The 271,579-nt window shown below is 32.6% G+C and overlaps 8 protein-coding genes, 1 long non-coding RNA gene and 1 pseudogene across 56 annotated transcripts; 4 read left to right on the plus strand and 6 right to left on the minus strand.

Annotated features, from left to right (window-relative positions):
• Nucleotides 1-8,375: 8,375 nt before the first annotated feature.
• On the plus strand, nt 8,376-26,122 carry LOC143247076 (N-fatty-acyl-amino acid synthase/hydrolase PM20D1-like). 2 transcript variants are annotated; one of them, XM_076494474.1, is made up of 11 exons: nt 8,376-8,798; nt 10,476-10,711; nt 14,776-14,862; nt 16,113-16,246; nt 17,081-17,200; nt 19,824-19,899; nt 21,193-21,254; nt 23,586-23,664; nt 24,221-24,292; nt 25,032-25,197; nt 25,485-26,122. In XM_076494474.1, the coding sequence occupies exons 1-11, from the start codon at nt 8,537-8,539 to the stop codon at nt 25,712-25,714; spliced, it is 1,524 nt and encodes a 507-aa protein (XP_076350589.1). In that variant the 5' UTR covers nt 8,376-8,536; the 3' UTR covers nt 25,715-26,122. The 2 variants fall into 2 exon arrangements, with proteins under 2 accessions (XP_076350589.1, XP_076350590.1); XM_076494475.1 differs by lacking the exon at nt 17,081-17,200.
• Nucleotides 26,123-36,940: 10,818 nt separating this feature from the next.
• On the plus strand, nt 36,941-64,035 carry LOC143247079 (uncharacterized). Of its 7 annotated transcripts, none has more exons than XR_013026361.1 (11): nt 36,954-37,318; nt 38,562-38,727; nt 43,701-43,846; nt 45,735-45,852; nt 48,181-48,239; nt 49,271-49,387; nt 50,833-50,910; nt 60,185-60,263; nt 61,151-61,237; nt 61,680-61,799; nt 63,159-64,035. XR_013026361.1 is itself a non-coding variant. In XM_076494495.1 (10 exons), the coding sequence occupies exons 1-10, from the start codon at nt 36,978-36,980 to the stop codon at nt 61,745-61,747; spliced, it is 927 nt and encodes a 308-aa protein (XP_076350610.1). In that variant the 5' UTR covers nt 36,941-36,977; the 3' UTR covers nt 61,748-63,138. The 7 variants fall into 7 exon arrangements, 3 of the variants coding, with proteins under 3 accessions (XP_076350610.1, XP_076350609.1, XP_076350611.1); XR_013026360.1 differs by lacking the exon at nt 63,159-64,035 and adding an exon at nt 62,829-63,138; XM_076494495.1 differs by lacking the exon at nt 63,159-64,035 and having other exon boundaries at nt 36,941-36,986; nt 61,680-63,138.
• Nucleotides 51,966-56,364, plus strand: LOC143247081 (uncharacterized). Its single transcript, XR_013026364.1, has 2 exons — nt 51,966-54,829; nt 54,907-56,364. It is a non-coding gene; the product is annotated as an uncharacterized LOC143247081 (long non-coding RNA).
• A 357-nt stretch (nt 64,036-64,392) lies between the features above and the next one.
• Nucleotides 64,393-109,602, minus strand: LOC143247077 (serine/threonine-protein kinase TBK1-like). Of its 16 annotated transcripts, XR_013026358.1 has the most exons (22): nt 109,342-109,372; nt 107,330-107,429; nt 106,457-106,573; nt 105,023-105,163; nt 99,859-99,988; nt 92,704-92,794; nt 92,463-92,553; nt 88,616-88,773; nt 87,137-87,247; nt 86,518-86,697; nt 85,008-85,373; nt 82,026-82,127; nt 80,501-80,612; nt 79,429-79,553; nt 78,685-78,761; nt 74,223-74,262; nt 71,982-72,083; nt 67,220-67,390; nt 66,878-66,974; nt 66,118-66,296; nt 65,379-65,450; nt 64,393-64,657 (listed from the first exon to the last, which is right to left on the minus strand). XR_013026358.1 is itself a non-coding variant. In XM_076494488.1 (21 exons), exons 3-21 carry the CDS (start codon nt 106,550-106,552, stop codon nt 64,570-64,572), a joined length of 2,280 nt encoding a protein of 759 aa, XP_076350603.1. In that variant the 5' UTR covers nt 106,553-106,573; nt 107,330-107,429; nt 108,812-109,390; the 3' UTR covers nt 64,393-64,569. The 16 variants fall into 16 exon arrangements, 14 of the variants coding, with proteins under 14 accessions (XP_076350603.1, XP_076350598.1, XP_076350592.1 ...); XR_013026359.1 differs by lacking the exons at nt 107,330-107,429; nt 109,342-109,372 and adding an exon at nt 109,380-109,602 and having other exon boundaries at nt 86,518-86,619; XM_076494488.1 differs by lacking the exon at nt 67,220-67,390 and having other exon boundaries at nt 86,518-86,619; nt 108,812-109,390.
• A 4,532-nt stretch (nt 109,603-114,134) lies between these two features.
• LOC143247080 (uncharacterized) lies at nt 114,135-115,196 on the minus strand. Its single transcript, XM_076494497.1, has one exon. It carries the CDS (start codon nt 115,194-115,196, stop codon nt 114,378-114,380), a length of 819 nt encoding a protein of 272 aa, XP_076350612.1. The 3' UTR covers nt 114,135-114,377.
• Nucleotides 114,135-144,514, minus strand: LOC143247078 (transcription factor Sp2-like). 2 transcript variants are annotated; one of them, XM_076494493.1, is made up of 8 exons: nt 144,205-144,514; nt 143,163-144,095; nt 140,360-140,734; nt 138,730-138,913; nt 134,762-134,981; nt 133,858-134,051; nt 133,021-133,247; nt 114,135-115,618 (listed from the first exon to the last, which is right to left on the minus strand). In XM_076494493.1, the coding sequence occupies exons 1-7, from the start codon at nt 144,361-144,363 to the stop codon at nt 133,021-133,023; spliced, it is 2,292 nt and encodes a 763-aa protein (XP_076350608.1). In that variant the 5' UTR covers nt 144,364-144,514; the 3' UTR covers nt 114,135-115,618. The 2 variants fall into 2 exon arrangements, with proteins under 2 accessions (XP_076350608.1, XP_076350607.1); XM_076494492.1 differs by lacking the exon at nt 114,135-115,618 and adding an exon at nt 121,848-123,495 and having other exon boundaries at nt 144,205-144,513.
• Nucleotides 144,515-163,901: 19,387 nt separating this feature from the next.
• LOC143247082 (dnaJ homolog subfamily C member 7-like) lies at nt 163,902-199,656 on the minus strand. Of its 12 annotated transcripts, none has more exons than XM_076494502.1 (16): nt 199,500-199,649; nt 194,119-194,195; nt 190,444-190,532; nt 189,715-189,850; nt 188,223-188,279; nt 186,044-186,168; nt 185,631-185,744; nt 179,629-179,703; nt 178,848-178,966; nt 178,131-178,284; nt 171,835-171,999; nt 170,834-170,925; nt 170,054-170,127; nt 168,950-169,096; nt 168,602-168,754; nt 163,902-166,030 (listed from the first exon to the last, which is right to left on the minus strand). In XM_076494502.1, exons 4-16 carry the CDS (start codon nt 189,794-189,796, stop codon nt 165,933-165,935), a joined length of 1,455 nt encoding a protein of 484 aa, XP_076350617.1. In that variant the 5' UTR covers nt 189,797-189,850; nt 190,444-190,532; nt 194,119-194,195; nt 199,500-199,649; the 3' UTR covers nt 163,902-165,932. The 12 variants fall into 12 exon arrangements, with proteins under 12 accessions (XP_076350617.1, XP_076350620.1, XP_076350618.1 ...); XM_076494505.1 differs by having other exon boundaries at nt 163,902-167,770; XM_076494503.1 differs by lacking the exon at nt 199,500-199,649 and adding an exon at nt 196,022-196,223.
• Nucleotides 199,657-208,373: 8,717 nt separating this feature from the next.
• LOC143247084 (ubiquitin-conjugating enzyme E2-24 kDa-like) lies at nt 208,374-234,630 on the minus strand. Of its 4 annotated transcripts, none has more exons than XM_076494512.1 (6): nt 234,485-234,629; nt 233,954-234,117; nt 232,249-232,299; nt 223,726-223,858; nt 215,306-215,453; nt 208,374-212,209 (listed from the first exon to the last, which is right to left on the minus strand). In XM_076494512.1, exons 2-6 carry the CDS (start codon nt 234,100-234,102, stop codon nt 212,112-212,114), a joined length of 579 nt encoding a protein of 192 aa, XP_076350627.1. In that variant the 5' UTR covers nt 234,103-234,117; nt 234,485-234,629; the 3' UTR covers nt 208,374-212,111. The 4 variants fall into 4 exon arrangements, with proteins under 4 accessions (XP_076350627.1, XP_076350629.1, XP_076350628.1 ...); XM_076494514.1 differs by lacking the exon at nt 234,485-234,629 and adding an exon at nt 234,212-234,452; XM_076494513.1 differs by lacking the exon at nt 234,485-234,629 and adding an exon at nt 234,249-234,451.
• A 5,080-nt stretch (nt 234,631-239,710) lies between these two features.
• LOC143247086 (NEDD8 ultimate buster 1-like) lies at nt 239,711-260,034 on the minus strand. 10 transcript variants are annotated; one of them, XM_076494521.1, is made up of 17 exons: nt 259,891-260,034; nt 257,369-257,582; nt 256,700-256,870; nt 256,187-256,366; nt 253,201-253,327; nt 251,485-251,564; nt 251,006-251,112; nt 249,615-249,724; nt 248,139-248,215; nt 247,438-247,545; nt 247,131-247,182; nt 246,097-246,197; nt 244,680-244,768; nt 243,748-243,853; nt 241,568-241,624; nt 240,808-240,979; nt 239,711-240,381 (listed from the first exon to the last, which is right to left on the minus strand). In XM_076494521.1, the coding sequence occupies exons 2-17, from the start codon at nt 257,486-257,488 to the stop codon at nt 240,242-240,244; spliced, it is 1,797 nt and encodes a 598-aa protein (XP_076350636.1). In that variant the 5' UTR covers nt 257,489-257,582; nt 259,891-260,034; the 3' UTR covers nt 239,711-240,241. The 10 variants fall into 10 exon arrangements, with proteins under 10 accessions (XP_076350636.1, XP_076350638.1, XP_076350640.1 ...); XM_076494523.1 differs by having other exon boundaries at nt 257,369-257,577; nt 259,891-260,023; XM_076494525.1 differs by having other exon boundaries at nt 243,748-243,847; nt 259,811-260,012.
• A 7,579-nt stretch (nt 260,035-267,613) lies between these two features.
• LOC143247089 (retinol dehydrogenase 14 pseudogene) lies at nt 267,614-269,123 on the plus strand (annotated as a pseudogene). The gene has a single exon (XR_013026365.1). The product of XR_013026365.1 is annotated as a retinol dehydrogenase 14 pseudogene (transcript).
• Nucleotides 269,124-271,579: the final 2,456 nt, after the last annotated feature.

Consider the following 271,579-nt stretch of genomic DNA (forward strand, 5'->3'; position numbering starts at 1 on the left):
TTAGATGGATATACAAATTCACATTTATTATTGGTGAACTATGAATTTCTAGAACTATAATTTTCACTATATTTTAGAAAAGGAACCTTTACTATTTCTATGGCCCCCTGGGAGGTCAGGGCATACTTCTCATTAAAATCTTTATAATAATTGTGAGTTTTTTTGTTGTTATTGTTCATAGTATTTGATATATTTAAATTATTATTTTTGACACTGATTTAAATTTAATGTAGGTAATAAACCAGGAAACATTTTTACTTATTAGACTGCTGTATCTTTTCAACTTGGATGTAGGTTGTGATTATAGTTGGTGAAAGATAAGCAACTCATTAGTTAATAGTGAATACTCTAGTTTTCCTGTAGACATCTGAACCATGTTACATGCATAGAAACTTGAACATTTAAAATTACTGCAGCCTATACAGAAAATGCAAGGCTATATGAACATACATATCCTGAATATCCTGCAATTCTTTTCAAAGACATGCCTTTGTATGCATCTTTATCAGATTGTAAAATGATTATTAATGTAATACCTAGGATTAGTCTTTCCTTTATTTCATTAAATATTGTAACTTTAATGAGGTTTAATAAACTTGTTCTGTGTGTTAGTTATAAGTTGTTGAAGAGTTTCAAAGAAGGTTTTTTACAACGATGCATCTTACTTCAGTAAGTAATGGGTCACATCAGAAGAAAGCTTGTTTAGCAAATATTTTTTTGTAAATTTAATCAAATTCAATTATATTATGAGCAGGTTTTCTCTTGCTGTAAGGGTATTTTAAGCAGTGTAGACATAGTACAGGTTTTGGCTTTTATGGACTGCTCCTGCCAGTTTCTAGAGTGGGGTAATGTTTGGGTTTCTATAGCAAGGCCTTCTTGGGATCAGAATAGACTGAAACACTGTCCTACTCTGCAAACAAGCAGTAGCAATCCTTCAAAGTTAAAACTCTACCAACTTTTCTGTGAAATTGTTGTACGCGCATGAAAAACCGGAATTTCAAAACAAAAGGAACCATTTACACACAGGCTGATATAATTAAATAAGTTGCAGTTTAATTTTAATTTCTGTAAAAAACCTGGATGAATTTCATCATCTAGGTAAATTTTGTAGACATTTTTATTAAGACAAATATACTGAAACTCTTGGTTTTGATTATGAAAGATTTATTACAGTTTTATTGTTGTAATATTCATTTGTGTATTGTATATTGTTGAATTTGCAATAAACACCAGAATCCCCACTACGGATTATTTTTTTAGTTTGTAACCTAAGTAAAAAATTCTGAATGAACAATATTTATATTCAGGTATTACCTCCGAATTTGTTTAATAATAAAAAAAGGTACCTTGCAAAAATTTGAAACATTTATAATATTGGACCAAATATATAATCGTTTACGTACCTGATAATTTTTATAAAGTTTATGAGCATTTTGTGTTTCATAATTCAAGTGTTACGAGTATAGGTATTTATTACTAGAATGTTAAATAAAGAAAACTGATATCTCCCTGTAAATAACAGGTGCACGTGGATTTTGTAGAAGAGATTGTTTAAAATATTGTTAAATTATTATTATTGCTCTTAGATAAGTGTTTTTCAAACGGTGGGTTGTGAGCAGATTTCCAGGAGGTGTTCCTGGAACAGATTCAACTCTGTTTTGAGTCTTCCAGATGTCTGAGAGGTACACATATCACCTTTTTCATGGATTATGACGAATTGCGCCAAGATACATCAAGTCTTACCCTTGTAGAGGTAATGAGGTCGTGACGACCAAAGTCCAGACACCTGGGTCATCTGACAAATCCGGCTGAGATACGCTACTTTAGTCTGCCACTGCTAAAATAGTGACAGCTAGCTCAGAATAGCCATTAGGTAACTTTGCACAAAGTTCAAACCAATTTCAATTAATAATATTATGCTTTTAATATATAGCTTAAAAATCTGATTTGTCAGTCAATTAAATAAAATTGATAATCATATCAATTCAATTAACTAATGTGAGTTACACCATAACTGAAAATATGAACAATACCGAAACCACTAGTACATCTATTGTATCCCAGCCGGCCTGATAAGCTTTGGTACTGAGCGAAAGCTTTGTTGGCACTGGATTTAATAATTATGGATATCTTTCTTTGATTTCACCCATAAGTTGTTAGACATTATTTCTATTCTTAATAACTCTCAATTTTATTAGCTTCTCAAAAAAAGTGTTCAACCTTACCAAATGAGAATAGCGTACGTTATAACATAACAACTAGGTAGCAAATAAATTCTCATTTATATGCAAAAACGGCTCGTTTGGGCTGAGAAAACACTTTACATAGAAGGTCGAAACGTTGTTCGCTCTTCTATGTAAAGTGTTTTCTCAACCCAAACGAGCCGTTTTTGCATATAAATTTCTCAAGAAGTGGGTTTCTCGTCATCACTGAAATAAATTCTCAGCTATTACTCGTGTTAATAAAAAGCTCGCTACTTGCCAGCTCATCAGAACTCCACTTCTTACCAGTTTATAAGAAGGTGGATTTATTACCTTATCCATAACATACGAGTAGAAAAACTACAATATTCTATTTTGTATGAATAGAAATCCCTACCGTGTAGGGATACATTCATACCCCAATGTTACGATATTTATTTTCTAAAAAAGACGTGTGTATGTTTTATCCTCATATGTCAAAGCATGCATACCCTAGTTGTCAAACCCAGTGCCGTATTTAGGCAGGGGGCTCAGTCCCAGGGCCCATTGATAATTTTAGTCTATGTAAAATTGCATGGGATGTATGGCTCACGAAAAAATATTAATCCCTAGCCTTACAGAACTTTAAATCCACCACTGGTTAAACTATCTGTAATCAGTCAAACAAATAGTACAATTTAAAACTGTAGTGGTGTGTACAACGTGTTTTTTGTTGTTGTTTTTTCTTGTATTATACCACATAATCTTTTACTTCTCCTCCATTAAAATTCATCTCCGACACTCGTCAGTTTCTACAATGAAACAATTCGGCCTCCATTCTTTAAACATCAGTGCCTAACAGCCTGTTATAAACGATCTTAGTATTTTTTCTGTTTATTACAGTTGTGAATATTCTTCATGGAGCTGTTTGTTAAAAGTTCAAGCATATTGTGTCTGAGCTCGAGGGTTGCGAGTGATGTAGATTTTATCTTTCACAGGTAATAATAAATAACATCGGGGAAAAGAACTGTTTTGTATCATATTACAAGATACGGCTTGTACAGTGAGTAATATTTTTTAGAATAGGTACGAAGTTTCGATCCACTGGTGCAATCATTCTTTGGCACACAAGTTGCAATATAGTTAATCTGTAAATAAACTAAACGAAAGGATTAAAGAACTGTCTTGCAAGTTTTGAGTAGTCTCTACATAGTTTTCTGAAATCAAAACTTTAATAGTTCATCTCTTTTTAACTGTGCCGTTAATATTCTGTCGCAAGAGAGCCCAGCTCCAACAAGCATTATTTTCCTTTGTAGAAAAGTCAACTTGCAAGTCGTAATTTTACATTCTGTAAATACATTTTCCCACTATTATCATCAGGTACATGACATCAGCTTGTTGAAACGCTGTATATTTATGACAAAGTTTTGTTCCCTACCCACACAAGCTGACTTTAGTGCTTTATTTTCTATTCGTTGGTAAAAGGGCAGCCCAAGAGTTAGTGGTGGGTGGTGATGACTAGCTGCCTTCTCTCTAGTGTTACACTTCTAAATTAAGGACAGCTAGCGCAGACAACCCTTATGTAGCTTTGCGCAAAATTCAAAACAAATCAAAACAAATATTTTCAAGAATTATATCTTTCTACGGTCAATAAGCAGTCTGTTTAAGAATGTTTAATTTAGGTGTTTATGTTAAATATAAAAGACTTGAATATGACAGACACATTAGACGTTGTAGTGAACAGAATTATTATTATTATTGGCGATATATTAAGATATAAATAATAGGAATCTAAATTATGATGTAATAAGTTAATTGATTATGGATAGCTGAATCTTTATAATTTCATTATTTTTTTCACTCTTTTATATTATCTTCAACGAATATGTAGCAGAGTGATCGAGGATTTGGTCATAAATACACTTAAATTAATGCACAAGTGTCTTGTTTTGTATTAGAATTTGAAAGGGGGAAGAGAAGTGTAATGGGGTGGAAAACCTTGTGTATTAATGCGTTTGTACATAATTTTTGCTTCGGAGGAAGGCTGAGAGTTTGAAATTGCTATTGGATCTAATCAATACAGCTGTGTTGCTCTCAGAGACAAGTGTAATGACACGAGAAAAATTGATAATTTCAGTGTATGATATAGATATTTCCACAGGTAAAAACAACAAAGGTTTGACATAATGTACTAAATTGTTTTAGTGTTACTGTATTACTACTAATGTGAACAGTTTTACACTTAGTAAATGTAACCTTAGTATGTATAAATTATATTCACAGTCCAAAATGTTTTAAATTAATATAAATTGTAATATGTCAAAATTTTGACTGTATTTGTAAGCTGTAATGTTTTCCTTTCTTTGGGCTCATTGTTTTAAATTATTTGGTGGAAAGAAGGCCAGTTACATATTTTTTTCATAAGGTTTATTACAGACTAGTTGTACCTATGTACCTACCTAAGTTTATATTGCTTATTACTAGGGCATATGTATGTAATAATTTTAATAACCAGCAAAAAGTAATTATTTTAGTAAAAGGAAAAGTAATAAACTATGGCTTTAAAACAATGTAATTTACTGGAACACATTGAAGTATTTGATATATTTAGGAATAGGAAAAATGAAGACAAAAGTGCAATAACTATGCTCAAGGCTTAATAAATACTTGTACATCATAGTGTTTAGGTTCGAATTTATTGTTAATAAGTACAGTCTATACTGTATAATTAAACAGAAGTTACAAGTCACATAAGGTTGTTGTTGTTGTTTTGGAATTTCGCACAAAGCTACTCGAGGGCTATCTGTGCTAGCCGTCCCTAATTTTGGAGTGTAAGACTAGAGGGAAGGCAGCTAGTCATCACCACCCACTGCCAACTCTTGGGCTACTCTTTTACCAACGAATAGTGGGATTGACCGTCAAATTATACACCCCCACGGCTGGGAGGGCGAGCATGTTTAGCGCGACGCGGGCACGACCCTCGGATTACGAGTCGCACGCCTTACGCGCTCGGCCATGCCAGGCTATGTCACATATTTAATATTTAAATATTTAAATATTTGACTCTTATTGCAGTTGTAATTTGTTATTTTTTGGGAAATTATATTTCCAGACAACCCTAGATTGAGCTGTGTTTGGTAGCACGTAAGCTGCTAAAAGCAGTTTCTTGTACTTACAATCTCTCCTTATAAAATTGGCATGTCTAGCCAAGCACAGCTACTTTGCAACTTCTTCCTACACTACTGTGTAAGGAAAGTATTCAGAATAGGTGTATTCTGGAGATAGAAGGGTTACTTCATACATGTATTTCTTTAAAAACATTTGCTGTTATTAAGAGTGGTCAAAAATGATATTGAAGTTTACAGAATTATCTGAGATATTGATAAAATAATAACCTCTGATTTCTGTGTGTTGGATTTGAATGAAAACAAAATGAAAGTTTGAGATCTTGAAGAAAAAAAAATTGAGTTCCAGTTAATACAGTTTGGGTTTTTCTTAAAGGGTGGTTGGCTTATGGCAAAAGTTGTCATTGGCAGTAGTAGAGACTAGCACTAATAAAAGTTTAAATATTCACTTTTTTTAAGGTTAAGTATACGAGAACAGCCTTGAAGAATCAAATTCTATATTCATACATTTGTATAGCTTTGGTGGTTTTATGTTGTAAAAATAATAATTACTTTAAACAGCATACTTGCACATGTAACAAACCTTGCGTCTCTATGTTAAGCGGTTTTTCAAACGTTTTCCAAAACAGTTGGATACCTTTTGCAGAATATATTTAATAGGGATGAAGTAGGTAGTTTAGTTTTCTAAGAAAAATGACATAACGAATAAAACACCGCTCACTTTTCAGCTCTACTTCTGACGAGGATGTGTGCTGGCACTGATATTATATTTGTATACAAAGTAGTTGATGAAAGGTATATTTGCTGGTGGAGAAAAGATCGAGGATAATGAAAATAGAATCTGAAATACTAGGTATGCTGTCAATACAAGAATTCTGGATAAAACTGAAGAAATTCATTGGCTGCTTGACAGTTTGTGTGTGTGAGTAAACTGAGACTATGGATTGAGAAAAAATTTTAACAAAATTAAAACAGTGGAATTTTACGATCTAAGAAAGTTTCCAGGATATGCATTTAAATAAAGGTAAATAAATGGAACTTGTATAGGAGTTTACGTATTTAGGAAGGAATATCAGTAGTTATGAAATTGTGAGAAAGAGATAAAACAAATTATAGGAGTGACAAAAACAGCATTCTTCGATCTCAAAGAATTTCTCAGAAGAAATGTCAAACAAATATTAAAGAACTAAATGTTGTGTATACTATATCTTATTCTATACAGAGTTTAAACCTAGAATTTGTTGGCTGAAACGAAACTATAATTGGATTCGCTCGTTGTAAACGAATATTGACGACCAGCTACACAGTGAAGACTAGGGAAGATGTATGGATTGGAACATTGAAACAGAAAAAGACAACTGTGGAAATACACAGGTAACAAATGATGAGTACTTTTAAATCTAGGTGAGGATTGACAGAGATTGTAATGGGTAAAATCGAAGGAAGAGCGAAAGATAGGCAAATACTCATTTGGCTCATGAAGTTAAAATACGGAAATGGAGAGTAAAATCTTGAATTAAAATAGTTGGTTCAGATCTGAGAAATAGAGAACAATGGAGAACCATAATTTGGATAAAAATAACAAAGATGAAATTGACATGTCTAAGTAAAAATATCAAATTATTTTTTTATCTTCTATCCAAGTTTTTTTTTTTCCCTTACATCTTGCGGAACAAGGTTCATTCATTTAATGGAGTTTTCATTCTCAGAACAGGGGAGGGGTAGGGAAAATGATGAATGATGGATTAATAATGCGACAACATAACATAAACTACCCCAATATAGTCTTATAAATTATTAGTAAAATTTTAGGGCTGATTTCTTAGTTAATGCATTTTCCATCAATCCCTCAAATAGTAATTATATAATTCGACATTTATAATAGTAAAACATCGTGTCTGTGTGACTGCCATAGCTCCAAGAGGAAAGAACCTAGAAGCCTAAAATTTTACACCCGTACTAAGTGCACTGTGAGGGTATGCATCTGGATATTATTACTTATCCACGTGTGGGTGCGCGTATGTGTAAGCAAGTGAAAAACCAAATAGAAAACAAGTGGTTCCTTGTATAACAACTTGTAATATACAGAAAAGTCAGTGCGATTTTGCATTCTAACAATGACTTTTATGTCATGTCGCTTAGCAATAAGAGTGTGTAAGTTATACACCTGTGTTAAACTTGGTTCAGAACGCACGCACTGACATAGTCAACTAGAATACATCAACGTAATAGTCCGAGCTAAGCCTGGTTCTTTCTCTAGTTTATAATGATATAAAAGTATGTCTATAAGCATGTGACCACCATAGCCTCAAGAAGAAAGAACCTAGAAACCTGAAATTTTGCATCCCTACTAAATGGACCTTGAGAGTGGTGCATCTGGTTATTATTATTTCTCCAAGATAAAAGAGGTTCCTTATATTATGAATATAAATCACAAACAGACACGCACGTGTGTTTGTGTGCTTGCACACATGCGAATAAGTAACAATACACAGTTACATGCTTTTAGGATGCACTTAGTTTGCTTGCAAAATTTCAGGTTTCTAGATCCTTTCTTCTTGGAGTTATAGCGGTCACACAAACACGGCCTTTTATTATTATAGATAAGTATAACAATATTATTGAACTTACTTATCATTGAATGTTACTATCCAGTGGATCAATGGAAAGTTTAGATATTTACGACGCTTAAATCTAGGATTCGATTTCCCGTGACGGATAGAGCGAAGACAGCCCACTGTAAAGCTTTGTGCTAGAAAAAAAAAAAGTAACACCAATGACTTAATAATGGTCTATGCTACAGGAGCTCAAATTTTTCTGTTATTAAAAAACCTGAGGAAACTCAAGAATAAAATAAAAAAGTGGAAAAATAACCGGCACATACATGGTTTTTAAAACTATTGTATCACTTTTTTTTGTACTGAGGAGAAGCTCTTAATACAACAAAAAGTTTCACTTCATATTGATTTATGCGCAATTCACGTGTTATTCCCCTTACCTATTTCTCTGTCTATTCAAAGTTGTTGCTCCAATTAAAAAATATTTTCTTCATTTGATACCAGAGGGGCGCATGTTTTGTCATGTGCGATCGTAGCTGTGAAAGTGTTTTATCTCGCTGTGTAAAAATCTTTTTCAGGAATGGTAATAACTTAGTAGGACGCACCTGCTTATATCGAAAAAAGGATAATTTAGCATAGTTCTGAAAGCAATAGTGTAAGTGCAAATTTTAAAATGCATCTTCGTGCACGACCTGTTGGATTGGCATTAGTGTTAATATTTTTAATAGCACTGGGAACCATTATTTTAAGAGCTGTTTTAATTGAAAAACCGCATACTCCTTCAAAATGTACAAGTATGGATGCTGATTTTATCAGTGAGACAAGAGGACTTTCATTAAAATTAGCAGAAACAATTCGATTTAGAACTATTTCTTGGTCTGCGCGACAGTATGAAAGGGAAGAATTGAAGAAATTTGGAGAATTTATAAGGAAAAGTAAGTCTTCTGAACTCTAGTGCAGCGGTTTCCAAACTATCGCGACACATTAATATGTCACAGCAAATTGCTAGGTATGTTGCTACTGTTTCACCGAATAAAGAATAAGAACATAAAAACTTTTAACAAACAACTAGACCATGTGGGAGCATGGGTGTTATCAGTAAAAAGAATTTGGGAGCTACTAGTACTACTATAGTATATAGTGTATCATATACTGATTGACATTTCTGGATTTAATATTTTTATGAAATGAGTACACTTATTTTATTTTTAAACCAGTTAGTGTTAACTTGCATGAAAATTTATAAACTGTAATATTACACTATTTGATACTGTACACATGTACTATAATTGTTTAGCACTGAAGGCGACATCACATCTAAAACTACACAGTCTTTTAAAGTAATAAAATAATTGTTTGACAAAAGTTTTCAGGATCTAAAAGATTTATAACTCAAGTTTTATAATTTAGCTTTTCAAAGTACATTGAGGAATATTTTAATAACCCACAAATTTATACACATATATTTAAAGAATACTGTTTAGTTTTTGTGCAATGTCATTCACCAAGTACATAAATTCTACATCATACAAATAAAAAAAATATGTAGTTGCGAGGAAAATGAAATGCAGAACTTTATATCTAGAATATGTAAAAGCTTTTGCATCATCTTCATAATATTTTGAAAGCAAGTTACTTAAGTGACTACTCAGAATTTGCAATAAAACAAAATAATATATTATATTTTACAGAAAGAAGTGAAACTTTTCAGGTTCTTTATATTTTGATATTCTTATGATCTAAGAAGAGCTAAGGACTTGTTTGTTTTCCATGCAGTCAAAGTTGGGGGGTTTGAAATGGAGTGATATGGTTGGAAATGGTGAATTAAATATTAAATTAAAAATATAATTATTAGAAGCTCATGTCTGGATTTGCATAAAAGAATCTCTGAGAGGTGCATCCTATGGAATAGTTTATTTAATGAAGTATGTTGAATTTGAAATAGTTAAAATGCCATTTTAACTTAACATACAGATGACAAGAGATCATTTGTTCTTTACACATCTACCAGTTAAATAAATAATAATTTAACCCCCCCTTTATTTTTAAGAAAATGATTAATTACCTTCTTAAACTTCTGAATTACAGCAGCAATAACTTCTGTAAGGGCTTTGTCTCTCTCTGAACTAAATAATTGGTTTAAACTATGCTTACCATGACCTATGACCTTAGACATCTCATTGAGGTTGTCATTCAGTTTGTGTAAATCTCTTGAAATTTGTTTAAAATTTAATAATTTGAGAGCTGTAATACACTTCCATATAGTATGTACTAAATAAATCAAAGTACATAGGACATTGTTTATTGCTATCAAAAAAGTAGAAATTTTTCTAACTTAGAGGTGCTTATATTTATGACTGAGTAACAAATATTTCCTAGTTATGCCAGTGATCACTGTGGTTTCTTTTTGTGTGTGTAGTGATAGCAAGTTTGTCCATTTGAGTTTCTATACATAAAGACACACATACGATCCTTTAAAGTTCATAGTTCACTAGCTGGATTAGCCTTTTTACTCAAGTTTCAAAATGCTAATCTTATGGTTGAATAAATATTAAAACTATTTATATTACCTAAGTTTGAACTGATGGAAGTAAAAAATTATTTTTCTCTAGGTTTTCCTCTGATCCACTCTACTCCTTATATTAACAGAGAAGTTATCAATGAGCTGAGTTTGTTGTACACTGTCAAGGGAACCAATTCTTCACTGAAACCATATTTGCTAGCTGGACATTTGGATGTGGTTCCTGTAGATTCCAGTCTCTGGGAAGTACCTCCGTTTGATGGTAGGGTGGTCAATAAAACCTATGTATATGGCAGAGGGACAACAGATGCTAAACATATTGTAATGGTAAGAATGTCAGATGGTGATGATATTGTTTTTACTTGTATTTTCAGTAGTGTATTTGTTGGGGAAATAACTTCTGAAGAGACTATAAGCTAGCTTGTATTCCAAAGATAAGTCATGTTGTTAATAGCCTTCCTTTTTTTTTTTTTTTAAACTTATGATGATATTTGTTATACAACAGACTAACCACACTTGCCCAATTCACATTTGAAACAAATTGGGAATACTGTTAATATACTTGGTAAGTACTATAGTTTATTTTAATGCTACTGATTTAAATTTTTTCAGGGAGAATCTTGCAGCCATAATGTAAAGTTGAACTACATTCCACCAAGTTACTAATATAACTATAATACTCATTAGGTAGAGCTTTGTCTGCTAGCTTTTATGTATGAAATACTTAGCCTGATTTTCAGGTGAAGTAAATTGCATTAAGCTGTGAAATAGTGAACTTCATTTCAGGTGAAATAAATGTTATAAGGCTGTGAAATAGTTGACTATGTTTTTTGTTTCTTTTTCCAATGGACGTGTCATTGTACCTGTTAAGAAATCAATCTGCATTGTGGATACATTATAAAGTTTTTAATAGTACAGCTCCATATTTAGGTGGGACTTATTGAAACTTTGTTTCCTTGCTGTTTGTTCTAAATACAACTGATTTGCAGGTTTGTTTATGTAAATCTGTATATAATATACACAACTTTAGATAAATATAAATGAATTGCATGTAAGGATTAGCAGGTTAGCTGGTTGGAATTGTGGGATCTTTTCGGTGGGAGGAGGAAACATTTTGGATTAAGTATGAAAGGGTTTGGCATATTTGCAAGGATTATTAACTTGGTTGTAATGGAATGTTTAAACTAGGACTAGATTTTGGTGAGGGGAAAGATAAGCTGAATAAAACATATTGAAATGTTTTAGCATAGGAAATCAGTATAAAAATAGTTATTAGAATAAGCTTAACTGTCACTTATAAGAAATAAAGTAGACGACTTTAGAGAATTAGTAGGAATGAAGAATTTTGATGTAATGGGAATAACTGAAACATGGTTAAATGTAGAAGATTTTGATGATAGAAGTTTCATCAAAATACAAGTTATGTGTTATTTAAGGGAGGTGTAGGAATGGCTTTATATAAAAAGTGAGAGTTACATCTTGTTGAAATTGGAAATGTTAAGGATAATAGCAAGGAGATTGAACCCATTCGGGTTTCTTTTAGTAGATATCAAGGGATAAAGCTTTTGGTATGAATTTGTTAGAGACCTTCAGATGAAACTAATGAAATTAGTGAAAAACTTTATAGTGAGATTAAGATTTTGTTTGTTAATGAAGTCATGATTATGGGTATTTTTTTTTTATTTCAGACATAATGATTTGGAAATGCTAGAGCCAAACCATGAAGGAGAAAGTTTATGGAAACTGTTCAAGATGGATTTCTTCAATCGGTTAATGAACCTATTAGAAATAATGCTGTTTCAGATTTATTAAGTTCTAATAGAGAAACAGTTAAAGATGGAAACTGGGGAACACCTAGGTACAAGTGATCATCACTGTATTAGGTGCAATATTTTTGCTGCATATCAGGAATAATGATATTTTGATTCCAAATTTCAAAAAATCAAATTTTGAAGGGATGCAACAAGAATTATCTGTAGTGAATTGAGCAGTTGCATTATTTGGAAACACTGAGCAAATGTAGAAGATTTTTCTACATTCAAAATAAATATATTCCTTACAGAAAGAAAAGGGTATGTGCAAATAACAAAATCAGGTTGGCATGCAAAGGGTATAAGCAATACAATTAAAGAAAAGCATCAGAAAAATTAAGCAAGTAAACTGACTGGTATTACAGAAGATCAAGAAAGTTAGTAAAACAGAAAATTAGGACATTCAAGAACATGTATTAAAAAATGTTTGACTGAAAAACTTAGAAATTAACAGTAAGGATTTTTAAGTACATTAGGGATAAACAAAATGTTAAGATGTGGATAGGACCATTGAGGGATGGTAAAGGAAGGCTTGTATCTGATGAGTATGAAAAGACTGGGTTATTAAATCCTGCTTTTTCTTCAGTTTTTACTTCTTGAGCAATTGATGGATGGAAACAAAGTTGAATAAGACAATTGCATAAATTCTGAGCATGTTAAAATAAAATTGGAGAGTTTAAAGAATGGTAAGGCTCCAGGGCCAGATAATATTTTTACAAAGGTGGTCAAGGATTGGGTATGTGAGCCACTTGTCACAGTTTTTTTTTGTAAGGTTTTTATAGTGGCTATGTACCAACAGATTGCAAATTAACTGATGTTACTCCTGTCTTCAAAGGACATAACAGAAGCTGTCCCAGTAATTATAGATCTATTAGTCATAGATCAGTTGTGGGAAAAGTTTTAGAAATTCTCATAAAAGATACTTTGCAAAGTCTTTTAACAAAGTTTAGAATTTTATCAGACTGTTAACATGGCTTCATTAAGAGAAAATCTTGCCTTATGAATCTCTTGACATTCTTTGAAAATGTTACAACTTATATAGATGAAGGTAAGGGTGTAGATTTGGTGTATCTGGATTTTCAGAAAGTAATTGACAAAGTGCCAAATAAAAGGCTTTTAAAGAAATTAATCTTTTGGGGATGAGTTAACTAATTGAAGAGCAGAGTGGTTTGGTGGAAGAAAGCAGAGGATTGTTATAAACAGAGTTCATTCAAACTGGATTAATGTTGCATGTTGTGTACCTCCAAGCTCATTCTTAGGGCCATTGCTCTTTTTATTTTAAGTTAATGACATAGGTGAAGAAATGGTTAATAAATTACTTAAATTTGCAGATGATATCAAGGACTTGGGTGTTGGTGACTGTGAAGAGGATACTGCTGCTTTACAAAAGGATTTAGATAATTTAGTGAATTGGGCAAATAAATGTCGAATGGGTTTGAATTATAATTGCAAGATTATGCATGTGGGTTATCATAATTCGAATTATAAGTGTAATCTGGATGGCAATAACTTTAACAGTATTATAATAGAAAAGGATCTTGGTGTAATGGTTGATCAGTGTCTTAAGTCATTCAAGCAGTGTGATGTTGGTAGTGGTAGGGCAACTAGGATTTTAGGTTGTATCTACAGAAATATTGAATACAATTCCAAAGAGGTCATAATTTTATTGAATAAGTCACTGGTTAGGCCACATTTTGAGTATTGTCTTCAGTTTTGTGCTTCTTACTTTAGGAAAGACTGAATTGTTGGAAAGGGCTTAGAGAAGGGTTTCCAGAATGGTACCTGTGATGGAGCGGTTGTCATATGAGGAGATATTAAAATCCTTAAAATTTTTTCTCTTGAAAAAAAAAAGAGTTAGAATTTGATTAAAGTATTTAAGATTGTAAAAGGAATTGATAATTCTGATGCATCAACATTTTTCATACTAATAGTGGTAATTATAGAACTAGTTGACCCAAATACAGATTTAGACAAATTAAAAAGCTACCTTAGACTAAGACAGTTTTATTTTTCAAATAGGGTGCTTAGTCTATGGAATGGGTTGCTTTTAAATGTTGTGAAGGCAGTAAATTTGAGAGAGTTCAAAAGAAAGATTGGTATGTATGAATAATAAGGGCTGACTTTAAATTTTTTATAATTTATGTATTTAATAGTTTATTTGACTTGGAGGATGAGACAGCCAAGAAGGATCAACAGGCACTTTGTTGTCCCTAAACATTACGTTATTGTGTTATTTTACATCTAAACAGTATTACTATTTTCACAGACATTAAAATGAATTATTTGAATATATGTTAAAGAAACTGATGCTAAGAAGTTGCTGCAGTCAGTGCCAAAGCAGTTGTCTTGTTTGATTAAGGACACGTTTTATAAACTAGTTTATCTTCTTGTCCAATAAGGGAGAATTTTCTAAAATAATTATAATCTTTTGCAGTTTTTTTAAGGTGTTATAAAGGAAGATTTTTTTAAAATAAGAATAATTAACTTTTTGTTTTGTCTTTTCAAACTATTCAATTTCATCATTCATGTTTGTTTTAGAACAGTACTTGTATTTATAAAAGTATGAAACTTTTCTTACAGGGAATTTTGGAAGCTTTGGAGTTTCTTCTAGAAAAAGGATATCAACCTAAAAGATCTTTCTATATTGCATTTGGCCATGATGAAGAGGTGTGTCATGTTGTTACTCCTTCAGTGACTTGCAGCTAAGTTTTATGTTTAAAGAGTAATAATTCCAAAGTATACACATCAATGTTGTTATAACCTCTGTACACTGTATATGGAGTGTAGAAGTACATAAAAGTATAAGATTGTATTTATGTATTGTGATGGACTATTTAGGTAACATAATAGTATGCAAAGCAAACAAGTCACCTGTTGGGATTTACAGTGCTAAAATCAGGGATTTGATTCTGCTCTGTGGATGCAGCAGATAGCCTGATATGGCTTTACTATGAGAAAAACACACGTGTGTGCACGCAAAGCAAACAATGTAGGGGTCTTTGTATAGAATACATTGTTATTTAATTTATACCTCTGGTTTTTGAATGCCTCTGCATTACTTTTGTAAAAGGGATGAGCAACCAGCCTTTGCTAATGAAGGTATTTTGCATTTATCTTCTGAGTTAAAGATCTGAGATTACAATTTATTTATTTCTGAGCATGACAAATGGACAGAAAATAGTCTTGTAAGATAAAAGTTACTGAATACAACTCTAAATGTAACTGTGTGCATGTTCATGTATAAGGTTACACAAATCAAACTTTTCTAGCTGCAGCAGTAGGGTAATACTGAACTGAGTAGAAAGATGTATATTAATTATTCAAAATGTTTTACTTAAATTTAAGTTTCATATTTTATGGCATTTGTATTATTAGTGTGTCCACAAAGGTAGAAAATTTGTACACTGAAAGAGTTTAATAAAATTGAAATTTGAATAAAAAACACATGTTGAATGTTAAGTCTAGATGTACAAAGTGTTAATAACTTGGATTCTTCTTGTTTTTAGAAAGCCTATAAATAACATTTCATTGAAAAAAGCAAGGAAAAATGAATATTTTGTTTTCTTGGCCATCTTGTAATTAATTGCAAAAATTTATCATGCATTTTACTGTACTTTATTAAAAATATCATTGAATAAATATAAAGGATATCCATGCAAGCTACATCACTTTTACAGTTTGAAGTCATGGCACCACTACCACATGTTGATTTGTAGTTTGGCAATGTAATCCAGTTACTGACAGGTGTGCAACATGAGCTTTGTTCAGAACGTTACTTATACTAAACCACCATGTTAAGTGATATTTGAAATGGATGAATATTTTTATCTGTATCTATATTTATGTATTGAAAATGATTGGGGCAGAATTACCTGTAACTGTACTTTTCAGTTTCATATATTGTGACTCATCTGTAGGTCACTGGTGTGAATGGAGCAGCACACATTTCAAAAGCCCTGCAAAAATGTGGTGTTCAACTGGAGTATGTTCTTGATGAAGGTATGATGGTAATTAGTGGAGCCATTTTAGGAGTCCATGTGCCAGTTGCAATGTAAATACTTTTTTACTACTGAATCAAATTATAGATTGAATATAAACAGTTTTTAGTGTACTTATGATTGCTAAGTGAAAATGTTGAAGTGTTAGTAATATCTTAATGTTAAATGAGTACTACATAATATTATATACAAGTATAAACTTAGTAATTCCACTGTTAGAGGTGATGGGATAAAGAAAAGCAATATTAGATATTAATCTTCCTCAACAAAGAGAAAGCTAATCACTAAATACAGCCGTGATTCACAAATATTTACTAACTCTTGTTAAACCCCTATAAAGTTAAATTTCAACAAATGTAATTGGCAATTTGATCTAAAATTACTACCTTATTGGAGAAATAAATTGCCTCCAACTTTTGTATATTAAATTTATAATTTTTTATACTGCCATTTGAACTCAACATCAAATATATTTATTATCATTTCCACTAATAATTTTGAAAATTTCCAATGTACCTACAAATTTTTTTTTTTTTTTTGAGATGATGATAAGGTAAGAGATCTCTACTTATCTTCATCTGATAATTCACCCATTCCTGATATTGTCCTAGTCCTCTCTTCTAAACTTTTCAAATGACTCTGTATCCTCTTCCAAAATAGGTACTGTAAATAATTCCCCAAATAGTATAAACTATCCTATTTTAATATCTGCAGCCAAAATATATTACACTAAGTAATTAAGACTAACCTGCTGCTGGAAACATTATTTCAGTGTGTCCTAAATGTTACTGCATTTGTTGTGTTCAGTATTGTACAACTGTACAAAAACAGCTATGCAATAATACATGATGCATGTCAGTTTTGTTTTTAATTATGTGATTATGTAGGGTTGGAATAACAGAAAAGGGATCCTTAAATGTAAAGCTTACAGTTAATGGCACTCCAGGGCATTCTTCTCTTCCACCTCCAGAAACTGCTATCATCATCTTGGCTAAAGCCTTAAGCAAGTATGTTTTTGCAGATAGTTATATTTTCTGTATTCACTTTAGTGCACTGCTTTTCAGATATTCTCATGTTTTGTTGTGCATTATTTAGCTGGCCAGCAATGTAACTGTCAATAACACAGGCGTATGATGGTTTTTATTGTCATGAAATGTTCACATGTTCTATAGTGATTCCTGTACAATGAATCCAAAAGTGATAACTGCTTTTCTTCCTAATGTACAAATTTTTCACAAAACATCACATGAAAGAATCAGGTCACATTTTGTTATGCTTAAAATGTTGATAACCATTTGGCAATGGATTTATTTAGAGGAGTCTCAATAGGAGACTCATATCAATTCTTCTAGAACCAATGAGAAATACACTAGCATATAAATGGGTAACAAGTCACATGATGTGTCATTTCTGAATAATATTTGTTTTTGCATGCACTTTGATATTATTTTTTTTTCTTTTCATTGTAATTTGTCATTATGGCAGTAAGAGGTTGTATAGATGAAGTAAACATACTCTGTTATTTGTGGTAAATTTGTTGTAAAATAACTTAGCCAACACATTACAGAATCTGTCAAAAAAGCATATATAATTAAACTTGGGGACCAAGACAAATCATGGGGTCCAGACAAAGTTTGTACTATTTGTGTTGAAGACAAAAGGTAATAAAAAGTCAACTTTTCAGAGTTCCAACAGTGTTGTGAACCTTGAAACTACAAAGGTGACAGCTATTTCTGCTCATGTAATATGTAATGTTGTAACACTAGAAATGAAAAGGAAATTTCTTATCCAAACCTGCAATCTGCCATAAGATCTGCTGCTCATGAGTCTGATGTTCCTGTACTTATTCCACCAAATATTCTTCATACCATCTGATTCTGACCCTGATGCCAGTAGAAGTGATGGCAACTTGTTTTCAACCTTAAACATATGGAAAGGTTTTATCAACATATCAGGAAAATGGAGAGAGAGAGAAGGTATCAGGGAATATGAAACATCAGCAGGATGATTACTGCTGGTAAATGAAACAAATTGCTCCAGATGCAAGACAAACAACAATCACAACATGAAAAATGTAGATTTAAAGAAAAATCAAGATGAATGAGCATGCATATTCTTTTGACATCAGTGTTCTTCCCTTATCTTCAATTTGTTTGTATTTTTGTTAACAAACATAATAATGAAAAATGTTCATTGTAGTAAATGTTATAATAATGTGATCAAAGTAATTTTTTTTCTTCCCTGATTTGTAAACAAATATCTACATGATAGAGAAAATAACTACTGTTTTTAAGTCTGAATAGCTGAATTGTTAAAACCAAAACAACTTTTATGAAGTTTAAATTTACAGGCCTGTTTATGTTTAGTTAATGAGCAGTATGATTGTTCTTGGTTGGTATGTTCATGTTTGTACTGTATTGTACAATACAGCTATTCAGACTTAAAAACAGTAGATATTTTCTCTATCATGTAGAGATTTGTTTACAAATCAGGGAAGAAAAAAATTACTCTGATCACATTATTATAACATTTACTACAATGTAGCAGTTACAAAATGAAGAAAGGATCCTGAAATTTAAACAATATGGTTTTTTGTTAATATTTTTAGTGCATTTATGTATATATATAATTATATAACAATGGAAATATTTTTCTTAAAGACTACTATATTAATTTATAATGATTTGATTATTTGCTTAATATAAGGCTGGCTAGAATGTAACAAAGAGTCATATTTTCTATTTATTGTGCTATTACAAATTATATTTGTTTTTTACCCTTTGCGTATAAACATCAACATAATAGGATCACAGGATTTTTGTTTGTACTCCACCTTTCTTGACAGCTTTAGACAATATGTCACGTGAACATTGTAATTTCATTCAAATTAGCAATTCAAAGAACTTCAGTATTTTTTTTTGTTAAAATCTCTACGAAATGGCCACAAATTAGATGGAAAATAGCAGAAGTTTCTTACCACCTATGGTTATCTTTCAAACCCCTTTGTGGCCTAAAAGATACTTAACCAATATAACTGCCACTGATTGAGTTGCATCACAGTGTGCTCCTCATTTTACCAATCACATTGCCATTACAAGGATCATGGCAGCCTCCTCATTTTATTAAACAGTTTATTGATTCAGAGCCTTCTCAAAGAAACCAACAAACGTAATTGAGTGATGTAAAGAACCTTCATAAAAATTAAATGAACCTTTTGTGTTTTGTGTGGCAGTTGTTCTGTGGTAAAGGTAATGTAATTGTGTATACCATTGTATTATGATTAAGTGTTTCAGTAAATAGAAGTCAAGGACATGCTGTTTCCTGACTGTTTTTGAAATTAGATTTTCACATATTCTTCAGAAGCTGTAAAATAGTTTTCAAGCCACTAAATTATCACATTTCTGTTGTTTACATCTGAATATATTGTGTACATACAATTCACATAAAAAAATGTTGATAAATCCATCTATCTGTTTTTTTGGGTTTTTTTATTACACACACAAAAAAAACAACAACCAGAAACTGCATTTTATTTGGTTTATTTTTCCTGCATTTATTTCATGAACCTATTGGTTGGCAGTGACATGGAGACCACCAGCCAAATATCATAATGAATATGTTTCCTTTAAGGTTGGAAGGGTCCTGTCACCCCAGCATGTTTGGAAAAGGACCCGAGAGGACTATGTTAGAGGCTGTGGCACCTTATGTAAGTTTAATTCAGGCTTGTCCATGTAGAAATCTATGTAAGCATTTTCCATCATTTCCATCATCTAGTTTATTATACACTAGAATTGTTATTGGAACATTACGTATGCATATTTATGAGCAAGTATGAATTAGAACTTGCTCAAAAACAGAGTGGTAAACACAGTCAACTAATTACATGCACTCTTCAGCAGCTATTCATCCAATTTCCTTATTCTGTTTCCAGGTTGTGCTTCACCATCATGTTATATGTCTGTCACAAGACTGTGTTATTAATCTTAACTGAAATTAGGTGTACAATTTGTAATTGGTAATGTATTTAAAGAAGTTAAGTTAAATTAAATTGTACAGTTTATAATTGATAATTCATTTAATGGTACTTTACACAATACTTGAAATTATGGGAAGGTTAATCTAAACTTTATCCTGCAGGTTTTCAAATTGAAACCCGTTGCTGTTCACCCAGTCCTCGAGTCTGCCTGCCACATTTCTGTACTTTCTGATACCAGTCTGTATGTTTGTAATTGAAGGTTGGACAGGGCCACTCTGAAATATTGCTGCTGATGAATCTCTAGTGTAGCTTTGACTGGCAGAGCAAGTCTGTAATGGATATCCAAGTTGCTCCAATTATTCAGAAGAGATACAAATAGGTGGAACAAAAGGATGAACAGACTGGCAAATTTCAAGGACTGCGAGTAAGAATAATAGATAAAATAGGAGAATGGAATGCACAGCCTCAGAAATAAAAAAGGAAAGATTGAGGAATTCATAAGAAATCAGTTATAGGCACTTTAGACTGCAAAAGAAGATGACACAAAATGAAAGAAATACATCAGAAATATGTTCTAATGTGGGAAAAAATACAGTGAAAAGTATGATGATTGACAGAATAGTGAGCATGCAGATAAACTAACCACAAGGAGGAGGATATGATATGCAAACAAGATTCAAAGTCAAATGGTAACCTAGGAAAAAATCATAAATGGCATGACTGAGACTAAATAAACGTAACCTTACGCTGACCCAGGACTTTCACCTTGCTTTGGAAAGGCAACTATATCTCCTTGGAATACTTAATGGCAGATGTAGAAGGAAATATTTAAGAAGAATTTGTTCCAACTTCAAATATGTTACTGCAGTACATAAAGATAAAGTTTCACAATTACCAACAAAACTTTAAAAGTACCATAGAATTATAGTGTGTTGTATTAAGTTATATTGTTTGACCAGAGATTTCAAGTAATTTGCTGGCATCTTTTACTTTTGTTAACAAACATTTACTTTCTCTTTACAGGCATCATTCCACTTCAAGATGGTGTACTCAAACATCTGGTTTTTTTCACCATTATTGTCTTGGTAACTATTGAAAATCTGTTTCTATTTTATATTAGCATCTCGGTAACTATACAAGGTGTGATTCAAAAGTTCTAAGACTTCACTTTTATCACAAAGAATAATGTTCATACATCAGTATTGTATGCTATCCCATTCAAAGTAATCTCCCCCAGCTGATACACACTTGTTCCAACATTCCTGCCATTTTCAGAAGCAATGCTGGAAGTCTTCAACTGTTATGCAACTACATTCTGCTTTCACGTTATTGTAAATGATTGGAATGTCATCATATCTTTCCTTTCAAGTTAATTTTGATTTTTGGGAACAAAAAAAATCACACAGGACAAGATTGGAAGAATACAGGGGTTGAGGTATCACTAGAATCTTTTTTCTTGCCAAGAATTCTTGAACAGACACAGCAGTGTATGAAAGCACGTTGTCATGATGAAGAAACCAGTGATCATTTTCTCACAGCTCTCAGCAATTTCTTCTTTCTCCTTCAAGCAAATTAAAACATATTTATAAAAGGCTTGGTTAACTGTATTTCACCTTAGTGACTGTTTCATCAGTGGACAGTGTTGACGGTCACCCATACGTGGATCATCTTTGTCCAATTCCCGGCCATATTGGAAGTGTTTCATCCACTGATAAATGACAGTCTTACTTAAGCAGTCATCACCAAAGGCAGTTCTTAACATTTTGAGGATTTCTGTTCCTCCTTTACCATTATTCACACAAAACTTGACACAAACACATTACTCTTTTTTTTTTTTCTATCCGTTTTTATTGCTACAAGGGCAAGAGATACATTTGTCTTTGAACACATTTTTCACAACACAGGTATAAGGTCTGTTTGTACTTTGTATACACCTCAGTGAAGCTCACTGCCTCTGTACTGGCATCTGTAACAGAAGAAGACTTGGAACTTTTTGATCAGACCTCATATAAAATGTGTTTCTATTTGCCATTATTTCTTTGTTACTTTAGAAAAGTTTTTTAATTCAATTATGAGTATCTTTTAACTATATAAAATGTTTCTATTCTTCATTAGTGTCTTGGTTACTTTAGAAAATCTATTTATTCAATCATTATTGTCTTATTAACTGTAGAAAATATTTTTCTATTTCTAATTATTGTCTTAGTAACTATAGAAAATCTACTTCTATTTGCCAGTGGTGTCTCAGTAACTATAGAAAATCTGTTTCTATTCACTATGTCTTGGTAACTATAGGAAACTTGTTTCTGTTCCCCATTAATGTCTTTATAACTAGAGAAAATATTTTTCCATTTGCTACTGGTGTACTAGTAATTATGGAAAATCTGCTTTTAATCACCACTAGTGTTTCTGTAAGTATATAAAATGCATTTTTATTTGCCATTAGTGCCTTAACTTTGAAAAATCTGTTTTAGATTTATTAGTCTAAATATCAATTATTTGCTGTTAGTGTTTTGGAAACAATAGAAAATTATTTCTATTCACTACTAGTATCTTGGTAACTATACAAATTCTATTTTTAATTGCTATTAGTGTCTTCATAACTCTAAAAAATCATCTTTTAGCTATTTCTTGGTTACTTCAGGAAATTCAATCATCAGTGCTTTGTAACTATAGAAACTATGTTTGTATTCACTATGTCTTGGTAACTGTAGGAAACACACGTGTTTAGTATTAATGTCTGGGTATCTAGAGAAAATCTGTTTCTCTTTGTCGTTAGTGTCTTGGTAACTATAGAAAACCTGTTTCTGTTTGCTATCATTGGCTTAATAACTGTAGGAAACATGTTCCTTTTTGCAGCTAATGTCTTGGTAACTAAAAAAAATTCATTTCTTTTCATCATTAGTATCTTCATAACTATAGAAACTTGATTTCTTTTTACTGTTATAACCATGATAAATACACCTATTTCTTTAATGTAGTAAGCCTATCATACATATAACAATATAATTTTTATATAGTTAATTTTAAAATTTAGTATTTGAGTAGTTGCTTTAAGAGTGTGATTTGGGTAATAAAATAATTATGTAAGATAGCATGGTCATGGTCTCAATAATTCAGTAATTTTTAAAATGATATTTATAAATTTAAAAGAAAATGTAGTTTTTAACTGATATGACATAGGTGTTAGTTAGGTGTCAATTTTATTGCTGTAAACTTAAACACAACATTTACTTTGATACATAAAATGTATCAACATTTCAATGCTATGTGTAGGTATTAAATTCAAATGAAAAAAGTTAATGTGAGTGTTAAATCTTCACTGAATCCAACTTTAAGACCTGTGTAATTGTCTAAACATTGTTCACAACCATGGATAATTGTGTTCTTATTTGAGGTTTTTTTAATTACCTCAGGTTTTTCCATTTAAAGCCCCACACTAATGCCTTATCAAGAACGACAACATCAGTTAACATGGTATCTGGAGGCTTAAAGGTAAATAATGTCAAGCTTGGTGTCTTCTCATTAATTATAGTTAAGTAAACATAATTTTTTGTGATACCTGAAGGGGTAAAGTAAATAGTTATGCTTCGTGTATCCTCATTAACTGTGATTAAGTAAGCATTATTTTTAGTGGCACCTGAATGGGGAAAGGAAAGTTAATCTTTATCTCCTCATTAACTGTAGTTCAGTAAACATCATTTTCCATGGCACCTGAAGGAATAAAGGTAAATGAAGTTAAGATTTGTGTATCCTCATTAAACAATTCCCCATGATAAATGATAGGGTAAAGGTTAATGAATTTCTATTTTATGTTTACCCAGTAAGTATGGTGAAATAAAGATCAATATCCATTTACACAGTATGAAGGTTGTGAAAATGAAGTAACTTGAATTTTGTGTGTGCCTACTAACTATGGTTGAGTGATATTTCAATGAAATGGGTAATTCTTGAATTATAAGTATTAACTTTTGAAAAAATAAGATTATTTATTAGTAATTTGTGTATTGAATGTCACCATTAAATTATTTTGACTTTTTTTGCCTTCTAGTTAAATGTTATCCCTCCATCAGCATCAGCTGTTGTGAATCACAGAATTCATCCAGCACAAACTGTATCTGAGGTAAGGAATCTTTCTGATTTAATACAAAATAATTGTTTCTGTCTTTTGTATAGTTTCTATGTTTGTTCAGTGAGTGTTACTAAATATGTTACATTCAGGACTTTGTTTAGTGTTTCTACTTTTATATTTGTGACCCTTCTAACAGTTGAAGCAACTATGTGAATAGAGGTTTAACAAAGTTCCTATGTTTTATGAATTGATGATGAACTTGCTAACAGGAACTCTGTTTTAGAAAAAAACTAACAATTTGTACAGTTTTATTTGTTACCAACTTTCTGTAGATGCTCCAGTGTTGGAAATAATTAGACCTGATGAAAGGTTGACAGAAATTCTAATGGATAATGTTGAAGGAAGAAGAACAAGGTTCAAGCAGATTCACATGGATGGATAACATTAGAAAATGGATTGAAGATGAGAAGCTCGAATTATGAATGTTTATGTAGACAACAAGAAATAAAGAAAGATGGAAAACTATATTCATCAACTAAGAACTGCATGATTTATTGAAACCCTTTATTGCATATTCCATTTGAAGTGTAATCACTCCTTAATAGCTTGACAGTAATTTCAAGCACACTGTGATTAGTAGAAGTTAAACTGTTGACAACAGTTTTATTGCTTCTCATAGAAAAAGGGTTTTTAATTATATTAAATATTCCACCTTAATTCTGAGAATTTGTGTATTTTCTGTATGGAAACAAACTGAAAAATAGCTTATTCTTTTTTTTCTTTAATACAGGTTCTAGAATATGATCAAAATCTTATAAATGATCAACGTGTAGAAATTGAAGTACTGGATTCAATTGAGCCACACCCTATTTCTCCTCATGGGGATGATGTGTTTGGATTTCAAGTATTACGCAAGAGTATTCATCAAGTATTTCCTACCAGTGCTGTAGCTCCAAGTAAGTTATTACTTCTAGTTTTACACTGACGGTGCTGTAGTGCTTAATATTATATTTTTTCTTATCAATTGAATGTTAAATCTCTCGAAGTAATTTGTAATTTTGCACAAACATTATCTTGCATCCCATAAAGCAAAAGTTTTAAACAGAATTAAGAATCCCTTAACAAAAACTGTTAACTCTTCTTTTCTTTTCCTTTTTTTTAAATCAGTGACCCAAAATCCAATAGGTTACAACTTCATTATTAAAAATTTTGAGCTGTAACTTTTGATCTTGTCTTATTTCAGCCATGCTTATAGCAAACACAGATACCAGGTGGTACTTGCCTTTGTCCAAGGTTATCTATCGTTTTAGCCCTCTTGATATCCTTCCTGATGATTTGAGCCGTTTCCATGGAAACAATGAAAGAATAAGTATTAAAAACTATGAGCAGGTAGTTAATTTCTATTATCACATGATGATAAATTCTGATGAAGAGAAGCTTGAAAACAAGCATGGACATAGTGATGAACTGTGAAACAAACTGCAAAACCTTAGGAATTGATGGAAGGAATGTTATCTTGTCTTTGAGAGGACTTGAGAAAATTTTGCAGATAAATATAAGATTATGACATAATCAGGCTGTTTTGTACATGATTGAGCTAGTACTGTACATTAAGTTCTCTACATAACTATTAACTACTTAACTCCATTTGTTGAAACGTTAATTCACTAAATGTTTTCTTAAAATATCTCTTGTTAAATTCATTCTTTTAAAAGTATCATCTATGTGCAATCTTGTTTTCAGAAAATGTTCCTTTAGTTAAAAGTACAATTTTAAAAATTTTCTGTAGCTACAACAATTTATAATTTACATCTTAGGTCATCTACCATGGAAGTCAATTTTGTAAAAGGCACATATAAATTTGCAGGTTTTATAAATGAATTTTTTTCTGTCTTCATTATTTCCTGAAAGTGTTTGAAAATATATATATAGCTTTTAGTTTTTTATTCGTGCTTTTAACTTTATGCAGTAAATAACTGTACATGTTTGAAATATTGCAGTTGTCAATTGACAAGAAGTTTATAACGGTAATTTTAAAACAAAAAAAGTTAAAATTTTGACAATAGTCATAAAAGCCATAATCTGTTTGTTTAAAGTTCCAATGTGTAGTTGGTTGTTGTGGAAACCAGGTTGTGCAACATGAAAAATTACCAAAATACCCTTATCATACCTGATATTAGAAAAACATGCATGTTCAAGTATTCAACTTAACACAAAAATACCATACCCTGTAACCTGAGTACTTCAAAAAAATGGATGGACCTTTCTTGTTTAGGGGCAAACTGAGAATCATAAATATGGACAAAAAAAGAGGTGCAGAAAACATCTTGTTCTGCATGACAGCAAAAGCGGAATGGGGTTCAATATATTTTTATCCCCTACTCCTTTACAACGAAAAAAACTGACTTTTATCATTTGCCCATCTCTTGATATCTGCTTCCTGCACAATAACGAGTTTCAACCAGCAGCTCTCTAATGAAACTTCACCAGTCACTTTTCTTCAGGAGTTAAGAGCTCACCATAAAACAATGATAATTTGTTTTTGTGAAGAAATAATACACACAAACACTTCACGTTTATCAATGCAAAAACAAGAAAAATCAGTGTTTGGGATGGATACGTCATTTTTGTGATTATATGAAATTGTGGTTACAACAAAACATTGAATACTGTATGGTATAATAGAAGAACTACAATTTGAATATCCTTTATCCTTCACTCCTGCATGATGTTATATTTATCAGTTTGAACACTAGGCATGGAATATTCTAAAAAAACCATACAATCTGCTCAGAACACTGATTCTACAATGTATTGACTGGAACATGTGTACTGTAGTGGAGTGGCAGTACAGTAACATAGACCAAAATGTTTCACAATGTTATACAATGTGCAAAATTCAGCCCTTTTATATTTTCACTGGTCAAGGAACTGTTTCATGGGTTAGTCACACTTGTCCTGTTTGACCTTTTTAAAGAAAAGGATACCTTTGGGACTGTCACATTTAATAGATAATTCCTTACTCTGGTGACTGTTGTATGACTGGTCAGGTGCAGAAAGAATGTTTTACAAATGCAAATTTTGGTAGTTCTTGAAAAAAAATCAATAGAATTTTGAGGAGAGCAAGATTATTTTCAAGAGAAGATTTGTTAGTAAAGTTTCTTGCATCTTCATCTTTTGTCTGTCCATTCTGCTGATCATGTGGGTTTAGTTAATCTTTAAATACAATTCATTTCTTTTATTCCAACATAATGATTGGCTAGCCTTTGATTTCCTTGAATATCATGTCTTGTTTCTGTAAGCCTACTCAGAGCATATCTCTACACTTTTCCTTTCCTTCATTAAATCAACGAAACTCACTTTTGCAGATATTGGTTAACTATATGCAAGTATTACCATGAATTAACACAACCAAACAAGACATTTAATATTGGCAACAGATGATAGATTTACAACATATTTTTGTTCTTTCTTTTATTGATAAGAAACATTGAGATTTTCAAAGCAACTTTCAATAAGAATCCAGAATAAATTCGACAGAGAGGAAGAATGTTTGTGTTTACTTTTTAAATCTTTAATATAATTTTTATTTAATATAAAAACTTTTTAAACATACTTTTAATCTGATATAATTAGTTTTTATTGGTTTGTTGTAACTGAACTACTAAAAACTGACACCTCTCTCTAGTCTTCCCAGACCCTCAAATTCAGTGTTATCACCTCTCAAACTCGATGTTAATATGAACACGATTAAAAACATTGCCTTTGTGCGAACCTCGGGAACTAGGCGATTCTTTTGGAACCAGTTAACAGTTTGTGCGACCAGCAGTTTAGGAGTTACGTGACACACACACAGAGTATTACAGATATCAAATTTGCTATAGTAATTACTGAGTTAAATTTTACTTCTACTTTATGTAGGTAAATTACTTTTGAATAGTGTTCCGAGACTGAGCCATAATGCCATTTTTTATTATGGTCTAACATTTTCCAGCTTCTAAAGACTACTGGTATGAGTATTAAAACTTTAATTAAAGTAATGTATATAAAAACGTTTCGCCTTTCTTCGGTTAACAAAGGAGATGACCTAATACCCATATCAGTCGTCTTTAGAATACATTTTTACTTCAAGTGGGATTCTATAGCTTCCATCTTCATGAAAAAAGTAATCTATCAATATTGTTAATGTACGTCATTTGCCGTATGAGCTACATATGGAAATTAATTCTCAGGTCATTACACAACTATGACGATAGTACACTTTAGATGACACTTGCACAAGAACTGCAAGTAAATTAAACTATTTTGGCCCACAAAAGAGCACTTCAAACTTCTGTGGTTTTTCATATTCCCTCTACGGTATCCTTTTTTCTTGTTGATGTTTTATTCAAAAAAGTTTGCAATGCAATTTACTTGGCAATAAATACCATTCAATAGTCCTTTTATTATGCATAAAAAAACCACCGTATGTTTTAAATCTGTGCATTAAATGTCATAACCAGATTCAAAGAAGTGACCCTCGTTTTTTTGGTGAGGAAACACAGGACTAGCCAAGGTAATCCTTGTTGTTTAGTAAAATGACACACAATAGATGATACACTACCGAATAGAGGGAAAGCAGCCATTCGGTAAAACCTTATCACCTGCTCTAACGGATTGGCAATCACTCTTATACTGCACCCTCTGCTTAAAATATGTGGAATATTCTATTGTTTCTCACGGATACGAAACCGGTTTGCCAGATCTGAAGTCCAGAGTTGTATCACAGGAACAACCGTTTGAGTTTGTGCATCTATTTTATTATTTTAGTTATACACTTAATTGGACTTTAAAATATGTTATACAGTACTGTGTAAAAATTTTTGGGACAAAGTAAAAAAAGTAGATTTCAGGCTGCTTTCAAAGAACGGTGGAAGATATATCAGAGGTGAAACATCAAGATTTTATTATTATTCATATTTAATACAACATAAACTCAGTGGAAGTGTTTGAATTCAGCAGAAATTAATATTCTGTGTGCCTCCCCATTTTGCTTTAATAACTGCAGACAGTCTCGCATTGTTGCAACATATTTAATCAAAGTGCCTTTTGGGATTTTACTCAAAATGTCTCTAATAAACTCCCATAAAGTTTCGTTGGATGTAACTTTTGATTTGGCAGCGAAGACCATTGCATTACTTGAATGATTCCAGCAGGTTCTTTCTTAGCTATGTAATTTATGCTTGGGTTAAATAAGTGTTTGAGATCATTATCTTCTTGGTAGTAGAATCCTTTACCTATAATGCGCAAACCACTGAGTATACTATGACGGATCGGTATTTGATTATACTTATAACATGCCTTTGATACAAATATATGGGAAGTTTAGAGAATGATAAGTTTTTTTACCCTTGCTCATTCATTTGTGAACAAGGATCTGTGAAGCATTACCATAGTGTTGAAATGTACATTCTGTAATATAAAAATTAGCTACATGAAATGAAAAGAATAATAAAATATTCTTTCATCCTAAACTTTTGCAAAGCATTGTATTTACTTAAAAAATATTCTGAGGTAACATCAATAATGATGTCTACAGTACCTCATTTGTTCGCGCGTTAGATTGTTCCAAATAGTTTCACGTTAGAACTTGCCGGCTGGATCGAGTCCGCCGCTGTTGGAGGTTCATGTTTCATTACAATTTTTTCTTAATTTCGCGCAAAGCTACAGGAGAGCTATCTGCGCTAGCCGTCCCTAACTTAGCAGTGTAAAACTAGAGGGAAGGCAGCTAGCCATCACCACCCACCGCCAACTCTTGAACTACTCTTTTGTCAACGAATAGTGAGATTGACCGTCACACTATTACGTTCCCACAGCTAAAAGGACAAGCATGTTTGGTGCGACTGGGATGCAAACCCGCAACCTTCAGATTATGAGTCGCACGCCTTAACCCACTTGGCCATGGCCGGGCCCGTCCATCTTAGGGTCATCAACTTGATGTGATTTACTTGTAACTCAAGCAGTGGCGCCACGTCAATGTCAGGAAAAAAACTGTCGAGTCGTAAAGCACCAACATTCGAAGTCCTTTTGAACACCTCGTTAGGTTCACCACTAGGAGTCATAGATTGTAATGGTTTCTCAGCGGGTTCGCATTCAGGGTTGATAGTGTGATGATTCCTTTTACATGATAAAATCGTCCTTTTTTTGGAAAACTGCTGGAGCACCCATTTTTCCGTGACCTGAAATAGTCTAGTCTTAACAATGTTCTTACGTTACAAGATTAATCTAGCTGGTAAAAGCTCGTAAGTAAAGCACTATAAGCAAGCATTTCACCTAGCTCGCGACAATTCATAAATAATCAAACAACACACAAATTCGTTCAAGCCTTAAAAGAATCTTTACGATATTAAGTGTTCAGCATGCTCCTGTTAAAACCACCTTGCATAAAGAAAAGATTTTTGTGGTAATTGAGTCTCAGGTGTAGTTACAGTATTTTAAATGTTGGGTGTGCATGACGAATGCGTCATATCAAGTTAATTGTGAATTGTAACTCGAGTGATGTGTTTATATAAAGTTACTGGTGGTACGTAACATGGCGGTTAGTTATGTAAAGCTGCTATGGGAATCTAACATGACGGATGTATAATGTTACTGGGGAAATGTAACTTGACGGATGTGTTGTATAAAGTCACTGGGGAAATGCATACACATATGTCTTATAAAAAAGTTACTGGGGAATGTAACTGACGGATGCGTTTTATAATAGTTAACGAGAGATGTAGAGCAAATGTATGACAGGTACATTAAAAAATGTAGCAATACGGATGTCTTAGATAAGATGCATACGGGGGGGGGGATGTAGGGTAAATACATGACGGTTGCTTTAGCATTTTGATCATTTAAGTCCAGATGAAAACAACAATCATGGTTTGTAATGAAACAGGCCCTGCATGGCCAGTTGGTTAAGGCACTCGACTCGTAGTTCGAGGGTCGCGGGTTCGAATTCCGTCGTACGAAACATGCTCGCCCTTTTAGCTGTGTTCAAGCCAGATACAACAATTTATTGTTTTACTAATTTGTTTTAATTATTGAAATTAAAAGCAATAAAATTATTAAAATCTTGGTTTACTTCATAAGGATATAATGTTCTGAGTTTCAAAATATAGAAGTTCTCTCGTTGAAGTCTATTGGTGCCTTTAACAATTTCTGATACAGTTATCTTAACAAAGGTAAAAAGAGTTAATTCTAAAATATTTTAATTCTATGGAATTCATTAAATTATTTTAACTGGAGATCTATGTAAATATATATACTTATATATGTAACGGGTTTGAAGTTTGACCCACATATTCCATGTTGCATTTAGTAAAAGTTAATAAATAAATTACATTTTTATTTTACAAAATGAATTTGTGTAAGTAATAAGGTGAAAAGTGCTAAGAACAGTCGCGCTAAACATGCTCGCCCTCCCAGCCGTGGGGTGTATAATGTGACGGTCAATCCCACTATTCGTTGGTAAAAGTAGCCCAAGAGTTGGCGGTGGGTGGTGATGACTAGCTGCCTTCCCTCTAGTCTTACACTGCTAAATTAGGGACGGCTAGCACAGATAGCCCTCGAGTAGCTTTGTGCGAAATTTCCAAACAAACAAAAAGCTAAGAACAGGACATGGGAAATATCTTTGTTGTTACATTTTATAATGTTTGCAGTAATATAATTAATATAATCAGTTCGCTAATTATAGTTTACGCAATTGTATTGCAAATTTTTAATTTTATGAGAACAGGTTTATCGAAAACTACATAAACTCAAATATGTTTGCTTTAACTTGCATTAGTATAAATAATCCTGAAATAAATGTTATTAACACTATTCATCCGGTAGAAATAGAACTTAAAATAATTGATAAGGATATCAATATAACTATTTTTGATAAAAGAAAATATTTTTCTTTTCCGATATATGGTTTACCTTCTTTAATAAGTAACGTATTTGTTTGTTTTGAATTTCGCGCAAAATACACGAGAGTTATCTACTCTAGCCGTTCCTAACTTAGCAGTGTAAGACTAGAGGGAAGGCAGCTAGTCATCACTATCCACCGCTAACTCTTGAGCTGCTCTTTAACCAACGGATAGTGGAATTGATTGTAATATTATAACGCTCCCACGGCTGAAAGGGCGAGCAAGTTTCGTGCGACTGGGATTCGAACCCTAACCACCTAGCCATGCCGGGCCGCTAATAGTAATGTACCATATCCTTCTGTTATAAGTATTGTAACTTCACAGCTATTCAGATTTTGTAAAATTTATAATGAATTACAGTATTTTATTACTAATGTTGAAATATTTATACAAAAATTAATATGTAATGGATTTAATAAAGACATTATAAATAATTTATTTATTTTTCTTCTTATTTACTTTGGAAAGCAGTCATCTTCCCACAACTGTCTGTAGGTGGTGAAGGGTGGTATAGATGTGGAACGTTGTTGACCCCAGCACCCACATCTCGCTCTTTTAATCTCTATTTATGTTATTTTAATTTCTATTTCTATTCCTTTATTGTATTTATGTGAGAAAAGAGAGGTTAAGACTGACAGACCGTATATCCCTACTACAATATGGGTCCTACATTCTCAGTTGCCTCTAAAACCTAGGATACATTTTATATCCCACATTATAGCCTCTACACAAATTCAAACCTTTGACTAATGTTAGTTTGTTTCAGCTAGTTGCTTTTTATTACAAACTAACATTAGTCAGAAGTTTGGATTTGATGTTTTTAACACAGTCCCTTCTTTTGATTTTATTTTATTTTACTTAACTCTTCAGTATTAATATTATTTTATATATATTATCTTTTTATGTTTATCTTATTCTTATTTTAACTTGGGAGAGCAGTCACCTTCTCACAACTATCTGAAGGGTGATAGAGGTGTGGGACATCGTAGGCTTGAGTACCCACATCTCACTATCCTAATTTCTGAATTTTTAATCTTCTTATGTGAGACTAGCGAATTGGTTAATCTAAGATGATTGATAGATGGTGTGTCCCCACCGCAAACTTCCTCGTCCTTTCAGTTGTGGGGGCGTTATAATGTGATGATCAATCCCCCTATTCATTGGTAAAAGAGTAGCCCAATTATTGGTGGTAGGTAGTGGTAACTAGCTGCCTTCTCTCTTGTCTCAATTACGGATGGCTAGTGCAGATAGCCCTCGTGTAGCCTTGCGCGAAATTCAAACACAAACAAACAAGCTAGCAAAAAGTCACATAGAAAAGAAGTGGTTCTTTATGTTACAAATAGAAATAACAGGGATAAAGACAAGCACGTATGTGCGCGCGCGCAGACGCAAGAGTGTGTTTGTATATGTGTGACCATCATATCTTCAAGAAAAAAGAACCTAGAAATCTGAAACGTGGTCTCAGAGGGCGTGCACCTGGATATTATTATTTCCTTTATACACATGCGTGCGCGTACTTTTGTTAGACTATATTGATATGGGTCTGCAACCCGTTATTATCACATATGTTATCCATGTGCATCTTTTTATGAGGCAAACTAACAAATATTACATAGAAAAAGTGGTTCCTTGTATAACAACTTCTAATATATATATAAAAAAGCCAGTGCATTTTAATAATAATGCTTTCAACAACGTTTTTTATGCCATGTTAGGTAACAAAAAATGAAATAGGTTATATTTTTATATTAAAATTGGTTTATAATGCACACCCTGGCATAGTAAACTAGAATATTTCAATTTAATTACCTGAGTGAAGCAGGGCACTTTTGCTAATATACAATATAATGATGAATATGTGCAGGCTCAAGTTAATGGACAAAGAACATTTTATGTTTAACAAATGATGCACTGAATTGTTAATGATATAGATGATCTCACGTTCTAAGCAGAATGATTCATTACGTTTGATTCAATCTAATAGTGCATAATAATGAACATTATTTTTTTTTGGAAATTAAGCACAAAGCTACAAAGCTCGGCAGATCGAAACCACCACGGGTATCGAAACCCGGTTTTTAGCATTGTAAGTCCGAAGACATACCGCTGAGCCACTGTGGGGCAATGAACATTAAGGCACTAGTAAACGTGTATTGTAAAAGTTTGTTTGCCTTTACGCGTGTGTGTATTATTTATTTTTCCCTACATATACAACACTGTTCAGCTGGTAACAATCTTGTTACCTAAATGACTCCTAAATGGTAATCAAGAAAAGTCTTGTGAAATATTAACCCATCTTTATTTTACATATCATGTTGTTTATCCATGTCAGTTAGTTTTTATTTTTGTAGCTTTTGTCGACTAGAAACCTGAAATTTTGCACCTATACTAAGTGATCCTTGAGGGTGTGCACCTGGGTATTATTGCTTCTCTTATTCACGAGCGTGTGCACATATTTTTAATGATGCAAGCTAACGAAAAAAACACATCGAAAAGAAGTGGTTCCTTATATAACAGCTTCTAATACATAGACAAGTTTTTGTCGTATCTTAATTGAAATTGAGGGAACGGATTTCTTTCAGTCAGTATATCAATAAGAAATTATTCCGACCGGACGTGCGCATTTTCTGCTAATCTTTTTTTTGTTTGGTGCTTTTATCCATTCGAGCTTAACTATTTTTTCAAACGACATTACACGAAACCTATGAAGGATTAAATGGGAACATTTGCCATGCACTTGTCAGTGAATATCGCACGTAGATTATTTCCATAAATTTAGTTTTCGGCGTTTATTTTAGCATACACTGACTGCACATGAAATTCTTCCACCATTTTTGTACTTTTTACTATCTATTGTCGATTGTTAAAGTAAGTAGCAATTTGGGAAATGTAAACAAAGGATCGATATTGTTTTTATTAGAGACATGCGTTTTCTTTCACTATTGTAATTGGCGATGGGTGCTAAATTAGTGACGGCTGGCGCAGACAGCCCTTGTGTAGCTATGAGCAAAAATTAAAACCAAACCAAACTACTATCGTAATAGTGAACGCACCATATGATTGAATAATGGCAGCGCACGTGATGTTTAGTTGTAGCTTTCAATAGCTACAACTTATGTATTAAAACTTGCTCCTTTTACTTCAGTACATTACGTTTTGTGTATGTAGTATTTATAGCTAAAATGGCTCAAGATTCAATTTCATAGCATTATATTTTCAAAACTTTTCTGGGAGGCATGCCTTCAGACTCTCAAGAAATAGTATGCTTTTTCATATGGTTAGTGTGCTTTGTGAACATCGGGTATCACATTATTTAGCTGTGGCAATGGTCTAAATACTCCAAAAGTGCTTCCTATGCCAATGCATCCTCATAACTATGATCACTTTGGGAGGGTGAATGTGAAACGCAAACATACTTGCGAATTACAAGGTGGAATTTTCAGATTTTCTTCGTTACAGAAAGCAGAAGTAAATCAAATATTTGAACCAGGTAAACACGAAAGTATTTTACGGTAGATATCGGCGACACCAAGCACCTACTTAGACAAGATGAAGTTTAAGAATTTCTGGTAAAATTTCGAACTCTACAAGAAACACCTTCAAATTTTGGCGGGGAATAACATTGTGATAGAACTCTGGATTTCGAAGCTAGCAAGACGGGTTCAAATCCCTGTGATACTACTCTTTTTAAGCTGTAAGAGCATTATAAAAATTGCAGTCAATCCCTTAGCATTTATTATGACTTGTGCTGACTCGCTACCTTTTCACTGGACGGTATTTTAGGATTAAGGAAGGCAGCATATAGTCTTAGAACTTTTACCATAAATGCAAGTACTTTTCAGTTTAAGGAAGAAGTCGGTGATTAATGATGCCAATCGGCTCTTTTACATGTATATTTAATTGGAACTCGAAAGTTTAGTAAATGCAAACATATTTTATAAAATTACAATACATGTAACAATAACATTGAAAACTGTGCTAAATAATAAAGTTTACAATTTAAAATGTGTGTGTGTGTTTGCTTATAGTAAAAACACATCGGTTTATCTGCTGTATCCATCGAGGGGAATCGAACACTTGATTTTAGCGTTATAAATCCGAAGATTTGCCTCTGTTCCAGCGGAGGACACAATTGAAGACAAAAACCTAGTACTTTCAAAATGCGTAAACCTTACTGATTTTCGATAACAAACATTTTTCATGTACGAAATGCAGAATACGCTATAAGCACTTTCAACAACAGATTAAACAAAAATCTAAAGGATTGTATTCACTCCTTGTTACGGCTCAATGGTATGTTTCTGGGCTTATAACACTAATAATTGGGTTTCGATATCGGCGACTGTCGCACCTCAGATAGCCCTTTTTGTTATTAACAGCAAAACAAATCTTTTTCAATACTGCATGATATTTTATTTACTTCTCGCAAAATTATTTTATTCGTCACTAAGAAAAAAACTTTCTCAATTTTACTTCCAAAGAATTTTATTATTATAAAACTGGACAAATTATCAGAGAAAAAAATTACAAGTTATGATTTACAAGTTGAAAGCTGGTAATGTATTAGAAGGCGATAAATATAAAGTTTGTAATGAAAATTGCGTTAATTGCAAATAGTTTTTTTTTCCCAAACATTCTTCTTAATTTGTCTACTTATGTTTCAAACTTAGTAGCGTGTAAAAATAACAGTTAAAGACCAATAAGATATATTGTTTTTGACAATTAGAGAGCGCTGCTGTTTATCAACCGGCACGTGATATGTAAATTATCAAAACAAGGAAAGAGTGTAATAAAAACATATGTGCTCAGTAAGGAACACATTTTATTTGTAAGAAGCAATGCAATTAAAAATATATAAAATCGAAAAAATGCTAGATTAAGCATTTTTTTTTATTAAGTATAAGCGATTATAACAATCGAATATATTTAATGCTGGCTACTACAGTACAAAATAAACTTTTTAGTAACCGTGCTTTCAATTTATTTTCATTGTGTTGTTAAAACTTTGACGTCGATAACACAACATTTAATTAACGTGTTACTCTTAATCTTATCAATGTCCTCTTCTCAAGATATTTCGGAATCGTCAACAGCCCAGGACGCTTTAAGTTTAAGCTGTTCGGCCAGATTTAGTAAAAGGGTAAACCAAATAAATTTAACTTATTTTTATAGTAAAAACGGCTCGTTTGGGTTAAGAAAATATTTTACATACATATTTCTCTACAAGTGGGTTTTCTCGATATCACTGATTAACTTATTTTTCTTTTTAACTGTATTAAAATTTAGTTATACTGAAATTGAAACAATTTTCATGCACTATAATTAATTGGTATAGATAGTTTTACAAATTACATCTCCACTATTTAATAGTATACGTATAAATATATCTGTATATCCAAATGTCTTCTGTCAGTTGTTGTTTTTTTAATTTTTGTGAGGTGGGTGACGAGAGTTTTTAAGTTTAACCAATTGATCAAAAACATCATATCACCTATGCAAGAAAGCCAGTAATTTCTAGTTAGTTTATTCTTATATATGTATATTTGTATTTCATTCTTAATCCTCATAAATTATAAAAATTCATGTCAAAACATTAACTTGTTTTCTTAATACAAAGGTTATCTCTTTTTTTGTGTGTCATAATTAAACCTAAGTTGATTTATTAGTCTACATGATTAATAATTAGTAAATGCAACTAGAAAATGATGTATTCTAAACTAATTTGTGAAATGGTTGTATGGAAAAGGAAAATATGAGGTAAAAACTTTAGGTCAGATAAAGCTCAATTAAGACCAGTTTTTATTTCTAAGTGTGTATGTATCTTTCTTACATGTAAGTTATGATACTAGGTAATAATAAGCTGAGTCTTGCTTGTTTTTTTATTTTAAGTGACAATTTAAAAGAAATGGTAAAGAAGGTTAGTAGAGTAATTTAAAGAATATCCTCTGATAGATTGTTTAAGCAGAGTATCTGTGAAATGGGGAGCAACTAGCTATTAGAGAAACACTTGAAGAAATGTATTGGAGACTATACAATTTATTTATGCAGCTCAGTTGTAGAGGATGACATTTTGAAGGTCTTTCTTATGAGGCACTTGGCTAACTTTAGTATGAACACACAGATATTCATCAGAATTATGAAGTTTGAAGTATCACAGTCTCTAAAGTGATGGTATTAACTCTTGGAACATATATATGTAGCAATAAGTTTTTGAAATCTTTTAAATGCAGATTTATATTTAAGCAAATTTCAAACAATTCATTCTTCAGTGCTATCTGTTTTTTAAGAAAAATGTCATCACATGAAATATACTGTGGTGTAAAATTAGACTACCATTAAGTTATAAAATGTGTTTAGGTGTTCTAATTACATTTTCCTTTCAGTTTTCCTGTTTTGGAAGGTCATGCTCTGATTGGACCTTACTAGTTGTATCAATGGTGAATGTCTTCATTATAATTGGAATATCTGCTAAAGAGCTCCACTCATCATTACCACAGGGAACTTACGATCCCTGCTTTATCTTCAGTGTTGCAGTTTTGTTTGTAGCAGGTGAGCTACTTTGAAGTGTAATATATAAATATAGTAGTTGCTATATGTGATTGTATATAAACTTGCTATAAAAACATCTTTTACCTGAAATTTGTTTCAGAGATTAATTTTTTTTGCATACTAACATTTATCTCAAATGAGTACTTAAATTTTGTCAGGTTTATGACTCTTTCCTTTTTACATAGGACCATATCACACTTTGCTTTTTACTATCCCTTCTTCTTCTGAATCATCGACAACTTTACCATAGCTATGTACAGAAATACCACTTATTGTGTATTTTTACACTTTATTTCAAATTATATTAGCAATTCCAATAGTTTTAGCCAACATACTCTATAAAGTGCTTTTTCCAAATCTACAAAACATATATATCATGATTGTATTTCAAGTGTATTTCACTAAGTGTTCTCCCAACTTTTTGTGTTACAACAGATGTTTTTGTTTAATAAGTCTTCTTTGTAATTTTACTTTTGATGCATAAAAATTCAAGTTGATGATTCTGTGGTATTTCCATTCTTTGTATTTTATTTCATCTGTAGAGACATTTTGATAGCCTTCATAGATTTTCAGCCAATTTTTCTCTTTTTTTATAGCCCCTTGGCATATGCATTCCTGTACATGGTGAAGGGACCTTCCAGGGAAGGTTTTGTTCTTTCAGTTTACCTCCTTTGGGATCTAAACATCCACCTATTTGTTTGCTATGCATGGTGATCCATGAAGGGGAGGAGAGGATCCTGGTGGTTGAGGGATCCAACCATAACACATCACTTTGGCCTTGAATTCCTGTAGACAGGCAACCCAGGAGTGGCCCCCCTTGGGTCAATTGACTGGTCCACTTGACTTGTATCTAATTCTGGCATTTGGGTATAGTGCTCACAAAACCCTGGCTTTGCTGCAGTGTCCTTGTTTGGAATTTTAGTGCATCCCCTCGTAAGGTTCCATGGTGGGCACTGAAATATTCCCTTTTTTTATGGATCCTCAAAAATAAAAATAAAATAAAATAAAATAGTGAAAAACAGTCCATAGGTAAATGACCACGTATTAAAGATTCTGAGCAGCAATCTTCAACATCTGTAACACCTGTTGTACCACATTTCTTCATACTGCATTCTCTTTCAGACAAACCTTTGAAATTATGATTCAGACCAATGTCTTAATTTCCACATTTACATCACCATGTCCACTTGCCATATCAAGCCAGGTTATCTTAATTGCATGGCACAGCCATACATTCAAAACCCTCTTAGATGTTTCCAATGTCAGTGGTTTGGTCATTTGAAAACGTCATGTCGTGGTTCCTTGATGCATGCTCATTGCTGTGGCTGGGACCACAATTCCTATGAGTGTGAAACAGACCCATATCGCATCATTTGCAATGGCTCTCACCTGTCAAACTTTTGTTCTTGTCCTAAATAGTTGGAAGAAAAAGAGGTGCAGCATTTGAAAACAATTCATAACATTACTTACCCTGAGGCTTGAAAGTTGCTGTCCACCACTTTGTCGCAGATGTATGCACTACTATAGTGGGAGTGCAGACAGATCTCTCTGTGCCTGCAAATGAGTCGTTCTCAACCAAATGAAAAGTCTTTTGACTCCATGGTTAAAAAAGTTGATGAATCAACTTCAACACCCATCTCTGTCCCTAACATACATTTCAGCAAATCCCGAGATCCACTTTCTTTGGTTCCAGGTACAGGCATTTCTTTGGGTACATCTTCTTCTCCCACCCCAAGATGCAAAATGATCATTTGTTCACGTCTTCAGTCACTGGATTCCTATTCCAACAGCATAGATCTGCCCAATCGATCCATGGAACTTGATGGACTTCCCTCGAATAAAGACAGTAAAAAAAAAAGACATGGTTGTAAACAGAAGGGTTTGCCTATACATAAATAAAAATGGCCACCTTGATACAATGGAACTATCGAGGTTTACATTATAACCTGTATGACATCAAAACGCTGATTGTTTCCCACCAATCAATTACAGGAAACACTTCTGAAACCTTCCAATACAGTCACTTCTCAGCAGTTTTCTTTGAACAGAAATGACAGGCTGTGTGATGGATGAATGCATGGAGGAGTGGCACTGTTGGTTGATCAGCAGTGTCCTTGCCACTCAACACACCCTTGGAGGCTGTAGCCATGTGTGTTTCCTTTGGTTGTACCATCACTGTTTGTTCTCTCTACCTGTCACCTGGAGAGACCTATGATCAATCAGACCTTGATGATCTCATTGAACAATTGCTGTCTCCTTTTTTAATCCTGGGGGACTTTAATGGACATCATCCCCTCTGGGGAAGTGCTGATATTGATAAGAGGGGTCACTCTGTAAAGTGTATGCTCTCTGATCACAATCTTTCTCTTTTCAATACTGGTTTTCATACTTATTTTCATGCACCTATTCAGTCCTTTACTGTTATTGATCTCTCAGCTTGCTCCTCTTCACTATTCTCCTATTTTTCATGGAGGGTTGACAATAATCTACGAGGCAGTGATCATTTTCCTATAATTTTTAGAGAGACTGGCCATGGTCGATTCCACCTGACCTGAGTGCCACAATAGAAGCTGGATCAAGCAAACTGACCTTCTTTCACTGCTCTTGCAGAACTTGATCCTGCCATTGTCTGTAAGCCATCAATAGACGATTGTGTGGCAGCAGTAACTGACTGTATTATCCAAGTAGCTGCTCAATGTATTCCTAAAACTTTGACACATTTTCCACTATATTCTCGTTCATGGTGGAATCCTGCCTGGTACATGGCACGGAAGGCTCAAAAATGGGCATAGGATACTTTTTGTAGTATCCCACACTCTCGCACCACATCGCTTTCCAGCAGACCTGTGCATGTGCTCGGTGGGTAAGATATCAAAGCCTAAAGGAATGTTGGATTAAGTTCACAACTAGCATATTTTCTACCACCAGTTCCAAAGTAATATGGGACACGATTTGAAAGGACAGTGAACAATATAATTCTGTTCTCATCTCAATCTTGCTCTCTGATGGCCAGGAAGTAGCTGATATCTGGAGCATCACTGATACTCTAGGTGAAAGCTTTTGCCAAGTATCTAGCACTTCTGCTTCTTCATCCACCTTCTTAGCCATCAAGACTCGGGCAGGATGATCACCTCTCTCCTTTCGAGCTGATTGTCTCTACAACTATAATCGTCCTTTTACACTGTTGGAACTCAGACTGGTCCTTCATTGGTCTGGCAGAAGATCAGTTGGGTCTGATGATGTACACTGTGCCATCTATCTCCTACTTCTCATGCTATTCTTCTGATTGTTTTTAACCGGATCTGGCAGGAGAATGTTTTTCCTGATGCCTTGTCCTCCCTTTCTCTAAGCCTGGAAAGGATCCCAAGATTCCTTCAAACTACTGTCCAGTTGCTTTGATGTGCTGTCTCTGTAAGGTCTTAGAGAGGATGGTCAATGTTCATCTTGTTTAGTTCCTTGAATCAAACATCCAATGTGGGTTCTGATGACAGTGCTCCACCATGCACTCACTATTATCAGGTTCTTAGTCATGTTTCAATGACTTTTTATATCCTTATAAGTTCTTTTCTTGGTTCCCTGTTACACTTTTCTGTACTTCACTCAGTTCTTTTTACATTTCAGAATTTCAAATTTCATGGGTGGCACAGCATAGATAGCTCATTGTGTATTTTGTCCTTAATACAAACAAACATATTTTCTTTTGACTCTCTTCAGTTGCAAGTTGTGTTGTGATATGAATATGCACATCCACAAAAGAAACTTAGCTAACAATGTAAAATAATTTGTTAAAATTATTGTATAGTAGTATTAATTAAGCTAACATTAAAAAGTGAAAACAGATTTCACTCCATAGAATACAGATTCTAGAGACCTGCGTAAGTTATGTTTTTAAATAGAAGAAAACATGATTTGTTTGAAATAATTTAATACTGGCATAAATCTAGGATTGTATTTCTCACCAGTGTAAATTAGTTATATCAAACAAATCCACATTCATGGATTGTTTGCACAATGCACATTGAAGAAAATGTACTGTTTCTAATATTGTATAGTTGGATCAAAACAAGATGAGATGAAGAAATGTGTTGTTTGTTTTGTCCACACAGTGGGTGTAATATTGAGAGGCATAATGATGAGCCAGAAATGAAAAGTGTGTACCTTCAGTTTAAAATCCATATTAAATCATTCTTACAGTACCAGTTTTAGATAAATTATCAGATTAAATGTCCAGTCTTGCTTTTACACATATACACATTGATTAGACAAAGATTTGTATGCAGCTTTGAAAATGACCGACACTAGACATTAGTACCATTATGAAATACGTTACTTTAAAAGGGGAAACGGTTGTGATTTTGAATGGAGTTCTGGTAATTGTGGTCGTAAAACAGTTATATATCCATTATTTGTTAAATACATAACTTTTCTTATGCTTTTAATGCTATTACTTCAACACCCAAGAGCTGAAGAGTATCTGTAGTCCATTCTTGTATTTTTATTCATCTATATGTACACTCTGAATAGAAATCAGTTGAAATATTTTGTATTACACTTGTACTGAAATACAGAATGTCATTTAGTAACTTTCTATGATTTTGTCTTTATCTAAAAAGAAATACAGCAAAATATATATGGAACCACTAATGCACATAGGTAGAAGAGCTTACATTATTTTTAATAGTTATTGCTGTTTTTTTTATAGATCTTACTACCTGTGATTGGTGTTTATAAGAGCATACATATTTTTTTTTCTAACAAATACAAATGGCTGTGTTTATTTTGGTCAACATTTATAAGATATTAAATATTTTTCTTATAGATATCACTTGTCATATGTTTGTTTTGATTGGTTTTTATAAGAGCATACAAGTTTTGTTCTAACAGATACTAGTGATTATGTGTTTATTTTGGTTAGCATTTATAAGATATTAAGTATGTAATCATATCCTAATTTTCATTTCTCAAATTTGAAGGGTTTGGATCTTGCTTCATAATACACGGAGTGTTGTGTCAGCGAGCTCACAGTGTCTACCTACATCTGGCTTCTGTTTTTCTAGCAGTATCTTACAGTATTGTTGATTATTATTTTAACGTAGAACATCGAGATAATTTTAAAATTGTAAGTATGATGTGTACATGTTTAAAACTTTAAAGTAGTAGATAAAGGGAGACAATAAGTATTGGATACATACATCCATTATTACCTGTATAAAAAATTATTTTGTAAATTTATTTCTTTTATATTTTATTTTGTATATTGAGTGAAATTATTCATATAATTAAATATTTAAATAAGGTACCAATTGCTTCTACTTAGTATATAAATGTGTAAAATATTTGCTGTATGATGTTTCAGTGAAGAAAATTAAAATTAATAAAAGTCCATGTGGTAACTGTCCACATTGATTCTTTACTACTAGGGTAATCTTTGGTGAGGTCACACAGAATCTTGTCGGTACTGACCCTTAACTACTAGGGTGGCTGTTAATAGGATCACACAGATGTCAAAGCATTTGTAGAAAAGTATAATTTGCTAAATAACCAGTGTATTATTACTAAAATGATAATGAGTTATGAATAAATAAAAGCACATGGAGCAGATAGACTTGACCATAGTGGTTAACAGGTTAATGACATTTTCCAAATCCAGATGGTCCCATATAACTGTCATCTCTAACTAATGAAACATCTATAAAATTTATGGTAGAATAAATTAAAAGCATTATGTTAACTCATCATTAATATTCTAACTTGTTGCATATCACTTAGTAATCTTACACTTTTCAATTAGCTTGTGAATAGACTGTTCACACATTTTAAAACATATACATGAATTTCTTCCTGATTTTAAGACTCAGGACTGATATCTATATTTTGTATATATAGCAGTAAGTTTTATATTTCTTAATTAGTTTCATTTTATATATTCCTCTTTATATAAAAATAAGAAATGAAATATTTCTATATAAAATAAAAGCTAAAAAGCTAGTTAGAACTACATAGTACATACATAAAAGTACATACTTTTGTGAACCTGACGATGACCGAAGAAGGTCGAAACGTTGTTCGCTCTTCTATGTAAAATATTTTCTCAACCCAAATGAGCCGTTTTTGCATATAAATTTCTCAACAAGTGGGTTTCTTGACATCACTGAAAGTACATACTGTTTATATCAAAGCACTGTTTAAGCTGTTTTCCAGCTTAAACAACATAAAAGTTAATACTGCCATAAAAGAAAGGTAATGTAAATAAAATTGCATACTTAATATAAATGTGGATCCATCTAATAATGTGATTGAAGAATATCTTTGCACATGTGTGGACAAATCAGTCACACCATCAAGTCAGTTCTCAACTGCTAGTATCAAAACTAAGAGGATTTGATGGTAGGAATATTTATAGATATATTGGTTACAAGTCAAAAGATGTAATTATTTTTATACAAATCACTAGTGTGCAATCACCTAAAGAAAGGATATTAAATTACTAGAAAGGACTTTATTTTCAAGCTAGCATAATGAGATGACACAAGCTTAAACATTTGAATTAGGCTCTAGTTGAGACAGTTTTATTTTTCTAACAGAATGATTACTGTATGTAATAAGTTGTTATTAAAAGTAGTTAAGGCTAGCACTGTAAAAACAGTTAAACTAGGAAAGATATGATTACCAAAGGATAAGAAATGGCTTTAAATTATTACATTTTTCTTGGCAATAGGTGTATAGGGATGAACTTGAAGGACAAAATAGTTCCTTGTTCTTCATAGAGCTATAGTATAATGTAATCTGTACTAGCACAGTCATGCTCACGTGAACTCAACAGTGTTGTTAACCCACTAATTTGTGGAGAATCTGGCCATTTGATGTTTTAAGAAATATCGTTATATGACAGATGACTACAGAATCAGAGAATTTTTAGCTGAGATCAAACTACTTGTTTGTTATTGAAAAAAAAGTTTTTGTTTGTCACTTTGCCAGTCAGTTTGTCATTAACTTTTTTATTTCAGGCTAGAATGGTCATTGGTGTGGTTTTAGGAATGGTCAGTCTATATATAGCTATTCTGGTCACCACTAGGAACAGTTGGACAGAATTTGCAATAATTGGAGCTTCAAATGGACTGTTAGGTAAATTTGTTTGTTTTCTGCTTTTTGGATAACTAAGATCTTTAACTTTGTTTTTAACCATCATTAGTGAGTGGTATTTCCAGTATAACTTGTTTACTGTTGTTTGTATTGCTATTCACTCTAGAGTGAGTGATAGTGCTGGGATCAAGTGTCTGTGAGTACACAAAATTCATCTTTCTTATGTTGAAACTAATATATAAATAGAGATGTATTTCATTGTAATAACGTGAAACAATGAGAACACTGTGTGAAACAAAACAAGGTTTTTGCAATGGTAGTTATTTGACTTAAGTAATGTACTTAAGTTTAGGTAGTACCTAAACCTATTTTGGAAACTTTTTAATAGAAATGGGAAAAGTAGTTATTTTACTGTTTTTTTGTTATTTTTTTAACATTTTACAAAAATAAAAATCATAAACTAGCTCTTTGTGTATTATCCTTTGCAACAACTTACAAATTGGAAGACAATAAACATTTCCTTTTGGTGTTTCATGGTCATAAATGGACCTTTCATTACATTTATGAGATACAAAGTAGAGGATGAATTTTTTTTTAAACTCAATTCTGATTGAGAAGAAAAGTTCTAAAACTACACCCCCCCAAAAAAAAGAAGTGGAGATAGGGCCAATTATAGTCAACTGTGTTATTCTGTTAATTTTTGTAATTTAGCAAGAAATTTGTTCATCTTTCTGTAATGGTGGTAGTTTTATTCATCTTCTTTATGACATCTTATAGACTGCTAAATCTCTCTGTAGCTCTTGCATGACATCTTCACTTTGAGTCTTTGCACTCTCTTTTTTTTGTTCTTTGGATGATGGGTTCTTCACACTTCTCTGCTTCTACAAGATACAGCACAGGAGGAATTCCTGGTTACAGTGGGGAAGTTATTCTTGTCCCCTCTCATTTCTCCATTTATTTGCAAGAGCATTCCTTCCAACCTCAGTCAAGTCCAGCCTCCCTCCACTTCATTTTCAGGTTTTTGTTAAGCAGTTCATATGTCCTTCATCTCACTTTTCTTGCAGCACAAGATGTTCTAAGTCTTTAGGAATGTAGGCTTTTCTTTAGAAGCTCTCATTCCCATGATTTGGGCTCATATGTTTTCCCTTTGGTGTACACTTCTAGTTACTTGGAACTTTTTTATTGGATCCCTGGCTTGGTGGTTAGATAGAGACTAGAACACAGCAGGAGTGCTGCTTACTCTATCTCATATGGATTAACCTCTGTTCACAGACTCATCTTTAAAAGGTTGAGGTTTTTACCTCATCTTGTGGGAGATTTAAGTTCTCAGGTTGATTAAGGAGTTTTCTCTCCATATTGTGATTCTCAAGCCTTTGACAGTTCATTGAGCTTTGTTCCACTTCCTTCCTCTCCTACAGGAGGGCGAAGCGAGTGATTATGGTACATTCTGACATCTCCAGACAATATCAATTCCAGGTTTGTGTTCTCAAAGCAAACCCATTCACCAAGCTTTCTGCTTGGTTTCTATGTTGTGTGCCTAAACTGGCCCTTACACCTTTGCAATGTGGAATTCTAACTTAGTGTGAAAAGAGGTAAGACTGTATTGGAAGTTAATATATTTCATACACTGAAAATGTATTTCTGATAGGTACTTGCCTCCTTTCACACACTTCCTCCCCATGGCTGGTGTTCTTCCTTTAGAGCCTGCCAATTATCAAAAGTGAGGATTAACTGGGAATTACTAAGGCTGTGCCAATATATATGACATGATAGTATTGGTAGAGAGTAGTCACATGTTCAGAAACAGTGCAAAATTGATAGGGTTTATAAGCTGGTGTGCTGATCAGGAAAATAGTTTAGTAATGCTTAGAAGGTAGAAGAATAGCTTGGTGTGAGAGAAGATAAGCAACTAACAGAAATACAATTTTGGTGTAGGAAAAATGTTAATACCTAATTTTTTAAAACTTCTTAATAAGACTTTTTGGCAGCCATTTCTTTATGTATCATATTCTTTTCCATTTTTCTTCCTTAATATCTGTGATGCCTTCTTGAGTCATAATTATTGTCATAAAACTTTGTTTTTTATTCTCTGTGCATAGGTTAATTAAATTTTAAACACTATTTTTGTTTTAAATTTCTCTATAAGACCATCTTGTGATTGGTTCTTCTAGCCCTTTATTATAAGACTTTTTATATTGATTCTTCAAACTGTGAAGTCTTCCTTTGTTTAGTTCTTCAACTGCTATGATATCTTGCAATTGGTCCATTTTTACTTCTTTGTTGTTTCAGTATTGTATATTTTCTGGTTCTGTTTTCTTTAATTACTTTTGTTTCATTTGATGCAGAAAAGATGTGCTTTTTTTTTTTCAGAAATGTACAAGAAACTGTGTTATTTTCTGATGCTATTAAAACTGGACCTTGAAGCAGGAGTAAGTTGTTACATGGTTAAAAATGAGCAATTAATAGCATACATGATGTAGAAGTTAAATTTTATAATGAGAACAAAAGTCAGTTTAATGAAATTTAAACAAGACCTGTGCATTCTTTGGGAACCAGTGTAATTTTTATACTTAAATGTACTGAATAAGCATATGTGCAGGGACATATTAACTAACAGGTATTCAAGGATTGAGCCTAGAGAGCAATAAATTGAGGGGTGGATCTTAGGGAAAGAAGTTCTTTTTTAATTTGGGAAGGAAGAGATGGATTTAAAACTGGGCCTAGAGTGCCAATTAACTTTGTCCCAATATATGTGTAGATTTACTTTTATCAAATAAAATATATTTTATCTTTTCTTGAAACTAGCTCTTCAGATTTGACAAAGTTAATATATTCAGGTCAAATTTACCATCTTAGAAAACAGTAAAGATGTAGGTATTCAGAAATTACATATTACATAATAAATATATTTCCAGTTTTGTCAATTTAAATATATATTCTTATATAAATTGTTATGTGAAATCCCATTAACTCATAGCAAATGACACTGGAAATACAATCTTACAATTTACTTCTAGGCTCATGGGACAGTGTAATTTCACGTGTATGGTTGTAGTAGTTAGGCTTAACTTTTTGAACTTTTCAGTAAATATGATATTACATTAAATTGTAAAGGTGTATGAATATCTTAGAAATGTGGTGAAATATTGTGTTTTATTTAATAGAGGCCTGTATTGTGGGAGAAGGTGTTATAAAATACAAAGCTCTGTAGTGTGGCAGTTAGAAGTGAAGTATTTAAATCAGTAATTGGTTATAATATGATTGGAAAACTTTATTTCAGGATCAAGAGAATTGTGTAGGTTTTACAATCATTGAAATAGTTACAATTTCCACACTTTTTGAGGTTCTGTAATGTTTGTATAATTGTTGTACATGCCAAATAAACATTTAAACACATCAGTCATTATAGACCATTTTTGAAAGTGTACGTTTGGTGATGAAGTGATTTTCATTTGTTTAGATTCTCCTTGGAATTCTCAGTTTGACAAAAGACCTCGAAAATAAATTATATAATATTCTTCTTCTCACTGGGATCTTAGTTTATTCACTGGCCATATGTATCATTGGTAGTATTGCTGTAAGTATATAAATTCCTAAAATGGAACATCTTCTATGTAGGGTTGGTTGAGTATATTATATTAAAATGATTTTGAATATTCAAATTTGTAAGTTGTATGATAACCACAGATGATATAAAGTTACAGTGGAACATATTGTATCAGAACTGTTTCAAACATGTTTGGCATTTCATAAGTAGTATGATGCTACCAACTAATAGTTACATTTGGAAATGATATGTAATAGCTCTTTCAATGTAAAATATTCATACACTCAAATCATAAATATGTATTCATGTCATTGATTTAGAACTTCTAAGATGGGATGTCTGTTATACTTAATGCCAGTAGAAAATAATGAAATATGGATCAACTTGGTACACCAAGGTGGTCTCCAAAGAAACATATTGTTCCCAGGTTGCTGTAAGTAAAGTGTAGCATCTTGTAATAGATAAGAATCCCAAAACTAAAGGTCAGTAATAAAAGCTGTCCACATGCCCCAGGCAACAGTGTGCAACATAATAAATAAGGATCTCTGTATGAAAAAATGGCATAAATAACAAAGTACATTCAAGATTTATTGTTCAGTTGTTGCATATTTCAAGTAGTTGAAGATTTAAATGTATATTCATGCTATTCCATATGAATGCAGCTGGATGCAGCATGTATGGGTTATTGTGATTGGACTGTTGAAACAGATACTGGGAAGCTGTCATATTTGTATACTAGGTGTGTCATGGAAACCATGTAGGAAGGATTAGTGTACTTTGAACATGACAACTTTGTCAGAGTTTTTTGCAATGGAATCTATGCTGTAGGGCTGTTGACCAGGTGTTGTAACACAAAGTAAAGGCTTAGTAAAGCTCTAAAATAATTTTAATATAATGCACTCGGCCTTTTCATATATATTATTATGTTACCTCTACATACACACTATTTTATGCTTCTAGGTATTATAGATAATAAAGTGAATAAAATGTATGCTTTAGTAGGTTGATGTTAATCAACAAGCAGGATTCATGGATTCATATATTGGTCTGATTATTGCTTGATAACTCGCAATGTATATCTTTGACAATTCCTGAGGTTATTTCTTACATGTTAAAGTTTCTTTAACATTATACTTTAATCATTATATGATTATCTTAAATAGTGCAACTACATTGGCTTTTTAATCTACAGCGATAGTAAATGCTTAAATATTTTTGTGCTCCTGACTTGTTATTAGGTGCCATATTTTGCTTACCACAGGTCTGATACAATTTGTGGAAATTGTTTTTCTGGGTAGTTATGATGCCCCAAGTTGATCTCATGTAATGGTTTAACTTGAGTATCTTTAATTTATATACTTGAAACCATTTCATAAAAGACCAAATTTTATAAGCTTAAGCTTGTTTAAAAGTAGTAGTTTACTTTTTATAAAGCACATGTTGTCAAAATTATATGAAAGTTTTTGTATTTGAAGGTTAAGAAGGAGTTAAAGGCTCTAGTTTTCCTGTTTATTGTATTGAGTTTTGTTCTTCCTGTCTGGGTTCCTTTTCAGGTAAGTTATTTTGTTTGTCTCAAAGCACTTACTGAAAATTTTAAACAATGGTTCAGTATTGAGCTCTTAGTCACTAGAGCTTATTTTATTCTGAACGACCTTGTAGCAGTGTTGAAGTTGATTAGTTCTATTACTTATCCATTTTGATTTGAAGGCTAAACACACTTAAATTTGTGGATAGTTTGATTTTGAGATATTTTTCATTTTATTTCTCATAACCCATAAATGGAAGACTGCCATAAAATGACAGTTTGGATACATCAAAACCTATCTTTTAATTTTATAAATATTCTAAAATATTGTGAAGTTATGAAAGATAACCACTTTTTAACAAAACACTTTTCATACCTTCTATTTCTTTGAAAATAATGATAGTTAGTGGCAATATGTATTTTATCAAATTCTATATAACAGCTACAAAACTATCAACATGACTTTACAATCCTGTATTCTTTGATTTATGACACATTTCCATTTCAAGGTCTAGAAATTAGAATTTGAATGGATTTTTTCATCAACTGTAAATTTAATATGGAGTTTTTTAGTCATCATCATTGTCAAAATAGTCAATAAAATTATTAAATTGTTATATACACACATATAAATAAAACGTAGCTGGTGTGGAGAATGTCATTTAACAAAATAATGTTATACTGTCTTTCCTTAATTTTCATATTGATTTTTAAAGGATGTAGCATAAATTATTTTTCCATTATGGATTTCCTAAGAAAGAGATATAATAATTATAGTTATAAACACAGAAACTGAGAAAAATTTATCTTAAGATATAAAATAATGTCTTGAGTTTCTAAATAAATATGAAGGATTGAAATCAACACAAAAGTTTCTTCTGTTTAAGACTTGTATCAAAAAAATGAAAGAACACTAAATTATTATTGTAATGTGCTACAGAATCTTCTGCATAATGATGACATATAAAAGTAGACAAATATTTAAAGAGAAGTTTTAGTTTTCTCAGAAGAGAATTGCATAATTTAATATTGTGGTTGGATTTTTGTCACTGTAAATATATAGAAACAATAATTAATAAGGAATGTTAACATTTTCTTATCCTGAAAATTATATTTCCAGTGACTACTTACTTCCTTTCACTCCAAGGATATTTCATTCTTGATTTGTCCTCTAAGCATTGCTAAAACTTTTTTTTGCCCATTATACCCCATTAATTTAACACATGATTACCAGCTACCAATTCTACTGTGACATATACTCTAGCATAATTCTTGCTATTAAATTTAATAGCACTTACTGAAAAGGAACTTTTCACTGGGATAAATGAGGATAATCAGGAATTATCGTGTAAAAACAAAAAACATTGGCAAATCAGTAGGGAGGAAAGATGGGAAGAGGGTGACAAGGAAGTACCTACTGAAAGTAAATTTTGAGTATCAAAAAGTGTTAACTTCTGGAATGGTCTTACCTCCAGATACCTTTTCACACCAAAGCTAGGATCCCTTATTGCAAAGGTGCAGGGGTCCGTGAAAGTGCAACAAAACAAAATCAAGTAGAAAGTGACAGCACTGAAATAACAGTTGTGCAAAAATATGAATTGAATGCACAATTGTATGTTTTTTGCCCTGTAAAAAATATGCACGAGCAGTAACACAAAAAGGGTAGAATGGAATAGACTGGCATCTGTTTGTACTCAGGAAAGAGCCATACAGCTCTGAATCAGTATAGAGGTGCTGGAGAACATGATCTGAAGCATTACAACCTTCACAAACATGAAAAATTTAGTGTGGAAGTAATAGGAACTTGAAGAAGTAAGTGCCAAAGATGTGGGGACATGTTGGATGATGACAGGTGCAGTTCATCCAGTGAAAACACCTTGTAAAAGATATTGTGATCAAAAACTGCAGTCCATCCAGGCGAAACCATACAATGGAAACACCTTGTATAAAATACTTTGATCAATAAGTGCGGTCCAAGTGTCTTGGATGTATATATGATTTGGCCAAGTGCAGACTGTCCAGGCAAAGACAATCTGGGGGTCCAAAGATTATATTATATGTGGTCCATCCAGGCAAAAAACATTCAGTGGAAGTGCCTTGCATAAGAATTTTGTGATCAACAAGTGTGGTCAGCCCAGGCAAAAACAGCTGGGAAAAGTGTCCTGAATGATGACTAGTACGTTATAGTGTCATCACTGTTTGATACCTCAGTGAGTATAAGAGTGGTAGCCTTTTTCTTGCCAAGTGGGTAAATATGATCTATAAATTTTATTTCTGTTTATTGTACAAAACCCACTCAGGAGGGAATATCTGCAGTCCACAACTCCAGCAACGAGATGGGGGGGGGATACATGTTGTGAAGTCCAGAGGAATGACACACCAGAAGACAGTTCAGTGGTTGTCTGTGATTCTCTATTTAAAAACAAAGTCTCGTTTGTAAGAATTTCAGATCAGTAGACATAGGCAAAAATTCCTATCTGCTTCAGTCATGAAATCCACGAGTGATGGTGTGGTATATATAAGACAGTGAAAAAAACCTTTAGAAATATATGCACACACACCACCAGAAAAGTGTCTGAATGGTGAGCATTATATAAAGTTAGTGCAAGCATAATATTAATCATACCTGACCAAGCAACACCTGCCACTAGGTGAGATCATGAAATATGATGTGCATCAACTAAAGAAAATAAGGAATCAAAAATATGTCAACTTGCCAGTCAAAGGTGAACAAATATGTGTAGAATTACCTTACGAGGAGGACAATACCCAACAAAGAAATATGCAGCTAGGCCGTACAAATAATATGCAACAAATACATTGAGAATCATCCACATAATAGCCTGAATGATCTCATCCAAATGTTGGCAGCTTCAAGCAGCAAAAAAATATAGTTAGATGATGAACTTGGTTCGAAGAAACATCATGCAGACAACAACACTCCTTCAACAAGTTGTACGAGTTGATGAACCAGCAGTGAGGATAACAGGCAACAGATCACAGGAAACAGAGGAATTCTAGGGAACAAATAAATGGAAACAAGAACCACGAGCCACCTAGGGAACATACTGGAAAAAGAAACCAATCCAGATCCAAATGGCAGTAAAAGAGGGAATGTGAGGTAAGGAAATAGTAGAAAAGGCTAAAAGAAAACCCAGGGATGCAGAAGTCTTGGGAAGGAAAGCCTCACATAGAGAGAAGATAACATACGAGGAATGGTAAAGGATGTGGAAAACACAAATGGCAGAAGTATTGAAACAATGGTGACCATATGCCAGGAGAAAAAAGAAATAGGTGTAAAGAGAAAGATGATACAAAGAAAAGGTTGTAATGGGTACAAAAGAAGAAAAGAACAGATCTCAATCTGGGAGAAGAAAGGAATGTGGCAGACAGATCAACCAAAAGAAGCAGAAAGAAAGTGGAAAACCAGGGTGAGAAGGCTTACCAGAAATTGAAGAAATGGAAAGTATTTGACAGGAAAGGTCTATAACGATCAACAGTTAGCATGGACAAAAGGACAACAAGGTGGAGAACTGGGATAAATGAGGAACAGAAGGATTTGATGGGTGGAAGCCACAGCAGTTGGACCAAAACCTTTGAAACTGGGACAGTGATGGTCACGTGGTATGAGAAGAGAAAGATACTACATGAGGGATGAACCTCTAAGCTTAGGTTAGGAATTTGACAGGAAATACCATGTGTGAAATTGGACTTAGGTGACATTAGAAGGAACAAGGCCCAATCAAGGTGATTGGAAGAGAGACTCGCTGCAGGAAGAGCTAAAACGGAGGGAACCTTTTCTTAGCTGGTCAAAACAGAGCAACAAGCAAGATACAACAAGGAATAGTCTGAATAAAGGAAAAACTACTGGAGAGTAGTAGAGGGTACATATGTAAGGAAAGACTCTTCCAAGCCAGAATAAATGTACCTACTCTCAGAACAGAAGGGTGTGGAACCAAAGACTTAAAGGAAGGAGTTTTGACATTCCAATGAGCAGCAAACACATGTATATGGGATGTTCCAGTTGAGAACACTCCCACCAAAATATTTGTGGAAGAAGTGGCCTCTTCAGGGGAAGAATCTGGTTGGTTTGAGATTCACAGTCAACCACCAGATACATAACACTGGAAACATGGTGCACCAAGATTGTCATGTATTGTTTGTAGGTCCAATAAAGATAAAAAAGATCCAGAGTCTGAAAACACACAGTTGTTTGGTGATACAACTGACAACAGTGGGATAGACACAAAAATTTATAACTACTCACCCTCTCAAAAGAGGGATGAAATGATAAAGAGCATGACAACTGCCAAAAGTTTCAGGATATCTAAAACAGAGAATAGCCTCTCTGACTGACCATCTATCAGAAATCACTCAGTAATTGAGAAAAACTCCATAACCTAACAAGAAAGTATCAGTAAACAAGTGAGACACCAGAGAAGTTGGAGGAAAGAAAATCCCCAACTATTTTAGAGAAGCATCCATTGAAGGGAACTTGTGAACTCAAATCAAGGGAATGGGAACTTCCAAAGAAAAGAAGGTATGGCTGTTGGAACTACTTGCTCTATATTCCCAAGCCAAAGTGGAGAAATCTGGAACTGACAAAGATGGGGAAGAAAAAATCCCAGTAGAATAAGATATTGAATAGGGTTAAGAATGAACCTCTACAACTAGATCAGAAAACCCCACTTGATAAGCTTCTTGAAGAATTAAGCAGGCATGATTAACTTACTGGACATGAAAAGAGGGCAACAGGAGCCAGTCATTCAAAGAAAGGAAAATCCAAAGATCCAATGAGTGAAAATGACAGACAAAAGAGTATATCACTCAACAAAACACATGGAGCTAGTAAAAGACCAAGCAGGAGCACCCAGAACTGAAAGACTGTGGATGAATCAAAGTAACTGATGTGACTCTCAAGCAGTTGGAATATGAAGATAGCCATCCATCATGAGGATGTAGTTATCCATAGTCCCAATGACAGACTGAAATGAGAGGTAGGACTCTATGGTAAAATGAGGTAGCTCCAGATATGAGTTCAACTGAGAATTTAAGATGGGAGTTGAGTGGAACCACTTGATGAACAACCCCTTTGTGTTATAGGTCTTGAACAGACCAGCAAGATGATTGGAAGAGGTACAATATACCAAGGAAGAGAAAAAGAGATATGGAAAGTGAATGTGAGGGGCAGAACTAAAGGCAAAAAATCCTCAGTTAGAACTCGTAGAACCCCTGAAACTGCCCTGAAGTGTGGCCAAAAAAGAAATCACAAACTAAACATATGTAGAGAAATCAATTATTACAAATGAACAACAAAATTTTGAAATTAGTAGAGTTTAGAAAGAACATAAAAATAATAAACCTGTGAAATTGTGAAACTGAACCTAAAACATAAAACAAGAAACAACACCTAAAGTACAAAACCACTAAAAGAACTTAGAAGATAAAAGACATAAATTTTGAACTTGGAAGTCCACTTGAACTAAGAAGTGGACATGAAAAAGAAAAGACAACCAGTTAACAGTAATGATATTTTTTTATGTTAAATCTAATCATAAATTAGATGGGACTAGCAATAAAAAAAGGAACTTACAAACTTTAAATGTAAATTGAAACTAAGTAACTGAGATGGTAAAAGAAGTATAAAAAAACTAACTTGTCAAATACTGAACAGAGAAGACATGAAAGACTGAAATTATAGCATGAGGAAATTAGGTCAATCCACATATACTAACATAAATTTACTCAACGTGGGTACACTTACTAGGATTGAAGAACAGACATTGAAAAACTTACCATGGATCTCCTAGGAAGAAGAGCAAAACCTAACCCAGATCACATGGAAGCACAAAAACTGGAAGAAGGTACTGTAGATAGAAATTTCCACTCAGTAGTTTTCTAACTTCTTCCTCACAATAAAATTGTAAAGTGTAAGGAAGAAACCATCATTCAAAGATGAAAGGAGGTAAGGCTGTTTTAGAATAAGACAACTTTATGTTAAATCTTTAAAAAATATATTAAATGGGTTGCTTAGAAAGAAGAGAATGTATTATTAGAATATTTATTAATGGCCAAGGAAAAGTTATGCATAACAAAAAGAAAATATTATCTAGAGGATTAATATTTTCAATGTCATCATAATTATTATTGTTTATGTTTGGGAAAACTTATAAGGAAGTGTAAGGATAGTCCTATTTATGGAAGAAAGAGATAAAAATCTTTATACCATTGCAACAGAAGTGCCAGGGTGGTCATAATTTATCTATATTTAAATATAAATAAAGAAATAACCATTTAATTTATAGTTAAACCAGACATAGGAAATATTATAGTTATTTTGATAGTGAACAGTATGTAAGAAAAATATTCATAGTAATATCTGGAAAAACTATTTTGACTGCACAAAATTTATTATGAATTACAAATATACTTGTAATTGCTAAAGTTAGTAAAAGATAATTTCGCTTGTGATAAACATATATAGACAATATAATGGTTGATATTTACTGTAGTATTTTGTATAGTTACATTAAGTCAGTCGTTTCAAATATAGATACAGATAACCAGGAATTGGCAAGTACTTTCATTTTTGTCATAAAACATATGATTAAAATAACAGAAGAAAGTAGCAGATTTAGGATTTGATGAGCAAGTTTGTTGTGTAAGTTTTGACATTGAGCCCTTGTAAAATAACACTTCTTTACAAGAGAAATTTAATTAACAACATATTCTTACAACAAAGTCCAATAAGATTAATTTTTATTGACCTGTTAAATTTTTCCACCAAAAATTTCCATTTATTTGTGATAAAAGAGATGCTGTTATTGTCTCAAAATTAGTACTTAGTCTAGCAAATGTTTCTTGTGTTACCAAAAATAGTGGTTGAGTGATTGCCCAGAGAACTTTAAAACTATTAGATGCCATGTGATACTTTACTTGTTCTTTTCTTTAATATTAGAAATTTTATTTTTAGAGTATCTACATAATCAACATCCTTGTATTGAGTTTACAACTGAAGGAGAAAATGACTCGTATTTGTCTTCTTTTTTTTAAGATACAGCTGTTAACAACTTTGAAAATATTTTAGAAATGGGAAAATGTCATAAATCAACATATACAAGGTTGTAAAGTTAGGTTGACAGTTTTATACCTGTTTAGTATTAATACAATTTGTTAAATATTTTACACAGCTCATCATATTGCTAGTGACTTTCCTTATTTTCATAAAGAAATAGAAAGTGTTAAAATGGTTTTATCTTTCATTACTTGACAAGCCTGGTGGTGCGGGAGCTCAACTCACAATCTGAGGGTGTCACAAGTTTGAATCCACACCACCAAACATGCTTCCTGTTTTAGCTATAGGGATGTTATAAAGTGATGGTCAATCCCACTATACATTGGCACAAGAGTTGATGATACATTGGCACAGATACCTTTTGAGTAGCTTTGTGCAAAACTTACAACAAACAATCATTACTTGACAAGAGTTTAGGATATTTTTTAAAGGGAAGTGCACACCTGTTTTAAAGTGAATTATGAGGTGCTCAAACTGTCATTTTATGTCAGTCTTCCATTATTGGGTAAAATCAGTTATGTACTGAGAGACAATAAATTTGAGTGTTATAGTTTGAAAATCAGAATTGAGGACATAAAATAATTAATGTTTAGTGCTCTTATATTAATACATTTGTTCTTGATGTAACCAAAATTATGTGTGGTCAACCACCCACAGTATTTAACAAGTGTATAAAAGAACACCTGAAGCCTAAGCTGGTAATTATGTAAATAATAATTAATAATGTAAATTCTAACGTCTAAGCCAAGAATGTTATGGAACTGCTGATAAAAGAACTTTGCACTAGTATGTAGTTCTCACAATAAACAGAATCTCAGACTAAAATAATGGTAGTTCAGAAACTTAAACCACTATATATTGTCAGCAGTAGAAATTCTTCTAAGGATGTAATCATATGTATTTTTTGAGAGAGTTTAACATTTACATTTCAAAATACACTTTCACTGAACTGAGTTACCAATTCATTAACAAACAATTGGAACAAAATGTATCTATACATGTAAATGATATTCTAAGAAAAATACCAAAGATTTATAATATTATTCATAAAATTAATTTAAAATCAACTGTAAAAATGAATATTAAAACTGGTAAATACAGATTTTTATTTCATCACTTAGCTATGAATCATATTAGAAACTAATACTTGTGTAACCTTTAAAATATATTTCAAATATCTAGACAACTGTTGTGGAAAGCAAACAACTTCTTGGTTTTAAATTTCATTAAAATTCAAGGTTAAATTCTTATAGAAATTTGGTTTTAATATCTACAGTTGGTACAACAAAGGTAGCCCATTGTAGTTTTGCTTTAAAACTTTTACATGTCGAAATTTGTGTTATAAAATTTTTATAAGGGAATTTTTAGTTTGTAAGCAGACACTTATATATTTTTTTTTAAATTGATTAGGTATTTCTATGTTGTGTATGTGCTTATGTTTAAGATAATGTATCTGTTGTACTTAATTTTCAAACTAGAAGAGAACATAGAGAAATCTAGTGTAAACTTAGAATGTGTGTAATGTGTTTTTAAGTCTTATAAGTTATTAGTTGTAGTATACCATTAAAAATTAAAGTGGGCTCATTAGTATATCTTTAACAAAAGTACAACAAAATGTGTGATGTCTCACTTCTATAAATAACTGTAAAGTACCAAATTTGATTTTTGGGAGATGGGGCTTAACACCTCATAAACAGGTAAATATTAATGAAATGCATGGGGCCTACAACGATCAGCACTGGCTATGGCAAGTATAGCAACTATATATAAAGACAGTAGTTGAGTTGGTCCTTAGGCAGGTACAAGTGGCCAACATGTAGGAAAATTTCATTCTCAGGTGACTAGGCAAAGACAAAGTCTTATCATCTTGTATTTAAAAAATATCAATCTGTAAAAAGTTCCTGTTCAGTAAATAAATGTTTCCTAAAGATAAACTTAAAACAATATTTTATCTTTTTAATATTGAGAAGTGGTTTATGTGCATATGGGCAGTAGTGTTCTACCTCTAATCCTCTTTCCCTGGAAAGTACCCTGAAATACATGTTTGATACTTCATAATCAGTATTTTTACATTTTTCGAGTAAAAGCAAGTATTTCTGTTTTCCTGCATAGTGAAAATATCCTACAGAGTTTATATGCATCTGGCACTTCATTGGTTTTCCAGAGAGAACACTATGTATTCCTCTCCTGTTCTTTTGATAAATATATTTTCTCATTTTTCTTTAAGGTTATGTATTTTGAATGCCCCCTTCAGTACAGTTGCTCTTACGAAGGTAGTGTTTTGGGTTACACGAGACTTGGAGCTGGTGAGTATAAGGAACAAGCTGTAAAGTTGCTTGTTATGTTTTCTGTAATTGTTTTTATTTGTTGTTTTTAGTGGAATTCCCCTAAAGACTGTAAAGTGAAATATTGAATATGCAGCTAAATAAAATTAAGAAAAATTTGGTGTATAATTATTTCTTGAGCCCAATACTTATTATTAAATGTTAGTTCTCCATTTATGACTTACTAATTTGTTATTGTGGCTCTCCTAAATGTATCTTGTTTTTGGAAGCTCTCTTCAACATCTGGATAAAGATGGGTTTAGTCATTATGTAAGAGCTAACCCTTATCACTTACGTATTTATCAAGCCTTCCCTTAAGCTTATTTCAGTTTACTTCATCTGAAGATAACCCATTCCAAAGGCCAGTTACTTTGTTAGAAAAATAAAACTGCCTTAGCTGAGAATGACTCAGTAAAAATTGATATGTTCTTTAGTTTTTAGTATGAAAATCTTTCCATCCTAGTTTATCCTCTGAACCCTAACAACCGAATGCACTTCCTAAGCTAAGGAACCCAAGACTGAATACAGTACTTCAAATGTGGCCTAACCAGTGACCTATATCTAAATATAACCTCTTTAGATTTGTATTCAGTATTTATGTAGATACAATCTAAAATCCTATTTGTCCTACCACTAGCAACAGCACATTGCTTGGATGACTTAAGAGACTGATCAAATACAGTATCAAATCCATTTCTTTTAAGGTTATTCCCATCCAAACTATACTTATTCAAATTCTGATAACCCTCATGGATTCTCCTTCATTTATTGTAATTAAAACTTATCTACCCCACTCACTAAATCATTTAATTGCTTTCCAAAAAAACATTTAAAAAAGTCACAAATAAATTATATTACAATGTTTTTAGGAACTTTTGGCATTGTTCTTCAAATTTACATCTGCATAGAAATTATGAAAGTATACAAAAACTTTGGCTATGGACTTACAGATCATGGTAAGATTGTAATTTGAAATCTTTTTTTCATACAATTATTTTTATTGCTAAATTAAAACATTGAAACTATTTTTATTTCTTTCCAAATAAATTGAAGTTTTGTTAATCCTATTAAACACTTCACTATGTAAAACTTTGTCAGTAACAGCAAATCAACTTACTACTTTTTATCTCAAAATACTAATGCAAACACGAGTTCTCTTGTTCTTTGAAACGTGTTAGATTAACACGATTGTTTCTTGTTCTTTGTAACAAGTATTACATTATCATGAATGTCTCTTGTTCTTTGTAACAAGTGTTACATAAACACGAGTTCTCTTCGTAATGACACTAACCTTGTTTTTTGTTTTAAGAGTATTAAAAGACTTTTTAGTGTGTGTGAATTTTGTAGTTATGTAAAGGTTATCTGCATTCATTTCTCCATTTTGATTGTGATTCACAGCCTTTGCTGGACTTGTGGCTTCAGAGTCAACTAATTTGTTATCTCGACCTAGAGCTTTGGACATCTGACCCACGTTGGTATATCCAGTAAACAGGAAGATATCAGTCTGTGCATTATAAGGTACCTTTCTTCCATGTTTAGTTTGCTTGTTGATGACATTGTATTGTTTCATAACTCAACTGTTCAGTCAGTCTAATACCCAACTAGATGAGAACTTCCATCATACAACATATACGTGTATGTTATAAATCTTGCAAAACCTCTCATCTTGATAGAAACAAATGTTTTTTTAAAGATCGTTGTTAAACTGATGTAAAGAGTTAAGTAGTCATAGTATGTTGCAAAATTTCCATTTTCAAAGAACTGTTATCAGTTTCACAGTTTCATATCTATACACATCTTGTATAGATTGTTGTAGTATCAGTATCGAAAGAAATGGGGATGTTGGATGATACTGTTTCAAAATTGATTTAAGGTTCAATAACAAAAACACAGTTTATTTTTTCTAAGAAAATTATTGTCTTGCAGAGCATCTTTAAACATGTATCGTAATTCACAAAATTTGTTTTATCTATGCTTTTAGAAATAGCTTTCTCAGGTTTACATATGTACAAACCATTTATAATTTCAACAAGAAGTTACAAAGTGTTCAAGAAATTTTAAATTCTTTAGTTTAGGCATATTTGAATACAAAACAAAATGTTTAACTTCACATCTTTCTGTTTTTGGTGTATAGACATGGGTATAATAAAGTGAAACTGAGTCAGAATGTATATTTACCGATTATAACAAAATGTGAGACACATAGTGCTTATTTTTATTTTTTTCCATGCAAGTCACCTTGGTAATCTAACTTGTGTACTGTTGAGTTCAATTAGTCTGTGAAAAAGTGCACAGAACATTATATTTTATATACCAATGCACACACTGTTAATTTTTTCTCTTTCATTCTGCTTTTGAGTTGAGTATTAGATGACAATCCAGAGTATCTCTTCAAGAATAAAGTACCTTTGTATAGTAATCTTAAATGTATATAACAACTGTCTTTCCTCCCCCTGAAAAATTAATTTCTTACAATTTTAGCTTTCTCAAGATACCAACAAATATAATGTAAATAACTAACTATTTTTATCTATTTTGTTTATTCAGTAAACGATTTACAACTGTCACTGGGGCAAAGGTTTTGTATCTTACCAAAATCGAAGGCATTCTACAAAGTTTGTTTAGAAACGAGCATAATTTTTTACCAGTGTAACATCAGTTTCCATTGTTTAATGAGAAAAATGTTTAAGGATGGAGTACACAATTTGTATTGTAAATGGTTTTTTTTTATTAAATGCATCTATACTTTTTAAAGAAGGTGTAATAATGTGTATAGGGTTGTTGAAGCTCTTTTCATCCATCATATTAGTTCTTTAGGTGTGTGAATGATATGTTGTTCTAATAAAGTGTTACTCAATAGTGTGTGTTTTCTTCTAGCAAAGCCACATTGGGCTATCTGCTGAGCCCACCGAGGGGAATCGAACCACTGTACTAGCGGGGTGCACTCAGTATTATTAACTAATTAGCTCTTTAATGATCACATGAAAAGTAAACTTTATACAAGAGATAATATTTTAAACTTTACTTTTGGCCAAAAGAAGAGATTTATATCATATGCAATAATCTGTTTCATAATTTTTCTTTGGATTTAAGCAGAATCATTGAACATGCACAATTTTAAAAGAGAAATAACAGATGGTCAATAGAATACCATGTTTAGTCTTCTTCAGGCATTTTCTGGTGACCCAACATTCCAATTTTGATGAAATACCACCCAATAGTTTTTTTTTTTACTATACCTGTAGTAATGTACACAACTGCTTAGGCCTAGCTTATCTATAATAAATTCATTGCATAATTCTACATTATATTAATTACATTTTAAAATAATTCACGTCCATTGAACTTACTCAACTACACAATGTATACATTTCATTCCTTTTAAAGAGCTTAACTATACAAAATTGTTTCTTTCCTAATCACAAGCTGTATAAAAATATTCTATGTGTTAAATAAAATAAATAAGAAACTATTCTTTTACTTCAGTATTCCATTAGAGATGAGAATATTGAAAACTGTTTGTGTTATCATAAGCAAATGTAGTATATTAACTGAACTATTAGTAACTTCGAAACTCTTGTTTCTGTTATCCAACAGAATTGTTTGTTGTTAAACACAAAGAGACACAATTGGCTATCTGTGCCCACCACAAGTACCAAAACCCAATTTTTTAATAGTGAAAGCCCTCAGAGTTATCACCGAACCAGTAAGAGAAAAACATCATATTCAAAAAACTGTCTTATCGGTAAACTGTAGCTTGGATTACACACTAAATGTTTGATTTTCTCAGAATTAATTTGTAAAGACAAGATTCTGATACAAATAATATAACTAGTGTCAATACACTGACAAAAGTGCACTTTCATGTTCGTAGTATTAATGTACTACTTAATGGTGAGAGACAAAAGTACACTTTCTTTTTGTTGTGATGCACTGACACAAATATACTTCCATGCTGCAACCTTTTAGAGACTTTACAATGTTAAATTATATGTTGACTGATTCTAGCCAAACATACAGCACAGATGTAATATGAACATCTACTTCAGTTTCATGCGTTTTAAAATTGTACTAACTTGAATAAGTTGGAATGAATAACTCAAGGAAGTGATTGACTTGTAACTAAAGAAAGTGGACCCACCATCTGTAAATTTACTTCATGTACATTACTATAACTAATACACCCACTGCAAATAATTTCACATTATGTACATTATGCCTAGTGAAGACAATGAACTTCTACATAAGTAAATGGTTGTAAGGTTCATATTCTTCAACAGTCTGCATCCTATCTTTCATTCAAAACTTCTTTACAACTTGTATGATCTGTGTCATTCTTGTTTTCCTTCAATTGTAAGAACATTACCTGATCCAATCTGAAAAATTAAAAAGGTACGACACATTAACGTTATTTTCTCTGTGAACTCAAAACAGTTTTAGAGAAATTTAGGTTTGTCTCTAGGTAAAAATATATAAAAGCAGTACTATCTGTTGTATGTTCATGTAATTACTTTGCAGGCATGGATGGATCTTCCTCAAAGTTGGTATGGAGGGTCATTGAAGAGACAAATTTTCAGTTTTGCACTTTCCAGGTTCTATGTCATAAGTTAACCTTTCATTAATCATGAACTTACATACCTGCCATCCAGGAGATGGGTACTCCAGCTAGTTATTGAATGTAAAAGTACTTTCTCAGACTAAAATATAAGTTCCAAATCTTGCAAACACAGTTAATTTTTAAGAACGTGACTGTGGTGTGGATAAATTAATATACTAAAGGTATAATTGATGCTTGAAACCATTAGTTCTTTGATAAATCTCCATTTTTACAGAATTGAGGAAAAACAAAGCTCTTGTGTTTCTATGAGTTCTCCAATATATTAACATCATTCATTAAAACAGTAATTACACCAGTTTAAAATCCAGCATATGAAGCTAGCATTAGTTCAAAACCAACAATACTATATAACATATTTATGAGAGATGGATTAAAACCTTTGCCATATTTTTCTTATGATACTATTTAAATAACAGTCCTTGTAAGGATCTTGTAATGCTTACTAATTTGGTTATATAAAAAAACTGAAAGTTTCTTACTGCGCTATCATAGCTTCGTTTTCCTGCAAAATGTTCCACAAGCTAGATTGGCTTTCTTGTAGTTCCATTATACTGAAACAGACAACAGTTAGTGAAATTAAAAGAAGGCAAGCTAATAGTAAAAAATATTAACAAGAAAACACTGAAAGTTTGTGACTACAGATTTCTAACAGGTCTTCTTATTTTGAAACAGCAAAAGGAAAATTAAGAATAGTCAAGAAACTTGAAATATTTAGAAAATAAAAATTTCCAATTCTCTTTAGATAGAATAATTTTAAGTAGTGACTACTCAATGAAAGGAATATTCTAACTTTTTGTTTTTTCCTCTGAATAAATACCAGGAATTAAGAAATTCCTTGTGATAAAGACAAGTATTTTCCTGTAGTATTTTACCAAAACTTAGAAAAAATCATTAGAATATTTATTTTACAGGAAAGCATGGAACAAATGTTTTATCTTAATGTTTTTTATAAAATAAACCTGACAAAATGGGTATCATGTTGGTAATTTGTAAGTTTCCAGATAAATATCAAACTACAACATTATACATGTTTTAACATCCAAACGTTTTTAAAACTACACCTTTTTTCTCGTTTGACAGTCAGTACATGTTACAGTATCTGTCTTAATGATAAAATGGCTACGTTGAGTTTGAAAAAGTCTTAAGAAATATGCAATTAATTCAACTTGAAAGTCAGGTAATAAAAGGACATCAGAACTATTCTTTGCATAAACTTACTCTTTAAGTAGCTTGACTGGGATTCTGTGTTTTATTGATGACTTATTACTCCTGATTCTCTTTTCCTTACACTGCAGCTTCTCTGTCTCAGCTAGACAACCACCTGTATTTTCTTGAGGTAATGTATTCTTCAAGGATGAGATAATTTTCTCTGTGGTTGTTTCAAGCTCTTGCTTTGTCTAAATATTTTTAGTGAGCATATAAGATTAACAATATTAACTATGTACATGTGAACCTAGCAAGCTGTTTCACCTGTAAAATAGAAGTGTCACACATTATCACCTATACTTACCATCTTTAATTACTCTTTTTCCCTCTTGTTAATTTAGTACAACTAGTTGCTGACTTTAATTTATTTGATATTAATTATACATCTGTACATGGTAGTATAAAACATATGGTAGAAAAAAAAACTGGTAAACCAATGTTTTCAACAAGTGAATCTGTTTACAACACTAGAGATTTTTCATGGTTTCAAACATGATTTATCATCCTTGTTCAGTTATAGCATTCATACAATAACAACCAAGATATCTTTATTTAAATTTTAAAAGAAACACTTCTAAATGTTGAATACATAGAAAATGGTTTTTGGTAACATTGAATAATACATAAAACAGAGGTATATGAAGCTTTGAATTAGCTCATACCCTTCTTAAACATTAAGAAAAAAATAATTCAACAACTAAATAATCTCAAGGATTCAGAATCTACTAAACAAAATGGATTTCAATCTTAATTAGATTCATATAATACTCACTTCTTCAAGTGTGATACCATGACTTTTAACCATTTCCACACAGGTGTGGATTTCTTTCTGTAGACATTCACACTGAACCATTGCAACCTGGATAGCACTGAAAACATATACAAAACATATCTAAGCTGAGAATCGTTAATTAATTAATAGTATCTGACATTTCCATAGCTCTTCCACAACCAGATTCAAATGATAAATGACAGATATTTCAACTAGCTCAAATAAATACTCCTATAAATCCAGTTAAAATCATCAAATGAATAAATCATGGTGTTATGCTTGGAAACTATATCATGCTGTCAAAAAGAAGAAAAACGTTAATCAATATAAAAAAAATCTTACAAATGTGTTCACTATTGGAGAAGACTTCTGATATATGGACTGTTAAGCCTTCCTTCACTGTTTAGCCTAGTGTGTGACCCCAAATTGACTTCATAGCTTCGACATTAAAACAGCTACTATGTTTTATGTATCTTCATGAAACTTCACAAGATTTCCATATGTATTAAGGCTCTTTAAGTAAAAAGATCAGAAATTTTAATGAAATATTTTCACTAAAGAATTCTTGAAAATATAGGGAGTCAAAGTGTTAACTGCTCTGATTGTAAAGTTATTTTTATGTTAAGATTAAAAATTTTTTTCTTCATATGAAAATTCTCAAATTTTGTTTGCATAATCTCTAAAAATCTAAATAAACTTCAAACCTTTTACAGTAGACTCTCCCTATCAATAAGACCACTTTTCGCTCTTAACAAATGTCGTCTTACTAGGGATTGACTAGATCATCAGTTAACTATGAAGTATTTGCATATTGAGCTGTAATGTTATATGTGATATTTCTTTGCATATTGTGCATCTAAACTATTAATATTTCTTAAATATTTTCCATTTTATTGTCTTTACTTTCATAATTCAAAGTGGTTTACAAATTTTAGTCACAGACTATGCCTACATATATTTTTTATTATACAAAAAAAAAGATAATTTTGGATAGTTGTATTTTGACAGTGTTAGCAATTTCACTATAAACAGTATCTTCTATATTATTTATTTTCATGAATGCTGAATTTTTAGTGCAAACTTCTTCGTATATGCAATGCACTTCATCATTTGTGGTACTGATTGGATTGTGCGCTGTCTTCAGTGGAATGATCACCATCAGGTTGTTGAGAAGTTCCTGTCCTCAGTTGTCTCTGAGCTCTTTCATAGCAAAAAACTCGTTTTCTTGATCGACGTATTCAGTAGGGTGGTGGACTTTATCAGGCTATAGCAGTTAAGCCAAACACATGTATTCGTTATCTTTACTGTTGTCAATTGAGGGGGAACTGATGAAACACCTCATGAAAAACATTTTGATACTGTGCTGGTCTTGATTTTACACATAATAGAATTGATCCAAGCACAAGCATCTAGCATACATTTTTTACAAAGTTTGTAAGTGACATGCCTTTATCCATGTCTCTTAACATAGATGCTTTTTGTAGTGGGCTTTGAAATGCATGAATGATACCTTGCTCAAAAGGATGTTGCATTGGGATGCAACAACATATTTCTGACATTGTTAATATTCTCTTGACTGTATGATGTAACATTATCTAACAGCAGCATAATGTTGCAACTCTGTGCTTATTAAATTCAGTCTTGTTAGCATACCAAGCCACTGATAAATCACTCTTTATGTTTAAGTTTCAAGCATCTGGATTTTGTGCCCTTACTGAACATAAAAGCATGTTCAACTTTACCAATACTATTGCAATTTAACACAATACTTAGTCTAACATTTGATCACTTCCCCACAGTGCACTGTTCACCTTTTAAACATAATGTTTTGTCTGGTAAACCACCAAAGCTAATCCCAGTTTCATCCATATTGTATGTGTGTATCTAGATCCATATCACTCTTTAACAGCAGGCAAATTGGCATTCCATTCATCAGCTGTCATGGCATCAACTTAACTACATTCACCACTGATTGTGAGCTGGTGAATATTAAGTCTGGTTTTAACTTTAATGAGCCATCCACATGATATTTTGACTTTTCTTCCAATATTGGTCCAGAAACTGAGTTTTGATAGAAGTTTTTTTGATACCATGATGCTTCAAGGTTATCATGCAAAAAGCTAGAACAAATGTGTTTTTGTGAAGATGGCTGATTCTCTTCAAATGTTCTCTTCTACGTTCAGCCTTATGCTTCAAAAATTGCCGAAATAGTGTTTTACCAACATTTACAACTCATCAGCTGATTTGCACTAGCTTTTATTGCTGGCATTATATGCTTCAATAACTATCTACCAATGATAGCTCAACACAGTCAGGTGGCTTTGCCTTTGGCATAAATTTGGAGCAGAATTTCTATGCCACACAGATTTATAAGAGAATTTAACAATAAATTTCACATGCAACCAAAACACAAACTGATGTTTTATTCATTGACTGATGTCATAAAAAAGTATGTGGAAACATTGCCCCTTTCAAGTGGGTCTTTTGTGACTACCTACTATTTAGTTTAATACTAATAGAAAGCCTACATTTCAAATGAGTATTTACAATATGATTCATGCTATGTAATGTTACAGATAACTGACAATTTAGCTGATAAGAAATTTTTTCCCACAAGAAGCTTAGTGGAAACCTAAGATGAATTTCTGACTGCTCAAGTCAGAGAGCCAGAAGAATTCTGACAGATACCCAACTACCTCACCTACTGACATTATTATTCTGTGTTCTTCTGTGCATTACTTACTTAAAAACAAATTACTTTATGGACTAGTTACATTGGTGAAAGTATTAGGGATAACACAAAAGGACAGTTGATGAAAAAATAAAGTTATACAGGTAAGTGCTGCGTTTCTTGTTTTTAATTATTCTTTACTTATTATTATAAATGTAACTAAAAATATAAAAATTAGAAAACTTTAGGCTAGATAAGGTTAAATTAGGTAATAAATAAAAATAATGATAATAATAATAAAATTTTTCTACGAAGTACACTTGCTTAGACTAACATCTCACAAGCGGCATGAGCTTCAAGTAATTTGATTAGTGTAACTTCTGTTTCATGTATTGTGAAAATATTTATGATGGTAATTTTGGTAACATAATTGTCCAAAAGCCAATAACATTTAATTAGAAACACAATCAGTGTAATTTAAAAGTGACATGTACTGAGTGTTGTCAAATATTGAACATGTTTGCAAGCAACACCTGTTAATGCTTATTACCAAAAATAAAAATTGACAGTAACCAGCTGCAATATGGAAAATCAACAATAGCCTTGGGACTGATTTAAGTGGTCAGCCTAGAGAAATATTTTATAATGGTAAAGAAGACAACGAAATTATTAGGACTATAATATTTTGGCTGCAATGTAGGATTTCTTTCCTTGGGGAGATGGTTGGTCTAGGAAAGCCTACTGTAGTTTTTATGTTATCTTTCTATCATAACTCTCTATAAAGTTGTTCAATTCAACCACCATGAAAAAATATAAAATAAATTTTAATTACCTATCAAATTATGTAATCCACAAGTTATTAGCAAGATTCTTGCAAGTGTACATCACAAAAATTTATTTACTTATTTCACCTAATCTAACTTAAAATGTTTATAATTTTTACACTTTAGTTACTTTTATGACAATAAATAAAAAATACACATGAAAAACAAGAAATATAGAACTTACTTTGAGTCTTCTTTTTTTTGCTAAGGACCAAACTTAACCCTACTTTTTTATACTAATGATATTACTGCACTAAATACTTTATTAAAGGACACAAAATTATAACATGAAAAAGCAGATAATGTCCCATAACTAACATAATTTTTCTTACATTCTAATTATGCAACAAGAGCCGTTAAAAATTCATCTAAGATCACTGGTTGGTTTTCTGTGGGAATAAAGTTTGAACTAGAAGTAAAATAGGCAATTCTCTGTATAAAAAACAATGTAATATAATGTTATTGACTACCTTAGAATCTTGGCTTCCTACTGTTTACAGATAACATAGTATTAAGTGTTTAATAGAACTACTAACACTTTATGAAACTCAGGTGGGTGTGGCAAGAGGAGTCTCATTTTCTAGCTTAAGGCTCTGTAACCAAATAAGATTGAAGTCTATAAAAATTACGCTTTATTTAAGCAATGACAATATTAAAATGAGTATTTTATGTCAGATTTCATACTTCTAATAGGAATAGTAATTAAATTACAGAAAAGCTGATACCTATGAGGAAATGTCACAATTCTCATAACAGGGAAAACTGAAGGTTTAATATTCCCTTATAAAATTAAGAATATAAAATTTATATAATATTAAAATTTAGACTATTAGCTATATTTATTTGTATATCATGATATTATGGTATTTTAATCAGTTTTTGAATGTTGCTCAGTAAAACCTGTGCAGAAAAGGATGCTTGTATGAAAATAATTAAGAGTTCAAGATCTAATAAACAGATAACACTTATAGCTTTATGTACTCTTATCACATAATTATTTAAATCTAAAACCTTTTAAGATGGTTTACTAAAATTTCTAAAAAAATTATAACAAATATTTAAGACATCAGATGAAGATGAAGACGAAATCAATTTCACAACACATCACATTTGTGTAATTAATTATTTTGGAAACAATTGAAATGTGATGAAATTCAATTCACAGAATGAAATTAGGATTCAGAGTTAACAACAGTGATGCTATGAAATATAGTTACAGTAAGCGATACATGGTTTTAAAAGTGTTATCGGCAAAAATTGTTTTTAACAGTTATTGCTGTCTAGTATAGATGTTCATTAATATCAACCTAGCCCTATTATCCAATGTAAGCAAACATGTCTCATATCACGATTTATGCATTGGTAACGTTAGATTGTTTCAAGTTCTTCAAGAGATTTCATATCATAGTTTGTACAGAATTACTATTAGATTGTTTCAAGTTGTTAAAATGGCTTCATATCACCATCTATACATTGATAATATTTGTTTTTCAAGTTCTTCAAGCACTTTTAATCAATACATTTTGAGAAATTAATATTTTTCTCAGCCACAACTTAACACATGTAGTACCATCCTATTCAACAAAAAGAAACTGAATAGTCCACTCACTTGTACCAATCATCCAATTTTTGAGACACTTGGTGGCAAGCCTTCAAACATGTATCTTGAAGAAGTGAAAAAAGCTTCTGTCCAGTCTGCTGTATTTTTATTCTTTAGCAAATAGAAAATAAAATTATTATTCCTTCCAGTATAAATTAGGAAAACACAGAAGTTATAAGTTGTGAAATATGCTTTCGGTATATCCTTTTGTTCACGTTTTAAGATGAGCCCCAAATTTCATGCACAAATGTATCATTCATTAACAATGAAACACTGAACAGAGAACACTGAAATATCTTCTATGCAAGCTTATTCTAATACAGTTTAATATTCTGCAGTTGTTAATAAAATTTAACTGATCATAGAAAATCCTGATTTTTTTACATAATTCAATACAAGACAAAATTAATAAAACCATCATTAAAACTTAAGATTTACTTCAAATTTGTTTTATAATACTCTTCATTTAACATTTTAATAAAAAAAACTAATTTTTCACAGTTTTTTGCTGTTTATTTTAATGTTTTACATGATAATTATTACTCTTTATTTCTGGCATGATGCAGAGATGTCAACACAGGCTTGGTCAAACACATTATCTCTCTGTGCTCAATTAAAGTCTTTACAGTTTTCATACTACTATCTTTTAATATATACACCTTCACAGTATTTGGCAGATTTTCAGTAAATATAAGTATTTTACATACAAAAGAATCATGTTTTTTAGTCAAGTATTCTAAATAAACCAAAAAAGATTTGTCCATGAATATATCAAGAATGATTAGGAATAGTTTTCTTCACCTCAACTTTCATTTCCTAAGTCTATAAAACCTCCTAAATACTGTTTGTTTCAGTAAAACTTTATATTCTATCTGTCAGTTTCTCTACCCTAACTCTATACATGGTTGATCATAGTCACCCAAAAAGAATTGAAATAAATCTAGATTACCCTTTTCTTCTTCCTATAATGATTTCAAATTGTAACATGAAACTGCACTTGTTTATTCTAAGTAACTTTACACTCATAACAATATAAATCTATTTATACTTAAATTCTATTGCCCTTTGAACCATGTCTAACTAATACTATACATGCCATTATAATTCTGAAATCGTTTTGGGAATGTGGAGATCAACTTATACCATTGAATTACCTGACCCACAGCTGCTTGCATGCATGCATGCCTCATGAAACATTTTTATTATATTATTTTACCTAATCTAACCTTAACCAATGTAAATGGATCCCTATTTTTACATTTTAGTTACTTTTATAATAATAAATAAAGAGTAAACATGAAAAACAAGAAATAAACAAGTTACCTGGAACTTCTTTTTTTGTCAAGTGTCAATAACACTTAACATTACTGTTCTTATACTAACAGTTACTACTAATTTACTAATCACAAAATAGTTTTTACTTAATTGTATAATGCATCAAAAAAATGTAGAATAATATCATGCAAAAAATAAACAATGTTCCATAACTATCACAGTTTTAATGGCTTTCCATTATGCAACAAGAGCTATTACAAATTCATGAATGCTAGTTGTTATTTGTACTGAAAGAGAAAACAGTTCTCTCTTCAGGAAACAACATAATATAAACCTGATAAGTGGAAATCTTAGCCTTCTATTAGTTAAACAAATTTACATAATAAGAGTAAAAGAAAACTTTTAATAAATTCTGAAAGAGAGAATGTGCATGCAGCAAGAAGGGTCTGATATTCTACTTGATGGCTTTGTAAACAAATAAGATTGAAGGACATAGAAGTCATGGTTTGTTTTTTCAGCAATAGTGAGTAATTTATGCTAAATATCATACTTACTGGACGGGTAGTGAATAAAACATAGAAGCAGGGATACCTAGAGAAAATGTGTCACCTTCCTTATACTAGAGGAAATTCAAGATTTTTTAAAATATTGCCTTATAAATTTAAGAATTTATCTATTATTAAAATATGGATTACTAGCTACAATTTGATGCTATACAAATTAGAAAAAACATAAACAAAAAGTACTTTAATTAAATTTTGAATGTAAGTCACAAAAACCTCATGACGTGCACAATAAATGATGTCCTGACAGAGAAGGTTGAATATTATTCTTCAAACTAAAGACTGAATCGGTTACTGATAAAATAAAAGTATTTATTTTCTTAAGGCTGAAAACTACTACTTACTAAACACTAATATTGACTTCCTCAACTAAAGTCTAATCTGATTATTAAAAAAAGAAAATGATACTTGCTTTTCCAGAATGTGAAACTGTTCATCACTGTAAGAAAGAGCTGGAAAAAAAAAAAGTAACAAAACATCAAGAAACAATGTATCATTCTTTAAACACGTAAAATATAATGATGTAATTTTAATAAAATAACAAGTGTAGGATTATGAAAATATTACAAATGAAGTACTAACACTGGTTTAAAAGAAAATTAACATCAAAAAAGATAAAATATAATATAAAATATAATATTTCTGCAAAATTATCACATATTCCACTACTTTTGTAGAACTGCTAGCACAGAAAATTATCTACAAGTTTATATATCAAATAGATGTAGACAGCACCATACAAGCATAAGGAAAAACATTATTGCTAAATAAAAAAAAACAAACTATATAGGTCTGGCTACTGAACTTGACAAAAATAACCAAACAAACCAGGGATAGAAGCAGACATATCATTTTATCGGCTAATGATTACATACCAGACTAAACTGTCATGACTTTAAGTAAAAAATAAAATCCTTACATTACTAGATTTTCCACTTTGTCAACTGAAAGTTTGGTGTTTGAATATACATTTAACTTAAATCATTATACCTTTCCCTTAGTTAACCTTAGAATACTACTTTTGTGAATATTCTATGACTAAAATTCTAGTTTTTATTTGTTTTGCCAGTTCTCCACATAAAGTTAAGAAACGTTAGAGTGCTATGTGATCATTAGCTAATCAAATAACATGCCCACATCCATTCCTATCTTGTTTGGTTCCTTTCTTCAAGTTCAGTAACCAGCCCTAATAGCTTGTTTACTTTTTATGAGATTGTGTATAGTGGTTATAGAGTATTCTAAAGCTTTATGAATTTTATATAGAATAATAATAAAATAGATAGACAAACATCACAAACACTGGAGAAAAGTTGATACTAGCTAATACTAGAACTAGGTTGGCACTAGGCCTGTTAAAGAAAAATGATAAGGAATGAAAATAAGAAAAAACTCAGTTTTGGCTATTTACTGGTTTTCCACTACTGAAATTCTGGATAGCTGAAAAGCAACACATACACCAACGACAGGGCAACTATACCAGGTAGACTGTATCTAACTTTTCATGATCTGTATGGGAATTGATTTTTTTTTATTTATTTATTCCTTCACCTCATAAACAATATAGTGGTTAGCTCCCTAAAGACACCAACAGTACAGCATACAAAGCACTGAGTATTCAACATGTTACAGTCATCTACAGTTTCAACTAATAGCTGGTAATTCTTGTTTCACCCTGTACTTAACTGTTTTAAAGGAAAACCAGTTTTCTATATGAAAGCTAACTTTAAGGCATAATAGCATCATTTACAGTAGAGTTATTTTTTCTTTTCTTTTTTATTTTGCATAAAATTATAATAATAAAATAGGAGATCATGAAGACTGTTTTGTTCTGTTGAAAGAAGATGAGCTCAGTTTGGGCTATTTAGGGGTTTTCAACTTTTGGATGCTCTATATATTTCAAAAACACCATATAAACTGGAGATAGAATGAGTATTCGAAGTATCTATTCATATCTAGCTTCCGATGACTTGTATAAAAAAAAAAAGTCCAGTGAATTTATTACTCTAAAAAGTCCAACTGCATCATCCATACATAAAGTGTGCACTTCACAACACAACTAGAAAAACAATATGTTACTGATACTGTACCATTTCATCTATATCTTTATCAAGGACACAACAACAGATGTAGAGACCCCACAAACAGAGTCCTTAATACATTCCTACACTACACAGAGCTAGACGGAAATATCAAACAGAGACCTCACCAAAGAGTCCTTAATCCATATGTACACAACATGCAGCTAAAATAATACTTTACTGATACCACATGATTAAATGTAATATTTAAGTAAGGCTTAAATATTAATTTAAATGCAATGAAATCCCTCTCAAACCATTTTGGGAAAGAAAATAAGAAAAACTTACAAAAATATAATTAAGGAAAAAATAACAATGCAAGAAATGCTATGTAAAACTAGTTTAGTGATCACTTGTTTTGACACATTTAGAACTTCGACAAAAGAAATGACATAGATTATTGTATATAGAAGCTGTTAATTAGTTCTTTTCAAGTTTTTCCACAGCAGTACCATAAACAAACTAAACATTGAAATACCTCTAATCATCAAATGGAAAAGAAACTTAAAACTGGGATGAATATAACAAAAGCTCTGACAGAATAAAAGTGCAAATGAGGAAAGTTATAATTTTCTTATGCTAAAAATGTAATTCCTATAGGTACTTACCTCCTAGTACCACATACATAGCTATTTTCATTCAGTGTTTCCCTCTATGTGCCAAAAAATGAGTATGCATGCCTTTCATCTCCCCTCATTTGGGATCGACTGAAAAACATCATGCAACAAACCTCCACCAGTAACAGTGACTGAAGCCCAGGGCCTCACATTAATTAAATTAGGGGGTTTCAAGTTATGACTATAAATATAGTACATGTAGAGATTCTGTCTCAAGAAGGCCTCTATAAGTTGAAAAACCTAGGGCCAATAAAACCTTCAATATGGTCTTAACAACATCTATCTTGGTCATCTATGAACCCAAAGAAAAAAGCCACCTAAGAGTGAGAAATGACTCTGCAGTGAAACAGGGCAGATTTAGAAACTGAATGAGATGGGACAGACCTAGTACAGGCAACAAGTCTCCAATTTTCTTGGGGATAACAAACAACTTGGAGAAAAATAATGAACAGGTTCAATGGAAATGAAATGGGTACCTGAAACAAAGGAAGGGAGAAAAAAATTGTAGGACAAGTCCCTCTGATAAAACCAAAATAACCCACAGATCTGTGGTGAAAGATTGCCAAAAGGGAACACGTTTGTACAACTGGGCTCTCACAGGCCCAGAAACCACTAGGTAATGCTGGCAACATGCTCGTTTACATCAAATAATACGACAAGATGAGATACCCTGAATGGAGAAACAAGTAAAGGCTGAGAAGGTCTAGGAAACAGAAATAGGGGCTTGTCTTGGCTCTGGCTATGACATATATGCTATCAATGAGGAAAGTGTAAAGTGTTTCCAATGTTGCAGGTATATGACCAAAAATGGCAAACAAAAGAGGCAATGCATAAATCTCTAAGATAAGGGTGCAGGAAAAAATCTGGGACAAGGCCATGTCTCGACCCAGAAAATCCCAAAAATTGAGACATGACATGTGTAAACCAAGAGCTGAAGACAACAATCTAGCCAATCAGGGAAAGGTTTCTTTCAAAATACCCTCAGGGTCTTGATGAATTGCCTCAAAAGTAAGGGAAAGATGAAGAAAGGTGTGAAAATTACACATAGTATAAATGCACAGGAAAATTGGGGACTGTCCAAACACAGGTAAAATTGATCCCAATTGTTGAGAGTCAAGAAACAAACAGTCAACTTGATGATAAGCGATTGCAAATTGATCTGTATCCCATGAAAAGTGAGACGTGATGACACCCTCAACTAATTCTGAAGCAAATTACTCAGTGTGAATTATAATATCTGAAGAGGGTGGGAAAAATAAATATCAAGAGGAAGAACTATCATGCAACAAAGAAGAATGGGGATAATAGGGAATCAAGGAAATGAACAAAACATCACATTCCTGAAAAACCATGTCTAAAAATGCCGTATTTGACCTAGCTGATTCTACAGGTGGGGCACAAGAAGACATGGTAAAATCCATTGGTGGAAACAGCTATCAAAATCATTGGTCCAAGCAGATTTGGTTTTGTAATAACAAATAACCCACTTGAAGTAAAAAAATGTATCTCAGAGAATAATGTTTGACCTTCTTAGGTCATATTCAGGTTAACAAAGATTTGGTTTGTTCAGGAGGAAAGAGGACAAGTTCAGGAGGTGGTTAACCCACATAATAATCAATCTCACAGCAGATAAATCCAACAACTGGTCTCTTCCACCTGCAGCCTGTGAAATAGTGCTAATAGGAGGTGTAATGCTCAAATTGGTAACATGAGCCTCAGAATTTATGGTGAAAATACATATCAAACAAAAGTGTTTGATATAAAAATGTGGGTGTAAGAAAAAACAAAGACTTGTAACTGAAGTTAAGGATCTCTTCAATGTAAAGAAAAAAAATTTAATGAAGAAATCCCACTTTAGAAATTAAATTATTAGTCACAAGGGAGCCCACAAAGAGCACAAAAGAAAAAAATCACTGAACACAAGTACTGCCAAAGGAGAAGTGATAATTCAGTAGAATGTAATAGAGGGAGCCACATATGAGAATATGTCACACTCTTATTGGTGGACTCGCTTGATGATTGATATTAGATGCATTTCAATAAGTCAATTCCATTGTTTCCAATGTAGCATGCATATACAATATTTTTGCATAGCAGGGACAGCACTGAACGAGAACAGCTATTTTACATGAGAAGAGGTTTCCTTTCTCTTTCTTTTAAAACTTTTAAAGTTGCTTACTTCGAGCTGCTTTATCTCGGACCAGTGACTGCCAACTTTCTCGTATTTTCTGGACGTAAATAGATGCTGTCTCCACACTGAAAAGGATTTTTAAGTTTTCAAACACTGTAATTAAACATAATCACACACACAAAAAAACCACAAAACTGAGAAAGTAAAATAGATATTAAATCAAAATCTATTTTTGAATATATTTAGTTTAAAGTTGAGTGTAAAAGTGATAGACTGTAAAATATATTTTCATAAATCTTAGCAATATTATGCTTTTTTAATTATAAATAAATCAATTATAACTGATACATAAACATCTTAAATGCGTATTTATCTGTAATAAAAATGGTAACTTTTGTTCAAAAATATTTACAATGTTAAAATGTATACGACTTGTAATTAAATTCTAAGAGAAACTATACAAAAAAAAATGCAACAGAAATGTTCTACTCTAAACTTTGGTGTTTAAAGTGAAAGTTAATGTTTTAACCTTGAAAACTGAAATGTACTCAAAACAACACTGACACACCTTGGTCCCATTATTGACAACAATAACATACCTTGATCCCACTACTGACAACATTGATCCTGCTACTGACACACCTTGATCCCACTACTGACAACATTGATCCTGCTACTGACACACCTTGATCCCACTACTGACAACACTGATCCTGCTAATGACACACCTTGGTCCCCCTACTTTTAAAGATGTTTGAGCTACATGCAAAAATACTAGGAAATGGAGCTTACCATCTAGACACGATAATACACTGGGAGATACTTTGTTCCCACTGCTGTTGAGCATGCTTTCCTTTCAAGAACTTATCTTCAAATGACTTAATCCTAGCTTTAAGAGACTTGACATGATTGTGTACCTGTGATAAGTACAGTACTGAATGTATTGAAAAGCACAAAGTTGAATTCATCCATGACAAAATACTAACCACAAAGTCAAAAGTACATTTTACCATCAAGTGTGCAAGTATAACTCCCAACATAAGAGTAGGAAATAATTGTAAATGGTGAAGTTTATATTCATCCAGGTATTAAGTTTATTTTCATTTAAGTTGAAGACATAAAGAAACATTATTCAGATATATCAAGACAAAAACAAATCAATAAATTTTTAGCTCAATCTTAAACCTGTGAATAATTACAGCATGCATAAAGTTTAGTCAGAGGCCACAGTTTTGAGATTTGTCACTTGTACCACATAGGTATTTACCAATTTATTATTAACTTCTGAGTGAAAATAAAGACAAATATATAATTATATGTCAATTACATTATATCTGTTGTGTTGAGACCCAAAAAAGGCCTCTTTGCTCGATTCCAGGGCTTTTCACATTACTTGAAATACAACAGATCTAACAGTGATTGAGAAGTTATTTACATAATAGCAAACTGCTTGACAACATTTGTTATGATGTGAACTAATTTGAGTTGAGGAAGCATAACTTTTATCAGTTTTACTCATACCAAATCACATGAGTTTTAGGTTCTGGATAATTTATCACAATTGTATCATTTATTTTAATACCATATATTAATAATTATTGCTTTTATTAAAATTAAACTGCTCCTTATTCTGATGAACCAATGAATAAGCATATTAGTTTGTTTGAACTCTGTGAAAGATAAGACTTCATAAGTTAAAACTAAAAGTTTTAAAAAGCAAAGACCCCTAACCTTTCCTAAGAAAATGTGCACAAGCCAAATATTACAAGTCAATAAACACAACTCAATTTAACAATAACTTACACAACAAAACTTTGACATATGGAAATAAGTGAAAATTTTAAGACGTGAAACAAACACCTACAGCTGCTTGACTTTCTTTCTTAGATGTGATCAGCCCAGCCAGCTGGTCCAGGTCACTTTGTGCTGTATGTTTGTATGGCCAAAACTCAAGAATTTTTGCCAGTAAAGCATGTCTGAAATAATAACGATAATTCTGGATACAGGGGAAAGATTTCTACATATTACAAACAAAATACTCTTTACATACTAATTTTGTTACTATATACATGACTAATTATATATGCATCAGTTGAATTCCAAGTTAAAAGTAATTGATGACAACTAACAGAATAATACTGTTTAACAAACATAACACACAATACTTTTGCTTATACAACTATCCTTGATATCCATAAAAATAATGTAATATCACATCAAAAACTTGAAGACTTCAAACTATCTTGAGTCATTAACCCTATATATATAAGATCAAAGTGTGAATGTATTAAACATTTTTGAAAGAGTTGCATTCAAAATTTACCTTAACTTATATTATCAATATATGCCAATAAACGCAGCATCAAAACATAATTTATAAGTCATATTTTACTATAAGTTTCAATTTAGTAATTCCAAAAAGAAGTATTTAAATAAATTCTCAATCTTCACTTCTCTGTATGACATGACACTTCATTATGAATTGTCCATTTTAGATTTTCTTTCTACCCCTGTATGATCTTCCAGGTTCTCACAAATTAACAAATTATACTAAAGACATAAACAAGCTACAAGTCAATCTTCTCCTAAGCTTTTTGCTTTATTGAAATATCCACAATAAAGTGAAACCCACATGCCATGCTCCTCCTACCACATCCTGTCTTTTGAAAAGTCAATACTTTCTCCCTGACATTTGCTATTGGATTGTTTCTAACCAATAGAGACACAAGATTTAACTTTACTTAAAATAATGCATAATAGAGCCCATTGAGACAACTGATTTTGAAAAATTATCTTCAAATTTCTTTCTTTATCAGTATTGAAGCTCCATTTGACCAGCTACTGGCATTATTTAATAAATTTATAGCTTAGTTACAAAGACACTACATTTATAATAGTTTTCTCACATCTGTTTTATGTGCATGGCAATTTTCTGTATTCTACATTGTACATTTGGATTAAAAAATAACAATTTATTAAGTATCAAAAGTCTCACAGAAATTAAGTCTAGTGTTCCTCATTTGAAAAAATCTTGCATATACAAGCACAAGGCTAGTACTAAATTTCTTGTTTTATATGTATATATTTTACTTATTGTTAAAAAGTAAATAAAATGTAAAAATTAAAAACTTGTTAAGTTAGAAAACCTTAAATGAAATGAAATATACAAATCACTAGCAACACTAATAGCTTGTACACATTATAATGCACAAACATGTAACTTAGGTAATAATATATGTAAAGTTAATCAACAAAAATATAATTTTAATTTGTACAAATGAAGGTCACTGTTGACATATATACTTTCTTACATGAATATCTAAAAACATTAATTCTGCATAGTTTTCATAACATTCTACACAACATTAAACTTCTTCCAGTCTACCTACCTGTTAACAAACATCTTTAAACAGTTGTCTAAATTATTAGCAGTTTCTTCTACTTGAGAAAGTGTTGTTGCTAGCAGTTTTGCTTCTTCACTGATTAAAGTTCTAAAATAAGAGAAACATGTTGTTTCATTTTCATTAATAATCCTAGAAACTAAAGTTGTTGACTTCATGTACATCATTTTAACAGCTTTAAGATGTTTAAATTACACTAATTTCACAAATTCACCCCATTGAGTGTAGTTTAATTATTCATTTTAATTACTCTTAAATATCTGATTATTATTCAGAATATTTTAAATGTAAATGAAAATTGTCTAAAAAACAGTGTCACTACTTACAATACTGTGAGCAGTTACACGGGCATGTAAAGAAGTTTCATCAAACTTTTCATCATCACTTGTAATTAATTTAAACTTTTAGGTTTCCTGACAGTATTACCGTATTTTCCGCCTAATAAGCCGAATTTCTGGCCCTAAATTTTCGACCTGATTTTTGGGGGTCGGCTTATTGGCCGATCACTCCTTTCGGAAATTTCTTCTTCTTAGGAAATGTTTTTCTTTTGAAAATTACCATAGGCGGTAATTTTGTCCCATCAGCAAAGCACGTTAAGACTACAGTGAAACGTTGTTTCTGGAATTTCATTGGTTACCTAATTACAGTGAGTGGAGCCAATAACGAATGACATATTGATTCCATTTCTGTCTCAATACGACACGTTCTGCTTTTCTACAGAATGCCAATGATCACACACAACATGCATGCTGACGCTGAAACGAGGCTAAGAAATCATTTTGAAGAAACTTGTCACTTCTTAAAAATGGCTTCGGCTTATTGGGCGGTAATAAGCAAAAACCCTCATTTTCAGAGATGAAAATTGGCCTCGGCTTATTCAGCGATTCGGCTTATTAACCGGAAAATACGGTAATTTGAAGTGTTTGTTGACTTCATATGACTGGTGTGTGTTTATGTAAGTGAAAGTTGTTTAAGTCACTGTGCTAATTATATTGAGTCAGTAATGAAATTCTGCTGTTTTTGAAAACTCTGTACCTGTGACCTAATCAATATGATTGTGTTGTTTGTGAAGAAAGGATGTCCAGCCTGAGAACTCTAGTTTGTGGTGTTTTTTTTATCTATTCAAGATTGTGTGCAACCTCATCAATATTATTGTGTTGATTGTGGAGAAAGGATGCCCAGTCTCACATCTCCAGCTGTCCCTTGCACAATAGCATGTCATAAGAACTTCAAAATCAGAATAATTAACCTCTGTCTAAAACATCTGTGACACACAGAATCACAACAGGAATGAGTACAATATATGCAGACAATACTTTAAAAGATTTAAGTATATTACATCACATAAATCTCTCTTGTACATAAGTTGTACAATCAACACCCAAATCCATTCTACTGCTTTTATACTAGTTTCACCTAGAAAGTGTCAGCATAATTATGAAGAAAATAATTAATTATTTAATCTTTTTTTCAAACGTTGTTCCTTCTGAAAAGACAAAAATACACTGACAAATAAAATATAAAATAGATTTATGTACAAGGTTAGTATTAGATTAGAAAGGCAATATAAATTTAAGATATATGTTCTTAACTTTTAAACTCATAAACTTTGTATAAACATATCCTTTGATGAGTGTGTGTGTGTTTTTTATTATAGCAAAGCCACATCGGCTATCTGCTTAACCCACCGAGGGGAATTGAACCCCTCATTTTAGTATTGTAAATCCGTAGACTTACTGCTACATTAGCAGGGGGCTTTTTGGTGAGATGATAAGATGGGGCTGAAGCCACCCAAAAATGTGCTTCAGCCTCCCTTGTTGCCCCTAAACCCAATGTACAATGCTTACTGGTAAAGTTAGTTCATTTCCTAAGTACAACAGTATGTATGCCCACAAAATAAAGTGTAGCCTCCCTCAATTCTTTGTCTAACTCACCTCATCCCTTTCTCTGAATATATCAAACAAATATCAACAAAACCTTAACATTAAACCAATACACTTTTTAATACAAATTATAGAGTGTAGTCTTAAATCAAACATGTACTCGAGTATGATGATGAAAATTATTGTAGTCAAAAAGTTTGCTTATTCAAGTTCTAAAATCTAGTGATTATTGAACATAAATATTAACATTTACTTATTTAATAAACTGGTATGCCAAGTAAAATGTTGAAACTAATACAGCAAACCTGAATATCTTTCATTCATTTAAAGCTCAGAAACACAAAGGGCAACTGATAATGAGTTCCATACAAAAGAGTAAAAAAGGATTATAACCACATGGAGTAGGTCTGAACAGAGTAACAACTATTTGCTGAAAAACATGCTGGTTCAACCAAATGAACACTAAAATAAAAAAAGATACCCTATAACTTTACTACTTTCAAAAGGTAAACCTTTCTTCTTCAGGGGCAAACATAAAGAATGATCTATCTTTCAAAAGTGCTCAGGTTATAGAATATTGGAACTTTTTGTTACTGTTGTCAAAATTGTTTTGTCACAAAAAGTATATCATATTCAGACTCTTCTTATTCCTCTAAAAAGCATTTAGAAAAGAGGGTCTTTACGACTTTTCTTGATTAAAAACCGTTTTCGTAAAGAGTTTGTTGTAAAAATAAAAGAAAGCTGTAAAACTAAAAAAGACACAAATTCACATGAAAATAAAACAATTTATATATATCAATAACTTCTGTCATAAATATGATAAAAAACAGTACTTGTATTTAAGTTAAATTTACAAAAAATACCACAATGTTAAAAGGTGCACAATAACATATTACAACGTTTACAGGCTCTGTTTTTAACCTCACAGAATTATGTAAAGTTTTCCAACAAGCCAGTTGTCAGTTTAATAAATTAATGTGCACATTTTCACATAACACTGTGGTTGTTTTTAGCTAAAAATAAAAAATCATTTCAAGCACAACCAACTTATATTACAATGTGTAAGGTTTTAAATAAATCAACTTACGTTAAGATGTTTGGAAATTTTGTTAGAAAAGTGTAACATCGATCTGATCTTTCTACCAGTCTTTGTACAGCCTGAGCAACACTACAACAGATCTTTGCCAAAGAAGCGTCATGCTCTAGGTTGACAGAAGCCGTTGGAAAGGTTGGGAAACGAGCTGTCAGCTGCCCCAAACCAGTCTGTGCTGTAACTTCCGTAATGTCACGATGCAGTAAGCGCAAGGGATTTCTGGAGGTTGTTTGAGGATATTCAGACAGTTGGACATCAATGTCCACATGCTTCTCCAGTCTGTCGTTTTGGTAAAGAAGAAGTTGACTTTTAGGTTGAATGCTTGTCTGTATGCCAATTTTCTCTTTTAGATCAAGCAAACTGAAATGTAAAATAACTTTTTTGGCCCTCAAAAGGCAAAATTTGTGTAAAAGGTAAAGACATCAAAATATACTTTTACAAATATCAGCCAGTACAATAGGCCTACAGTTGTTCAATACATGTATCTAAGAACACGTTTTGATAGATATTAAACTGTAGGACTGATACTAATACAAATGCTCAGCTTATTGGAAACAGCTACAACTCTGGAAACTCAACATAAGCTTCAGAACAGCCAGATTAGGACTTATCTCTAACAACTCTTGAGAAGCACTACTGCCGACCAACATATCTGGTGTAAAAAATGTTTTATCCACATTACACACACAACCATTATTTACACTTGGATACCTACAATAAATACTTGTATTTATTTGTTACTTTATAGATTTGTTAATGTACACATAACAGTCATTACAACAGATATGTCTACCAATATGTACACAACAAATGATTATACTGCATTTGCCTGAACACACTGCATGCTTTTTTCCTCCATATACCACCAAACAATTTGAGTATGCATTATATTCGTGCACATTTAATATTGTTAGGTATTTTATTAGAAACTACTACTGCAAATCATTAGTATCATTAAAGGTTTCACAAAATTATGCATATCTGATAAAATGAATAGGATGGATGATGATATGCTGAAGGAATCAGAAGAAGATGAAGGAAACATTCAATGAAGTGAATCTGATGGTAGTGATAATTCTGGCAACAACTGAGAGCTTGATGAAGATAAATGATTAGCACAGTGTATTACCATGCATAAACTTTTCAATACACTTTGTAAAGTTGACACAAAAAAGTTTCAATGAAAGATTTCCAAAAACATTTAATACATCACTAGTTGTTTACTGTATTTAGAAACTATTCAATACATATCATACAACTGATGTGTAAAAAAATTGGATGTGCATTATATTCGGGCAAACACAGTTACAGGAATGTTCATCAACAAACAAATGTAACCATTTAAAGTTGGCACGTCTATCTACAGATAAGTTAGTAGAGATGATATGTATACACACATATGTATAAATACATTTTTTAAAAAGTTCTGTTTAATAGAGACATATTGAGAAATATTTTAATCTCTGTATAATTGTGAAATGTTAAGACTGAACTTATTACTAACCTTTTATTACCATCCATGTATACAGAAAATTCCTTCCCTTCATTGACATAAAAAATGTGAAACACTTTTTTGGACAAGATCTTGGTGACTTCACTAAAGAATCTGTCAAAAGTCCAGATCTTTTCTGAATCACATTCCAACAATCCAGCTAGAAGCGGTGTGATCAGTTCACATAAACCTCTGAATGGTTAAATATATTGTATCATTCAAATAAAATACATTTTGATATAAATTGTTATCTTGCTTATTAGTAAAATACATGTTTATATCATTACATTTCATAATTTTCATATAATTAACATTCACTTAAAGCAATAGAAAAACAAAGTTAGTAGTAGTACTTGATAAGAGTACTTCTAAGTGCCTGAACTTCCAAAATTATAATCAACTTTTGATATAGACACAAAAAGATTTTTTTTTCCAAATCCATGTTCCTTTAATTTACAAAACAAAGAAGTTATTTACTCAACACCATGCATCTCTTTCATGCCACCTTCTAACAGTCACATTCCAGTTCACTATTATCAAAGACATTAAACTTTCCAATAAATTGATTTTAGCGTACACTGGACAATTTTTAAAAGACTTACTGACTCACAAGACAAGATTTTGGACTTACTGACTCAAGAGACAGGATTTTGGAAGATCTCTATTCCATTCAATTGGTCCATTTTCAGAGTGCTGAGCCCCTGAAATGACACCTGAAGCTTTTTCAGAAGTAATGTAGTACCTACACAAAACATTTCAAAGATCATTAAATACTTCTTACTGAGTTAGGTTTGATTTCTACTGCTGAAGTGACACAGGTTTCATTCAACATTTCATAACACTATATCCTAGGTGATAAAAAAATGGCAATGTGTCTATGCTGAACTAATGCAATGACACATGGGAGTGAAACTTAAGAGACTGACAAAAAAGAATGAAGACAAAATATCAAACAGGTTTAAGAGGCATGGAAATAAATATTATAGGAAATAAAAGACCGTAAATAAAAACAGATGACTAGAAAACATAGAGAATAGAAGCTTGTGACAGGAAAAATGTTGGAGATGAATAAACCACACTGCTAGACAAGAGGAAAATAGATGCAGACAGAAGACAGCAATACAGTGATTGATCAACAGGAAAAGAACAAAGACCAAAAGATAGGTGGAGAAATAATATACTACAGCTTTAAAAGTAACATGATACATAATAATGAAGAATGAAATGACACTTGATGACAAGCCATCCCCCAACTACATTAAAATAGTGTTATAAGAAGAAACCAAAATATGTCACATTTTAGGTATTTACTACTTATTTAGGTTTCATTTCCACTACTCAAACAAGTATTTTTATGAGACATGATTAATTCCACATTTAATAATAATCATTTTCTAGTAACATATGTTTACTTCCTACAAATGCATGTATTTAAAAGTAGTGTACATTTGATTCCTACAAATACATGTACTTACCAGTAGTGTACATTTGATTTCTACAAGTGCATGTATTTACCAGTGGTGTATGTTTCATTCCTACAAATACACTTATTTAAAAGTAGTGTATGTTTCATTCCTACAAATACACGTATTTACCAGTGGTGTATGTTTCATTCCTACAAAGGCACATATTTACCAGTGGTGTATGTTTCATTCCTACAAATGCATGCATTTGCCAGTGGTCTATTCTTGATTCTCACAAATGCATGTACTTACTTGCATGATATGGGCCTGATCCTTCTTCCCACAATCATCTATACCAAGTTTAATCCTACACTTCACACATATAATTGCCAAATGTTTAAAACAACCTGGTAGTGATGCAAAGTTTAATTTTACAGTTTCTATATATGAAATCAAGGCTAACCTTGAATGTTACCAACCAAATTATGAAGTTTTAACATACATACAAAGTAGCTTTAGTACAACAGGATAAACTGAATTATATTACAAGGAAAGTAACTTGAATTACAATTCCAGTTCCCAGTTTGGAGCATAAATATTATTTATGTTATTACAATTTTATGAGTTTTTCTCCTAAATCAGTTATAATTATAATTATAATTAGTATGTATAAACAGGTACTCCAGTTTTTAAGTAATAACTTTTACATTGTTTCTTTGTTCTTTCGTCCTCCGTATGGCCTGAAAGGTAACGAGCCTGTAGCTACATGGTAGAGAGTAACTCCTATACTCCACAGGTCAACAGTAGCTCTGAATGACTTACCAGCTGGTTTTCTTAAAACAGCTCTTTCATACATATCAGGATGCTGTAAGTAAAAAAGTGTTCATTTATTTCAAAAAGTTTACAGACAGAAATTGCTAACAAATATTTTTTTCACTAAATATTTCAAACAAGTAAGTTAAGGTTGTTTCTTCAACTTAATAAATACAATTTACCAAGCTTTTACAAAATTAACCCCTCAGGAAAATGAAAATAACCTTATAAACTACCTATGTGTGAAAATTAAAAATAAGAAAAAAAATGTTTACAGAGGTACAACATATGAGTGAGAGAACATTATAACTGTAAAGTTAACATTTTCCTTACCTGAAAATGTATTTCATAAAAGTACCAACCTCTCCACAGAGAGATAGGCAATTTCATGTACCACCACCAAAAATGGTTTGGTGCATGTACCAAGCAAATGAAATTTCCACCATTACCTACAGGTAATAAAAGGTACTGTGCCAATCTATGATGCAATCAGCATTAAACTCTAGCCCTCCACCAACAAGAAGGCAACACATCTTTGGTGCACATTAATCATATAGAGTACTTTGTGCATACCAGAAGCTCATTCTCAATGAGTCAAACACAAAGGGAGGGACGAATCTGTAGGGAAGAACACTGAAGAGGTACATGGAATAAACATGAACTGTCTATCATCCACACATGTTCCCACAATGAGACACTGAAATGAATGTAAAAATCTATACTTTCTTTATTTGTTCATCAAAATCAAGAAAATTAAGATGAGGAATATAACACTTCCAGAAAATAACAAGCACAAAAGTCTTAACAAGAAATACATAGTGCTAAGAAAAAGAGTGACTGCATATAGATGATGGGTCACCCTCCTATTTAGGAAGACTGTAGTTTAATGCTGATGGAATCATAGACTCGTGCAGTACATGTTATTAAATGTAAGGGTGGGAATGTTGTTCAAAGTCATGGTACATAGACAGAAACTTTCACATTAACACAAGATACTAGCTATGTGGCCTGTGAGAGGTGAACAGTATTTCTGGATTGTCTTTTCTTGTTTTTCATCTTCTCCTATAGCCACATTATAAAATATATTTATACTAAGTATTGAATTTAAACCACTATCTTACCTTATGAAAATATACAGGGCATTAATAAAAATAAAATATTAATATCAACAATAAGTACAAAGCAATAGCAAAATAAAAACAAGAAGGAATCCTCAATAGCAATGGCATTTCAAATTCTTTTAAGCTGGATTACAGTAAATTACTATAGAAGACCATTTTTTTCCTTTTTATTCAGTATATCTTTCTGTGCCAGCAATAGAAAGTTTAGGGTGTGCACATACCTGAGTCAATTTTATTACCAATCAGGACCTATTCCAGCATATGCACAAACTGAAATTCTTTTATGCAGGGTTAGAGTAAATTACTATATAAGCATTTTTTTCCCCCTTTTTAATTACTATATCTCTCTGTTCCAGCAACAGAAAGTGTGGGGTGTGCACATATCCAATTCAATTTTATTACCCATCAGGATCTATGCATAAACTAAAATTCCTTCAGCACGGTTAAGGTAAATTCATCTATCAGAACTTACACATGGTCAAACACTTCAATCTATAGACTGATTTTTGAAGTCCAAAACTGTAAATAGATATCAAACTGGATAAAAGTTGACAGAACTATGAACTGAAACTTTGTACTTGAAAAAAAAGAAAGAAAAAAACCTCAGAGCCTTTCTGTGAACTGTTTTGCCTTTGCTAAGAAAAAGAAAAAGAAAAATCTAATTAAACTTTCCATCACATTTACCAGACTAGATATTTAAATGAAACATTAAGCTTACCTATGCCCTCTGCTATACATACTAAAATAGATATTCAAATTGAACATTAAACATATCTTTGTCCTCTCATACAACAGATATGAATACTAGATATTCAGACGAAATACTAAACATAGTTTAGTACTTAAAACAAGTACTTAATTAGATATTCAAAGGAAATACTAAACATAATTATTTATCCTGGTAAATGTACTAAACTAGATATTCATTTGAAACACTAAACACATCTGTGTTTTCTGGTCCAACACTGAACTAAATATTCAGATGAAAGACTAAACATATCTATGTCTTTAGGTACATATATTGAACTAGGTATTCAGGTGAAACATTACACATATGTATGTCATCTGGTACAACATTTACTGAACTACATATTCAGACAAAACACTAAATCATGTCCTCTAGTATGTAATTACTATCATTTAACATTAAGATTATAAATGCCAAAAGCCAGGGAAGAAACAAAATTTATAATTCTAATAACAGCCTGTGCATAAATTAAGACTTTTAAACTGAATCAATAAGCTTAAGAAAAACCCTATTGTATTAGAACTGAAAGACTAATTTTATGTATACTGCCTAGTAAAAATACTTAACAGGACATTCAATTTCAAAGTTACGCTTAATCAGCCTTTTGTGCATATGCTGAGCTACGTATCTATTTAAAATATTAATATTAATCCAACCTTTTAGTGCATTTACTAAGTTTGTTATTCAGTTTGAAACACTAAGCCTAACTATACCTCCTGATAAATTTGCAAGATTTACAGTGCAAAAAACTGAGACTTTTTTTTCAGTATGAAGTTATACTGAAACAGTTTAAATGATAATAACACAATTTATACCATTTGATAAATTATCTAACTTTGATTGTATTGTCTTTTAACATTATAGACAAACCAAATTTGTTAAGAGCTTATCTAGTTAAAAGAATTAATGAATATAATAAAAATCAGGTCACAGGTGTCTCAAATCTACTCTAAAGAAAGACACTGCTTTTCTCGTTTTTTTTAATGCAGCTAGACAGGTCTTCAAATTCCAATTTCTGTAGCTGCCCAATGACAGATTAGATTAAGAAACCTTAGCACAGAGGGAGAGAACACAGAAAGGTGTAGTCTTTGTCAGTTTATTCTTCAAATAAAATTTAAAGTGGTTGTATAGAATGATAAATTGTTTATGTAATCCTCACAGTGTGCTACATAAAAACTGAAACTATTCAATGGTTTTACAGTTTCTGATTGGGACCAAAAAAATAAGACTATAAACTCGGGTTAATCAATTTTCAGTGAGACGTTTGGTAATCCTATTCATGTACTAAGTGTGAAATGCTAGCCCTAACTAAAACCTTCATTCGTGGACTAAGCTAGACATTCAGTTTGAATACTCTTGGTTTATGTACTAAGCTAAGTATTCAGCTTGCAATACTAAACCTAATTAAACCCATTAAGCCAGATATTAGTTTTCTGTTTTTAATTTCAAAAATGCTAACTTTAAATTTAAAATCTTTCTTTGAAAATATATTAATATGCTACATATTTTTAAGCTTATTTCAGATCTTAAACATGTTCTGAAAACCACTGTTTATTTTGACAAGAGAGGTTGACAGTCCTCCTCACAACTGATTCTTATTACTATACAAATTACAACTCAGCTTTTAAAATTTAGAACCTAAAAAAAAAATGAAGTGGTCTTTTAGGAAAATGTTACAGTTTTTCTCAACAATACTGATGCATATACACAAAAATAAAAATCCAACTTACTAAATGCTCTTCAGTACAATACTGACACGTAACATAACTAAACAATGATCATTTAGAAAAATACTACAGCCTTTCCTCTACACTACTTATATGCTAGTTCTAGTTTATAGATACAATATACAAAAATAAAGATCAAACTTACTAAGTACTCTTCAGTACCATATAGAGACATAAATTGTTGGTCATCATCCAACTCTCTTGCAGCTCCAAAATCTGTCAGTTTATAGATGGATCTGTAAAAATAGTGACTGTGGATTCTTATTACCACAATATTAGGAATGTGAGATTCCATAATACAATTTTTGATTGTATTCAACAGTGTTACAAACTCTACCTTATCTGGTTTTTAGTGAAAGTTACATAATAAAAGATGTTAACCTCACCTGCCATCCTCAGCTATGAACTTCATTATGTTACCTGGCTTTAGGTCACGATGTATTATATTGTTGTCTCGCAAGTGTTTCATTCCAGCAGCTATAGAACAATCGAAACTAATTTTAAGAAATATTAAAAATAAAACATTATTATACACAAATAAACAGTCTGAAACACTTTGAATAGACATGCACTTCCTAGCTTACTGATTAATGTATTTGCTTGAAACAACAGGGCTTTAGGTACTTTAACCATTTTGCTGCATATCTCAGATATAACCAAATAAACATTTAATGCCCACTGACTGAAAAATTTGGATTTACTCCAAGGGTACTAAAACCAATTTCTACTGCAACATGCAAGAATATCCACCTGTACTTGAAACAACTTCCGAACCCTTGTGCATGCTACCACATCTGGATGTTTATATGCCTCATTACAAAATTGCCAACATTGCACTTAGATAATTTATGAAAAGATATCTTCTTCATATCTTGGATACTGTTATCTAAATAATTTGTTTTATTTTTTTGTTATGATTTTGGTCTCTTATTCACTTAGTTTTGCTTATACTTACTGAAAACACATATAATTTTCCTCAATTTTTTGTTTAAATCATTATTTTTTACTTCCCAGTATGGTTTTCAATGAATATTACTATCAGATACAGAAAATACAGTTTATTTCAATACTGAAAGAGTAATACAAATGGTTAATTGATAGTTTTATTTTATAGTGGATAACTGACATGTTGTGGAAATCAGCCTGAACAATTACAATTTTCATGACTTATAATTCCATTTTAACTTGATTTTTTCCTTTAAATTTTTATACTTTACCTTTCAATTATTTTTGTAAATTTAACTATGTAGTTATTGAAACGGTCAGTTTAACAATGAAGAGTAGTGTATCAATTCATCTTGCTATGAAAGTTAGTGTAATATTAGTTTTTCTAGGAAAGGCAGTGTTATGAAAAAAATATCTTTTTCACACATAAATATGCTTATGATGTCGAACTAACTGCTACTTCACACCGATGAAAGTTATGAGATATTCCATTATGTTAATTCACCCAAAAGATCACTTTAAAACAATGGCAAAATCCAGTAAAATACATTAAAGAAAAATAAAAACAAGAAGAGCAAAAATACAATGGACCATTCAGCTCATTGTGGTTGCTTCTAACATACCCAATTAACCAACCAAAGCACCAACATATCTAAATAACCTCTTTAATCCATATACAATTTTACTGCCATGGAAGTTTCACACCATGTCACTGTCATAATCATCTGCACAAATTAATGTTTAAAAAGTTTTAATTTTCCTATACTAAAAATGTATTTCGAATAGGTACATTTCTCCTTTCACAATATTAGCTATTACCCTTCAGTTCTTCCATCTATAGATGTACTTTATCTTTACTCATGCTACAAGCACTCTGCTTTCCCCTGCTTATGCAAATCATCATCCATCTCTGAACCAACAGGAGCATGGCATGCTTATGTGATGCATATGGCTCCCTCTACTAAAATATTACTTTGAAGTTTGAAAGATGTCAGCACCACAAAAAATGCAGGAAAATAGGGGTGAGAAATACATTTTCAGTATAAGATAATTATAACTTCAATACAACTTACCTCCTCTCACAAGATTAGCATGATCCTACATTGAGGAGGAAGAGGGACTGGTGTGAGGGAACAACAGAAATATCTCCACAAGCATCTGAATAATACCCCTTACAATGAAAGAAATAGATTTGAATTTTAAAGGAGGAGAACCACACCACATCTGACCCAGATATGCCCTTTGCCTGTGCATAAAGGGTGTAATACATAAGAGTGGAAATTGTAAGGTGTAGAGTGTCGAGGGGAAGGCAGACTGTAGTCAGCAAGTCAACTACATTAAAAACCTCATGCAGATAGAATGAGGATCATATCATATCATCTTTACCTTTAAGATCTGCAACAATTTCTGCATATGTCACAAGGATCATCACCAACTTATCGATCTAGGAATTGTCATCGATATTGAAAGAATGTCCATAGCTTGAAATAAATTCCCCCAACCATAGGTCAGCACCATCCAGAGGCAATAACATTCCCTTATTAAGATAACAAAAAATAGTCAAGAACAGAACTGGAACAATTCCATGTCACCACCACTATGACCCAAGACATAGATAGATGCAGCAATTGGGAGAGGAAGATAGAAAACCCAAACTCATGTGAGGATTTATGGTGATTAATTCACTCTAATCCAAAACCTCAAAAATGGGAAATTACTTCCACTCAAAGGTAGGATGAGAGCTTGCAATACAAGGGGTGAGCTGCAATTGTGATGGCATAATTCCAGTGTATCACTAATGTCACACAACAAAGCAACAGCTCAATTCCTTTTTGTATGTAGAGCCCATATCATCTCATAAGGTAGCAGCTGAACTCCAGTGAGTGCAGAGTAGGCAGCTCAACTCCAGTGGTTGTGTAAATGTCATATCATCTATGAAATGTTGGCTCGACTCCAGTGATTGTAAAAATAAAGTCAAGAGGCCATGTCTTCCAGTAAATAGCTGGCTTAATTCCTGTTGTTGTGTTAAAGTGATCAAAAGGCCATGTCAACCAGTAAGGTGACACCTCAACTCCTGTGGAGGTCACATCACATCTACACCAGCAGAACACCACCACCCCACTCCTGAATCAATTATTTTAATCTATTTCTTGTGGAACTCATTCATAAGGGTGCATACAAAGTCAACCACCCTAGCAGCTTGAAAGTGATAAGGGCTCCTATACTCCACTTGAAGGAAGAGGGTAACAATGCATAAGAATCTGGAGGAATGCAATAATTTGAAAGTGCTATAGGTGACCACAAAACATTACTTTTAAAAGTAAACCATACTGAGTAATTCACTCAAGACATGGAAAGGATTGGTAGATGTCCTCTTCCCCTATGCCCATGAAGTTCATGGATGTTATGGCCTAGAATAAGCATGTTTATGAAGCAATTTTGTGTAACACCCCATCTCAATAGTGAAAATGCAGAGCTATGGATGGGAGGAAGCGAGTTAACATGTCCTACAATGCAGATTTAAAGACTACATGGTCAGGCACTATTTACCACGTGAAATATACCATGTGAACACAGTGAAATAAGGGCCCTGAAAGAAAAAGAAGGATGAAATAACTTTACAAAGTAAAGTTGTGCTGAAGCCTGGAGAATATCCACAGGTAATAGAAGAAATCACAACAAGGAGGAAATCATGACATAATGTAGACAGCAAGAGATAGATGTACAGGAAATAGTCTACATATCACAATGCAGAATCTCCTGCAATGGATGACAAAGAGTAAGGTGTAGGACTTGATAGAAGGACAAGTGGAACATGTCTAGGAGGAAGAATGATATGGAAGAGTATGTCATTTGGACCTAACTGGTAAAGGAAGAGAGTGAAATCAAAAAGAGATGATTACTGCCAGGGGAAAAAGAGTCAGGATCATGTATCTCAGAAAATAGCAAAACAGGCTTTAGAAGAACAAAGATCTCTGACTGGACACTTAAGCCAATCTCCAATGAAGGGTAAAGATGGGAAATAGAAGAAAGAAAAATAGGTGAAAAGGAGGTATGTGGGAGTAGGAATGAACCAGATAAAAATAAAAAGACAGGTACTGTGAGAAGGGTAAGTGAAATAGTAATAGGAAACAAATCTGACCATCAAAGTCCACAGGCTAAGAAAAGGAATTATGAAGTTCAGGAAAAAGTAACATTTAATACTAGGAAGTGGTTCAAATGGGGGTAAAGTAAAGGAATGATTTACAACATGGATGACCCAATCTGGAAAGGCTGGACACCAGTGAGGGTAATATAACCAGGAGGAACACATTAGCATGGAGTGTGTGTGTGTGTGTGTTTTGTTATAGCAAATCCACATCAGACTATCTGCTGAGTCCACTGCAGGAAATCAAACCCTGCTTTTAGCATTGTAAACCCATAGACTTACCACTGAACTAGCAAGGAACCATTAGCATGGAAAGAACAGGGAAAGTAAAAAACACTAAAGCATTGGGATAAAGATCACCTGATATCTGGAATGCAAGAAAGAATACCCACAGTCAAAGAGCTAAGTGAGAATTTCTTACACATGAGCCAGGGTAGGCCAATCAGCAGAAAAAGACCCTTGCTGTTTACACTACGATGCAAAACTGTTGGATGAAGCTAGCTAACAAGAAAGCAACTCAATGTGTGAAACCAAATAGTATCACAAAGGGCCTGACAGAAGGTACATGTGAAGACACAGAATATTAAGGTTGGGACATAGAACATGCAATCAAGGCTGATAAATAAGGAAGGAAGACTCAGAAAGAAGCAATTGACATAACCTTGGAAACCAAGGATGATCTTATCAATAAGGAGCAATCATAAGGACTCAACAAAGATAGGAGTGGACAAGAAATCACCCAATGAAGGAACCATATGAATAAGACACATAAAGATACCTGAGTGATTAATTCAGGCTAATGGTATCAAATGCTAGAGCCATTAGATAATTACCATTACCAAAATAGAGGGAAATTGGTTTAAGGGCCTATAGCAAAGACATCCATGTGCAGAAGCCCCACTGATGGCAAAGAAGCTTGAAAATTAAGGGCGTTAACACCCAGATGTAAAGCACCCTGCATGGGACATGTACAAATATAATGTGTGTGGTCTCAGTAAAATCTAATGATCAAAATATGGATTATATGTGCCATCACTGTAAAAACAGCTGAAGGAATCATCCCCAGACAATGTCAGGCAAGAACAAGAAAATTACGGAATGCTCAGTGTATGAATAGAAGTTCAAGAACAGCAATATGCAAAGCACTGAAATCCACAGACCACTGGTCCAAAACATAGTTGTGATTGAACTATACTCCCCATGCCTGAAGGAAAGTATCCATGAAAACACATAGATAGAGAAACAGGAAAGGAAGCAACACACCTGCCAATTCAGGTTGTCTGGTATGGAAAGAGGAAAGGAAATGGAAGCAGAAAGAGGTTCTGTCATTTGTGAAATGCCCCCTGAAGGGAATGTAAATGGGTATGACTATGGAGAACCAGTGATGTCATTGAGGGCCAAATCTCCAATAGCAACAGAACCTCATGAGCAGTAAGTGAAAAAGCTAAGAGGGCATGGTAAACTAAAATTTCATCAAACTAAGTCATGAGGGAGAAGGCAAAACTTGATAGATATTTGAGTCAAAAAAGACCCCCAACTGGACAAGGTAGTGAGTGAGTCAGAGGAAGGACTACTGCATGTTGACCAACTAGCCCATCTGAGCTGCCACAGAAAGTAGCTGCCGAGTAAAAGTGACTGATTACAGTTCAGAAGAAACCAGCAAGCCAATAATAACATTGCTGACCCTGAGTACAAAAATGACATGCAAAAGCCTGAACCATTCAACCAAACACCTGAGGTGCTGAAGCAAAACCAAAGAAAGGGCAAGAAAGAGATGGTATCATCATATAAGGCAAGTATAGGAGACATTCATAGGTAATATCCATAACCCAAGAGGAAACACCTATCTCTAGGAAAATATAACTTCAAGGGGAACTTGGATATTGATATGAAGAGTATGAAGCAAAAACAATTAATTACTAGCAACCAATCCCCAGTTGTCTTGGGAACAAAAACCCCAGGAATGATGAGGAACAGGTTTGATCACCTGATACAAGGGCAACAACTGAACCACTTATGACAAATGCTGGTCAGTCACAGGAGCTTTAAAAAGAGGGGAGGAAATAAGGAACCACAGGAGGTGAACTTTTTTCTTCAAAACCGAAGTGTATATTTGCTCTTCACCAAAATTATTTGTTAGTTAGAGAAATAAACCTGATTATGTAAATTATACTGTTTGTTTAAGCTCTCATTAACTTATATGTTGAATACGTGAATGTAAGAACTACACTTAATAGGGTTCTGATAATGCTTTAATTGCATAGCAAAGTAACGAAGAGAGGGAGAGATGGGTAAGGGTGGAAAGTAGGTGGACCAACACTCAAGGTCCAATAATTCCTGGGGCTGCATCAAACACAAAAACACTAGAAAGAGGTCCCAACTTAAATTCCTAAGAAAATTGAGAGTTAACAGACCTAAGCCAAAATACCATCACAACTTCTGATGACCCAACAACCATGTGTGTAAAATTAAGACACATAATACAGAAGCCACCACCCTCATACAGGTTACAAGAGACATAAGAAATATCAGTATAAAAATTGATAGATGGCCCAATGGAAGGAAAGGGTAAAATAAGTCAAACTCTTCTGGGAGCACAGCATTTAATACCCCAAGTAATAGCATGACTCAATGATCAGTATGAACCCAAATATCAGGGGCAGAAGAGGAAGGAAAAACTGATAATAAAAAATAAGAATTAAGTGAATAATAATTAAATGATACAGAAAAACATGACAAGTCTGAGATATAATTCCTTGAGGATTAAATTAGTCATCTCGGAAATACCATGAGACAGGTATGATACTGATCAGCAAATTCTGGAAACAGAACAAGATGGACAAATTATTCATCAAACAGAAAAGGCTCAGAAGTGTTAGTGAGAGCCATGGAAATGGCTGGGGGTAAAGGATAAACCATATAATGCTTGATCTCCTGATGCATATAGTAAACAAACCCATCATCAGATCACCTATAAACCCAAAGTAGTAACATGAACTTCCAAATTCATAGAACAAGAAGTTTACACCAAACAGTAAAAAAGTGACTTGAATGAACTGATAAAAATGAATATAATAATTGAGCTGAATAAATCAAGTTGAAAATTACCACTATGGGAGGAAACCAAAATCAAACATGCAGAAATAAAGTAACAAGAGAGCATATCCAAATACAAACACTGCCAAACAAGAAGTGATTGATTGGTAGTGTAGAAGGAGCCACATGCATCACACAAGTATGTCATGCTTTTATTAAAAGGTGATGCATGATGAGTTGCACAAGAGTCATTAAGGACTGTAAGGCTTGTGGCATGCATAAAGAAAACTTTTGCAGATAGAGAGCAGCACTGAATTAGAATAGCTAATCTTCTGAAAGGAAGCAAGCATCATATGGGTATTCAACCAGTTAATACTTAATATGCAACATATGCTTTGATGAATAGACTCACTAGCATGGTTGAGAACAAGGAGAAAATCTTCTTCTTCTAGACCATAACTATTGGCAGGATCATCCAAAATATTAAACAAACTTCCACCAGTACACAGTTCCATCACCAGAATCTTACTGTGGCTTTCAACCTGCAACATTCAGTTACAAAATACAACTAATATAGATGACATGTTACTGTAACTATCAAACTGAAACATACAGTTATATAATTCAACTAATGTATACAATATGTTTACTATGACTTTCAACCTGAAATGTTCAGTTACAAAATTAAACTAATGTAAATGATATGGTACTGTAACATTCAAACCTGAAAAGTGCAGTTATATGTCATTTTTGAACTGCGAAGTTTGGAACAGTATAAAACATTTGCTTCAACATGCCGTTAAAAACATATAATGATGCTGTTTATGCCCCTGCTGTAGAAATCAGAGTTTGTATGGTCAATGAACTTCCTGAAAGCTTCTTCTGCAGCTGCCTGGTTTTGAAAGCTTTCTTGTTCAAAAAGTTGTCAAAGTGCTTGAAAAAATGAAAATCTGTAAAAGAAAGGAATTAGGCAGATGAGGCAAAACCTCAATTCCCAATTAATTCAATTTTTGGAACATCATCCTTGACAGGTTTCATGATGTCGATTTTATTGATCTTCATTCAGCTCATGTGAGACCCATTTATCCAACTTTTCGCCTTTCCATTTATACTCAGGTGGTTGGCCTTGTGCCTAGCTTTTCTGCAAGCTCATATACTGTTGCGTGAGGGTCTGTCTCAACTGCTTCCCTCAATGTGTTTTCATCTAAGGATGGCTTCCTTCCATGACCTTCATGGTCTTCAAGACTTTCATATCCATATTGAAACCTTTGGAACCAACAGTGAACTGTACATTCAGTAACAGATCCATGGCTGAATGCCTGATTGATGTTCCATATAGATTTGGTAGCTTGTCATCCAAGTTTGAAGTCGTAGATAAAAAAATTCATACGAAAGTCCTTGTCCATGCAAGGTTGAAAAACTTACTCTGAGTAGAGTTGAAACAGTGGACAGTTAAGACACCTTGTAAGTAATAAATGCTGGATTAAACCAACCAACAATAATTTATTTAATATTCAGCTTCTAAATATCACTGTGAGAATTCCGACATGTATTTCTGGACATCCTAATATAATACAATTAATGTAGATATATTATATTATAGATCTATTACTTTCAATCAGAAATATTGTTAGAAAATAAAACTAGTGCAGAGGATATCTCACTGATTTGAAACATTGTTATAAAATACAAATGGTATAGATGATATGTTACTGTCACAATCATCCTGAATCATTTACTTATAAAACACAGCTCATGTAGATGATTTGTTACTATGACCATCAACCTGAACCATTCAACTAGTGTATATAACACATTACTGCAACTTTCAACCTGAAACATTCAGCTTTACAACTATTTCAGATGATTTGTTACTATTTCAATCTGAAACATCTACTATATAAAGATGAAAAGATGTTTGTCAAGCTGATATCTCAGGTGCTGAGTTATTGATTGAAACAACTCAGAACTTGCACAAAATAAAAGAAGTTTCTTCTAGGACAAGCAAGTTTGTCTTTTTAAACTTCTTACAGTCACATGTGCAGAAAACCAACAATGCTCTACTTTTGGCATATAATTAGATCTGATACTATGTTGGTAGAAATCATAATAAATAACAAAATGGAATCAGATATGAGCATGCTCCACATCTGGTATTGCTTGTGCACAAAAATCATAATCATTGGCTGAAATTTCCCATTACATTTGTTTGGTTGGTAAAGAAACACAATGATGCAGTATCATCAGATTTTGTCCAGTCAGAACCCTCAGCTACAATTCTATAACAACCTGCATATTTACCCCCAATACATTTCAATTTTAAAAATGCTAAAATTAAAGTGCACTTCTTTGGCTCAGCAGGCTAACAAAGCCTAAACTGGGAAAACAGTCCAAATAAAAGACCCCAAAATTCAAAATAAAATTCATTGCCTTTACCATTACAATTAATCACATGCAGGTTTACACAGTTAACTAAGTAGGAATGTCTTTGAGAACTTTTTTTTTTGCATTTATCAACCTATAAAACTTTATCAAGAAGAACATTTGAACATAAAAATATACAGAAGTCAAAATGCTAATAAAGTAATACTTAATTGAGATAACTAAATACCTATAAAAATCATTGTTTTCATTAAATATTAGAAATAAGATTGTCAATTTCAATACATATATTGTTACTATCTTATTTCTAATATTTAATGAAAACATTTTTTATACTTAATTAAGATAACTAAATACCTGTAAAAAACGTTGTTTTCATTAAATATTAGAAATAAGATAGTCATTTTCAATACATATATTGTTACTAGATTATAGTTAATTTTTATAAAACATTTACTTAAATATGATTTTGGGAGGAAAAAATAGTCATTATTTACCATAACATGATGAACATTCAGCTTATTCAGTTATAAAATAAAACTAAATGTAAATGATACAGTTACAAAATACAACTAGTATAACCAAATTACTAATATGGCTTTGAACATAAATTAACCAAAATTCAGTTTTACTATGACTTTCAGTATGAAATATAAAATAACTCTGACTTTGATATAAAACATGTAAGTAATAGATCAAATAATTATACAGCTTTCAAAAAGAAGTACAGAAATGCAAAATAACATTACAGTTGAAAAAATTCAATGAGATTTAATACTCTAGATAGAGGTGGAAATTGTTAAAAGTATATATCACAATCTTTTTACAGATTTACATTCAAAACTACTTTAAACAGCAATGTATTCAATAAACTTGATATCAAACTGTAGTCTATAATCCAAATTATGATATCAGCTAAATTTTAATTTCAATATGGAATATCTAAATAAATTCTTTCTCTTCTTTTCCCTATGTCATGTAACCTTCTACATTGTGATTTCTCCTTTTATGACTTTTTATTCCCATATATGGGTTTCAGAGTATCCACCAATTAGATACACAAACTATAAATGCTAACAGGTTAGAATATAAAATAAGAACCTCCAATCTTCTTTATTTTCTGGGATGTCAACAAATTTGTTACAATAGAAGCTCCTTCCAAATCTTCATGTTTTTGAAATCCATGCCTATCTGTCAGTGATATATGTTCATGAGTAACAGAAATGCCATTTTGTGAATTGTGATTCTTGTTTTCCTAGTGAAAGCTACTATTTCAAAAGTAGATCTTTTGTGTGGACAAAAATTAGTGCTCCAATAAGTAATCGAATTTTTTTATCCTCTCTTTAGTTTTGTTAGAAAGCCAGATAAAACTATTTTTTTTATCCTACTTCAGCTACTGATACATTGCTTTACTCTAAAATGCAAATCTGAAAGTTCACATGAATTATTTTTTGGACTAAGGTGAGTAATAAATATTTGTTTTTTTATGTATTCTTTTACTTTTTAGTTATATATGTTTTTAGCAAATGTAACTAAATTGTAAAAATTAAAAAGTTAAAATAGAACACTCAAATGAAAGTTTTTTCAAGTTAAGATATAATAGAAAACATAAATGAAAGATACTAAAAAACACATTTGTGACCATTCCTCAAGTAACCATCAGAGGAAAATATGTAGTTAAACATTAATCAGTAATGTCGAGAAAACCCACTTGTAGAGAAAAATATATGTAAAAACGGCTCGTTTGGGTTGAGAAAATATTTTATGTTGAGGAGTGAACAATGTTTCGATCTTCTTCAGTCATCGTCAGGTTCACAAAGAAAGAAAGAGGTAATTGACCGGAAGCTGACCACGTTTGAAAGGGGTTGTGTAACTGAGTGTCGGAATGTAGAGGGCAGTGTTAGATGTTTGAATATATAACTTTATATTATTAATTTTATTAATTTTAATATAGGTATAAAGGTGTTCCTTTGTATCGGTTTATTTTGAGTTTAAGTTGTTGTATAAGTAAGACTTCTTTAATTTTGCATTTGTTTATGTTTGTTTCTTTATTTAGTATTTACCCTAAACTCTCTGCATTCTCTTAGGGATCTTTGTCACAGAAGTTGGGGTTCCAAGAGCAATAAAACAACAGAATTTAATGATAGCAGTTGTGAAACACTAAGAGAATTAAAGCTCTTAAGATAAACAACTATCTGTTACAATCTGTAATTATGCTAAGAAAAAAGTAATTTTGATTTTATTTCATATTTTTCAATTTCTGCTGCAGATGATTTTGCTACAATTAGTTGAGAAAGAGAAAATAAGAGATAAAGTTTAACATTTTACTAGTATTCATTTTGGAAGTTCTAGAAGTTATGAAAATAAAATATAAAAAATAAGATGAAAAGAGGTATTTTTATACTTGGCATGAGCATCACTTTCCACTCAGTAAAACCTTTCTACATTCAAAAACAAACAAAAATAAAAGTACTTCACTAAAAAGTCTGATTTTTTGCATACAACAGCTTGTAACAATTATCACAAAACTGCTACATTTTGAGAAGATAGTACACTCAGTTATAGTAGGTATAATTATATAGTGGTTATAATGCCAGGGAAAATTATTTGAGTCCATATACAGAGAGTTCACAAGGAACATACACATACAAAATGAAACTACGGTACAAAAAATATCAGTGACTCTTGATATGCACATTAAAAACAGAAAAATCATTGTATCCATACAGGCCTAAAAACAATAGCAACAATTCAACACTCACAACTTAAATTGCTTCTTTCAATAATACTTCTAACTCACCTGATGAATATAGATTGAGATTTCAAAACTTTATAAGTGCTCTCAAAAGGAAACAGGTAATCAGAGAATTTATGGTTAGGAATAGGTCAGCTAAAAGTTAGGCCCTTAGCTAGGGCAAGTTTTATAAGATCCACTAAGTATAACATCAGTAAAGTTAAATGTCACCTTGTTAAAATCCACAGTTGGTATTTTTTTTAATGGAATTAACATATTTAGTTTAACATACTGCTTGTATTCCAGGTGGGTTCCAGTTTTTGTATTAATGGTGGATTAATCTTAATCCATATTCAACAGAAATGGTTCCCAGAATTTTGTGAAAAAAATAATATTCAGAAATGCTGTTGTCTTCATTTTGCAACTACAACTGCCATAAATCTGTTTCAACTATTCCTACCTCTTCTTCAATAGCCAGGAGTTTTACAATATTGTCATGGCTCACTTTCTTCAAAACTTCAAATTCTCTTTTCTGGACTTCATATGGTCGCATGTGACTCAAGTGGTTGAAAGCTTTGACTGCAACTGGTTCACCAGTAGTCTATATAAGCAGAATGAATACCAGTTAAAATGAATGAAATAACTTCTCTATAGAAGGCAAAATATTTACACTGTTATTAACTATCAACACACAGCACATGCACTATAGTGTTTAAAACAACTGTTCGAATTACAATGTCTAAACATGGTAATTCAACGAGAACAGAAATTTTGATGGCAAAGTTATTTGGCTATATCGTGTTTGCAATAAAATATTTTAGTTTTCTAACCACTATCTTTTCTCGTAATAAACCTTGTGATTAGAAAACTAAAATATTTTATTGCAAACACAATATAGCCAAATAACTTTGCATTTTTTAAAATTACTATCAAGTTTACAAACAAGTTCAAATAAGCATTTTTCTTTTCTTTTTTAATTATTCTTTATATTCATTTAAATAAGTTTAAATATGTAGTGTGCACAATAAAAAATTTTATATATTGAGCAGTGTAGTTCAAAAAAACAAACAACATGATCTCAAAATATGAAATAAAAGCCTCACTGAATTTTAACACAAAAACACATGCATCACAGGATCAAAGAAAATTAGATAAGAAAGTAGAGAATGAAAAACTCTAGAAAGGCCCAGAAATGTAGAAATGAAAACAGCTACCAAAAAATAGCAATTACTTTATGTTTCTATTAAAGCAGAATTTTCCATACTTTTGTCATCCCTCCCATCATTATAGTTTCTTATGTGCCCCCTTTTTTTAATTAAGGGAAAAGATAAGATATAATAAACAGATACACTTTAAAACACATATTCTTTTCACTAACAAACAATATATTAAAATGCTTAATTTTGCATTCCTGCACTAATGAGTACCATGATCACTCATGTCCTCTCAAAAACAATTTGCACACCTGAAGGGGAGGTATACCCCATACTTGGGAAACATTGAAGTAAAGCACAGTGACTGCATACCTAGATTATAATAGCTTTATGTCTGCCTTACGTCATTGTGGTTTTATTCAGGGGTGAAATTCTCAAAAAAAAAAAAAAAAAAAGGTACTTGGGTTAGGTAAAGTGGGCATGCTTTTCAAGGAGAAAAATCTAAGTGTAAACATAAAAAACAATAAAACAGTTCAAACATGTTCCAGTACTAGTGCTACCTTAAAAAATAAATTCCCATGCTCAGAATTTCATCCCTAGCTTTACGATTTCCTTCCAGTATTATAGATTTGTCTTCCTTAGAACATAGGACATTACTAATGTATAAGACACACATTTGCTTCTACCAAACAAAACCATAAATTAATATGTTCCCATGCAATTACAGAAAATATACATACCTTATTAACACCTTGATAAACTGCTCCTGTCGCTCCTTTCCCTAGTACACATGTTGTACTCCATACATAATTAGGGGATCCTCTCATATAAGACATATTTTATTGGTCCAAGAAGTACTGTGGAAGTTATTCATTTTAACTTAACTATTAAATTTATCTTATATATTTCATTTTCACTTAGATCTGTTCTACATTTAAATTATTATAAATATTTTGCTGGTGGATGTTTCAAAAACTGATGAGCCTTTACATATTGGAAGAATTAGTTTTTATTACTTCTTCTACAGTTCTGCTCGACAATTGTTTTAAAGGAAAATCTCTCATTTTACTCTTTTACAAAAATGAAAGGTACAGCACTTGAATGGTTTTGATAAGGTGAGTTATAACAATTCAATTATTATTTGAAAAAAAAATACAAAGCAAATAAAAAAATTAAATTAAGTAGATCATAGATATCCTGTTTCTATTCACCACAGTTGTTAAATATCAAAGGAATAATTTGCTCTTTTATCATACATTTTCCACAACAAGAAGTTTGATGCAATAATAAAAGTACAAATACTGGACACAAGCTACATAAATTTTTTAATTCTTTTCTACTTTACACATTAAATATTTATTTATTACATTCATAATATTTCATACTGTGTGTTTTACATTAGGCCACATAAGACCTGGAAGATTGTAAATGCTCCTTTAATTTGTAGTTAAGTTTCATATCTGTTTATCAAGATGCAGCATTTCATAAATGTGTGATCCAAAATTAAAACTACACACTATTCATTTTCCACTACCAGTATGAAAATTAAGTTACTGTATAAAAAGAATAAATTCTAAAAACATGGTAAAATATTAATAACATAAACTAGCCACCTGATCAAACTGTATCACCAAATAAAGTCAAATTGGATCCATCACATCCATAAAACTGACCAACAAAAACTTAAAAGAATTCAAAACCCAATCAGCATATCTGTAAAAATAAATAATTTCACAAGTTAACAACTATAACTTCCAAAAGGAATGTTTTGCCTAATAATAAGTGGGCTTGAAATTCATTGTAAACTAATGCTAATGGTATAAGACTTTTGCTTTAATGTATAATATAGTTGAGTATATTATTGAGTATTATACACATAACTATTGTGTATGTACTTAAATGAAAATAACTTTTCAAACAATCAGCAATATTGACTATGTGCATGATTTACATGACCATACATTAATATAGATAATTTGACATATTATACCTTAAAATTAGCTAGTTAAGGGGTGAAATTCTGCCAGTACTGGTACTGGAAATTATTTTGTATGGCAATGCTGGAACTAGGACTTATCCAAGCTGCTTGCATTCCAATGTTTTGTTATAAAAATTATTAATTCATTGACACTCAGATTGTCATTTTTTATGTTTAAATATTGTTTTTCTTGTTTGTTTGTTTTTTTCAAAAGCAGATCCATTTCACCCTACTAAGTACTCCTACTTTTGTTTTGCAAATTTAACCCCATATCTATTTTAACTATATAGTCACTGTCCACACTTGGGTATGTAATCATAAAGACAAGTTTTAACATTAGGTATATAAAGAAATGATAACAACTGCATAACCATTGCATATGTAATTAAATTAAAACAACACATGTCTTCATGTGCACAGTCTTTCGTTTTAACAACATGCATGGCCATACTGGAACATTAATTAATACTAGTTGCAAAGCTGTTAACTTCTAATACCCATGAATAAGAGAGAAAATGAAAAATTCAGGGTCCAGAGCATGGGGTTTGGAATTTGAGTTGATGTATTTTCCAATAATATCATGTAATCATTTGGCTTAAAACTGACCGAGTGGTTACACAGTATGCATCAAAAGTAATTAGTAGAAAATGATTCATGCAAAATGCATGAACACTTCTTTGTCCATTCTGGATTGAACTTAGTATTATACTTTTCAGCAACTTGATGTTTTGTCAGCTTGTGTTGATGTTGATAGATCATCAGATTACCAGACCACTTTCATTCATAATAAATAGGCATGCTTGAGTGTATTTGATAGCTCATTCCATTAATTATAAGGTAAATAGAGAACTTAAGCTAACTCAACGTGATAAAATTTAACCTAAACTAACCCAGATAACAGAAAATATGGTAGGTTTCACTCTATCAATCATGGCTGTTTACAAAGTTAAACCAAGGTAAACACCAATTACCATCTCTGTATTGTTTATTCATGTAAAATTCAAAAGAAAATTTCCTCACATTTCACAACACAAAACAAGCTCACGTATGAAAGAAATAACTGCAAAGAAAAGAAAATCAACCATTACGGGTTGACTCAGACATCTGCTAATAGTACCTTACAACTAATTCCTTTGCCTGTTATTTAACCAAACTCTGCTATATCATGTCCAAAATGCAAGTAAACAGGAACTGATGAACAATCACAGTGCAGTTATGTATGCACACCTAGAGACATCAGTCATCTGACCTGTTGTGCCCTTTCAACTTTCTTTACATTTACTACTGTTCATAAACTTTTTATTAAAAAGTATCATACTACACTGTTCATAAACTTTTTATTAAAAAGTATCATCAATCTTATTTTAAAAAATATATCTGTTTTGGATATTGATTTGTGCTTTGAACTTCTATGTGTAACTATAATATTTAAGTTAGTAAAAATAAAAATACTACTGCTATTTTACTGCAATATAAATCCGTAACTGTATTTTAACTTTACGTATTTATTATATAAGATATTAATAATAGATAAAGTGGTAGTTGTCGCTGAAATATCAAGTTCAACGTAATATTCCGATCTTATTACTATTTTAATGAATTACAATAAATTATTACTGAACAATACTTTGTAAGAATAAGACTAACAGCGTACACTGGGCCTACGAAACACCAACAATACGTACCAAACTTGTACACCCTGCATCAAACGTAAGCTAATAATTCTTTAAAGTTTTTGTCTCTAATCATTTCTATACTGGTTAGAACATACACGGAAATGTTTTCTGGTGACAATATAAAAAACAATAAACAAAAAATGCAAACTAGGATTCTTTCATGAAACTATTAACATGTTTCAGTTTGACAGAATTATGTCATTGAATTTGAAAATAAGCAACGTCTTATTTTTGAATGTTTATTAAATTTCTCGAAAAACTACTTTGAGAGCCATCTGTGTTGGACGTTCCTAATTTAGAAGTGATAGACTAGCGGGAAGGTAGTTAATCAACCGTCCACCGTTAACTCTTAAGAGCTACTCTTCACCGACGAAAAGTAGCATAGATTGGAACGTTATAACGTTCTCACGGGTCGAGCATGTGTAATGATGGGAGTTGAACTCACGACATGCAGATTGCAAATAGGGCGCCCTAACGACTAGGCCAAATAGCGTCTTAATAAAATAGAAATTTATTTTTGACTTATAAAAGTGACAAGTTACTTATGTGTGCATCCCTGTCGCGCCAAACATGCTCGCCCTTTCAGCCATGGGGGCGTTATAACGTGCAGTCAATCCCACTGGCGATGGGTGGTGATGACTAGCTGCCTTCCCTCTAGTCTTACACATAGTAAACATATGTTTGCTTGTTTATAGAAATTCGTATAAAACTGTTCGAGGGTCAACTGTTCTAGCTGTCTCCAATTTAGAAGTAATAAAGTAGACAGAAAGCAACTAATCAACATCACTCACCACCAACTCTTACCAATGAAAGGTAGAATTGCTCACACATTACAACATCCCCACGTCTGGATGGGAAAGCATATTTTGTGATTGAATTGTAACTCGCTACCCAAAGATTGCCAGCTGAATATCCTATGCTAACCACTTAGCCATATAATAAATGTAAAATCATATAAAAATGCCAAATTGATTTAGTTAGTTACCCAATGAAGTATTTATAATATTATTTATCCGGTTCAGTTTGTCAGTTAGTAAGTTAGACAGTGAGTATTATCATCTCTAATTCACTTAGTGAGCCAGTCAATGAGTTAGTCATCGTACTGTTACTGTTACCAAATGATTAATCAGTGAGGAATTTTTGCAAGTAGATTTGTTTATGAGTCAGGCATGAAGTTAGGCCTACCAGTGAATGCATTATGTAACAAATATTGTAGGAGAAAAGGAGAAATTCATTGTTATTACATTATTTCCCCCAAAAATCCAACCAGTGATAGAACACATTACAACAATGTTAGTGGTAATGGAAGAAGCTCAGCTCATGACTTCAGTGGCCAGATAATGTTGATAATGTTCTTGGATACTGTGTAATAAATGCCTAACTATTGACAACACTGGCTACTAATTTTGGCCACCAATGTAGTTTTCTCCAATGTTATTAACTCATATTTTAGCATATGAACACCCATTGAAATTGTGCATTACTGTCATTGAAAAAATAAAACACTAACAGCTACCCCTTGGTTAATACATAATTTTTCAAAATTAAAAAAAAAATGTCTTACACTTAAGTTTGGATGCAGAGAGTTATTAAAATAAACATTTTATTTTGCCTTACCTTATTGTGTTCCAGGAGGTAACTGCACTTTAATTGTGCTCTCTTGCAGGAGAAGGAGCACATGGTAGAAAGCTTTATTTTTTTTAAGAATAAAAGAGTCGATCTGGTCTTTTCCACCCATTATAAACACTTGCCATTTGTTTTTCATTGTCTTATGTTTTCGCTTTAACTGTTTTTGCCTTTTAAATATTGTTGTTTATGCAGATTTTGTGTTGACTCTTTCTTTATAACAAATTCATTGAAAGTGTGGAAAGTAATAGACCTATACTCTTCAATATAATGAACCTCTTATCTGTTCTCCTAACTAAATGCTCTCTGGAAAAACCATGTTTAAATATACCATAAAAAGAACAGGGAAATGAAAACTTCATCTTGTCACCATGAGTACTTTGCCCAATGGCCTGGGATGGACAGGTGGTTAAGGCATTCGACTCGTAGTCTGAGAGTGGGGGGTTCGAATTCCTGTCACACCAAACATGCTCGCCTTTCCACCCGTATGGGCGTTATAATGTTACGCTCAATCTCACTATTCGTTGGTAAAAGAGTAGCCCAAGAGTTGGCGGTGGGTGGTGATGACTAGCTGCCTTCAATCTAGTCTTACACTGCTAAACGCAGATAGCCCTCGTGTAATTTTGCGCGAAATTCAAAACAAACCAAACTTTCCCCAATTTTGGTCATTTCACATCGTCACGACTTTGGGCATGGACGTAATGAAGATAGTCATTTGTCACAAATATATTTTGTCTAGTTCATGTTGATTGTATTTGTCAAGGATAATCTAGTTGTGTTATATTATGTGTGTTTTAAAGGTACAGATTTTATTATGCTTGATTAACTGGAAGAAATAAGGTTAAAATATTTGGAGTTAACGAGTGCAATGAACTAGGATTTCTGGGATGGTAAATTATTCAGATGACAGTCAAGCTATTTTATTTATGTATATTAATAACATTTCTATTATTTAAACAACATACACAAGCAAAGGAATTCCTTCTTTACTGAAAACAAACTACAATTATTAGAGAAAAGTGAGCTTGACAAAATCATAGTTGGAAAAATGTCGCCGATATCAACATAAGCACAGGTTACTGAGTGCAAGTTGTGCTTCTGTTGGTTAATGCTTGTACTGTTATAGGTATTTTATGCTGATTCAGCGACTACAAAGCTGCTTCAAAGTTCAATAGGTGGAGATAAATAAGAAATATAACGGATCGATGAAAATGAATCATGTTAAATATAATTAGGTATATAAAATGGAACTCTCTAACGAATAATGTTTTTTAAAAGTCCAGTTTTATTTCTTCATAATTTTGATAGAGTCTTTCTTTGTATGTAATTATTATGAGCAGAAAGAATGTGAGTGTGGAATTACTAGATTCAACATATATATAACATTTGAGTTCTATTGGAAAATTAACTTTCTTGGGTACATTTATATAAGTTTTTGGCTCACATTAAAATCCAGAAACTCTCAAACGGACGGAAGTATCTTTAAACATATGAAATAAGATATAGAAAAAATTTTTCAAAAGTTTACAACTTAAATATGATAGAGTAATAAACCAGTTTTTTTTCCTAGCATAAAAGTTGCTAGAAAGCAAGTCCCTCAAAGAAGCCACTAATCTCAACTCCACGTCATCTGCCGGATGTGTTCCAGAGTTACAGTTTACCAAGTATAGAGGTTTTGCGTGTGACGTCACTCTTGACCGAGTTACTGCTGACCGCCATGATGGGTGGCACGCTCGGCGTGTTTATATTCCAAAACAAGGGTGATTCATAGTCAAAAGTGCGCGATGGTACACTCGTGTTGTGCACTTAACTGTTCAAATCGACATGGACATGTGGAAAATGTGTCATACTACAGATTTCCTAAAGATCCCGACCGAAGAAGACGATGGATTGCAGCTGTCAATAGGAAAAACTGGACACCCACAGAGCACACCAGACTTTGAAGTAAACATTTTGTGTCAGGTATGTATAATTCATCTATAGCCAGGCTGAATAAATTGAAACTTACATGCATGATATATGTATAGCAGAACACACTGCAGCACCACTCAAAGAAATTTTTTGCACACTTTTCTTTTACTTTTAAATAACTGAATAGTAAATTTACTGAAGGAACAATATAATTCATGATGAATAGGTTATATAGCCATTAAGACAAAATGTTAATATCTCTTAAAGGACCAATTTAAGTGATTCATCAGAATACCACAACTGGCACAAGATTAAAAAGTGTGCAAATAATTACTTTGTTGGCTGTACATTCAGTTGTTAAACAATGTTCAGCATATTCAGTACTACATGTAGTACAATAATATTGAACCATTTATTAAAATGGGGGCCCTACTTTACTTCAGTATCTAGTCTTCGTCTAAAATGTAGTTAAATCTATCATACAGAGTACATGATACATGTATGTAATATAACATGATGTACAAACCTTTGCTGTAATGATAACTTTATCCGACGTTGCCCTGGTTATCTGGACATTCTGTACAAATCCTGCCACAAAGTGCTTGTACGCATCAAGGTTTTTGTAACCTTTTAGACTTTCATGTGTATAGGTGGAAGTCCTGTTTATCAAATATATATAAATGTCACCATATGTAATATTTGGCAGATCTACTCCGGCAACAGTCTGACTCTGAGCAACGTTGTCTTGGCTGGATATTACTGGCGTAAATACACGTGGCGGGAGCATATACGGGTCTCCTACACCCAGTTCCTTCACTTTTTCCTCATACCTGGCCTTTTCAGCACCTGTCAGATGTGCTACAAGTGATGAAAAGCCAGCGGCAGCCATTTACATGTGAATAGTACTGAATACAGCAGTTGTTAACTCGTTCAGTCATGCGGGACACTTGCCACCCAATATGGCGGTATGTTTACAAACCTCATTGTGGTCACGTGAAGCTATTAGTGTCACGTGACCACAATGAGGTTTGTAAACATACCGCCATATTGGGTGGCAAGTGTCCCGCATGACTGAACGAGTTAACAACTGCATGGATGTTACATACCAGTACAGTGTATTTTATCTCAATGTGCTGTCACTACACATTATAATTTATAATCACCCTTTTTAGCCAAGGATATGAACTATTATTAATGGATGAAAATAATTAGACAGAGTGCAATATGTAGATATTCATGCTGTTTATTATGCTTCACAACATACATGTTTGCAGGCAAAATAAAATTTAAGATATGAATTTCTAGCATACATTATGTATTATTTAAGATTTCCAGAAGTACAGTTTTTTTAACAAGGTAGTTTTAAACTATGTAAAAGTGTAACTCTTAAACAAACACCCATGAATGAATACTGAAATGTAAACAAAATGAAGGTGTGTCTTATGTACAATAAATATATATAGGACAATGTCAATCAAATGGCACAACAGATGGATAGATGTTTATTAGAGCACATGCCACTCTTACTATTTTGTCTAATGTTGTTAAATTACAACTTTGATCAGTATGTAACAGCGTAATTGGAATAGTACTTTCAAGCATAGAATACTTCTGACATACCATGCCGATCACCCTCTCAACATCTATTCTCGCAGAAGCAAGGACACGTGAAGTTTCAACATCCAGTGCACTAAGCTGTTGTTTTCCTTTTGTAAAAGTTGGTATTTTAAGTTCTACATTACAGAAAGCAACAGATTCAGATACAGTGAACCCACGGTCTGCCAGTATAACATCACCAGGAATTATATTGGCTAAAAACCCACAGTTTTCGGTAAGATGGACATCACTTGTTCGTCCTCCCCATCCCTTTGAGATAAAAATTATAACTCCTTGCGGAGCAATACCTATGAGGTATTTGACAGTATTATGGGACTTGTAACTTGAATAGGTGTCTGCTCGTGCCTGGAGGTCTGACGGCCGCTGTATGAATATTTCGAAACAATCAATGATGCAGGCACACTTTGAAAACTTCTCACGAAAAGACACGGGCAACGTCATTCTTAGTTCCTCTCTCTCAGGCCAGAAAACAAATATTGGTACCAGTCGAATATTTATGACCTCCTGAAATATGCGTGATACAGTTGAGGTGTGCAATCCAAATATGTATCCTAAGAGCTGCAGTGGCACATCCAATCGCAGTCTCATGAGTGTCAATATGAATTGTTGAAATTTAGAGACTGACTGTGTATCTCGGAAATATCTGTAAATTTGGTTGAATATGATCATCATCACTGCATATGACGGCAGACCTGTACAGTATTTGACCTTCTTTTATAGTGGAGGACTTCATTCTGCAACTGTTGGCATTCAGATTCAAGTCTAACTAAGTCTGTGAATGATATTTCCATCTGCATACATGTCTCAGTTGTATATTGTGATGTACACAAGTCAAAATTATCACATGTAGCTTCAAGTTCATCAGCAGAATCAGTACAGCTGCTATCAGTACCAGCAGATTCTATGAAAGCAAGGTCAAGCAGCCCAGCAGCAGCTTCATGTCTCTTTTGTTGTTCTTTTCTCCTTTTGGTCACTTCTTTCCTGTTTTCATATTTACACAATTCAGCAGCTTTCCTTCTCTTCAGGGGGAGAACGTGTAAAATGAAATATGGAAGGTACATTGTCAGGTGATAGGGGATCATCACTCTTCGTCCCTGAAACAGAGTACAATAATTTAGTTAAGATATAGATCTACAGGCATCATCAGATAATATTTATATATATAACAGATACACTGTACACTTTTAACTGAATATATATATATATATATATATATATATAACTGAATATGCTGAACATTGTTTAACAACTGAATGTACAGCCAACAAAGTAATTATTTGCACACTTTTTTAATCTTGTGCCAGTTGTGGTTTTCTGATGAATCACTTAACTTGGTCCTTTAAGATATATTAACATTTTGTCTTAATGTACAAATGGCTATATAACCTATTCATCATGAATAATATTGTTCCTTCAGTAAATTTACTATTCAGTTATTTAAAAGTAAAAGAAAAGTGTGCAAAAAAATTTCTTTGACTGGTGCTGCAGTGTGTTCTGCTATACATATATCATGCATGTAAGTTTCAATTTATTCAGCCTGGCTATAGATGAATTATACATACCTGACACAAAATGTGTACTACAAAGTCTGGTGTGCTCTGTGGGTGTCCAGTTTTTCCTATTGACAGTTGCAATCCACCGTCTTCTTCGGTCGGGATCTTTAGGAAATCTGTCGATTTGAACAGTTAAATGCACAACATGAGTGTACCATCGCGCACTTTTGATTATGAATCACCCTGGAATATAAACACGCCGAGCGTGCCACCCATCATGGCGGTCAGCAGTAACTAGGTCAAGAGTGACGTCACACGCAAAACCTCTATACCTAGTTTATTAAGGATGTAACTACCTCTAAATCAGTATCCATTTATATCTTAACTAACATCGACTCAGTGTATCAAGACCAACAAGTCTGCCTCACAATCACATTTAACACCGAGACCCCTGCTGCCACTCACAGTCTCACCAGTTACTAATGTAGCTTCAGCTGTCCCACAGATCAAGAACAATTCTACTCAGACTGACACAGATGATAGTCATTAGACAAAATCAATAAGCACATGTACAAAATTGACCTAGACCCCACATGCCAAAGAAGTAGCCAACAACTGCAGCCCAAACTCAAATTACACTTCTCACTGCAGCCATTTTGTCAATTTCCACTGACAACCACCCAACCTCCAACTAGCATATCCAAACCCAAACCACCAAGAAAGACAGAATACTTCAGACTGATGAAGAACAAGTTGTTTACTATGCCAGATTCCTGCATTCAACCCCCAGTCACAACCACCATACTCCCTCTTGTTCCACCAGTCATGTCCTGTCGAGAAGTCTTTTGACTTCGACTCTGACAGTGGCCAAAATGGATTTCTCCTGACCTAATAGACATTCCTGTTGTCTCTCAGTTCCATAAGATAATTAAAGTTTCCTCATGTTTTATGTGATTCATTGTATTAATAATATTTGTTTTTCTTCCCTTTCAGCTACTGCTGGGCACAGTCAAAGTGTTTTATTCAGTGCCTTGGCTGTGAAAGTGGGTTTTCTTAGGGAACTCTCATTTCCACCATAGCAAAATTGTTATCCTTGAATTTTAGATCCTGTGATCCCAACCCTGAAAAGATGCTAACTCACGTAAAGTTAATAGTTAAATGTGAAGTCAGTTTGTAGTTGAACACTTTTGCTATAGTTCAATACTTTTAAATCAGTAAACCTTTAATTCAGGATTAGTCAAGGATTGCCAAGCTGACACTCAAACTACTGACATCAAGTTCCTGTGCATTTTGCACATTCCCATCCTACTGCTCCATTTAATTTCAAGCATCATCCAATTCAATTCTCCTTCTCTTCCCTTCCTTCTTTCCCAGTTTTCCTGTATGCCAACATTCAACAAACTTATTCCATAAATAACAATAATTTACTATCCAACATTATCTTAGTTGCATAAAATTCAAAGTCCTAGTTTAACACACGCTCGCATATAAATTCAAACCATAATGTCATGTATGGAGTGAAGAGGAACTAATATTTCTGAGTGCCCTTGGTTATCTCATAAACCTTTTCAGGGTTTTAGATTTTCAAATCAAAATACCTACCATAATTTCACTTTTACCTTACTTAGTCACCTCCTGTAGTGGTTTTCAGAATGAAGGAAGATTTGCCCAGGTCTTGTGTTCATTTTAGATGGGTGAACAAAGTAACTAGTATTGTTACTTTTTTTTCTTATGATGAAAAGATAAAGGTCTCAGTGCATTAGAAGGTTCCAATTGGTTCAACAATTTAGATCTGGTAAGTCAAACTGGTTAATGAGACCAAATTCAAAACTGCTATTAACATGAAAGATGGTTTGTATGAGTTTCACATCATGACATTTTGCCTATGTAATGTACCCATCACTTACAAGAGTGTAATTGAGTTTACACTAAAAAGGCAGCAATGGGAGAAATGGCTGGTTTATGTCAACGTCTTAATGTTTGATTAGACATTTAAGTGTGTGGTTATTTACCTGAAAATAATATTTCATTAAATAAAAAGAAGATAGGTTTTGAATTTAAATCAAGAAAATGTGTGCTAATGTGTATGTAAGTAGAATTTCTTGATCATACAGTCAGTGGGGATGAGGTTTCATTTGATCCTGCTAAAATAGGAGGTTCACTGTCTGGATGGGCCATGCTTTACTGAAATGGTTAAAAATCCAGAATAGAGATAATATTGCAAGAATATAACATCATCATATTGTAACATGTAAAAGACAATGCATTGTTTCACTGCACAGCAAGAACCTGTCCAATGAATGTCCTTACCCTGGACATATGTAGGAAATAAAAATATTTATGCCATACATTAGGAAATCCCATAAATAGATAAATGGCACAATTAGTAATTTGATGGCTCCTGGAAGAGCAACTGAAGGACCCAATAAAGCATGAATGCTCTTTCCCATGCAGAAAAGTGGAACTCAACCATAACAGGAATATTGCTTGATGTCACCTAACCTGTATGGTAAGTTATGAGTGCATTAAATTGTACAGACACCATTACTAACAACCATCAAGCTGAAGCTCTCTGCTTGTGTTTCCCAGAGTTTTAAAAGCACAGTACTCTTCAACACTGCATAATGCAAAAAACTGGAGGTTACCAAAGTGTTCAATGGTTGTTCTCATGGCTGTATTCTGGATGAGAATTTTAACACTGCATCCTGCCAAGAGAAAAAGTCATCCAAAACAGGGTTGATTCCAGCAGAGAATTCTTGGATCTCCTCTACAGGTTGTAGCAATGGATATCTTCTCGACAGGTCATAGTGATGAATATTACTGGTTCAAATTTGAACACTGGTACATACTTGCCATCATCATCAACTATTTACATATTGAGTGAAAGCTCATTCATTTGTCAATATCTTAACATACACCGTAACTAACGTGCTGGTGGAACAATAGATAGCCCAATTAAAAGTTCCATGTGGATCAGATATCTAATTTCAGCAAGCAGCTGTCTTCTGAGTTGTGTCAAGTTAAATGTTGTGAAGACATGCAAACCACACCCATGTATCAATAAAAGTGTTAATACCCATACCAGCTGCTCTGAGATACATTTTTATTTCAAGATTATTTTACAATTTAAGAAATAAAGGTGGTCCTACAGTATATCCTGGTGAAACTTCATAACTTATAGTTGTTTGTTTGTAATTAAGCACAAAATATAGCACATGATATACTGCTGTACCACTAGGGTGCAATTTTTACTGAAGCTATCAATGAAAATTTATTAATTGTTGTATATTGTTTTCTTTTAGAACTTTTAAAAATGTTCAAAGCTACACTTTTTGTACTATAATGATACCATTTACTCAACATATGTCAATTTTAAAGTATCAAAGGTTTTTTGATGGGTCTAAAAGAACACCACAAGTCATCTTACCAGAATGAATCAAAAGATTCTTATAATTTATTATAAATCTCCAACACTGCAATAACAGAAGTTTTTTTTTTTCAAAACTAATATTGGTACTCATTTATAACAGCATTAAATGTTAAAAATGATTCCAATTGCTAATTTTAACTTTTCAAATATTTCTGAAAAAGGAAATAATGTAGAAATAAGTCAATAACCAGTCTGCTGATTTGTTGTTAAGTGCAAAGCTATACAAGGCAATCAAAACCTAGTTTTTAGCATTACAAGTTCTTAGATTTACTGCTAAAACCAATGGTTAGATTTTTAGTAATAGTTATTCCAACGCTACAAAAATGAGTGTTAAAATATTACACATTAGATCAGTAAACAGTGATTTTAAATTATTTCAATACTTTATCTAGGTACTTTTGTAGTATATTTCTAATCTTAACCATATTGCCTCCCTCTAGCTTAGTGGTAAGTTTGTTGATGTATAACACTAAAATATGCTGTTTTCAATACTTGTGGTGGACAAAGCACAGATAGCCAACTGTGTAATTGTGCACTTAACAACAATCAAATATAACTATATTAATAATTTGCCAAGTTTTTTTGTAATATATTTATTATATCTTAAATACTCATTATATATGACCTTTTCCAGCTTTCTTCGAGATGTGATTGTTTATTTGAGTCATTTTTGTGTAATTTTCTTGCAAGTAGTACATTTAATGCATTTTTATGTCTGGTTTTGACACAGTTTATGCATAGCTTAGGTCTACGGTTATTCTTTATCATTTTTATAAGAGATACATTTCAGAAATAATAAATTACAAAGTTCTTAGGAAGTCTCACTTATACTACCTATTTTTATATTAACTGAAAATAATACTTCCAGTAAGTCTTTGTTAAATGCATATTCTTTATTAAGATGTTTCTTATCCTGAATGGTTAACTCAGATAAGCAGCTTGACAGATTTAATTAGAACAAATAATCAGATACATCACATGTTATTACTCCAGGCCTAGTCTTACTGTAAGAACTGTTGATATAGATACAATCATAGGTCTAGATGATTTGATATATCATGAATAATTATACTAGACATAGCCTCATTAACATCAGTTGAAGTGCTAGTTGATGTAGATTAAGAAAATTGTTGATGTAGACATGATTAATTAAAGTACAAATTTTTAATGTTGGGAATAATTCCTTCAGAAGAGATAGTATTTAATTAACAAATGGTGTGATTACAAGTACAAGATTTAAATAAATCAATATTTATGTCCACAAGTTTCAAAATGCATTTTGATAATTCTTTTTCAACTTGTCCTACAGAACAATCTTGGTGACAATAAATGATTATAATTGGTATTGCTTTGATTTTTTTTGTTCATTTTCAAGTTTAACCAATATATCTACATAGTTAGAAGCTGATAACTTAATATGCAAACACTTTAAACAATAAACAACTCCACCTAACCACCATTAGTTAGAGAATCCTTTATTATAATTTAATTCATAATTAGGCATAACTATACTGTTATTAATACTGTCATTAAATTTAGTTTGAGAAATTGTAATTATTTCAAGAAGTCATAGAAGTTACTACAGTATTTCTCAAACTATATTAAAGCTTTTGGTAAGACACCATTTAAAATGTATCAATATGCAAATAATTTTTCTGTTTGTTATGAAGTACTTCAGTCAGATTCTCAATTTCATAATATTAACTTGAAGTTGGGTTGATATAGTGGTCAGAATCACAATAATTGTGTTTTGATACACTAAAAACATTCAGCAAATATGACAGATGAATGGTATTTCTTACTGCATTAAATGTTTCAAATAATTTATTATTATCAATAACCTGAGATGTTGTGTGTAGTTATGATTGTCTGAATGACTTAAGAAAAACCTTTGTGATCATAGCCCTGTGGTTTAAAAGAACCATTAGTGAACTCCACCTCTAGAGATAAATTTATTACTGTCTGAACGTGGTTTATATTTAAAGTTTGTAATTATTTGTAATGCCATTAAGATAAATGATAATCATGTAAAATATAAGCCAATTAATAGATTTAAGCCTAAATATTTGAATATGCAGTTAAGACACTTCTAACAAAATCAAATGACAGGAAGTCTTCAACTGTTTCCTATAACAGTAGATAAATAAACATGTTATTCATATATACACTTACCACCATAAAACAATCTGGTTAAAAGGTCCTAGGTTTTAAAGTCTCCAGTTACGATGCTTATCTCCACTTGAAATTTTTACAAAAGCTTTTTTTCAAGTGATTTTTGTTCTGGGAATTATCATTGCCAAAGTGGGTACTGAATGAAAATTCTCCAGTCTGGTGTGAATTTTCTACATCCACAGTGATTGTTTTATGCATTGTATTGTTATACAAGTTAAACAACCAAACTAATTTTTAAAACAATAATGTTTATTGTACAATTTATATTTGATAATGAACACACCAATAACCCTGTTTAATAAACTGTTTCCAAACCGGTGAAACTTTTTGACAAAATCTTTGACCTTTCTAACAAATGAAGCAAACACATATATGTAACAAGTTATTATTCAATTTATAGTGATATGTACAAGATAGTAATATACTTATGCATTTGATAACAAGTTTGCATTTTACAGTTAAAAACCAATGGGTTTTTTTTATTTATGATTTTTTTAGTCCAGTTCTTTATCAGTAACTACTAATAGAACAACAACAACAAAAACTTATCTCTCTCAATATGAAATATCAAGACATTTACATTCCATTTGTTCACCTTTTCTCATTTTATGCAAAAAGCAAAACAATTCTGTTATCCTAACTGTGGCACTTATATACATTACAAAACTCTAAGGTTTTCACCAAACACTGACTGGCAAGAAAAGAGTAATTCATTTTTGTTATTTTCCATATAACATACATAATGATATGTATCAATTCTAAGAACAACTATAAACATGTTTCAAAAACAACCATTTTCATATTTTTCATATTCTATACTCCAGTCAGTTTACCCAATCCATAACAATGCTCTCACCTTCTTGTAAATGGGTATGCAATGTGCAACTTTACATTCTCTAGATACATCTCACTTATACTGCACATTCATCATTTCAAATATACAGTGAATGAAATAGGAAAATATTCCTCTTGATGTGTTGCAATTACATCAGTTTATTTAAAATCAGTTAAAACATATCAAAAACAAACTTCTCAGCACACATGTTGAACAACACATCCACAAAAGCCAAACAAACCAGTTCAAATTGTAAGGGTAATTTTGAAAGATAATGTGTTCTTAAATAGCTTTTTTTTAAAATGTTGCAAGTAGAGAAAACAAATTACAAGTAATAATTCTGTAACTTAGGCATACTTCATTGTTAATGTACAAGTTACTGTGTAAATACAGCACATTTAAAACAAATATATTGTATTTTCTTCTACATTGAGAAAATACTGACAGATTTTTGAAATAACAAATCTAAAAACAAACACAACATAATATGAACTAAAGAGTGATTATTTCTTAAATATATTATAATATTATAAAATTAATCAAACTGTAAATATTTATACATATCACATTAAGCTAACCACACATTTTACTATTTTCTAGCAGACCAGTAATTTCAATCACAAAGTCTGGTATCTGGCCACAAAGAAATTATTTTGTTATAAAAAATAATCATGACATTTTATTTATTGATACGTATTAGTACAAACTAGTTAAAATATATTTACATGTATAAAATGTTTTAGTATAACAAGGTGATATAGAGTGAAAACTGAAGAATGGTGTCTTTATGTATAAAACGTTTTAGTATAGCAAAGTGATGTAATGAGAAAACTGAAGAATAATGTCTATGTCAAAAACAGCAACTTCTGAGTTTTCATTTTAATTTTATTCAGTAGCACACTTACTTTACACCTCACTTCTTTCATCCCAGACAAACCTTACAGAATAGGACTAAAATGTTGCAAATCACCTACTTTTTGAGAAAGATAACATGGTAACGCTCTACCCTCAGCTAATCAGAATGTTTTCTATGTCTACTCGCTAGAGAATAAACAAAAGATATTTTTTGCTTTTAGCAAATTCAGAACAGATCAACCATATTGCATTTTATTTTTTAAGTGTGTGTGTGTGTGTGTGTGTGTAAGGAATGTATCTAAAACAACACAACTTATAAAAATTTATATTTGTGTGAGCAAAGCAGTGAGTGCTGTCAGTAGCAAAGAAAATGTTTCAACAAGTTTGGTTACATTCAAGAAAGTAATCCTCATATTTCTCTACTTTTATATGTTAATTGCATGTCTTTATAGTCACAAACAGATCTTAGAAATAACAAAATGCCATGTGACATGACAGACATTATCCTCAGTATTACTTTTCTGTGTTCACTATTTAGGCAAGTCACATGAACAATGGAGAACATTAAAGATGGATAATATTCAGATAAGCATGTACCATACTTTACATAAACAGTTGATATCCATTTACTAACTCAGTTCAAATACAGAAAGACGTGTCATGACCAGGTGGTTAGAAGACCGACTCATAATTAAAGGGTAATGAGTTTGAATCCATGTCACACCAAACATACTTGCCCTTTCAACAGTGGGAGCATTACATGTGGCAGTCAATCCCACTATTCAATGTCCAAGAGTTGGCAGTGGGTGATGATGACTAGCTGCCTTCCCTCTAGTCTTAATACTGTTAAATTAGGGACAGCTAGTGCAGATAGCCCCTGTGTAGCTTTGCATGAAATTCAAGCCAACATAACAACAAATATAGAAATAAGAGTCTTACTAATATGCTGTGCTAATTGTATTAGGTTGTCCAGAAATGAATGTCAGAACTCTCATGATGACATCTAGAAACTGAATATTGAGTAACTTATCATTGGTTGGTTTAATCCAAAGTTTGTCGCTTACAAGGTGTTTTAATTGTCTGCTGTTTCAACTTTACTCAGAGTAAATTTCACAACCCCCAAGGCAGCATGGACAAAAAGGAATTTCTTTCAATTTTCGTCTATGACTTCAAAGTTGGACAAAAAGCTACCAAAACTACATGGAACATCAACCACGCATTTGGCCATGGATCTGTTACTGAATGGATAGGTTTTGACATAGAGATGAAAGTCTTGAAGACCACAAAGATGAAAACACATTAAGGGAAGCAGTTTAGACAGATCCTCACACAATAGTATGGGAGCTTGCATAAAAGCTTGGCATAAGGAAATCAAGCATTGCCAACCACCTGAGTGCAACTGGAAAGATGAAAAAAGTTGGATAAGTGGGTTCTGCACAAGCTGATTGAAGATCAACAAAATTGGCATTATGAAACCTGTCGAGGATGATGCTCCAAAAATTGAATGAATTGGGAATTGAGGTTCTGCCTCATTCACCTTTTTCCCCTGACCTTTTTTGTACAGATTTTCATTTTCTTCAAGCACTTTGACAACTTTTTGAACAAGAAATGGTTTCAAAACCAGGCAGTTGCAGAAGAAGCTTTCAGAGAGTTGATTGACCATACAAACTCTGATTTCTACAGCAGGGGCATAAACAACATCATTACATTTATATGCAAAAACGGCTCGTTTGGGTTGAGAAAATATTTTACATAGAAGAGCGAACAACGTTTCGACCTTCTTTGGTTATCGATGACCGAAGAAGGTCGAAACGTTGTTCGCTCTTCTATGTAAAATATTTTCTCAACCCAAACGAGCCGTTTTTGCATATAAATTTCTCAACAAATGGGTTTCTCGACATCACTGAATATCATTACATGTTTGCAAAGTATGTTGAAGCAAATGGTGTTTACTTTGATTAAAGCATGTTTTACAAGACTGATTTATGCTTTTCCAAACGTTGCAGTTCAAAAACATTTATTTCCGGAAAACCTAATATAAAAAAAATAACCCAATCACTTGGAAGATTCATAAGCTTTAAGCAACTAACCACTTAAAAGTCTTAGGAAATAGTGTTTATGTGAAGGAAAATCACAAGATAATAATTAGAGCAATTGGTTTCAATCTTTGTGACATTTGTCAGAAGAACAGAATGTTACAAAAGTTTCTACTACATCAAACTACATAACTTTACTGTGTATAACTACTGTTCCACTTCTCACATTTTAACAGCAATTGTTTTGTAGAAAATAATATCCTACCTTACCTAGGGCTCAAACCCAGTGAAGCTTGTGGTAGCTCTCTGAGAATGGTACTTTTTCAAATAAGCTAACATGGTACAAGCCCAATTAGACACTACTATATTAATTGTTAGGAATATGTCCTACAAAACAAAACCCCAAGAATAAACAATAACACATTACATATAGATTTAATAAACCAATCATACTTCAGATTAAACATCAGAATTAAAATTTTTGCTAAATAAAACACTAAAGTTTCAGATTAAGGTTCAACTGTACAAATAAGCATTTACCCAGCAACAAACTTTCTGCATACATGCCTCTCCCATGAATGCTAATACATAAAATAGTATTAAAATTGATAAATACATCGAAAGAGAAAGAAAAAAAATATTAAAGCATTGCCCGTGTAAAGTATGCTTGGCTTTACTTAATATAAATTATTTCCAAATTGTCCTTAGCTTATTACAGTTTGTTTGAAAGCTGTGTTCATCATAAGGAATGAAACTTCAGAATTTAGGATTGTAGGTTTGTAGACTTATAGCTGCTCCATCTGGGTCAGCTTATTATTGAGCCAACATTTTACTTCCATAATAAAAGCAGTACAAAAGTATCCAAGAGATTTAACTCAAAACTTAGGATTAAAGTGCAATATTTGAACACTGTGCTTTAATTACATATATGTTCAGCAGATAGCAGCAACAAGCTAATAAACAAGAACTTGAACACTCAAATATTCATAATTAGTGCTTTGTTTAAATGTCTCCAGTAGGTAGGAGCAAAAAAAAATCTAATTTAAAATAACACTTGTAGAGGAGTTATAATAAAAAAACTACATTTTCAGTTGAAGTTATGATAAGGACTGAAATATTAGGGAAAGGTATTGATGAAAAAGTGTAGAGGAGATTTTTGGTAAAAAAAATGTAGTGAAGCTTAAGTATCCTAACACACACATACACACAGTTGTTACAAACAGACTAATTCACTTACTGATAGCAAGGAAGAGTGAAAGAAATAATAATTTGTCAAACTTAAAATAATATCTTATTGAAATTAAGGAAAATGATGAATAAATTAAAACATGCTTGGTGTTAGAAGTGCACAAAAAAAGAAATAAATTACACGTAGAAAAGATACAAAATTGATTAAAAATAAATTTTATAAGAAGTTAAACACAATAAAAAACAATTAGATAACTTTCAAGTAACTTTAGAACAAAAGAGAACAAGAAAACAGAAAAAGATGCAATTTGAAACATATTTATCATTTGAAAGAAAAGCTTATGGGATTCAGAAAAAAAAAAAAAGTAAATACAAGAAGAAGAATTAGAAGGTGGAATTGGAATGAGTAAAAAGTCAGAAGGCATACGAGTTTGTTCCACTGAAAAATGCTCAAGCACATCACGTAGGAATGCCATAATAGTAAAATATGAACTTAAAAAAATCTCAAGAAAGGAGGACTTTTAAAAGGTGTGAAAGAAGAGATTGAAGCAGACTACTCAGAAAAATAAGAAAGAAATTTTATAAACAGTCCAAACGAGAGAGAAAGTAGTAGTTAAGTATGAGATGTGAAAATAGTTGAAGGCCAAGATTTTGAATGGGATGAAAAATTTTGGAAGTAGTGATTAAATGGAGGGCAAAAACTGGGAGAAAGAGATGTAAGGTTGATAAGTAAAGAAAAGAGAAGTGGAAAAGATTTTATGGAATAAAAGGTAGGAAATATGAAAGACAGGATCAGAAAAAGATCAAAAGAAAACAGAAATGTAAAAGAACAGAAAAGGAAAGAAGGAAGCATTGAAATTGAAATGTTAGTGTGGAGGGAATGATTTATGAGAATATGGATTTTTGGGAGTTTGTTTAAAAACATGAAGTGGTGATCCCACCAGAAACATGGTGGAACAAAAGTCAAAGAATATTATAGAGAAAAAACTTGACATCGAGTATGGGCAAAAAATTAAATGGGTAGAGAAAGAAAATATTAAATAATGAGCAAAAATAGATTGTATGATTAGAGTTAAAAGAAGTTTAGGATGGAAATGAAAATGACAGAAGAGGCAATGTGAACTTCAATAAAATACAAAACAAAAAAGGAGGGAATAATTTCTGTGTTGTGTGACAATCAGAAAGTAGAGATATGTACTGCTGTAATTGAAGTAAGATTTGAGGAAGAACTGCACAGAGGAAAACACAAAATTTGTGGGAGATGGAATTTCAAGGATTAAAAAAAGAACAGGAATATAGTGTGGAAGAGGAAATAAAAAAAATATCTAGGGAAAAAGAGAGGAAAATCAGAAGTTCAAAACCTAACAGAGAAAGGAAATTGTTTATGGAATTCTGCAAATCTTAAGGACTGATGTTGCTGAAAGAAAGAATAGACAGGGACAAGAAAGGAAGATGTGTGGAAATACGATAAAGATTCTTTGAGGGTGGATTATATAATTAAAAAACAACAACCCAAAATCAATGGTTAAATGAGTGAACATAGAAAATAATCACATGTCAATTATAGTATGGATAAAACAAGGACAGGAATGTGAAAAATAAAGTCAGAATATGTAACTTGGAATGAGAGAAAAACAGAAAACATTTATTGGCCAAAATTAAAGATGATATATGATGAAACATCAATAGATAAAAAAAATTACAAAAACGTTTTAAAGAAGGTTAAAATGCAAAGTGTATTAATGAAAAGTCAAACAAGGAGGAGGAAATTCATGGTTTGATTGAGAATGTAAAAAACAAAAAAGCTGAAATGAGAAAGTGACTGAAAAAAAATTAAAATAATGAGGGAACAAAATAGAGAAAGGATGCATTAAAAGAACAAATTAATTGCAGCAATTGTATAAAAAATAAAGAGGAAAAGGTCTGGGAAGAAGTACAAAACAACAAAGGAGTTTTGGAAAATTATGAAATGTGTTCAGTAGATGTATGAAGAACAATTAACAAATAGTAATATATTCAGAAAAAGGATGAAGGATTGTGGACAAGTAGTGAATGTGTCCACAAGTAAGGAAGGACAGTGGACAAACAGCAACAAGTTCAGAAAAAAAAAAGGACAATAGACAAGCAGTGAATATGTTCAAAAGAAAGATAGACAGTGGACAAGCAATAGAAGAATAAAGAGAACGTTTCAGAAGGTATAAATGAGAAAACAAAATGCTAGAGAGGAAATGGAGATATCAATGACAGATGAAAAATTGGGTAAATGATGAACAGGAATTGGATAGTTAATGTATTAACTATTCCTCTTTAATAAGAGGAATATGAAGGGCAATTAAGAGAAAATGTTGAACTCAATAAGCTTTAAAAAGGGTAAAGAAAAGAATTTGCAATTATGAACAAAATATGACAAAGAACAAGATAGCTACCCAACTTACAAACTGGGAAATAAAGATGTACAATTACTTACAATTAACAACTAGAACAACACAGGGTTCGATTTCAATGGTCATCTGAGACAATTAAAAACTTCTTTAGATGATCAACTTAAACTTCTTTGTTGTTTCATGCATGACTAGTGCCCTAGAACAGAACCTTAGTCAAAACTACACTGCACTTTACAACACTTATCTATAACCACATTAGATACATTATGTTGTCTCTGATCCTTGTACAAAATCATTGGTAAGTTCTATAACTACAAACATGAAAATTTTAACTCCACAAAAATAACTTTTGACCATTTGTTTTTGTTTTATTTAAAAAAAAAAGATTACACTTTGTACAAGAAAAATATTGGTACAATACACCAAAGGGGTTGAAAATATTAGGAAAAGTTTATGATTGGTTAATAATGCTTTTTAGTGACTAAACTTTTTAACATAGACAAACTGCACCTCTGTGCTGCTTTATGCATATAAATTTTGTATGGAGTTCAACTGAGCACAAATGGCTGTATTGTAACACAGTAATGTGTATACAACTCAGATAGTTATAACTTTTTTTTTTTTACAAATTACAACTTTCACAGTGAGGAGGATTTATTTTGAAATAAACACTGCATTTGATTACTTTTCCAATCACTCTTAAGTACACAAATTTTAACAGTGAAGAATATTTAGCATTTAAAACAATATTTAAACAATGAAAAAAAATTGTCATACACACTTAATCATCAAGTAAACTCAAAATTAAACTATTATCACACTTTGTATTAAGCAATGTTTGTACGGATATACATATATATATATATGTGAATTGGCAAAAATTTGCATTGAAAATGAATGCCAATAATACAAATAGATGCTTACAACAATAAAACCAACATGACTGTTTCATTTTTTACCAATAAAACTTGGTATGAACCTATAAAACTGTCAAATTAAAAAAAATCAAATACAGAATTCTCATTGATGATTATCAAGGTTGACACAATTACCTCCCTTTTGATTACATACATACCAGTTGAATCTAGGAAGTACAGAAGGAAAAAAGTAGGAAAATCCATGAATTAAACAGAACATAATAATGATAACTGCAAACAAAGTTTTATGAAAGTTTTGATGAGTATGAAACAGAGTAATAATAAATAAATAAGACTAGTTTTGCCTTTCTCCAGGTCAAAACAAACTATGATTATGAATGACAATACATATCAGTAATTTGTGTCTGTACACGTGCAAAATATATATGTAAAAATGGCTGGTTTGGGTTGAGAAAATTTTTATGTAGAGGAGCGAACAACATTTCAACCTTCTTCGGTCATCGTCAGGTTCATAAAGAAAGAAAGAGATAACTGATTGATAGCTGACCGCATGTTTGAAGGGGGTTGTGTAACTGAGTGTAGGAATGTAGAGGGCGTGCTTAGATGTTTGATTATATTTATTAATATAGGAATAAAGGTGTTCCTTTGTACTGGTTTAATTTGGGCTAGAGTTGTTGTATAAGTAAGGCTTCTTTAATTTTGAGTTTGTTTATGTTTGTTTTTTTATTTAGTATTTGGGTGTTTTCTATGGTTGTGTTGTGTTTATTTGATTTGCAGTGTTCAAAAACGTGTGAAAGTGACTTTTTGTGTTCTTTGAATCTGGTTTCCGTAAAGGAACACCTTTATACCTATATTAATAAATATAGTCAAACATCTAAGCATGCCCTCTACATTCCTACACTAATTACACAACCCCCTTCAAACATGTGGTCTGCTATTGGTCTGTTACCTCTTTCTTTCTTTGTGAACCTGACGATAACTGAAGAAGGTCGAAACGTTGTTCGCTCCTCTACATAAAAATTTTCTCAACCCAAACCAGCTATTTTTACATATATATTTTTCTCTACAAGTGGGTTTTCTCATCATCACTGTACAGGTGCAGTTTTCAAGCACTGTGTATGTAGTATGGTAGAGTAGTATATATAAGAGTTCCAATGCAAGTCTTGTCTAACTACAGGCTGTTTATTACTGTACTTGACAGACAGATTAAGCTGGTTAGAATGAAAACATTGAAAATGTTGATCATGATGCTTGTTCTGTTTAAAAGTTTTACAGGTCATTGACTGTTTGTTTCCTGAAGATATTTTGTAATATTAGCATGGTTTGGGCTTACTTTTTCTAATGTAATGAAACTTCACAGGAAATAAGGCATCAAATATTTGCTGAATAAAGATTAAAAATTGCCAGTTAAACATTAATTGTACTTTTGGGAAATAAATAAGATATAAAGATATCAAAAGGGTTTATGTATTTTTCTTTTCAGACAACCAATATAGCTTTCTGGACAACCTGAAAATTTCCTTAAAACCAAGCCCTGTAATGACAGGTTTAATGAATTATTAAAAGAAAACAAAAGCCATGGAAGGTTTCAATAAGCTTATGTCCATAGTGCTAATACATAGATGATATAAGATGATAAAAAGAATTATAAGAAGAAAGATTAGAGTTTTCAGACACTAAAAGGAGTTAAACAAAAGCTGCCTATTAAGTTTATGCTCTTCTCAATACATTTAAATGATTCAGAAAAGTAAATGAATGGAAAGAAATAGTGGAGGAAGAGTGTGAGCTAAACAAACATTTGTGAATAATGTTTAATGTTGGCAGATTATCCAGACGAAACGAAGAGCAAGCTTGGAATGCTTGAATAATATACTGAGAAGAATAAACCAAGTTTAAATTTAAATAAAGCATGGATGACAGTTTTAAGAAAGAAAGAATGAAACATGCAGACAAAGATCAGAAGACAGAAATGGTTAAAAATTATAAATATTTGAAGTATTTATTTAACAACATGAATATAGCTAAGGAATAGAAATAATATATTCGGATGAAAACAAATATATGATAGGGAGAGATGTGTGTATTCACTACAAAACCTGTATATAGACAGATGGTTGTATTTATTAAAAAAAATAAGATACAGACAGTTAGTTGTACTGAAAGAAAAAAGATAAGGACAGGTGGCTTTTCTAGTAGACTACTATTAACTATGGATGGAAAATAAAGGAAAAAATAAAAATTATAAAACAAGGATACTGAGTTCAGAGAGAAATACATCCTACTGCACAGATATATGGAACAAGGGAGAACTGATATAGAGGTTATTCTGATGAAAAACAAAATACTTGTGTATATATTTGACTAAAAATTGCTTGAAAATAATTGCCAAATAAATAGCAAACAATAAAAGGAATATATGTGTAAGTGACATGAAGACAGTGTATGGGTAGAGTGGAAATCCTGAAATAATTGGTAACATTGCTGAAGAAAAACAAGTTGAAAATACTAAAGAAACATATTAATAGTGCAATGGAAACAACATTCAACAAAATACAGGTAGTTTGAAAAATTATTTATCAGATTCTATTACAAAAATATAAAAGTAGTAGATGCTAAAGAAGAATATAAAAAATAAAAATGAAGAACATTTTTAGATGCTAAAGGGTAACCTCCTTCCAGAAGATTGGAAGCCTAATATATACACACATACACACACACGATATCATGTTCTTTTAAAAATTGGACACTGAAACATCCATAATTAAATTGTTTACACAAGTCCAGGAGAAGGCATCACAAAAGAACAGGTCAACTCAGAAGAAACCTTATACATCCAAACATCCAAAATTAAATATGTTTATATTTTTTACCTGTAAAAACCAGTGGATGACAGCAATACAACCACATAAGAAAAGTCCCAATAAAGTATTGGAATATAGGTTCCATGCTTTTGAATTTTATGAATAACACAAAGCAGTGGAGCTTCTCCATACTCTGGAAGATGTCTGCATTAGGTGTTTGTTATTCATTTCCTTTACCATATAGTGGACAAAGTATTTACTACATTATTAGAATAACAAGTAGAATAAAAACCAAAAATGCAGTAATTGGTTTGGTAATAAATACAACCCTACATACATACAAAGTGAATATGACCTTAAAATGTTTTGTAAGTTAGTCTTATGCGTGTGTGCATCATATACACACACATGTACAAACACTCACCTACTGGTTTACATCTAAAGTAGGCTCACTGATTAACAGCTCATGATCTTGGTCAGTTTCCACCACTGTCATCACTAAATCACAATTCTCAGAAGTTCCTTCTTCACTGTTTCCTTCCGAAGCAGAGACACCAAGTTTCTTGCTTTGATGGGTTTTAAGATGTTTGGACAAATGGTCACTTCTCATAAATCGTTTCAGACATTCAGCACATTGAAACCTTTTCTCTCCTACAGAAAACAAAAATAAATGCTTAACTTTAATTACATTCAACAGGTTTCATAGTTCAGAAGATAAACATTTCAGCTTTCCTATACTCCAATAGTAAAGGCTGAAATAGTCTTAGAAATGTGGCAAAATAAAGCACAAAGCCATACAATGGGCACTCTCTGCTGTGCTAATCATGGGTACTTAAATCCAGTTATTAGCATTATAAGCCTTCAGGCTTACCACTAAGATGCTGGGGGGAGGGCTATAATATTTGTTATCTAATATCAAGAAATATAATTCACATTATAAACCATATCTCTCCACAATAAACAAAAACAGAGTAGTGAATTCAGCTGTAGCTATTAGATAACCTGGGTAGATCTTTTGATACAAAAAAGTACAAATTTATGCATGTGAACAAAAACTTTACCACTGTACTTAATGTTGATGTAGTGCCAATCAAATACAGGTACATGACTGCCATATCTCATACAACCAATGTAACATGACTTTCCACAGTCTTTTACCTGAAATTTATTACAACTGAAACTCTCACAAGTACACTCTGGAAATCTTACACTATGTTGATTTAATCACTCAAAAATAACCTACAAATTAAGTTAAATGTACCTGTGTGTGTTCTTTTATGTCGCTGTAGTTCATCAGAACGAGTAAACCGTTTTCCACAGAACAACCAGTTACAAACAAATGGTCTTTCTCCTGTGTGCCAGCGAAGATGAGCCCGAAGGTGGGAAGTCTTGCCATAAACTTTATTACAGCCTGGTACATGACATATGTGTTGCTTCTTCTTTGTTTCACTGTTTCTGGGAAGCAATTCATTAACATTACAGAAACAGTTTGAGCTGTAAATGGTTCTATTCCAAAATACAAAGTAAATTTTGCATCATATGTTTAACTTCAAACCATAAACATGTAATGACAGTTTATAATGTTTATATTAGTAATCACACACAAAAAAAGAATATTCACAGTCTTCCTAACCCTACAAGCGGGATTAATGTTGTTGTTTTTTTTGATGGATCACTTGTAACTTCTGATAGTTACAGAATAACAAGTTTAGAATTCAAATAATTACTTTTTAAGTCCTGAAAATCAAATGTATACAGACACACACTGAGAAATACCATGAAGAATGTGGGTTACACACTATAAGTTTCATACATAGTGCCTGAGTTTTTAAAATATGATGATATTGTACCTATCTAATATTCAATATTATACAGTAGACTTGAACCATTTAATGATTATATAATAAATTTTATTTTCACAAAAATAAAACTGAAAATACAGCCTGTGACATAAAGGCCTAATGCATTCCTTGATTTGCAACACTCTCTGCTTTGGACTGCAGTTTTACTCATCAGCACATTTTGGGTCAATAAGCCAGAAAAATACAGTTAGGCTCATTAAAAAGTGTGTTAATATTTATTTACAAGCAACAGTACTTCAGTATTCTTCACTAACGTTGTTTCATTTCATACTGAAACATAACAAATAAAGTTTCAAGGCCTACCTTCCCTCTCCATCTCGGCAGTTAGGACAAGTACAGGCTACCCGGCGTATCCTGCGAGGATACTCTGGAGTGTTGCTACTATCAGTAGAGGTAGAAGTTGAAGATTTTGATACCTGTATTTGTATAGTGGACGGATGAGGTTGGGCAGCAGATGCTACAGGAGGTGCTGCTACCACCTGCCATTTGGTTGGGTCACTAGGGTCAGGCTGAAGTTGCTGAGCTACACCAAAAATATTTTTCTTGTTCTGTATTTAAATTCAGATAATAACAAATTATATATGAAAAGATAAATTCTATATCTTTTTGTCTTGGAACATTTTACACGAAGAAACTAATGAAGACAGTCTTTTGCCCGCTGGTAGGTTGTAGCAACTGAAGTACCTCATTCATTGTCAGGGGAAGATATTCTAGCAATTGAGAGCATCAGTGAATAACTGTTTTGCATTTCAGGACTGGAGAAGAATATGGAACTGAGGAAATGCCCAAAGCCAAAGGAAGTGGACCTGAACAGCCACCAGAAGAACTGGCAGAGACAGTGGTGAGAATAAACACAGACTTGTCAACTCTTCTAATCATGGAGGACAAAAGACTCTCCAAATGTTTTGCAAATGACTCTGCTGGAGGCACAGAGAAATCTGTCTGCTGTGGCAGTAGAATGGAGTGCATCAGCATATGTCTGAGATGTAGTGGGGGATAACAACGTCTGAGCCTCTAGGTAGGTTTGGTTTCATTTGTTTTGAATTTTGTGCAAAGCTACACGAGGGTTATTTGTGCTACCTCTAGGTAAAAGATATCATTCACAATCTTTAAGCATTGCATTTCATTCTCCTCTATCCATTTAGGGCAAGAACTATAGTAAGAGGGGTGTGAACAACTACAGTGAACACAGTGTGGTTCCATTTTGCATTTGTAGGCATTGTGCTACCACAATGAGAATATATTAAAGAACCATGAAGTGATGTCTTTGAGTGACCAAACCACCAACATTGGAAATATCTGAGAGGATTGGGAATGTATTGCTGTACCTCACAGTTCAGATAATCTGTCTTGTATCTGGCAGATGGACGTGGTGATGTAAATGTCAAAATCAGAACATTAGTAGGCATCATAATTCTGTCTTTCCAAGGGGAAATTTGGTGCATTGCAGAAATGCCTTGGCTGGAAAAACCAGTGAAGATCTCAGACCCAAGAATGTTCTTCAAGTCCCTTCCAACAATAACTCCTCTTGAAAAATTCAAGGTAGCATGGAATGCTCAATGGGTATATTCCCAATGACCTTCAAACTCAGGAGGAGTTTGGTGTATTGCAGTGAAGATGTTAACACCAAGATGTCTTCTGAGTGCAGCTTCCTTACTGAGTTGGAGAAGGCAGCAAGCTCCTTTAATCCATTTGAATGAAAAAGGGAAACACCTACCCTGAAGATTTCTCAGACAATGAATGCAGAATGAGAAATCAAGGTGTTAAGCCCAACTTTGATGGTGACTATAACAGAGTTATCCATGTGTGGTTGTTTTCCGATTATCTATTTTTTTCATTTTTATATTTTTGTTCATGAATGGGGGTATCCATAATAAAATAAGAACATTTCAGTGCTCACTGTCCCCACCCACCATGAAGCCCTAAGAGGGGATGCACTGCAATGCCAAACAAGAACACTGCAGAAATGCCAGGGTTTTGTAAGCACTATACCTAAACACCAACATCAGACACAGTGTCCATAATAACTGTTGAGAACATCCAACACTGGTACTTTGTTGACCCTAGGCCAAGTGCAACAGCCAACTGACTGTGGGGGGGCACCCCAAGGCCATCCATCTACAGGAATTCAAGGCCAAAGGATTCTCTCCTCCCTTTCATGTGTTGCCACTCACACCAAACATGTGGGAGAATTTTTAGATCCAAGAGGAGGTAAACTGAAATTACAGAATCTTCTCTTGGAAGTCCCCTCACCACCTACAGAAATCCACACTGATGGGGCCAGAAGAGAGAGAGGAAATAGCAGACCCATCTATTTATGCATACAGATGAAAATAAAAGGATGAAAATTAAGAGAAAAATCAAATGACTGGATCAGATAATAGAAAACTCCATCAAATATATTCAAGGAGGAAAATGAATGATCCTGATGGAGGGGTGTTTAAAAATGTCCACTCCAAAGAGACTATAATATAAGGTATGGAACAGAAGAAATATATCCAAATGGAAAATCTCACTACCTGAACTAACTGTGGAAGAAAAATATGAGTACATTAAGATTATCCTTGCTTAGAAGAAGCCAACCAAAGCTAGAGATCCAACAAATGGTGTACAAAATGTGGAAGTTGTGGAAACTGCAGAATACCCTACAAATAACACATGGAACTAAAACATGTCCAGTGTGCAAGGCACAAAACTGGAACTAAATCATATAGTGAAAAAACCTAAGATAGTGTCCTGAGAAATGAAAAATAAGAATGTGTTCTTTGAACATTCCCAGACATACAGAAATAACCTACCCAAATGTGATGAAAAACAAAATACAAAAATGGAAAAAATCCAAGGAGTAATTGAGGTGGGACCAACTGATCCAAAAACCCCAATCAGCATCAAGCATACAAGACAAATGGAGCAAATCTGTATGTAGTACAGGTAAAGGATGGGAAGTTGACGAACATGTGAAAGAATAAAGATGACAATACCTCGGATTGAAAAATATAGCAATAAGGAAAAAACTAAACAGAGCACGGAAGACACCCCACATGATACTAAATGTATAGGAGAAGCCTGAAAAATGAACTGATGGAGAAAAAAATATGACCTTAAGTCCCTATCAGCAATGGATGGTAAACAAACCACAATATCCCACTGAAAAAGATTCCAAAGTAAAGAAGCCATGTATAGAGGAAAAGAACTGAAGATGACAAATGCTCTAACATGAAGGAGAAAAGGATGAGGTATCCCCTAGATACAGATGGAGCACTTAAAAAATAAAATAAAAGGTAATCATAACCTGAAGAAGAGTGTATAGGGTAACAGAAAGCTGAAAAACTATGTAGGGAAGAAAATGGATGGGATTAACAGAGTACCTATTTAACTAGTACTAGTAACATCAAGAAGAAAATCTGCCTGATGGTAAATCTATGGCAAAAAAAAAAGTAAAGTCTGCACAGAGTGTAGCTTAAAAGAGAGGGGAAAAAGATCATCCCAAAACATCAGGGGAAACATGCCTAAAACAAAAAAAAACATTGGGATAAGCCTAACATATTCTGCACTTGAGGCCTGAAATGTAATCCATGATAAGGTGGAGGAAAGCTGACAAAATCTGGATCATCTGCAATAGGTTCAGTTGTTATATGAGGAAGGCAAGTAATATTGGAAGCAGGTAGGGTGAACATTGGATAAATTAAGGGTGAGAAGTATAAATAATAAATTAAACAAAGTTAATAGTGAGAAATTATGTATTGAAATAAAAATATGTAATACCAAAACAGTTAACTATCAATTAACCTGGAAGTATAACTAAAGGCAAAAAAAGATTAACAGACTCTTGTTCAGCCTAAGATAACAAGATATTTAACTTAATTAGCAATTAACCAGTAAGTAAAATTACTAATACTCTAAAAATAATAGACACTTGTTACACCTAACTGAAAAGTGCTGGGCAAAGGATATCACTATGCTCTAAAATAAAAATCTTAACCTTACAATAAGTATGTATAATCTTGGAAGAAGACATAAATGTGGACAACAGCTCGAGAGTTCCACACAAACCAAGTTAATATGAAGAAGTATAAAAGATAAATAATAATGAAAATGGAATAAGTGTATTACAAATAACCTATGTATGAGATGTGATGTACGAAAGAAAACAACATATTTAAATGAATGACTGACATACAATAAATGAATTATAGTAATCCACATGTTAAAAATTTAATGAATTTTCCATGATATTATTATCTGAAATACATAAAACAATCTAAACTTACCAATAAGCTGAGTCCCTCCAAAAGTCTGTAGTGCATGTATCGGACTTACTGGACCAGCTACTTGAGATTGACCACCAGTCTGAATGTGTGGAGCAGCTATGACACTCCCACTGGGAGAAATACTAAGGTACTGACCTTGCTGACTTTGCAGCTGAATTCCACTCATTGTTGGAATCCCTTGAACCTAGAACAAAAAGGCTCAAAACTTTCAGCACATGATTCTGTACATTTGTTAAGTATTAACAGGAAAAAAAAATCACAAACTTTTTACTTTTCAAAATGTAAACATTAATTATAAAGTTAACATTGAAAGCTGACTTAATAACATTCACAATCTTGACTGTCAACCATCAAGTAAATCAAGTCTGTTATTGTCAACCATCAAGTGCACGAGTTTACCCCTGAAGAAAAAGATCCATCTTTCAAAAGTGCTCAAGTTTTAGGGCTTTTATCAGTTTGCATCAAGTACAAGATGTAGCCTCTTATTTTCACTTTTTTTTGTGAACACTGATTTCTGTTATTATAGACTAGGAATTTTTTTTTTCATTTTTATGTAAATATTACTATAAATCACTACATAAGGAAGAATCTATTGAGCTACATATTTGAAATTGTAGTGAAATACAATTAAACTGTACTCATTATTATCTAAAACAGCTCAGAATACTTCTATCCTTAGTGCACTAAGTAGGTTATATCTTCATTGAACTGTTATTGTACCAAGAGCAAGGGTGAAGGGAGGTGTAGCATAGGATGGGTGCTTGGCTAGACATGCAGCTTTACAGTGCTAGATTGAAAGTGTAAAGAGCTGGTAAAAGCAGCTCCTGTGCTGTTAAAGGTAGCTCAATCTAGGGGAGTGTGGGGGCATGCTCCCAGCAAATTAATATAATAATTATAATTCACAGTTGTTAAATTGATCAAATACATAAAAATGGGGGTGCTACACCACCCTGGTTCTGAAACCCCTGACTCATAAGGATTGTGGATAAAAAGATTTATCTTATAACCTTCATTTCTAAACTTAACAAAATGACCAATCACATGTAAGAGCAGAATAGACATTTTACAACCAAGAGGTATTTATCTTTGGCATAAAAACTGTCTTAAAATATTTCTAGAATGATGAAAACAGATATTCCAATAGAATAGCTTTACTTTTTAAAGGAATTAATGGATTTTCAACTTAGAGTGTCTATTAATTGATTTATTCAGTAATTACACTATATGAAACTAATGTTTTTTGTTTTTTTTATGGCTTGTAACTTAGTTTAATTTGTCATAAGCGTCTTTTATTCAAATTCTCTTATTCACACTTGTCCATTTCCTCTTCAACAATTCACATCACTATCATGTGATACAAAGTCTTTTTTAAATAAACATAATTCCAACTTGGTTGGTGTTTGCAGTACACCACCCCAGTTTACTATTCTACATGTAAAAAGTTGGTTTTATTTTTAATCAGCATGTTCTCAAAAAACATAAACAAAATGTTAGTTAAGCATTATTATTAAAACTTGGTCAACTAAACTAAAAGTTATGTAGTTATTTCTGTTAAAACTTCATTGACTAATCTGAATGTTAGTAAGTATTACTATTAAAACTTGGTCATCTAAGCTATTATTGGACTGACCTGAACAATATTTGATGATCTAAGTCCAGGCAGGTTAGAGACACTGATTGCAGGTGATGGCCACCAGGTAGCAGCATTATTTAGAGAGATAATCTGTCCTATTTGGTGACCTTGCACAACTTGCCCAGTAGGTAACTGAATGTTGTGGACATTAACTGGCTGACCACCAGCCACTACAGTAGAGTTGGCTGTCTCAGTCTGATCCTGGCTAGTACCAGTGGTTTCTGGAGATGAGACAGATGTAACTACTGGAGTTCCAGTAGCTGTTGTCCAAGTGGTTGATGTAGCCAAGTTTTGAACTGGATTCTGAGCTAGTTGCAAAACCTGAAAAGGGGCTCCCGTATGCACTTGTTGTATTTGACCTTGAGATACAAGCTGTAATGGTTTTTCAAGATCTGATATAAGCTATTCTCTCCTATAAAATGACTAAATGTAATAATGCTACCACTTATACATTACACATAATTAAGACTTTGGTAACAAGCTAGCAAGTAAAACAAATAATTGTATTGTAAACAAAAACAACTTGTGACAAGTATATTTATGTGTTACATATATGGAAAATAATACACTATTTGTGTAATGCGAGGCTTAAATTCATGTATCATATCAACAACCCTGCTCATCCATAGCTTTTATAATGATTGAGTAGTATTTCATTCACCATAGCAAACCTGTGTGTTTAAACAGATTTCAAAGGATACATAGCTCTGATGCTGCTAACTTATTCTTCTGTATTATAAAAAGGCAAGTTGTTCATAATACTTAAAAGTATTGATTAGTGTAGATGCTTGATGAATCAGCAAACAGATGTTCTGAATGGTTCATTACAGACTTTAACCCCTTGCTAAGAAATATGAATTTATCATTGTTAATACAATATGAAATATCAACTCTAATAAATCATTAAGTAACTTTTGGACTTGAGTTAATAAAATAAATAAATACCATTGTGAGCTATGTAATCACACATCAAACTCAAACTAAACTCTAACACTTACTGATTTGAAAACAAGCATCTCATTGTCCACAAAATACCTACAACACTACATCAAAATAAGCTACTCAGTAAATTCAACATCTCAGAACATGTTTGAAAATTTACTATTAAACCTTTACTATTTTAGCATCAATCATAATGTAAGTTTTGGTACATACATTGCTATAATAAGAATACTGAAGAAATACTGTATTTCAGAAACATAAACAGCAAGAGACTTTTTGGTCTTTAATGATTATTTTTGCACACCCACCCTTTGGAGAAAAAAAAATATTAAAACCACCCTTTATTTTTTCAGAAAACTACCGACTCTTCTCTTAAACCCCTAAAAATACTGGTCTTTAGTATTATCAATGGTAACTTATGCCATAAGTCCTGTTAGAAAAACTTTCTTACATGAAATCAGTAACCTTTATCCTATTGATACTCCAGGCAATTTTACAAACTTTAATAAGATCATCTCTTACCCTTCTTTTCTCAAGACAAAACTAGTTAAAACATCAAACAATTGCTATAACATAATTCTTCCATTCCTGGAATCATCCTATCCCTCTTCTAAACCCTTTCTGATAATTCATTATACATACTTACATAAATAAACCAAAAACCAAACACACAGTATTCCAAAAGAGGCATAACTAGAGATATGCAAGAAGTGATCATTTTGACTTGCAACCAGTGTGCTTGTTAATATACACTAACATTCTGTTAGCTTTACTACTAGCAACAAAGCACCCTTCATTGGGTAACTCACCCACCAGTTTCTCATGATCCTTTTCTTCACTCATGCTGTTGAGTTGGTTCCCATCTATTATTAACTGTATGATCCAAATTAGGTCAATCAAAATGTATTAATTACCTTACATTTAGTATAATCAGAAATCTTTTACTAAACTATTTGTCTAATTTACCACTTGAGCAAAGTTCTTTTGGAATACCCCAACACCTTCAGTACAGCTAGAAGCACCAAAGTTTTTTGCCATCAGCAAATCTTACTAATTACGTCCCTATCCCTATTGTTAAAGATCCAAGCGCTAAACTCTGAGGTGGTCTACTAATAAGAAATATCCAATTTGTTAAAACCTGTTGCTTTTTTCTCACCCAGCCACGCAACAGTCCAATGAACTTACCTTTTCCTAGCTTCTATGGATATGACGTACTTTCAGATTGTAAATTAACCAAAATAATATTGATGGTTTGTTAAAGTAGGGAAATTTCCGTACAAGTATTATTAATAAATATACTACTCGTTTGTATAAAATACTCTATATCGATTTTTACTATAAAAGGTACACAAAAAAAGCTTTGAAGCACAAGTTCTACCTCATGATGGCTTAAAGTAAAAATGTATTTTAAATACGACTAGTAAGGTATTAAAACTTTAATTAAAATACACGTTCTACTTCACCGTTATAATAGTATGATGAGGAATCATAAAGTTTCCTAACCAAGGTCCAAAGCACTCAAATTAGTTTTTTGTGAACAGATGTTAACTGATGTATTTATGAAACCTCAGTTACAAATTTAAAATTAAGTACATAATATTACAGAGACATTTTAATAAGTTTAACGAGTGCAAAATGTCTGAACTTTAGAGCTAAGAAAACACGTGATACTTTATTAAACGAAGTTTTCTAAGTACTGGTAGAAACATTTTCAATAAAGTTAGTATATGTTGTTTGAAGGTCACATAATGATTATTATACAAATTTTCATGTAATTACCGTACCCCATCTTTGTTAAATTCACATACTAAATAAGTATAGGAATACAAATTAACAAATCGGGTATCTTTAGGCTTACGTGAGCCATCTGAACTGGCATTTGAGCAGCAGCTAGCTGAGTCAACACTTGGGCTGATTGTACAGTTGAGCTCAATATATTACCTCCTCCAACACCCTGTATAACCTGAAGAGGAAGGTGGACTGTCTGTAGTACCGTCTGGCCTCCTGATGTTGATACCGGAACCTGTACTGGTACTGTCTGCTGCACGGCACCCATAGGAAATTGTAAAGCTTGGAGAATATTTCCTTGACGTATTGCCACATTTTGGCCACCAAGAGATGCAAGTGTGATATTGTTCATGTTACCGATCCCCTGAACGCCTTGCAAAACCGCCGCCCCGTTATTTTGTAGGGCAACTGATGAGGGCGTTTGAGCATTCTGAGCACGGACAAAAGTCTGCCCATTTGAAGTAAGTACAGCTTGGTTTCCATTGATTTGACCCGCTACCACTGGGTTGACGTTTCCTGGAATATAAATAGCTCCCTGTCCGTCGATCTGAAAATTCTGGAGCTGGTCTGCTGATATAATGCTATATGTTATGTTTCCTCCAGGTTGAGGTGGAGTTACGAGAGTTTGTGCGCTTTGAGAAAATAACTGGCCGTTGACAGAAACCACAGGAACACCATTTTGATGATTAGGAGTTCCAACAGAAACATATGGTGGGAGAGATTTGATTCCGGCTGCAGACACTGTCAAAGCCGCGGGCTGAGTCGAATGTCCGTTCACGCCCGCGACTTGAGTCACCGTTCTGTCTGGATTCAACAATCCTAACGCATGAGCCGGAACTGGAATAAAATGTGTTGGTCCTCTGGACGTTGCGATTATGTCTCCACTTGGTAAAACTTGACTTTCACACACCACTCTGACAGTTGATGAACCACCCTCATCCACTGGTGACCCTATCTTGCTACATGTAGCGGCCAAAAGCGCCAAAGGGGACGGCTGGATTTCCTACATAGGCGGAGTCACGAAAGAAAGGGGTGTGAATAAAAAATTGCGTGAATACTATTTCAAATAAATAATTTAAATTTTAATCTTTCTAAATTTGTTAAATACTTACTTGTGAGGCACTGCTAGGTACTACGTAATCTTGCTGCTGTCTTCTAACAGCAACTGTAGTCATACTGCGACACTTAGCACTAAAACGGTAATCATAAAAGCCAAGCGCACAAAGAACGCAATTTAAAATGGCGGCCACACAAATCTTCGATAATTTCATGAGTGTATACCAGCACGAGCCATTTGGGCTACGTAGGTATAAATCCGTTCACAAGAAAAAGTCTCCAATATCAAACTGTATATGCTGTTTTACATAATAAATACATAACAAAATATATATATTTCATTATATACCTATATGTATAATAATATGTGTAAAGTGTTCGCCAACGGATATTATAGTTTGAATTACTACATATGTGACAGTGGCGGAGGAATATAGTATATCACACCGCTACGCTAAGACCATAGCGGTCATCACAGTAGGCGTGACCGACAGGCGGAACACAAAAGAATGCAGCCCCAAACTACACCGCCCATAATCAGTAACCTATGTTCAAGGACGCCGACCTATCTTCTATAACCCTCAACTTAAGGGAGTTAAGCTCATCTCATAATCTATTCACGTGGACTTTGCTAGACTACAACGACGTAGGTTCGGACGTATCTTAGGAACATCACACGTTCGGTGCCTTCAAGTGGAACTGGGATCATTGTGGCTTACATGTTTTAATATATTGATCCTTAAATTCCCAGCTTTCGTAACAGCGAGAAAATATCTTGTATACAGAACAGTTGTGTGATATAAAGGATAATTAAATGTTACAGTTTTGCAAAAAATAACGCATTAATGGCAGAAAGAGTTTAAATTTTATTATTAGAAGTGAAGAGATAAACTACAAAAGTCTACAGTAACTAGCTTATGGAAACTGTTTTGACATAAAGCTAAACTATGGACTATTTTCACTTTGCCCACTTTGGATAATTGAACCCCAAAGTTTATGATTGTAACTTACCGCTGATAGATCAGAAGATTTTAGAGGAAATTAATCTTTACTAGTTTTGCTTTCAAAATAGCTAATTAAATTTGCTTTTGTTTTGTTTGTTTGAAATTAAGCATGAAGCCACAAAATAGGCTGTGCTCTATCCACCAAGAGTATCGAAATTCTGCAGACATGCCGCTATGCTACTAGGGTGGAGATCATTAAATTTGTATCTTAGAACGGCTGGTATAGATATTAAAACTTTCATTGATAAGCAAAAAACATTAAGAGATCTTAGGAGACAAAGTTTGTTCTTAAGCCTACATTGGACTGTAGACATTTATATATTTATCTACATGTCAGGTTATATGAGTGTTAGTTCTTTAATCACATTTAATTTAATTTCTGATGAAGTGTTAACGGTTTTAATATACATCACACACATATATATGTCTATATTTAAATTAATAAAACTCAATGATAAGTCACAGATATATTTTGTTTTTTCTTATTTTCGCGCAAAGCAACATAAGGGCTATCTGCTAGTCATCACCATCCGCCGCCAACTTTTGGGCTACTCTTTTGACCATTACATATATAAATACCCCACGGCTGAAATGGTAAGCATGTTCAGATTAACCCACCTGGCCATGCCGGGCGTCACAAATATAACATATGTGAAAACGTGCATAAGCCAAACTGTTCGAAATATTCAATATAGCAAATATCACTCATGATTAACATTCGGGTAAACAGTGCTTGTGTAAGTACGTGACTGCGAGCTTTCAATATAATATTCAAAAGAAACATTAGTTTTCATACGCTTGGATTATTAAAATCAAATGTTGTATTTTTAGTTCCAAATCATCAAAAATTTGCCACTAAGACCTAAAAAAATTAATAATTATAGATTATATAAGAAAAAAAATGTACAGAGAACAAGTATATTTCCGATCTTCTTTTTTTTTTAATGTAACGTCAATTGATGTAAATACGTATAATTAATATATAACAGAATGTCTTTTCTTCCAGCACTAAAATAACATTGGGCTTAGTTCTCAAACAAAACACGCCTGAAATCTTAGAGCAAAACACCCTATTTTTAGGGAAGAGGCGTTTCTCGGCCCTCACAGACAAATGTTTCTTATGAACATATACGCCCAAAGTGGACCTGTAGGGCGTTTCCGATGGTCTATATTCCGCGCCCATGGCGTCCCACCCCTCTCTCCCATGTGGTTTATTCCCGCGATTATTCGATCCGTTGTTGTGGCGTCTGTAGTAAACGCGTCACGAAATCCTTCACCAAGCATGATGCAGCATAAAAAATAGTGGGTGTATGTTGTGTTTTTTTTTCTATTTTTCTCTTTTAACTTAGAATATAGAAAATAATTACATAACAGACAACTGTATACAATTATGAAGTCTCGTATATTGTTTCTTTACAGCCGCAGATCAAATTCACTAAACTCATATATTACAGCATAGTAAATACAAATAATTTTAGAAAAATTCTGACGAAATATGTAAGCTAAAAAATTTACAAGAAAAGTTACATTGACTTCAGAATTACAGAGCAGGTATATATCAGATTAAAATATACTTTATGGTGCATCTTAATGTGTATTGTTCTTCTTGTTGTTGCTTTTTTAATATCTGAAACAAATTGTTGATTATTAGTGTCATTTTGACGAAAATTTTACAGTTATTCAAAATGCAGTTAACCTAGTGTATCAACTTTTACCTGTAGTTAAAACATCCGTTAATTACTTTCTAATAATACATGTACACCACGAGATACCAGAGAATCATTACAGAATTTCATGATTGTGGGTGGATGTCATTAGATGCTTTATTACGCAATAAAATGACATGGTTCTGTAACTTTACAAAAAAGCTCCGCAAGCCTTGTTTTTTGTTTATTTAGCTACTAATCCTACGAAAACTTGAAACTAAAACTGATTAAATTCATATAGCAATCTATCTGTTACCTTTAATTTTACCTTAAACCTTGTGATTCGGAAATTTTATAGAGGACTAGACATGTATTAGTGGTTGAAATTCCTGTATCGTGAACGTAATCTAAAGGAATAATATCAGGAGTATAAGGGGGATGAGGAAGTTTCTTTCAGCCAAGCTCTTCAGTGTTTCTGGAAGTAATCCTAGCGGTGTGAAGACGTGCATTATTGTGGTGGAAAACAACTCACCAAGCAGATCTTTTTTTTTCAATGCATTGATCAGTCGATCCAGTTGCTGACAGTATCTCTCAGCAGTGATTGTCTAGTTTGGTTCTATCAGTTCAAAGTGCATTACATCATCTTTATCTAACCAAACACTAAGCAAGATCTTCTTACGGTGCAGGTTCGCTTTCGGCTGTGGTGTAGCTGGTTCTCCTGCACTAACCCACTAAGTTCGAGCAGTCACTGTTATAAAGCATTCATGGCTTCAAGTACCAAAGCGATGGTTTTTGTTTCATTTTTTGGCGTGTGCGTGGGTGAATCATGGAACTTGAGTTTCATAGTCCACTATTATCTGATTTTTTCATTTTGTGTATTTGAATATATTATTACTCACGTTATTTACGTTGGTTTTAAGCTCATATTCATTTATATTTCTTACAGTACAATAAGTTAAACAATTTTAATAGCCAATTCCAGCTTTTAAAATTTGTAATCTTAATGATGTTTTCAAGTATTAAAGTTGACATAAAATTTCAAGTTAACTTTTTTTTTAAGACTAAATGTTTAATTCCATAGTTTAGGAGTTCTCTTATTTGTTGGATTTAACACAGAACTATTTGACAGGTAGCGGTCCCTAAAGTGACAAATTATGAACTATTATTATCGCGCCCTCCAATGGGTAATAATACAATTTTTCTTAGTTCGAATAATCACTGTTACAACGCACTTATGGCTTCAAAGTACCAAAGCGATGGTTTTTGTTTCTTTTTTTGGCGTGTGCGTGGGTGAACCCTGGAACTTGAGTCTCATAGTCCAATATGCTAAGTATTTAGTCGCACTCACTACTAATCAGGGAAATACTTATTAAAAGTTATTATTGTACTAAGACTGCCATCTGTCAATTATCATGATTACTTTTTGTTTAAATTATGCTCATATGGAAAACTATACTCTGCAAAAAAAGAAACGCAAAAGGCAAAATATGAGACAAATTGTTAACAAGTTTGTTCCGGGTAGTTCTGTATGACATGTGTGAAACTTTGCACATTCACTGCTGAACATCCAAAGTCTCCAAAGGCGAAGTCCACGATCACCAGGTGAAGTTTAACGTCACTCAACGTCAATAACGAGTATGCCCCCCGTGAGCATCAATAACTGCTTGGCATCTCCTGCCCATGGAAGCGATGAGATGACGAATCACATCCTGTGGAATGGCTGTCCACTCAGCCTGCAAAGCTGCTGCAAGCTGAGGTAGAGTCTGCGGTTGAGGTTGTCGCCGTCGCAGACGTCGGTCCAACTCGTCCCAAAGATGTTCGATGGGGTTTAAATCTGGTGATCTGGAGGGCCAGGGAAGAACGTTGATGTTGTGGTGTCTCAAGAAGACAGTGGTGAGTCGGGCTGTGTGAGGACGGGCGTTGTCATGTTGAGAAAACGTCGTTTCTCAACCCAATAATAATGGGTTGCACATGGGGCCTAAGGATATCGTAGACGGTTGCGCACTGTCTGATCGGAAATCCTACGCAGCCCTGGTATGGTTGAGGCAGTAAACGTCGTAGTTGTGGTACTATCCCGAAGGTGACGTAACCGGATGTTGCGATCTTGTGCAGGCGTGGTCACGGACGGTCACGAGTTGATCCATGTTGTTGGTGACGATTCCATAGCCTTGTGATGGTGCTTGGGTGGACATTCACAGCTCTGGCAACATCTGATCGAGATTCGCCTGTTTCCAAGCGACCAATGGCGTTGTTGTGTTGTCCTTCTGTCAGTCTTGGCGTAACTATATTGCGTGTCGGTGGCTTAACACTGAGCTATGGAAACCCAGAACCTCTCACTTTTATAGAGATTTTTCACATGTTGCACTTGCAGAACATGCAGATCTCTCAAACAAATTTATTGGACACGAATGCGTTTTGGCGAAAAATCCGATGTTTTCCTCCGATTTCAAAATGCACAACTTTTATTGTCATTTTGGTCTGACAATCAGTGCCTTAACACGTGTAACATCACATACTCTGAGCTTGTAATAACGTTTACATATATTTTTCTTTAAAATAACAAAAATATCCATTTTGCGTTTCTTTTTTTAAAGAGTATATAACACAAAATTTGGACCCAACTGTCCGTTAACGATAACATTCCGACATAGTTGATCAAACATATATTTCAAAATATACTTTAATTAAGCACTAACGTCTATCATAAACACATTTTATTGTTTGATATTTTGATGTAATTATTTATTTTACACACAATGTAATAAAAATAACTATGAAACGATATTTCAGGTATAAAAAACATGAATTCTGTAAAAATCTTGAAAAATGGCCAAGTGTTTTTAAGTAAAAAAGAAACAGGCGTATTTGTTTCAGTGGTGGGTGGTAGGTGTCTTTAAGAAATGTCTATTTAATCTTTTATTATTTTCAAGAATACGAAATCACTCCAAGCTCCTCTTGCACAGCTTCATGGCGGTCTGATTCTGTTTCAAACAACCACTAAACTCAACCTATCTTTCGATTCAAGTTACATAGTATGACTATCACTTCAGTTAAAAACAAACAAAAACAAAACAGTTATTGTTATAGGAAGTCACAATATAGAAGGCAACAGATTTATTCTTATACATTTAGTTTCATACCTATGATTGCATGTGACGTATGTTGTTAGATGTATATTGCACAAGTCCCACCTGTTCTATAAATTTGTAGAATATTCTCTGGAGCAAGAATCAACAGTATGTGGTTTACTAGCGTGGAAGCTTAAAGAAACTAGCATGAGTAGTATAAAGGCTAGCAAGCCGAGAGACAGTGATATATTGTTTGTCCATACACTGTAATCCTCGGAAGCTATAATTATAATTAATGCTTATTAATCGGAAAGCTACAGAATTTGACCAGGTACGTTTTTAGATTTCGAATATTAGAAACCATTCAATTTCAGTGAAATAACTTCGAACATTTGTATCTCTACGAGGACATTAAATATTTTTATCGGTAAAAAGTAACCGGTGTGAGGCCAACTAAACCAGCTAGCTTACGCAAGGTATCACCTCAGAATTGAACCTGGACCCTCGATAAAATATTCAGTTCTAGATCGGATATAAGACTCAGTATTGTCTGTAAGTTTATAAAACGGTTGCATACAATCCATCATTTGTAATAATTATTAGTAATAACCGTTCTCCTAAATTGTATTGTTATTTGTATATTAAAACATATTTATATTAAGAAAGGAAATTGTGCGTATCAATCTTGTTGGCAAATATAATAAAGGTAATATATATTAGCATATAATTAACTTCTAAATTAAAATTAAAATTTCCGGTTATTTGAAACATAGTAAATCGGAAACTCGTCCTCAAAAACTTATAATACGCAACAAGAGAAAAAAATTAAAATTTAAGAGACTGATTTCTGATGTTTCATATGGTGTGTGGAGTGTATGGAGACAGAGACCTCCAATGAGGGTCTATCCTCTCTCTACCATAGTGGAAATGCCAATGGTCTGGTAGAATTGAAAGTTGTGTGAAAATTACCACACGTTTTTCATCTTTCAATTGTTCGAAAGCTTCTTTTCAACAAGAAGAAGAAACTAAACTGAAACAAAAAGAGATGAAATTGTAAAACTATTTATAATGCTAATATTAACAGTATACATTAATTTGTGCTTCAACAACAAATCTTTTAAAAGAGGCCTCCCAGTAGCATAGCGATATGTCTGCAGACTTACTAACTTTCGATAACCTTGGTGGACAGAGCACAACTAGCCCTTTGCGTAGTTTTGTGCTTAATTACAAACAACAACTTCTAAACTCTTAGAGAAGCCGTGTACCAGTGTCAATAGAAATTGATACAATGAACTTCTACGAGATGGCGCTTTCAACAATACTAGAAAACAAAACAAACGTGTTTATGAATATGTAAATCACTATTAAATAAACTAGACAAACCAATATATCTTAGAGTATATACCTTCTTTCTTCAACGGTGAACTGTGAGCAATCACTTGGTTCTGGATGGCTATTCTTATTTCATTAGGTTCACAGTGAGAACGCAAGAAATGATTACAAACTTGTTGCGTGTTAAGGCGTGCGACTCGTAATCTAAGGGTCGCAGGTTCGCATCCCCGTCGTGCCAAACATGCTCGCCCTTTCAGCCGCGTTATAATGTGAGGTCAATCCCACTATTCGTTGGTAAAAGAGTAGCCCAAGAGTTGGGGGTGGGTGGTGATGGCTAGTTGCCACTCTCTAGTCTTACACTGCTAAATTAGGGACGGCTAGCACAGATAGCCCTCGAGTAACTTTGTGCGAAATTCAAAAACAAACTTAACAATAGGTCAACACGGGAACATCTAGTAGATACGAATGTCTTTATATATAAAGTAACCGCACGGGAATAGCAGAATCATTTTTAATATCTACCGTTTTTCATCCTTCTTACTTCTTCAAAGTCCACTGCTGGTATAGAATTGTGGATCCGAGCAGCACCCTCTATTTAGATGAAAGAACAGAGATGTTTATTCAGAATTGAATAACAACATTCAAGACATAACCGCTGATAAATTGAAGGGTGAAAACGAGCATCTATTTCAATGTATTGTAGTTACACTTTGTGTTAACATCGAAACAAAGATATAAGAAAAAATAAATTACGATTCGAAGCTTGATATGTATATAATAGCTTAGTTATATAAATTGCTATGGAAATGTTCATAGAAAAGTCAAGACAGAAGTAAAAATATATATATACAGACCAATATATACGAACTTAAATACATAAATAATCGTAATATAGACACTAACGTGATATAATCGTAATGTAGACAACAATATCCGTATATTTAAACAGAAATATTATCGTAATGTACATACCACTATCCGTGTATTTAAACATCAACTTTCGTCTATTTAAACAGAAGTATGATGGTAACATAAACAATAAAATCCATTTATTTAAATAGAAATATGTTCGCGATGTAAACACCAATATTCGACTGTTTAAACAGCCAGATAATTGTAATAAAAACCTCAATATTCACGTTTATGAATGAACTGTATGAAGATACAGTTGCTTGTTGTTTTGAGAAAAAAAAATTCAATGGTTTATACGGTGTATAATGAGTAATATTATTTGTGTTTTTTTTACGATGTGTAAGGAGTATTATCATTATAGTTTTATATTGTGTGTAAGGGTTAATATCGTTGTAGTTTTATACGGTATGTATGCTTTGTTTTGGAATTAAGCACAAAGTTACATAATGGGCTATATGTGCTCTGCCCACCACGGGTATAAAAACCCGGTTTTTAGTGGCGTGAGTCCGCAGATATGCTGCTGTGCCACAGGGAGGCTTATACGGTATGTAAACAGTACTATTATTTTAATTGTATTCGGTACTATATGCCACTGGGGGGCTTATACGGTATGCAAGCAGTAATATTATTGTAAGTTTGTACGGTATGATAAAGGCAATATAATTGTGCCTCACTTTGGGAAATGTGTAGTTAAAATATAATTTCAGTTGGTTATAAGGCCAGAAAATAACTGGAAAATCTGTTACTGAAAAATTCTCCGTAACAGAAGGTGGGCATCATCTACTTCCTTTACATTTGTCAAAGCTTAGTTCTCCTACAGATGACTTTAAGATGAAGATATCTTCCATGAGTCACCGAAAGACCGATGGCTTCCAAAGGGTGTACTTGGTGTACTTTGTCCCTGTCGCACCTACATTCGCCCTGAGAAACTAAGCTTCAACGAGTAACGAGCAGGGATTCTCTCTAACTTGTAGAAAATTCTCACGAGCTGGGATTCTCTCTGGTCTGTATACCTTTCTGAAGATCTAAGATTTTCTGTAGCAAGTAGATGTTTCTGACGATCCGGGATTCTCTCTAGTCTATATAAATTTCTGATTAGGTGGATATTCTCTAGCCTATAGGCATTTCTGATAAAGTGGATTATCTCTAGTTTGTAGGCATTCCTAATAAGATGTATATCTCTCTAGCGGCTCTAGCCTATAGACATTTCTGATAAAGTGGATTCTCTTTAGATTGTAGGTATTTCTAATAAGATGTATTATCTCTAACAATATAGACATTTCTGAAAAATATGGATTCTCTTTAACTTGTAGACATTTCTGACAATTTTTGACAACCACAATTAGTTATACGTTTGCTTAGTTAGGTGTTTGTAACCTATTACAAACTTTCAGTTACTCGAAATAAAGTCGAGAAGAAAGGTTGTAGTTGGAATGATTCATTTGTGTATTTGTATCTTTGTAATTGTTTCTGACATCGTCATAACATTTTATAAAGGACAAAGAACAAAGTTCTAAGAAATAAAAATATTGTGTAGGTTGTTTTGTTTGTTGTTATATTGCACAATGAGTTGTATCCATCAGGGTATCGAAACCCGTCTTTTTTTTATATAATCTTATAAGTCTTGAAATTTACCTCTGGGGTAGTCAATAAAATATACGTAGTACAATGTCAACAACAAAATATATTATCCAATCAAGTTTTCAATAAAAAAGGCGGTAACATTTTAAAAAGACCACGTGACTTATATGATTTATTGTTTTTATCTGCAGGTATAAACTTAATACTGAATAACTGATAAGTTAGTTTTAAAAGTCAATGTTTGTTTGCTTTGGAGTGAGGGCATTAAGTCCATGACCTTATCACTGACCTATGGGGAACAGAAGTAAAATAACTTTTGCATTGTGATCTCGAATGAGGGTATCTACAGTTCCATTGATTCACGTATCTACTACATCTACCGTGTTTGGTTAGATAACTGTGACACTGTTTCTCCTTTTTCTTTTTGTGTTTAACTTGTCAACTGATCGTCTGGTGTTTGACACAACATTTATTCTCCTCTGTTTGATATAATATTTTTTGCTCTAAGCAGTATTATTATAGTTGTATAATAAACATTTTAATGTGTAAGTAAATATTAACTGTAGGCGCTTCCAATTGGCTCAAAGACACCACCACTCGTTTTTCATTGGCTTGTATTACCGCTCGAAATTGATTTTAATGAACAGTTGCTTATGTAATGACTCATCATATCTGTTTTTCAATACTCGTTTCTCATTGGTTTAGGTTATAATTCAAAACAATTTCTAGTGAAAAATAGCTTCTCATTGGTTAATATTATAACTTAAACTTGCTTTTTAGCACTATTAGCTCGTCATTGGGTTATACCGATTGTAAGTAAGTAATGTGAACCATCTAGAAGGTGGTCCATGAATCACAATGGTGTCAAAATCTATAAGTGACTATGGGAAATAAATGAATAAAACGAGAGATAAATGTGTAAGGCTCTTGCTCAGAGGAGACATGTGAAGGGAAAAACAAAGTAGTGTACTGAGAAGCGGATCGAGCTACCGGCCAAAATTCTGGTGGACCAGGGGGAGTACTGTCTCAGTGATATTAAATAACCTACTGTACATATATATGTGTGTGTGTCTGTGTCATCCTGAACTTTGAGTATTTGCCTAGGCCATTTCAGGCTCTCAATTCGTCCCTGATATATACTATATAAAAATGAGAGTAGACTGGATATACAAATGTAATGTAAATGAAGACTTAAAATAAAGAGCTAGTCGAATGTTTCCTATCTCAGCGAAGAGAACAAAAAAACATTCTAACACGTTACTAATGTCTAAACACCGTTGTGTTTGAAAGGGCCAACCTGCAGTGTCGAGAAAACCGCTCATAGTAACTGACAAAGACAGCCGTGATTGGCAGTGTATAAAGACCGCGAACTTCCAAGGAACGATGTTATAGTAATTTAGGAGAAATTGGAGAAAAAACAAACAAGTAGGCGAACTGCTTACATGATAAGGATAGTCTTAAGCACTTTTCCCCAGTAATTATGTATTTTCAAAAACATATAGGCCACCTATAAACTAGACTCCACATTTGTTTAGGGATTAACAAATAAATATTGAAAGGGGATTTATGCAAATGTTTTATGATTAATGCCTATCTAGTGATAGTTCAAATTGTTATGGAACTTTTGAGAGAAATGATATCTTTGCATCAAGTGTATTTGTAGATAGTGCATGGACATTGCCCTGATAGGGGCCAGAGTAAGAGCGGGTTACTCTGGCCCTCGTGTAACATTAATAAATACACTTAACAGTTGCTAATACCAATGCAAAAGAAGGAGGAAAGAGATCGATGAAACCTGACAAACACAAATACCCAAATAACGATAAGAGAGAGAAGAGGAAGAGGTCAACTGAACTTAACCGGTATTCGAATACCCAAATAACGATAAATAGAGAAAGAGTCACTGCAAGGGTCGGGTCTACATACAGAGAAGTGAAAAAAGTTAACTTGAGTGAATTCCCTGAGTCAGGGCTGTGAAGTAAGACGAAGATTGAGGGTGTCCGGTCCGTAAGTTTCACTTTATGGCATATTTTTTCTTGACTTGCTTTCTAGCTTGTTCTAAACTTTAGCACTTAAATCTTAACATTCACGATATCAAAAAGTTTGGTGACGTTTAGGGGCTAGTTCGTAGGCTGAGGGTTCAAGAAGCTATGTGATGTATAGGAGCTAGTCCGTGGGCTCAAGAATCTTGGTGGTGTTTAAGGGCTAGTCCATGGGCTAAGGGCACACACGTAGTGTTTTAGAAACAGTATTTTTCCTTGAGAACAAAGTAACCAGTGACCTTCCATGGTCATGGTCCGTACCATTATAAAGGCAAGTTAGCAGTACTAAATTAAGACACTGGTGGGCCATCCTTGATTGCCCTTTATTTTAATAAAATGTCATACAGTTTGATAAACTCAATTTATTAGTGATAAAAATTAAGAAATCAAAAATATATTTTTTAAAAACTGGTTTATATTTTTTTATTATTTATTATTGTACTCGCAACACGCAGTGTGCCCTGGGCAACTGCCCCTTTTGTCCTTTGGATAAAACAGCCCTGTGAGAAACAAGGTATCCAAAAACTCAAAGTGATCACAGTATTAAATCAATCAGAAATGGTCAACTCTTTCTTACATTTATTTATTTTTTCATGTGTGTATTTACCCATGAAGTACAAAATTAATCTTTAAATGAATAAAATTGTTATAAGTTCATAATAATGAAATCGTTAACCACGTAGGATGTGTTGTGTGTTTAGGGCAAAGCAGCACAATAGGAATCAAATGCTAGATTTCAGTGTTGTAAGTATGTAAACTTGTTGTTGACTTAGTGGGTAACTATCCGCTCTTGTGTTATAATTGCTGTATGTTGTGCCACAATACCAGCTGCATTAGTCTAGTAAAAGTCTGTTGTGTCACAACTCTAGCTGCAACAATCAAGTAAAAGTCTTGTTTTTTGCTTTATGTTTTACTTCTAGATTTTTAGAATTAAAAATAAACGATGTGGAGTTGTAGCCTAGATGTCTTAGGCCTGTTGAATGGGATAACTTAATAAGTGTGTCATTCAATTTTGGATATTTTCTAGGCGCGGGGCATGTTTTAAATACTGAGGCAAGTAAACTACAGATTTTAGGCAAACTGGAGATTTTTTTTTTACTGTCAAAAAATTTTACAGTGAATGAAATTAATCATAAAGGGATTAATATTTCTACATAAACAAGTGTTACTTAACTACGTCGATTATTTCTGCGTATGAGTGCTGAATGAAAAACGTTTCGGGAATTCGTGCATGATGTTGGTGGTTTTCATTTTAACACAATCTCTTTATTTATAAAGTACAACTGGAAATATTTCCCGCATGATAACCATATATATATATGTTACATACACTTTCGTGAAACATGCTTGAAAATTACGATATTGCAGTGCTAGGTGATAGTTCTGTACTATATGACAATTCAGTACTTTTTGATAGTTCAGTGTTATATGACAGTTCAGTATTATATGATAGTTCTGTACCACATGATATTTGAGTATAGTTCTGCAACATATGATATTTGAGTATAGTTCTGCAACATATGATATTTTAGTGCTATATGATAGTTCAACGTTATATGATATTTCAGTGCTGTGTGATAGTTATGTACTGTATGATAGTTCTATACCACATGATATGTGCTTGAGCAGAGGCGAAACTGCGGGCTTCATTTGGTCTTACCTCCTAAAAAATTTCTGATTATATACTTACCCTAGGACCCCTAAACTGCTCGGACTGAAGTATAGTGAGAGGTATATACTGGTCTATAGCGAATACAAATGAGAGACTGAAGTATTGTGAGCAATATATTTATTGAGTAATATATTGAGCTGTATTTACTTAAAACTGTTGATAGGTTCACTGTGGTCTAAATTTAGCTGTTTACACTTTGTTAGATATACAAGACTGTTAAGTGTAAGAGTTATTGCTTAGTTTGTTTATGATTTAATAATTATTTAGTTTGTTTTTTGAATTTAGAGCAAATCACCACGAGAGCTATCTGCGCTAGCCGTCTCTAATTTAGCAATGTAAGTCTAGAGGGAAGGCAGCTAGTCATCACTACCCACCGCCAACTCTTGGGCTACTCTTTTACCAACGAATAGTGGAAACTTACATTATAACACCTCCACGGCTAGAAGGACAAGCATGTTTGGTGCGACGGGGATTCGAACCTGCGACCCTCAAATTACGAGTCGAACGCCTTAACCCACCTTAATAATGTTTAAAATTAATCATCTTAAAAGCAATAATTGTGGCAAATTTATTTTACCTTAATTCGCTAAAAGCCGTAGCTTATGTAAGTAGTTCAACAGCTGTAATTTGACGTCATATTAATTGAACGTTTTGCCTTTTTCTCGTTGGCTCAAGTGAGTATTGTTGCGTCATAGCATCTCGAAGCTTGTAGAATGTGTGTGTGTATAAGTGATGTACTTATGAAGCAGGTTTATGTGATGTTCTAATGTGTTGATTTTAGCAGGACATTGACACAGAAATATTGCGAAAATTCTACAGTCAAAATTATCCATCATCTCTACAAAATTCTATGCTTGTCTAAAAAATCCACGTAAGACACCTGGCGGGTATATGCTACACATTTGTGCCAGTGTGTAGACCGATGGCAAGTATTCATTTTTACATGTATTCTTTACTAATACTAATTTTTTCCCCTAATATTACAGCCTTGAGATGAATATAATAAGGCGTCTCACTTGTTTCAAGTGTCACTTTTCGCCAAACATAACTTTGCCAGAGGATAAATTCTACAAAACTATGTAACAGATGAGTTTTTATTTTTATCTTTGGTTTTTGTCAACATACTCTTTCACCCTACAAGTTGGTCAGGAAAAGACAAACACTTTGAAACTTTTATTATTATTATTGAAGTTTTGTTAAGCTCGTCTCTAGACATTTAGTGTCTTGTATCACTGTTATGCGAGAGAACTATGTTTCCTAACTTTTAATTCTCAGTGACATACAAATATTCTAGTTATAGTATGGTGAACGTTACATATATCTAGACTGTGAACAGCTTATTTTCAATAAGATTTATGTTCGTGAAAGAAGTTTGGAGATGTATTTGCATGTGATCAACTACCTGATCGTGCTGGAAAACAACTTACACAATCAGTTTGGATACATTTCACAAATCTGGTAGATATTTGGTTTGTATTTACACTGGTATAGATTACGACAACCCCCACATAATCTCAAAATAAGAAAATCATTTAGAAGAATGGTCATTCTAAAACCAGGCTAGTCAGTGGTCTTACACATTAAACACGTCAGACTGTGACTAAACTGAACTTTCAATTCTATCAATACCCTCTCTTCTTAGTAAAAGATTGGTTTAAGCTGAACGATAAAGGCGTAAATATTTCTACGGTGGATTTGTTTACTGTAGAAAATGTTAAAGTGATTAAATCTAATCGCAGATGACCAGGGGCGTAGATCCTGAGGGGATGGGGAGATACATCCCCCTTCATTTTAGGTGGGGGTATGGTGCATACAATCATCTTCCCCTACAGTTTGGTCCGTTGAATTGTTTTATTGCATCACAGGCCGACAAATTGTGTGTTTGTTCTTGTGATTCTCGTGTTCTTACCAATCGAATTACATAATTAGGCCTAGATTTTTCAGTAGCCGAAATGTACATAGGCGTGCTTCTTAGCTTTTCGATCTAAGCGATAGTTCGTAAGTATTAGTCCGTAGGCCTAAGTATACATACAAGACTTGCAAGCACTATCACATAATCTACCTACGTCTTGTACGTAATGAAAGATTAAGTAAAATTTTCATCACAACAGATTAAACAGAGCACGAAATTCGAAAATATTACTCCCAAGCGTAAACTCCTGTGATTTAGATCTGGCAGGCCATTTGTAGCTTGTAGCTGCATCAATCTTATGTGTATATTATGCGGTTTTCCTACGCCATTTGTTCTTATGCATGTCTAGCCGGTTTTATTGTCGAACGCCTTACTCTCCTTAGCTGCCGAATACGCTGACCATAGTGTACGTTTAGTGTACACTTAACGACAGGTTCTGGCCCCTCGGATCCAGACGCGCCCTACATCACCCCCCTCAGCTCCCTTTAGTCGGAGCCTCGATTTTACAACAGGGCTTATTAGAAATATATATGCAGTTGTGTGAACCTGACGATGACCGAATATTTTTTCTCAACCCAAACGAGCCGTTTTTGCATATATATTTCTCTACAAGTGGGTTTTCTCGACATCACTGATTATTAGGGCTCATTAGACTTGTGTTTGTGGCCCATGAAATTTCAGATTATCACCGCCCTCTAATAAAGTGCTGGTGCTTTATGGTAAAAGAACAATATATTTTCTTATCATAGATAATAAAAATATTGTATTTTCTTGTATAATTAGAACACAAAAGGAGCGATCTCAACGGCCTGAAGCCTCTACTCGAATTGTATTGCTAGTTTTTGTTTAGGTATTTTTATTTAATAGGCGTGCTTATAGGCATTATATCACATGTTTGCCTTTTGATGAGCTTTAACAGGAATATAATATATTTGTGATTGTTTAAGTATTTTTCGAGAAACTTGCAATTACTTGTATTGTAACTAGCACACATTATTGTCCCAGCGATGCCCAGGCGGTCAGTCGGCTCAGTATTCACTGTGAGGTTCGCGAGTTCGACATAAATACATTGCACAGTTCAGTCCTACTTCCATTCTGTTCTATCTTCGTTCGTTGTACGTTAGAGTTTTTCAATAAAAACTGTATTTTAGCCTGTTGAGTCATCTGAGAAACAGATTCTAATTATGACAAGCAAGCGTCTGAAACTTTCCGATATTAGACTAGTACTACAAGTGACAATGCAGATGCAGATAACCCAACAACCTCAAGCAAAGGAATAGAAACTTGCCATACAGAGGAAATTATGTATGGCATAATTAGAACACAAAAGGAGCGATTTCTGCAATACTCAGTGTATGGCCGTGGTTAAAGTCAACTATGTCTCAGTGCCGCCTCAACCATGTGGCAGTTTGTCACACTCACAAAGATGAGGTCGACAAGATAAATATAGAAGAGCTTATGAAAGAATTCATAAACAGATCATCATAAAGGAGGTCTACGTTTGGGAACATGTAGACTAGAGGACTAAATGAACCTTAATTCAATGAAAAGTATATATAATTATGTGCTACATTGTATCGATGTGTAATTTTCAAGAGTTCGCAAGGACATTTTAATTATTTTTATCAAACAACATGAGCAGTTTTTCAGTAGATATGAACTTATCAAGGGTAATTACTAATTTTATTAATATTTGAAAACGTAATTCATGCAAAGAAAGTTATTAGTAACTTTGTCAAGTATAATGGCCATCTTTCATACTGTGCAGTGTGCAGGAATAAATTCATGTGGCAGTTAATTTGTGATACATTTGTCTTTATTCTATTAACATTTTGAAAACTGTTTACAACACCTCACTTATACAAACCTACATGGAAACCTTGAAGTATCGTGGCAACAAGATTACTCTGTGACTGCACGTTTTCAGCTTTCAGGTTCACGTAATCAGAGATTATCAATTTGGAAATTGAACAGTCCACATAAGTGGTTGCAAAAATCATCCTACCCCCATCGGGTATAAAAAATCTACGCCCCTGCTGATGACATGTTGAGACAATGAACTCATCATCCTCAGTTTACAGAATAACTGTATGTGTTATGACGAACTTTGCAATTCCTAACAGTGAAAGTGACGTCACTGTTCAGATTGTATGCGTGTGATTTCCTAATACTATCTTAGCATTATACGTTTTTTCGCTTGATGGGATAGCAGAGCCTAGAGATATACTATGATAAGTACGAGGGACACAGCAGATATCTCAATGTAGTTTTGATATAAAGAAACACACGTATCAGACAATCTCAGTGTTATGCAATTTTAATCTTCAAGGGAATGTTTTATAGACAATGGATAAACAGTGAGTCATTGATTATTTTTAGCTGTAGCAAAATTAATTATGTTTTGAATATAATTGTGTGTTTTCTTATAACAAAGCCACATCGAGCTATCTGCTGAGCTCACCGAGGAAAATCGAACCCCTGATTTTAGCATTGTGAATCCGTAGACATACAGCCATTTTAACATAATCACATGTAGTGAGACTCTGTCCTCCTTTGTGAAACTCAAGTGAGATAAAACTATAAAAGTACCATGCGTAAAATGAAATATTTTTTCTTGCGTATTAAATAAGCGCTGAAAATCTTTGAAATAATCACTTGATTTATAAGTAAAAGAGTCGAAAAGTAAGTTTTAATTATTTCATGATATCGTCCGATTAGGTCTATTTAAGTATAAAGGGTCAGGAAATGTAATTAATTAATTTTTTATACTGAATGTACTGATTATAGTTATGATGTTTATACACGATTAAATTTGTGGTAGTCCCACTTCGCGTAACTATAAAGTTATGGCTGTCTACTATCTCGTCCACTGGCGACACATTCTATATTTATGACGTCACCATCTTTGACGGTGTTGTCGTCTCTACTCTTTCCCTCATGCAACCACAAGCCAGACCGGAACCACGCAAGTTAGGACTACAAAGGCGTCAGTCGCAACAGACAAGCTCAGAAACGCTCGGACACAAATTATAACTTCAAGAAGACACAAATCGTCCCAGACCGAAGTGGATCAACCGGAATACTCATATCTATTCCCACGATCGCCTTTACCATCTCCTCCAATTCAATGCCACACCGCTATACCCCGGATATATATTTATCGTTAGACTGAATTAAGATGCCACTTATCAACCAAATCAGAAAATTATTAATTTCTACCTTAATTCGTATGCTGTTTTTTACTCTTGAATGTGTTACTAACCATGATTTTCTTCTCAGCAACTTCCGTGAAAGGACAGGGTAGATTATTCGGCGCCCTGGCTGTGAAAGTAGGTTTTCTCGGGGTACACCAGTTTTCCCTCACAGCAAACTCTGAGGCATTTGGATTTACAGATCCCAGACACTCCGTGGCCCTGAACACGAGACGTTTGAGTGATATTTTGTTGACTTTCTGTACTTCAATCACCGGCCTTTATTGCTTTCTCTTCGCCATCTTGAACCGACTGGACTTGTACTTTCGCTCTTCTCCAATTGCATTTTTTTCCCTCATGAAGCCAATCAGCGTGGGTGTAATTATTGGGAATATTGTATCTTTTGTTGTTGTTTTATCTTTCTAATTATTACGAAGCTTTTGCGATTTGTTATCATTGTTTTATTCTAATAATTTTTCTTAATCTTGTATCATGTTGTTATTATTTTATTCTGGTAAGTTTTGTATTTCTTGTGTTGTTATCTTAGAAGTTGTCGTGATTCCTATGTCACTTATTGTTTCACCTTGAACTTTAGAAGAAGAAAACGAAGGCTGAAGTTTTAGCCATTATTACTACTGGGTGTTGAAAGTTTATACATAGTAACCTGTTAATTTTAATTAGCGGCAAAGAACGTAGGTCGAAGATCGTTAAGATCATTCTTACAGGCCACAGGTTTTTACGCTATCGACACAACACTCGCTAATGGATCTGCAACAACAGACGTGTTTGCATCTCTCCTTTTAAGACCAGATTTCTAGTTGGGTGTTTCCAGGTTGTTTAACAGTTTATTTTCCGTTTGTCTATCTAACATATCAAGTTGAAATGTTCAATGATATCCGACGTTTGAAACATATCTTGATATAAATGTTAGTCAATTTTTAATTCACAAAGGTATGGAAATACATAAAAAAATGTACAAAATGACTCCACTGATTAACTGAATGCTTCTAATATTTTTATACACATTCATAGCATGTTTGTGGGGGGCAATAATTTCGTTATATCATTACCATGAGGCAAGGATAATTAGTGTAATAATAATGATGATTTAAGTAATAAGAATTATATTTGTGGTGAATTTAAAAGTATATAGGATAATAATTTAATATTTAACTTACTAAATGTATAACTAGTAAATTAATTTCCACTTAAACTAAAACTTTTGAATTTACGGCCATGCTGCATTAAATTTTGGCTTTAACTAGCAAGTAGCTGTTCTGATTTTAGTATTCAAGTTAAGAAAGCTTGAGCAATCAAATGTTTATTACTTTCTTCTCACAACATTAACAAAGTTCTCAAAGTGAGAAAAACTGTAAGCCATGAAAAGACCAACTCGCTTTCTTCCAATCTTTATTAAACTTCAAGTGAAGAATATATGGCTATTTGTGTCAACAAGGGTTAGCAATGTTCTTAAATTACACCTTTACATGACACAATAGTTGTTTACACATCCTATACAAACATAATTAAAATTTGTATCTCAGAACGGCTGGTATGGGTATTAACACTTATTGATAAGGAGACAACAGCATTGTTCTCTCCTTATCAATAAAAGTGTTAATACCCATACCAGTTGTTCTGAGATACATTTTTATTTCAAATGGGTTTCTTATCATCAACAATAGTTACAATTTGTACACTTCAACCACTTGCATTCTTTAAGTAGCTTTTACAAAACCTTCAGTATGTTCTTTAATCAAAGATGCACCATTGTTATAACTTACTATGTATGTGAAGCACTATTTCCTTACCTTTTTTAAATTTTATTCATATACTCAAAGGTCTGCAAAAAGAAAATATTTAGTAAAACATTACAAAGCCATAGTGAAGATGGTTTCTAGGATAAACTGTAAATGCTGTCACTTCTAGAATAAAAGAGGAATATCACACCAATAACTACTATTTCAATTCATTACCAATTTGTAAAACGTTGTTTTCTGCCAAATTAAAACCTTTAATAAAATATTATAAAGTAATACAATTATTTCCTCATCAGTGAAGGTTAATAATGAGAATACGTCAAAATAAAAAAAATTTGAGCATTAAGTCTAGATAGTAAACATCTGTAATGCATCAAGTACATAGATCTTCTAAACTTGTTTTCAGACAGGCTTTGCAGTGATGGAGCAGAAGTTGTTCAAAACATTTCATACACAATCACCATTTCTGTCTTCACTGATACATTTGTACATCAAGTTTTTAACTATTATTTAGTCTCCATATATTTTTGTAACAAGAAAATAAAAAGATCCTCTAACAAAAGATTTCCATGTACTGATAATGTGTTTTCTATTAAGAAAGTGCCAAAATAAACAAAATACCTTCCCTTAGCTAAATGGTTTATCTTTTCATACTTTGTCCTCAATATCAAATGAAAACCAAGTTCCCCCAAATAAAACAAGAAAACCCACTCATCATCAAACTAGTCTGAAACTACACTTTTCTCCTCAACAGAAAAAAAACATAAGATCTCCATCATCGTCATATTATACTGCTTAATACGACATTTTCTCATATTATTTTGTTTTTAACATTTGCACAAACATTACACATAAAACCCACATTTTAGCCCAATACTAGATAGCTCTCATTTTAACAGTTGTCTTCTATGTATTAAAAAAAATTATATTTAAGTTGTATTGTTTTTTAAAGTGAAACGAAATAAGGCTGAATAGTAGTGAAAACTATAAAATAAGTTCTTTAATGAACAAGTAATTTTAAACAGCTGTGAAAGTTGAAAGGAAAAATAAAGTGAAACTTGCTTGGACTACTGTTGACAACTTACAAGTATACATGTGAATATATTCACATAATACTTAAAGCTATCTGCAATATTTATTATATTTATGTGTTATACTCCTGCAGATCAGAATTTAGAGAAATTTGTGTAGCTCTCTAGTTTGTTTCTGTGAAAGATTGAAATAAGAAAAGTAGTAAGTTTTGTTGTCCCAGACATCAAGCAATACAAGTTCCATACTCTTATGCAAATTGTCACCTCAAAACATAAATTCATATAGTGTAAGCACTATCAATGAACACTCTCTTTTTCACTACTCCCTGCTAAAGGAAGAACTTACTTATCTTAATGCTGTATAGACATAAATAACAGATTACTTCGTTCTGAAATCCTCTTTGTCTGAGCTTTTTACTACCAAACCAGGTTAACAAATCCAGACACTGTTCTAAACCCACTGGATGAAGTTGTCTTTAGCTAACAAATGTCCTTTATTCACAGTAAAATTTGTGAAATGACAGGATTTAAAAATGAAGAACCTGTTTATATTTTTTGTTGTAAAGAGAAAGTACCAACTATTCTCGTTATATATAACTCCATTAAATACTGATTTTCAAACCATCCAAAGTTTCATACAGGTTGGAAACCATTAGAGAAAAACTGGTTGCAATATCTGAAAACCTGATTTCTTATGAACACTTGAATGAGGTCACTAGGATCCATGCCACCTAATTAAGTACAAAAACTTTATATACATAAATGGTACAAAATTTCATATAACCTTACACAAAAAAATAGTATTTAACCCTAAAACACCACTGTTATGGTCATTATGAAGAATCACATAAATAATATAATATTAGTGGATAAATAAATACATGTCATTGAACTCTGTAGATTTAGGGTTTATTTGTGTTACATAAAACTATGAATATATAGGCTTTGTTACGATTATCATAACAACTTCATGTGACCGTTATCTAGAAACAATTTTGGGCTACTATTGCTATAACAGTAGAAAAATAACTATGCCACAGTTAGTAGTATCTGATAATATATGTTTTAGTCATTGTTACTTAAATGTTTTCATGTTCATATTCTGTGATCTTGAACTTTCCAAAGTAAAAGCAGAAGGGATTGATATGGAGTTTGTCCAAAATCCAATTCTGTCATGATTAATCCTCTGTATACAGGCTCAATATACCTAAACTAACCTTGAAACTATACATATTAGTTTTCACTCTTTATTTGAATAACCAATAATATCAATTTTTTTTCAGTAAAAGTTGTATAGTTTTATCTCTGCTTTTTCTACTACACAAATTCTAATTATAGCAAAATCATAAATGTACAGTGAAATGAAAAGTTGAAAATATGAAGAAAAAAATTTTTTTGTCTTCTTTGAATGCACATTTTATCTCAGGTTTTCAAATTACTCATCTTCACAAATTAACCTTCTCACATCTGATTTCTTTTAATTTAGACCATGGAGGCAGGTTGTCTTTGGCAAAAGCAATAACTCACAACAAGAACCTATTAGTTGTTACCTGTAGAGCTAGTTAAATAACACAGAACCTTACACTTGTACTGGCCATTTCTCTAAGTCTTATTGATTTTCACAGCATCTTAGAACAAGTATACTCAAGTCACTACAGCAGAATGTCGTAAAACGACTATAATTTATCTGAATAAGTACATTAACACTTTGAACCTCATACGCCAGAAAAAGGTCCAGCCTGACCATCTACCACTATTACCCAGCATACCAGTAAAGCAGCAATTGCTAAATTATCGGTTACTCGACACACACCTCTGAGTTTGCTGGGTTTTCATTCTAAAAATAGACTGACTCACAGCTGTTGTTGCATTTATAGTGTGAAAATGAAAATAAATCATTGGATATTTTAGTATCATTTTGATTGCGCTGTCATGCCAAAACATAAAATTCTAACCAAACGATCAGGTGGGACAGAAAGAAAATGTAAGAAACCAGACAGCAATTATATGAAATTGTAAAAAAATAAAGATTTACATCTGCACAGGCTAGGAGAATTGTTGTCGAAGTCTGATCTGGAGGGCATTCCAAAAAGTGATTATACTGGCAATGACTTTGAAAGTGAATATAGGGATAGACTTCTTACAGTGAGTTACCTGTTTAGTATCAAGTTCCTAATGATTGTCAGTTGACTTGGTCAACTAACATTACTTTATTTTCAGCTGCAGATGTGGATTTCAAACCATTGGAAAATGTACGTCAAAAACACGTGAATTAAATTTCAAGCAAGAGTACATCACTGGATATTTTTTTCATTGTTTTGAGACGAATCCATACTGAACCTAATCACACAGGAAATAAACCATCAAGCTGAATAAGTAAAGAAAGACAGTTTAACAACTACTATGTAAAATCACTTGATCCAGTCACTGTTCCTGAGCCATAAACTTTCTTCGGGTGTCGACTTGCTGATCTACAAAGATAGGTACTAGCTGTATTGGAAGATGAATAATAGCTGGATCACATCATGACAACTAAAATGTGAAGCACAAAAGTAACTGGTGACATGATTCATTTTGTGTGTAATGCATATAACCTATCCCTTAGGTGTACTATGAAGATTATTCAGGCAGACATGCAACTTTAAATAAACCTACAATCAGCAAACTACTAGTGTTAAATCCAGAGAATATGGCAAGTTTTTAATGAGTAGTAGGCTATCAGCTTACAAAAGTGAAGTGGGCCTCATTGACTTTGTCTATTCATATCAGCACAAGCAGTTTCTTATCACAATAGATTGTGCAGTACCATTTGGTAATGACTCCACTAAGAGTGAAGTGAACCTCATCAACTCAAAGTTTGTCCACATCCATGCAGATTTGGAGGTAAAAATTCTGTTTATCATAGGTGCATTTCTTAAAATTTCCATGTCGATCTCTCTACAATTTCATAGCCCTTTGCATATACTATGCAGCCTACAATATTCTCAGATGGCTGCTTCTGTTACAGCCACCTGTGTAGTAAAACATCCCTATTCCATTCCTTTCTGCAATCTTGAGAGCTGCATAATGGACACTAGTCTGAACAGCAATATCAACAACAAATTGATGAGGTTTTCTTCACAGAATTCTAAGGTAACATGCAACTTACAAAACATTAACTTTCCTCTGAGACAAAATTTAGTATATCAGATTCCCTTCGTGTTATCTGGAATACCTGATTGTATCAACTTTATATAGTTTGGCACTAAAACACAAATATAATAGATACTTATTTTGTAATCATCCTACACGTTTTTTCTTACCAATTCCAAAATTATTTATGCCAGTGATATCTAAGCCTTTGTCATAAAGGCTGCGTTTCCTTGGGTCAGACAAGATACTGTATGCTTCACTAATATCTTTAAACTTCTTTTCTTTTTCTTGTTGTTCATCTTCTTTAGCATCTGGATGACGGTCTGTGACAAAAATAAAAGCTTATATAAACATGTTAGGTAAAATCCTCATTGCTGCCATCATCCATCATATATCCTTAAGGCCTAATTTAAATTGTATCACACATTTAACTATTTTAATTGTCTCATATTACAGTGATTTGAGGCAAACAACATATAAAGAAATAAATACAAGCAATCAAATGCTCTGAAACTTACCAGGATGATAAAGAAGGGCCTGTTTATAATATGCTTGTTTTATATCATCATATACAGCACTTTTGTTTACTTCTAGGATTTGATAGTAATTCTTTCTTTTACTTTTTAATAGTTCTAACCTGGCATGGTCCAGAAGTTTTTGATATTCTGTAAAACAAAACTTTAATAAACAAAAATGCTCATTTATATATATAATCTATATATATAATCTTCATTTTTATTAATATGAATATTAATGTCCTTACTATCTTAGCAGCTAATCAGGCTATCCAGAGTGCAATAATTGAACATGTTATATTTGATAGTTACACAATAAAGTAAGGAGCTTATATTGAGTGAACATGTTATATTTGATGCTTACAGAATCAAGTAAGGAGCATCTAATAATTGAACATGTTATATTTGATACATACACAATCAAGTAAGGAGCATCTAATGATTAAACACTTTATACTTGATACATACACAATCAAATAAGGAGCATCTAATGATTGAACAGAGTAACTTCCATACATGGATAATCGAGTCAGAAATGCAACTGTTAGATAACCAAGCTTACTCTACAAATGTTAACATAAAATATAATTTTTTTACATATCAGAAACATTATAAATCTGTGCAACACATTTATGTCAGTTGTAATTACCATCTCACATGATGTAAAAAACAAATACTTCCAACTGAACATCACTGAAAAATATGAAAATTACATATTGTTAGTGATGGTAACCAATTATATTTATAAAGCCACATTTATACTTCAAGAGGATAACTTTCAAACTATGTAATCCTTATCAAAACACTGACCTAACTGGTAATTTTATTTCCACATACAATGTTATTTCCCAACTGTAAGTTTATTATCATAATAACACTGACAATTCGAAAATCCAAAAATGTATAGGATGGAAGGCATTTGATTAAACTCCTCAAGAACTGTATAACTATTTTTTTAAACAGAGCTGGCATATCTCAGTATGTTTTGTTTTAGTACAATTCACTGTCAGATACAGATATCAAGTCTTGTAATTTTACAAGTTATAGTTCAGTCACTGATTATTCTCTACACTACAACATTTTATTATAACATTAGGGACAGCTTACCAAGTATTTTGTTCTTTTGGTACAAAGTTTCAAAATCTCTGACTGCTTCTTCATACTTGTGTGTGTCCATGTAGCTGTAAATACAGAAGTATGCTTGAGCTTTGTCCACTCTTACAAATTAACAACATAATCTTCATATAACACATCAAGTTTATGTCACTGAAATAGTTCAAAGTGAAGACCCATTTGTACTTCTTACACAGGAAGTTAAGTACTGCTATATTCTTAAGTCTAAATAAATTAGGAAATATTTAATAGTGTTATATGTTTAAGTTTAAAAAACTTAAAACTTTATATTGTCATGTGCATAAATGTAAAAAAAAAAAAAAACTACCAGGGATAAACCAAAAGTTCCATTATGTGTAACTGTAAAAATTAAACACAGATTAAAGATGTGTTCTATTTAGAAATATGAAACATTCAGCAACAATAAACTAAAAGCATTAGCAAAAACAGTGAAAATTATCAAGACTTTGCTCACATCGTTTTCAGAATTATTCTTATTATAAAATTTATAATTATTTATTTGTTGATTGGTAAAGTCTAAAGATTACACAACTAATACTGTTTATGGTAATAAAAAGAATTTGGAAGTTATTTTGGGCAGCTTACTGAAGTAGAATATGACTAAATATGTGACTGTTTCTGTATTTAAAATCCAAATACCATAAATGCTACTATAATAAATATCTTGAGAATCTATATTTCAATATAAACAAGCCATGATAACTGTAACAACATTTCCTTAGACTACAAGATTTCTTGTTTCACAAAACTTACCATTTAGCCCTTCTTAGATATGCCTTAACATATTCTTTATCTAGCTGTATCGCTTTACTGTAGTCCTCAACAGCTTCATTGATTCTATTCATCTGTTACAATCATTAACATGGTGATACACATTGTTATAACATAAATACACAATGCATGAAAAGTTAAATCAATTTTACAATTTTTCCTAACAATGAATTTTTCTGGCACTTTAAGGTGCTCTATCAAATGTTCTATAGTCCCTTAAATATTCTAAACTAGCTGGAAGACTCACAGAAGTTATGCTTCCCTTATAGTAAACTGTAAAAAAATGCAAAAATTCTCCATAATAAAAACTGTAAAACACAGAATGTGAAATTGTATATTTTCGTGTATTTTCAACAGACCTTCATTTAGTGAAGATCCACCAACACAAGCAAAGTAATGGTTAAAAATGAAAAAATGGCCAGAACAACCCCAAAACTGAAAATTTGGATGTATTTTTCCATAAACCCAATAAATATCCATAACAAATTTGGTAAAGATCTATCTACAGATAAAACACCCATAAAAAATGCAAAATGCAAAACAGAAAATTTGTATCTCCTCATAGCCTAATGAACATCCATATCATATTTGATGAAGATTTACCCATGCCCTGCAAAGGAGTTACATGGACAGACAACACTACTGTATGTACTTATATACATTAGTAACTTAATTTTATGATGTAGAAAAATTTTTTAAATCTTGAAAAACTTTTTAATGTAACATAACAAGTGCACTGTTTCCTGTTTCCTCCATATATTATACCGAATAAAACTGTAATAACCCCAACTAGAAACATTCCCCATGTTCTTATAGTAAACAGACAACATACTCTGTTACACCAGATAAAACTAATAATCCCAATAAGAAACATTCCTCATGTTGTTATAGAAAACAGACAATGTACTCTTACATTACAATGAACTGTAATGAATTCAACCATAAAGAAACAAATTTCTGTATAAAAAACACAACATACTCACTTTTAAACATACAGCAGCTCGATTAAAATACAGTATACTATTACTTTTCACATTGTTGATATCTGTGTTTAATGCTTCTGTGTAAATCACATAAGCATCTTCATAATTCCCCTTTTTAAAAGCCTGACTTCCATTTTCCTTCTTGCTTTGCAGTTGTTTGGCTTTCTGAAAATAATTAAAATAAGCTATCTAAACACAAAATGTAAACCAAATATCTAACTCATTAGTGTACTGTGTATAAATTTAAAGTATTATCAAACAGAAAAATGAACTAGAGATATAGAAGAAGCAAGACAAGTTTTTAGTTTTGGTATGTCACTGAAACTGCCTAGTGATTTTACCTATCTTCTGGCACAGGCTCTGCCCTTGGGATTAACCTCATAATTATTTTGTGCTTTATATAGTTTTCAAGCTATAGCTTTTAAATTAATAAGCCTATATTTTAAAAAATTGGGAGGTTATTAGTAAACATTACAAAGTTTTTGTTTGTAAAATATCAAATTTTAAGTAATATATTTCTTGTACCTTTTCGTTTTTTGTATAATGACTATCCAACATGCAAAGTAATTTTGATTACAAGATTCAAAATACTTTCATTCATCAGAATATTTCCAAATTACACATGCAAAATCTTTATAACATCCTAATAATTATCAAACATTTCTTAATAAAACTTTATATTTTACCTATTATCTTCACTAGCAAATCTCTGTATGGGTTTGGTTGATTCAATCAATCTCAACCACCATAAAAATTGTGCTTCTTCTTGTTCTAGAATGACTACTGCTTATAACAAGAAACCAAATGTTTAGTTTAAATAGCTTAAATCTCATAACAGTACATATTTTTATATATTTATTATTTTGACCTTCCAGCTGTGCCTAGCTATCATTTTAGAAGTTGCAAGTGCACTGCACACATGCATTTACATTACAGTATCTAAGAATATAACTGACCTGTCTTGGCTGTAATATATTATTAATATTTACAAATAAGTTCTTAAACTTATTTTTACTAAAACATAGAACAGTAAATAAGTAAGTTCAGGAACCAATTATATCTTTTAGTTACAACCTTAGTATTTGTTTACTGTAAGCTGTAAGCCTTATGAAATTTTGTATATGGAGGATGTGAACTGAAATATTTTTGGGTTTTATAGTATATGCATTTGAAATAAGCAAAAAACTATAAATTACTGTACCACTAGCACAGAATTCCTTCTTATATGTTGTGCTTAGAAACTAAGCTGTATTTAGGTTTAAAAAAGTTATGAAATTTTGAGAACATTATTACCATGTGATGTATGTGACTCCCTCTATGCACCACTACTGAACTTTGTGAAATTTTGCCCCAGAATATTGTGGGGAGAAAGGATGAGAAGTGTGATTGGAAAGAAGTACCCATCATAAATACATTTTCATACAGGAAAATTATAACTTTGGATATGGTACCTTCACTTTACTCATAAGATTAGCTTGAATCCAACATTGGTATGAGGGCAAAACAGACATATTCACCAAAATCATCTGAATAACACCCCTGGAGATAAAAGAAGCAGATCAAATGATCTGAAGAGGGGCAAGACACCTCTTCTGAACCAGGTAACTCTTCGCCATGAACAGGTAGAATTAAAACATGGTGGAACATGAAGGAAGCATGTTTGCATGAAAAAGAATAGTTTAGCAATGAGATCTTAAACAGAAAGCAGAATCACTCAATCCCACAATGGAAAGTGGGCAAGTCAGGATGTGTCCCATGCTATAGAGTGAGTAGGGTGTGATGGACTCACTTAACTCAGTTAAGTCAACTACATCTAAAACCTTACTTGATGGGTATCAGCATCTTTACAAAGGTAAGATGAGGATCATACCATCTTTACCTCAAGTACCAGAGTCCAAATGGAACCAACATTCAGCTCCAGGAACTCAAAGCATAGCCTAATGTCAGAGATCCAGGAATGTGTTATTCAGAATCCAAGGGAAGTCCATTGCATGCACTCAACCCCTGCAACTGTGAAACCAGCTAAAAATGACCCCAGGTCAGTAAAAACCTCATCACCAAATGAAGTAATACAAGACAGAAACACAAAAGAAAAGTCAAGAGAGAGAGAGGGACAACCTGAAACATGTGGGAGGACTTATGTAATTGGTTCACCTAATTTCCAAAACCTCATTCCCTGGACACCAACATCCACAAGAAGGTAGAAAGAGGGTGCTCAAACAGAGGGAGTAACTGCACTTGTGGTGGATCTTGTAACTCCCTCTATGCTAGCAGATCACTACCATCCTTCTCTGAACTGAATCATTATAGCCATCATTGTGGAACCCATTCATAAACTATCCCATTGGTTTAGAACTGGGAAGTTGTAAGGACATCGATACTCCACAAAAAGAAAGTGAGGGAGTGTGGTGGAGAGTCCAGAGGGACTACAACACCCAAGAAAGTATGTTGGGTGACCACAAAACCCTACTTTTAAAATCAGACCCAACAGATTTTTCAATCAAAGCAAATTATGACAAATTGTCAAGAGGAATTTACACTTTCAATGGTGAGTGTACATAGCCATGGAGAATGTATAAGAATCAACATGGCTTACAGTACAGATTTGATAGCAAGGTACCTGCAAATAGCCATCTAAGTGGAACCTATTCCAGGTACAGACAGAATATCCAGCTAGGTACCACTAGCCACAGTGCAGAATTCTGAAAGAAAAGAAAGGATTAGTAAGTATTCAGTTCATATCGCAACTACATCATAGTCTGTAGAATAACTACAGGCAGCAGAAATGGCAATGTGGTATAGGTAGGTAGTGGGAGATGAACATGTGTGGAGTTGTCCACATGTCCAATCATAAGATCTCCAATGGTTGACTAAGATGAGAGGCAAGAGAGAAGGCAAGGTGAAGGAGGTCATGGTGGGAAGAAGACAAGTAAGAGGCCAACTGGATCAAACATCAAATCCAACTGGTTAGGGTAACAGGGGAAAGATCAGAGGAATAGGAAGATTACCAAGGATAAAGTGTTGCGAACATGGACCCTGAAAGGAAACCATGTGAGCAATATCACAACAGGGAATAGAGATAGGAGAGATGAGTATATCCAAATCAAGTAGAGATGATAAATAGATGATAGGCAGATATGGAAAAAGAAGGATTGACCTTCTTGAGCAGCAAAGATCTCATGAAGAAAGACGTGTTATAGACAAAGGATAAGGTAGGAGGAGTGGCCGAGGTCCTGGTAACACTGAAGGTGAAAATATTTGATCTAATGTTCACAGGCTAGGAGGAGGAGAAAATACACCTTCAAAGACAGGTGAAAGATGGAGCACAGAAGGAGGACTTTGAACATAGATAAAAGTGAGGGCATGAAGGACCACCAAACCAGAAGGAACAGATCAACATGGAAAAGGTAGGGAAAGTAAGGACCCTGCAAAATGGGAGAAAGGGAAGGTATGTGATAACATTGATCCTGAAAACAAATGGACTGACCAACCCCCTTGCTATAGGGTATGACAGGTGTCAGAGATAGTCACCTCCCCAAAAGCAAAAGAATCTTACCAGCAATAAGTAAATGAGGAGACAGGGCCCTCCAAACAGCCAATTCCACAAAATGGAGTTGAAGAGGAGAAAGTTGGGTTTATTCAAGATTGGTGTTGAAAAACACTCAGATGTACATGGTATTGGGGAGGATGAAGGAAGAATTCTTCCAATGTGAACAACCATCCCACCTGCATAGTTTCAAGAAGGAGCTAATGAATAGGACTGGCTGAGTCCCTTTCAGAATGGGCAAGAAAAAGTCAGTCATCTGTGTTGTACACATGGAAGCACAACCCCAGGATGTGAATATGTTAAGCAAAGGGGAACCATTTGATAGAAACATATGGCATGAAAGCCAGAATGAAGGGCCAGTTGCTAATAAAGTATACAACCTCACAGTGAGTAAACTAGTGGTAATAAAACTTGTGGAGCAGGTATGACAATCTGTTAGGTGAGGAATGTGAGTACTGCCTCAGATATACACTGGTATGACTAGGGATCCTGAGGAGGATGAAAGAAGGTGGGAAAAGGGTGAGATAAAAAACTCTCTCAATCTGAACATTGGAGATGAAAGACTGCTCTGATGAATGAAATTCACCAGATGGACAACCACCAGTCCCAAACTCACCAGACAGTCACCTGAACCATTGCAGCAATACATGGTATGCATGACAAACTGTGGTTCAGTGGGAATCTGGAACAGGCAGGGCTGTGAAGGGTAAGGTCAAGAGAGAGGACCCAAAGCCACATCTGGGGCACCTGATGTGAAAGGTGGAACACTGTTAAACAGAAACCACCAAGGATACAATAATTGTGCCATACTCAAAACATCGTGAAAATGAGACCAGAAGAAGTTTCCTTATATTTTCAGCTGGGCAACGAATCTGTGGAGAATATAAAGTTGTGACACAAAAATTCCTAAAGAGAAGTGAACCACATGTGTAAGGCCAGAGCTGAAGACAACATGCAGCTTAAAGTGAAAGTAAGGAAGGAAAGGATGTCCCTAGAAAACCCCATAGGGTTCCCATGAAGAGCCTCAGACAGGAAGAGGATTGAGATCAGGTATTACAAAGAGTGTCAGAGGAAGACCAAGGAAGGAAAATGGGGCATAGGTAAAATGAATAGGAAAATATGGACCCATTCCCCTCCCAAACAGGTAAAATTGAACCCACAAATGGTGGTCCAGAACTTGGGAGTCTGCCCTAAAAGTTGCAAGGGCAGACCAACCCAAAGGATATGAGGGACATGACATACAAATGCCAACACCCAACAAGTGTAAACCTGAACATAATTGAACATAAAGAAATAAGGAAAAACAATGGAGAAAGGTAGAACGAAAAATAAATGTCAAAATAACTACAGCAAGATATAACATCAAACACCTGAGATATAATATCTGAGGAAGTTGACAAGGGCTGAACAGATTCCTCAAGAAGGCATGGCAAACTCTGAGAGTGGGGTGGAGATAAAAAATTTTGTAATCCTGTGCATACATTTTGGCTGAAAATACAGGAAGAAGGGCATGGAAAAGGAGACAAGATACATTCTACAGAACGCTCACCTTCCTGCAAACAAAAGCTGAGAAATCCCCCTGATAGGTAATCTGTACCTGTGCCTGAAAAGTGCAGTGGTAGCAAAGATATCTGAAATTCACATTACATACCAAGCCAGCAAAAAATGCATGGCAAACATCGATAAATGAAGAGTGAAATGAAATTAAATGAAACTGAATTGAAGAAAATAAAGTTAAACCATTTCTAGGGTAATCAGTGGTAAAAAGAAAGACGTCTTTACTTGAGTAATGCCAAATAAGAAGTGATAAATCAATAGTGACGTACAGAAGGAGTCACATGTGTCACATGACAGTAATACTCTTCTACTGGTGGAGAGTTGATGTATAATGATCTGCATAAGAGAGATGTTGGAAAGGCTTGTAGTATTTATTCTGAAAAACGTTTGGACATAGAAGGCAGTACAAAACAGGAAAAGTTAATCTTGTGAGTGAAGGAAGGTACCATATCAAAAATCAATATTTTGTTGCATTTTAACATTTACTTTTAAATTAGGAAATTAACTAATTTGCAATAATAAAAGTTGAATTATAATGTACAGTTTGATACCAAACTTACTGACATCAATTCATAAAATAGTAGTTCAATAAAATTTTGAATGTTAAGTCAACGAACACAATGACATTTGGTTAAACATAAGCAATTTAAAACATATGAATAAGAAATATGCAAGTTTTAACAACACTGAAAAACTTCCTGCTTCCAATATAAACCTTATAACCACAAAATTAATATTACAGTGAATAAAATCCTTGCATCCATTTAAATATTTATAAGCAGTCACTCTAATGTAATTAATAACAGCCACAACAATAAATGTGGTATCACTTAGCAGATAATTTTCCTTATAATTGATAAAAATAGTTTTATTAAAATGTATTGTTTGGTTTGATTGCAGTACCAGCTTCAAAATAACAAGCTATAGGTCTGTCCCTCCTGTCTGTATAATGCAGTAAGGTAATAATAATAATAAAATCTAAATATCAGAACAAATATTACCTTTGATAAATTGTTTAGGCAGAGTATTCATGAAGAAACTTTGTAGAATGGATGGCAACTGCCTGTTGTGGAGACACAAGTGTAAAGGATGATGTTTAAAAGGTGGAAGACTTTTGAAACACTGTCCTCTACACTTGTGTCTCCACAACAGGCAGTTGCCATCCATTCTATAAAGTTTCATCAAATATTACCTTGTATATTTCTTCAGCCTTATTATAGTGAGGAACAAGTTTTAGCACTTTCTGTAAGTTATTCAAAGCTTTTTCTAAGGTGTCTTGATAATAAAGGCACATTCCGCTGATATACAGGGCGTCCACATTTGAGTTATCAACATGAAGAATATCACTATAACATAAATAAATACATGAAACAACAGACAGAGAAAATGATGAATATTTACATTTCACTCTTAACAACAAAGTCTGCACCTATTCAGATAAAAAGGTAATAAAAGATAAATTAATTTATATGTTTATTCTTGTTTTATTTCATGTGATAGTTCAGGCAGAAGCTTTTCATCAGGCAGTCAGTACTCTTGTCACTTAGGAACTAGATTAAGAAAGTTTTTAAACTTGTGGGGACATATATGTTTAGTAAAACTAAATCTTGACATTAATGATAGAGCAACATTATCCCATTTTTAATTTCTGAGACTAGAAGAACCATTATTATTTTTAGTTAGGTATAAAACTACATAATGGGCTATCTGTGCTTTTTGATATCCTACCATGGGTATCAAAAACCAGGTTTTTAACTTTATAAGCCTCCAGACTTACTGTTGAGTCACTGGGAAGCAACTAGAAGAAATTAATTTGATAACTTACAAAGTTTAAAAACAACATGTCAATAATACTGAAGTTCATATGTTCAGTAACAGTTCTTTTAATAAGTACAGAACATTGGCTTACTTGCTAATACACTTAGCTTCTTGGTACCGTTTGAGATGAACCATGCACTCTGCTTTAACAAGCCTGAATATGGTAGAGGCTCTGGCTTGAATAAGAGCCTTATCCATGCACCATATGACCTGTAAAATGTAAATCACACATTAACCATCACTTAAATGTAAGTAAATCACATTTCAACCACACATGAACCACTTTACCTGATCGTCTATTAAACCTATAAAAAAAGAAGGATTCTTGAAAGAACTACAAATAAGACAAAAGGTTAAACACACTACTTCCACATATACCACATAAACTTTCTAATAGTAATTTTTTGATTTTAGCAAAAACCATTAATTACTTCATTAACAAATGATGATTACATGTGATTTTACAACACTATTTTGTATTGTACAAGTGTAAATTTTTTCTGAAATACTCATCTGAAATTATTCAACATCATGGAAAGATAAAGAAATATTTAACTCAGAAGCTGTGCAATTTTACCCAAATACATTTACAGTTGAACTGAGAAAATCTGTACAGAGGTACTGAACACACTCTTACTGACACATCTTGACATTACTAAAAAATACATGTATAAAACTCCTGAGTGATCAACAGAACTGTTACTCTACTGGTACTGAACATTTTTAAAGATACTTAAAGGTTCCAATTACATTGGCAAGTTGAGCAAAAATTTAAATATCTTAGAAACATTTTATTACGCTTTTAGAAGCCTGTGCTTTAATACCAAATGCCTAAGAAATTTGTATACATAAACACACAAATAGGGGTATACCTTTTGGAAATTTTCCTGTTTATAAGCTTTCCTTCCTTCTTCAATAAAAAACTTGAGTCGTGCCAAGTATTTATTCTGCAAAACAAAGTGTTAAAAACACTTGAGCATTTTGATTAACTTGACATGAACTAAAAAGTACTTAAACTGTTGGTAAAACTCATCAGTACAAGTTGCATCAAACTTAATCTATTTCAAACAACAGCAGTTGATAAAGATCAAAAATGATACTTTGAAAATAAATAAAGCAATACTGCATAATTAACATTTAAATATCACTTAATTTTTCATAGTTAGAGTTTTGTATAAGGTACCTTAAAAATATCTATATAAAGTATATAAACAAAGGGCAAGTTCGAGCACTTGACTTGTACAACAAGATGCACTGGAATCAGTCAATTCTAATCAAGGGGAGATAGAAAGCTTGTAGCATGCATAAAAAATATTTCTGCATATAGAGACAGCACTGAACAAGAACAGCTCTTATGCGAGACGAGTTAAATATCTATCGGAAATACATTTCCAGTATAAAAAAATTATAATTTCTAGCTGTTCATTCTGTAGAATGGTGAGAATAATGTAGAAATTAATATTTTCCATACCCAAGAACGTACTTCAGACAGATCCTCACCTCTTCATAGAACCATCCATCTCCCTACTTTTATTATGTCTTATTGAGAATAAGCTTTTCATTTATTCAAAGTACTCAACAACTATTGTGCAAGTAGGTTTGTGTTGCCATCCTACTGATTGTGACTACAACAAAGAGCAGAATATTTATTATGTGGAGGGGTGAGAGCTCTCTTAACCCTTTTGTGACAGGTCACAAGTCAAAGGCCATCATTACATTTGTTGACTTGTATTCAAAATTTTATTGAACTACTATTTTATGAATTTATGTAAATATGTTTGGAATCATATTACAGAATATAATCCAAACTTTAATATTATGTATGAGTTAATTTCTTAGTTTAAAAGTAAATAATATAATTACATATCTAAATATATATTTTAGTGTGTTATCTTATAGCAAAATTGCATCAGACTATCTACTGAGCTCACTGAGGGGAATCAAACCCCTGATTTTAGTGTTGTAAATCCGTAAACTTACCGCTGTACTAGTGGAGGGCAGATTTCAGTGAGTCATGTGGTTTGTTGAATGCAGCACTGTTTAAAATTAGGTGTTTGTGATGTCAAAACTTATACAATTTTGTATGAATTAGGAACACAAATTACTAATACTAACAAACTAGAATATAAAATAAGAACCTCATATCTTTTTATTTTGCTGAGATATTGCTAATGTACTGAATGAAACAAAGCAGCCCTGTTCACCTCTTTCCATTTCTGAAAACAGTCCATTATATATATTTACTTCAATGCATGATAAGCAAATAACCAACCGACAGCTTAGAATGGTCCCCTAGTGGTTTTATCTGCCATTTTAATCTGTGAAAATGCTACCATGTTCTTTTGAACCATGATTTCATGAAAGTAGGTTATGTTTCTAATCTGCCCAAAATTTAATATTTTTTAAAAATCTAAATACATCTTAGTTACTAAGTTTAATAAATTGTAGTGGAATACTATGGTATCAATGTAGTTATTTATGATGTTTTGGTTATTCAACTGTACGTATGAAACCTAAAAAAAATTTTTGTTTGATATTCTTCTGTATGAAATTTTAAAAGGTGTATCAATGCAAGTCCAATCAAGTTCAAAGATCATAGCAAGAAGAGATAATTGCTTGCTTTACTTACTTACTGATTTATTGTACTATATTTTAAGCAAAATAAGTTTAATAATTTACTTCTAAGTAATAATAACCTATATATACATATAATTTATAATAATTAAAATGTGACTGTATATTACAAAATATTAATCCACTAAAATACCAGCAGACAGGTCACTTCATAAATAATAAATGTCAGCTTTATATTAGATATGGTAACATTAGTGCATGTACATTGCATCTTTGCAACTTCTGTAATGTTAGCCAGGCATGGTTGAAAAGGTCACTACAATAAAAATAACAAGTATGTACAAATATTTTATGTCATGAGATTTAAGCTATTTAGAGTAAACATTTATGTTTTCTTCTTATAATATGTGGTCATTCTAGCACAAAAAAAAAGCATATATTTATTTCCTAATTTTTCTGTGGATATGAGGTTGGTCAAATGACAGACCCCACACAGATAAGAGTATAGAAAATAAAATTTAAGGTCTTACTGAAAACAAACATTCAAAAAATATGGTAGACTTTTAGTAATGATACTAAGTCTTTAGTATAGAAAAATGCAATTTGTTTGTGAAAACAGTCTGTTTTGTTGCTAGTCTGAGTGTGAAGTGCTTTTCATGTCCTAATTTTAAAAACCCATATTTGTCCCAAAAATCTCAATAATTATTTGTATAATCTCTAAGACTTCCTTAATACATTTCAAATGTTTGTTTTAAATAAAGCTTTATATTTTACCTCTCATTTTCCATATCTTAACATTTGAGTCTGTCAATTTCACTGGTATAATAACCACCATAAAAGATTAGGAAATAAATATAAATTATGCTTTTTTAATTCTAGAATAACCATAAACTGCAACAAAAAAACAAAACAAAACACAAATGTTTAGTCTAAACAACTTAAATATTGCAACATCATACATTTATATATATAATTATTTATTTATTATTTTTATTATACTGATCTCCCAGTCATGCCTGTCTAGTATTACAGAAGTTCCAATGAAATGGTGCACATGAACTCATGCTACCATATCCAAAAATATAAAACTGACCTTTAGTCTTTACAAAGTGACTTGTCTGAGCTGTATTTTAGAGGACTAGTATTTTATAAAATACAGTCATTTTTTAAATTATTATATATAACATTTGTATATAGATTATTACTATTTAAAAATAAGTTCTTAAACTTATTTTTTTTAAAACCTAGAACAATAAACAAAGTAGTAACGCAAACAATTACTTCTTGTTACAGCCTCTGTACTTGGTTACTGCTTCTCGTAGCATGCTAAGCCTTAAGACATTTTGCATATGGAGGACATGAAACAAATATTTTTTTTAGGTTTTATATATACATTTGATAGCCAAAGAATAATAAATGTCTATATCAACATCACACATTTTCCATTATAATTTATGAAGTTTAGTAACTAAACTGTATTTTGGCCTTAAAAATATGACATTTTGAGAAGACTAAATATACAACCTAACCACCTGAAGCCTTGTTTCAAAAGAATTAGATGGCATCCCTAACCCATGAAAGTGGTTTAGAAAGCTACAAAGGGGACATTATGAGCTTTTGATTGATTATTTACATACCATATATGCAAGCATGTATATATAAGGGACTGTTTCCTGGAAAGAGCAGGGCAACTGTGTTTGATTTAATTCATGAGCAATATCTCAGCGAATAGAAAAGATAGGAGATTCTTATTTATCATTTTAACTTGTTAATATTGGTAATTTGAGTTCCTAGATCATACAAAACTACAGACTTTATATTTTAACATTAGGAACATCTAATTTGAGCAAATGGTGCATTCAATGCACCATATGACACATATGAGAAGCAATGTTTAAACTTTTTTTAATATTTACTTTTAAATTAAGAAATTGAATCATGTATAATACTAAAAGTTGAATTATAATATATTGTTTGAAAACAAACTTACTAACATATATTCATAAAATAACAGTTCAATAAAATTTTGAATGCAAGTAAACAAACACAATGACACAGCCTTTGATCTGTGATCTGTAGAAATATGATTAACCCAATCTCTACCAGCTATTATCTTTCTGCATATCCAATGCAAATCTTGCTGTATTTCATTCCAACAATAAAGCTAGTGAATGGAGTTGTTTCAGACTTCATAAGAACTTTCATAAATGCAAGTACTTTACACAAAAAACATTTTGATTAATTTAGTTTTTTTTTCATTATGATTTTTAATATCTTGGAAAATTACATTAGGAAATGGTACTTATCAAATATGATTACAGTATTTTTATTTATTCCAAATTTGAGCTTCTTACCTTTTGTTTTTGTACATTATTTCAAAATCACAAACTTATCATTAAAATTCAAATTTTATCTATTTTTAATAATCACAGTTACAAGACCAAAAATAATATTTCTAACTATACATAAATACAGAACCACTCAGAAGATAATGTTATACATCATTTGATAGATGTAAACCTTAACTTTCTATTGGTTATATATAATTAAATGTAAGAAAGAAATATTAACAAACTATGAAATAAAGGATGTGATTGTTGGATGTAGCAGGAATGGTTTGATTTTCTGTTCAATACCTCTGTAACCAAACAAAATTGAAGACATTTGGTTTGTCTGAGCAATAATGATTTTAGAGTGTAACTTGCATTTAATTTTACACTTTTTCAAGTGGTAATGGATAAAATAGGGATGATGACATGCTAAGAGAAAATATGTCAGGTGTTCCACATAGGGGAAATTCAAGTATTTTTCTTTATATTACTTTGTAGAATTAATAACATAAAACTTATATACAATTGAAATATGGATTATTAGCTCAGATTTTATGCTATACTAATTAGTATAACATGAACAAAATATATTTTGAATGTAAGACACTAAAACTTTGTGTCATGCTCAGTAAAAGATATCTGCAGCAATAGGGTTACGTGATGGAACTTGTGCATTGGAGAAAGTTTTCAAAAGTTATTTGTCCACATGACCAAATAAGATGGTGTTAACTTAGTAATTTGGTAAAGTCAAGCTGTTATGTGAGGAATCACTGGGACTATTCTGAACAGAGCCAGAAAAATCTGCACTGGAGAACAAACTGAAGAAAGTACACAAGACAGAATTTTTATCACAAAACTACAATAATCAACAAAAGTGTACTACACAGTTAACATCTTTAACTATGACCTGAAATAGGCTATATGGAAAAATATTCTTAAAAACAATTACCCTACCAGCTTCAGCCTGAAATAACAAGACTACACATAACAAAAGTTACCATTTATTCCTAAACTATGCAAGAAGTTCAAGAGGTTATATCAGAAGTTTAACATAAAAGTTTATCTCAAACACAGAAGAACCCTCCAAAACACCCTTAAAAAAGTGAAACAACCCCTGGTAAAAGGTTTATTTGGAAACACAGGCTGAACTACAAAATACAGGAATGCAACTAAACTAACACATCTGGAAGAACATAATTAGAAAACAGGGCCATGTTGTAAACCTGGACTAAAGTCCAACTCTGGACATGGGTCATCAACAGAAACTCAGGAAAACTGAAAAATCCTTCACAAACCTACATTTAATTGCAAATGATACTTTAAAATAAGTAACCTCTAGACTTTTTTTTTTTTTTTTATCAAACTACACAGTCTGAATAATGACATCATACAATCCACTCCGAAATATACCAACATACACGAAGGAACAAGTTAACACATTCAATTATGACCCAAAGAAGATTTTGGTATAAAAGCTGGAATGTCATTTTATTCCAGAAACAAGTTGAAGCAATCCATTTAAGCTAAATCTCTACTACTAGGACCTCCCTTTTTCTTGTTGGCAAAACTAATACTGATTATTGGCTTCAACCAATATATTCCTTAACTGCTGTTAAGGAAACCATGCCATCATCTCTTGAACACTTCTCTGGCACTTAGAACTTTCCATATTAAGAAAATAAAATATGTATTAAAATAATGATTATTTTTATAAGTCCTAGCTGAAATTATTTTCAATTTAAAAGTGATGTACTTTGCAAAAGATGCATTTAACAAGCAACTGAATCTAAACAGTATAGTATTGAAAATAAAAAAAAGTTTTTGGTTTTAACTACAATGGTTAAGGGAAGTAATGCACAAGGAGGTTGTTCTGCTCTTCTATTGATAGATAGTATTTTCTAAATGATGCAGTATTATATAATTGCTGGCTAACTGTTGTGTAGAGGTGAGTTATAGCCTGAATTACTCACTTCTTTTGAAAGGGAATGATGATCAGAATCAAATTCTTGTATTCTTTGTAGTGTAGAGGAAGCTGAAGAAACATCTCCTAAAGCAATGTGACACCTGACTTCTTGTAGATGTCCCTGGTGGAACAAGATTATCAGAAATTGAAACCTTTCAGCTAAGTTTTATATTACATATTAAATTTAATTTAAACATACTTAATTAGCTAGTTCTTGTGTTTAATGGTAAGGAACTTTCAGAATTTATGCTTACACTACTGTGAAAACAATCAACATTCATGAAGACTAAAAACACAACAGGTTTTTATTATACTGCTTTGCCTTAAATACTAAATGATTCAAAAAATTGAAACTATATTACAGTAACAGAGCCTCAACTAATAAAATGTGTTATCAATAATATTTCAAATACAATTTACCTCTACGTAATGTTCATCAAGCTGTAATGCTTTCTGAACATCCTTTAGAGCTTTTTCATATTGGCCAAGCATCATTAAACAAGAAGCCTTATTTCCATGGTATACTGGGGAGGTGGGGCATAGTCCTGAAGAAAACAAGGTATGTTTTTTTGAAATTCTAGACTATATCTAAAATGTTACAGAAGTTCTCTCCTCATATCAGCTATTTGAAATTTATTTTTCACCATGATTAGGCAAGTTTACAGTATCTCTCATAGTAATTCAGGAGAGTTAGCAGAAGCTTACAGAAAATGATTATGCACACTTCACATGACATGCAGGGCTATTACACAGAGCTATCAAATACTGCAGAGAGAACCTCCAAATTTCTTAAGTCTCCAATTTCATACTCATAGGTTTGACACTGAAAATATGAATTGCATATACTACATGTTATTTTTATAGCCAAAAAAATTAACTTGTATATTATTACATACTTTATATTTTGCAATAGCAAATGAAGTTAATAATCATAACAATAATAAATAAACAACATCTGTCTCCTTTGTACAGACTTTTATAATTCAACATTTCATTTTGTAGTTTTGTCAGGAGATTTCTGTTTTAGAAACATTTATCTGAAAAAGGGGTTTATTACATTTAGAAATAAAACATGATTATACTGAAGCATTAATTTTGTTTAAACTGTTTAACATTATGCAACTTATTACAGTTTTAAAAAGGAATAATAATAATAATAATTGTGAAAAAAGTATGTTTCACATAAAAAATTAGAACTTGCTTTTAAAAAGTCTTCCAACAAATATCTTACTTCTTTATGTAAATGGCAACAAGAAGTCTCTTATGCCATTACCACTTACACCGAAAATGTTTGACATAAAGAAACAAGATTTTCCTGTATGACATGAGTGCATAACTACTGACAGCTATATACAGTATATATATTCCACAGATCTAGACACCCAAATGACCATTTTTGAGATTAATACAGAACTGAGGAAAAAAGCTGGCAGGGTGGTGAATCAGGATATGTTTCCCTTTCAGGCCTGATCACAACCAGCACTACAGGTTGGCACTTACCAAGAGCATGAACTCTACATCTCTGCTTAGTCATGGTATCACAATACAGCACCTACAGATACAAACATCTTGTAGGATAAGGCAACTCCATGGTTATTAGAGCCTATACATGATTAGTCAGTTATCTCAGTCCAAAGAAAAAGCAAAAGCCTCACTTCTTAGTCATGGTATCACAATACAGCACCTACAGATACAAACATCTTGTAGGATAAGGCAACTCCATGGTTATTAGAGCCTATACATGATTAGTCAGCTATCTCAGTCCAAAGAAAAAGCAAAAGCCTCACTTCTTAGTCATGGTATCACAATACAGCACCTACAGATACAAACATCTTGTAGGATAAGGCAACTCCATGGTTATTAGAGCCTATACATGATTAGTCAGCTATCTCAGTCCAAAGAAAAAGCAAAAGCCTCACTTCTTAGTGAGTGGAATCTCAGCATTACTGGTAGTTTCTGAATGAGGATTAATCATGTGCAACTAGTGTTATCATAATGTAATAATCTTATTGACAATAAACTCGTATAATATGACTTTTGACATTATGAAAATTATCAAAATTTAATTTAATCATGTGCTATATTTCTAATATTAAAAGTATAAAATATTTTCATTACAGATATTTCAGAAATTTAGAAATTACTAAATGTTGAGATGGCATAAAGTAAAGATTGTACAGTAAAATGCAAGATGGAATCCCATCTTACCAAGTAAAATTTCCAGCTTAAGCAGGTTTTCTAGCTTAGACATAGTGAACATCCATTTTCTTAATTATATATAATTTGAGTGGAATGTTATACTTGCTTGACTCAAGGGAAGTAAGATGTTTGCTATATTCATTAGAATGAGAACAAAAATAGACATTCAAAATATACATAAATACACAAAATCTTCAAAACCTTAATCAAATTTATTTGAAGAAAGTGTCCAATTTCAACTGTTTAATTTTTTTAATGGACTTTCTCATGCAGTTAAAAGAAAACGTTAATTCTACAGCCTTTTCATGAAGTTCATTTTCCCCCTTCATTTTTCCACACAATTTGATAATGTTAATATAACTTAACACTCACAATGAAGTAGAAATTTCTATTAACTCACTATCTTTTCCATTTTGTTCATCTTCTGAATCTCTCACACTGTTACCATCTTGTGATCCTATTATAGATTTTAAATCAATTTAATCAGTTTCTGTTTAAACATTCTTGTCAACATTCACAAAACTTTCTGCATTCACAGAATAACCTGCATCAATCTTCTCAGTCAGAGTTGGGATTTCACCAGAATCATCATAATAGACAACTTCTCCACAATCTTTGCCATTATCAAGAATAAATCCATAGTTTTAAAAGCACTTTATTATACATTTGGTTGAATAATTTAAAAATACAAGTGCATCTAATGCATCAATTTTCGTGGTCATTTCAGATGCGTTCTTACAGCCATCCATGTTTGCAATAATATCAGTTTTCTGTATTTCAATTTTATATAGTTTGGTAACTATATAACTACATAGTTATATATAAATTTGAACCACAGCACTTTAATACAGAACTGAGGAGAAAAGCTGGCAGGGTGGTGGATCAGGATATGTTTCCCTGTCAGGCCTGATCATCTGCATCAAAACCCATCTGAATAATTCAGATTATTATTTGACAGAAATTAGATGATCAGCTTTCTGATCATGAACTCAGATTACCATAATTCCAACTACTTGGAATATATATTCCAACATGTAATGGAATTATATAGTGGCTGTAGAACTGATGTTGTACATGGAAGTAGAAAGACTAAATGAACATTTGAAAGTTGAACTAGTTGCATTATCTAGGAAAAGTACAATATTTCTATTTTCTTGTTCCATTCTTTTGTTTAATTTGTTCAAAAATCCTCGAATATAGCATATAGTATTATCCACGCTTTAATATTTGCTTTCCATTCACAGGAAGTTGATTTTTCCTTAAGTTCTTGGAACAGCACAGATTTTCACTTTTAGGGAAGACAGGAAATTTTTTTTTCTAAGAATTATTTAAAGAGCAGAATTTTACACTTAAAAGACAAATCATGAATCTAATTTAACTGTTATAATAATGACAGCAGAAAAAAGAATAGAATATATTTAACCACTACTTGCTGTAACAAAATGTGAGAATTTATTAATATTTAAACAAATTATTAATTAAACAAGAACTTATTAATATTTAAAGAAGTTGTTAATTAAATAAAAAATTAATACTACTTGTTGATAGATAAGGTAGGTAAAAGATAGTTTTCCATCTGCGTTATACAGGTTCTGCCATATAGAGGGCCTTTTATAAGAGAAATTTTAAGATAATGCTGCAAAATTTTAATATTTCCAGCTTCTGCCCTATGTAGTTTCTGGCTTAGAGAGGTTTTACTGTATATATTATTAATTACCACTAAGTGTTTAAATGTATATATTTATTTCTATGCAACTACAAATGGAAACAATATATATTTCTTTATGTCATTATGCAGTACTGTCTTAGAGCTTGAAATTAATACAACCTGGTTCCCAATGATGAGTAAAAATTACAGAGTAACCTAAAACTTGCTCATACATTAAACTTACCTGGTGGCCGAGTTAACTTGATATGTCCAAAATCTCTTATTATATTACTGTCAGCATACGAGTAGGTCTGAGTACTAATCATTATTTGAATGGTATTTGTCCAGTTTGGCTTGTAGTTCCTATGATTGTACCTGAGCTAGTGCATAGAATTCAACAAGACACAATACATTTGCTTCTCTGTGAAGGTCAAAATTAGGAATATTGATCTTGTAACCATTTGTAAATGAGTAATACATAACAAGATAAGGGAAATATCATTATCTGACTGATTAATACACATACATAGGGAGATGATGTGCCCTTTTATGTCATGTCCTGTTGTTTACCAAATATATATATACATACACATATATACACACAGAGAATCAAACTGTGACCTTTACATCACCTTCTGTTGTTCGACAAATACATATACATGTCATTATGTACTACTTTTCAACTATATATATATACACATACATACATATAGATAATCAAAATGTGTCCTTTATGTCATTATGTACTATTGTTCAACAAATATATATACACATACACCTGCAGAAAGCCTCTGTAAAGAAATCAAAATGACATCATTTCACTCAAAAGGCAGGCCAATTCAATACACCCAAGCCTGTTACTATCAACATCTCCTAAGAAAAGGGTCAATAACAATAAAGAAGACAGACTGTTGGTGAATATGTATCTTACTTAAACTGATAGTGTGCTCGTACCACACACAAGCACCCTTACCTATGGCACTCTTGTACATACTGAGAGCTTCTCTATATTTTCTCTCTCTGCAAAAAATATTCCCTTCTTCATTTTTTATTTCTGCTAATCTGAAATTCACAAGAAACATCATTGCATCTTTACCAAGGCCAAAAGAAAAAAAACAATCTTCATATATATATATATATATATATATATATCTTAGAGACAGAGCTTTTGTTATTATACACACACTCCATAATTTTAGAGAATCTCACAATACACATTAACCCACAAACATGAACTTGGACACCCTAACAGACCTCTGACCATGACATAACCATGAATTTATGCCTATCATTAAATTAATAAGCAAATCTTCACAAAATCTGTCAAACTTTTGGTAAGTATTATAAATATGTTTATGCAAAAATATATATATTTTTAAATTAAGTATTTTTTTCTAAACACCTGTCCATGAATTTATGAAATAACTCACTACATGGGAGAGTAAGATGATTTTCCTGTTAAGAATAAAAAATCTTCACATTTCTTGCTCTTCAACATTCATTTATATAATCTCTAAAACTTCCTATGTGAAAATCAACTAACCGTTGCTGAATTCCCAATGCACAGTGAAATTAAAAGTTAAAAGTTGTGAAACGAAATTAACATATCTTTCTCTTCTTTTAATACATACCTTGTTTCAATGTCTTGGGTTGACGTTATTCTTGATTTAAATACTTTAACTTTTCACAATTTATTTTTATAATTTTACTTTATGAAGTATATCATGACGTTCATTCATCCCTGAAAAGCAACATATAATAACGGGAACAAATTCAGAAGATTCCCAAACACACACCTGCAGAGCTTGGAAGTTCTGCACTTGTCACCTAAAAACCTAAACTTTATTTACACTGTATAAAACTTATCCACAACAATGCACATTTGAAAAAATATATATAATAAACAATTTACTATAATAGGATGTCTAAACACAACTATAATTTAACTAAAATATTAGTAAGTTAAAAAAGTTATTAAATTATGCAAATATTACTTTAACTTACCACCATATTATACAACCAAGACCTCAATTTCAAAATGACCAATGCAAGTTTGAAATTTTAAAATAAGCTCTTTTTAATGGTTATGGAAAAAAGGTGACAAGAGTTTAAAACCTGCCTTGGAAGTCAAAGATAGATGGAGCAGGTACCTGTAATAGGTTAGGAAAGTTTTTTTAATATCTCACCAAATGGAGAAGTTAGGATGCTGAAACTATTCACTGGACCATAAAATTACTTGTGTATGCATAACAGAGACTAAATGCATGTACTTATGAAGTTATATAAACTTAACGGAAAATTAAGTACTCACACATTACTATGTGGGTTGAAAATTTTCTTTTGAAAATAAGAAATTAAAACTTAGATAATACAAACATCTTTATAAACTATGTTCCTGATGTTAATTTCATTTACATGTGTTTATCACACATTTGTTTAACCCTTTCACTGCAAATAGATTAAAGAACTTTGTTGCCCTTGTATATTTTATCATATTTAACCCTACTGTCATAGGTAAAAGGCATGTAGTGCCATTTGTTGACTCACATTTAACATTTTACTCAATTACTATTTTATGAACCTATGTCAATAAGTTTTGTATCAAAATAAAGATTATAAGTCAAATTGCCATGTTATAGATTAGTTGATTTCTTATTTTATAGGCAAATATTGAAAAATCACACACCTAAATGTTGATTTTTTGTGTCATGTTGAATGCAACATTGATTTACATTTGATATTTGTGATGTCCAAATACACAACCCGTAGTTTGTACACATTAGAAACATGAAATACCTACATTGACAAGCTAGAATATAAAATACAAACCTCCTATCTTTCCTGATTGCTGATATATCACTCGTACTGAATCAAACACACTTATTTTCATTTTTGAAAACACTTTTTTATATACACTTACTTCTGTCTATAATGTGTGAATAACCAAATGAAAACTCAAAATATTCTAGTGACTTTCTTAGTCATTTTGAAATATTATCATGTCAACTCATTCTTTCAAAACAAGATTTCAAGGAGGTAGTTTGAATCTTTTTGAAATTTCACATTTTTTTTAGACAGAAATACAGCTTAGATAACAAAACTGATAAATTATAGTAGAATTCTATGGTACTTATAGAGTAATTTATGTTTTTTAAGTTACTTCAAATGTGTATATGAAATGTGAAAAAAATTTTGTTCCACATCCTCATTTGCAAAAATTTTAAAAGGTTTAGCAACAGCAAGCAACAATTGTGTACAAAGGTCATAGTTAGAAGAGATAATTGTTTGCTTTAATTCTTTATTTACTGTTCAATGTTTTAAGAAGAATGTGACTGAATTTTAGAAAATAGTAGTCCACTAAAACACACCCAGACAGGTCACTTTGTAAAGACTAAAGGTCAGTTGGATATGGTAACATTAGTGCATGTGTGTTGCATCTTTGCAAGTTCTGTAACGCTAACTAGGTATGGCTGAAATAGTCAGTAAAATATACAAATGTACAAATATATAATGTTTTGAGATTTAAACTATTTATACTAAATATTTGTGTTTCATATCATAATATGCAATCATTCTCGAACAAAACAGGAATCATTAATCTTTTTATTTATGGTGGTTACAAGGTTTGTCAAACTGATCAACACTGTATAAATTTAGTGCAGAGAAAATAACAGATAAAATATAAAGTTTTACTAAAAACACACATTAGAAATGTATTTAAGAGGTTATGAAGGTTATACAAATAATATTTGAAATTTTTGAAATAAAGATATTAAAAAATAATAATAATATGAAAATCACTTTGTACATGGACTACTAATAAAATAGACAATATTTTCACAAACACATCTCTTGTAAAGATACTTCATTAAAAAATTCAATTTTTTTGTGTAAGAAACACCTGTAATATACACTTAAAGCCTACCAAAGTTTGTGAAGGTATAAATACTGCATTAGAGAGGATAGTATAAATACTTAACATGTTCAAAAGTGTATATGAACTTGCATAAATATTTTATACTGAGTCTGTCATGAAAGGGTTAATACAGAAGGAAACCTATTTAGTAGTATACCTGAAGAAAAGTTCTTTGCACAGTGGTAATTAACTACCTTCACTTATCAAGAAGTATTCTGCTGTTAGTAGTAAAATTAACAGAATTTTAAAATATTTAGTACAAATCAAAATAAGTAATTATTTGTATATATATTAAACAGTATTTACGGGCCAAGCTGAAGATAGTTACCCAAACCTTATTTCTTTTTCTTAACTCTCATCCCTTGTGGAAAATAAAATCAAAGAAAATTATACATTTTTTTCTATAAAACATAATGAAAATACGTCAAGCTTTGACACATCTTGAATGAATCTTATACATTATAATCAGCAAACAAATAAAGTTAGCATCTATGTAAAAAAACTTATCTATGATCAGTGATGTCGAGAAACCCACTTGTTGAGAAATTTATATGCAAAAATGGCTCATTTGGGTTGAGAAAATATTTTACATAGAAGGTCGAAACGTTGTTTGCTCTTCTATGTAAAATATTTTCTCAACCCAAATTTTGCATATAAATGTGTCTATGAATCCATTTTGCCACCATAGAGCTTGGAATGCATACAGAATCAGAACAAGTTATATATATTTACCATAGAAAAACAGGTCTTGTGGTTCAGCCAGGCTGATTCTTGGATGTAGTAACAAATAATATATGAGCCACATTTCACTGCAAAGTAAAAAGGGGATCTCTTTTTCACCACAGGGTTTGGAATATATACAAAAGCACTATCAGTCACACAAAGTTACCTTAAAAATAATACAGAGCCAGCTGTTCCACCAGACTGATTCTCACATGTTGTAATAAATAATATACGGGTTACACTTCATTGCAAAAAAACAAAGTAGGTCTTGATGTAGATTTATATTATATTTAACAATCAGCTCTATATTTTACACCTCGCTGTATATGAACAAATAAATCTATGCTCAGACTAGAAAAACCAATATGACAAACCGTTTTCAAATATCTATTACTCTTCAGTTAATAGTTAGTTAACTGCAGTGTCTAAAGTTCTAAGCCACTGTGTATTTTGGCCATTACAAGAATAAATAATTGCCACCAAAACAAATACATACTAAGATCCTGGTCTTTGCACAATAACAGATTGCTCAGAAATTTTTAACTGAAACCCCTAAAGACTTAAGATTACAATCTGCCAAATGGTCTGATCACAAACATCATAATACTGGTAAATATTTAATTGGAGTTGCTCCAAGTTTAGCCATAATTTTCCTATCACCTGCTTACAATAACAGAGTTTCAGACAAGATAGTGACACTTCTTGGTTAATATTAAATCTAGCCAAACTGCCAACATAAGGATATGTGTTGAACAGATGCTTAAAGCCGTTTTGCTTCATCAAGGATGGAGAACCCATATATTTAGTACTAGCTCTTGTTAAGATCTTAAGTGTTTATGCTCTTGTTAGTAATTAAATGTATAGGCCCTACCTATAAAGTCAATGTTAATAAAATACATATGCACTGTAACACTAAATGTAATTTATATCAACATAAATTTTTTTGTAGTAGTAGTAGTTTCATAAATTGTTAATAGTAAGTTCATTTCTAAAATACATTTAAATACCTTATCTTTGCGAGATGAACTGATATCAATAAAAATTTTTACATGTTGAATCTCAGTATCTGTCTGTTCACTTTGTTACCATTAAGACACTAAGTAACCTATCATGACAGTTTTAGTAGTTATTCTATAGAGGTTTTGCGTGTGACGTCACTCTTGACCGAGTTACTGCTGACCGCCATGATGGGTGGCACGCTCGGCGTGTTTATATTCCAACACAAGGGTGATTCATAGTCAAAAGTGCGTGATGGTACACTCATGTTGTGCATTTAACTGTTCAAATCGACATGGACAGGTGGAAAATGTGTCATACTACTGATTTCCTAAAGATCCCGACGAAGAAGGCGATAGATTGCAACTGTTAATAGGAAAAACTGGACACCCACAGAGCACACCAGACTTTATAGTAAACATTTTGTGTCAGGTATGTATAATTCATTTATAGCCAGGCTGAATAAATTGAAACTTACATGCATGATATATGTATAGCAGAACACACTGCAGCACCACTCAAAGAAATTTTTTTGCACACTTTTCTTTTACTTTTAAATAACTGAATAGTAAATTTACTGAAGGAACAATATTATTCATGATGAATAGGTTATATAGCCATTTGTACATTGAGACAAAATGTTAATATCTCTTAAAGGACCAAGTTAAGTGATTCATCAGAAAACCACAACTGGCACAAGATTAAAAAGTGTGCAAATAATTACTTTGTTGGCTGTACATTCAGTTGTTAAACAATGTTCAGCATATTCAGTACTACATGTAGTACAATAATATTGAACCATTTATTAAAATGGGGGCCCTACTTTACTTCAGTATCTAGTCTTCGTCTAACATGTAGTTAAATCTATCATACAGAGTACATGATACATGTATGTAATATAACATGATGTACAAACCTTTGCTGTAATGATAACTTTATCCGACGTTGCATTGGTTATCTGGACATTCTGTACAAATCCTGCCACAAAGTGCTTGTACGCATCAAGGTTTTTGTAACCTTTTAGACTTTCATGTGTATAGGTGGAAGTCCTGTTTATCAAATATATATAAATGTCACCATATGTAATATTTGGCAGATCTACTGCGGCAACAGTCTGACTCTGAGCAACGTTGTCTTGGCTGGATATTACTGGCGTAAATACACGTGGCGGGGAGCATATATGGTCTCCTACACCCAGTTCCTTCACTTTTTCCTCATACCTGGCCTTTTCAGCACCTGTCAGGTGTGCTACAAGTGATGAAAAGCCAGCGGCAGCCATTTACATGTGAATAGTACTGAATACAGTAGTTGTTAACTCGTTCAGTCATGCGGGACACTTGCCACCCAATATGGCGATATGTTTACATACCTCGTTGTGGTCACGTGACACTAACAGGTTCACGCAAAACCTCTATACCAGTGGTTCTTAACCTTTTTCAGTGTTTGCACCCCTTTCAAATCAGTAATCATTTCTCGCACCCCCTGGAAACTTAAATATAAAAAAAGCTAAAAATATAAAGCATACTCTTATGTAAAAATATAGATTTGCTTTAATTATTCATGGGCATCCTCGCACCCCTTGGGAATCATATTCGCACCCCTGGTTAAGAACCCCTGCTCTATACCCTTGTCAGTGGAATTGGTTGATACTGGAGAGGTATTTGGGTTAACTTATTATTTCTTTCCCCTTCGGGGAACGAAAAATAACCCGGGGCGGTCAGAAACTACTGTTTCTCTTCACCCCACACGAGGCAAGAGTAAATTAGTCACCTGATTTCGAAATTGGTTAACTGAAGTTGTTTGTTAATCTAAAGTGATAGTCTTAGCGAAAGCCAGGCTCTTTCCCCTTTTAAGGGATTGGCTTTGATTTTCCATTGACTATGTCTCTTCGCTGAGAGCATAAAAGAGGCAGACCTACTTTGGATATAAAGTTTATTAAATTGTATAGGCAAACTAATGGAAAAAATCAACACTACCAGATTGCTCTGGAAATTAGAAAACGAAAACATTTTATCTAATATTCAGAATGCAGGCCGCAAAAATAGACAAACTGCAGATCACCTTGTACAGCTTGTAGAAACAAGCTTTACAAGGTTCAACAAACTCCAAGCTACGCTCGCGGTATTCTTAAACGTACAAAAAGCTTTCGATATAGTCTGGCACAATGGCTTAAGATACAAACTCTTAAATTTCAAAATACCCCCCACTTTCCTTAGATGAATTTCAAATTTTCTAGAAAACCGAACAGCTAAAGTCAGAACAAACTCAAATCTTTCTCAGTCGTTCACCTTTAAAGCAGGTGTCCCACAGGGATTGGTTCTGAGCCCCCTACTATACTCACTCCTTACTAATAACCTACCGCAGCCGACCACGTCATCAATCTATGCATCACAATATGCTGACGACACTGCCTTATGGTCCACTTCATGGAACCCCCCATTAGCAGCTTAGAAAGTACAAGAAGCTTCAGATAAAATCATTCTCTGGTGCAATAAATGGAAATTTACACTCAATCCCTCTAAAACCCAGGCTATAATCCTTCACCATAGGCTTAACAAAAGATTAAAACGAGTTAAGCTTGCAAAACTTTATCTCTATAACACCCCTATCTCTTTCTCTAACACTGCTAAATTCCTTGGTATAACAATCAACACAAGACTTAGTTGGAATTCAAATTTCAAAAACATTAGGAAGAAAGTGCTAACCAGAATCTCGTACCTCTGCAAAATTAGTCATTACACCCATGGTTGCAGATCTCAAACTATTTTATATATTTACGAAACATTAATTAGACCTCTAATAGAATATGGAGCCATGGTAACATGCAACATTAACAAGAACCAATTACTACTGTTACAGAGACTCCACAATCGAGTTATACGACTCGCACACCGCCTGCCACTCTACACACCAGCTGAATATGTTCAGAAACACACTAAAATCTTGCCAATTTTGGGACAATTCATTAAACTAGCTACCAAATACTATAAAAAATCCACTCATCGTAACGCACTCACTTCTGACTTCAAAAACATAGCAGCTACTCCCAAATCCTGGTGTAAATATTTATCTCCATATAATTTTATCCTCAATCAGTCTAACACAACGTAACTCTTGTTTCTCTTTTTTGCTAACGTATCCTGTTGTTTTCAGTCTCGTTTCAGGTCAAATCCACTTTACAAGACCAGCACATCTCAAGGTCTTCATTCGGTCCCGTCTAGTGAAAGTGGGTTTTCTCGGGGTACTCCCGTTTCCCCCACACCTAAATCTTAGGTATTGGATCTATAGATCCCTGCCAGGGCACTTTAATCCATCGATCCATGCCCGGCCCTGAAACGGCCCGTTTGGGTGTTGTTCATGTTTTATCCGGCTTGCTTCTCGTCGTCTCTTCTCATCTCCTTTTCGGTTGGAGTTCGTCTTGCCTTCACTTTGCTGCCTGCCACGCCTACCAGACCAGACTAGCATTTATACAAATAAAATTACATCCATCAATCTGATTATCCCCATCATCTATTCACTTAGTTATTCTCTCAATTTCTATCATGTGCGGGGTTGAAGGAGGACTGTTTAGTCTTCGAGCACCCCTGGAGATTAATGTTTCGCAAGAAACATTTATCTTATACCCAAATAACCTGCCGAAATTGTGTGTGTGTGTGTGTGTGTGGATATAAAGCTATGGTTAATAAATGATTGTTATTACAAGCGATAATATAGCGTAAGTGCTAATTATTGGCTTTATGCTCGGTCATCATAACGATTCCATAAAGTTAACCTGAAATTACAATATATAACATCAATAACTGATTTGAAGTTTGATGCATATCTTCAGCATACCTTGTGAAAAGCCACGGGCTAATTTGTTTACCACTCAAAATAAAATGAGTCATTATGGTCGCAGGACTATGTCGCTCTGCATTCACTGACGAAAATTTTAAATAGAAATCATGATTTTCTGAAAAAGTTAATTTTCACTTTTTATAGGGGTGATTGGGTAAAGGTAGCCTTGGTTTAACGAGATGAAGAACAACATCATTCCGTGCTTGTACATGCTGAAAGAAAAATAATCTTTTGATTTAAAAAATATTTTACTGTTATAATATTTTCTAACTATATATTTAATTTCTCGTAAATAATACCGTTTTTCCATCTTTGCAACGTCACTTACAAACTCCACTGATAGCTGGGTATCCCATAAGGCTATTCACCAATATAGTACAACCTATCCCATACGGCCATAATGTTTAGGGCGTGGTAAATTTATTTTAATGTCGCGATAACGATATTTTTCTGAAGAGACATTACAGTGCCCATAACACAGCTTCAAAAACAATCCTAATACCCGTTACTCTCAACTTGATAACCTTAAATTAAGAAATGGACACTAAATATCTTACTTTGAATATAGAGGAGTTTCTGGTTTGTGATTCCCAATGTTAACCACAGTTGTTTCTACAACACATTTACATTCTTCTTTGTAAAGCGCCATTTTCAGAATAAATAAAAATGCGTCTTAAATGCGACATCTGTTGGTTAAAATATATCGTTAAGAGTGTTTAGTTCCTGGCCCTGTACTATAATAGACTAGAATATAGTACGGATAATTTCTCCATTCTTGACGTAATGGAAAATCACAACTAACGAGAATTAATACTCGTGATAATACGAACATGATGAAACAGTGATGTTACTGTTTCAAAATGAAGAAATATATATATATATATTTATATACGTGTGTGTGTGTGTGTGTAAATATGGCCTTCGACCTTCCTTCCACTTGGGTCATCATCAGGCAAGAGAAAATAACGATAATTTAACACATTATAGAATACAAGATTAATGTTCAAATGGCGTGAAACAAGAACAACAATAAAGTTAATTAACGGTATTATTGACTATTTACAAACAGAATCGAATAGGGACGAAGAAATAAGATTAGAAACCTTTACTTTTTGATTTTAGTTTATTTAAACTTTTGATTTTTTGGAATTAAGCACAAAGCTACATAATAGGCTATATGTACACGGATATTGAAAGTGGTGTGAGTTGTACGCAGACATGCCGTTGTGCCATTGGGTGGAGGGTATTTGTATAAACATCTTTTATAAGTTAGTTTATTATAAATTCATATTTTAGTATAAATTGCTTTAAAACAAGGACAGGAGGACTGTTATATTAAAAACAGGAGACATTGGTTCTATAGATATACTTATTTTTATTGACATTTCAAGGACATAACTACTATTGCAAAAGTCGGCGAATCCTAAGTGAATTATCGGATATTCAGTTTCATTTATGTGGTCATGGATCGCCGAATGTTACCTGATCTCAGTGATACCTCCACATGTTAGCAGGTATGAACGGTAAAGTTGTTTAGTTCTCTCGCATCGGTAGCCTTGCAGGCACTATACATGTATTTATACAAAATCCAGGGATAAAAATAGATAGACTGACTACCTTTCGTTTTCGAGATATATTTTAATCTAAAGAATGATTTGTTTGAAAATCATCTTAAATTTCACTTGAGGATAAAACTTCCTTATTAAAGACCTAAGTTGTTCAGAAAGTATGACACTTTGTTGTCTTAGGTAAGGGATAGTTAATGAAAGTGGGCATTTATCAGCTGTGAATATTTTTATGGGAGTTTTAAATCTTTTGTTCATGAATATCCTGATTCGGCTTGCAATTATTTTCTCAGGATATCCATTAGACAATAATATTTCACGAAGAGAACCAATCTCAAAGTATAAAATGAGATAAGCTGAACAGGTTTTAAAGGCTCAAGTCAGTAGAAATGTTACTAGACTGATCTTATATTTTATAGGGATGAAGCTATCAAACTGGGTAATCTGTCTCGTGAGCGTTTTCTTTCAATATATTGACATTAAAAACTTTGAGCACCTCGAGTAGTTACAATATCTAGAAATGGCAAAGTATTTTTTTCGATTTCACAGGTAAATTTTATAGACGAGTGTTGCGAGTTTAAATTATCAAGAAACTGTTGAACTTCATATTTTGATTGAGAAATAACGAAAGTGTCATTAACGTAGCGTTTGTAAAATATTGTTTTGAATTTCTATGGGCAGTTGTTCAACCTAGATTGCTCATGGTGGCCCAGAAGAATGTTAGCTAGAGTTGGTCCTCATGGGGATCTTATAGCAACTCCATCAATTTGGTTATATAGTTTTCTATTAAATATAAAATGTTTGTTTTTTACAGAATGGATAATTAAAGATTTAAGTTGTTCTTTAGTTAAGCCATAACAAAAGACTTCCCTTGAAAATTTTTCCAACCAAATGTTAATGGTCTCACCCAATGGAATGTTTGTGACTAAAGAACTTATATCAAAACTAGCCATAAGACATTCATTGGGAAGATATAGATCTTTTAACTCTTTGACAAATGAAAACGAGTCCTCGACAGTAAATTTATTAAAGGAATTTGTTTACTCCTAACTGTGCGTTTTGATTGAAAAAAGTATAGTTCGTAATGGACGATTCTGTTTATGAACTTCATGGAGGCTATATATTGTACTAGGCCACTAGGTTGAATGCATTGTCAGTAACAATGTTACTGTTTTTAAATCTCTGAGGGAGCATTATATCTTTTCTTCCTTTTGAATGATTAGGAAGAGCATATCTGACGTAAAGGGTTTGAATTTTACAGTATCACTCAAAATGATGGTTAATTTTTCAAAGGTAATCCGATAACGCATCTCCATTTCCTTTGCCTGGGTGTGTTATGATTATGTTTGGATTGTGTAAAGCTCTTATAAAGCTAAAATTATTCATTTTTAAGGGAGAAAGATTGGTAAGAAAAATTATGATTTTGAAAATATTAAAATGTAAGGGATTTGAATTTAGTCTTGTGCAAGAGTAGAATTATTGGGACCAGAAACAGGCAAATTTATGTTTTTATACAATTTCAGAAAGACAATGTTTAATCAGTGAAACTTAAATAAGTTGGTGGGATGGAGAAACTAAAAGCTTTTCAAAAGGCAGTTTTGCAGGATTTGGTTAAAATAACATCACTAAAACTTAAAAATTGAATTGTTAGCATTTTTGTTGTTAATAGCTTTACAAAGCTTCATAACTTTCGTATTTTGTATATGCTTATGAGAAGCAATTTATTCATTCTCACATTTAGAAAGAAAATATTCTAAATGCATCCAGCCAGGTAACTGTATTCTTAACATTAGTTTAGCTCCTGTTAAACTTTGCCTTGAGAAGACTTTTATGTCGGTATTTCCATTTGAGGCTTTTTTGTTGTTCACGTTCCATGCAGTTGGAATATTATTTTAATCTTGTATTTTATAATATGTCAAATTATCGTTATTTTCTTTTGCCTGATGATGATCTAAGAAGAAGGTCGAAGTGTTGCATGGCCATATTTATATCAAGTCTTATATCCATAGGTAACGTCTAAAAATTTAATACAGAAAGCACTACATCATTTCTGTCTTTGTAGAAGGCTTTAATGACTAAATTTTGTAGTTGGACATGTATAAAATAAATTAACCCAACTCCACTTTTTCCGATCATTAATAAAATAAACCCTTACGAAGATGGGTGTGTCTGAGGAGCACATTAGGCATATAATACTTCACGTATTTAAATAAGGGCAATAGTGCAGCAGAAACAACACGAAACATTCAAGGTGTTTAGGGGTGGAGTCTCTCAATGAAAGAAAATGTCGAAGGTGGTTTCAGAAATTCAGATCAGGTGACTACAGCTTAAGTGATGTGCCACATTCAAGTCGTCATGTTGAGTTTAACAATGACTTGCTGCTGACTGCACTTGATGAAGATTGTGCTGCAACAGTTGAAGAACTAGCATAGGAGCTTAATTCAATCCATTTAACAGTTCACCGTCATCTGAAACAGCTTGGAAAGATGTCAAAACTTAGAAAAATTAGTCCCCTATGATTTGACAGAAGCCAACCTTAGAGCAAGATTGGGCATTTGCATTTCTCTGCACTCTTGTGAACATAACTCACCTTTTTTTTTGGATTGGTTAGTGAATGGAGATGAAAAATGAATATTTTATAATAATGTTAAGTTCTGCAGACAATGGCTTAGTGGAGATAAATTGGCTGAAGCACAGCCCAAAATGTAGCTCCATCCTAGGAAAGTCTTTTTAAACATTTGGTGGGATATTGTTATGTGATCCACTTTGAGTTGCTGCCAGCCACTCAATGTAACGATTACATCAGACTTCTATTGTTAACAGTTAGAATGCTTGAATATTGTATTGAAAGAAAAGAGGCCTGCTTTGATCAATCGTAAAGGTGTTGTGTTGCACTAGGATAATGCACTGCCCCATACAGCAAGGATCACATCTGCAAAGATTGAAAAGTTAGACTGGGAAAACTTGCGCATCTCCAGACCTTGCTCCATATGATTATCATCTATTCCGAAGTTTTCAGAGCTATCTTGATGGAAAAGAGTTTGGAACACATGAAGATGTCAAATCTACCCTCTATACATTATTTTCCTCCAAACCCCAAGAATTTTATGGAAGTGGCATTCAGAAGCTTGTGAATCGTTAACTATAATGGAACATGTATTTTTGACTAAATAACGTTAAAAACGTTTGAAATCCTTTTACTAAACCTAAGCTCGGACATTTAAGGGAGGGGACGTTTTTTATAGCAATTTCACATCTTTCACATCGGGCTATTTGCTGAGTCCACCGAGGGATATCGAACTTCTGATTGTAGTGTTGTAAATCGTAGACTTACCGCTGTACCAGCGGGGAATGTTAATTAAAGGATGACATGCGTGTTTTTCTGTAATAAACATTTCACAAATTAGAAAGAGTGAAGAGAGATAAGTTATAACTGAAATATCAATACTCTTTCGCGCAACGCTATACAAGGGCTATCTGCGCTTGTGTCCATAATATAGCAATTAGCTGTGACAAACAAGAGAGGAGAAAAGTAATCAATATCACCCACCGCCAGAATTGAAAATGTAGAACTGCTGACTGAATAAATGAATAATAAAATTGAATAATAATATTTTTGTTCATTCATAATACAGTCATGTGAAAAAGTTAGGACACCCAATGAAAGCCTGTGCATTTTTGTAACATTTTTGGATATATAGATATTTAATCTCAATTTTAACAATACTGAAAGACTATAGGAATATAACTAAACAATTAAAACTAAAGAAAGGCTTTTCAAGATCTTCTGTAAATGTAATTCTACAAAAATGCATAAAAATACAAAAACTGAGGAAAGTTAGGACACCCTACCCCCTAATAGCTAGTGTTACCCCCTTTGGCTGAAATAACTGCAGTGAGATGCTTCTTGTACCAGTCTCTGACATCGGTCTGAAGAAAGTTTGCCTCACTCCTCAATGCAGAATTCTGTCAGCTGTGAGATGTTTGAGGGGTTTCTTGCATATACAGCCCGTTTCAAGTCACCCCACAGCATCTCAATGGGATTAAGATCTGGGCTTTGAGTCGGCCATTCCAGGACTCTCCATTTCTCAGTTTTCAGCCAGTCCTTGGTGGATTTACTGGTATGTTTTGGGTCATTGTCGTGTTGCAGGGTCCAGTTCCGCTACAGCTTTAATTTTCTTACAGATGGACTCACATGTTCCTCAAGTACCCTCTGATACACAGTAGAATGCATGGTGAATTCTATGATTGTGAGCTGTCCAGGTCCTGCTGAAGCAAAGCAGCCCCAAACCATGACACTTCCACCTCCATGCTTCACAATTGGTATGAGATTCTTTTCTTGGAATGCTGTATTTAGTTTACGCCAAACATGTCCTCTGTTCTGGTATCCAAATAATTCAAATTTGGACTCATCTGTCCAAAGAACATTATTCCATAAGTCCTGGTCTTTGTCTACATTCTCTCTGGCAAACTTCAGTCTGGCCTTAATGTTTCTCTTAGAGAGCAAATGTTTCCTCCTTGCACACCTCCCATGCAAATTAAACTTGTGCAGTCTCTTTCTGATTGTAGAGGCATGCACTTTCACATCAACAGTAGCCAGAGCCTGCTATAGGTCCCGTGATGACATGTTATGGTGTTTTGAGACCTCTTTTATCATCTTGCTGTCTGCTCTCGTGAGTGAACTTGCTTGGACGACCAGACCTGGGCATGCTGCAAGTTATTTTGAAAGCCCTCTACTTGTTGACTATTTTCTGGACAGTGGAATGGCTGATTTCAAAATCCTTTGGGATCTTTTTAAATCCTTTACTAGACTCATAGTTGCTACAATTTTCTTTCTGAAGGCCTCAGACAGCTCTTTTGCTCTCACCAATGTGCTCACTCTCACTTCAACAGTCAGGAGCACACCAAATTAAATGTCTGAGGTTTAAATAGGGCAAGCCTCATTCAAAATGCCGAGTAACGATCTTCTTTCTAATCATGTGCACCTTGTGTGATACACCTGTGTGTGAGTTGAGCCATTTTAAGTGGGAATAAATGTGGGGGTGTCCTAACTTTTCCTCAGTTAGAATATGCATTTTTGTAGAATTACATTTACAGAAGATCTTGAAAAGTCTTTTCTTCAGTTTTAATTGTTTAGTTATATTCCTATAATCTCTCAGTATTGTTAAAATTGAGATTAAATATCTATATATCCACAAATGTTACAAACGTACAGAGGCTTTCATAGGGTGTCCTAACATTTTAACATGACCGTATGTATTATCGATTTTATATTTTTCAACATATAACATGAAATTAGCTTCCACATTTTTGCAAAACCAAAATTTGCATTCAGTTTTTATGAATTTATAAATTTCTGTAGTCTCATAAACTACTAAAATATTTCTGTATTTCTACGTCAGTTTATTGGAAATTCATGTTTTATACGAGTACAATACATTAGTGCAGCACAATAAATGCTACTAACTTTCACAAAGTTACATGTATTTGAAACTTACATCATAAATTTAAGAAACACTGTCTGTTAATTCGAAAGGCCTAATTTCTACATCACTAAATGATACGTAGAGACATAATCCATTGAATATGATTAGCTATTCAAAAGTGCATACCACATTCCAATATCCACTTTACTTCAATGAATACTCTTCTATATTATTTCCCTCAACGTATAACAATTATATAGGTCAATTAAAAAGTATATTTTGTCACCAATACAACAACTTTTAATGGTTTTCAAACTCGCTTGAAAGAAAAATTAATTAATGCTTGTAGACACTAATATAAAGTTTAATTTTAACATTGTTCACACCTCGGGAAAACATGTTCAACTAATAAAAAGCAGCTAGCGATAATATTCTATTAATAACAAGTTTTTCATACAAAAATAACAGTACAGGCTTAGAAGGTTATTACTTGAAGCTTCAAGTTATGGAAAGCTCTCTTGAATATTGTAAGTGGAGTGACGCATGGCCGAAAAAGTTATTGTTCATTTGAAGCTTTATGGGAAGTTTTTGAGAAGCTCCATCGTACACCACGCGACCCAAGGTGCGGAGTTCGATATATACATCTGCCCTAACAGGATACGAACCATGGAGCATTAGCTTCACACTATACCTTGACATATTGCCCAAAACAACAAGCACTTATCACACCCCGATTTAAATCAACACCCTCCACACACAAGCCAGTAGTTTTTTAAAAAGTTGATAGTGAATTGAGAAACGAATGTTTGAAACTGCATACAATTAAATCTCCACACACCATTGGTGAAGCACTCGTAAAACCAGCTGCGTTGAAGATGGCGAATATCATGCTGGGAAAAGCTGCTGAAAATAAGTTATCTCAAAGTCCTCCTTCAAATGACACCATCAGCAGCAGAATAGATGACATGAGCGATGACATCTTGGCTCAAGTAGTTGCAGATCTGATTTCAAGCCCAGCAAAATTCAGCCTTCAACTCGACGAGACCACCGACGTTTCCAATCTAAGCCAGCTTGTTGTATTCGTGCGCTATGTGAAGAACGACGAGATAAAAGATTTTTTTATTTTGTAAGCCTCTCACAACAACTAAGGCAGCCAACGTGAAGAAACTTGTGGATGACTTCTTCAGAGACAACGATCTTTCGTGAGATATGGTTTCTGCAGTTTGTTCGGACGGAGCTCCAGTCATGGTGGAACGAAACTCTGGTGAAATCCGATGCACCACACACCATTGTAACGCACTGTGTTCTGCACAGGCATGCGTTGGCTGCAAAATCCTTGCCTTCAAAACTGGCAGAATATTAAAAATTGTAGTGGAATATGTGAACTTTGTGCGAAATATAGAGTCCTGAAGCACTGCATCTTCAAAGAGCTGTGTAATGAAATGGGCTCTGAATTCGAGGTACTTGTGTACCATTCTAACGTTCGGTGATTATCCCAGGGAAAGTTGCTGAATCGTGTTTTTGCCATGCGTGTGGAATTAGCCCTGTTTTTGCGAGAGCACCGGCATTGTCATGCAGATTGCTTCGAAAAATCTGAGATCATTCTCATTTTGGCATACATGGCCGATATCTTCAATGCTCTCAATCAATAGATGCAGGGCGGTGGAGTCAACATCATCGAAGCGGAAAAAACCCTGAAGGCTTTACAAAAAATGCTACCGTTATGGAAACGACGAACAGATAATGATAACTTCGCAAACTTTCCCCCGCTGGACGACTGTATAAGTGAGATCGAAGATGGGTCTGAAATCGGAGACATTTCTGTACCCGGGGAACTGAAGCAAGCAATTGCCATGCACTTAGATGAGCTCGCAAAGTCTCTCTTACGTAAATATAACAAAGTGAGAAGGAATTTAAACTTTAGTAGGTATTTGATGCAAGATGTTAAGTTTAGCAATGCATTCTAATGAAAGATCTAATGTTAGGTCGTAGTAATACATTACAAACTTAATCACTGATAGTATTTAGTACGGCAAAATTTAGCTCTAACCAAATTAAAGCAGAAAGCGTATACAACTTGTATACAAGGCCACTTGTCTTAGGCCTAATATTAAGCTTTTGTTAATTACGGACTATATTCGATAAAGGCATAAATTAAGACTTATCTGTAAATAACTGAGAGAGGCAGGGTTTTTATCGAGGGTGTATATGTGTTGTGCTTCCAGACAACCTGATGTGGAAAGATTGCGTAAGCAGTCACGTACAATGTGCGAGATCGAGTTGCTATTATGTTTACATCTAAGCCTGAACTTGAAAGTTCACTAAAATGTTAAGTTTTAGGTTGTTAAATTAATATTCGCAACTAGTTTTCTGAAAACAGTCGTTATCTTATTAGTTTAGCAGTGGTTACAAGATACAAATAAGCATAAATTTACACAACTACTTTTGCGAGTCTTTTTATTTCATTTGTCTCTATACAATTTCGGAAAATGGTCATGACATTCTACAAACACAATTTACAATCATTTACATAGTAATTAACACGCAAAACATACAAATTTTACCCTACTAAGGAGATGCTGCTTTCAACATTTTAATTTTACTTTATACAAAATGGGAACACTTCCATCGCCAATATGTCATTTATATATATATTTGTATGTGCTACACTAGAACTGATTCTAATTTACTACATCCATCAGAAAACAATTCTTTATAATTTACACTATTACGAAGCAAAGTGTGTATAATTGAGCAAAATATACCGAGAAACAAAACATGTATACCTAAACTCATGTGAATTCGGTCTTCATAACACTAATTGTAATCGTGTTGTGAAAGAAAGCTATTGTTCAAATGTATTATATTCAACTATAGTAAATGTGCTAATTTAAGGCCAGTTTCACCCAAGAACTACAGGAAACTGGCTGCAGAGACAACTGACCTCACTAATACAAATTATTAATAATTAAAACCGATATGGCACATGAAAGCAATTCAGAACTGCAGGTTAAAATGTTGTGTTAAAGGCAATATTAAATTTGGATAATGCAAATAATATAGAAAAACGAAGCTGAATGAGAAATTATGGTAAAATTATGTTGAACTGGAAATACTTCTGCCTGTTGGATCTTGGGACATTTCCTATCACTAGTGTAAACCTTAATATGTTCATAGTGTTTTGTTTTGATGTAATACAAATGAAGTCCAAAATTATCCCAAAAATTATATGCTTACTTCTAAATTAGCCCTACAGTTAATAAAGAAACCTAAAATCAACTCATTTAGCAGACAAAACTCAAAAATTCTAAAATCTGAAGAAAATGTGTTTATAACATTTTGACAAATACTTATTTCACCACAACATGGCTGTTTTTATTTATGACCATTCAGTAACTTTTAAAGATAAAAATAATGTTAAAAAGAAAACAGTTGGGTTGAAAGGGTTGGTTTAAGCAACTAATCCAAGTATACCATACCAAATAGTCTACATACATATTTTATGTCATACATAATATAATATATACTCATGAGAGCCTAATGTTTTGTACTCTATTATGTTTGGAAGACATCTACAGTTTATTTTCAAATACATATTTTTCATGTAATACAAGTGTAAAAACAAGACCTCACTCTTACCTTTGTATTACTTGTACACTTATTGAAAAGCCTTTAACTGATCAAAAAGCAAGTTTCAGTAGCATATAATTTTGACAAAAATGATATACAACTCTCTGCTGTTAATAGTGGTTCAACTATGATGATAAAGAAATTTTTGCTAAAATGTTTTCAAACTAAGAATTTGAATTAATTGTTTTAAGCAGTACAAATCGCTTTATTAATCAGGGTAAAATTCTGAATAAAATGGTATGATAAACTGGGAACACAGTTCAACAGTGCCATGGTACTATGAGACACAGTTAAATACAGGTATAGAGATGCACACTCAAATAGTTTAGTGTCTACCTAGAGAGAGGCATCTATTTGCTAGGCAGGCTAACTAACCACTTCCAATTTCATATCACATACACAAAGATCAGTTAAATATTAATTCAACCAAGTGATCTTTCTTGGCCACACAGTTTTGTTGCAGGGTAATAATAGTTTTTCAGTAACCTACTTCCATGAGTGTTGCTGCAGACAGACAGGTTTCTCCTACAGTTGTATTTACCTTTTCCCTGAAAATTTGTAGTTTTGTATTTTTCTCACAAACCACTGTAATTAAAATGTGGTATTTTGCTATTTAAAATAAATATTCAACTCACTTGAATTGATGATGCAGTATTTTGGTATTTAAATGGTAATACACCAAACTCATCTAAAAACAAATTTGATAAAAACAATGTGATATTTCATTATTTAACCACACAATCCAACTTGTCTAGAAAGAAAATTGGTAATGATGATGTGTTATTTTACATCAAGAAATGCTAGAATAATATAATCAAGCTTAAATATAGCACTGAAGAAACACAACAATTTATTTTCTATAGATGACAGAGGAAGATCAACAACAACCACAACAAATATTTAGTTTGAAACAAAATTTACAGGAAGGATTTTTTTAGTTTAACCAAGCTGATTATTTATGTAGCCTAACTTATAACACCAATACTACTTAGATAAATTGAGCTGGGACAGTTGTATTAAGCTATGGCTGTAACAAATTGTTTTTCAACTGTCAAACTTTATGCAATTGGCAATGTTTTCTTAGAAAACTCCAACCAATCAGGCAGAAATTTTAATAAATATTTAGCACCTATTGATGCCATTTGTGCTTCAAACACTGGATATAATACTTTTATTAGTAAAAAGCAAAAAACTGTTCAGACTTGCCTTAAATTTGGTGTTTTCAATCTTATATGACAAAAGAACTTTTAAATTAAAAGCCACGTTACCAATTCTAAAGTTCTGGCAGAGCTCTTTCTAATTTATGATCAAAACAAACCCATTTGAAGTAAAAATTTATTCTAAAGACAGTTGGTGTGGGTATTAAAACTTTAACTAAGTACAGAACAACGTCTTTGGTCATCTTCAGGTTAACAAACAGAGCCTGCAACTATTAACCTGAAGATGACCTAAGAAGGTAGCAGCATTGTTCTGTACTTTATTTTAGTTACAGTTTTAATACTCATACCAGAAGTCTTTAGAATGAATATTCATAATTTAGTACTACTGATCAAAAAGCAGTGAACAGCCCCTGCTACCTACATGGCTACTCTTAAAGAAACAGTGAAATTCTCACTTTAATAGTGCACTCATAACACAAAGTGTGGAATATGCTCAACAGCATATTATAGAATTAAACCTTGGACCTTCCCATTCAACTTCTTAAACACATGGTTTATTACTGGCAGTTTAAGAAATTCAACAGTGTGAGCATGTCCCTAAAGATTGACCTTCCTTCTTCAGGTGAAAGTTTACTGGTTGAAAGAGATTGACTTACTGGCTTTCTTGGTTTGTGATTTGTCTGTTTTTGTCTATTGTTTTCTCAGTTTGCTATAAATGTACATAAATACTGTTTGAAAATTTAATCCTTGCCTCCTGTTAAACTACACAGCTCTTTCTTTTTTCTTTTTTAAATACAAATGTCAAAATTTGGAATTTTCCAAAGCTACAAGCTTACCAATACAAATAATACAATTCCACGTTCTTCCTTTACAGTTTTTTAAAAAACTAAAACATCATTTTGGGACTTGTTTGTTAACTTTCTGGTGTCTTCTCTAATTTTTTTATTTAGTGCTAACACAAGGTTGATGTGTGATCACATAAAAACAGAGTAGTTGTCTGGTAAGCAAAATGAGAATTTTAACATTCTATATTCTTGTAGGCTGACTCACTTTATTTGTTTTTGTTCATAAGCCAGGTAAACACAAGATGCAGATAAAATAAATCTTGGAGGATCAAATTACCAGATGAGTATCATTCTTACTTAGGATGTAATCAGAGCAATTACACACCCTAATTACAATGGACATATATGTATATATATTACCTATTCTGGAAAAATGGGTTACAATGATAACAACAAAGAGAGAGCACTGATCACAAGTTCCACTTGGATGAGTACACTGAAACTGTTGTTTCATGGGCCATAGGAAGTTCAATGACAATGAGGAAAGTGGCACTACTGGTTCATTTAGAAAAAAAAACAAAACCCTATAAAATCTGGAAATCTTTACGTTGCATAACGTTTTGTCCACAACCTGGCAATCCTATCATGTTCTTCTCTGTGTTGGAGGTACTGAGTAGCAATGCTACCTACCAGTGGATCAGCTGAAAATAACGTAACAATCAACTCAAAAAATGAGGTCAGAAAATGTTTCGACAAACGATTACAAAATTAAAATACATGAAATTAAGATGACATGTTCTTATTAAAAGATCAACAAAAAGTTATGTTTTAGTCTGCAAAAAGAACAAGTAGAAAAATCTTGCTGTCAAGTAAAACAACAACTAATTATCCTCCATGATATTCTATAATTAAAAACCCTATGTCTCTTAAACACATGTGATTCTGATGGGAACATTGTGAATGGTAAAGGACAAGAAAGGAAAATGAAACATTAAAAATTAACCATATGTGGGGGACACACCCTGAAATTATAAATTCAATAAATAAAAAGTCTTTAAAGATATTTTATGAAAAATGAATAAAAGGTATGTATTTTTTTATATCCTAATTTTAATTATTTCATTGCATTATACACTGATGATGATAAATCGAGTGAATGATATGGTAGAAAAAATGTAAAAAATAAATAAAAAAATCCTTGTGAGTTGAGCAAATAAAAGGCAGATGAGTTTTAATCACAATAAATCCAAGAAAATACATGAGGGTTACCATAATTTGAATTATAAGTATAATTTGGATGGGAATAATCTTAACAGTGTTTTGGAGAAAGGAATCTTGGTGTAACAGTTGATCAGTCTCGAAAGCCATCCAAGCAGTGTGCTGTTATTAGTGGTAGGGCAAATAGGATTTTAGGTTGGATCTACAGAAATATTGAATACAACTTTAAAGAGTTATAATTTCATTGCATAAGCCACTAATCTGGCTGCATTTGGAATAGTGTGTTCAGTCTTGGGCTCCTGACATTAGGTAAGACATTGAATTGTTGAAAAGGATTAATAGAAAAGTTACTAGAATGGTCCTGGGATGAAGAGGTTGTTATATGAGGACAAGTTGAAATCTCTCAATTTTTTTTGTCAAGAGAAAACAAATTAGTGGAGGGGATCTGACTGAGGTGTTTATAGAATGTAAAGGGAATTGATAGTGGTGTTGCATTATCTTTTTTCATACTTAATGGAAGAGCATCAGGATTAGGGGACACATATATAAATTTTGGCAAAGGAGGAGTCATCTTCAACTAAGTTTCATTTTTCTAACAGGCCTTTGAAATGGGTTGCCTTCACATGTTGTAGAGGCAATAAATTTATGTGAGTTTAAGAAAATGAATGATAATGGCTGGCTTTCAGGTTTTTTACATTCCATAATTGCTGGTTGTTTTTCCATTTTTTTCCCTAACCTTCTTCATATTCTGTATAAGTTTCCCTTTTCTGATATGTATCATTCTGGCCCTTTGTGGGGAAAAAACATTTCTCTTTCACTTCGGAAAACAATACAACAAAACTAACATGTTTCTGTTATAATCTTTATTGATGAGCTTTTACCAGCCTAGAAACATTTTTACCATTTCTTTGTGCAGACTGGATTTTGATTTCTTCAAAGTGATGAGGGTCAATATAGCATGTCACCAGTCGCCTCTTTGCTGTTTTACATATTTCATTAGAACATTCTCTTCTTTTTAGTTACTCTTTAAGGAAATAAAATTTACCTCTGACTCCAAAACTAGGGCTTTATTAAAAGGTCTGTTCACTATCTATGGAACTGAAAAAAGTTCAAATAATTCAAAGATTCATCAAGTGCCATCCTCTCACCAGCACACTAATAATTTCATTGCATTTGCCCAGATAAAGTGGTCTTAATTAAATTTGTAGTCCACCAAATACAAAACACAACCATTTTGTGAAAAAAAGAGACAAAAAGAATTTTGTGGGAGGATTTTTAACAAATTTTGTTTGGTGAAACAATGTCATAACATAAAAAAAAATGTTTTATTTATTGGTGAACAATGTTTCAAAGAACACTTATTCCATGAACAGTGAAATAAAAAAAAGTGGTATGTGAAAACAGTGAGTACAAATGACAGTGACATTTGAAGCATTACAAAAACAATAAGAAAATAAACAATAAGGTGGAGTTGCAAAACATGCACAAAAATCCATTTGTGCACTTCCACACAGAAGCCTAATAGTTTTAGTGGTGACCCGTAACGTCTACTAAAAAGCTTTTGACATGTATGTCACAATGCTTTTGATAGCCACAAAGAACAATTATTGTATGTGCTTATCAAACAATAACAACTCTTACAAACCCAAGCCACAATGCTTCTGGTAGCCACAAAGAGCAATTATTATATGGGCTTATCAAATAATAATGACAGTTACTAAGTTTATGAGTTTTGACAGATTTTTTTCAGATATTGTATAGCCTATAACAGTGATTCTCAAATTGTGGTATGTGTACCACTGTAGTACATGGAGCTAATGTCAACATGAAATTTGTAATACGCCCCGAGTTTTTCTTGTACATACATACATACATGCTAGTCTCCTCTCTAATGGACTCACTCTCTATTTGTATGAACTCACCAGTATTTTATATGTAAAAACAGCTCGTTTGGGTTGAAAAAATTTTTTACGCAGAGGAGCAAACAAAAATATCCCTCACATTAATGGGTAAGTGTTGAAAATATGAAATTTGTTACTAAGAATTTTTATTTTATTTTTGCCTAGGTTTGTAATTATATATATATATATATAAAACTGAACAAAAAATTAGTATGTGAGCTTAAAATGTTTGAGGATCATTGGCTAAGAAAGTTTATATGCAGCACATTGTTAGTCATAAGTCAAAAGAGATGTCCCTTAACTTGACGATCAGTTGGTACAGAACAATAGTCAAAAGTCACCAAGTTCCCATTTATTATAAATATGGTCATCTCATGGAATACAGAAAGCAGGTTGGAGCAGTTGTTTCACATAATGGAATTCTGCCAGTAATCTAATATAAAAAAACTGACTTTTGTTTACCTCATAAGAAGTGTCATGCTTACTTTTAGTTCACTCTAATCTCTGTACATTTTGCTTGTTCTTCATTAGATCTGTGACTTTATTCTTAAAGCATTCAGTCACTTAGTTACAGCCTTTAATATCTGTTATGTTCCTGACACATACATATTACACATGCACACACAGAAACATATAGGAACAAACAAAGCTTGTATCAACCTCTAAACAATTCCTTACCTGGATTACAGTCTGTTAATAGTGAGCATATAGAAAGAAGAACCTTAGAAATTGTTAAGGCAGGGCTCCAATTATCTTTTAAAATATCTAGACATATGATACCCTGGCTGTTGATGTTGCAGTGGTAGATCCTGGTTCGGAAGGTCACCTGAAAAAAGTCACAAAGATTCAAGGTTACCTATGTTACCTGTAGTTCATAAAACAATGTCTCAGGTTTAGATTAAACTTAATTCTTAGGCTATGATTAAGTAGTGATGATAGTTTATATATGAAAGTTACTAACTACAAAAAGCTTTTAAGTCGTAAGTTTTTAAAAGTAGTGTTTTAACTTGTGATATGGTGATATTAATAAAACTTATGTAGACTTATTTTTAAAAAAGGAATAGTTATTCACAAACAGCTTGATGATAGAAACTAGTCATGTGATAGATAACTTACATTTCAAAATGTGTGTAAAAACATGTTGGTGTGCATGTTTGCAAAACACTATATTGAATACTAACAAATTTTTCATTTACCACAATCAATTAGTAATGATTGGATAAAGTAAATACACAGGATGAAATCACTTTATATTTACAAGATTCAGTGAGGAATTTCCCAGAAAACAAAGATGATCGAGAATTAGTTTTTTTGAGAAATGTACCTACTAATTCGTGTAACAAAGCAGATTCATCTTCATGAACAAATAGTCTAGAATATCAAATAAAGTTTACCAAACAAGTTAGATCCATAATTCAGCACACCACAGCACTGAACATACTAGAGAATTCCATAGCATTTGTTTTTAATGAACTCTTGTCTTCCATGTGACTGTTAAGTGTCACCTCGTCCATGTTGCTAGTGTCCAAGTTCTTTGAACATAACTTACAATGCACTGTATGTTTGCCAAGGTTTACCCTATAACCATAAGTGATATCATACACTGGAGAGTTAATTCACATTAAAAATTACAAGCCTATACTGTCTGTTTATGTATGTCAGACTTAATGAACACTGAAGGTTTAAGCCTAACACTTAAAAGTTTCAGTTATATTAAATTATGCATGTTGTAAGCACCATTAATACTGACATACAGTGTTTTGTAGACATGTGCCATTCACAAATGATTCATTAATTTTGAATGACTTATATGGAATTATGGGAATTGAGTAAGAGTCCCATTTGAATCAATTGTTTTCTTACCCTGGTTAATAAACTTCACAACAAGAGAAGTAACCAGCCTATTAATTGATGTTGACTACATGAGCATAGGCAGCACTCCTGCAGTGTATTAAGGCTTGACTAATGGCATTCTCACTGGGATTGCATGCATTGTGTATACTTTATGAGAAGTAGCGTTTGATTTACGTGACCAATTCTAGGAATGTAACTATTGTGTAAATCGAGAACTACCTGTATGTGTTATATAGTTCATATGCTGCCATTTTGACTCAAATGTAATCTGTTTTTAAGTTATATGTTATGCCTAAGAAGCAAGATAACTAACTTTAGACTGTGTATCTGGTCACTTTCCATTCATAAAAGTTTTTGTGATCAAATACTTCAGTCTAAATATATTGGTTTTGTTTCTATGAATCAATTGTACCAATCCTTTGAATCAACGTATAATTTTCCACCACTGCACCATTTTGCATAGCGACATGCCAGTCTTATGAATATCGACAACTCATGCAAGTACACACACTTGCTTATAATGTCACACTCATATGCTTTTATACTATACTGAAAACATAAATAGCACATTTGTATTAATGTATATTGTACACACTTTTTAACAATCTGAACAGGCAAAAAACCAACAAAAATCAAGTACCATGTTACCCATAACTCAGTCTGATTGCTACAGGTATACTTTATTGCATGACACAAGGTCTTATATTCAAAATTTTATTAAACTGCTTTTCCTTTACATTATACAAATTAGTATAGCATATAATTTTAGTTTATAATCTATATTTTAATAGCATACGTCTTAGGTTCTTAATTATATAATGCAATATATATTAAAAAATCCTGAATTTTCACTAGTGTGACACGTGACACATTTTCTCTAGACATCTCTTCTTTATTTTATCCACCACCCCTTCAAAAAGTATAAAATTAAATGTAAATTACTCACTATAAAGTTACAGTTGCTCAGATAAATCATACTTTTTATAGCCTTAATAGTTCTCTCTTAAATTTAATTATATATCATCTGTAACCAATAGAAAGCCAGGGTTTTCATCTATTAAATGACATATTGTATAACATTGCGTTCTGAACAGATAATCATCAATTTCATTCAGAATACGAGTTTTGTTCCTGTAGGAAAGCTCAGGACTAACTTGGATGAATTTGTAACAGTTTTTGTCACATAGTTAGAAAGCCAGAAAAATTTTGAGGGTCAGGGAGAATTGTGTACTTTTTGCTTGTTATTAGTCTATGTTCTTTGGTACATTATTTAATTAAATAGAAATTATTTAGTGCATTACTACCAATACTATAAAAAAGTAGGGTTAAGTGTCATTGACAAGAGTAAGTACTTTATTTCTTGTTTTTCATGTTTATTCTTTATTTATTATTATAGAATTAACTAAAATGTAAAAACATTTTTTTTAGTTAACAGTAGATAAGGTAAAATAAATAATGTAAAGAAAATGTTTCATGAGGTATGCACATGCTCATGTGGGTAAGCTTGTAATATAATTTGATAGCTTAACATGAGTTTCATGTTCACTGAGTAACTTACAGCTTATAATGACATGGATACTAGTTAGACAGATTCAAAGTGTAATAAAACTACAATTTTATTATAAATAGATGTATACTGTAACAAGCTTAAAGCTACTTAGGAAAAATAAATGTACTTTCAAGTTACAATTTGAAGTCATTCTGAAAGGCATATTTTGTATTTATTTCTATTTGTTTTTTGTTTCTTTTTGTGTGTGTTGGTTATGATAAATAGGGTGGAGAAAACAGATAACATACAGTTTTATTAAAAACAAATATCTGAAATATATTTAGGATGATTTAGGAGATTACACAAATTAAATTTGAGATTTTTGAGTTGAAGAATGTATTTTTTTAATCTGATTATAAAAATCACTTTGCACATGGACTATTTAAAACAAATACTCAATACATCCATGGACAAATCTTTATTTAATTTATTAAAAATAATTCACTAAAAAATTAGGATTTTTTTTATATGTGAAAGACTTGTGATAACTTCTACAACTCTAACTGGAAATTACACTTTAATGCCTTTTTCAGTGGTATAACATTAACTTCTTCCATGAAACTACTCTGCAAATTCTCAAACCTTTCCTCTTTGTTCTGTTTCATTTTGCAAGATCTATACTTAATATTATTTGTCATAAATTTTAATCACCAATAACTAAAGGTGCTGACATACTTTTCTTTATTCTGATATATTTATTTATGGTAGTAGCAGTGACTAGCATTTTTCACTTATGTTAATTAAAAGAGTGGGTGAAATAAATGCCTGGTAATATCAATTTCAACAATAGCTTTCAATAGCAATGTAAAGTTTTTGAGTAAATAAGTTTAAAACATAATAAAGGTTTAGCAAACTAGTTTTAAAAGATTATTACACTTCAGTGTCCACGTGAAACTTACACTAAAGTTATAATTTTCCTATACTGAAAGTGTACTTTCAATAGGTACTCCCATCCTCTCACAAGATTAGCTATTTTTGTTCAGTGCTGCTATCATTATACAAACTATTTTCTTTAAGCACACCACAAGCCTTTTGCTTTCCCTTTTGAAATAAAATTATTTTAACATTTCTTTTATGTGTCACTTCTCCACCAAAAAAGTAGCATATTCATGTGACTCCCTCCACACACCTCTACCAAAAATCTATCACTTCAAAGTTTGGTAGAAGATGCGAGCACTGAAAGGAAGTGGGGAAGGGTGAAAATACATGTTCAGTATGGGAAAAATTATAACTTTCAATACAGCACCTACTCTCCTCACAATATTAGCTAGAATTTCACATTCAATAGGGTATAAAACTGGTTCAGAAGTAACCCCCAAAAGCATCCAAAGGATTCCCTTGGAAATAAGAGAGAGTCAAATCCAAAGATCTGACGAGGGGAACTGCACCACTTCTGAACCAGATATACTTTTTGCCCATATGGAAAAGGAAAATGTGTAGGAGATAAGGGTGGAAAAATAGAGAAGCACATCCAAGTGGAAGAGCACTGTGGAAGGATAGTGATCCCAACCATGGACTGCATGTGTAACTAAATCCAACATACTATAAAAGTAAGTAAATCAGTGGATATGCCCCAATGTCTAGTGTGCAAGGTGTGATGGACAGTACTCAAAGTAAACTGCATCCAAGTGGCGGTACAATGAGGATCATACAGTTTTCACCTTCACAGTTCAATAAACTGGATAGAACAGAACTGCTGCAATTCCTGAAAATGACACATATGATACATTTATCAATCCATGGACCCGATATCTGGAATCAAAAGGATGTCTAGATAATAGAAATCAATTCCCCCAACAGTGAAACTGACCAGAACCCTCCAAAAAGCAATAACATCCTCAGTATAAAGATGCAAAAAGGGATAGCAAAATGGGCAGAACTAGAACAATCTTCCTTTTCTCCACTGTGACCCACAACACAGAAGGAGTGTGATCAAAGGAAGAATACAGACAGTTGTAAACAGGTGTGAGAACTTATGTTGATTGGTTCTCTTTATGTCTAAAACCCAGCCCCACACAGTACTGACATCCACACAGAATGAGGGCTTCCAATTGAAGGGGCGAATTTCAATGACGTCTTTCTTGATGACGAGAAACCCACTTGAAGTAAAAATGTATCTCAGAACAACTGGTATGGGCATTAACACTTTTATTGATAAGCAGAGAAAAACGTTTCGATCTTTCAAGTTCATTATCTTTTGGGAAGTGTTAATACCCATACTGGCTGTTCTGAGATACAATGACATCTCACTCCTTTGTGATTGTATAATGTACACTGTCATTCTACACCCACAGAACACCACTCCCCTACTCTGCATTGAACAATTATTGCCAAAGTCAACCACCTTGGTAGCTTGGAATTGGAAAATGGTAAGGACTTCCATACTCCACTATAAGAAAAGGATGATAATGCATTGTAGAGTCTGTAGGAATGGCATCACCTGAGACAGTACAATGGGTGACCACAAAACCCTATTCTGAAAAGCAGACTGTACTGATGTATTCAATACGAGGCATATCAGGGATGGGCATCTATCTGATTCTGCTTTACCCATGCAGTCTATGGGTATTACACAGTATGAAAAAAGCAAGTTTATGAAGCAATTAAGTCACAAGGTTATTCATCTACAAGCTATCTTGTGGAACACCCCATCTCAATAGTGAGCACTGCAAAGCCATGGAAGTTTAAGTGCAAGTCAACATGGCAGTACAGTATGGATTTCTAACTGATGAATACCTGGAACCTATATGAAGAATAAATAAAGCAAGGGATCCTGAAATGAAGAAGAGTATGGATATAGACTTACCAAGTCAAAGCCACACTGAAGCTTAAAGAATGGCCACAGGTGAAGGACAAAAACCTGATAAAGAAGAAACCACAATATGGTGTAAATAATGAGAATGGAACATATCAAATGCTATCCATATACACGACTGTAGGATTTCCTCCAATGATTGACAAACAAAAGAAGATAGGGAAAAGGTGAGGTGTCAAATCTGATGAGAAGATACCCTATACAAGTGTCGGTGAGAAGAAGAGAAAGAGGAATAAGTCAATTGAATCAAATGTCAAACCCAATTGATGAGGTTAGGAGATGAGAAATAATAAATAGAGGAAGAATGCTGAGGGATAAAGAGTTGGGAATGGGTACCAGGGAAGGAAGCTGTGCAAGCAATATAACAGAGGAGTATGGACTGGATATAAAAGTCTGTCTAGATCAATAATAGGATAGAGATGAGAAACAGAAAGAATGGAAATATGCACAAAGGAGGTACCTTCCTGAACTACCAAGGTCTTTGGAAAGAAGGAACGGTAAAGGAGAAAGCATATGTGATGGTAAAGCTTATGTGAAAAATTAGTAGCAAAGAAATCAAATTTCTGACGTCCACTGGCTAAAAAAAGAGAAAGGAAATAGGTTCAAATAGAGGTAAAGTATGGAGGACCATATTAATATTGCAGTTCAGAAGTCTAGAATACCTGGAGAGGATGTCAAATCCAAAAGGAATGCATAAACATGGTATGAAGAGAGGAAGCAAAAACCCAATAGTATCAAGAAAAATGAAAAATATGGGATAATGCAGCTCAATAAGCCAAGACTGAAGAGACAGAAGATCCCCAGTTGAAAAGCCATGTGAGAAAATCAGCCATGCAAGCTGCAGTAAGAGTCAATGGGGAATCTTGGGGTAGCAGACAAATAGTGGGACACCTTCCAGTTACACTGATACTCCTCCATAAAAGAAGAGCATATGGAACAAACCAAAAGAAAAAACTGATCTCCTAACAAAGGACTGAATAAAAGCTAGGCATAAAGATGAGAGATGTAAGTAGCGGGACATAGAACAAGTGAGTAAGAGTGACAAAGAAGGGGTATTGAAGGGAAAAGGTGCAGTTGGTGTAACTGTGAAAACCACAGTTGAGTTGGCAAAGAGGGAGGAATAAAAAAAAAAACAGGTAAGGATTAGGAAACTGGAAAAAGTGCCATATTGGGCTCCAACTGAGATACACAAATAACAAAATTAAAAATGGTAGACTGTTGTTGTACTAATGCAACTCCAAGGACTCAGAGATTGTGTTGAATATTTAACAATGCAAAAATGGCCATACATAACTCCCAAGGACAAGACATTAGTAAATGAGCTCAAGTTAATGTCACATTATAACCTAAAAGGTCCTAACAATAGAGAAACCATGAATGCAAAATTTGAGCCAAAGAAAAGAGGAGATGAATGGCAGAGATACCAAAAAGAGCTGTGAAGGTAAGATTAAGGTAGGAAATTGGGTATGGGTCAAAGTTCTAGGAGATTTGGGTACCACTCTCCAAACAGGTGAAACAGAACCTAACAATTGTTGGAGTAAAAAAGGTCAGTCTACACAATGATCTGCAAGAGTAAACTGATCCAAAGCTCATTGGGGTGAGGTATACTAATCCTGTTATTTAATTGTGTGACAAAATGGTCAGCAAGTACCTGAATATCTGGGGAGGAAGGAAAAACTTAATAAGGATGTGAAGATTGGCCACATAGTATGGAAGGACACAGTTCATAGGAAAGAGGGTACAGAGGATAAAACACAACATAACTTAGAAATTAAATTCGAAATGATTGTAATGGGCTGAACTGAATCCTCAGAAGGGGCATTGGAAGGCATGGCAAAAGCAGGAGGTGAAATCAGACACTCCAAGTCCTTGTCAGCCTGAAAAGGCTCAATATGTTTGGAAGGAAATGGGGTGAGTTGGTTCAGAGATAAAGGTTGACCCATGTATCATCCAATCTCCCTGCAAAAAAATGCTGATATATCTCCTGTCAGGTTGCCCACACCTGAGGCCTGTGACTTAGTGCTAGTTGTAGATGGGACCCCCAAAGTGGTAAAATGAACTTCAGAATTCATAATTAAGAAGAATCAATCAAAAATCAAAATTAGTAATCATGATATGACTGTAATAAACTGAGATTAAATTAAAGAAACAGTCTGAATAAACTTAGAAGTAATTTCAATAAAACCACAAATATTCTAAAGCTGAACATGATGTTTGAAACAAAGGAACAAGTCAGAGCACAAGTGTTTCCAAATGAGAAGTGTTAGCTTGTTAGAAGCATATGAAGGGAAGTCGCATGCATAATATGAATATTCCACTCTCTCTCCTATTGGTGGAGAATTGATGCTAGATGATTTGCATAAGAAATATGTTGGAATCATTTAATTCTAATAAGACGGGAGCAAAAGGTTTGCAACATGTATAAAGAACATTTACATACAGGGGGCAGCACTGGATGAAAATAGCTAATATCAAAAGTTATTGTAAATTAATGACTCAGCATTATTTGAAGTGCTGCAAAATAATGCTACTTGTTTGTTAATTGTTTAGCATACATATGCAATACCTTGAAATTTGAAACAAAAAACTTGACCATAGAGAATTAAATATGTATACAACATAAGTTTGCTATGAAGGGTAGTAGTATCAACAATATAAAACTTTGGTGTAGAGGTAACAATGAATAGAGAATTATTTATTTGTTTATGTATACCATCAATATTCCCAATAATACAACATGCACATGAGACACATAGCAAATTAATTTCTGAAAAAAAAAAAGGTATGTATATGAATCAAATTAAAATATTTACATTCATAAATAATTTAGGATATACTTTTCCTTTGAGAATCAAACTCTCTTTGAAAGATGGATCTTACTTTTGGAGGTTTGAAGGGATACTCTGGGGAGAAGTGGATATCTAGAAAGAAAACTCCCCCTTCATAGACAGAACCTGGTGGACCCAGAATAGTGGATACCCACTCATACAAGCTATCTCCCTTAGGACCAGCACTGAAATAAAGTAAAAAGTACCTACAAGTTTAGGTAGAGAACAAACTATCATGAAATAAAAAACACATTGTTATTCATATCACCACCAACAAACAAATTTTCATAAACTTTGCTCTAGTAAGCTGAATAAGAAATCTGGTAAACTCTATTGAATTAAAATATAATCTTATAACTACATCCATCACCACCTCTTGTATATACTACCATTTTCTTATGTATGTAAAGTAATGGATTTTTATTCAAAGTTCCAAGGCTTATGAAATGGATCAATATCAGCAAGAAAAATTATGAAGAAAAGAGTCAATGACTAGAGTTTAATGGGCAGACAGAAATACCACTTGACACACGAAAATAAAGTTTACACATTTACCTCAAGAAATCTCTTGGTTCTTTTAAGTCCATAGCTCAACATAAATCTCATAAAATATGCTTCTTGAATATTGTATACTTTTTTAAAACTCTACAGCTAAAGACAAACCTCAGGATATATGTTAATGTATTATTGTATGCTTCTTTTAATTCTATAGCTAAACAAAATCCTCAGGGTCCTCATTACCAATTTTACATTGATTTCAGTAGTTTTCTTTCAATGCTATAGGTTTAAAAAACATTAATATGTCACCAACTAACACAGAATTAAAACAAGTTCTTCATGAGGAATAGTGCTATTTGAATGTGACCCAGAGAGTTACTGTTGCATAAATTGAAAAACACCATGATGTTAGTCACATCATATCAACATTATAACACATAAAAATCAGAGTAACACAAGTGTTTTAACATTTGCACAAAACACTATAGAAAATCTACTTAATTTGTCTTAATAGATAAAACAGTATCCCAAGAAATTATTTGGAAGAGGTTATATGGGGAGTTGGCTATTTCTGGTTTTGTAGATTGGCCATGATCCTCAGTCACATAAAAATGATCCTTTTATCAACTTGTAATGTTTTTTTTCAACTTTTTTACATGTCTGTAAAACTTGTTTTACATTATTTCACCTGATTTTCATTGCAGTTTGCTATGCATCCAATAAAACATACTTTTAAAATTAACATTTAATTACACTGAAAATGTATTTCTGAAAGGTACCTCATCTCACCCAGAGCTAACTGAACCTTGCTAAGATTTTATTGCTAACAAAACACCAGTTTTTTATACTCCTTTACTTTCATGCCATTTCAGAACGTGCTGATCATGTGACTATCCTCCACCAATCATACTATACCATCTATAACAGCACAGGTAGCTCCTTCTAGTATTCAAGGACAATCCTCACTTTCAAGAACTGGCAGGTACAAACTAAAAAAAGTGGCATATCTATGGGTACAAAGGGTGGGAAGTGGGTGGCAGGAGGTAAGTACCTACTGGAAATATATTTTCAGTGTAAGAAAATGTTTACTTCCAAAACAGTACTACCTCCCCTCACCCAAAGCTAGAATCCCACACTGCAAAAGTGGAGGAGCCAGTGAAGGCACAACAGTATTCAATCAAGCATAAAGCAACTGCCTTAAAAGAACATGTTTACCATAATTAGAAAAGACACACCTGTGAGATATAGCACTACTTCTGAAACATTTATGCTCTTCACCCAGTAATAAACATTGTAATACATATAATGTAGAATGTAATAGGAGGGCATCAAGCCAGGTAATACAGAATCAGCCTGTTGTCAACAAACAGTGCATAAATCGTCCACATGTAGCAAGTGTTAACATGGGACATGGTGATGGTTAGTCATAGTAAGATGTCTGATAATTAGATATATAAAAGTATGAGGCTAAGGGTAAAGGACCAGAAATTGTACATGAATAGGCCTAAAGCAGTGTGCCAGTTAAAGTGGTCGAGAAGTATCCATTAAAGGTAATGCATGTGTGCCTGACACATGGGAATGAGAACTTCCAAAGAAGCCCACATTCTCAAAAGAGATAGAACCTCTTGATCAGTGAAGGAAAGAGAGAATATGGCCTATATGACTACCAATTCTTTATCCTAGAGCTAAATGGAGAAGGCTGGGCCTGACTGAGATTGGAATTGAAGAGAACCTCCAAATGAATAAGATATTTTGTGGAGGCAGTAAAGGACTTCAACTTGTTGATAAACCTCATCTGAACAGTTTCTCAAAGAAGCAAGCAGGTGTAAGTTACCAGACATAGGAAGAAATGAGCACTCGCCAGTCATCCATGTAATGGTGTCCAAAGCCCCAGTGAGTGAAGAGGGCATGCAAAAGAGCTTACCACTCAATAAGACACAAGGTGCTAAGACCTAATGTGAGCAAAACAATGTGACATTGGGACAAATGGAATATGAAGAGAGGTATCTATCACATCAAACTTTGTAATCGAAAGTCTCAAAGAAAAAATATCAAAGTGGGGTAGGACTCCATGGTGAAGTAAGGTGTCTCCAGATAAGTATGCAGCTGGGGCAGATCTATAGGGGTTCTACAATCTCCAGTGTTTTTGGATACAACAAATAAATAGTTGTAAAACTACCCAATCAATATTTCCTTTGTGTAGTAGTTTACAAATGAGCTGAACAAAAAGAATGGACAAAGTATGATTACTAATAAGAGGGAAGTGGATAGACGGGGAGCAGAACTGAAGGCAGAAACCCTCAGATAGAATGCACAGAACTGTCATAAAGTGTAGCCAAAAAGAGAAAACTAAACATATTTAGAGAAAGTACTTATGATTAATAAAACTTAAAAGTGCTGTAGAAAGTAATTTCAACACAGTAGTTATATTTCACAAAAAAATCATAAAGTGAAAGGAAGAAATTGTTGGCTGAAGGTAAGACATGAACTTTCCAAAAACTAAGCCTGTGCTTCACAAATAGATATTGCCAACCCTGAAACCTGAGGACACATGTCAGAACCACTGTGGGAATTTCATCACCTACATATTAAATTCAAATTCATACAAACATATAATAATTCAGAAAATGGAAACACTTCTAAAACAAATGGGGAGAAACAACAGAAATCAAAAAGAAGTTGAAACTGATATAATTTAGAGATTAAGCACAATCAAATATTTATAGTAACATGTAGAACAAGTTAAAATGTGTCTATATACTAGAATGCCAATCAAGAAAGTAAGGATTTTGCATTCTCATGATGGCTGGTATGGGTATCAAAACTTTAATTAAAATAAAGTACAGAACAATGTTTTGATCTTCTTAGGTCATCTTCAAATTAACCTAGGAAGGTTGAAACGTTGTTCTCTGCTTATCAATAAAAGTGTTAATACCCACACCCACTGTTCTGAGATACATTTACATTTCAAGTGGGTTTCTTGTCATCAAGTATTACTTTTATCTAATGAATAGTGAAATTGATCATTACATTATAACACTATCACAACTGAAAGAGCTAGCATTTTTTGTGACAAGACTTCTCCTGAGCTGCAGTTGGAGTCAACTGCCCTAACTAACAGGCCATAAGTAATGAAAGAGAATACTCTATACTGACTAAAAATTAAGTACACTTCAACAAGAAAATCAGTCTCGAGTATTTCTAACCTAGCTTAGTGCAAATAATATTACTCAAGTAACAAAAAACATTGGAATAATTTAATTACACATCTAGCTCTGATCTTAATTATTAACTTATAACCCCTATTTTTAACTGGACTAATTTTTTACTTGCATGTTTCAGGCTATATTTGTCTTGGAAGATAAATGAAGGTTTCAAAACTAAAGGCATTTTCATAAAATATATTTTTTTCAACTAAAATCTTTTTACACATTAAAAGCAATCTATTGTAAAATATTGTAATATTCTTAGAATTCAAAACTCAGGTACACTGGTACGGTTTGTATTGACATATACAATTATTTATATCCAATCCAGAAATATTTTGTTTGGTTGTTGTTAAGCACTATGCTACACAATGGGTTATCTGTTCTCTTCCCACAACAGGTTTAAAAACCAGAATTTTAACTTTATAAGCCCACAGATTTACCAATGAAACACTGGGGAAAAAACTCCAAGTATATATTGCAAAAACTTCCCATATAATTAACACTTGAAGTAATTATACTCCAGTAAAATTCATCCTTCACAAAGTATAATGTTAAATAACTAAATTACTACATCAACTCTTTACTGTTGGCCATCACATGAATGTCAAAGCAAGTTTGTAACCACCTCAAAAAATTATATCTAACCTTAAATTACAATAACTGATTCTGTCTCCCCAATCCATTAGTTTTTTTTGTGGTGTGTTGATAAGTATGTTATGTTTTTGTGAGAGTATCTTTTGGTTAAGTTCCCTTTTGTATAGGAACCAAATTTCTACTTTTTGAAAATGTTACCTCGACCTTTAAACTTTTCATCCACAAATGAACAAAAAGACATTTCCCTAAACTTTAGTGGTCAGGGGGATAAAAATCTACAAGATGTTTCTGTAAAGACCCTGTGCACATAATGTTACGCATACAATACCACCAACCCAAAAAGTAAACACCTTCATTTTGAACGAAATAGAGGTAATAATAGTAATCCCAAGGTAGCTGTTGGAATTGCAATTTGGGATCAAATATTTGAAATGACAAATAGCTATACATCAGTTAACTGTACGAATAAAAATACAGATTCTGGAATTATCATTTTGTAAGTTTCTAAAAGATCCAGTATGTAGAGTTAAATGAACTGCTGCAGTAAAACATGCAGACCCAAATAACATTGACAAGGCTTGGAAACCACCATTGTATCAAAGACTATGCAGTTCCCATTTTATACCTGATTAGTACTACTTGTATATACAATGCAACTTGTCAGTTATATTGTACAGATCTTGATAAAATCTGTAGCTTGTAAATATTTGGTGCTTCAAGCAGTGTTAGATGTAAGAGTCCAGTGGACAATAATAGTTTTTTAAGAAATATGGCTTGTCAAGACAGGTGGTCTTAAAATTCAGGCTTATTTGTGTAATGTGCACTGAAGAAAGTGGTCTTACAAGAAAGGAGGATTTAAAATGCAACACAGCATGAGGTAGTATACTTAGATTGTAAATTTATCACTAATGGAACGTAAACAACAGGACTAGTCACTAAAAATTGGTTACTTAAGGTTAAGTAATTTACAATACCTATATTCTCAACCCATATGACTTTAATGTTCATTTGTAGACCTAACTTGAGGCTTACATTTAAAATGTTGACTACTTTGCTGGAATCTAATGAGATTGTCATTGCTGACTGGCTTTTTGCACTTTTCTCCATATCTTGAACTTGCATATATTGTCTAATTTGCTTGTAAGTTAAAGAAAAATGAAGAATTACATGACTGTGTAGCACAGGCCATATTTATATCCAATACAGCTGCAAATTGTTGCTTTGTTTAGTTTGGTCATGTGACTGTATAACCTCTACAAATCTGAAACAAACACAGTTTAACTATTTAATTTCATGTGTTACATTCTGTAGAAGCATCTGCATGAAAATGGCCTTCAAAATTTTTTTTTCAGAAACACACCAACATGAGTAGATCATGTGTAGAAATTACCTAACAGTTTTTATTTTAAAATTACTTTCAGCACATAACTCATACTACTTTTGCCATGTGAAGCTCCAGGCTTACATGCTCATACACACATTAAAACATCATCAAAACATAAAGTAAGAAAAATAAATAATTGGTTGTACGTAGTAAAACTTTATTTTATCCACATTACATCAGGTTTACCTGGTATGTGTGTTTTGTTTTTTAATAGCAAAGCCACATTGGACTATCTGCTGAGTCCACTGAGGGGAATCGAACACCTGATTTTAGCATCGTAAATCTGTGGACTTACTGCTGCATCAGGTGAAATAAAACCTGTTTTTATGTAAAACAATCTAAAGCTTGAGAACTTAAAATGTTAAACATTGGGGTTTGTGGTAAACACAGTGCAGATAGTCCAATGTGTAGCTTTGCACTTAAAAACAATCACAAGTGTATCAATCTTGCATTAGATATAAATAATAATAATAATAACAGCCTAAAACTGGACAGTCATTACAGCTATAATAGTTGTTTACTCTTTATCAGAATCAAAATTTCTTGCACACAGTGAAATCAAGGTTGAGAGAAATATCTTTCAACATTTTCTACTTACCCCTATTCACCACCAAACACATACATAGGTAGGCTTATAAAAAAAGATCAATATCTTCTATATTGTTTTTTGTTTACTTAAGACATTTGGTTCCACTTTTTAATTGGTTTAATGTAGAATAATCAATTTGTAGTACATGACACTTTTATGTCGGTGTCATCTTAAAAGTCCCTTATGTAAATTTAAAAACTACATATAGAAACTGCTCAATTTAGAGGTTGTCAGAATATACTAATAGTGTGTCATTTGGCTACTCCTGCTTTCAAGAGTTTGAAAAACCTTCAAACTGGCTAAGTATACCAACTGTTTTGAAGAATTTCAAACTAATTAAGTATATCAACTGTCCTGAAGACTTTCAAACTGATTAACTGAAGACTTTCAAAAAAATTAAGTATACAAACTATTATAAAGTTTTACAATCAATAATTGTAAGTGGTTGTTACAATTTGTGGTCATTCCAGATAAAAAAAACAAAACAAATTTTTTATTTTAATTATGTTTTTCATTTTATTGTACATTAATGAATTCTCTACAGCTAGTGTTTGGTTAGAGAAAATATAAATTACAATTTAAAAAAAAGAAAACTTGATATTTATTTAGGATATTCTAGAGGTTATTCAAATAAAATATGAAAAGTAAGATGAAAAGAAATACTCTTATCCTATGCACAAAAATCACCTCTCATTCAGAAAGACAGTAAAGAATTTGTAAATTCACAGAGTCACCTTTAGTCAAACTACTTGTATCGTTTATTGAAAACTTGGCCTTGCCACATTTATGGAAGATAAACTCAGTACTTTCATAATTACGGTATTAAAGTTTTATGGTTACACAGTTGGTCATAATGACCAAACTCGTGGCCCATGTGTATCAACAGGGTTAAATGTGAAATAAAATGGGATTATCAATTCTCTTAATAAATCAATCTTAAACATCTCTTTCAGATCCCCTGTTTTTTTTAAAGAGAAAATTTCAGATATCTTAACCTATCCTCATATGACAATCTTTCAATTAAGCCCTGCAAAGCTTTAAGATTGATTTCATTAGAGGGGGTTCTGATTTGGAATTTTTGAATCTACATCACTTCCAGTAAACCTTATAATTTAACTTTTTATTTAGTCTGTGTACTAGAACCCATTTCCTCGTAAGAACATTTTTGTACCATTCTTCTTCCATATGTACATTTCTTGTTTTTAGGAAGACATACTTCATCTTTTGTTCCCAAAAGATTTACTTTTATACTCATCACTAATTATGTAGAAGCATTCTGTGTAAATAAAGAAACCATTTTCTATTTCAGTTAAAATTAATTTAGCCTATATACCCTATAATCTATACATGCACAGTAACTTGATTCAAATAAAAAAAAATTGTGCACCACAGTGCTCTACTTTCCATCCCAGGTATCATTCTAGTAACCCTCTTCTGAACCCTTTTCATCAATTCAATATCATCCCTAAAGTTAACAGGTCAAGAACAAACACAATACTCCAAACATAATTAAAACAGTGACCTATACAATGAAATTATAACCTCTTTAGACTCGTAAGTACAATTTAAAATCCTATTTGCCCTACCACTAACAACTGCACACTGAATAGCTTGAGAGACTGATCAACTATTATGCCAAGTTCCCTTTCTTTGATAATGCTGTTAAGGTTATTTTCATTAAAATTATATGCATAATTCAAATTATGATAACGTACATGTAATATCCTGCATTTATTATATAATTAAAACTCATCTACCATTTATTTGCCAAATTCAATAAATGATCTAAATCCTTTTATATATTTATAGCATCCTTTTCACAGTCAGCATCACACAAGACCTCAACATCATCTACAAATTTAAGTAATTCATTGGTTGTTCTTTCATATATATCATTGATGTAAATCAAAAACAGAAAACATCCTAAGACTGAATGCCATTTCCAATGACCCTCTGCTTTCTTCCATTTTGCCACTCTTCTATCCAATTAGTTAATTTATTCCCTACACCTGTAGATATTTTTTATTTTACAAGCCATTTCTGAGGCAACTTTTCAACTGTTTTCTGAAAATCCAGATATATCAATCCACACCTTGAGCCTCAACTACACAAACTATGTTGACCATGCAATAAAATTTAAAATTTTGTTAAACAACCTTGCAAGGCATCTTATATCAGAAACAAACCCTTTACACCACTTATATTAAATTAACAGATCTAAAATTATCACCAGGTTATAAGTTTAACAAAAGTAGAAAAATATAAAGTATTTTTAACTTGTGAAAAATAAGTAATTCTTACCTGCAATTAGGAGGTGGATCCAAAGTGATTTCTGCTAGTTCTTTTTGGATCCTATTACATAACAGTTAACAAAAAATAACATATTTTTCCTTTTTTGAAAACAGTCCATTGAAAACCTCTAATCTGATGTACACAATCTGGTTGAAACTTATCAAATTAGTTTATATAACAAAAAGTAGAACAGTAGCTTCTACTACTGCACTGTATCTCTTCACAGTATTTATTTTGAACAGTTTAAAACTGGGTGACAAAAAAAGTAATTTTATAAAAAAAACATTGATTTTCATACAACGTATCACTTTTACAACCTGAATGATGTCTCTCACACAGTTCTGACCTGTAGTACAAGAATTCAGTACAATCTTGTACATTAATTAGTATTCCTTTTGTTAAAGCTTATAACTGTTTAAAACAGAAAATTACAAGCTATTTAAACTTCAAAACAAACCTTTGACAAAGTATCTACTACAATTCACATAACTTTACAAAGGAAAAACAGAGACTTTAGCCATTCTTTTTTTTCTACTACCATCTTTAAGGGGCATTACCTGATATAAAACTTTAGATGCCATTGGCTGTGGTATGGATGATATGATTTTATAAAGAGCCATTGATTATTCAATTAACTGAAAAAGTGCATAGCACTTTGGTTAAGTGTTAAACTATGCATGCTGATATACAAGTAAAATAATTAATATACAATTCAATTATGCCACAATTTTACTTGGGATACAGTTCAATAACTCATAGTTTAATGAAAACAATAATGTATAAATATCTACTGGTATTGTAGCACAAGTTGGATTAAAAATAAAATTATACAGATTAAATCATGCTTCAACTATATCTTTAAGAGATTTGTTTTCAAACCTAATTTCCTTAGTTCTCTCTTTAGTCCTACACTTTCTGGGCTAGCTTTAGTTTAAAGTATTCCAAGGAAATAAAACTTGAAAATAGACCAGTGTTTAACATTTCTAGTTTCCTTCAGTCTCAGTCATAAGTCAGACTCTGTTTTTTAGTAACATCTTAAGATAAAGTGCTAATGTTAAACTTCTAAATGACAGACTTTATTTCAAAAGTATGATCTCAGCTTCTGAAAACATGGGTTTCTTTACTGACTTAAATTATGTTTTAGTAGGGCTGAGAAATAATTCCTGATACTATAAAAAACATCTGTTCAGTCATATTCAGAGCACAGTTCAGTAAACTAGGTAATAATAATATCAAGTACAACACAAAACCCAGTAATGTGGACTGTAAGAACCTATTTGGTCCTTAAAATTCAAGGCTGCCCTTGTACATCCATACTCAATGAACTCATCCTTTATTTTCAGGAAATTATTGTTTCCTTGTTGAGATTTCAACTCCTGAGCACTGCTGCCTTCCATTACTACCCACATTTGGTCATTCCATAAGTCCTTCACCTTTTAAAAATTAAAATTCTGTCTTAACTGGGGCCTAGCTCGTCTTTTGGATATTAAATTAGGGTATTGGTAAGAATCTTACCTCCCCTTTCCTTAAAACTTGAAAAAAGAAAGTGGAACTTTAAAAGCTCTTAATTAGTTAATAAACACTCCTGTATTACTATTAATTATCCATTCCAATGTTCCATCCTATGAATCTAGCCTGAAATTTTTATTCACTTTTCAATTACTGAAGTACCACTTGAATTCCCAAAACAAAATGGGAAACTTTTAATTTTTACCTTTTAACACTAGTGCTGAGAGCTTTAGACATTTTAGGATTTGGTTTAGGCTCCTTTTCACGGTCTTGACTAGATGACGAACCCGAGCTACGTCCGCGGCCTCCGCTAGTACTTGCTTCGGAAGGTCCTGCTGTACGATCACCTGACATTCCGTTTGATTAGGCCTATAGTATAAAAATAGTATGCTTTATTTCACTCATTCGACGTTTTCGCAAAAGTTACAAATTAATATCTCACCACAATTTTATTATCAATCACCTAAATCATGAAAACTTTCACTGCTCAGTTTTATTACCGGTATGATGAAAAGTACAAGAAACCACTCGACAGTACGACCGTTTCAGTCTCGTTGACTACGATAGAACTTCATATCAAAAACAAAGAAACCCTTACGTGTTATACTCCTTTCTTTCACATTTGAAACATGTGGTATAAAAATTCTAGAAAATAGTTGTTTTTCTACGTTAATTTTTATTGACTATGCAAATTGATAGTTCTCGATTTAATACTTAAAGTAACAAATTCACAAACCTGTAATTTATTTAGTTTAAAATAAGAAAGTTATCAAGCTATGTAAATACATCAGTTCTCTTTCCCTTCGAGCTTAGAACGCCACCTGTAGACGGAGAGTGATATTTATCAGTGATGTCGAGAAAATATTATATGCACACACCTAGACCTAAAGTAAAATCAAGTAATAAAAGTAAATATACCTCAAAAACTAGTAACAAAATATGACATTCCAGTTAATACCAACTTTATTCAAAAACCAGGCACAAAACTGAGGTCTATACTATGTAAAGACTACACTGACAAACACCACACCAAATTTTTTTTATAAAATACAATGTAATAACCGGTGATGTCGAGAAACCCACTTGTTGAGAAATTTATATGCAAAAACGGCTCGTTTGGGTTGTTCGCTCTTCTATGTAAAATATTTTATCAACCCAAACGAGCCGTTTTTGCATATAAATGTAATAACCGCCACGGCTTCTATATTGGAGAAACAAGTAGTAAAATGGAAACTAAATTCAAAGAACATAAAAAGTCACCTTCACACGTTTTCGAACACTGCAAGTCAAATAAACACAACATAACCATAGAAACCACTCAAATATTAAATAAAGAAAGAAACATAAACAAACGCAAAATTAAAGAAGCCTTACTTATACAACTCAAGCCCAAAATAAACAAATACAAAAGAACACCTTTATACCTATATTAAAAATAATACGATAAATAATAATAATAAAATAAATAATATAAAATTATATATTCAAACATCTAAGCACGCCCTCCACATTCCGACACTCAGTTACACAACCCCTTCAGCTCCTGGTCAGTTACCTCTTTCTTTCTTTGCGAACCTGACGATGACCGAAGAAGGTCGAAACGTTGTTCGTACCTCTACGTAAAAAAATGATATATATATATATAAACCCAAAAGAGAGTGATATTTAATTCAGACTATTTCTTACTTTCAGCGAACGTCCTCTAGTGTAGAACTAACAAGTTTTTGGTTTATTTTTAGATAACTTGTTTTTTGATTTCCTTTATTTTTATTTTTCGTTGATACATGAAAGCTTGTCTTTACTGCAAACCAAATACTACAGATGTGTATCAAAGGCGAATTAAGTTTTCTTTTTGCTAAACTTACTCGCGTTCTACACAGAACGGGTGTGGCCGTGTGCTTAGCGTGCCGATTACGGATGAGAGGATCCATGGTGGTTCACGTTATCCAAATTAATATTAATACTGCTAATAAAAAATCGAAATCCGCACTTATATGCCACTGGCATGTAATAAGCATGACAGTAAAACTAACTGCTTGGCTAGATTAGAGTAGCCCTCGAGTAACTTTGTGTGAAATTCAAAAACAAACCGTTTTAAATTATCTGGTGAAAATAATTAAAAACTCAGTCTACTTAAGGATAACAAATTAGTTTACAAGCTTAAACAATGTGGCATATTGAATAAGTTTACAAATAACGCTAAATGCACGACACTATCACAAAGAAATAGCTTACTTGCACGAAGTAAGTCAATAAGCACAACAGCTCACAAAGATTCGAGATTTTTATTAAAAAGGAGAACACTTGAACAACTCAGTATTTTCTTAACTTTTTAATACTTCACGTAACATCTTTTTATAATTTACCCACGATTTTACTGGAAAACTTCACTTTAAATTCTTAGAACTTTCTAGGCCTGATTTAACGTCATCATTACGACCACAACTCTCTCTAGCCAACATATAAATTGCACTAATTACATCCAAACATTAAAAATATAGCTTATAGAAGTTTAATAAGTAGGCCCTGTAGAACAATAATTGCCATAATGTAAATTAATGTTTTATAATATTAGAATTTGAATAATAAAGGAATCTAGCAAAATATTGATTCAAACAACAGCCGTTTCTTTGTAAATTAATGTTTTATAACATTATAATCAAAGAATGAAATAATATAGCAAAATGTTGATTCAAATTTGATAACTCGTGAGGTATATCAAATATAGGTAGTTGTTTGAAGTTTTACAAACAACGTAAAAGGACAATACATTTATACAATACACATACTAACTAATATATCATTTAGAAAAAAATACCATAATAAAGGTGGACATTTCAAAACTTTTCTAGTGAACCAAATTGAAATATCACAGAAAAATAAATTGTTAATGTCAAAATGGATCTTTGGCAAACGTACATCACTTTTCTTCCCCTTTTGTTGAATTCAGAGTGGATAGATAGTACGTGTTACGTGCTTTATTCTAAGCTGTAAAGTGTTTCTTTGTTTTTTAAGTAAAATAATACACATTAGGTTATCCGTGCTGCGCGCCTCACCATGGGTATCGAAGCCTAGCTTTTAATATGATCAAACTTTAGACTTGCCGTTGAGTCACTAGGTACAGTGAAACAATGATGTTTTCAGACATTAGGATTGCCTATTTCCTGCATGTAAGTTGGCTAAAAATGCAAGGTATACAAGTAGAACCACATATTTATTTAATTTTAAAGGGAATATTGAATTTATGTACGAGTTCTCGTACAATAGTAGAATAGGAATTAAAACAGAACCACCTAAGTGAAGGTGATTATCATAATAAATATTTTAAACATGAAGAACAATTAAAAATAATTTCACTATACTGCCGACATCAGTTACTCAACAGCAAGTCTGTCAAAAGGTTTTGATTGCATGCGTTATTTGTAGAGAAAGCGCCTTATTTATGAAATTATTAAAGCACGCTATCTTTCCTACATTAAACTTCAAAAATGAAATATTCAAAATAATAAACGTTCAACATTTAGTATTTTTAAGCCTATTTATGTGATTGAATTTTTCAGATATAGAATCTAAGCTTATCGAAAAGACATTAGTACAAGTTAGATTTGGTTTGTTTTGAGGGCTATCTGCGCTAGCCGTCCTTAATTTAGCAATGTAAGATTAAAGGAAACCCACCACCAACTCTTTTACCAACGAATAGTAGGATTGACCGTCATATTATAATGCCCCTATGGCTAAAAGAGCGAGCATGTTTGGTGTGACGGGAATTCAAACTCGCGACCCTCGGTTTACGAGTCGAGTGCCTTAACCACCTGCCCATGCCGGGTCAGGTACAAGTTAAAACCAGCGTTTTCACTGTATTTGTTTTATGTTATGAATCTTATGCAAACCTACACGAGGGCTATCTGTCCCTAATTTAGAAGAAAGGCGGTCATCACCACCAACCGTCAACTGTCGAATAATAATGCCCTCACGGATGAAAGGGCGAGTATGTTTGGTGTGATGGGGATTCGAACCCGCGACTCTCAGATTACGAGTCGAACGCCTTAACCATCTGGCCATGCCGGGCCCATTTGTTATAATAGGTATTATAGTTGGATCAATTTAAAATTAAAATATCCAGGGGTGGATTTAACCTTAAACACCTAGTCAACTGAAAAAATACACAAGTTTGTGTGCGTTGGTACAAGTTACTGTATTAAGTAGAATTACTGAAATATGCATTTTAGATACTTATGACGTAATATTTAATATACAGTATTATATTTTTGAACTATTAATACTTACATTATCTGTGACTTTTCTATAAATCTAAGGTATATAATTTTACGCGCGTTTGAATAATTTTGAATATTAAATATAAATAATTCCATACGCATTTGAGTTATTCTTATATTGTAATATTTATTTTGACTGTTATCTCCGGCTTTTCTTTAAATCTAACCTGTGGAAGTTTAACAAACATAAAAGTATTACACTAATACAACTAATACATTAAAACATAGAATCATACCTTACAAACACGTATACATTGTATTTTAAACAATAGATAGCAGCACAAAGGAAATATGAAAGATAATCAAGTTCTAATTTCAACGTGCAAAATGAAAGAAAACATTTTTCTGCCGATTTCTTTGGCGAACGACTAATGTTCCAACCAGAAAAATATATACACTCACATTATTTTACTGGGATCAAAATAGATTTTATGTTTTTCCACAGAATATTTACCAGTTTATCGACATGTTTACTGCTACAGCAAATCATTTTATCCTTTTCTTCAAAGTGATGTTTAACGTATTTTGTTGAAAACATAAGGTTATATCCGTTTTAGTTCAGCTAGGACAAAACAGATTTTTAATATTTAACAAAAATATAACTTTGTAAAAAAAGCTATAGCAGTTTATACAGGTTCACTGGGAAGTCCGTAATTGCAGTCATTAACATCAGAAATACATACTGAATCCAAAGTGATGTATTTCAAATTAAGGATAAACTCCGATTATCATAAGAAACAAACTTGAGATACATTTAAAAAAAAAAAAGAAATTATGCCTTCAGTAGTTAAACAGCTGGAAATTTAGTTCAAGGTTTCATCTGGTTAAGATCTTCCATTATGTAAAATGTTTTTTAATTTAAACACCTCTTTACATCAATATGTGGCATGCAAGCATATCATGCATTTTCTTCTTTCTTATTCTAAATGTAGAATTTTTCACTGTTTTTTTGTTTATTCCAACTATAAGTAATATTTGAATAACGCAAGGCTGAGAATGTTTTTATTCTAGTGCCTGTGTGTGTTTTCTTATAGTAAAGCCACATTAGGCTATCCACCGAGTCCATTGAGAGAAATCAAATTTTATTTTAGTCTAGGCTGCCTTTGTTCCTTATTATTCTATTGAAGTCGCATCTGTTGTAATGTTACATGCTATGCAAGAATTTTGTCAACCAATGTCCTCCAATAGCAGCTTAGATTGATATCTTGAGGTTATGACCTCTTCTATATAAAATTAGAATGACTTAAGTGATAAGCACCAGTCTAGCCACTGTAGGTAAATGTAACATTTCCTGTTTAGACAGATTTAAACAAACTAGATAATGTGAAGTCACCTTAAGGAAAGAGAACCAACTAATCAATTCAGGAATCCAGTGAAAAGAATCAAGAATACACACTGTCCTTATCTGTGAATAAGGACAAAAAACAAAATGTTGTTTTCATTTTGTGTTAAACATTGTGTCCATCTAATCATTTCTTTACTTAAACTTGGCATTACTTTATAATCTAATAAAAATTATCCATTATAAATACTTAAGATATCAGTTTAACCAAATGTCAATATAAATACAAATGAACTACTGAAAAGTCATAATCACTTATTCTTTAACAGAACATTCTACAATACAAAATAAACAGTTCTCAAACATCAACAAACTAGAAGTAAGTGAAACACAAAATGTTCTCTTCTATTACAAATCTTTATTTACACAGTGAAGTTACGATCACATAAGGTCACTTAGGTATGCTAAAATGATTTAGCTATGGACAGGTTAGAAAAATACTTTTAATGTTCTATGAAAATTTCACTCAAAATAAAGTAGAATCTGTGGAAAGAAGCCTAGAGCCACTGTAGATATTAGACATCTAAATGAACAGTTAAATAAACATATAGATTTTCTATAGAATTTATTAGTTATGTAACTTACATCATTAAAGCTACACCTTAATATCTAACAAACTATATTTTTGCATTTTCATACCTTTATAACACCTAGTACATTTATATGATTACACTCTTAATAACATTGTTGTAAATATATTTTTGTATGACTAATTAAGACATTATCTTTTGAAATTCGAACAATAGAACTAATTCACAACTTTAAATTTGAAATAATTACACCCATAATTCATGTAATGTGTCTAAAGTGTGTTTTTTCTCAGTTTTGATAATGGTCCTTTAAGATATTTCCTTGTGAATGACAAAAATGGATGTTAAACATCTATTTCCAAAAGTGTGATGTACTTTTTCAAAAACTCTGCTTCCTCCTCCAAAGATAAGTCCAGGTAATCCTCTTCAAACTCGGGAATATCATCTGCCAATCGATTAGCTGCTTGACGATGCAATTCATGACCTATAGTTCATTCCAAATAAAGATAGGTTAAACATTTTTTTGAGTGTCATTAAATAGCCGTTATTCTGTCTAAAAAATTTCAACCACATAGCTCAAAATGTTATTAACGGAATATCTGATTAATGAACTAAAATAAAAATATATATTAAAATAAGAATGTAGTAAACAAATAATGTGTGCTAAGCAGATACTAATATAAGACTATGCAAAATTATACCAAAATAATCAGAGGTTTCAGTTGATTACATTGAGAATGTAGCATTTACATTACTCGGAATTGATGTTCATCTCTTGGAGGCCAACAAACAAAGACTTAAATCTCTTCATGATTTAAGATAATCATATCATATACATTGATTAACTAGTCCCAATGTAAACTGTAATTTATAATTAATGTAAAATCTGTGACGATATAATTTCAAATACCCAAACCGGATGTTCTAGGACTGTGTTCCTCCTCTTTCGCCATTTCTTCAGAGTCAGCCATTTCTACCTTCCCACTAGAGTTAATTAGATCTTCTATTGCATTTTGAAGGTTTCCATGATGTTTCTTTAAAGCCTTTCTGGCTTCATTTTCCTCATACCCTAAACTTAAAACCTGCAAACAAACATTGCTATTTTAGCCTTAGAGAACATTGATTACTAGTATGTGTGTGTGTGTGTGTGTGTGTGTGTTGTGTGTGTGTGTGTGTGTGTGTGTGTGTGTGCGTGCGTGCGTGCGTGCATATATATATATAAATAAAAGGCTTAGTTCTAGTTATTTTCAGTGTCAGCTAAAACTGTTTACGTCAAACAAAATTATTTTCAATCTTTGAAAAAAATACACAACATACATGTAAATGTAGATGCAAATTAACAGAACCTAACAAATTTTGGTCACTGTTAAAATTCTTACACTGTTCCATTCTTCAGTGAAAATTTTTTCTATATCCTGAGGTACTTAAGTGACATACCAGTAAGTAAATAATTAACAGCTTCAAGCTCTAAGTGGTGATAAACTTTACTTCATCAGTTTATAAAAAATAGATTTTTAAGTATATAAAATAATATACAAGTAACTCATATTAAACAAATTACTTATTTTCTCATTTCAAGTGAATTTTTCTTTCATATTAAATCTATTTTATTTTAAATATCTTATACAATTGTTTCTGTAAAAACATTTTTTTTATAGGATCTACTTTACCTGAGCTACTTTCTCATCTGGATCATCACACTGAAGAAGATCTGACTCTTGAAGAATCTGTGCAGGTAAGAAAAACTGTGTTCAGTATACACGTAACTATAGTAGACAATCATAAATTAAAAACATTTAAAAAGAGAATTCATGCAGGAAAGAGATAAGTTATATTCAGTCTACAGAATACCATAACAGATGACAAAGACACAAGTTTTGTCCAATCTACAGAGTACTGTAGATGACAGACAGGTTGTGTTCAGTCTACACAGTACTGTAATAGATGATCAATAAATTCACTGCATCTAAAATGAAAATTTTTCACTTTTTAGTATTACAGTGGCTCAAACTAAAACAAATACAATTAATTCAATATGCACTAAAAGTAACTTTAACAGAAGACAACTTTTTATGTTAATGATAACTTTTAACACACAATACTGAATCATTATTAGGCAAATTCTTGTTAATTTTTTCAATATAATTCTTACCATGTGATAAAATATTATTAAAGTCGGAGCTTCTCTACTGTAAATATTAGTTTTATTGCGTTTTAAATTAATTATTCAGTTTCATAGGTTCTTCTCTAAATGTTAAAACAGATATAATTTCAATGCTTTACATTATGTTTTTTGTTATTTTAATAAAGAGTTGGATTATTATTTCAAATACTTAAAGAAATCTTGTTTCATAGTTAATTAGTGGTAGATCATATCATACAATGAAAGATTTTTTTGTGTTTAATTAATAAATATTAAACTTATCTTCTCATACATGATTTTATCTAATCAGCTAATAAAATTTTTGTTTGAACTATTTCATAACTTATTTACATGAAATTTCTTTTCTTCGCTTAACTAAAGTTGTTTCAACAAATAAACTATGCATCAATAATAACAAGTTTTAGCATAAATGTTTAATTATTTCTAACTTCACAAGAATAAAACATTGCTAAAGAGGACAATATACAAAATTGCGTTAGTATCCAATCAAAAATAAGTAAAAGTACAGTAACAAAAGCCTTTCATATTCTTGTTAATGGTAAATAAGTTTTAAAAAGCTTTGGTTGTGACCCCATTATGGTCGTCCAACTACATCATGAAAATACTCAATCGAAAAGTATTTGTTTTTTAATTTGAAAATGTAACACTGTTATAGCCATGTAAGCAGCACTGTTTTCAGAACAGTGTTTGAGACACTCAAACTTGACTACACATGAGAAAATATACCATAGAGTATCAGTTTCATTTTTCACCTCATTCTGAGATGTTATAACAGTAAACCCATGATGGCTAAGCCTAAAACAGAATGAAACATCAGGTTTTTCTGTTGATTCATTGTTTGTGTGCAACATTTTACATGCATTTTATTTAGGTTCGATAAACAGAGGATTTTAAATGAGCAAGTGAATAAAAAAACCCCTGTTCTTTCAAATCCATTAATACACACCACTGTTGAAGCAAATGTCAAATCCATACTGTGTATACTTTTGTTGGTTTGTCCTCTGTAACACACACCTACAGCACACTGTGTTCAGCTGAAGTTTTGTGAGAGTAATAGTGCATAAAATATTTAAAAATGTCTTCCAAACAGAAACAGTTTTTCAATATCATCAGTATTTTACTTTTTAGTTGTAGTTTTCATTTCATTATTAATTTTTTGTTTTAGCTGTTTTAGTTTTACTTTTCATAAATTAAAAGAAAAAAAAGGAATAGAAGATTTGCTATTTTTAGTTAATTTTTAACTGTTATTGATACAGTGTACTGCAGCACTTTGTTTGAGACTCCAGTACTGTATGCAAGACATCTCTAGCATTCAGATATTGCTGTCGCTAGTTTGGAACTACTCAGCAGTAAGAAATAGGCAGCTGTTTAGTAGCACCTGCCACCACAAGTGACTATTGGGATTGACTGTCACACTTATAACAAACCCAAAGCTGAAAGTGCCGAGTGTTTGTTCTGCAGTTTCATGAACATGAAACTTGTAATAATTAAGCCTTGTAATATGCACTCTGGGATGCTAACCATTAGGTCTTGTCTAGCACAAGTTTTCCACTGTATAAGTATGTTAAGGATAACAGTATATTTATGGTCATCACAACTATTAACCCCTGTTACTAGTTATTTCCAAAATAAATATATAGCAACCAATACCAATATGCACACTCTCACTAACTTGGTGATGCTCACCTCTATTGCTTTGGAAAGGTTATTGTTTGATTGTTGTAGGGAAGCCTTGGCTGCAACACTAGAGAATCCCATTGACACCAATGTATTGCAGAAGTCAATACTGACCCTCAAAGAAAAGAAAAAAGTTGACCACTGTTTAAATTTGAGCCCATTTAAATAGATATACTACATTTAAACATATTTTCTATCCAGATAAAAACTGTTCTCATTTTGTTCTTTAATTATATAATTAACATTCAACAATCTTTCCTCAGTAATGTACATGAGTAATCAAGTGAAACATAATCAAATTAATATTCAGAAACTAATGTAACAGTAGCCAAAACTGTAAAATTGACTCTGAAGTTCTAACTTTAAATAGTACTCGTTATTTGTCCTAAAACTGATTTCTAAATTTAAGTTTCAGTGTTCACATAACTAGTTGGTATGATAGAGTTCTTACAAGCCCTCTATCTTTTGTAATAATAACTAAAATATTAGCCATTTCTATCTAATAAGAAAATTTGATCACAGTTTCTTGAAATCCATTTTCATGTTAATTTTATACTCCTAGTTTATAATTAAATAATACAAATTACATTTATTTCACAAAATAATACTAACAATTATCACTAGGTAAAACAATGATAAAATGTTTACTGTGATCCTTATATATTGTGTCTATACTTTGCATCCAATCAGATATGTAATGATGTCAACAAATAGTAGATGTCATCACAGTATTAGAAATGTACATCTCTTCTTACTTTTAACTTAAACACAGCAAAAAGAAAAAAACATGCTGTTTATTACAAGTTTATACACATAAAGGTATCCTTCATTGGGTAAGCTCAATTTTTCAACACATTTTTTGTGTCTGTATAATTTCTATCTTATATTAAAAATCATTTTGTCAAGTATTTTAAAGATGCAACTTAATTTTAATATATTACCAATCTCCAGATAATGTCTTTCCTAATGTTTTCTGTTTCTTCTTTCTTTTCCTTTCTTCATCTTCCCTTTTCCGAATCTGTTCTCGTTCCTAGGATATAATATCAATTGTTGGATATTTGGTCAGCAATAACAAACAGTAAGAATTTTTTTTTTTTTAATAAGAAAATGGTACATAATTTAAATAGAACTGGAAATATATTATGTATACCTCTACAGTCAAGCAGGTTCTTCCAATGACACTTTTCCGCATCTGTCTTCAGTTAGTTAATCTTGCTGAAGATCATTTATATATATTTTTAAATAAACTAGACAGATCTGTGCCTTTCACTGGAATAAATGAGAAAGACCAATATGTCACAGGGTCATGATTAGTGTGGATTACCTATAGTTTTATAACTTATAATAACTGTCTACCTGAATAGTACATTCCAAAACACCTTAATTACAGCACATTAAATATTCATCTTTTGAGATATTAATCAGCAACACAAGGTTCTTACAACAACAGAGTTCCTTACTCAGTTCTTGCTCTCTGATCACAATATTAATTTTATTACATAAGAGAACCAGGTTACATTTTGTAGGATACTTGGCCCATATTATTTGATAGTAATCACCATATGGGGCTAATAATCACAGAATAATATCTTATGGAGAAAATATTTTAATATAAGACAATAATTAATAATAATGCACAATACAATCACTACTGCTATCTTCCAAAAACTAATTATTAGTATTAAGTGGCCTGCTGTGCCATTCTAATGATGAATATTACCTTAAAGAGTTTTATCATTGCCACAATACCCTTCTTTTATTTTTATATATTATAACCATAATTTTTTAAGCCATAAACAAAACACATCAAAATTAAATGAAATGCACTGCATATTTCTAAAAGTATCCTAGGGTACAAGCTGAATAGTTGGATTATAAAATGTATATTTAAAATCCCACATTTTAGCTTGTACCCTATGATCCTTTTAAAAATATGCAGTGCATTTCATTTAATTTTAACATGTTTTGTCTATGGCTTAAAAATTTATGGTTATAATATAATTAATCAGAGGTTGGGAATTGCAGTTTTTAAAATAGTTCTTCCTCATGATTTTGTTTACTCATATGGCTTCATTTGGATGTAATTATTTAATTTCAATATATATAAGCTTATTTGTGTAAATAAACCATGATTTATTTTCCACTGAACATTTTCTAATTTCTTCTCTGCCCAATCAGACTACCACTACCCTTTTCTGACAGGTTTGAAAACAAGTTACAAAGAACTCAATCAACTTAACCTTTTTCTATACTACACAAGTCTATTTTAGAACCACTCTAGTAGTAATAAGTAGTCATGCACTACAGTAAGTCTGTTGAATAACGATAGATATCATGATAAATCTTAATGTTTATCACCTCTCGTTTTGTTATTATGTGCTGTACTGTTCTTTCCATGTTGCCATGACAACATCTCAGTCCTAACCTAGCTTCAGCTCTGCTGAAACCTAAAGCAGTCACTGTAACAAGAACAAAAAAAAAAAAAAAGGCCACAATATTTACTGTTTCACACAAAACTGACATAGCTTATTATAGAACTCTTAGACTATAATAACCATTAGTTAGAACATTTCTTGTTTTCAGATTTCAGGTTTTAATTTCTTATCACATAAGCACTTATTAAGTAATAAGAAAATTCTACTATAAGTGAAAGGGAAGTTTTCATGCTCTTAACCAATGTGAACCATTGTGTAAACAAATGAAGTAAAAACAGATTTACAGCAGGAAATGACCCTTCAACCTGAACCATTGTCAGCTTACAGTTGGATAATGTTTAAACAATTTAAATAATATACTTAGGACAAGAAGAATAATTAACAACACAATACAACTTTAAATAGTATGAATAGTAGTTAGTCAGGGTTCAAAAGGCAATAAAAATCAAATTTCAGTATAAATTAATGCATACTGTTATGAGTTTAAAGCTACTTAGAATAAACAAATATAGTTTCATGTTACAATTTGGAGTGATTCTGGAAGGGAAAAAAAGGATTAATTTAGATTTATTTTGATTTTTTTGGTGGCTACAAAGTCAATCAAATTGAACAACCTTATATAAAGTTAGTGTATAAAAAATGACATAAAATATAAAATTTTACTAAAACGTTTGAAATTTATTCAGAACATTTCAGATATTACACAAATAAACTAAGATTTTTGAAATAAAAGTATTTCTTATCTTAGCACTTGGACTAATATGAAGAAATAATATATAATATACACAAATCTTTAGTAAAAATAATTTAAAAATCTAATATTTATGTGTGCAAAGGTCTGCCACATTTTGTAAAGCTACACAAAGTGTATTTGAAGTTATAGTATGGAAACTGTAATGAGAACAAAATGGTTATGAGATCAGTTGGTTCAACATAGCAAAAGGTTTTTGTTCTTACCCTCAGATATTTTGTTATCATCCACCTTTAGAGAAGACAGTTCACAAGAGACCTGATAAAGAATAAAGCTGGTGAGAATATTGAATAGGTTAAGAAAAATAACTTTAATATAAGCCTGGTTGTTATTTCAAAGCTACCCATACAAAACTACACCTTTTATGTTTTGCTGCTGTTAATAGTTTCAGTCTGTAAAATCACACATAGCTTCAGCAATTAACTGTTTGCTTTGATCACACACTTTAGTATGCCTAACATGAGGTAATAATTACTTTTTTATTTTGATATTACAGATCTTATAGTCCCCTACTCTTTTCAGTAAGAATTTGGCTTCTTCCTTCCTGTTCTGATAGTAGGCAACAATACCCTGCAGAAGGTGCAATCTTGTAAACAGTGATGACTCGTTTCCAGAACTACCCTAAAAATAGAAACATCTATGCTATATACTATGTAGTGAGCTTCAGAAATACATTTAAAAAGTTTTAACAACTACGTAAGAAACAAATACTTCTTTTCTGTTGAAATAAGTTAAAACTACGTATGTATCATCATTTGTTCAGCTTCAGCTCAGCTTAGCAAGTGAGTAAGTTACTGTTAAATCCAACTGTCACTAACATATCACATTTCTGCTTGTCTTAATTCCACCTTAATCCCATCTAATTTTGTGGTTAGCCACTTGAGTGTTTCTTATGAGCTAAGAAATTTTACACTTGGGTCGCCGTCAGTGATGGGTATTTGAACCTAAAACTCTCAAATTACGAATTAAGTGCCCTAACCACCAGAATGCATCAAATGTACACTATACAATATAATTAGCATCCAAATAACAAATCACATACTCAAAATCTTTTTTAAAAAGCTGCAAGTTTCTTTGAATAAACAATGCATAAAATAATGTGTTATAATAATAAAATTAGTAAGTTATTTTGTTTTTTATATTGGATAGTCGAAAGAAAACAAAGAAAATCTCAAATTTCTGTAACAAACTTTGTACTAATTATGACCACAGACCTTTAAAGCTTTGACTCTTTCAAGGTTTGATCCATAACTCTGACGAAAACACTCCTCAGATGTTTTCAAACGATTCTCTATTCCAAACCAAAATCAAAAGAGATTAAGCACTTTAATTACAATTGGATTAATTGTATAAACAATTCCCAAAAACAAATGACCTACTTCTTTGAAATTTTTGAAAACAGTGGTTTTTCTATATTAACCCTTTTGTCATGGGTCACAGGTAAAACACCATGTTGTCACGTTTGTTGACTTGCATTAAAAATTTTATTGATCTACTATTTTATGAATTTATGTCAATAAGTTTGGAATTAAACTGTAAACTTTAATTTAAACTTTAATATTATACACGAGTTAATTTCTTAGTTTAAAAGAGAATATTAAAAGAACATGCCTAAGTATATATTTTAGTGAGTCATGGTATGTTGAATGCAGCACTGTTTAAAATTAAATGTTGTGAGATCAAAATAGTAAGTCTATATTTTATGTACAAATTACCAGTAATGACAAACTAGAATATAAAATAAGAACCTCATATCTTTTTATTTTGCTGGGATATAGCTTATGTCCTGAATCAAACATGGTGACCCTGTTCAACTCTTTCCATTTTTTTGAAATGGTCCCTTATATACTCTTATATGGCATGTGAATAACAATCAATAGCTTAGAATGTCCCCTTTGTGGCTTTCTTAGCTATTCTGATCTGTGAAAGGGCTACCACGTTCTTTCGAACCAAGATTTCATGAAGGCAGGTTGTGTCTTCAGTCTTCTTGAAGTTTCATATTTTTTAAAATCTAAATACATTTTAGTTACTAAGCTCAATAAATTATAGTGACAGTAAATGGACACAAAATATGTTGGGATGAATTCTGGGAACTAAAACATTTTGATAACTGCTTAAGTGGCATCTAAAAACAAGAAGCTAGATTAATGTCTTTTACACAATTTTCCATTTAAAATCCTTGAGTATCTTTAAATCATTTGTTTACATTACAAAAACAAAATACAAGATCTAAAAATGTTCCAAACTTTGAGTTCAAAATGCTTAATTATTTGTTGGTAGACTCAACTGTTCTGTTGTGCAACAATGTTACAGCTAAAAATACAGTACCCATCCATAACTAACTCTCATTAATTAATCTCTGTATTTCTACTAAACAAAATGAAAACAGAATGGGACTAAAAATATTACATTATTTGTCATGGTCAAATTTCTTGAGATTGAAAGTCAAGCCTTGTTTTTAAGCATTAGGTAATTACTATTTGAAAATCTCTATTTATATATAACACATAATCCAATAGCAACATTAAGTACAATATGACATTACCATTGAAGTTATATTAAACATTTCACAATTGCCATTTTATAAATTAAATTGTAAGTAAACTGAAACAAAATACTAAAGTATGAACAAATCAGACCATGCACCAAGAAGCAGGTGCATTTTATAAAAAGATAAAATATCTTTGGACCTGCATCTGGAAGATGAGCAATGCTCTCCAAATTCAAGTAACACCATGTAATGTCCAGACACAGCAAGGCATAGTTATCCACAGACTGTAGAAGTTGTGATGTACACTTCCTACCATAAGGAAAAAGATTCAAGAAATTAAGAATACCCAAACCAAAGTTATAGTTTTTCATGAAAAAGATTTTAATTAAAAAAAAAAAATCTGTGAAACAATATTTGACTTGTTGATAGTTTTACTTTATTATGGGTCACAGGATTAAATGTTTTATTTATTTTCATAAAGATTTTTAAAATAATAACCCATTTATTATCTTTTTAACAATACAGATTATAACACTTCCTCTGCACAAGCAGCCCAACCCAGAGAAGATAGACAGGACTAATAATAAGGTTTAGAGATGACTTGAATGGGTAATGAAGAAAACTATTGTATGTTTAACACAGTAACATATGTGCAATACTTTTTCTTTTTTTTTTAATAAGTTTTTGTCATCTTGTACCTGATGATGACAAAACCTTGTACATTTGTTATTGTGGCAAATCTTTAGTCTTAAAATTGGTTACTCTTTATCAGTCTGAACAGACAAGACTATCAATGAACCTTCTAGAACTGTTTATGTATGATAAGTAGAAATGCATGGTGTTTTAGTCTCTGTGCTCAGATGTTATTTGTTGATTGAATCTGTCTGAACAGTAAAAGTGGATATTCTATTTCATCTTTGTGCTGAGGACTATTCAACAGACTGCATCTGTCTGGAGCATACAAATGTATGATATTTTGGTCACTATGCTGAGTCCTCTTATGTAGAGCATATAAGAGAATGGTGGTTTGGTCTTTGTGTGGAACCTTTTTCTATAAACATCATCTGTCTACAATGGTGGTTTAGTCTCTGTATCAAGGCATTTTCTATAGCTTGTCTCTGTTTGAAGTGTACAGAAACATGGTGCTTTGGTCTCTGGTACAGAGACCAATTTCCTACAGACTGCATCTGTCTGTAAAGTACAAAAGGATGTTGAACTGGTCTCTGTACAGAGTCCTTTTCTAAAAGCTGCATCTGTCTGGAGTGTGCAGAAGAATGGTGATTTGATCTATGTCCTGAAACCTTCTTTGTACACTGTGACTGTAGAGTGTAGAGATGGATGATACAATGTTCTGTGTGACAAAAGGTTCTCTACAGACTGAAGTGTAAACACAGACAATACTTTTGTTTCTTGAGATTTCCTTCTCTCTAACCTCTGAGCAGATAGTTTATAGAAGATTTCAAGCCATTACCATCTACTTTACTTAAAATATTGTTCAAACTTGTTTCCAATAAGCAGGAATCAGATGGTTAATCATATAATTTATTATTAAAAATTCCAATCTTAGAAAACTATTTACAAATTGATCACCTGAATTCTGTATCTGCCTCCAAGAAAAATACTAATGCTTCCCCATAGTTCTTTCTTTTCATTGCTGCTCTTCCTTTTTCATGTAACGTCATAGCAAGGGAAAGAGCCTTAAGTTAGGTATACAAGAAAACAGTTGCATTAATAACTGGTGAGCAGTTAGAAGTATGTTATTGACTTTAAATATACCTACACATCTTAATTATGTGTTCTTCATTGTTATTTACAGAGATAGGAAATGTAATTTAAAAAAGATGTTTCTTCATGAATTTGAGGTTCAAACCAACAAACTTAAAAACATGATTAGCTCTATGGATGATTTAATTCCAGGCCCCCTTTGCAAAGTACTGGCATCCAAGTGTAAATGACCGTTTGTGAGGGTTTATTACTGTAAATCATGGAAATACAAAAATATGTAATGTTTAACAAAATTATCAATGTTACAAAAAAGTTAAAAATAAAGAAAAAAAAAGGCATATTACTTTCCTTTCTTGTTGGGGAAGTTGGAGTACTTTTCCATTCTGGTCAGCAACTTGAAGATACTGATTGCTGGCTTGATCATCTTGTGAAAATAAAAAAAAGATACCTTTCTTTGTAACTGCACTAGGTAACTTTGTTTATATAGATACATCTGTTATATTTTATGAATAAGAGTACATAAACCTCTTTAGAATAAAGTCAGAAAAAGATACTTTTATTCTCAAGACAAAAACCTTTTTAAAATTTGAACTTTCCATCATTATGGCTTAATCAGAGTCGATACAAAAACTTGTTAATATATTAGGTATACACTAACTTACTAAACTGATTTTGTTTTTATATTTCTCGAGTCTTTCTTAACTCCTGTCTGAAAAACAAAGATACATAAATCATTTAATCAAAATACAAATGTTTATACAGTTTCCAATGTGAATAAATACTAAGCACTATAACATTGTCCATGTAATAATAATACATATTGAAGTATGTATGACAGGATTAATACACAATTAATAGCTTATGTCCTGAATCAAACATGGTGACCCTGTTCAACTCTTTCCATTTTTTTGAAATGGTCCCTTATATACTCTTATATGGCATGTGAATAACAATCAATAGCTTAGAATGTCCCCTTTGTGGCTTTCTTAGCTATTCTGATCTGTGAAAGGGCTACCACGTTCTTTCGAACCAAGATTTCATGAAGGCAGGTTGTGTCTTCAGTCTTCTTGAAGTTTCATATTTTTTAAAATCTAAATACATTTTAGTTACTAAGCTCAATAAATTATAGTGACAGTAAATGGACACAAAATATGTTGGGATGAATTCTGGGAACTAAAACATTTTGATAACTGCTTAAATGGCATCTAAAAACAAGAAGCTAGATTAATGTCTTTTACACAATTTTCCATTTAAAATCCTTGAGTATCTTTAAATCATTTGTTTACATTACAAAAACAAAATACAAGATCTTAAAATGTTCCAAACTTTGAGTTCAAAATGCTTAATTATTTGTTGGTGGACTCAACTGTTCTGTTGTGCAACAATGTTACAGCTAAAAATACAGTACCCATCCATAACTAACTCTCATTAATTAATCTCTGTATTTCTACTAAACAAAATGAAAACAGAATGGGACTAAAAATATTACATTATTTGTCATGGTCAAATTTCTTGAGATTGAAAGTCAAGCCTTGTTTTTAAGCATTAGGTAATTACTATTTGAAAATCTCTATTTATATATAACACATAATCCAATAGCAACATTAAGTACAATATGACATTACCATTGAAGTTATATTAAACATTTCACAATTACATACTGAAGTATGTATTATTATTGTATGGACATATAAGAACACATGGTTTTCTAATTCAATTAAATGTTATAACTTTAAATTTATTTATCAAACAACACTAAAAGTAATATTAATGTTAAACAAAGGTGTATCAACCACAAAAATTATTATACCTCATTTTTATTAAATTTCATAAAATTGGGAATTTAAAAACCTGTAAACGTGAATTGTGAAAAAGTAAGGAAACAAGCCTGGAGATACTATAGACATCGTTTACTGAAACTGTAAATCCCCTTTTGTGATTCCATCAAATGCAATTCTAGGTAACAGCATGGAGCCAAATACTGAACAATTTTGATTTGATTATCATTATCTCTGCATGAAAGAGTGGTCAAGAAAAGCTGATTTATAAAAACATTTTACCAATATCCAGTGATGAAAGAAATTCTGCATCTTCACGAGTTCTCTGAAGCTTCAGCTCTTGATCTTCTTTCTCCATTACTTCCTTCTGTGTTACTGAGAGAACTAGTGCCATAACTAAATCACTGTGCTGGAAAACAGACAACATAATGTATCACTGAGAGAACTAGTGCCATAATTAAATCACTGTGTTGGAAAACAGACAACAATGTGTCACTGAGAGAACTAGTGCCATAACTAAATCATTGTGTTGGAAAACAGACAACATAATGTGTCACTGAGAGAACTAGTGCCATAACTAAATCATTGTGTTGGAAAACAGACAACATAATGTGTCACTGAGAGAACTAGTGCCATAACTAAATCATTGTGTTGGAAAACAGACAACACAATGTGTCACTGAGAGAACTAGTGCCATAACTAAATCATTGTGTTGGAAAACAGACAACACAATGTGTCACTGAGAGAACTAGTGCCATAACTAAATCATTGTGTTGGAAAACAGACAACACAATGTGTCACTGAGAGAACTAGTGCCATAACTAAATCATTGTGTTGGAAAACAGACAACACAATGTGTCACTGAGAGAACTAGTGCCATAACTAAATCATTGTGTTGGAAAACAGACAACATAATGTGTCACAGAGAACTAGTGCCATAACTAAATCATTGTGTTGGAAAACAGACAACATAATGTGTCACTGAGAGAACTTGCCATAACTAAATCACTGTGATGGAAAACAGACAATATAATATATCACTGAGATAACTTGCCATAACTAAATCACTGTGATGGAAAACAGACAACATAATATGTTACTGAGAGAACTAATGCAATAATTAAATCGGTGTTGGAAAACAGCTATCACAATAACCCATTGTTAGCATGGTTAAATGTAAAAAGTTACATTTTCACAGCATGGTTGCAACTAAGCAATAATGAATCCAAGTAAAATGAGGTTATAATTTCATTGTATAGATCACGTGTTAGGTAACATTTGGAATAGGGTCTTCACCCTTGGCTACTTACCTTACGAAGTACATTGAGTCATTGGAAAGGGCTCAGAGGTGGGTTAGTAAAATGGTACCTGAGATGGAGGAATTGTCATATGAAGAGAGATTAGAGATTAAGATCCTACAGTGAATTGATAGTGTTGGTGCATTAACATTTTTCATACTTCAGAGTAAGAATTATAGAACTGTGGTAAATATAGATTTAGATAAGGTAGAAGCTGTCTTTAGTTAACACAATTTTATTTTTCAAATTGGGTGGTTGGCTTATGGAATGGGTTGACTTCAGATGTTTTGGAGGCAGTAAATTTAAGCGAGTTTAAAAGAAAGCTTAATATATATATGAATGATAGGTGCTGTCTTTAAATTTATTTATTTAATAGTTTGGCTTAGAGGATGGGACAGCTGAGATGGACCAGCAGGTCCTTTGTTGTCTCCAAATATTATGGGATGTTAGAATGATTTAAGAGGTAGGTGGTAAAAACCAATGTCTAGTCCATAGATGGACATTTCTGCAACTGTCACCATTGTACCAACACAACTCTCTGGTTGGGTGGGGATGGAAAGAAGCCATTATTTTCATGTTTATAATTTTGATAACTTAAAAATTTGTAAATTCCTTTACAAAACCTGATAAAACACTGTACACAAGCAGCTACTAATAAAATATGTTATAAGGAGATGTAAGAGTCTAAAAAAATAAAGGAGAGAAACTGTACTCTAGGCCGAGTTTTATTTTTGTGATTGATCTACTTTTAACAACAGGTACTTTATACAAATAAATAACAATGAGATTAACCACGTTGTATGCAAAACAACATATTGATACATTTTTGTAGTTTAGATATCCATAAAATTTTTAAATATTTTTACATATCACAAACTTTTACAGGAAAGAAAATATGTTTTGTATGGAACTATGGATGACATTGTCTGATGTGCCTTGCTAAGAACAACTGAATTAGCATTGCATGGATCATTTGTTCAGCTTTTAATGCAGATTTTTTTTTCCTGTGGACGTTTCTTGAAAAGTAAGTTAGAGCAAAGGTAATTTGCTTCATGACTTTTCAAACCAAGTGTCAATTTCTAACAAGCTAATTTTCACGTGAAGTTTGTCATACTGCAACACTGACAAAAAAAAGTTTTATGATTTTGGTAAACTTTTTCTCACTGATACTTAGTACTGGACCCCACCCACAACAGCTACAATCATGGTTGACAGCATGACTATACATAAATATACACAGATTATCACATTACACATAAGCATTGTTTTTATAAAGTTAAAATAGACAACCACTTCTTTTCTCAAAGTCTAATATTTTAAATACTTACAGTTTATATATTCAGAAAGCAGAAATCTATTCTGTATAGTATATGACAGGCTATATCCTAGATAATATCACTGACAGGTTAAACTCTAATATTACTGATGGATTATACTCTAGTATTATTGGTAGGTTATACTCTTATCACTTGCAGATTAAACTATCATTATTGCTTCAGCTTTTCCTTTTACTGTGTTGAGATAAGACAAATGATTTATTATCCATGATGTGTTTGTCTTGTTAATAGTGTATAAACACTCCCTAGTCACTTTTCAAATTATTAAGTACAAAAATTATATTGTAAAAGATATTTCTAATTAGTGAGGCAATGTTTTCATATTAAAAACCTCATCTACATCTTAGCCAATGGTTCACTAAAAGTCACAAACCATTTCAAAATTTCAGTTCCCCAAGTTTTCCAGATTTCCCAAGTCATATTTACTAAACAATAAATAACTTGAACAAAGTCAACATCATTTTTATCTTATATTTTTAAGAACAGATAAAAATACATTAGTTAGATAATTCACACCAAATGATATACATTTCTTTTCGATCACTTTATTTGTCTGTGTGAAGACTGTTGACAACAGTCATATTCCTGAATTAAAAAAAAAGAAAAAAAGCTGTATGTATACACTCTAATTACCTTAATTCCCTGATGTTGAAGATTCTGATCATCTTGAATGACATGACCTGATGTTATTAATTTCAAACAAGATGAAGAGACTTGAAGAGACTGTCCAATTTTGTCTTTTAGACTTTGTCCTTTTTCACAGAGTCCAATCTCTACTGTAGTGCAAGGACTTTGATGTTCCTTACTTGCTCCCTGTAAATGAAAGGACAATAAAGTTTTAAAATTTCCAAATGTAAGAAGAAAAATAAAAAAAGGAAAACTGTATGTGATAAATTCATAGCTATAAGTATTATTCAGTTCATTTTTAAGTTGCAATATCATATTACTTGTTGTGTATTCCTTTGATTCTGATGGCACACAAGAGATATAGAATGAGAAAGGTTATGAAGATGGTAACCCTTAAAGAACATCTTAAGTACAGTTCATTGAACATAGAAATTTTATAAGCCAAGTTTTTGCAATTCTTCTGAACTTAAAAAATAAAACCAGAAACTCGAAATAAGCATTACAACATTTTAAACCTACCATTTGATCATTTTCACCAATGACTTTTACTCTCAAAGTTGCCAATCCAGTCTGCTGAAATTTGTTACGAGCAGCTAACTTATCTAAGGCATGAGACCGAAGTCTTTCCAAAACTGATGAAACTAGCTCTGGAGGAATACCACATTCTTGACTCAAATTATTCACCAATCCCTGAAACAATATTACATGACAGCAGTTTCATTAATTTGTAAAAGTGAAACACTTGCAAGTCCCAATCAGTTACATATTAATTATATAGACTAAAACTCAATGTCAACAAGTGTTTTCTACTGAGTCTTTCCAATGTTCTGTACCTCAAGTGCTTAATCTTACACTTCTTGACACTGATGCTTAGTAAATCTCTTAAAATATTAAGAATGCTAATGAATACCATAGCATTCAATGGTATTTAAGAGATGCACATAAACCAAAATTAAACAAAAGCAAAAAATTAATATGACAAGATGGACAGACTGTAAAGTTAATAGACAAGTTAAGATAGACAATAATTGAAAAGTTATTTGACAGCCAAAATGAACAGTGTATGGAAAGTCGCCTAAATATTTGTTGGTATACCACTTAAAGTAAGTGGACAATACTTTCTACTTGAAAGTCTGAGTCACTGAAAATGCTTTCTATCATTATTTTTGTTACATTAACTTTACTGACCTCTGGATAGTTTCCAAATGTTGAGTCTTTTGTTGTGTATGGAGGAAGCCACAGCTTAATTTTCTCTTTGTTCAGCTTTTCTCTTATTTTGTCAGTCCATTTATTCTCTGCACTGTCCATTGAGACAGGAAAGAGAGGGAAAGAAGTAGACAATTCTAGCACATGGACAACAAAGAACCATTTGGTCCTTCAAGGCTATCCCTTCAAATCTACACTTGAGAAAAAATAAAAATTTAAATCCATCTTTATTGTTCAGGAAATGATTAACTTTCTTTTTACACTATTATAAAGAACCAGCTTCCAATAACACTAATGGCTACTCATTCCACAAACTAATCATTTTGTTGGGAAATTAAAACTATCTTAATCTGTCTTTTTCTACTCTCAAACTTGTATCTTCTCATCCTATTATAGTGAGAATACAACACAAAAAAAAACCAACAAAAACAGAAGCAATCCTCATAATGATTCTCTGGATTCATTTTGTAAACTGAAAAATATCACCTCTTAAATATCAAATGGTCTTTCTCCAAGACCATTAGATCACCTTTTTGAAACTTTAGAAGAATGTTTTTTTAAGCACACTAAGTCCACACCTTTTCTTTTTTACAGATTATAAGTATTATCCTATACAAAAGGTATTGGATTAACAGTAACATAACATTTCATTTTGGCAAATCTATGTTGGCATTCATTTAAGGTATTATATTTTGATAAGTGATTTTGTTGAGCTTATTTTATGACATATTGTTTTGGAACAACATGGGGCCTACTGGTCAACCTCGACTGTTCCATCTTCCAAATCAAACTTAAAAAAAACAACAACAACAAAAAACAATCTTAAATCCAACCCTTATTATTTACATACTTATCAAGCCTTTTCTTAAACTCACATCTGAAGGTAAACCACTTCTAAGGTCAATCACCTTGTTAGAAGGACGAAACTAAGTTGAAAATGACTCCTACCCTTACCAACCTATTTATCTATGTGACAAAAAGATGGTACATCAATATTATCAATTTCCTTTACAATCTTAAACACCTCAATCAGATCCTCTTTAACTCTTTTTCCAGGAGAAAACCATTTGAAACATTTCAGCATCTCCTCATATGAAAACCCCTCTATCCTAGGCAACATCTCTTCTCTGAACCCTTTCCAACAATTAAATGTCCTTCCTAAGGTAAGGAGTCTGAGACTGAATACTCTGTTCCACATGCGGCCCAACCAGAGACATGTACAATGAAATTATAACCTCTTTATACATCTATTAAATTTTTCTGTATATACAATCCAAATTCCTATTTGCTCTATCACTAACAACAGCACACTGCTTGGATGACTAAAGATTGATCAACCATTACACCAATATCCTACTTCTTTAAGGACACTGTTAAGGTTATTCCCATCCAAATTACACTTATAATTCAAATTATGGCAACCATGTGCATTTATTATAATTAAAACCCATCTGCCCAACTCAATAAATAATCTAAATCCTTTTATAAATTAGCAACATACTCTTCACAGCTAGCAATATCATGGTCATAATGTCTGCAAATTTAAACAATTTATTGACTATTACTTCATCTGTGTCATTGATGTAAACAAAATCCAGGTCCTAAGACTAAGCTTTGATATACTCCACTTGTGACATTAATCCAGTTTGAATGAGTTTTGTAACAACCTTCTGCTTTCTTCCATCCAGCTACTCTTATCTAATTTGCTAATTTAATCCCCATACCTATAGATATAATGTCAACTGCTTTTTAAAAATCCACATATACCAAATCCACATCCTTCCCTTCATCTACATAAGCAGTAACATTTTGAAAGAATGCCAAAAGATTTGTAAAGCTAGAATTTCTCTTAGTGAAACCACATTGACTATTCAATAAAATTTTAAACTAAAAATATCAAGATTTTTTCTCACTTCAGAAGTCAAACTAACTGGCTTATAATTGCTAGGGCAACTTTTATCTCTCCTTTACAAACATAACTCAAATTCTTAAGCACCTGCTACCTCTCTGCCGACCTTCCCAAAAATGAAAGATAAATGCATATCAAATATATCTTTTCCTTTAAACTCTTGGATTCAGAACAGTTCCAATATTTCCCACAGAATAATCACGGTCAAGAATATTTCTGGTAAAGTACTATTTTTTCGATAATAATAAAAGACAACATTTGAAATTTGAATTAAAAACTCAGCTATATCATAATTACATTAAATTTTGAGATTAGTCTTCGCTTTTTATTGACGTATTTAGTAATAGTAATACTATGTATAGTTTTCAAAGACTACGAGACTCAGTATTACTTTAACTTTCATTCTCAGTAACCCGTTCAACTCAGCGAAAATTCATATACTATATGGTTAGAAATTCAATACACACATTATTCATAATAAAAAATCAAAACGAATATTTACACAAGCAACTTACAAAGTGCAGTTACTCTATTTAATATAACTCATTTCTCACATATTTTTAACAGTAGATCACACTGTCCTAGTATAACCTACTTTCGACTTTTTAACGTTTAGGCTTACGCCAATGTCTGCAACAATGCAAATTTTCAACACATTTCCGATACCCTAACGGAACGTACACAAGTTGACAACGGAAAAATAAATAATTCGAAAAAACAACAAATAGGCCTAAAACATCCACGTGTTGTTACCATTCAGCGACCTATTTGAACATAGGTGCATGATAGGTGTATGATATTTCATCGAATTCATTATTCAGTATTATATAGCGGGCCAATTGTTTAATGAGTTGCTGAAAAAGAATTAAACAGTTAGAACGCTATATGGTATCAAATAATAAATTATGCAAAATATCATAATATTATTGATATACGTAAATTAATTGAGGTTACTGTACGGTGAAGTAAATACGACTAAAACCCCCACAGCAATTATATACAATTCACCATTATCAAAGACCTAACTGTAAATGTTCGGTTTACTGATTCATTTTATATTTATTGAACCTGACAGAAATTTAATATGAATAAAAGAGCGCAATAATGTGTTTTGTGTTTTTTTTTTCCCAAATGGGGGAAGTAAATAAGTTTGAGGTCTCGTGGGGAAAGCACGTGAAAATTCCGTGGGCATTCAGAAAAGTATTTATTTTTAACTCGCTTGTAATGGAAACGAGGGGCTGAAAGCTTATATTTTTTTCTTGCTTTATTTCAGCATCTCCTCATATGAAAACCCCTCTATCCTAGGCAACATCTCTTCTCTGAACCCTTTCCAACAATTAAATGTCCTTCCTAAGGTAAGGAGTCTGAGACTGAATACTCTGTTCCACATGCGGCCCAACCAGAGACATGTACAATGAAATTATAACCTCTTTATACATCTATTAAATTTTTCTGTACATACAATCCAAATTCCTATTTGCTCTATCACTAACAACAGCACACTGCTTGGATGACTTTAAAGACTGATCAACTATTACACCAAAATCCTACCTCTTTAAGGACACTGTTAAGGTTATACCCATTCAAATTATACTTATAATTCAAATTATGGTAACCATGTGCATTTGTTATAATTAAACCCCATCTGCCATTTTTAGCCCAACTCAATAAATAATCTAAATCCTTTATTCAATTAAATGTTATTTGCTACAAGTTTGTTCAATACACAATAATAATACAATGATAATCCTAGCCACATTTACCTCCTCAAAAACGAGAGAGGTTTGGGGATTTAGATTCCTCCTTGAAGGTCCGACATGGCCAGGTGTTTAGGTCGCTCAGCTTGTAATCTGAGAGTCGCAGACTAGAATCCCAGTCTACCAAACATGCTCGCCCTTTCAGCAGTGGGGACGTTACAATCCCACTGTTTATTGGTAAAAGAGTAGTGCAGGTGTTGGTGGTAAGTAATGATTACTAGCTGCCTTCCCTCTAGTCTTACACTATTAAAATAAGGACGGCTAACGCAGATAGCCCGTGTGTAGCTTTGCACGAAATTCAAAACAAAGAACAAACAATCATCCCTGAAGCTACGGCATTTTAATCTTATTAATCAGTGGAAAGGTAAAAAAGCAAGCTTTTTGTAACTGCAACGTATTAATTAAAAAAATATATATAAATATATAAAGGCCGCTAATTGACAGGAACAAACCTTCAGATATAAGAATGAAAGTTCTTTCTTCTACCAGCTGATGTATCGAAGCGTGTATACTGTTACACCACAATAAATTATCATGTTACTTGACAGCAGCAACGTTTAATGAATAATGTAAACTGTATCAACAATGTTACTGTACAGACCTTGTTGAATAACAGAGCGATATTTCCATGTTCTTTGGGAGGATTTGTTACACTTGTTGGGAAATTTAGTCATCTGCTCAAAAGAGTACTGTAATTTATTTCCGTAAAAGTTTATAGATGGATTTTGAACTGTTTGTGTTCATTTCTAGAGATATTAATATGTAAAGTTACTTCATGTAAACATCATCATTCCTAACTGTTTATGTTGAAATTTAGTTATGTAATACACAAAGATATCTTAACTAAACATATTCTTTATCATTCCTTGCATATAAACGCGTTCGTCGTTCCTAACAGTTTCGGTTGATATATAGATAGTCAATGAAACAGGGTATTTGAAAGAGGATTCTTATTAAATCAAAAGTTGACATACCATGCGATACGCAATCAGATTATACTGGTACGATCATGAGACTTCTTCAAACCACAAAATGCTAATACTTCCTCAGAAGAATGTAGACTATGTAGTAAACATTAAATGTTATAAACAGCTACACTATATTTGTATAAGTAAAACTGGTTTACATAACAAAAAGGAGCCCCATCTGCATACGTGCGTGACAATATGCATAATTATTGCATGTAAACATACTTGTTACAATCCTATCTACTTGTATCAGATATAGATATCTAACGTATAAAATTATTGCATGGAGACGTATTCGTCGTCGTTCTTAAATGTTTGTGTATACATATACAGGTAACCTGAAGTTAATACATCAAAATGGAAAGTGGAATATTTTTTATTATTTGAGATAACAATATATGTGTTTTGGAGGTTTATAAGTTTTATTTAAGTTAATTACTATTTTTATTAATTTTATTACTTATTATTATTATTTATGTGTTTTGTTTCCGATTTCAGAATGTGTTTTGTTTCTGATTTCAAAAGTGAGACTGTTTTTGAGAAAAATGACAACTCCTGAAGAGTTCCCCCGATCTGACTCCTTTTGACTTTTATCTTTGGGGATTTTTGGAAATAAGTCTACCATAACGTAGCACTCTATCCCGACGAACTAAACCTTAGTATCCGTAATGCTGTCGTATCGATTCCTACAACTGAACTGGAAACGTGTTCTCGGAATTTGAACGCAGAATTAAATTGATTATAACTAATAATGGAGTGCATATACAAATTTATTAACTAAATCAAAGAAAACCTAAAAACTACAAGCCTTCTCAAGATATTTTATTCTGAATTATGTTGTTATCTGAGATAATAAAAATGCTATTCAATATTTCTTTGGTTTATACGCTTTTAGATACCCTGTATATATATGCATATATATTACATATCAAGTAAATTTGTTTTCAAAAGGAAGTATATATTGGGACGGCTAATACTAGTCCTCAAAAAGCAATGTAAAGAAGAGAGTACGGATGGCATTCACATTATCCATACATAATAACACAGACACACAGTGTAGTCGAATGTTAACATACCAAAAATTGGATAAATTAAAATCAATTATAATTGAACAGTTATGTGAATATATATATATATATATGCTATGTGTAAATTTTTATCTGTGCTCTTATACAGGGATGATGTCAATACCACCCTTCATATCTTGTTTCCACTGTGTTTCAAGGATTGATGTCAGTCATTTTATTCTTTTTTAAAAGTTTTTTCTTTACTCATTTTGTTGTTCGTTTTTGTTAATGCTGTGTTTCAATAAACAGAGAAAGATTATATTTAAAACCATCTTTTAGATAATATGAAGTTCCAATTACAATATTTAATATTTATTATTGGCTGATGATTCCTTTTTCACTATATACACAAGCTTTTTAAAGGAACACCACAGAAAGCTAATTTTTACAAATTACTACCAGTTATTAATAATACTTATAAAAGAGGATACTCTGCTTGAAATTACGGTACCTAAGTAAAACTGGATGACATCATTTTTTTAAGTTACCGTGTAATAAAGAACAAACAGAAGAAAAAAGAACAATAGATTTAAACCTTTTCCTATGATATTTACAAATATTCACAGAACTTGTGACTCAGTAATTACATGGATATTGTTGTGAAAGGAAACACTGTATAGTATTGTAAAGTTCTAATGACCTATATTGAATACATATTTAAAACATCATTTCGATTAACAATCTGAGTCATCGATACATAGGCTGTGCTGTCGTTTACATGACATTTATAATATATACATAATAACATTTCTCATGGAACTATTAATATAAATATATTTAAACACAGATCATTAACTAAAGAACACGAAGAGGATACTAGACAATTAACATAACATAACGTAAAGTTTTCGAACAACATGGGAACTTTGGTTCATCTAGGCAGTTACATCTTTTAAAGTAAATTAAAATAATTAAATAATTAAACCTTACAGCCAGCTCTTATCATTCATATATTCCTTAAGATTTTTCTTAAATTTACTGCCTCTACAACATCCGAAGGTAACCCCTTCCACAGGCCAATAACTTTGTTAAATAAAAGAAACTGTCTTAGGTGAAGATTATTCCTACTTTGCCAAAATTTATATTTGTATCCCTTAGTCCTACTATTCCCATTGTTAAATGTGATAAAAGATGATACATCATCATGAAATATTCTCTTTACAATCCTAAATACCTCAATCAGATCTTCCTCTTTTTTTTTTTTAAAGAGAAAACAATTTGAGAGGTTTCGACTTCTCTTATAACAACCTCTTTATTCCAGGAACCATCCTAGTAACCTTTCCATGAGCGCTTTTTAATAGTTCAATATCTTACTTAATGTCAGGAGCCCAAGATTGAAGAAAATACTCCAAATGCGGCCAGAACAGTGGCTTATGCAATGAAATTATAACCTCTTCAAGGTTGTATTCAGTATATTTTTAGATACAACCTGATATCCTTTTCGCGCTATCACTAGCAACAGCTTGGATGGCTTTAGAGACTGATCAACTATTACACCAAGATTCCTTTCTTCATAACACTGTTAAGATTATTCTCATCCAACTTGTCTTTATAATTCAAATTATAATAACCTCGTGCATTTTCTTGAATTTTTTATAATTGTAATCTATCTACCATTTATTTGTCCAACTCACTAAATGATCTAAATCGTTTTGTAAGTTAGCACATGCTCTTCACAACTAGCCACACCAAATACCTTAATATTTGCAAACTGTTTGTTTGTTTTTGTGTTTCGCGCAAAGTTACACGAGAGCTATCTGCGCTAGCCGTCATTATTTTAGCAGTGTGAGACCAGAGGGATGGCAACTAGTCATCACCACCCATCGCCAACTCTTAAGCTGCTTTTTTTAAATCAAAGAATAGTGGGATTTATTGACAAGTTATAACGTCCTCAGGGCTGAAAGGGCACGCATATTTGGTATGACGGGGATTCAAACCTGCGATACTCAGATTACGAGTCGAACACCTTATCCATCTGGCCATGCCAGGCCTCAATGTCTGCAAATGTAAATAATTTATTGATTACATTAGGTAACACAAATTTTGTTCCTGAATAGTGTGTTATTTGTTAATTGCTTATGATGTAAAAGTAGAGAAACTGGCCATTATTCTCTTCAAACTTTGCTTTTGTGACTTGGATAAAGAAATTTAGAAATTAACCTATTTTCTATGTAAAAATGGGCAAATTTGCACATTTTCATTTACATAAGGTCTGAATAAAACAACACATGAATCAAGATTTACACGTATTTATACTAAAATTACACAAAAATGTTTAGAAGTGAGTAGTTTTTCGAGATTTGCGACTGTAATGTAAATCACTTTCACGTATCAGCCCCATATATACTCTTCCATCATGTTTTCGTTATATGCTCCTTGGTAGCGGCATTCAAACTCCAGTATATCTTGGTAGAAACGCTCGCCTTGCTCCTCTGAGTATGCTCCTATATCCTCCTTGAATTTATCAAGATGAGCGTCAAGGATATGGACTTTCATGGACATCTTGCATCCCATTTTGCCGTAGTTCTCACAAGAGCCTCAACCAGTTCCACATAATTTTCGGCCTTGTGATTGCCCAAGAAGCCCTGAACCACTGCGACAAAGCTGCCTCAAGCTTTTATTTCTCTTCCTACTGAGCTTCTTGGGGAATTCTGTGCACTCCAGGATTTTCTTTATTTGTGGTCCAATGAAGACACCAGCTTTGACCTTTGCCTCAGACAACTTAGAGAAGAAGTCTCGAAGGCTGCAGACTCCTTATCAAGAGCGGTGACAAACTGTTTCATAAGAACCAATTTTATGTGCAATGATGGGAACAACACCTTCTGGAGGTCCACTAGTGGCTCACACTTGACATTGTTGTAGTGCGCTGCGGTGTCCTTCTTGTCCCAAAGGCAAAGATAACAGGGAAACTTGGTAAAGCCTCTTTGGAAACCCATCAGGAATACCATCATTTTGAAGTCTCCAATAACCTTCCAGTCATACTTACAATACTTCAAGGCTTCTAGCAAAGTCTTGATGCTCTTGTATTCCTCTTTGAGGTGCATCGACTGAGCCAGTGGAAGAGACGGATACTTATTCCCGTTATGGAGCAGAACAGTTTTGAGGCCTCTGGATACGTCTTGAGAATGCTTGCAGCTTCTTGATGCCACCTCTGATAAAATTAGATAGGTCTATCTGTTCACTTAGGCAGCTAGAACTAAATTGAAGTGGTGAGCCCCTGTATATGTATTACTATGTAAAGTTCTAGAAAATTCAGAAAGGTTCTTGAAAATTATCGTAAGTTCTACAACATTCTAGAAAGTTCTTGAAAATTCTTGTAAGTTCGAGAATATTCTGTATCGTATACTCAGCACTGAATCTACCTGGAATGTTCTGGAAAATGGGTAAATTTGAAAATTTCATTACCCAGGTCAGGAAAGCAAAGGTTTTTCCATTTACTTTAAGCATAAGCAATTGGGAAGTAACACTTTCTGCCCAGGAACAAGAAAAAGTAAAAATTTTGTTACGTATGTCACCGATATAAAACAAAATGAGCAAAGGTGCTGAGACTGAGCCAGGAGGGATCCCACTTGTGACATTCATTCAGTTTGTCTGAATTTCCTTTATAACTACCTTCTGTTTTCTTCCATCTAACCACTTTTTAACCAGTTTGCTAACTTATCTTCCACACCTATAGAGATAATTTCTTTTACAGTTCTTACTGTTAATGTCTTTCATTTTGAGTCAACCTTTCCTTGTTCATCCTTTTTGATGTCTTAATTTCGTGTTTCACCAACTTTCGTGGTCTTCTATAATCTTCTAAGTCTCCTTTCATACCAGTCAATTTAAATTTCTTTAACTGTTCGTAAGACAACCTGTTTTTTTCACTTGCAGCTACCCCATTGTTTTTCTATAAGGATTAAATTTATCTTTAAAGCTTTTCCTTTCCTGGTTTGAGTATTTCCCAATCTTTATGTCCGAAATTAAAATCACCCATAATTATGATTTAATCTCATTGTAATGTTTTTCACTCATTTCATCAGTATCAAATTGTTTTCCGTAATAAATTCTCACTTAAAGCCCTTTCTTTTTATATCAACTAATATAAACCCAAATGCATTCAATATTCTTGTTATTGTGTTTGACTTCCTAATCTTTTAATAGGATGATTTGTTTGTAATTCTCATTTTACAAATAAAACCACTTTTTTCCCTCTCCTACTTTAGTACTCTAAAGTACTTTGTAACACTGTATTCCAAGGACATTTCTGTAATGAAAATCGCCTAGGTTTAACCATGTTTCAGTTAATCCCATTACATCAGAATCCTCCATTCCTGTCAGTGCTCTAAAGAATTTGTTTTATTTATTATCCTTCTAACATAATAATAGTAATACTATAAGTACTATTTCTGTAGTTATTTCCTATGCTAAACTTTCCTCTGCCTCTAATTGCTTGTGATAAAGAGGAAAAAATCGCAACAAAAAACGAAAGTTACCTGTTAGTATGTAGGTCAAAGTTAAAACCGGTCTTGGCAAATAAACATAAATACCTTGGACCATTTCCAGGGTTCAGAGTTGAATCTGAGCTTTACAGTTAGTTACAATTTGTTTTTAAACAGTATGGAGCCTCTTGAGAGCTCTTACACCGTGCGTATTCTCAGTTATCTCGCAGAATATCCTACTTTCAACATATTGATCATTACGCTTGTTTTTGGTCTTATACTGTTAAGAAACGTTATAAAGTTAACCACAAATATGTGTGAGGACTTCAGTGACGTGAGCGACAAGACAGTCATCGTGACAGGCGCCAGCGCTGGAATTGGAAAAGAGACAGCACGTGAACTGGCCAAAAGAAACGCTCGTATAATCTTGGCTTGTCGCAGCTTAAGCCGTGGTCAAGTAGCAGCAGACGATATTGTAGCTTCTACAGGAAGCAGGAAAGTTGTGGTCAAGCAACTGGACTTGAGCTCTTTTAGATCAATTCGTGAGTTTGCGAAGAATGTGTTCCAATCGGAGCCAAGATTAGATATTCTAATTAACAATGCAGCTTTTGTTTGTGAAAGTGGAAAGAGAGAGTTAACCGAAGACGGTCTGGAAGTACAGTTTACTACTAACTACTTTGGTCATTTCTTACTCACATTATTACTGTTACCCCTGATGAAAAATAGCGCTCCTTCGAGAATTATTCTTGTGTCCTCCGACTTTTACAAACGTGGCAGAATTGATTTCACGAACCTAAACAGCGAAGTGTACTTAGAAAACCGTTTGAGCCTTTATTGTAACACCAAGCTAGCGATCGTTCTCTTCGGTCAGGAGTTGAGCCGCCTGTTAAACGGTAGCGGTGTCACTGTCAACACATGCACACCTGGCGTTACATGCACTAATATCTATCAGAGAATTCCTTGGCCGATTAGAATGACAGTTGGATTTTTTTTTTCCTATTTTCTCAAATCACCTCGCGAGGGAGCGCAAACTCTTGTTTATCTAGCAGTATCAAAAGATTTATCCTCTGTCAGTGGACTCTATTTCAAAGACTGTAAACCAGTGCCCCTTAAACCTGTTGGGACGGATTTAGTGACGTCTCTAAAACTGTTTAAGATCAGCGAAGAATTAACCTACGAGGAGTTGAAATAAATTGAGAACAAAATCTTTTGCAACCTATAGTTTGTTTTTGAATTTCGCACAAAGCTACACGAGGGCTATCTGTGCTAGCCGTCCCTAATTTAGCAGTGTAAAACTAGATGTAAGGCAGCTAGTCATCACCACCAACCGCCAACTCTTGGGCTACTCTTTTACCAACGAATAGTGGGATTGACCGTAACATTATAACGCCCCTACGGCTGAAAGGGCGAGCGTGTTTGGCGCGACGGGGATGCGAACCCGCGACCCACAGATTACGAGTCGCACGCCTTAACATGCTTGGCCATGCCGGGCCGCAACCTATAGTAGTTGAAACACGGTGAGGTCAAATCAGTGTTGAAGGTTAGAGCATAACCTTGAAACTCCACTGTATAAGTTAGTGTTCCAGTTTTTGGTTTTAATAAATGTCTTTGTTGAAAATTATTGTGTGTATTTCAGTGTAGCTAGTTTTAACCAAACATCACAATATTCACTTGTAAACCAGTCTTCTGTGGTACTGCATCAGTGATTATACATTATACTTTATCATTACGATGGTTTTAAACACTCAGCAAAGTGTTGGTGGTTATGATGCTTCACCCGCTATATGCGGATTGTGGGTTCGAATTCCTCTCATCGAACATGCTGACACTTTCAGTTGTGGGGTCATTATAATATGACGGTAAATCCTACTATTCTCTTTCAATTACTAAAAATCGAGTTTCAAATTTACATATGAAAATCTGACGTTTGATATGCAGCAGCTTGATAAAATGTAAACAAATAACATGACGTACGTTAAATAACTAAGAAATTAGTAGTTAAATTATTTTAATTGTTGGTGGAAGTTGAAAAGTTAATCATTATGATGGATGGTACTTCGGTTTGGACTGTATGAGTATTCTTAACCAGCTTTCTTGCTGGTGGTGTTTGGGAGAATCTTTCTTTCATATCTACTGTTTGCTGTGAGTGTTCTTTAGCTGGAATTGTCCGGATGGACTTGTTTATGACCCGTGGTGTTTTTCAGGCATTTTTATGGCTTGAATAAACTCAATGAAATAGCTAAAACTGATGAAACGAATGTAAACTGTTTAAAACTATAACTAAACATAATGTAAGAGGTAATTTTAACACTAAATGACATCAGTATGTAAATGAGAGAATTATAAATGAAGTAAAATAAAATGAAAAGTTTTCAATTGATGTTACGAATAACCGTTATAATAAGAATTGAATTTTAATTATAAACACATTGGTATTGATGAGTTTATTAAAGCACAAAATCTATAAATCAAAACACAGCTCCTGGCCATGATGGAAAATAACATAAAATGTCACAGAAATGTAAGAGAGAAGTTATTAGAAAATTAAAATATTTATTTAATTTATAATTTAAGTCAAGATAGATTCCCGTAAACTGAAAAACACACACACCAAAAAACTGTGTGTGTCTACCAAAGTAATACACTGAAGTTGAACGGTTAGTAATTTTCGAAATCTATAAATGTTTCTGGTCAAATTCTGTAGTTTTCCGATTAATAGATGTTAGCCACAGTTATAGCTTTCGAGACTTATAGCACACTGGTTGTAGCTGTCCAATAATATTTTACTTCTTCTACTATCTCACGAGTTTTATACGAATCACGTGAGCTTCTTGAAGTTTCAACAATATTCTAATACGTTTTCATAAAACAAATATTGTTGATTCTTACTCTCAAGAATCTTCTACAGATTTCGAGAACAGGCTTTATACAGTCAAGAATATAAGTGACATGCAAAAAAAGAAAACTATATTGAAAGAAGTGCAAGTTTTAACATAAACGTATAACGGTAAGTCTGTTACAGTCTCAACTCTGAACAACTTCGAACTCAATAACAAACATTTCCTTCCGAATAACGGTACTGTAATGGGTATCAAAACGGATTTCAATTAAGTCATTATTTTTATGGGTCATATTTAAAGCCACATCTTACAACTAAGTCCTGTAAAGCCTCATACACGAAAACGTTACATAGAAGACACATTTTCAATTTGAAACACTTGAATAATTTATCTTATATACAAACTTCTTTAACAAAACAATCAAGTTTACCTTTAATTACTCTCCTACCCAAATTAGTTTTTCAGTTTCAAACCGTGGAAGAAATTTCGGTTTAAGATCTTTCGCTTCTCAAGGAAAATTTGGGGCCTGAAACACAACCCAGGATGGTCAGAAACGAGTTCTTTTTTAACCCGTGCGACGAAAAGGCTTAAGCCAAACGGGTGTGGAAGAAGGTTCTGGGTTTAATTTGGTTTGTATCGTGTGAGTGTTTTTGTTGAGCAGAGCCGTAAGACGTTGTAAGATCCCGACCAAAAGCCGCTGGTAAAGCCGTGGTGATCAAGTTGTAGAAGCACATGTGGTGGTGACGTCGGTCGATGAGGCGTGAAGCAGAGACATTCAAAATGTGTGATCGTGATGTTGTTCAGACAGATTTGAATAAGTTTGATTGTTTTAAAGAAGAAAAAGTTGTGAAGTGGACGTAGGTGTTTTCTTATAGCAAAGCCACAGCAGGCTATCTGATGAATCCACCGAGGGGAATCGACCCCCCTGATTTTAGAGTTGTAAATCCTTAGACATACCGCTGTACCAGCATGGGACTGTGTGAAGTGGAAAGAAAGTTATAATTACAGTGAATATGTTAGACTTGCACAGACTAATTGACCTCTTCCTCCATCCCTGACTTTCATTTTCAGTTACTACTGTGTTGTAACCAGTGTGCTGTTGCTTGAAGGCCAGAGTAACCCACAGTACTCCAGCCCTTTTCAGGGCAATCTCAATATATTGTCTTGAGTTGCCTTTTTTATTTTTTATTTCATTATTTCAAAATAATTTTATTAATATTATTTTTAATCT

This window comes from Tachypleus tridentatus, chromosome 3, assembly GCF_004210375.1.
Source record: "Tachypleus tridentatus isolate NWPU-2018 chromosome 3, ASM421037v1, whole genome shotgun sequence".
Lineage (NCBI taxonomy): Eukaryota > Metazoa > Arthropoda > Merostomata > Xiphosura > Limulidae > Tachypleus > Tachypleus tridentatus.

What these genes read in the sequence shown, in the direction of transcription:
- LOC143247076 (XM_076494474.1), top strand. Translation starts at nt 8,537, where the DNA reads ATGCATCTTCGTGCACGACCTGTTGGATTGGCATTAGTGTTAATATTT. An exon ending in TGGTATCTGGAGGCTTAAAG is followed by an intron (nt 23,665 to 24,220) that starts GTAAATAATGTC and finishes TTTGCCTTCTAG; the next exon opens with TTAAATGTTATCCCTCCATC. An exon ending in TACCAGTGCTGTAGCTCCAA is followed by an intron (nt 25,198 to 25,484) that starts GTAAGTTATTAC and finishes GTCTTATTTCAG; the next exon opens with CCATGCTTATAGCAAACACA.
- LOC143247079 (XM_076494494.1), top strand. Translation starts at nt 37,235, where the DNA reads ATGTCCTCTTCTCAAGATATTTCGGAATCGTCAACAGCCCAGGACGCT. An exon ending in CGGCCAGATTTAGTAAAAGG is followed by an intron (nt 37,319 to 38,561) that starts GTAAACCAAATA and finishes TTTTCCTTTCAG; the next exon opens with TTTTCCTGTTTTGGAAGGTC. An exon ending in TTACACGAGACTTGGAGCTG is followed by an intron (nt 60,264 to 61,150) that starts GTGAGTATAAGG and finishes CAATGTTTTTAG; the next exon opens with GAACTTTTGGCATTGTTCTT.
- LOC143247077 (XM_076494484.1), bottom strand. Translation starts at nt 106,552, where the DNA reads ATGTCTTATATGAGAGGATCCCCTAATTATGTATGGAGTACAACATGT. An exon ending in TTTATCAAGGTGTTAATAAG is followed by an intron (nt 105,164 to 106,456) that starts GTATGTATATTT and finishes CTGCTTATATAG; the next exon opens with ACTACTGGTGAACCAGTTGC. An exon ending in CCAGTCAAGCTACTTAAAGA is followed by an intron (nt 65,451 to 66,117) that starts GTAAGTTTATGC and finishes TGTCTGTTTCAG; the next exon opens with TATAATGGAACTACAAGAAA.
- LOC143247080 (XM_076494497.1), bottom strand. Translation starts at nt 115,196, where the DNA reads ATGATGATCATATTCAACCAAATTTACAGATATTTCCGAGATACACAG.
- LOC143247078 (XM_076494493.1), bottom strand. Translation starts at nt 144,363, where the DNA reads ATGAAATTATCGAAGATTTGTGTGGCCGCCATTTTAAATTGCGTTCTT. An exon ending in TGCCAGTTCAGATGGCTCAC is followed by an intron (nt 140,735 to 143,162) that starts GTAAGCCTAAAG and finishes AAACCATTACAG; the next exon opens with CTTGTATCTCAAGGTCAAAT. An exon ending in TGCCGAGATGGAGAGGGAAG is followed by an intron (nt 134,052 to 134,761) that starts GTAGGCCTTGAA and finishes ATTGCTTCCCAG; the next exon opens with AAACAGTGAAACAAAGAAGA.
- LOC143247082 (XM_076494499.1), bottom strand. Translation starts at nt 199,591, where the DNA reads ATGGCGCTTTACAAAGAAGAATGTAAATGTGTTGTAGAAACAACTGTG. An exon ending in ATCATTCCCTTTCAAAAGAA is followed by an intron (nt 179,704 to 185,630) that starts GTGAGTAATTCA and finishes TTTGTTTTGCAG; the next exon opens with AATAAATACTTGGCACGACT. An exon ending in AACAGGAAAATTTCCAAAAG is followed by an intron (nt 178,967 to 179,628) that starts GTATACCCCTAT and finishes TACATTTTACAG; the next exon opens with GTCATATGGTGCATGGATAA.
- LOC143247084 (XM_076494512.1), bottom strand. Translation starts at nt 234,102, where the DNA reads ATGTCAGGTGATCGTACAGCAGGACCTTCCGAAGCAAGTACTAGCGGA. An exon ending in GATCCACCTCCTAATTGCAG is followed by an intron (nt 223,859 to 232,248) that starts GTAAGAATTACT and finishes ACTTTATTTCAG; the next exon opens with TGCTGGTCCTAAGGGAGATA. An exon ending in ATCCCTTCAAACCTCCAAAA is followed by an intron (nt 215,454 to 223,725) that starts GTAAGATCCATC and finishes GACTTTTTTCAG; the next exon opens with GTGACCTTCCGAACCAGGAT.
- LOC143247086 (XM_076494521.1), bottom strand. Translation starts at nt 257,488, where the DNA reads ATGGACAGTGCAGAGAATAAATGGACTGACAAAATAAGAGAAAAGCTG. An exon ending in TGCTCATCTTCCAGATGCAG is followed by an intron (nt 248,216 to 249,614) that starts GTCCAAAGATAT and finishes GGTTTGGAATAG; the next exon opens with AGAATCGTTTGAAAACATCT. An exon ending in ACCTTTCCAAAGCAATAGAG is followed by an intron (nt 241,625 to 243,747) that starts GTGAGCATCACC and finishes TTACCTGCACAG; the next exon opens with ATTCTTCAAGAGTCAGATCT.